A 287258-nucleotide genomic window follows, 5' to 3' on the forward strand; every position below is an offset into this window, starting at 1 on the left:
TTTTCCGAGTATTATTTGAGAACTTACTGCAGGTAAGACACTGCTCTAGTTATTTTCTTTATCCTTCCATTTCATGAAAAACATTGTTGCTAAACCTTCTTTTTTTACGTATATTTATTTTATTTACTTATCTTCTTTATATTTTTGGCTGCGTCGTGTCTTAGTTGCAGCATGCGGGGTCTTCTTTGAGGCATGGGCTCTTTGTTGCAGTGCCGGGCTTCTTTCTAGTTGTGGTGTGAGGGTTTTCTCTCTCTAGTTGTGGCGCACGGGCTTCAGGCGCATGGGCTCTGTAGTTTGCAGCACGCGGGCTCTCTCGTTGAGGTGCGCAAGCTCAATAGTTGCGGCGCGTTGGGCTTAGTTGCCCCACGGCATGTGGGATCTTAGTTCCCCGACCAAGGATCGAACCCGCGTCCCCTGCATTGGAAGGTGGATTCTTTACCACTGGACCACCAGGGAAGTCCCCGCTAAACATTCTTAGTGAAAGTTTAATAATTATGTATGGTGGCAAAACCTAGGGAGCCTAATATAGGGCAAGGTTATATATATATATATATATATATATATTTTTTTTTTTTTTTTTAAATATTTATTTGTTTATTTTGGCTGAGCCGGGTCTTAGTTGCGGCACGCGGGATGTTTTAGTTGCGGCATGCATGCGGGATCTAGTTCCCCGATCCCCTGGGATCCAACCCAGGCTCTCTGCATTGGAGGCACGCAGTCTTACCCACTGGACCACCAGGGAAGTCCCACACGGCAAGGTTGTTTTCATCTGACTAAATATTAGTGTCTTTTACCCACAGCTTGAAGCAGAGCAATCCAGCTGAGCCCATCCTATACAAGCTAGAGGTTGGTCAACCTTAAGACTTGTGAGTATGAGAATAACTACATGGTGATATAAACCACTGTGTTTGGGGTGATTTGTTGCAAGACATTATCATGGCAATAGCTGTCTAATACCATGGGACAAGGGTCTTTACAAACAGGACTCTAGCATTTAGAAAAATAAATAAATAAAGCCACCTATGTTTAGGAGAAAGTAAAAATTCTCACTCTACAATGGAAAGCCCTTTCTCATCATTTGTTGTATTTCATCGAAAGGCGTTCTCCTAACAGAACTTGCGACGGGAACACCATTATATTTCAGGGTTCTAAATCGTGACATAGCACGTGTCATGGGAAACTGTGACATCACGAATATTTTTTTCTTTCCACTAAGAAGGATATTTTATTAATAAGCAGTGACTAGTGTGCAAATTACATGAAGATCTGTGTGCCTCTTTCCCAAAAGATAAATTATATGCATTGTAACAAAACAGAGAATATGTACTGTTTGCAAAATTCTTATGAGAGAAGTCGTTCTTTGCCCAGAATTATGCTAGCTTGCTGTTCAGTGTTTGCACTGGGTTATGATAAGATGTCACTCACAGGACCTGGAGTTGTTAACCCCGGGGGACGTATAAAAGAGTCCGAACATCTCTCCCAGGGAAGCAGCTGCCTACAGAGCTGTGCTGTGAATTGTGGACTAGGTCCTCATGGGCCCTAAGACTAAATGAACCACTGTTTTGGAAGTGCTGACCTTGGGCAGCAAAAGCCATTGTGCAGAGAGCTGGAAGCGGTCACTATGAAGTGTCCCTAATAGTAAATAAAGGGGACAGTGTGAGCCCCTTTGGCTGCTTTCTCTTTTGGTATCCCGAAATCTTCATTTTATTGAAATCAGAAGAACTGGAGAAAGCTCTGGCCAGACTGGGGCAGTACCCTTGTATTTGGCGGATCCCAGAACAACACTTCAGGAATAAGCACTAATTTGTAAAGCATGTGAGCTTAGACGATTTTACAAGTTAATATTCATATCTACTAGAAAGACTCTAAATGGACTATGTGCGTATACTATTTAAAAATCTCACGTTTTCTTTAAAATACTAAACTGCAACTGATTACAGAGAAAAGGGTTAATACTAGTCCTGTTATGACTATAGGGACCCGTGATCCTTTTAAGAAGTCATGCATGTTCATTTGTCCGTATGTTCATTCATATATGTAAAAAGCCACAGAGCTCTGATCTTGAGCTAAGCACTGTGTAAACTGCTAGGGACACAAATGGGGGGGGGGTGGCTTCCACAGGGCTTATGTAAAGTCTAAGGAGGAGAGCAAACAATTATAAGCTATTATAACAAGTGTAATACGTCTGTGGCTGAGTGTGATGAGAGCACACGGTTTCCCTAATAGGATGGGGGAGGGACGTCAAGGCCAGAAAATCTAAATTGAATCCTGGCGTCTTTCGTGTTTCCTTGGCCTCTTTCTGTAACTACCTATCACTTACTTGTCTTCTTTGTTCAGCTCACCACCCACCAAAGGAATTGCTCCCATCCTAGGGATCCTTTGATGACACACCCAGGCCACCTCTTCTTTTGCCAGAGTACCTGCAATGTCTAGGTGTGCCTGGCTTCAGTACCATATTTATTCTGTCACTGCTTCTCAAGCACAGGCATTACTCCTGAGAAGAAATTTTATATTGCAAGTTCATGTTATATGAAATATGTTTATAACTTTGCAAGTTCTGTAAATGCACATTTCATGTATTAAGTTTACTAAGAAGTAGAAATACCTGTACTTTTAAAACTGAGAAAATAAACTAGTTGGTGGAAGACAAGTAATTCTAGACACATCTGATAGATTTAAAAAAGTGCAGGTACTTTAAGTGGCACTACCCTGGCATGTGCTCATTGTAGACTGCATGTAAAACAGTCCAACAGGTGTTAGGAGACAGATGTTTGCCAAATGCTTAGCCCCCAGGGAGAAAACATGAACAAAATATAGAGCCTATTTCCCCTGATATCAGCAACTGAAGAAAGCATTTTACTAACCACTTTCATGATTTCTAAAAACAATTTCAAAAATTTATTGAATACTCACTATATGCCAAGCAGTACCAGATAGGGTGATAAAAGATAAATAAACCCTTGATGTATAAATCCATCTCCTTAATTTATCAGTCACGGCTGAAGAAGTTCTAGAACTGATTTCATCCGTCTCAAGTCTTGCTTTTTCCTTTGGGTTTAAAAGACTCATCGAATGGAACTGAACCAAGTCAGCTTTCTTACGAACGTACTGAAACTGACTGCTAAGTCCTGGTGATTCTTCTGCCCTATACAGTCGCAAAGTTGGCTTTTCCCCTTTATCTTTGGCACCATTTTCCTTCAGGCCTACAGAATTTGTCCTCTGAACTACTATAATTTCTTATGAACTAATCTTTCCACCATAATTTTGCCCGTTTCTAATCCATTCTTGTTAAACTGCTGCTAATGTGATCACCTAAAACACAGAAGGTGTGTGGAATCCTTCAGTCACCCTGATGCCCTCGGGATACAGCCCAGGCACTCCTGCACGGCTCAAGGCTTCTCTCGCCTCACCTCCGTCATTCCCCTCCCATAAGCATTCCGCATTCCAGTCACACCTAACCACTAGCAATTTTTGAAAAGCCCCAAGTTTCCTCCTGCCTTGGTGTCTGTGTCACAGTCTCATCCTAGATAGCTCCCCCTCACATTCTCCCAGCCCCTGCCCATGGCCCCCAATTAACTTTTCCCTCCAATTTTTTTATTTTGGAAAATTTCACGAAGTTTAGTACAATAAACACTTACATATCCTTCACCTGCATTCATCAGTTGTTAACATTTTGCCACATTTGTGTTCCTTTGTTTCCCATGCATGTTTACTTTTGCCAAATCATTTGAAAGTAAGTTGCAGACATTAGGACACTTTACTCTTAAATTGTTCAGCATGTACCTATCTCCTAAAAATAGGGCATTCTCTTACATAACCACAACACAATGATCACACTCAGGAAATTTAACATTAAAATACTAAAATTTAATTGGAATACACAGTCAATATTCAAATTTCTCACAATTCCCCAACTGGCTATTATTTAGCATTCAAGACTAAGCTCGAATCAATTATAGGCCAATAAAAATTAAAAAAAAAGATTAAGCTTTAGAAAAAGGACGTGCCTTTCTAACACACACACAATGCGTCAGGTGTCTCTCTTCCTTATTTTTACTACCTTTCTCATACTTCTATGGAAGCACTCCCCACACTATCACATTGTCCATTTCCTTTTTTGTAGTATCTGAAACTCAACTAGACTCATTTCAACTTCTCTTGCACTTCGTAAGTACCTGGCGTTCGTTGTGGACTGAATGGATAAATGAATGGTGACATTCGAGATGTTCATTCCACTCTCTCATTATAACTGGTCAATGTGTCTCACAGCCTCTGGGCACCACTCATGTCTCCTCAGTTTCACCTCTTATTTCAAAAGCTGCCACTGGTGCCCAGTCCTGTATAGGCTTCTACCAGCCTTGTAAGCAGATGTGACCTGACAGCACCTTGCTTTGAGCCTGTGCTGTGAACTCCCCTTTCTGGCCCCAGGGTTACACTGGTGTGGGGACAAAGGACTCCAATGGGAACCACTTGGCCTTCAATCTGGCACGCACAACATGGAACCAGGGCGGTGAAGGTCTCTAGGGCCACCTCTGACCATTGAGAGACAGGAGCTCAAGGAAAAATGCTTCTCCCACTTCTGACCCCAAGGTGGCCGATTCTCAGATACATTCTGTAAGGTTCCTCAAATGCTCCCACAGGAACAAGTAGCAGATATTCTCGTGGTTGCCAGTTTGAAGAGGATCCACAGATGGGCTTTCTCTCCTTGCTGGGGTCATTCCCCTGTCTCTCACAGCCTGTTCCCTGCGGTCACATTCTCAAACGAGCTGCCTGCATCCAAGTCTTCGGGGCAGTCTCTGCTTTCAGGAGAGCCCAGACTGACACGGTGTGGCAAAGGGACAAGAACACAGGCTTGGGAGTCAGACAGGCTTGAATTTGAATCCCAATTTGGTCATTCACTAGCTATGATCTTGAGCTGGTAATTTAACTTCTCTCAGTCTCACTTTCTTCAGTTTATAATAAGGATAATAATACTTTGCAGGATTATGATAATTAGAAATTAAAAATTCCTTCCCAGGAATTCCCTGGTGGTCCAGTGCTTAGGACTCTGTGCTTCCACTGCAGGCGGCACAGGTTCGACCCCTGGTCAGGGAACTAAGGTCCTGTATGCTGTGTGGCGTGGCCAAAAAAAAAAAAAAAAAAATTCCTTCCCTTCCTCATATATGATGTGTGTGTATATGTACATAGATTCCTAGAGTAATACTTAAACATAATAAACCATGTTGGGTGTCTGTACAGCCTAGGAACCATCTTCCTCCTTTCCATTTCCCTTAAAACTTACCACCTCTCCCCTTCAGCTCCTTGGGAGTGGGCTCATGGGCTCACATGTCTACTAGGAAACTTTGTGATCCTCCCCCTCTAGCCATAGCTAATTGGACTGTGAGTAGATTCTTTATCTTAGGAAACTGAACTTTAGAAAAAAAAATAGTTAACCTCTCACATGGCTTTAGCTATAAAATATAAATCCAGGGTCTGGGGATTGGTCATACTCTGCCACGTGGATGACGACGCACAAAAACCTAGTCTACAGAAAGAAGCAAATAGGAAGCGTAGCACTTCATTACGGTATTTCATGAAGCAGCAGAGACAAGGGAGAGGACGGAGAAAGAACTTCCTGGAGCCTTGATGGCTCCTAATACCAGCGTCCATCCCCTTCTTGAGGCCCAGCTGCATTCTTGTACCTACATCCCTTTTATCGCATTGGCTACTTTTAGTTAGCCATTTTTATTAGCAACCAAAGTTCTACCTAGTGCACTGAATACACTAATACCCTGAAAAAACAACGTATACAATTATTCTAAAAAATAACCATCCTAAATTTAGGAAAAGACAAACCACATTTCACAGTACAATGTAACGTAGTAAATCTAAATTTCTGGAAGAAATTCTCAATCGGTAGATGAGAAATTTAAGAAAACTAGTATAGCATTAGTTTCTCATAGGAATATGTTGTCTTATTTCTACCTAAGATTTTCAAAGCCTTGGGACCTCAGAAGCAGTCTTGATCAAAACCTCTATTCATTACCATACTCTCCATTATCAAACCAGAATGTATAAGGATTATTATTAAATATTAATATTTGAAATATTAATTGTATATTAATATTTGAATATTTGAAATATTAATCTGTAATTTGAAATATTAATTTGTAATACTGATATTGAAATATTAATCTGTATCTCACAAAATACTCCAGGTTGTTTATACACTTAGTGGGAAATGAGAATTACTCAGAAGAAAAATTTTACTTTCTCAACAGGAGAAGTGTCAGACAGTTGCAAAGACCTCAGAAAAAGCAGCTTTTGGAAACAGCTGCCACACTCGTCAAAAACCAGGAGACACCAGCAAGTCATCAAAGACAGAATTAGTTACAATTTATCAAATCCTTAAGACAGTGAAATTTATTTACACAACAAATTAAAAACAAATTATGTCTTATGCTAATGTTTTTTAACATAGCTTTTTATGATTTTATGTAAATATTTTAAATGTGCACAGTAGGGAAGAGTAAAAATTGTATAATGTGATTTTATAGACTCATAAAATGTGCATTGAATTCCACATTTTTCAGGGTTACCTTTTTCCCATGGTTTCATCTTTATTTTTATACAAGCAGTGTTCTAATGGAAATAAGTCCCCCAATCCTAGTAAAAAATGTCCTTTGGTTGCCGCACATCAATCTAAATAAAGTAATCTCTAAGAATTTAATTCTAAACATAATCATAGTGATCTTCAACACAAGGTCTGGGGCTAAAAAGGTAATGCCTAGTCTGCATTATTTTGTGCTGTTATTTTTTATGTGTGCATGTGTCTGGAGGGCAAAGATCATGCTTGTATCTCTTGTATGTGCCCAATGCCTAGCTCTGTCTATAGCTACCCTCCAATAAATGTTGATCAAAGAATCCTAGATTTATAGATTCACCTTGGAATTACAAGGGCTTTGGAGGTCATCTAGCCCAATTCTCTACCATCCTACTTCATGAAAAGCCAGTCTTTGCAAAAACATGTCCAGAGAAAAGAATGCCTCTACACCAAGATAAACAATTTCATTAACCATGACAAGGCTAATTGTTACATAATTATTTCTTAAACTGAGTCAAACTTCACCTCTTTTTAGTTTTTCACCCATTGGTTCTAGTTCTAACCTAGGGAATTTTGTAGAATATAGTTATGGAAAGAACAGGGGACACTGGGATGAGTTAGACAAGAAAAAGAGTTAATCCTCCGTACTGAGAGATGGACTTGAAACTCAGGTCTATCAATTTGGTATGTGTTGAAGAGGTCACTGAGCCTGGGATACTGTTACACCAGTGCCCCAGAGGTTCCTGTGCCTGACTCCCTCCTCTTTTCACACGTCTGGCATATTCTGTGTATGCCTGAGAAGGATGCATACTAAAATTGTAATGACATATATACCTAAATTAGCATCATACAACCTCCCCAAATCGGGCCTATGCAAAAGCTATTAAAAAAAAAAGGATAATGGAGGGAACAAGGATTTGAGCTACTGCTTCTTGCCTTTCCCTTGGAGCCTTCCCAGGCAAATATGGAGCAGAAAGCTTTTCTTGTCAATTCTGACTTGTGGCAATCTGGAAACTTAACCCTTGCTACGTTGATTGCCTGACTATATTTTTCAATGGGAAAAGTAAAAAAAGATAAAATATTCTAGATACTCTGTTATCTATAATATGATGCGATTCAGTTTATGTTCACTTGGCAAAAGTGAACAGTGCTGAATTTTAAGAACTAGTGTCTATATCTTGTATCTCATTGTTAGCCAAAATTGTGGCGTTTAAAACCATTTGCTCACCAAGATGTCAGCAGGAAAATACAAAAGAGATAACTGAAACGAACACATAATTCACATAAAAAAATAAACTTTTTTTTTAAGATGAAAAAACATTCAACCTTGCTAGCTTTACAGAAACATAAATGAAAACAGCTGAGCTTTCAGCAATAACACTAGTTCTCAGTGAAACACTAAGTCTATCTCTAGCGGCCATGGGCTATGAAATCTTCCTTCCTCCAAAGACATTCTGACAGATACAATCAAGTCTTAGTGTCCCACATATACTCCCAATGTTAAACTTAGTGTCCTACATACACTCCCAAATTACCATAGACTGGGTGGCTTAGACAGCAAACATTTACTTTTCATGATTCTGGAGACTGAAAGTCCAAGATCAGGATGTCAGCATGATAAATTTCTGGTGGAAGCCCTCTCCCTGGTTACAGATGGCCATCTTGTATCCTCATAAGGCGAAGAGCAGGGAAAGAGGAAGCAAGCTCTCTCTTCTCAAAAGGGCACTAATCCCATTAATGAGGGCTCCACCCCCTGACCTAATTACCTCCCAGAGGCCCTACCACCTAATACTATCACATTAAGTAAGATTTAATTATTTTTTTTAAATAATTCAATTCTTTAGGGGACTTCAGAACTGGGTTTTTGTTTTTTTCTTCCGGTATGCGGGCCTCTCACTGCTGTGGCCTCTCCCATTGCGGAGCACAGGCTCCGGATGCGCAGGCCCAGCAGCCATGGCTCATGGGCCCAGCCACTCCGTGGCATGTGGGATCCTCCTGGACCGGGGCACGAACCTGCGTCCCCTACATCGGCAGGTGGACTCTCAACCACTGCACCACCAGGGAAGCCCCCTTTTAAAATATTTATTTTCCTTATTTTTTGGCTGCGTTGGGTCTTAGTTGTGGCACACAGGATCTTCGTTGAGGAACGTGGGATCTTTCGTTACGGCACGTGGGCTTCTCTCTAGTTGTGAAGCACAGGTTCCAGAGCATGTGGGCTCTGTAGTTTGCGGCAGGCAGGCTCTCTCATTGAGGCACACGAGCTCAATAGTTGTGGCATGCCAGGCTTAGTTTCCCCATGGCATGTGGGATGTTAGTTCCCCGACCAGGGATCGAACCTGCGTCCCCTGCATTGGAAGGCGGATTCTTTATCACTGGACCACCAGGGAAATCCCAAGTAAGATTTAATGTTAAGATTTCAACATATGAATTTTGGGCGGGACACAAACATTTAGTCCATCGCAGAACTACAGGTGTTTTCTGTATCCCCTAGAGCAATGGTTCTCAAAGCGTTATCCTGGACCAGCTTCATTGGTACCACTTGGGAATTTGTTAGAAATGCAAATTCTTGGGCTCCACCTCAGACCTACTTGCTGAATCAGAAACTGGCAGTGGGGCACAGCAGTGGATTTTAATAAGACTCCAGGTGAGTCTGCCACACTGTTAAAGACCACTACTGCAGACTGGATTATGTCCTTGAGGGCAGGGACCAAAACTTGTTGAAAGTTGAAACTGTGGCACATGGTTCATTGTTGAATACATAAATAACCTACAAATTTCCCCAGAAAACTCCGAATCTATATAGAATTATTTTTTAAAATTAAAATTACCTTTTGAGTACTTCACCAGAAATAGGTGAATCTGTTTCTGGCATCTCTCATAGGTGCAGTCACTAAATCGTTACATTTCTATTCTTCCTTAGATTAGGATTTTTCACTTTGGGTACTACTGGCATTTTGGACAAGATCATTCTTTGTCTGTGGGGGTCTGTCTCTTGCACTGCGTGATGTTCAGCACCATCCTTGGCCTCTGCTCACTAGATGCCAGTAGCGCCCACCCAATCATGAGAATCAGAAATGTCCCCACACATTGTCAGATGTACCCAGGGGTTGGGGACAAAATCATTCCCTGTTGAGAACCACTGACTTCGATCTTTCCTTACCAACGGAGATGAGGCGCTTACCTCATTCCAGGGCTGGTCGCTTTCCGTGCCTTTAGAATGGCTAGGGAAGCACACCATGGCCCGAGGGGTGGGAGGTGACTGGGGGTCGACACTGCTTTCTCACTGTGATGACTGTCATTTACAAAACAATGGACGATTTTACAGGTTAAAGCCCCAATCCCAGTCAGATCGCCAGAGCTTCAATGCTGATTTTCAATGCTTCCTCCAGGAGCAAATCCAAATAATTGGTCCAAATTCTGAAATGATGGAGGTGAGACTCAAAGCAGCTGTGTATTTCGTCCGCACCTCTTCAACAACATGGCACATCAAAGGGGAGTGCTCATAGCTGTGTTTGTGGTAGGCTGCCTACTCTAACACATGAGATCTAAATTTAGATTGCTACACGTGGAGAACCCGACTTTGAAGAAAGTGAATGGAATTCCGTTTCAGAAAGATGGGCGCCTGGAATGCTGTGAAGCCCTGCTGCTGCCTGCTCAAGTAAGGTAAAGCTGAGCTGAGGAAATTTACAGAAACGTCCCCAAGCCCGAGATTCCACATAACTAACTACTAATAAGAGGCTGAGAAGGAGACTGTGCATAAAAAGGCTAAAAATACCTCCATTTGGCAACAGCAGATTGTGAAAGCGTATGTGACTGACAGTTATTAAGGGCATGACTAAGATGTATATGTATTCATTCACCAAAGTCTCATGTTGAAGAAGGAAGGCAGTACGGTCTGATGGATGACTCCTACTTATGCTGAAGACCTCAGGTGCCCTAAGACTAGATCAGGCCCCTAACACATGCTCTCACAGCACGGTACCAGAATTCGGAATGATTTACAGTTATTTGTGCGATTATGTGATTGTCTCTCCTTCTTTATACCCTGGAAACTCCACGAGGGCAGGGATTATATTCCACTCATCACTGTAGCTCCAGCGTGTAGCTCAAGAAATGTCTGTTGAGTGAGTAAATGAAGAAAGACGGGCTCCCAAAGAAGCTGCAAAGGAAAAAGCTAGAAAGATGGGAGAAGTACTAGGGCAAAGTAGGATCCTGTAAATCGAAGGAGAGAAAAGTTCCAAGGAGGGCGATTCGCAGTGTCTAATATCACAAAGGCGCACGAAAGATAAAAGACAGCACACCGTCTATTGGTTCTGGCAAACATGAAGGTTGTTGGCAAGTTAGCAAGAGCTATTTTATCAGCTTTGGGAAGAGAAGTTAATTGTAGTGGGTTGAGGAATCAAACAGGCATCAGGAAGTGGGGATAGCCAATCACCGGCCACTCTTTCAAGAAACTTGAATCTGAAGGGAAGCAGAGCTAGGTCCATGACTAGAAGAAGATGTGGAGTCAAGGGACCGGATTTTCCAGAGTGTAAGAGTGTAACATTGGGTGAAACTACTTGAGATAAAAGCCAATATCAACAAGGAAGTTAGAATACATTCCTGAAAAGCTAGGACGGATCGGATTAGGCTTAAAGAGGTAGAGTTGTATTTCTTCCCCTAAGACAGAAAATGAGGACGATTGGGTGGGTTCTCACAGAAGTAAATTTCTAAGTGTTACGGACGAGGCTCAGAAAATTCTAGCATCATGCCCTCATTCTCTGCTCCCCAGCCCCCCCTTTTTTTTAATGTAAAGCAGGTGGCAAAGTCAACTGCAAAGAGAGAGGGTAGTGGTTAACAAGACGAAAGGATTTGGAAAGTGATAAAAATTTGGAATAACTACTTAGACCAGCAGAGGCTGGAGTTCATACATCAGAACTGGCTTCAGGTCACAGTTATATACGTGGTGCAAGAGACAAGAGAGCAAGGTACTGGAAGAAATGAAAGATCAGTACAGCTAAAGCTAGTGTGAGGTGGGAAGCATCTAGAGAAGTGGGTAGGAGCCAGAAAATGACTGGATTTATAGTTCACCCTGAATTCAAATAACTGAAGTGCCTAAGTAGGAAAGTGACAGATTTAAGAAGACTAAGAAATATTTGAGAAAAAAGAAAAAAAAAAGGAAGAAAACCAAGGCATTCTGGAACCAGGGAAGCCAAGAGAAGAGAGTATTTCACAAAGGTGGGAACGGCCAACAACTTGTCTGGAGCTCAGAACGAGGAGGTAACTCTATCCAGTGGTATTAAATCACGGAGGTAGCTGAGATTACCCAGTCTGCATGTGTCAAATGAGAAGAGAAGGACCAGAAGTTTCTTAATGTTCCAGATATTAAGTGGGGCAGTGGTGGGAATACACGAAAGGTTTCAAAGGAGACTGGGCAACTGTCCCCAGAGAGGTGGGACAGTGGACTCAGGGAAGCTGAGAGAAGACGTTTCCAAAAGGAAGAATGAATCAGTAACAGTGAGATGGCTGCCAAATATGGGTGACAAGGAAATCTCTGAGGACCCTGTTGAGAGTGAAGTCAGTGAAGCTGCAGGAAAGAAGACATATACTGGGTCGGAGAGTGAGAAGAGAGTGAGAAGTGTGTGCATGTGCAAACAGAGCACAGACCACTCTTCCAAGACCTTTAACTGCAGTTAAGAAAGAAAGGGGGAGGGACTTCCCTGGTGGTGCAGTGATTAAGAATCCGCCTGCCAATACAGGGGACACAGGTTCGAGCCCTGGTCCGCGAAGATCCCACACGCTGCGGAGCAACTAAGCCCGTGCGCCACAACTACTGGGCCTGCGCTCTAGAGCCCGCGAGCCACAACTACTGAGCCCATAAACCACAACTACTGAAGCCCGTGTGCCTAAAGTCCGTGCTCCGCAACAAGAGAAGCCACCGCGATGAGAAGCCCGTGCAACGCAACGAAGAGTAGCCCCCGCTCGCCGCAACTAGAGGAAGCCGCGTGCAGCAACGAAGACCCAACGCAGCCAAAAATAAAAATTAATTTAAAAAAAACGAATAAAAAAAAAAGAAAAGAAAGGGGAGTAGCTGGAAAGCAGCCTGTGGCTGAAGAAGATTTTTTTTTATTAGGAGACTTAAGCATGTTTAAATGTTGGTGGGATGGACTCACAGACCTGAAGAGAAACCTCATTCTTGGAGTCGGTGGGGTCAGGATTTGGCCAACACATTTAAAGGGGATACAACTGCCCCCGGGTTGGCTGGAGTAGGTGCTGCTTCTACGATGGCAGGGGCTTGACCCTGATGACAGGGAGCAAATCAAGGAGAAAGTCTCTGCTTTCCTCTGTTAGTATGTAAACTAGAGGATTCCGAAAGGGTTATGGTTAAGAAGGTTTATAGAAGGCATAAGATCATGAGATTAGCTCCAGAAAAGGAAAGGAAGCAGATTAAGCGTTAATGACTGCATGTCAGAGTTAGACCTGGGGTGGACATTCTGGTTTGGAGTCAGCCTCCAGAGCACAATGCATAAGGCTCCACGTAGCAGTGAGAGCAGGAAGTCTCCCAGCCTTGCATTCTGAGGGCAACTACTCAAGCAAGTTTTACTTCAACAAGGAAGATTTGCTTAGATGTCAGAATGGATTCCTGCATTTACAGAAGCATCTAGCAGTTCTCTTGTTTAAAGAATAGGGGAAAATTCCCACAAACTTAATGTCTGACAGGGTGTCCCCTACACTGCCTGGCCAATATTAATAACATTGCCTGGATATTAATAATACAGCATTTTCATTCATTTGGTACATTACAGCCATGTGCTTCAAAGTCTAGTAGCTATGTTTCTGCAAATCTACATTTAGGTTGATTCTAGTCAAAAGTAACCTGAGACCTTCACGTTAGAGGTGTCTTTAAAACAAGTGTAGGGACTTCCCTGGTGGCGCGGTGGATAAGACTATGTGCTCCCAATGCAGGGGGCCCTGGTTCCATCCCTGGTCAGGGAACTAGATCTCACATGCATGCCGCAACTAAGAGTTCGCATGCCACAACTAAGAAGCTGGCAAGCTGCAACTAAGGAGCCAGCTGCCGCAACTAAGACCCCATACAACCAAATAAATAAATAAATAGTTAAAAAAACAAGTGCACATGGGAGAGATGTATTAACAACTGAGGATAAAGACACTTCACTGCTAACTGAGATATAGCTTAAGGACTCTATGTATCCAGTTCATTTATTAACAACTTGTTTAAGCTTTATTAGCTGGTTTTCGACTCTATAACTGTGTTCTTCCTTAATTTACAGGGCAATAAAAATTAAAATAGTAACTGGAAAACCTATTTTGCTTTTCAATAAAGAGTTTATTTTAATAACTTCAGGGGCATTGTGCCCAAAACGTTTTAGCTGTGGAAATAAAAATTCACATTTTTTTCAAATCAATTTTATTGAAGTGATAGATTCTCGAAGGAAATGTATCCAAATGATCAGGGATAGCACATGCTTAAGATACCAACCACTGCCCTGTGCCTGCAAAGATCTGTTTTTCCTCAATTCCAAGGACAGTTGGTAGTAAATTTCAGTAAGTTTATGATAACTAAGAGTAATCATTTCTACCCTACAGAAAGGTTCTTCTGAGAGTTTTCAAGTGTGGTCAGCAGTGGCAATATTCCAGAAGTCATATATAAAGAATATCCTTAGGTACACTCAGCAGTTTTTCAAATATGTACTTTTAATATTCGTGAGGACAATTTATCAAATTGTCCTGATGGTATAAACAACTGTACTCTGTGATGCCTCATGATGACAGAAACTGGAGGCAGAAATAGAAGTTGAATGCCTAAATCTGTAATCCAGAACTCAGCATAGATCACTCAGCAGCAGTAGTTGTAACAATTCTATTGCAAACTGAGTTAATAAACTCTGACACTTTGGTTAACTAAGGCATAAAATACCATGGTCTCTGAATGGAGCAAATTAAAACGAATGATGATAGCTGTAATAAATGGAGTACACAGTTCTTGCTGAGCACTGCGGTATCTCCTCTACATAGATTATCTTTCATACTCATTTTGTTAACCCCACTTCAGAGATGAGAACACTGTGGCTCAGGAAGGTTATGTGAATTACATAAAATCACAAAGTGACAGAGTCTGGGACTTGAATCCAAGTATGACTGGGTTCAAATTAAGCTTCCTTTTCTGATTTTATATTAGGTCAATAAACTCACCTGTGGCCCTTTAAAATATTATTTGGCCCTGTGACCTACACAGGCAAGCCGTCGTTTATAAACAACCCACGTCTAAATGCCCTCTCCCCCACTGCCTTTCACTGTTGGGGCTCCTGGTACACCGCCGTGGGAAATGCTATAAGCTTAAGAGGTTTTAAATCTGAGGGTTTTAAGAAACGAAAGCAGAAAAGCAGGGATAGCCTAGGGGAGGAGACTCCCAGGGACAGCTCTCATGTTTATAGGTAACCTGCAGGGCCAAAACTACGTATCCCCAAGCCGCCTGAATATTTCCTTTCACTTCATGATACTGCCTGGAATTCTGCCAAATTAGGACTTTATTTGGGCATCATCTCAGTTTTTAATGCACACGCAAATCACCTGGGGATCTTGTTAAAATTCGGAATCTGATTCGGGGGGGGGGGTCAGGAGATGGGCCTGAGGAGGCTGCGCTTTGAACACGCTCACAGGTGATGCTGACGCTGGGCCTCAGACCACAGTTCTAGTAGCAAAGATGTAGGAAATGTTTGATTTACATTCTCTGGCCGCCTACCATGGCTTCTCACTTGGGGTAAATCTCCTCTGTGCATCATAGTGGGAGGGATGAGTTGAAAATCAGCAAATTAGAACGAGTACCTCACTCTCCTGTACCCTGACAATTAGGTGTGGGCATGTGGCCTGGCTCTAGCCAACCAGAAGCTTCTTTCCAGGGCCATGATTCTTGAGGCCACATTGCAAAAATGCAAGGACAGTTTAGAAATAATTCCCAGCACGAGTGGCATTGAGAGCTCAGTGTCAGTGGTGCCAGGGGCAGTGTCCTGTTCAGACTGTTCCCTGGCTTGCCCGCCTCTGTTTGGTCATTTCCTGAACACTGTGGAGAGCCTGCCAGTTACAAGTGCCTGGACACTGCCTTCAGCCCATGGGAGGGAAGCTGGGCAGCTATGTGATACAACACATCCCTACTTTCCTCGGGTCAAACTGCAGATTGAGGGGAGAAGCTCAAGTTCTTGATATTCTGAAATTCAAAAATCAGCATTTTGATAAACACTGCACTACAGCAGGAGTCATCAGACTTTTTCTGTAAAGCGCCAGAGAGTAAATGCTTTAGGGATTCTCAGCCACAAATGGTCTCTATTGCAACTACTCAATTCTGCCATTGGAGGGCATAATTAGCCATGGACAATATATAAACAAATGAGCTGTGTGCCAATAAAACTTTATTTGTTTTAAAATAAATTCCTGAATTTCATATACTTTTCATGTGTCATGAAATATTATTTTTCTTTTGATTTTTGTCCAATCATTTAAAAAGGTAACCACCATTTTTTTAAACTATTATTTCTCCCACTGAATTGTCTTGGCCCTTAACCTGTTTTTATTTATCTATTTTTTAAAACAAATTTATTTATATTTTATTTATTTATTTTTGGCTGTGTTGGGTCTTCGTTGCTGCACGCGGGCTTTCTCTAGTTGTGGCAAGTGGGGGCTACTCTTCGTTGCGGTGTGCGGGCCTCTCATTGTGGTGGCTTCTCTTGTTGCAGAGCACAGGCTCTAGGCATGCGGGCTTCAGGAGTTGCAGCACACAGGCTCAGCAGTTGTGGCTTGTGGGCTCTAGAGCTCAGGCTCGGTAGTTGTGGCTCACGGGCTTAGTTGCTCCGCGGCATGTGGGATCTTCCCGGACCAGGGCTCGAACCTGTGATCCTTGCATTGGCAGGAGGACTCTTAACCACTGCACTACCAGGGAAGACCCATAACCACCATTTTTTAACCTACAGGCCATACAAAAACAGGCAGGGAGCTGGGTTCTGCCCACAGGCCATAGTTTGCTCTCACTATTTAGAAGCAGTAATACCTTGATCCGATTTATATCAACAAATTTTTCTCCTTGAAACTGTGCATTTATTTCTTTTTACCAAGAAAACAATAAGTTATCCTGAAAAATTAAGTTCATACCTATTCAATCCAGCATTTAGGTGATATCGTTTACTTTCTCAATATTTTGATCTTTATGGAAATCAATAAGAGCAACTTAAAAGGTGAGCAGTGATACACTAAGTAGTTGGCTGATTAAACATCTCCTAAATAAGCACTGTAATAGGAACCACAGACACAAAAAGGAATAATGTAGTAATTAACTTTGAGGATGTCTTGGTCTAGGTAGAGATCTGATGACCTAATGAGTTGATTTTAAAAATTTGTGCAATGCTCTTTTTCTGGGCAGCTTGCTATGCATGTTGGTAGGAAATTTTATCACATGCAGTTACAACCCTCTACCAGCCTGGGTCTTCTTGAACTAACCATCATTTTAGGTAGAACTACTAGGATCAAACTCTATGTCTCAGGTAAAGGGCCCTGGTATTAACAATGTCCTTCTTCCAGTCACAAGTCACATGACTGTGGTGAATAAAATTAGGTGATTTCCTTTATCTTTCCTTACTCAGCCCTTGCAGCCAATTTCCAGTGCTCCATTCAGACCAAACCCAAAAATGTCAAGAATATTAATCGCCTCCACTTATTTACTTGTTAACAAAATTTCCAATTACACACCCCTGAGGCATGGTAAATTCCTGCTGAAAAGGGGTGATGGTGGTGAAGTGACTGAAGGGGCTAATAAGTACCATGACCTATGGCTATCTTCCTCAGCTGGTGCTTCTTAGAACATTCCACCACAGCTCTCAAGCCCAAATCACAGGCATGCACTTCTAGCACCACTGCTTGTTCTTTACCCAAAGAGAGTTAACAGGCTTCAGAAATTAGACAGCATTGACGTACTTGGAAAAGAAAGGAAAACTGGACAAATCCCAAAGCAGTTCACTGCAGCTGAAGATGAAGACTTGCCAGTTGGGCAGAGGTTTAACTGTACCTAGAAAACTAATCTTCCATGGTCCCCGTGGCCACACTGGCAGCAAGGCTCTAGTATTCCCACTCTGTGGGATCTTCAGGAAGTATGGTTTTCCTTTCCCAGTTCATCTTCCCATTCTCCGGAGTCTGGTTCTCATACACAGTACATCGTGGTTGAATGGTGGTTCTCCAAAAAGGTATGTCCACGTCCTAATCCTGGAACTTGTGAATGTGACCTTATTTGGCAAAATGGTCTTTGAAGATATAATTAAATTAGAAACCTTGAATGAGATCATCCTGGATTTAGAGTGGGCCCTAAATCCAATGACAGGTTATCTTTATAAGAGAGAGGCAGAGGGAGATTTGAGATAGACACAGAGGGAAGGCCATATGAAAGACAGGAAGAGAATGGAATGATGCAGCTACAAGAAAAGGAATGCTGGCAACCCTGGAAGCCAGGAGAGATGCATGGGACAGTTTTTCCCTCAGAGCCACCAGAAGGAACCAACCCTGCTGATATCTTGGTTTTGGACTTTTGACCTCCAGGACTGAAGAATAAACTGTTGTTTTAAGACACCAAGTTTGTGGGTCATTTGTTTTGCCAGCATTAGGAAACTAATTCACAGTATAAAAAAGTAAAAATGGTTCATCCTAGGACATAGCCAAGCTTTAAGTAGCAAAGAGGTTGATAAAGGTCTGTAGTTCAGTATTCAGCAAAACAGGCATGTGCCTACGGTTACAGGAGTGCTGGGATTAGCTCTTTTAAAATAAAGCCTTTTCCACCAGCTGCGCTGTATTCCTAATTTCATATTTAGAGATTATTTAAATATATCATATTTAGAGATTATTTCTTTATCCCCTGTTAAAAAAGTGAATTTTTTTGAGAAAAGTCACACATTATCTTGTAAGTTAAATCCACCAGTCTAGTTCCTTTTTCATTTTTAGCTGTTTATTCAATAGTATGTACTTCTATATGCTTGCCAGTACACTAAGCACCTTAAATGCACTACCTTGTTTAACCTCTACAGAATTCTGTGAGGAAGGCGCTATTTCTATTTTACAGATGAGGAAATGGAGAAAACAATGCCATTAAGGGTCTCACTTGTCTGAGATGATATATTTATTAAGTGGCAGAGCCAGGCTATGAGCTACTCTGAGTCTGGTTCCCAAAGCCTCTGTTATTAACTACTATAATGCTTTTCCTATATTGCCTTCAGAGTATGGTTTGACGGATAAAGAGCAGAAAGCACAGGTCACAAGATAGGAAAGGAATGTGGAGGGAGGAGGGAAAGAAGATAAAAAACATAAAAAATAAGGTTTTAAGACACCAAAACCAAACTATATACTTAGAACTTGAATCAGTTCTTGTGTTGAGGCCAAAGGTCATGCATTTCACCTCTGCATGTTTTATCCTTGCTCAAGTCTAGAGAAAGCTTAGGTTGTCTAAGCGGAGTCTGTAGCCATCCATGGTTCTCTAACAACCTGCCAAAAATTTATAAATGCATGGGCTTAATTAAAAGGAATATGAATAAAGCAGAACTGATGATTACAAATCCAGTGCATTCCCTGATGATGGGTGTTTGTCCCGACCCTCCCCAACCCCATTCATATGTTGAAGCCCTAATCCCCAACATGAGATCTGGAGGTGGGGGCCTTTGGGAGGTAACTGGGTCATGAGGGTGGAGCCATCATGAATGGGATTAGTGCCCTTATAAGAAAGCCACAAGAGAGGCGATCTCTCTCTCCCTGCCATGTGAGGATACAGCAAAACGGCAGTCTATAAACCAGGAAGAAGGCCTCCACCATAACCTGACAATGCTGGCACCCTGATCTCAGACTTCCAGCTGCCAGAACTGTGAGAAATAAATGTTTGTTGTTTAAGCCAATGGTAATTTATTATAGCAGCCTGAGCAGACCAAGACAATGGGTCAGCAGCATTTTCTTTGTGTGTGAAGGAAAGCACTCTGGTCTTAATGACTCATAAGCAGGGAGAGTAGGAGTGAAAATGAAATCTGAGGCACTGCATAGAAACTACCCTTCTGCTTAAACAAGTACACTAATAAAGCAAGCAACAAATGATTCAGTTCTCATTCTTTGAAAAAAATCACTCGTGAATTTCTAGATGTTAGTGAAAACTTCTAAGTGTTGCAAAACTGCTTTAGTGCATAATTGGGTTCTCATTTCACTCTTGATCTAAGGTAACTTTCCCACTTTGAACTTCTGCATTTTATTTTATCATCAGTTAGTTTTCAGAAAGCAATTTCAGTAAGTGCTTAGCTTAATTTACATCCACATAATGACACGTGGGGCTCTACTAACATATCCTTCATGTAATCGGGCCTCCATAAATCTTGATCTTTCTACATGGTATACTGATTTTGTGTGCCGCTTTCTCGTTCAAGCACTATGTTAAAATGCTCTGCTTCCTACACTTGTAGAGACAATGAGAATAAAAGCAGTTTTGGCTACTTCATATCTAAGGAAGTTCATTCCGTGATTATTAAAAGCTTTCTGTTAAATGCCCATCGTTTTGTGCAACTGTGCTAGGTACTCTACCAAGATGCATCAAATAGGTAAGCCCCATGCTCCATAGAGATAGTTCACATTTTCTGGAGGAGTTCTATTTCATACAATTCTCTCTTCTTAAATAAAGGCAATTTGCATCTTCATATCCTCATAAGATTTTTCAAATAAATTAATTCTCAAAAAATAGTATCAGCGGTCCTTTAAAAAGTCTTGTTCAAAAGTCAGCTTCACAAATGTGTGTATTCATTATAAATGTTTTCATAAAGTCAAATGTAAAAGAGCAAGAATAGCTGGAAGGTGGTACAAAAATCTTATTCTGACTAGAAATGCAAGTCATAAGGAAATTTCTGACATATATAGACATTTCATTCTGTATTGCTTTACTTTTGATTATGGTAGGGAAGCACTTTTACAGGATTAGCAAAATTGACTAAGTTATTTTAAAGATAACTAAGCTCAAGAATGAAATTCCACTTTTAATAGATGGCATAGTCTTGTGGTTTTGAAGCCACAAACAGATTAATGAAAAGCATTTAAATCTATTCAAGTCTGGAGAAAACTGGGATTGTCTAAGCAGAGACTGAAAACAGTTTAAGATTAGTAAGAAAAATTAATAAATTTGAGTATTATATTTTACAAGTATTACTTTATATATTTTTATATTATAGTATTAGTTAATATTTACATCCACCCATTTTAGTGAGTTATATATATATATTTAAAAATTAATGGAAAACAGATATATTGGCTCTCAGTAAATTTAGTGTACCATAAGTCTAGCTGTATAGACCGTGAGACTACACTCGAGACTGCTTCTGTATTGATATGTACCTGGATAGCGGGTATTACTTTGGAGGAAAGAAAATAGCTTCAGGCCTAGCTCTGCGGGCTTATGATGTTGCGAGTAAGCATGATTTCATTCAAAGAACTGACTTTGAGTTAAAACTTAAAGGATAAATGTGATGTCACCAGGTATGAAATGATTCCAGGACTTTTCATGAGTATTAGGGGTAAGTGGTGTTAATACTCCAATTAGGAAGTACCTTTCTTTCCTCATCACATCAGCAACAGACTGCAAGGACATATCAGAGATATGCAGAGTGTGCATCTTGGTCTTTGGAGACCAGACTGTTCAGTTACATTTTGTAACGGCATAAGAATTTAATTTTGAAGGCAATTCTAAATGTGAATTCTCCACCTTATTGATAGAAATTGGACTATTATAAAAGCGTAAAAATTAAGTAAAATATACAATTAGCATTATACTAGCACAGGCAAATTTAGAATTCAGGACTTCACAATCATGGTTAAGATTATTGTAATGCAACTCTGTTAACTAACTAAAATTTCCTTTAACTCACACATGTCTTTTATTTCTCAAAACATTTTTCTAGTATTTCACCAGAGCATAATATCAGAAGAGTAAATCTTGTATCAAAGAACTTTGCTAATTCTTAGTAACTCTGGCATAAGGTTTAAGGAGAAACAGAATGAAATTTTCATAAACTTCTGCTTTCCTTAACTCCTAAGACCACTCTGGAGAATAAGTATTCATAGATATTATTTAAAAATTTGGATTGAAAGAGACCAGGATTATATGTCATGGATTTTATCAAAACGTAAACAGTTTCATTAGAAAAGCCCAGAGGCCTCCCACACTCGTGGTTTAATTTCACAATTATCTAGATATCTATCAACAAAACTCTTAAGTAGTTGTTAACTACAGATGTCAAGGTCTGACAGTTTCACTTTCAGTTTTCAGAATATCTACTGTTTCAGTGGTGTAAGAACATCATTAGAATCTCTACAAAATAATTAGTTATAATTGTACCTTCCATTAAATTCAGTACTAGAGAAATCTAGAAGACACAATTCACTATGGAATTTGACTAAATTCTTCTGGGGGGTTCTGAATTTCAAATGAAGGCATCTTTGCAAGTCAGACTGAACTCCTCATTACTCTGTGATGCAGGCTCCTCCAAATGGCAGCAGAAATGTATTACTGTCTAGAAATTCTGCAGTGGTGCTAAAATTTTATGGTTCTGTAGAGATAAGGACAAATTAAAAGAAATATATTCTTAGTAGAATAGTATTATTTAAAATAAAAATGCTGTCATGACTGCTTACCAGGATAGCTTCTCTAGAATACTACGTTCTTTGGATTTTCAGTACATTATTTACATATTAGAATTGTATTTTTTCAATGTGCAAAAAATAAGTGGTTTCAAAATATGACATTTTTGTGTATTATTCAACAAAATTAAAATATGTCATTAGTAGGTGGATATGCTCAAATACAAATATGTTTGATAAGCTTTGATTATGAACAAAGTATGTCGATTATAAAAAAACTCAACTATTCAAAACTTCATGCAACTATAGTGACCAAATTAATACTGGAGGGGAAAGAAAGGGAGACAAGTGATTCTAGCATTTTCCATAAGGAAGGATCCAAGGGTGAATGGTAAAATCACTAACCATGTTCAAGACTATCAGACATGTGGGTCTGGGACAGATGGGTGGAAGAGGAAAATAATGAATATACCAATGGACACCGTGGATTTGAGATGCCCAAGATGCCAGTGGGATATTCTTCAAAGTTCAACTCATAAGTCACTTCCCCTATGAAACCTTGCCAAACACTCCCACCTCCAAATGGAATCAGTTTCTATTCTGGGATCACACAGCACTTCGTATTTTGATAATATAACTATATTTTGTTCGTAGGTACTAGTATGATTGACTATTTGTTATTTGTCTTCATATTTCTCCTGTGGCACCAATTATCTTATCAGAGCTGTTTACAAGTTCTTCCCCAAACTCACCACTTGAAGGTCCATCTTACTCATTTTTGTATTCCTAATGCCAACACAGTGAGCATCTACACATAGATGATGCTCAGTAAACAATTGCTAAATGAATCTTCTTATGATAACAGCACAATGTTAATATAATTCCCAGTCAAAATTTCTTCTTAATGTTTTACTTAACAGAATACACTCATTTAATAAACATTTACTGAATATTAATTTCCATGAACCATGCTAGCATGGAAATATTAATATGAATATGATAAGCTCCCCATTCTCTTGAAAGTCTTGTCTAGTGCAGCATTATGGATCAAACTTTTCATTAAATGCCTTCAGTGGTAAGATTTCATATTTGGGGGGCTTCCCTGGTGGCGCAGTGGTTAAGAATCCACCTGCCAATGCAGGAGACACGGGTTGGAGCCTTGGTCCGGGAAGATCCCACCTGCCGCGGAGCAGCTAAGTCCATGCACCACAACTACTGAGCCTGCGCTCTAGAGCCGGCGAGCCACAACTACTGAGCCTGCGTGCCAGAACTACTGAAGCCCGTGTGCCCTAGAGCCCGTGCTCAGCAACAAGAGAAGCCACCGCAATGAAAGGCCTACGCACCACAACAAAGAGTAACCCCCGCTCTCCACAACTAGAGAAAGCCCGCGCGCAGCAACGAAGACCCAACACAGACAAAAATAAATTAATTAATTAAAAAAAATTTCGTATTTGGAATAACACATACCATGGGCCATGCCGAGGTTCTGATCCCTCTGAAGCTATGCTTTGCCTATTTCACAATGTTGCTGAGGGTTCTCCTGACGCAGAAACTTACCCTACTGTATCAAACACAAATATTCTTTTTATGATGCAAACTGCAGGCTATCTAGTCCTTTTATATGATGCTTACATATTCCCAGCTTGGTTTATTTTCCACATAATGTGCTCTTTGTAATATGCATATACCATATAAAAATTCTGTTAATGGCCTAGTACCAAAGCTGTGTCTGTTGGTGAATCAGTTATTTTCTGTACAATTCTACCTTATTTGATATGTTAAAATCTACCAAAAATATAAATACAGAGCAAGAGTATCTTTATGGTATGTATATACTTATTATTTTAAACGTTAGCTTACAGAGTTATAAAGTGGGAAAAATAGTTTTTTTATTGTGTTACTAAGTCAAATTCAGGCTTGCTTAGCTGGTAAAAAATAAGAAAGCAATTAATATACAAGCCAAGATGGTGGCTAAACCTGCTTCAGTTTTGTTTGCTTTTAAAATATTGAAAGGGATAAATACAAACCAAAGGCAGCTCATATTTTCAATGGTAAGTACCGATGAGGACATACCGGCACTACTGACTCCACTGACACCATTAAAATACTTGTGAGTCTAAAGGTTTACATGACATTATTGGTACCTGAAACAGATTCTAAATGTCTTACAGAGGGACTGTATCCAATTCATTAATATTGATACAACCTACAAACCTGAAGTGCTTAGCATAGTGCTTTATATAGTTAAGACTCAATATATACTTCATTAACTGAATTATAAGACAAACGATCTCTCTTATACCAACAGAAATTTTCACTTAGGGGAGTCCATGAGCTGAAGGCAACTTTGAAATCCTGTAAAAGAGCGAGCTACTCCTCTCCAAAAGTAATGAAGTCTGACAGTTTGAAGCCTATAATAAGATACTGACTTAACACTAATTTTCTAATAATATGGTATTGCTAAATTCCTAATATGGGGTCATTGATAGGAAAAACATAAAAAGGAATCACATGTATAAATGTGTGCCCAGGGCCTAACACGTGACCTTGACAATGTGCCATTTCCCTTCTAAATAGAGAAAAAACAGAATCCCTGTCTCTAAGCCCTAGTCAATTTTCTTATCATCATTCAAGATCAACATGATTAGTCTCTCCTTTCGAGTTTTAGACATTTTATATACTACTTCTTCCTTTACCCAAATCATACAATAATAAAATTCTGATGCTTCTTTTTCCATTTTATTTAGTGTAGTGTTTTTACAACTTAGACCCAATTTTCAAACCCCACAAATAGATTCAGTCTGATATACTGTAAAAAGCGCTGGATTGAAGTCAAGAGGCTTGGGAGACCTAAATTCTAGTTCCTCCTGTACCATGAAAAAGACAAATCCCTAGGCTTTGCAAGGCTTCAGCTTCCTTGTTTACAGAATAAGGGGATTGGAAAATCATCTCTTTGGGCCTATTAGGCAATAAAATGCGATGATTCTGCGACTGTTTCCTTTTCTCACCTAAGAATACGAATCTGACACACAAGAGGCTAAAGAATTTGAGTGTTAAGGATTCCCTATTGCTTGAAGTACTCTCTTCCTTTGGATTCAGGGATGGAAATCTCCTGCTTCTTGTACCTCCCTTTGCTGTTCATTTGCTTACCTCGTAAGTACTCTTCCAGTTTTGGCAGTACTACCTCTGTTCACTCTACATTATTTCCCTAGGTGATTTTACCCAAACTGTGGCTTCAACGACCATCAGATGCTGATCCCTCTCCTCAACCAGTATTGCCAACCACCTCCTGGATGCTTTCCAAATGCTTCTGATTTACTATAATCTCAACGGAACTGTCATTTCCCCCAACAAATTTGCTTTTTCTGTATCCTTTGTGAGAAACCTGAGAGTCATCCTAAACTCTCCCTTCCCCCTTGCTTCCCACACCAGATCAGTCACCAACTTGTGCTGATTTTATCTCCTAAATATTTTCTGCAATTGTTGTTGTTATGGCTTGAGTATTTGTGCCTCCCCCCCGCACCCCATTCATATGTTGAAACCCTAACTCCCAGTGTGAATGTATTTGGCCAAGGGATGCCTCTAAGGAAGTAATAAGGTTAAATGAGGTAATAAGGGTGGGGCCTGACTCGACAGGGTTAGCGTCCTTAAAAGAGACATCAGAGCGCTTGTTCTCTCCACATGCACACACAGAGGAAGGGCTAAGTGAAGGCACAGCAAAAAGGCAGCCATCTACAAGCTGGAATGAGAGCCCTCTCAGAACCCAAAACTGACAGCATCGAGAGCCTGTACTTCTAGGCTCCAGAGCTGTGAGAAGATAAATTTGTGTTGTTAGGCCACTCAGTCTACACTATTGTGTTATGGCGGCCCGAGCAGACTTCTCTCCATCTGCTACCATTACCCCAGGGCAGGTAATCACAATCTCTTCCCTATAGTCTGGCCACTCGCTCATCTACCCAGCACCATTATCACTATGGGTTAGAGTCAGATCACTGGGATTGAGTCCTTGCTCTGCCCCTGACTGTGTAAACTTGAGCAAGTTACTTAATCTGTGTGTCAGTAATTTCTCTGTAAAATGAGACTATTAACAACAGGGTTGCTTCAACAAGGTGATACATGTAAAATGCTTAACAGTGTGCTTGGCATATTACATGCATTCAATGAAAGTTAGCTGTCATTATCCTCCACATTATCAAAATAAGCCACCTCAACCACAAAGCTGCCCATGTCAGTCCACAGGCTCCCCACCGGTGACAGGACGAAGTCTAGGCTCCATACAAACCTGCAAGTCCCACTACAAGAACTCGTGTGAACCTTTCACTCCTGCTCTGGGCTCCTTCGTATCATTCCTCACCCACACTGTGCTCCAGCAGTACTGAACTCCAGGGAGCTCCCCGCAGGTTCTGGAATTCTCAGGACTGCTTTCCTCTGCCCTCTGCCTGTAATGCCCCTTGTCTCATCTTTGCTCTTTTCATACTTTATGCAAGTCTCTGTCATAACACTTGACCATTATAATACAAAATGGATCTATTTGTTGTCTTTGTTTCCCATTAGACAGAAAACTCAAGATCAGAGACCAGTTCTTATTCTTTTTTTTGTATCACAGTGTTTAATAACCTGACATACAGTTAACATTCAATAAATGTCTGACAAACTGAACTGTGGAATTCGGACCATGTTTTCCATACTTAGCACTGCTATCTTAGTTCAACCTTTTATTTCTCATTTGAAGCAATGCAAAGAATTTCTTGTCTCTAATATCTCTTTTATCCTTACCACCCCTTAAAGAGCCGACCTGTCTTCCTGAAACACAAATATCTTACCTTACATATCCTAGATTCAAAACCTCTGGGCTTCTCACTACATAAGAACAAAATCTAATCTCTTTAACAAGGAACACAGGTCTTTCAGTCTACCTCTCTGCCTTATTTATCTTTACGCTCCTGAACTCTTGCTACACTGAACTTCTTACTGCTGCTGGAACAAGTTCCACCCTTTCATACTTCCCGCCTGTGCATACAGGTCCCTTTGCCAGGAATGCCCTTCTCTCTTACACCTGGAAAATTTGCATTCATTCTATATAACCTAATTTTCGTAAGTCACCTCCTGTACTAAGCCTTTCTTGGATTTCTGCTGGGAGAATTAGTTGCTTGCTCCTCTCTGTTCCCATAGTACATTTTTTATTCTGATATTATAATACTTACTAAAAGTTATTATAACTTTGTCTGCCTTACCCATTTGAGTTCAAGGGCAAGGACTGAATCATACTCATCTTTGTATATATTGGGACCTAGAACTGCATCTGACGTACAGTAAGCACTCAATATGTACAAACATTTAAAAATAAATTAATGAACAGAATGGCTAGAAAAAATGATATGAACCTCTTAAATGACTTATTGAATATCATACTGTCATACTGAAAATACATACTGAGTAAAATCATATTAGATCACTATTTTACAAACTGTAGGTCATGATCCGTTATGAAAAGAATTCAAATAATTGAAAACCTCAGAGGGCATCACATACAGTAGGGGTGGGTACTAGTTCACACAATTTTGTTTCAGTTGCTTGTATGTATGTGTGTTTGTGTACTAGTTGAAATGTAAAATGCTTTTGCCACTGCGGAGTGTGGTTTTAAAAATCAGCTTGGAAAACACTGCATGTGATCATTTCTTAGTTTAGTATAACTTATTATTTTTTTAATGACCTCAACTATAATATAATGCCCATGACAGAGTTTGGGGAACATTCAGTGAGATGTGAAAATATGTTAGGCAGACTGGGTTCATAGCATAGCTCACAGTGATACCTTATAAAACTTTCCCTAAACAAATCTACTGTATCTATTTAATTCAATTACGACCTTTTACATATTTCAATGTTATATGTGGCAGTATAAGAAGAGATATTTCAGTAATCTTGTTAAAATCCTTAGACATCACAGGATATTTGGAATCAGCTTGGGTTCATGTTTGGACATTAGCTTTGGCTTGTTTTATTTATCAATTCATCCACTGATTCAAGTTAACTGAATCTGTAAGAGAGTAATTTACAAACAATATCAATTTATTGATTTATAATAGGAAATACTAATTCAGCCACAAAGATTTATTAAGTATCTTCTCCATGCCAGGGAGTGAGCTATATATGCAGGAAAGCAGATGTCAATTGTTTATATTAGGCGTCTTTTCCTAGTAGAAGGATACTCTCAGGAGACATTGCTTAGCACTACACCTTGCACCTAACAGACATTAACAACTATTAGTTGAATAAAATTAGAGGCTAGAATGACATCCAGAAGCAAGAAAGAGGGTAAAGCTGGAGAGACAATAATAGGTTTTTATCTATTTCCCATTTTTTCCATTACCACTGGTCATCATCGAGACACCCTTTCCCTAGAAGCCACTGGCTACATAAAGACATTCTTCCTCTTCAGCATTTCTACTGTAGATAATGCAGACTTATAGCTGTGTGTCTACCTGCCTTTTACAAAAAAAAATTTTTTTAAACAAATGCGAGAGAATCAAATCCAAAAACTGAATCTTATAATTTACTTAAAGTAGATATATGGTGGCTCCTTCTAATCATATTCCATAAATAGCACAGCCCAGCTTTGATGAGAGCTGAACAGTGTAACAAGTTTGTCCTTCAAAGGCCTAGAGAAGGGTTTAGCAAACAATGGCTCATGGGCCAAATCTTGCCTGCTATTTTTGTAAAGTTTTATTAGAACACAGCCATTCCCACTCATTTTTGTATTGCCAATGACTATTTTCACATTACAAGAGCAGAGCTGGCTAGTTATGGCCCACAAAGACTAAAATATTTATAACCTAACCCTGTATTAGTCAGCTTGGGCCGCTATAACAAAATACTACCATAAACTGGATGGCTTATAAACAACAGATAATTTACTTCTCACACTTCTGGAGGCTGGAAGTCTAAGATCAGGGTGCCAGCCCAGCTGGGCTCTGGTGAGAGCCCTCTTCCCTGCTGCAGACTGCTGACTTCTTGCTGTATCCTCACACCGTGGAGAGCAGAGAGAGGGAGCAAGCTCTCTTTGACCCTTACAAGGACACTAATCCCATTCATGAGAGCTCGACCCTCATAACCTCATCTAATCCTAATTACTTTCCAAAGGCCCTACCTCCTAATTACATCATGTGCGGGTAGGGTTTCAACATATGTATTTGGGGGATACAAACATTCAGTCCATAACAGATCCTTTACAGATAGTTTGCTGATGCTTAGAGAGTACAAGTACTCTATGTCACTGATTAAGAGCATAACTACATGTATTAGAAACCAGACAAGCAGGTGATAAGGTTAATAATCTATAATGGAAATTGAGGTTCCTAATCAGGACTCCTGCTTTGATATAAGGCCACCTTAACTCAACGAGAAGGGAGACACCTGTAGACAAAGTCAGAATTTTCTGCAGGAAGAAGTTCTGAGTTCATTTTAACATGTGAACAAGTGCTCAGTTATGTATTTAACCTGTTAACCATGCTTCTATAGGTGGTTCTCCCTGGCAAAGACTGCTTTTTTCAATAAGCCCCAAGACCTTCTGGGAAGGTAGGAGAGATGGGAGAAATAGTGTCTCAGGACTTTCTGAAGGGAGAGTTTTATGATTTTCAACAGAGTTACCATATCATGCCAGAACAAATGGGCATCAAAGCTGGAGCCAACAACAAGAAGGTAGAGTATAACAAGACATGCGTAAGAGAAGTATGGTAGTTTAGAATTATGGAGTTTGATGTGGTATGCTTCAAAAAAATTGTTTGAAAAATACATTATTTTTTAAGTAGAAAGAAAATTAATTTTATGGTACCATTTAGGTGGTGGAAAAAAACACACAAACCAAAATGGGAAGAAGTGATGAAGAATTACTATGCAAGAAGGAAGGGAAATAACTGCTTAAATCAATCTGTATATCTGTTATCTAACATGGCACCATATCAGGATAGGTACTTACAAATGTTTCTGCTGAATATGATGATTCTCTTTTCCTTACACCCCATGTCCAATCCACCCTGAATCTACCCATTCCCCACCATCTCCACTGTTAAAACATAGTCTGAACTGTTGCAATGTCTCACCTGGACTGCAGATGCCTCATGTTCCACACAGCATTCAGACTGATCTTCCTAAGCACAAATCTAATCATGCCCCTTCCCTGATTAAAACCTTTCAATGGATTCCCATTAAGGAAAAAACCCAAATCCAAGTTCCTTACCCTCCTAGTCAATAAAACTAATAATCCCAACTAACTCTCTGAACATTTCCTACCATTCTATTCCTAGATGACTCCAGATTCCAGTCACACTAGCCTTCCCCTCCCGCTGCTAGCCAAATATAATCTTGCCTCAAGATGTTTACACTTGCTCTTTTCTCTGACTATAACCTCCTGCACCCATTATTCAGTCTTTTTAAAAAATATATTTATTATTTATTTATTTTGGCTGCGCCGGGTCTTAGTTGCGGTATGTATTTTTTTATTTTTTATTGATTGATTGATTGATTGCGGTACGCGTGGGCCTTTCACTGCTGTGACCTCTCCCGTTGCAGAGCACAGGCTCCGGACGCGCAGGCTCAGCGGCCATGGCTCACGGGCCCAGCCGCTCCGCGGCATGTGGGATCCTCCTGGACCAGGGCACAAACCTGTGTCCCCTGCATCGGCAGGCAGACTCTCAACCACTGCGCCACCAGGGAAGCCTGGGATCTTTTTTTTAGTTGCAGCACGCAGACTTCTTAGTTGCGGCATTCGAACTCTTAGTTGCAGCATGCATGCGGGATCTAGCTCCCTGACCAGGGATTGAACCTGGGCCCCCTGCATTGGGAGCACAGAGTCCTACCCACTGGGCCACCAGGGACATCCCCCGTTATTCAGTCTTAATTCAAGGTTACCTCAAAGAGGCTTTTCTTGACCACCCAGCAAAAGTAGTTATCGCAGTCACTCTACTACATTTTCCTCACAGTACTTGCTAACACTAAGCTAAGTACTAAGTAGTACTATACTAGGTACTTAGCACTTACTACTATACTAAATAGTATGTGCTTGTTGTCTTCCCCCCACCTCCTAAAATGTAAGCATTCCTTGAGGGCAGACACCATTTCACTCCTGTATCACTGATACCTAGGACAGTGCCTGGAACATAGCAGTGCTTAATAAAATTTTGTTTACTGACTAGCTACAAAACATTCTACTTAGATCATCTCATTTTCTCAGCAAAACACATATGCTTTGAAATGTAATCAATCAAACGTTATTTTGCAGGTATTTTCCAATTATTTAAATAAAATATTTACTATTTTGTTCAACCAGAGGGATTATATTGGAAAGTGTTTTAGCAACTGGATAGCCTCAAAAATGCTTACATTAATACCAAGTTTGCAATGATGGAAACATCTGATATGTACACTGTCCAGTAAGGTAACTACTTGTCACATGTGGCTACTGAGTATTTTATATGTGGCCACTGCAGCAAGAACTAGATTTTTAATTTCATTTTAGTGACTTCAAAGTTAAATTTAAATGACTACATGCAAGTACTGGCTATCAGACCACACAATGTAACTCTAACTGTGAAAGTTAGATGTGAGCAAGGAAATGACAGACTGTTAAATGTTGTTAGAAGATGCAAGGTGGACTGGGGCAGAAGCCATATTACAAAGAAACCCATTTTAAGGTTGAATAATATAAAATTTCCAATATTCAACCAGTTTTGATTTTAAAAAGAAACACCTGGCAATTTTATATACTATACTGTGCTATGAAATTTAAAACATTTTGTATTCTGCTAAGCTCTGTGCAAAGCAACAGGGATTTTAAGATTTAAGACAACCCAGTCGATTCTAAATCATTATTAACAGTATAAATAAGAAATAACCTCTACATAATCTACATTCCATTTATCATCAGATTCAGAGCTTACCTTATGTTTCACGATACTGTCCTACTGTAGGCAGCCGAACAACTAAGGTAGTTTGAAAGATCAATTATATTTATACACTAAAGTTAACTGCATTTAAACTGCACAGGTGAAAAGCATCTGTATTCTTTTCCTCTCAATTTTAAGAGAAGACAAATTGTCAAAATTAGCTTATTTGAATGTCATATCAGAGAATTATTTTGATTAAAATACATACTTATCAATAAAATATTTCTCTTTGGTCAGTATTTACCAACATAGGAGCAAGGACATATATACAGTGACTTGAAAAAAAAATCTTTCCCAATCTTATATTAGATTTTCCCATCTTCTTGAATTCCTTTCTGTTCTCTAGGTGCCTTTTAAAATCTCATTTCTGACAATATAAAATCATAGTTCCTTTGCTTTAGCCTGGTATTTGGTTACTGTATTAACAAAATATAATCTAGAATTTAGAAGATATTACATTTTATTTTTATATTGAGAATTACATGAAAATATCAATCTTTCATGTGATATAATTTTAGTTAAAGATAAAGAACATCTTCTACAATAGTACAACCATATCCATTCCCCTATGTTATATTTGGGAAAAAAAGAAATGATCTTTAGTGGCACTCTTATTAGAAATTATCCCAGTTTCAGCATATTAGCATTTTATTTCCAAGTTTAAATTACAGTATTTTAGGCAGCCATGTATAATGACATTTCCCTACACCAGAATCACAAAGTTGAGTGGCTGAGAATATATTAGTCTTCAGATGAAATGAACTGCCTAGGACACGGCCACATGGAAAGAGTCAGGAACAAAGCCATAACTATGATCACAGCATCAGAAGATTCAAAGTTGTTTTATCTTCAGCTTTTAAGAACATTTTTCACCTTAAAAGTTTTAAGCCTTTACCTGTGATACTGTTGGGAATGATGCATACAAAAATAATAGCCTTTAGTGCTATTATTTTTTTAAAAAAATGAATTCCTAGGCATTTTATATAGTACAAAACAACTGCAACAATCCAAGATTTAAGCATTAAAAGAAATAAACTCTTATCGCCCAGTCTCTTAAAGGGATTACCTGCACTAAATTATTCAACTTGATCTTGTCATTTTTAATACACAATAGGTAAAAATGCCAAACAACAGCAAGATAAGTTTTTCTAGCAGGTGGATGCGACTCTTACAGGAACAACAGGAATTTCCTTTTGGGCAGAAAAGAGCATTTAGGCTTTCCCACTCCAGTGTGGTTACAACTATTCCCAGGCAGAGGCTCCTCCTGACCTCTGTGGCATGTCGGGCTCTGTGATTGTCTTTTAATATACAGCAGGGCACACGAAGTCTGTTATGTTCTTCTTTGTATTCCCAGGATCCACGCCAGTGGTCTGGCAGGTAATAAGAATTTAATAATGTCTGTTAAATAAATTTAGCAATAGTTGGAAGAAAATCCTTTGTTTCCACAGAAAGATACCACTGGCTTTCTGGGGAGGCAAGTTCATGATGAAGCTAGATGAAACCACCTAAGGTCACCCCAATGCCAAGACACTGATTGACTTTTAAAAATCCAGTTGTTGAGTCAATCAATACTATTTACAGTAACATGAAAAATAGAAAACTCTCTTATTCTAAACATTTTCTAAGATTCTACAACATGTTTTGGTTTTCCATTTCAGTTTCTAATAATTCCTTTGAACTAAGTTTGACCTAAATGTTGCTTTAAATTGATCCTTTGAATGGAATATTGTTTTCTCACTTTAGAAAATTTAAAAGGATACTGAATTTAATTCACAAGGAAACACCAGAAAACCCAAAATGAGGAGCATTCTTCTAAAAAAGGGGAGGAAGAACAGAATGTTCTTCCAGAATGTCAATGCCATAAAAGACAAAGTCTATGGAAATGTTACAGGTTAAAAGAGACTAAAGGTACACAACTAAATGCATAACCCCATACTCAATCCTGTACTGGGAAGGGGCAAAATGGCATAAAGGACATTACTGAATCAACTGACAGAACAGGAATACCAACAGTAAAGTATCAATGTTAAACTTACTGAAGTTTGTTAACTGTACTTCTCAGGAATTAACACACTTAAGAATTTAGGAATGTAGGGCTATGATGTACGTAAGTTACCCCTGAATGATTTAGAAAAGATACACTGTGTGTAGATACATGCATGTGTGTATCTACAAACACATGCTCTGAGAGCGAGCGAGCACACAGGAGTATAAATGATAAAGCAAATGAGACCAAAAATCTTAACAGACAAATCTAGGTAAAAGGTATATAGGTATTCTTCTTGCTGTTTCTTTCAACTTACCAACTTGTAAGTTTTGAAATTACTTTCAAATGAATAAAAACAGGTAATCAAAAAAGGACATTCTTTTTTCTCAGTAAATTTTTTAGGGGTGGCCAACTCCAACAGTTCATCCTGGTTCTGCTGTGAGTCTTTCCCCCCATTTGTTTAGACACTTGTTAAAATGTTAATTCTCATATAAATAATTGTTTTTGTTTTATTTACATTGTTCAAACATTCTAACTCCTTCTGCATTTACTTTCAAATAAAATAGCAGAGGTAATTTACAACCTTTCCAAACAGAAGCAATAGGTGCAACCCAGTTGTTCTAGGCTTTATATAAGTTAATCACATACAGTTAAAAATATTTTCAGAGCACTGTAATAACCTCTGTAAGGCCTACAAAAGTGAGTTTAAGACCCAAACTCTGCCCTTCAGTAGATAAAAATCTAGCGGGAGATAAAGATATAAACTATGATCTGAAAAAAGGGGCAGAATCAACAAAGGTGGTATTTCTATTGTTGTATAACATATTTCCCCCAAACTTGGTAGCCTAAAACAATAAACATTTATTATTTCATAAAGTCTCTGTGGCCAAGAATCCAGGAGGGCTTAGCTGGTTGAGCTGCAGACAAGATGTGGGCTGGGCCTCCAGTCCTTCTAGGGCTTGACTAGGGCTGCAAGATCAACTTCCCAGGTGGCTCCCTCGCATGCCAGGCAAGTTCGTGCTGGCTGTTGGGAGGAGGCCTGAGCTCCGCATCACATGGGCTTTTCCACAGGGCTGCTCTAGTGCACGCGTGACATGGCAGCTGGCCTCCCTGAGAGTGAGTGATTCACTCACTCTCAGGGAGGCCAGAGAGCACGATGGAAGCCACAACGTCTTCTATGACCTAGCCTCAGAAGTCACACGCTGTCATTTCCACAATATCCTACTGGTTACACAGGTCAATCCTACTTAGTACAGGACGGGACTTCACAAGGGTATGAATAACAAGGGGCAGGAATCACCAGGGGCCATCTTGGGAGCTGACTACCACAAAAGATAGAAAATACCAAGGGAGTACCAAGAAGGTGCAAATAACTCCATTCCTTGGGCTGCCAGTGATAAAAAAAAAAATTAGGTTATCTCTGTGGTATAACCTTTTAAATTTAGTTCTTCACTCAGAAAGTAAGCCAGTAATTGTAACAGAGAATACAACAGCCTGGCAATGTTCCTCCCTCTTTTAACCACGCATACACTAGAATGTATCCAAAGAGAGCTTTACAGTTTTTTATAATCAGATACTGGGGCCCCACGACTTACACTCATATGTACTACTTCAGGTGGGCACATAAGTCTCAGTCCGTACAGAGGTGTGCCGTACACTCCTTAATATGAAGTGTAGAATTGCCCCTAACCAGTAAATACCTCAAACACAAGAGAGTCTTATCACATTCACATTCACAGAATTACAGAATCCTTGAATTACAAGGGATTTTAGAAAACCTCATCCCTTCTTTTAAAGAAGCAGGAATGAAAACTTTAGGCAACACAGATCCAGACCAATGCACATGCCCACAATGTTCCAACAACCACTACCTAGTGTATACTCAACACGTATGCTTAAATTCTCTCTAGCAACAACAGACCTTCAGCAAATTCTTTCTCAACTAAATGTACTAAAATGGTTTCAACCCAAAATAATGCATGATGTACTTGTGTTTCTAATGGAAATGATGGATTACATTCTGATCCACTTATAATTTATTGTTCTCCTGTGATTAGTGGAAGGCACATAAAAGATGAGTGGAATAATGCAGCCAGCATGAACAAGTACTGTACTTGATATGAACCTCATTACTCTATAATCAATTGTGTATTATGGCATAAAGCATGTAGGTGAACAACTACTGGACCAGTCAGAGGACCTTCATTTTAATATCAGTTCCGCTCCTAGATAGCTGTAGGAGGTGAATGACTTCTTTATACTTTCTTGGCCTCTGTGTTATTTGTAAAACAAAGGCTTGGGTTGAATTGTGTCCTCTAAAAAGCTTCACAGTACCTGTGAACACAACCTTATTTGGAAATTGAATCTCAGCAGTTGATAAATTAAGATGAAGTCATTTAGGGTGTGACTGTGTCCATATGAAAGGGGGAAATTTGGACAGAGACAGAAATGCACACAGGGAAAATGCCACGTGAACATGAAAACAGAATTTGGGGTGATAACGTGTATAAGCCAAGGAACACCGGAATCTGCGGGTGAACAACCGAAAGCTAGGATGGAACAGATTCTTCCTGACAGTCCTCACAGTGACCCAACATGTGACACCTTGATCCTGGACTTCTAGCCACCAGAACTGTGACACAATAAATTTCTGTTGTTTAAGCCATCTGGTTTTTGGTACTTCGTTACAGCAAACTAATACAGAAGAGACGATCTCTTAACATTCCAGAAGGTCTAAAATTGAGTAATTCTATGAAATACTACAAATGTTCAGGAAGATTTCTCATATTCAATTGTTTACAGTATACCACCAGTCTTTCAACAGAAAACAGAAAAGATCCTCTGTAACTATATTCAAGGGATGGCAAACTTCTTCTATAGAGTCAGATAGTAAATATTTTAGGCTTTGTAGGACATATAAGATCTCTGTCACATATTATTTTTTAAAAACTCTTTAAAAATGTAAAAATCACTTAGTCCAAGGGACATACAAAAACAGGCCTCATTCCACATTTGACCCATGGGGCAAGTCTGCTCACCCACGATGTGTAGGGCTAACAAGCCTCTTTTTCCTTAGGTTCCTCTTCCTCATAGTTCCAAGCCCAGAGAAACTATTTCACATTCTTTTCACAACTAGATGGAAGATATTTTACACTAGATAAGGCATGCTTCCAAAGTTCTTAGAGCTAGCTGTCCCTTCTTGACTATTATAACTATTACACTGTAATAGTCCAGAACTAGCAGCTTTCCCCATTTCTCCTTCAGTTACTCTCCATTAAGAAGGAGGCATGCACATGCAAATTACTTGTGACTGTCAACTACACACTCTCAGAAGCACTAGTACCCCCATGCTATTTCCAGGGACATTCCCAAGAATACCCCAAGGATATGCTGCCTTCACATCTCACAAAATGATTAACATCTAGAGGTTTAAACAGTTAAGGTACTTTTCATAATCACCAGGTACTGTGGATCTGATAGCAGGGCTAAGTATATAGAAAGCTAGACAAGGGCCAGAGACTTAAAGTTTCAAGGTGATGCCACAGGCTATTACTGTTGCTTTTCCTTCTCTTTTTCTAAATTGGGCCACTGCTGTTTTCTCACTAAAGGAGCTGGTTTCTGTAAAGTGAATAACGTAGTACCTAGCATAAAATAGGTGCTCCATAAATGTTAAAGCCCTCTCTCCTTCTTTAACTGGGCTACTCATGTGTTTTACAAAGTGAAGATAGAAAAACAAGATGGACGATTTTCCTGTTGCTTAGGAAAAATAACTAAAGCTTGTTTAGAGAATATACCTGAAAATGCAAGGTGAAAGAAGCCAGCTTTCTGGTATGCATGCGTGTTGGAATGGCTCAGGGTGATGTAGGGTCAGGTGAAAAGGACTGAGAAGTGGAAGGAAAAGGGGTTACCATGGCCATAGTGGTAAAATAAAGGAAGACACTTCTAACCTAATTTATTTCAAATACCACATCATATAACTTAATTGATTACTTATTAAGAAAAGATCCTATAACCCATTCCTGATTTGTTCTCCTATAACAAAATTTTCAGTTTTGGAAAAACAATAAATATTAAACAGCATCTATAAGGGTGGAAAATGGGCCCTGTATTAGTTTGCTTGGGCTGCCATAACAGAATACCAAAGACTAAGTTGTTTACACATCAGTGATTTATTTCCTCACAGTTGGAAGCTGGAAGTCCAAGACTAAGGTGTTACCAGGTTGGTTTCTTCTGAGGCTTTTCTCCTTGGTTTACAGATGGTTGTTTTCTCACTGGGTCCTCATGTGGTCTTCCCTCTCTACATGGTACATGTAGAGGATTAAGACAGTAGTGGGGAGAGGTGGCGAAGTGCTTAGATTCTGGATATATTTTTAAATATTTTAAAAGTAAAGCTGACTGTATTTGCTGAGGGATTAAATGTATAGTACAAGGGAAAAGGATTCCTATCAAAGATGACACCAAGGTTTCTCATCTGAGCAATTAGAAGAATGAAGTGCTTCGTACTGAGATGAGAAAGGATGTGGGAGTAGCAGGTAGGGAACAAGTGCTTTGTTTTTATTTGGGAGTGAGAAGTAACCGATGGAATTCAAGCATTCGATTTTGGACATACTAAATTTGAAATATCTATCTACTTGGCGCCAAGTGAATAAATATATCAGGTAGGCAAATGGATATGAGTCTGAAGTTCAGGGGCAAGGTTGGGGCTAGAGAAAACTTGGGACTCTTTAGCATCTGTATAGTATTTAAAGCTACAGAACAGGCTAATATTATTTAGAAAGCAAATGCAAACTGAGAAGAGCTCTGAGCTCTGAGGCATTCCAATGTTTAAAGAGGAGGAGCCAGTAAAAGATACTAAGAAGATGAAGAAGACAACTTGAGGTAGGAGGAGGAGAGAAGAGAATGATCAACTGTGTCAAATGCTGCTCAGATGTCAAAAGGAAAATGAGGACTAAGAAATGCCCACCAAATCTGGCAACACGGATGCCAACACTGATGTGGAAATGAACAGTTTTGGTGGGTACATAGGAATGAAAATCTGAGTCAAAAGAGTTAATAGTAGAGGAAGGTAGAGATAGTAGCTGTAAATAGTGATCCACTCTCTCCAGGCCTTTGTAAAGCTGATTAAAGAAACAATAATATCTGGAGGGGATTTTTTTTTCTTCCAACTTCTTGTTTTCCATATGCACATACAGAAAAGTTTACAGTATGACAACTCCCCTTACATCCACCCCAGAGATTCAAATTTTAACACTATCATATTAGTTTTCCTGTATATACACACACACACACACACACACACACACACACACATATTTCTGAATATTGAAGATAACTTCACCTCTACATATACTTCAGATATACCTCATTTAAAAAAGGCCTTTCTCGGGCTTCCCCGGTGGCGCAGTGGTTGAGAGTCTGCCTGCAGATGCAGGGGACACGAGTTCGTGCCCCGGTCCGGGAAGATCCCACATGCCGCGGAGCGGCTAGGCCCGTGAGCCATGGCCGCTGAGCCTGCGCGTCCGGAGCCTGTGCTCGGCGACGGGAGAGGGCACAACAGTGAAAGGCCCGCGTACTGCAAAAAAAAAAAAAAAAAAAAAAAAAAAAAAAAAGGCCTTTCTCCTTCATAACCGTGATAACCATTAACACACCCAGGAAAATGAAAAATATATTCCCAAATATATTCTATAGCCAGGCATACTCAAATTCTCCCAATGTGTTTTACAGCAGTTTTGTTTTTCTGTTTTTCAAACCAGAATCTAATCCAAGTCCATGCATTGCATTTGGTTATCAGGTTTCTTTGGTCTCTCTCAATGACTTTTTAAAAAGACCTGTTTTATAAAATGGATTGGATTGATTCTTTGTTATGACATTTAACTTGTTCTTCTATCTTGGAAGGGAAGTTTTTGAGGGTAGTAAATACATTTATTATTCCTGGCACAATACCCTAAAATTAACATTTCCCAATTTTCTGTTATCTCTCTGCAATGCCCTTCAGTTTCAGAAAATTCTCAATTTACCCCAAGATTTAAAAAAAAATTTAACTGCCACCTATTAGTTCTGAAGACTCAACTGAGCAACTTTCAGGGCTTATACACTCTATATTCAGAAAAAAACATACTACCATCTTTCATTTACTATAAGAATTCAAGGGAGATCTCATCTTAAAGCTAATCAGTACCCAAACCATACAACATTTTATTGATTAACCACAACAAATTACATTTAGAAAGTAAAATGAATTATCTGGAATTTCTTTCCTGATTAGCAAAATAGTGCCTCCTAATACTTGAGGGTGAAAGCTGCTGTTAAATATGCCTACATGACTGGAAATTATAACAGCCAGATGAGTTCACCGGGCTGGTGCTGGTATGTTCCGTATGCCCTTCTGTCTATGTAGTAAACAGCTTAAATACAGATGAAAAATTTGATTATACTCATATTTGGGCTTCTATAACTGGTCATTCATGTATAAATTCTTTAAACAACTTAATGAACATTCTTTAAGCAACTTAAAATGCAAATCGACCCAACAATTTTTACAGCTATAATTCCAAGGAACATTTAGGTGTTGTCAATTTATCTTAAAACATTTTCTGCCATAATCTTCAAATTACTGTCTTTTCCACAGTGTTGGAAAACATTAAAAATAGAATGTTTTATACAAATGAATTTTATACTCTAATTCAATGAACATTTCAAGTTCCCTCTAACTTGCATTGCTATTTTTTTATCTTACAAAACCTGAAATTATTTAGCATTTATATGAGATCTAAATTATGACGAAATAAGTGAGTTCATCTCATATGATGAAATAAATGAGTAAAATAAAATGGTTAATGATTTTTAGTGCCTTGGCATTGGAATCTGAATCAAACCACTGGCGCTTACTTAGAGAGATGGAGACTCCTTTGGGCCTACGGACCATCTCAGGGCGGTAAATGCCCTTCACCAGCCGTCTAGTCCACCTCAACCTGATTACAAACCCTCCCTTGAATAAATCAGAAGCTGATCAGACTTTAAGAAACACCTTCCCTAAGACCAGAATTATTAATTCATATAAAAATCAAAACTGTAGCTATTATTACCTTATAATAAGTCAGCCTGTAGATCACTTGAACTTTCACAGACTATCTGGAAGACCATAATCATACCATGTAAACTTTAGATTTAGACGCAGAGCTAGACGGGAGGGAGGGACCAACCAGCAGCGGAAAATCATCCTCTCAATTTATTCTCCAGCTAGGAAATTATACAGTAATACATACAAAAATACAGTTATTTCACAGAACTACCTTAATACTTTAATAATTTAATGGGATATTCAACATTACTGAATTACTTGCTCTCATATGAAGCAACGTGAGGTAACAAAATCAAACTAACATTATATTTGTGGTAGCTGCCTACAAGATGGGCTCCAGTGGGCCCTGCCTCCTGGTACTTACAGCCTGTGTACATCCCTCCCACATTATATCAAGGTGGATCTGTACAACAGAGCGATGGTGTGTCACTTCTAAGGCTATATTATAAAAGACATTGAGGTTTCTGCCGCTCTCTCAGACACTTGCTCCGGGGGAAAGCCAGCTGTCATGTTGTGAGGACACTCAAGCAGCCTTCAGATGAATGCAACCACATGAGAACCTGAATTGGACCCACTCAGCTAAACCACTCCCAGTTTCCTGACCATCAAAAACTATGTGAAATAATAAATGTTTGTCTTTTAAGCTGTTTTGGGGAAATTTCTTACAAAGCAAAGGATAATATAATAATATATACTAATTTGACTGGTTGAAGTTATAACTCTATAACTTCTCATTTAGGTATTAAAAATCACAGCATGCTGATGCAATGTAAGGTAGTAAAAAAATCCACTAACAAATACCTACTGAGTACCACTGAGGGCAAAAAAGCTCTCTCACACTCCACATGAAACTTCCTCAGGGTAACAGTCACGGCTGACCTCTAACTTCTCATTGACTCCTCCCTAGGTAGGAGGGAGTAACTGGTCTGATGACAAATTTGAGAGGAGGAATTCTGAGGCTCAGCTACTTCTCTCCTTTCCATTTCACATCTGTCTGACTGAAGAGAGCCATTTGTTCTGGTCTGCTGTCACACAGTAAACGTAGTGGGACAAGCTTTACTCTTGAGGACACTGAAACCTGAGGTTTAAGTCTGAGTGATTCTGGAGTGCAACACTAGGAAGCTCACTGTTGCTGCAAACCTCAGCCGCATTTTGCAAACGACTTTTTCGGTAATTAAACTTACATTTGGGCAGACTCTGGGGGGGCTCACGCCAAGGAGTACTTCCCACAACTTCTGCTGCCCGTGTCCTTGTCCCCACGGTGAACCACAGCCACCCCCCGCCTCTGCAGGAGACCCTCCAACACTAGCAGGTCTCAGCATCAGAGGACCCCAGGAGGGGGATCCTCCCGATCCCCAGCTAATGAGACTGGACAATATGCTTTTGGCAGAAGGGGTTTCAGGTCCTGAGAAAGGCATGTAATGAATTCACTACACACGTGATGAACCTTCTCCGAGAGCAGAGTAGAACACGTCCCATTTCCCCAAAAGAGATGGAAAGAATGGTAGGCATCATCCATTGAAAATTTAGTTCCATTCAGATGCAGCTCAAAGCACTTGTGAAGCAGTTATGATTTTAAGATCAAGGTTCCTTGATGCCAGACGAAAAAGGCGTAACTTCAGTAAACAGGCCACAGAAATCTTGAATGAATACTTTTACTCACACCTCAGCAACCCCTACCGCAGTGAAGAAGCCGAAGAGGAGCTGGTCAAGAAATGCAGCATCACAGTGTCACAGGTATCCAACTGGTTTGGCAACAAACGAACCAGGTACAAGAAGAAAATCGGCAAGTTTCAGGAAGAAGCCCATCACCACGCTGCAAAGACAGCTGTGACAACTGCACATGCAGTGGCCGCAGCCGTGCAGAACCACCAGACCAACTCGCCCACCACGCCAAATTCTGGTGGGTACCCTCCGTCATGTGACCAATCAGATGGGGGGATACGCTGATGGCCTTGGAGGAAATTCACTGTACAGTCCACATACTTTAAACGCTAATGGAGGCTGGCAGGACGCAACAACTCCATCTTCTGTGACTTCTCCCACAGAAGGCCCAGGAAGTGTGCACTCTGATACCTCTAACTAATCTCTGGCAACACCTTTCCCTGAGCTGACATGCCTTGATAAGTGCATTCAGACTAACAGGAGGAAAAAGAAAGCGTTTTTGTAGCCCACCATCTACAGCTTTACTGTAAAACCTTGTCTTATTAGAGAACTTGGTAAATCTGTTTTTTAAGGAATCATAGCCATTTGAATTTATACTTAAAAACACACAATGTTAAAAAAGCACTTTATCCAATTAGGCCAAGATTTAACACTGTTGACAGTCCTATAGCTATTTTATTATAATTTATTACCAATATTTTACATTAACGGTTTCTCACTTGCCAATTACTTGGCCTTAAGGGTAAAAAGTACAATATATGCTAAACCTCAGTCGCTAAAGCAGATACAAAGACTCACCTCACCTAAACTGAACTTCTTGCATATTGCCACTGCAGACTTTGATTGTCCTTCTTTCATATCACTAATGGAGTTGGAATAAAGGAGCTGTTTGGCTACCTGTTAATGATGGTTGTGTTTAAGAATCTTCCTCGTCACACTTGGGTTTCGATCTCTTATGTTATAATTAGATCAGAGACTGGTAGCATCTTTTCTCTCTCTGAAAGCACCAGTGCCCAGAGTCTGCTCGGAAATTAAATTATGGATCCAGACTGTTTTGAGAGCTGAAGATACTTGCTGCTGATAGAGGTGACCACGAGATCCGTCTGGGGTTTTACGGTGTGCACTGGGTGCTGCACAGACTTGTCAAGGTTTGCTGCGTCCTCTGGGCATTCACAAAGGCCCTGCTCTCTGAAGTGTTGTATATAGTGTAGCAAAAGAGTATTTATACATCTCACCAATCAAAACACAGCTTTATTACCTCATGCGAACTCATACAAACCAATAGAATTTCAACATGTTCTGTAGCTTAGAGTGCTTACTTACTACCTCTGAACAATACTCACGCTGTAGTTTGTCTCTTTCTTATCTTTTTGCATCTTGCAATTAACTCTTTGTTTCCCTTAATAAAATGTAATGTACATTGTAATCTTTTAAAAGAAAAATCAGGGTTGCATTTGCAACTTTAAAAAAACTGCGAGTGGTCTTCCCTGGTGGCGCAGTGGTTCAGAGTCCGCCTGCCGATGCAGGGGATACGGGTTCGTGCCCCGGTCCGGGAATATCCCCCATGCCGCGGAGCGGCTGGGCCCGTGAGCCATGGCTGCTGAGCCTGCGCTCCGCAACAGGAGAGGCCACAACAGTGAGAGGCCCGCGTACCGCAAACAAAAAACAAAACAAAACAAAAAAACCTGCGAGTGGAAACATTGGGTCTTAAATTAACACAGGATGAGTAAAACTGTTGTAAGTAAATAAATAAAATAAACCTACATTTGAATCTTCATCTATCTGACTTCTGTGTCCTATTTCTAAACTGGATCCAAACTTCAGTAGGGAAAAGAAAAAAAAAGGGGGGGGCAACTATCAACCTTTAAACTAAGTACAAAGTACTATTATGGGTATTTTGTGCCCTTGTGGAGTTTCCGGCCTATTTGGGTATAAACTAGAACACCTGAAGGGTTACATAATAATATAAGAATTACCTAACAAATATAAACTATAAGAAGCACATAATTACTACCAAATACGTGAGAAATTATGATCACCTTTGAGAATCAGAAAATCTGAAGGAGAAAGGTAAAAACACAGATGCCCTGACCTCCCCCCATGCCAAACCCATGAAATCAGGAATGGGACCCAAGCAATTGCATTTTTAATAAGTTCTCAATACAATGCTGACCCATACTAATCTATCAATAAGAACCCAAGATATACAAAGCAAGTGCAATAACTCTGGAAAAAAGAAGCATGCTATAACCTAGCAAAGGAAAGATTATAGCAAACAAAACTTGAAGCAAACTTTAAATGATATGCAGGATTTAGACGAGGTGGAAGAGTATGAGGGGAAAACAACACTTGCTGAGGGCTTATTAACAGCAGACACTTTTCTACATATCACCTCATTTAAGACAATTTCATTTCATATATGGAAAAACTGAGGCTCAGACAGATTAAATAATTTGCCTGAGGTCACAAAACTAGTTAAATGACAGAATGGGATTAGTAGATATTTTCATTTTAAAGATGAAATTGAGCCTCAGGGAGATAAAATATTTTGTCAGAAGTAACAAAACTGAAAAGTGGCAGAACTATGATTTGTAAGTGGCCAAGCTGAAATCAGGTCTGTGAATCTAAAGGCTATGCTTCCTTTTCTTTTTTTTTTAATAAGGGGGGAAGGAGAAGATCTATATTGCTTAGGAAAACACACAAAAGAAGGAAAGCAAAAGCAAACTTAACAAAAGAAATATTAGACCATTACAAAACAGATACATTTTAACTTGTGATGCAGCCAGAGACCATACATTAAGGGCCACCAATGGCTTAAAAAGCACTCAAAAAATAATTGTTTAATCGTTATGGTTTCATGTCAATTATTTAGTTTACTAAATAATTACTAACTGCCATCAGCAGTCAGTCAGGATCCAACTGTTACATTGAAGGGATGATGGAGCAACTAGTTGGAAAGCACCAACCTAGTCAAAACAGTCAAATTAATTTTATGATTGGCCTCAATTTTAGAATTGTAATGTTAAGGCCAGAGTAATTTTATTTATAACTGAAATTTTTAAAGATTGCTTTATGACAACGTTTTATAAGATTTTGTGGTCAATATTACTATTTTAAGAACTTTTAAAAAAGTGAAACTAAACATTTATTGTCTCTATTCTCCACGTATAGGGACTTCAGTTCTACTTTTCTATCTACAAGACCAAAATCAAAATTCAACTCTGTGAGGCCCTTCCTGTAATTAAAATTCATCATTTTTTCTTCATTTCTGCTATACAACATTGCTTGTACAACTCCATTTAGCATTTATTTCATTTTGCCTTGTATGAAAGCTATTGGTTTAAAAATGTTTCTGCTTCTCTTTAGGGATAAGGACTATGCATTATTCACCTTGGTATTCACCCAGCATTTAGCACAGTGCCTTGCACATTTAAAAAAAGCTTGTTGATGAGTAAGCTAACATTTTTCTCATTAAGAAGATGAGCACATAAATTACATATACATTTCCTAAATCAACCCTGAACGAACAAATACAAGAACAAGGGGAAATATACTATTGAAAACATTCCACTTTAAGAGTGGGTTTGGTCAGCCATGTGAATTGGGAATTGTGGACCACCAAGATCATTCATGCATCAACAAATATGTACTATGTACCAGGCAATGTATATATAACAGTGATCAAAACAGATTAGCTCTTGCCCTCAAAAAATTCACACCTAGTACAAAGAGAGACGATAGCAAGCATATATACACACACACACACATATATGCATGCTATGAAGAAAACAAACAGCAAGTGATAATAAGGAATTAGAGTAGAGGTGGAGGGTAAAAGGCTGCTCAGATAGGTGGACAGCTTAACAAGCGAAATTTAAGCTGAAACTTGAAGGGTAAGAGTCAGTTGTGCAAAGAGGAGAATAGTCAGCAGTTAAGGGACTAAAGGTGTGTGTGGGTCATGTGCCACAATGCCAGTTTCAGGGGGATAGTTATTATAGCACATTCCCCAATCTTCTATTTTTTCAATTCTTTTGCTATTGTTTCTATCACCACTTCTTTTCTGATGGTTCAGATTTTCCTGGCTAAATTAAATGACAGCATTAACTCTGGGGAATGTAAGATTCCTTCCAAATAATACTGATTCCCTTTCAGTCCTTATGACAGATAAATTCATCTCAAAGTGACAACTCTTTCCCAATTAGAAAAGAGTGTTTCCTCTATATCGGCTTTCATTTTTTGATTTGGAGCCCTCCTGATTGCTAATCAACGTGTTGTATGATTACTTCAACAATTACGTATAGAATATTATTTTGTCATCATAAAAATGTACTGCTGCTTTCGGAACTCTACGTTGCTCTGGAGCCTAGGCAGAGTAAAGTTCCCTAAAGTGCTCCCTAATCACTGGGCATGCTCAGATCTGCTGGTGCTACATGTTAAATTAGAATAGAATGTGACATACTGGAAAAAGTTCTGGATTAGAAATTAGAGAATGTAGGTTCTAGTCCTAGGTCTGCCACTTTGTTATGCAAATATGGGTAAATTGTTTACTACTTTTAGGATTTTCTTATTGGTAAAGAGGGAATACATAGATGTTGCATATTATACAAATTTGACTATATGTGCTTGGCAAAAAATTTAAAAGAAAAATATCAACTTAAATAGCACTCAAGGAGCATATGCCCTGGAGTGAGCATGAGCTGGAAAGCACAAATCTGCTGTTACACCAATTGGTCTCAGCTCTTATATGCCTCTCACTGAAAATTTTACTCTAACGCATGATTTTAGTGTTTAAAATTTTACATATTTTTTTGTTTGTTTAGGACAAGGTCCCTACACATAATCCTTTATCTAGGGCTCAAGAAGCTCAAACGAAGAAACAGCCATGCAGGTGATGTGATTTCTCTCACGTTTACTTCAGAACCAAGTAGAATGCTGAGTCTACTATACCATCATATTATACTGCCATAGGGAGCACATAAGTCAAAGTTGATGGAACTCTAGAAGTACACTTTTGAAACCCTGATTTATCAATTTATTTATGATACTGGTTACTAAATAACATATTTCATGAACTATGTCACTATTCCAATAGAGCTGTGTCACTGTCTAGGGCACAGATATATTCACATATGTAGGAAATGATGTACAAAGTTATTCACTGCATAACTTTTTTTTTTTTTTTTTTGCAGTACACAGGCCTCTCCCGTTGCGGAGCACAGGCTCCAGACGCGCAGGCTCAGTGGCCATGGCTCACGGACCTAGCCACTCCGCGGCATGTGGGATCTTCCCGGACCGGGGTACGAACCCGTGTCCCCTGCATTGACAGGCGGACTCTCAACAACTGTGCCACCAGGGAAACACTGCATAACGCTTTTAATAAGATCAGACAAAACCCTAAACGTCCAAAAAGAGGGGACTGATGAAATGATACATCATACGATGGAATATAATGCAGCCATAAAAAAGAATGAGGAAACACTGTATACAATGATATACACAACTTCTAAGATAAGTGGAAAAAAAGGTACATAAACTATACGTAGTATGTACCATTTATGTAAAAAGATAGAAGAGAAAATATATATAGTACTTATTTGCTTGTATAAGCATACACTTGGGGTGGGGGTGGGGAAATACACAAGAAACTGTTAGCACTGATTGTTTCCTAGGCAAGGAAACAGGTGGCTGAGGGACATGTGTGCAAGAAAGACTTTTCACTGCACATTCTTTTTTTTTCATTTCGAATTTTGAACCTTGTGAATGTATTACCTAACCAAAAAGAAAACACAAAATTTAGATCAGCAAGAAAGTAGTTTGCGATGAAACAGGATCACGTTCTTAGTGAAAAACATTTATAAAAAGTAGACATAGTTCTAAGGGTAAATACCTGCAGGTAGACTGTTTTAACTGTACGGGACCTTCCTTAAAAGATCCATCTATCCCAAACTTCTCACTGTATAAATATCTAAACCAAGGCCTTGCAAATTAAGTGACTTGTGTAAGGTCACAAAGAAGAGTCAGCATTAGAAATCAGAAATTTCAGCACCTGCTCTAAGACTCTTCTTTATCTTTCTGTCTTCTCATTTTGTGTGGGTAAACCAGAGCCAAGTTAAGTTTAGGCTATATAATGGGCTGTCATCTGTCTAAATTTTAGAGTCTTGAAGTACAAAATAACATCAAACCCTTAGACTACTAATTTCTTGTATGGTCACTATATGGCTATACTTACAAATAGGTTGTGCATATCTCTATCACTGCACATACCACAGTATGAAAGATCTATCCTTCTAACTCAACTGAAATCACTGAGGGCGAGAACTAAAATGTCTTAACTTTTTTTCTTTTTAAATATGCCATAGTTTACGAAATTTTAGCCACAGCAATCAGGGACAAAAAAGAAATAAAAGGAATCCAAATCAGAAAACAAGAAGTAAAACAGTCACTGTTTGCAGATGACATGATAGCATACATAGAGAATCCTAAAGATGCTACCAGAAAACTACTAGAGCTAATCAATGAATTTAGTAAAGTAGCAGAATACAAAATTAATGCACAGAAATCTCTTGCATTCCTGTACACTGATTATAAAAAATCTGAACAAGAAATTAAGGAAACACTCCCATTTACCACTGCAACAAAAATAATAAAATACCTAGGAATAAAGCTACTTAAGGAGACAAAAGACCTGTATGCAGAAAACTACAAGACACTGATGAAAGAAATTAAAGATGATACAAACAGATGGAGAGATATACCATGTTCTTGGATTGGAAGAATCAACATTGTGAAAATGACTATACCACCCAAAGCAATATACAGATTCAATGCAATCCCTATCAAACTACCAATGGCATTTTTCACAAAACTAGAACAAAAAATTTCACAATTTGTATGGAAACACAAAAGAGCCCGAACAGCCAAAGCAATTTTGAGAAAGAAAAACGGAGCTGGAGGAATCAGGCTCCTGGACTTCAGACTATACTACAAAGCTACAGTAATCAAGACAGTATGGTACTGGCACAAAAACAGAAATATAGATCAATGGAACAGGATAGAAAGCCCCGAGATAAACCCACGCACCTATGGTCAACTAATCTATAACAAAGGAGGCAAGGATATACAATGGAGAAAAGACAGCCTCTTCAATAAGTGGTGCTGGGAAAACTGGACAGCTACATGTCAAAGAATGAAATTAGAACACTCCCTAACACCATACACAAAAATAAACTCAAAATGGATTACAGACCTAAATGTAAGACCAGACAGTATAAAACTCTTAGAGGAAAACATAGGCAGAACACTATGACATAAATCACAGCAAGATCCTTTTTGACCCACCTCCTAGAGAAATGGAAATAAAAACAAAAATAAATAAATGGGACCTAATGAAACTTAAGCTTTTGCACAGCAAAGCAAACCATAAACAAGATGAAAAGACAACCCTCAGAATGGGAGAAAATATTTGCATATATTTTGAAGCAACTGACATAGGATTAATCTCCAAAATTTACAAGCAGCTCATGCAGCTCAATATCAAAAAATCAAACAACCCAATCCAAACATGGGCAGAAGACCTAAATAGACACTTCTCCAAAGAAGATATACAGACTGCCAACAAACACATGAAAGAATGCTCAACATCACTAACCATTAAAGAAATGCAAATCAAAACTACAATGAGGCATCACCTCACACTGGTCAGAATGGCCATCATCAAAAAATCTACAAACAGTAAATGCTGGAGAGGGTGTGGAGAAAAGGGAACCCTCTTGCACTGTTCGTGGGACTGTAAATTAATACAGCCACTATGGAGAAGAGTATGGAGGTTCCTTAAAAAACTAGAAATAGAATTACTGTATGACCCAGCAATCCCACTACTGGGCATATAACCTGAGAAGACTGTAATTCAAAAAGAGTCATGTACCACAATGTTCATTGCAGCATTATTTATGATAGCCAGGACATGGAAGCAACCGAAGTGTCCATCAACAGATGAATGGATAAAGAAGATGTGGCACGTATATACAATGGAATATTACTCACCCATTAAAAAGAAATGAAATTGAGTTCTTTGTAGCGAGGTGGATAGACCTAGAGTCTGTCATACAGAGTGAAGTAAGTCAGAAAGAGAAAAACAAATACCATATGCTAACACATATATATGGAATCTAAAAAAAAAAATGAAAGGGTTCTGAAGAACCTAGGAGCAGGAATGAAGACGCAGATGTAGAGAATGGACTTGAGGACATGGGGAGGGGGAAGGGTAAGCTAGGATGAAGTGAGAGAGGGGCATGGACATATATACACTACCAAATGTAAAATAGATAGCTAGTGGGAAGCAGCCGCATAGCACAGGAAGATCAGCTCGGTGCTTTGTGACCACCTAGAGGGGTGGGGTAGGGAGGGTGGGAGGGAGACGCAAGAGGGAGGGAATATGGGGATATATGTATACATATAGCTGATTCACTTTGTTATACAGCAGAAACTAACACAACAATGTAAAGCAATTATACTCCAAAAAAGATGTTAAAAAAAATAAACTCAGAAACATGGCAAAAAAACCACCAAAAATGAAAAATAAATAAATAAATATGCGAATGCCTCGCACAAGTGTACTGCCAAAATTATTAATATAGCTTCACATTCCTTAACCAAAACCCAGGGGCTGAATGTGTTTTAGAAATAAGAAATTTCGGGAATTAAAAAATGTCACAAGGCACACAACCCATTATGTAACACCTCATATACCAGTGGCCAAGAATAGCATCCCGTAATCAAACATAATATTTCTTCAGCAAAACATATGGGATAAGTACATAATATATATAACTTTTCATTAGTTCAGGCTGTATTTTGCTACCAAATGAATTTTGTCTCCAAGCTTAAAACGTTTCTGGTTCTCAAAGCCTTCTGAATGTTTGAATTAGATATGAGACTACAGACTACTCACAACGGTGCTGCTAGAAAATATGGTTAGTCACTTCGACGCTCATCTTTTTGATGAGCCCGGAACAAGCAGTTATAGCACGCAGCTCTATATCCCATGTTTGGGCAGACTTGTTTTGTTATTAAGGAATCCAATCTAGCAGAGGGGGGCAAAAGCTGACAATGTGAGAAAAGGAAAAAAAAAATCCTAATTGTACAACACTGTATTCCTATTGGGGCTGCTTATTAATTATTAATTTAATAAAAAACTCCATTTGATTAAATCATGTTATTTAAATGAAAATAGGTAAATAAAACTCCTCCTGACAGGAGTTTTATACATTGCTAACAACGGTATGGAGGCAATGAGCTTGAATCCTACTGGATGGTAACTGCACTCTTGGGGACCAATGTTCATAGAAAGAGGCATTCCAAATATATTGGTGAGAAATAAGCAGAAATGTACACAAATTTTCTCACCTTCGGACCATTACTCTAATGTAAACGAAAGGGGAGTTTTCTAGTCAACCTCCCCTTAATCGTATTAACTCTTTTATGCCTTTTTCTACTTTTTACAAGAGGAAAAAGTCTGGAATCAAAACACAGCACACACTAAAATCCATTCTTTTCTTTCCACAACTCAAGCCCCACCTCCATTTTGTTTCTGTTACTATTACAGAATTTCTCCTGGCAAAAAATCAAATTTGCACTAAAAGACTATAAATCAACTTTGCAGACAACAATGACTGATATGATTGGGCATGTTGACTTTCAGTCTTAAAATTTTAGCGACATTTTAACTGAATCAATTATTTGTTCAATGTATGACGTTAACATTCAGCAAGTGTTCATTACAAAAAAGTGTATTCCATTCTAAAAATGGAAATACCAAGGGCGAAAAAGAAAAACCTTCTGAATTACCGCTACTATTTCAGGAAGAAACACTTACTACATCCTCGCATTTTCATCATAATTCATTAAAATAAAAGAAAATCTAATTAGCTAGATCTGACAACCAATACACCGGCACGTTAGGTATCTAGTACAACCACAAAAAAGATAAACAAAAACCAACCAGCCTATTTTTCAGTTTTCTGGAGAAAAACAAAACAACAAACTCTCTGTTGGATTCTTGGCCATTTGCATTCAGAAGAACCGAAAACTAAAATTCCTTCTCACTGAAGAGTTTCTTGGTACACGGGACTTCCTTTCTCTATATCACCCTATCAAAATTATCAGCATTATTCCAGAATATAAATTGTTTGAGACCACTTAAAAAAAAAGCCACAGTCCAAAATGCCCATGGTGATTATTCTGTAAAGAAATGGTCAAAAACTACACATTGTTAATCCAGGAAACAACTCAATCGAGCGAAGGACATCTGGAATATGCTGCCCCCAAGATTCAGAACGCAGACTCAGAAATAGCACGCGCGGTCACGATGTCCCTTAAACCACATGACCTTCCTACGAAAGCAGAGCCTTAAACTTAGAAACTCCATGAGAACTCCCCCCTCCTCTGAACTTAAAACAAGGCAGGGCAGCTGAAATGAGCGCAGCAGGGACACGTCGGCCACTGCCTAGTAAGAATGGGTCCCTGTGCTTCGGCTACTCCCCTTACCGTTAGAAGATCTGGGAGGGAGGAAAGGAGGAGATACACCCAGAATCCTGGTGGAAAAGCCCCTGGCCTCGCAGATGGGGTTTAGGGAGACAGGGAGGGGCAGCTCCGTGTATGGTGACCCTTTGTGAACACGCTCTGTGGCAGCTCGGCTCTCACCGAAGCTTTAGGAGAGCGGACTATGGGGGCCTCGCGCGGCCCGCCGTCGCGGTGACCTCGGCGCTGCAAGGAGGCGCCGGCCAAGAGCCTCCATCGCACCCTCCGCCGGCTGGGGTGCCCTTCCCTCCTCCGCCGCCCGCCCACCCACCCAAGTCACTCAGGGGCGCGTCGCCTTCCGACCCGGGCTCGCGCGGCCAGAGCGCAACGAGACGCGTTCCGGTTTCTTTCCTCAGCGTAATCCCTCCGCTGCCGACCGCGCACTAGTTTTAATCACGCCCCACCCCCTGGCCGCCGGCGTCACCTCCGCCACTCGAGCGCTTTCCAGCAGCTTCCAGAAATGTCGCCACCCCAAACCCGCCACTCACATATGGCGGGCTCTGCAGCCACCAGCCCCGCCCCTAGTCGTCGCCGCAGCTGAAACTGCGACTGCGGCAGCCGGGAGAACAGCCACGCCTCTCTGCGGAGGCCTGACGGAAGTGCTCCCGTCCTCGCCTTCCCCACCACGCTTACGTCCTTTCAGGCCCCGCGCGGGGCAGGAAGGGGAACTCTTTGGCCGCGGACTCAAACCGGAAGCTGCTTTTCTAGCGGAGGGGCCGGTGGGGGAGGAGCAGGTTGAGGGGAACGTGGGCTAAACGTTGCACTCTGGTGTGGCGCTCAAGCTGGAACAGGAGTTTGGAGCGATCCGGCGCGAAGAAGGGGAGAACCCGCGGCAGGTAAGGGAGAAGACGGAGTAGTTTTCCTTCAGCTCCTGAAATAGGGAAGGGGGACAGAGCTGGGGTGATCTATGGGATAGTTGCTCGCTGAAAGGAGGGGCTAGGCTGTGAGGGGGAAAGGATGGGAGTAGGTTCAGGTGGGAAGGCTTGGTGGTTAAGGTATTGGAATGGAGTCACAGATTCATTCGTTTGAACTCAGAGAGGTAAATGCAGAAGAGAAACCAGAGTCTCCCCCGCCCCCGCTTTCCCAAGGAGCGTGGAGATGGGGAGAATTAACGAAACCCTGCTCATCCTAGGTTTCCAAGGTTGGGTTTTGCAAGTGACGTGTCTTAGTCTGTGGTTCTGGACGGCTGGGTTGGGTACCAGACAGGGCTGGGCACCGAAAGCCGACCCCATTCCTCGGTTTCAAGTCTGTTGTGGCCTTACCTTTGACAGTTCGCGTGCTGAGCCCACTTGGTCTTGGAGGGAAAGCTCATACGGGTATAAGGCCTTCTTCGAACAGCTGGTTCTCTGGGTTTCCCCATTTTGCACATGGGGCTGTGAATTAAGCTTAATTGCTTCTTTCGCTATCCCCAGAGCCAACTTCACACTTTGGTTGTGCTGTACCTGGGTCCCTACTGGGTTAGTAATTGACATTCGGGCTTTTGGAGCACCAGTAGATCACAGAAGTAATGAAAAGGGAGGGCATCATGAAAAAGATGCGGAAGTTGAAGTGAAGTAGAGGAGGGTAAGGCTGGAAAACCAGTGGTCTCATAGTGCAGTGAGCTTTAGGTCATACTGAGCTGTTTGGACTTTCCTGTAATCACACTGGAGTCAGTAGAGGATTTTAAGTTGAGTAGTGTCAGACTCAGACTTGTGTTATAGAAGCATCACTTTGGCATGATAGAGTGGGAATGGGATAGAAAGAGAGGTGGGGATTTGAGATGCTTCCAAAGAACTGTCCGTAGGATTTGATGACTTTCACTAAGTAAAGAAGAGGGAAGTGAAAGAGTAGAGAACCACTCAAATTTTTCATTTTCTTTTTTGTGGGCGTCGTGTGACATGCGGTATCTTAGTTCCCCAGTTCCCCGAACATGGATGGAACCCGTGCCCCCTGCATTGGGAGGACGGAGTCTTAACCATTGGACCACCAGGGAAGTCCCGAGAACCACTCAGATTTTCTAGTTTGTGTGTTTGTACGGATGGAGATGCCAAAATCTAGGTGAGATACAAACAAGAGGAGCAGAAACAGGTAATTTTGAAAGGAGGACAATGAAGGCGGTCATTTAGAAACAAGTTAAGTTGTAGGAATCAGTCCAGGGTTTTGTACATAGGACCAAGTAAATTGTATTTGGAAGACCTGAGTAGCCTACCTTTGATATTTTTTTAAGTGAATTTTCTTTTGGATGTTCTGCATGTTAAGGATTTCAACCACCAACCTGCCTGTTTTTCCCATTGAAATGTTGGGTGATAGGATCAGGAGAGCAGATTTGAAGGCTCCTCATGTTTTACTTATGAGAGAGAGGGAGAGAGAGGGAGAGAGGGAGAGAGAGAGAGAGAGAGAGAGAGGGGTAGCGGGGGAGAGAGAGAGAGAGAGAGAGAGAGAGAGGGAGAGAGAACCAGCTGGAGAAGTTTTCTTAATCCCTCAGGTGGATGGAAATTTTCATCAAAAAAAACTTGTTCAAGATACATAGCTTACCAACTTCTCTTTTGAGAATACTGCATAATGATCCAAGCTATGCTGCATATTTTCTGCATAAAGTATAAAATAGCACCAAATAGTGGTTGCAATTTACTATGTGTCAAGTGCTAAGCATTTTACATGTATTATCACATTTAATTCTTAGAAGAAACTAACTTCACAAATAAATTTCTGTACCTAAAGCTCATGCTTTTATCCAGTCTGGAACCAGAAGTTTGATACTTTACTATATAGTTCCCTTTAGTAAGTAGATTATAAATAGAACCAGCGAAAGTTAACAAATTAGTATTGTCTGTGAGGAGCTTAAAAAGAAAAAGTTATCACCACACTTGTTTTTACCCTTTTGGCAGTGGTTCTCAATGGGGTGATTTCCCCCCCTCCCCCTGGGAGGAGAGAGGAGGGAGGGACATTTGGCAATGTCTAGAGACATGGTCACAGCTGAGGGGTGGGTGCTGTTGGCATCTAGCACATAGCGGTCATTGGTGCTGCTAAACATCCTCTTAACACACAGGGCAGCCCTCACAACAAAAGAATTATCTGGTCCGAAATGTCGATAATCCTGTGGTTGAGAAACCTGCTTTTGGATATTTCTTTAGGAATAGCATATTGACATCCACTGATACTTTTTTTTTGAATATTTGAATTTTATTTTATTTATTTTATATACAGCAGGTTCTTGTTATCTATTTTATACGCTTTAGTATATACATGTCAATCCCAATCTCCCAGTTCAACCCACCACCTCCACCCCCCACCACTTTCCCGCCTTGGTGTCCGTACGTTTGTTCTCTACATCTGTGTCTCTATTTATACCCTGCAGACCCGTTCATCTGTACCATTTTTCTAGGTTCGACATATATGCGTTAATATACTATATTTGTTTTTCTCTTTCTGACTTCACCATGTATGACAGTCTCTAGGTCCATCCATGTCTCTACAAATGACCCAATTTCGTTTCTTTTGATGGCTGAGTAATATTCCATTGTATATATGTACCACATCTTCTTTATCCATTCCTCTGTCAATGGGCATTTAGGTTGCTTCCATGACCTGGCTATTGTAAATAGTGCTGCAGTGAACATTGGGGTGCATGTGTCTTTTTGAATTATGGTTTTCTCTGGGTATATGCCCAGTAGTGGGATGGCTGGGTCACATGGTAATTCTATTTGTAGTTATTTAAGGAACCTCCATACTGTTCTCCATAGTGGCTGTACCAATTCACATTCCCACCAGCAGTGCAAGAGTGTTCCGTTTTCTCCACACCCTCTCCAGCATTTACTGTTTGTAGATTTTTTGATGATGGCCATTCTGACCAGTGTGAGGTGATGCCTCATTGTAGTTTTGATTTATACTTCTCTAATGATTACTGATGTTGAGTATTCTTTCATGTGTTTGTTGGCAATCTGTATATCTTCTTTGGAGAAATGTCTATTTAGGTCTTCGGCCCATTTTTGGATTGGGTTGTTTGTTTTTTTGATATTGAGCTGCACGAGCTGCTTGTAAATTTTGGAGATTAATCCTATGTCAGTTGCTTCAAAATATATGCAAATATTTTCTCCCATTCTGAGGGGTGTCTTTTCATCTTGTTTATGGTTTCCTTTGCTGTGCAAAAGCTTTTAAGTTTCATTAGGTCCCATTTGTTTATTTTTGTTTTTATTTCCATTTCTCTAGGAGGTGGGTCAAAAAGGATCTTGCTGTGATTTATGTCATAGTGTTCTGCCTATGTTTTCCTCTAAGAGTTTTATACTGTCTGGTCTTACGTTTAGGTCTGTAATCCATTTTGAGTTTATTTTTGTGTATGGTGTTAGGGAGTGTTCTAATTTCATTCTTTGACATGTAGCTGTCCAGTTTTCCCAGCACCACTTATTGAAGAGGCTGTCTTTTCTCCATTGTAAATCCTTGCCTCCTTTGTTATAGATTAATTGACCATAGGTGCGTGGGTTTATCTCTGGGCTTTCTATCCTGTTCCATTGATCTATATTTCTGTTTTTGTGCCAGTACCATACTGTCTTGATTACTGTAGCTTTATAGTATAGTCTGAAGTCAGGGAGTCTGATTCCTCCAGCTCCGTTTTTTTCCCTCAAGACTGCTTTGGCTATTCGGGGTCTATTGTGTTTCCATACAGACTTTAAGATTTTTTTGTTCTAGTTCTGTAAAAAATGCCACTGGTAATTTGATAGGGATTGCATTGAATCTGTAGATTGCTTTGGGTAGTATAGTCATTTTTACAATGTTGATTCTTCCAATCCAAGAACATGATATGTCTCTCCATCTGTTTGTGTCATCTTTGATTTCTTTCATGAGTGTCTTATAGTTTTCTGAGTACAGGTCTTTTTATCTCCTTAGATAGGTTTATTCCTAGATGCTGTATTCTTTTTGTTGCAGTGGTGAATGAGATTGTTTCCTTAATTTCTCTTTCTGATCTTTTGTTGTTAGTGTATAGGAATGCAAGAGGTTTCTGTGCATTAATTTTTGTATCCTGCAACTTTACCAAATTCATTGATAAGCTCTAGTAGTTTTCTGGTGGCATCTTTAGAGTTCTCTACGTATAGTATCATGTCATCTGCAAGCAGCGACAGTTTTACTTCTTCTTTTCCAGTTTGTACTCCTTTTATTTCTTTTTCTTCTGTGATTGCCATGGCTAGGACTTTCAAAACAATGTTGAATAATAGTAGCGAGAGTGGACATCCTTGTCTTGTTCCTGATTTTAGAGGAAGTACTTTCAGTTTTTCACCATTGAGAATGATGTTTGCTGTGGGTTTGTCATATATGGCTTTTACTATGTTGAGGTAGGTTCCCTCTCTGCCAACTTTCTGGAGAGTTTTTATCATAAATGGGTGTTGAATTTCGTCAAAAGATTTGCTGCATCTATTGAGATAAACATATGGTTTTTATTCTTCAATTTGTTAATATGGTGTATCACATTGATTGATTTGCATATATTGAAGAATCCTTGCATCCCTGGGATAAATCCCAGTTGATCGTGGAGTATGATCCTTTTAATGTGTTGTTGGATTCTGTTTGCTAGTATTTTGTTGAGGGTTTTTGCATCTATATTCATCAGTGATGTTGGTCTGTAATTTTCTTTTTTTGTAGAATCTTTGTCTGGTTTTGGTATCAGGGTGGTGGTGGCCTCATAGAATGAGTTTGGAGTGTTCCTTCCTCTGCAGTTTTTTGGAAGAGTTTGAGAAGGATGGGTGTTAGCTCTTCTCTAAATGTTTGATAGAATTCACCTGTGAAGCCATCTGGTCCTGGACTTTTGTTTGTTCCAAGATTGTTAATCACAGTTTCAATTTCGTTACTTGTGATTGGTCTGTTCATATTTTCTGTTTCTTCCTGGTTCAGTCTTGGAAGGTTATATACCTTTCTAAGATATCGTCCATTTCTTCCAGGTTGTCCATTTTATTGGCATACAGTTGCTTGTAGTAGTCTCTTATGATGCTTTGTATTTCTGGGGTGTCTGTTGTAACTTCTCCTTTTTCATTTCTGATTTTATTGATTTGAGTCCATTTCCTCTTTTTCTTGATGAGTCTGGCTAAATGTTTATCAATTCTGTTTATCCTCTCAAAGAACCAGCTTTTAGTTTTATTGATCTTTCCTGTTGTTTTCTTTGTTTCTATTTCGTTTATTTCTGCTCTGATCTTTATGATTTCTTTCCTTCTACTAACTTTGGGTTTTGTTTGTTCTTCTTTCTCTAGTTCCTTTAAGTGTAAGTTTAGATTGTTTATTGGAGATTTTTGTTTCTTGAGTTAGGCTTGTATTGCTATAAACTTCCCTCTTAGAACTGCTTTTGCTGCATCCCATAGGTTTTGGAATATCGTGTTTCATTGTAATTTGTCTCCAGGTATTTTTTGATCTCCTCTTTGATTTCTTCAGTGATCCCTTGGTTATTTAGTAATGTATTTTTTAGCCTCTATGTGTTTGTGTTTTTTACGATTTTTTCCCTGTAATTGATTTCTAATCTCATAGCGTTGTGGTCGGAAAAGATGCTTGATACGATTTCAGTTTTGTTAAATTTACTGAGGCTTGATTTGTGACCCAAGATGTGATCTGTCCTGGAGAATGTTCCATGTGCAATTGAGAAGAAAGTGTAATCTGCTGCTTTTGGATGGAATATCCTATAAATATCAATTAAATCTATCTGGTCTACTGTGTCATTTAAAGCTTGTGTTTCCTTATTAATTTTCTGTCTGGATGATCTGTCCATTAGTGTGAGGTGTTAAAGGCCCCCACTATTATTGTGTTACCGTCGATTTCCTCTTTTATAGCTGTTAGCAGTTGCCTTATGTGTTGAGGTGCTCCTATGTTGGGTGCATAAACATTTGTAATCGTTATATCTTCTTTTTGGATTGATCCCTTGATCATTATGTAGTGTCCTTCCTTGTCTCTTGTAACATTCTTTATTTCAAAGTCTATTTTATCTGATACGAGTATTGCTACTCCAGCTTTCTTTCGATTTCCATTTGCATGGAATAACTTTTTCCATGCCCTCACATTCAGTCTATATGTATCCCTCAGTCTGAAGTGGGTCTCTTGTAGACAGCATATAGATGGGTCTTGTTTTTGTATCCATTCAGCAAGCTTGTGTCATTTGGTTGGAGCATTTAATCCATTCATGTTTAAGGTAATTATCAATATATATGTTCCTATTACCATTTTCTTAATTTTTATGCGTTTGTTTTTGTAGGTGCTTTTCTTCTCTTGCCTTTCCTACTTAGAGAAGTTCCTTTAGCATTTGTTGTAGAGTTGGTTTGGTGGTGCTGAATTCTCTTAGCTTTTGCTTGTCTGTAAAGCTTTTGATTTCTCTGTCGAATCTGAATGAGATCCTTGCTGGGTAGAGTAATCTTGGTTGTAGTTTGTTCCCTTTCATCACTTTAAGTATATCGTGCCACTTCCTTCTGGCTTGTAGAATTTCTGCTGAGAAATCAGCTGTTAACCTTATGGGAGTTCCCTTGTATGTTATTTGTCGTTTTTTCCCTTGTTGGTTTCGATAATTTTTTTGTGTCTTTAATTTTTGCGCATTTGATTATGATGTGTCTCGGCGTGTTTCTCCTTGGGTTTAACCTGCCTAGGACTCTCTGCGCTTCCTGGACTTGGGTGGCTATTTCCTTTACCATGTTAGGGAAGTTTTTGAGTATAATCTCTCCTTGGGTCCTTTTTCTCTCTCTCTCATCTCCTTCTGGGACCCTTATAATGCAAATGTTGTTGTGTTTAATGTTGTCCCAGAGGTCTCTTAGGCTGTCTTCATTTCTTTTCATTGTTTTTTCTTTATTCTGTTCCGCAGCAGTGAATTTCACCATTCTGTCTCCCAGGTCACTTATCCATTCTTCTGCCTCAGTTATTCTGTTATTGATTCCTTCCTAGTGTATTTTTCATTTCAGTTATTGTATTGTTCATCTCTGTTTGTTGGTTCTTTTTTCTTCTAGGTGTTTGTTCTTTAATTCTTCTAGGTCTTTGCTAAACATTTCTTGCACCTTCTCAATCTTTGCCTCCATTCTTTTTCCAAGGTCCTGGATCATCTTTGCTATCATTATTCGAATTCTTTTTCTGGAAGGTTGCCTCTCTCCACTTCATTTAGTTGTTTTTCTGGGGTTTTGTCTTGTTCCCTCATCTGGTACAAAGTCCTCTCCCTTTTCGTTTTGTCTGTCTTTCTGTGGCTTTCCTTCCACAGTCTGCAGAATTGTAGTTCTTCTTGCTTCTGCTGTCTGCCCTCTGGTGGATGAGGCTATCCTCCACTGATACTTTTCTAAAAAGCATTTTTATTTTTGAAATTATTCCTTGGCTTGAAAGGTGTGTAAAGTTTATACAGCAGGAAACAATAGCCTAACTAGTTTTTAAAGTGAATCTGTGAGCCCCAGTTTCCTAGAAAGTGGCTGTCATAGAATCATGGATTCTTAGATTTGGGAAAGACTTTTGCTTGAAAGTGTTTTACAACATCCCTGTGAAGTGGTGATTCACTCTGCTTAAATTTCTCCTTTATCTTGTTTTCCTTGTATTTTAAATCCATATCTGAACCACTGTTAACAATTGCTTTTCCCTTACACTGAGCTCCAGTTTCATAATTTCAACTTTACTAAATGTGATTCTACTCCATGGGTCTACGCTCAAAACATTGTACGATTGACAGTGTTTATATTTTTGTTCCGTTACAGATTATTTACTTTAATGTAAAATAGTATTTTGTTCGCAGCTTTTATTTAAAAAGTGGCACTGTTCTCAGTTGGTGATGTATTCTTGGCAGTTGAAAGCAATAGGAATGTATGGGGTTCTTTTGTCCTTGTTAAGTAATGGCACAATGGATCTGTGTTTTATTTAAACGTTTTCTTGGTATAATGCTTACATATTTGTTTCAAGTTGTGCGTAGACTAAAAACTTAGGTTTTCAAGCTCTTGTCAATATATTTAAGTAATAGCTATCTCTATTACAAGTTTTGATAAATTTGCTTACAAATGAGTCTACTGTGAAGACTGGTCCTATTGCCAGTTTTTGCCCTCTCTCCACAAATTTGCTAGATCTTTAAATAAATTTAGGTATTTTGTTTTCACTTCAAGATTACAATTTCAGAATATGTTTAACATAAGATATATAGTTCTCAAAATATACTTAATATGCATACATCTTATAAAAATTGTCTATTAACTTTTTTTTTTCCAGGGTTCATTGAAAAATCCTTAGTGATATTGACATGTTTCAAGTGACATAAATTAGCCAATGACTCGGAATGATGGATTCCCCGAAGATTGGAAATGGTTTGCCAGTGATTGGACCAGGGACTGATATAGGGATATCTTCACTCCATATGGTGGGGTATTTGGGAAAAGTTAGTGAACTTATTTTTTGCCTCAGTGCAAAGTTGGTTTTTTTCTCTCCTATTTTTAAGACTTAAATTTGGTTTTAATTTTACCAGTTAATTTAAAAAAAATTGTATCTTCCACGGAAATCTTACAGTAATGGCGAAAGATTGTTCTCTGTTTACCTCTCTATGTTTTATTGATATGTAAAAGTAGAAATAAAACATAGACCGTATAGTTTACTATTTGAAAATGTTGAACATATTTTCAGTGACAGTTGACATTACTTTTTTCCTTGCAGATAAAACTGATGCTATTTTTAACAGTTAATTTAATATTTAAAACTAGAATATATTCTTTTTGGAACAATAGCTGTATTAAAGCCTATATGCATTTCTTTTATTTGCTGTCTTTAAGATATCTTGCCAGGACACTTCTAGGTAAAAAGTGTACATTTTTTTTCTGGTTACTTTTCCATTTAACTTTTTGTAATTTTATACAATCTAGGAATGTCTATATTTTAATTTACTTTTTTTCTCTTTTAGAATTATGATTCATCTAAAGTACCGTCAGATGGGTATTGCCCTGCTTGTAGGACGAAGGGAAAGTTAAAAGCCTTAAAGACTTACCGAATTAGTTTTCAAGAATCTGTCTTTTTGTGTGAGGACCTGCAGGTAAAGTATTAATCTTAGATGGTATTGAAGTTTTCGCCTTTTGCTTTTCTCTTCAGTGTTTAAATTTGTACTCATTTTGTAGTTTTTAGATTGTATGTTTTTAACATGTAGTTAGTCTTTAGATCTGTCTGGTATATAATTTTAAATATTTTATTTTGCCACTTGATTTCCTGAGTTATTACATGAAGATGTTTGTTTTTATCGTCATTAGACTTGTGAGAAGAGAGAATATGTTTCAAGATTTTTTTTTTAAACCTTGTGGAGGTCCTTTTAGCTGTTGTTATTCTCATGTGTTATTTATTAACTTTGGGACTTATTGAAAAGGTTATTAATCTCTAAATATTATGTACTTAAGGCTCTAAATATCTTAGAATTATAGTAATTTGTACCCACTGGCACAACTTTTTACACAGGAGCTCGTTAAATTCCATAATACTCTATATTTTACTGTACTTGACAACTTATGAAACTGTCATATACATACTTAATTCTCAAAACTTTGCAAGGTAGGTATTCCCATGTTATGAATAAGAAAACAGATGCAGAGGGTTTAGGAACACAACATCTTCATAAAGCAGCAGAGCAGTGATTGGAATACAGTCTTCTCATGTCAGATATGTATTATTCCAGGTAAACTAGCAGTTCATCAGAATCACTTGGAAAGCTTTTAAAAAATTTCTGGGTCTCACCTAGATGCTTATTCAATAGAGTTGGCCCAGAATTCTGTAGTTTTATAACTTTTATAAACTGTCTGATGATCAGCCAGTTTTGGAAAATACTAGACTATATTATACTGTTGGTGGTAGATACTTTTGTTGGGTAACACTTAAAGAAAATTTCAGGTATTCTTACAAATAGAAATAAATTATTTTTTTGCATTTATGCAATAAATATTTATTTGTGTGTCACCATGTTGGCACTGTTCCAGATGGTAGGATACAGTGAATAAAACAAAAATTTCTTGCTCTCAACAAGGCTATATTCTAGATTGGGAAAGAAAATAAAAAAGGAAAGCATACTTTTTTGTGTGAGGTAATGAAAAGTGATGTAGAGAAAAATAAAGCCACAGGGACTGGAGTATCAGAGAGTGGGTAATTTGCAATTTTAAATAAAGTATAGGAGGAAACTTAATTGAGAAAGTGACATTTGAGCAAAGATCTGAAAGAGATGAAAAGGAACAAGTCCTGTGGATACCTGAGGAGTGAGCCTTCCAGGTGGGGAGACTAGCAGATACAAGGTCTTGAGAGAGCGGAGGCTGCCTGTCCATGTTTGTGCTACTGCAGAGAAACCAGCAGAGCTGGATCGGAGTGAGTGAAGCAGAATAAGGGAAGATTGGATGGATCCAGTAAAGCCTTGTAGGCCGTTTGCTGGCTTTTACTATGAAATAAAGAACCATCGTAGGGATTTTGACAGAGGAGTGACATGATCTGATTTTCATGTTGAAAAAAATGTGATGGGCAAGATCTGAAGCAGGGAAATGGTTGGAAGGCAATTGTAGTATTCCAGGGAGAACAAGTAGTGGCCAGGTTGATGAGGCATGGTTGGATTCTATATGTATTTTGATAGTTAAAAGGATATGCTGAAAGAGTGGGGTACATGGTAGGAAAGGGAGGAATCAAGGATGATCCCCAGATACTTGGCTTGAATAATTGGAAGAATGGAGCTGCCGGTTACTGAACTGAGAAAGGCTTTGGGAAGAGGAAGATCTGGGGGAAAGATAAGGAGATCAGGAGCAATCAGGCTTGAGGCATCTATCTAATAACTGGGTATATGGAGTAAACAGTTGGATCTATGTGTCTGGGGTTAGGTGGAGAGTCTAAGATTGGATATATACATTTGGGAGTCATCAGCAAACTTACACGAACTTACATGGTTCAGTAAGTAATTGAACCATGAGGCTGGGTGAGTTTACCAAGAGTGTGGATAAAGAGTTGCAAAACTGAGCCCTGGAACACTCCAGCATTAAAAAGTTTGGAAGGTGAAGTGGAACCAGCAAAGAAGTGAGAGACATGGGGAGTGAGGTAGGCGTAATCTCAGGAAGGAAAGTATATTGTCCTGGATGTCAAGTGAAAAATGTTTAATGAAGGAAGGAATGATTTACTGTCAATTCCAGTGAGAACTCAAGGTGGCTGAGGACTCAACTCACCATTGACTGGAGTGTCATGGGGGCCCTTGCAGGCCTTGATTAGAGTGGTTTTGGTAAAGTAGTAGTGGTAAAAGCCTGATTGGAGTGAGTGATGGAAAATGGGAGAGGAAGTATTGAGAAATATAGGCGTGAGGTAGTACCTGGAGGGAAAAGTTTTACTTCTGTTTGTTTTTAAGTTGGGAAAAATAGCAGCATGTTTGTACGCTGGTTATATCCAGTAGAGAGGGAAAAACAGAAAGTGTCACAGAATTGCTGGAGGGATATCCGTGGAGCAAATGACAGGCTCTATTGCACAAGGGGAGGGCTTGACTTTAGGAGACTTGACAGCTCAGCTCATCGGTAACACCAGACTCTACAGAGTTTACTAATTAACCAGCTCAGAATAAAGTTGTAGAATTGTGAGCACTGGAAAGAGAGAAAAATAAAACTTACAGATGCTAGAAGAAAATTACTTTTTTCCCTCTTCTGAACAATACGTGATATTTCAGTAGAGTTCTTTAACCAAGGACTACCAGAATAGCGAAGTCTGTTCTCAGAACAGTGGTTTTAACTATTATGGTTAGATGTGTTTTTTGCATTTTTAGTTTTTGAAGCATTCTTTTTTAAGCAATGAGGAAAAAAAAATAACCAAGACTTTCAAGTATATACTTTGCAAATGTAAAAAAAGAACTTTAGAGGAATTATTGATCTAGTTTTTAGAAAATGTTTTAATCATCAGTAAGAGCCCAGTGTATTTTATGAAGTACATTGGTTTACACCAGGAGTCAGCAAACTGTTTGTATATTACCCACTGGCTAAGAGTGATTTTTGTTGTTGTTGTTTTTAATTAAGTAGGGGTGCTGGTGGGATGTGCACACCATGATTTTGACTCTGCTTGAGAATGGTAAAGGTTTTTTTTTAATTTTTTGCCTTTAAAAAGTAAAAATTTTTTTAATTGTTAAAAAAACATAAAATTTACCATCTTAACCTTTTTTTTTTTTTTTTTTTTGCGGTACGCGGGCCTCTCACTGTTGTGGCCTCTCCTGTTGTGGAGCACAGGCTCCGGATGCGCAGGCTCAGCGGCCATGGCTCACGGGCCCAGCCGCTCTGCGGCATGTGGGATCTTCCCAGACCGGGGCACGAACCCATGTCCCCTGCATCGGCAGGCGGACTCTCAACCACTGCGCCACCAGGGAAGCCATCTTAACCATTTTTAAGTGTACCGTTCAGGAGTGTTTGCTATATTCACATTGTTATACAACATATCTCTAGAACCTTTTCATCTTGCGAAACTGAAATTCTGTACCCGTTGAATAACAACTTCTTTGTAGCCCAGGCAACTACCATTCTACTTTGTCTCTATGAATTTGACTACTCTAGGTACCTCATATAAGTGGAATCATACAGTTTTTGTCTTTTGTGATTTTACTTAGCATAATGTCCTCAAGGTTTATCCATATTGTCGCATATGACAGGATTTCCCTTTTTAAGGCTGAATAATATTCTATTGTATGTATATACCACGTTTTCTTTATCCATTTGTTTGTCCATGGACATTTGGTTTGCTTCTACCTCTTGGCTATTGTGAATAATGCTGCAGTGAATATGGGTGTGCAAATACCTCTTTGAGGTTTTGTTTTCAATTTTTTTGGATGACTCTGAATACAAAATTACTGCTATTGATTTTTAAAGTGTGCTCTGTCTTCTGACATGTGGTAGGACTAAGGAAGTAATCTCAGGGTATAAAGTTGAGGGTCAAGTTGTTAATTGATGGTGATCGCACAGCTAGTTGGTAACAGAAAAATCAAGAACTTGTCCTATTAAACTAAAGAATTTCGAAGTAAGTACAATATTATGCATATAGTGTTCGCTTGTATAGAAAATGCTATACTTTAAATGAGAGCATTTCAGTTAGTTGTTGCTGTGAAGTGAACCATCTCAAAACTTAGTCACTAAAGTAACTTAATGGCTTCACTTATGATTCTGTGGGTTGACAAGGCAGTTCTTACACTTCACATACTGTTGGCTGGGACAACTAAAATGTACACATGGCAGACTGTGGATGCTAGCTGCCAGCTGGGAACTCAACTCAGGTAGTCAGCCAGGATCTCACTTCTTTTCCATGAGCGTCTCTTGGTGAGGTTAATTGGGACCCTTACAGTGTGATGGCTGGGACTAAGAAAGATTGTGCAGAAAGAGGGCTCCAAGAGGGCAAGCCAACAAGCCAGTGCTTATTGAAGCATGGGCATCCTGGTTGCTAATGTCCCGTTAAAGCTAGTCACGTGGCCAAGCCTGAGGCTGTGTGGCAGGGGGCTGACTGTACAAGGGCATGAGTATCTGGAGGTATATAGTTCTTTAGTTCGCTAGAGGCCACCAAGGGAGCAATCTCCCATACTTGTGTAGAAGAAAGCATATTTTAAACGAGGGCACACGGTATGTAGACTTCTTGCATTTGTCTTATAAAATATTTTACTAGTTTTCACACTTAGGGAAAATTCATTGATTATTTTAGTGATTTGTTTACTCTTGATATTTGCCTGAAATTGTGTTCATGCATGGTGAAGTTATTAAAATTCAGCCAGTTTGATTCTTAGACCCAATATGGGTGTAAAATTGATAGCTGATGTGCTCTCAGATTAATACTCAGTTTCAAAACTGAGAAGCAATACAGATTACTCTGCAACTTTTTTGGTTTGAAAATACTTTTCTAGTTTTTAATGCCATGCAGTGTACCTGTCTTAAAAAGAATAGTACACTCATAAAATGTTGGAATTTTTAATTCACTCAACATTAGATTCTTTATTAAAGCAAAATTTTGTATGTTTTCCTTGCTAGCTTACTCTAGAGTAACTCAGATTAAACCCTTGATTGTTCAGATTAACTAGGAAAAATTACTCTTTGGGGACGAAATTTTTGATTAAATAGCTGTTTATCCCTGGTTCCTTCAAATTTAGATTGATAATATTGTATACCCTCTCAGGTCAAAGTAATGCTAAAATTTTGTACATATTTTTCATGATGTAGAATCTGTGAAGTTAAAGCTTGAGCTTATTTGAATTTTTAGTTTTTGTTATTTTTTCTTTCTAGTGCATCTATCCCTTGGGCTCTAAATCACTTAATAACTTAATTACTCCTGATTTGGAAGATTGTCACACTCCAAATAAGCCTCAAAAAAGAAAGATCGTGGAAACCAACTCTAAAGAGTCACCTCTTTTAGCAAATGCCAAAAAGACTAAACATCATAATGGTATTGATGGTGAACAAGTTTTGAACAGTAAACATAATGAAGAAGAGTATGATGAAACCTCATCAGACTTACCTCGTTTACTACACGGTGGTCAACAGAATCCAATTAGGACAACTGATTCCTTGGAGCAGAATGAGATTTTGGAAGCTGATATTGTTGACATGGCTGCTGAAGAAGATTCTACTGTGGTTGATGTTTCTAGAACTGGAGGGACTGCCCCTCAAAATGAAGGATGCGCATCTGAACTGGAAATGCCGTTGGAGAGCAAGCATACCTCATTTTGCCAGACTTCATGTGTCCAGTGGAAAAACGCATATGCTCTCTGTTGGTTAGACTGTATCCTGTCAGCATTGGTGCACTTGGAAGGGCTGAAAAACACTGTGACTGACCTATGCTCTAAAGAGGAGTCTGTGTTCGGTCAGTTGTTTACCAGGTATAATCAAGCCAATGAGTTTCTGCACACCAGTCAGTTGGATGGAGTTAAAGGTTAGTAATAACATTTTATTTCTCTTTAATTTTTAAAGAGGTTAATGTTGACCGTTGTAGCACGCAAAAAGATGCCATCAGTAGCTTTTGTTTTACGTAGAACCTCGGAGCAAGGAGCATAGGGACCGAGTCTGTCATGAAGCTTGAGTGAACACCAGTTGTGTTATCATGACTGCCCAAAAGGCAGTCTTTTTCAAAAACTAAGAGTAAAGAATAAAGAGGCTATGGCTGTATCTTAGCTGTCAGGGCAATGGTGGTCAACATAGAGTACATCAAAGTACAACTTTAAGTTTTTGAGTTGCCGTAAAGCAGAATAAAGAAGTAAATACAAACCATCCATAATCCCACAACTCCCCCAAAATCTCTTTTCACAGTGAGGGCTGTATTTTTATTTTCTATAAAATAGGATACCCATGAACCCAAGATAAATTAAAATATTTCCAGTGACTTGCATCTACCTATGTGTTCCTCCACATCCCATCATCTACCTCCCCCAAAGTTAATCATTATCCTGAAATGTGTTATATCAATATGTGTTATATCGTTTCTTGTTTTTTAATAGCTTTTCCTACATATATATGGCTAAGCAATATATTGCCTAATTTAATGTTTTGAACTTCATAAAAAAAGACATACTGTACAGTATTTCTTCTGGGACTTTTTTTTTTTTTTATAAAGATTTATCTATGCTGGTTGTACTGGTTGTATTTGTGTTTCATTGATTTTTGTTGCTATATGATATTTCCAGTTCGTAAGTATATCAGTCTGTAAGTACATATGTGTATTTATTCATCTGTCATTCGGTTGTTTTTTGCAATTGTAAATACTGCTGCTGTGACTATTCTTAGGCAAGTCTCCTGGGGCACAAGAGTTTTTCTTGGATATACCGTAGGATAGACTCTGAGTTCAGATTTACTAGATAATGGCTAATGGTTTTCCAAAGTGGTTGTACCAGTCTACTCCCATTAGCAATGTAGAAGAGATTTTCCTAATCCATATTTCCTCCCTTGGTTTTTTTCACACGTGGTGATTTTTGCAATTTGAATGATATAAAATGGTTTGTGGTCTTGATTTGCTTTTCCCAGATTTTAAAGAGGTTGAACAGCTCTTTGTATGTAGATTGACCCTCTGTTCCCTCTGTGAAGCCTGTTTGTGTCTTATCCCTGTTTGTTGTATTGTCATGTTCTTATTGATTTGTGTGAGTTTTTATATGTCCTTGTTGCTATATTTATTCAGACAGGTTACTGAATCTCCCACTTTGTATCTCATGTTTCTACTTTTTTAAAGATATCTTTTGATGACAGAAATTGTTAATCTTTCCTTTTATAGCTAGTAATGTCTGTGGTTTTAAAAAGAAATGTTTCCTTTCTCCAAGATCAGAAAGTCATTTACCTCTGTTTTCACTGAGAAGTCACAGAACTTTGCTTTTTACATTGAAATTCTTAGTTCAACTGGAGGTAATTGTGTCTGGTATGTGGTAACGTTTCATTTTTTTCCATTGCATAGCCAGTTTTTCTAGCTCCACCTTTTTCCTCAATTGATCTGCCATGCCCCTTTGTCATATAACATTCTGTGTATGTGTGCAGCTGTTCCTTAACTCTGCTTTGTTTTCTTGGTCACTTTATCTGTCCCTGCACCAATACCACACTTTTAATTATTAGGGCATTTTAGGTCTTGCTGTCCTCATCTTTATTCAACTTGACTTTGATCATGCAATCTTTTATATAGATCTTATACATTGTTTCCCCATTGTTGACTATTTTTCTGTCTCTGTACCAATGCCATACTCTTTAATTATTATGGCTTTTGGGGTTTTGGTATCTGGTAGGTGGAGAATCCTAACCTTTATGCAGTTTGACTTCGGTTGTGCAACATTTTACTTTATTAGTATACTCTTATACATTGTTTCCCCATTGTTAACCATTCAGGCTACTTATCATTTTTTTTTGCTGTTATGTGTAAATACGATGGCAGATATCCCTGTATCCTTTGAATCCATTGCTGATTATACCCTAGAAGGGATGTTAAAATATTTATATAAAGGGTAGCCCCCACTCACTGCAACTAGAGAAAGCCCATGGGCAGCAACAAAGACCCAACACAGCCAAAAGTAAATAAATAAAATAAATAAATTTATATTTAAAAAAAGAAGGGGATCCCCTTGGGGATCCTTTAAAAAAAAAAAAGAGTCTCTAAATGGCTTTCCGGAAGGGTTATACCAACATAATAATTCCATTTTCATATGTAGAAATAAACATCCCAGAACACTGTAATCACCTTTGCGTAGAAACGTTTAAAAAGTTGTAATTTTTTTAGATAAAAAATATTTTGTTTCAATTTGAGTTTCTTTGAGATTGAAGTTTTTTGCAATTTCTAAAATTCAGTTTCTCAGAAGCATATTTGCTTCTGCCTTTTCTCTTTATTCCTGTTTTGTATAATTATAGAAACCCCAGTACTGAGTTGGTGACAGTTGTTTGTTGTAAAAGAACATACCTCATTCAAATTTTGACTTGAATATTAAATTAATATTAACTTTTAATTTTAATATTATATTAATTTTTTACAAGATAATTGTAGTTTTTACAATATAGTTGTAATTAACATTTGTTCAAGCTACATTACTTTGGATTATAAGTTTTCTCTCTTCTTCAGTGTGGTCAAATAACAAAAATTCTGGTTAATGCTTACTTCATATTACAGAAGACTCCGGATGTTTTCATAGTGAAACATATAAGCAGAGTGTGATCAGGCTGTATGAATTATTTATTCGTAAGAGATTTGAGTGAAAAGATCTGTTTGTAGCTTAAAAGTAACTAGAGTCAGATGCATATGGCGGTTTTTATTCAAAATAATTTTCTTATTAATCTTAGGTAGTTTTCTGCCAGAGTAATTGCATCTTGAGGACTTTTACCCTAAAGAAATGATGAAAAACATGGACAGGTGTGTGCCCAAAGATGTTTAACGTGATAGTATTTATAATAGTAAAAAAAGAAACAACTTAATGTCCAACAATAGGGAATGGCTAATAAAACTATGGTTCTGTCAGAGTGTAATTACTAGCCTGCAAAGTTTTTAATGAAGCAGATTTGTGTTAAAAAAAAAAGCAGAATGTAGAATTGTATGAAATGTGATGATGTCATTGAAGGCCCTTCAAAAGACATAGGAGGAGGAAAACATACCAAATGTTAGTTTGGGAAATAATCATGACTGTATTAAGACTCCTTATAAATTTGTCTGCTCCTGTGATCTAGTTAAGTCCAGTAAAAGTTAAACAGAGAGGATTAAATGGCTAGATTTTGTCTCTAGCATAAGTAATAATTTCATGAAAAGAGAGAGCTTCAGCTGTTTCAGAGATGGGCAGAATATCTGAAAGTGTGGCTCTTTAGCCAGGCCTCAAAGACTTGCACTGAGATTTTACTCAGGCAGAATGACGTTGAGCCAGGCAGTCAGTACTAATGATATTGTGCTGTTAACGCATATTGAGGGAATATATGGTATACCACAGAGAGAGGAAGAAGAATTCAGGAATTTTGTATTTTCCATTTCTGTCTCTGCAAAATTTGTTGACTCTGGTAAACGTTCATTTTGGTAATGTCTTAATTGTCTGTAGAAAGAAATAGGTTGATGAGAAATTGATAATGTTCTGTATTTTATTATCAGATGGAGATTGTAAAAAACTTCCTTCTGAAATATTTGCAAAGATAGAGACGTGTCTGAATGAAGTCAGAGACGATATTTTTATTAGGCTGCAGCCTCAGCTTAGGTGTACATTAGGTAAGTAATTTATGGAATTGAATTGTATTACTCATCTACCATAAAGACATACTTACATCAAAAGGAAATATAATACTGTTTTATTACTTGGGATGATCAGATTCTTGGAATCTGATCATTTCATCACTGGTTAAATCATTCGTGGATGGAGGTGTTCTATATAAATATGCAGGCACGTGTTCCACCCCTTCAGCATGGATGCAGTTCTCAGGACCAGCTGAATACTCACGGGATACACCATCCGTTGCTTTCCCAATACTGTCCCCCAGTAGACTACTCCAGCGTTTTCAGCCTTGACTGACTGTGTATTAAAAAAGCACCTAGGAATTTATAAGTAAATAACTAGCGCTGGGAGCCCATTACATAAGAATCTCAGGATGGAGTTCAAGTATCAGTAACTTTTAGAAGCCTCCATGTGATTCTTACGGACGGATGGGGTTGAGAATCTCTGGTCTACACCAACCATAATAATTCTATTTCCCCTGCTAGTGATTGGTTTAGGAATGGACATATGGTACAATTTTAGCCAATGGAATATGAGGAGATATATACTGATGACCTTTTGGGAAAGTTTTCTTACTTTTAAAAAGGGCATAAGAATGAGACCTGCTTTGTCCTCTATGAATTGTCTTTTGGCCTCTGGGAGCAGAGTGGAACAGGGGCGCTAGAGTCTCCAGGTCTTTATAAATTTTTTTTTGTATTGCAAAAAGAAGCTGGTAGTGATTTTTTTTTTTTTTTTGAGGGGGTGCCTTTTGTTTTATTTCTCTTTATCTTTTTTTTTTTTTTTTCCTGCCACACGGCTCGTGGGATCTTAGTTCCCTGACCAGGGATAGAACCCAGGGCCCCAGCAATGAAAGAGCTGAGTCCTAACCACTGGACCGCCAGGGAATTACCATATTTCTCTTTATCCTTTTTTTTTTTAAGTCTATTTTTTAAAAATTTTATTTATTTATTTTATTTTTGACTGTGTTGGGTCTTTGTTGCTGCACGTGGGCTTTCTCTAGTTGCAGCGAGCGGGGGCTACTCTTCATTGCCTTGCGCGGGCTTCTCATTGAGTGGCTTCACTTGTTGCAGAGCATGGACTCTAGGTGCGCGGGCTTCAGTAGTTGTGGCACGTGGGCTCAGTAGTTGTGGTGCGTGGGCTTCTCATTGCGGGGGCTTCTCTTGTTGCAGAGCACGGGCTCTAGGCGCGCGGGCTTCAGTAGTTGTGGCTTGTGAGCTCAGTAGTTGTGGCGCACGGGCTTAGTTGCTCCGTGGCATGTGGGATCTTCCCGGACCAGGGCTCGAACCCTGCATTGGTAGGCGTATTCCCAACCAGTGCGCCACCAGGGAAGTCCCTCTCTTTATCCTTGTATTAACTCTTCAATTAATATTGTGTTGTAGTAGCTGAATATATGATACTCCTATTAGTATAATACTCCTGTTAAATTATGTACAATATCAATGCCTTCAAGTTTTTCTCTCAACAAGTGGCCTTTATTTCATCAGACCCAGATAGTATATCTGGAAGCAGTGTCTTTTTTGCATGGTTGTGTCCCCTTATTTCTTTGTCCCACAGTTCTGTCCCCTAGTTTTACTATTTTGTTTTTCATGAACTCCTACATATTTAAATTTACTCTGTTCTTATAAACTGATTTTCCATATGCCAGATCTTTGGCATTGCCTCCTCTAGGACTAAAGGGCTATTCTAATTCATCATCAGGTGGGATCTCAGATGGGACGAATATTCTTTTTATCAAAGTATGATTTACATATAGTAAAATCCTTTTCAAATGTATATAGTTGTGTTACCATTTCCACAGTCAAAATATAGAACAGTTCTATCACCATGAAAATGTTCCCCTGGCTCCTTTATGGTCAGCCCCTTTCCTTACCCCCAATCACTGATCTGTTGGGTGGATACTCATTTCAAAGGAGCCTTTTTCATAAGATTGCCAGAGTGTAGACTGAGGGGCTCCCGTGTTGCATTTTGCAGGTATCATTTCCCTCCTAGAGTGACCTGAGATGTTTTATTCAGGTTCCCTACTCCAGTTCCCAATTGAATTAAAGAGTGGTTTCTTCCCCAGTCTGCATCATCACTCTTCTTATCCCTGCTAATTGTATTTACAAGGTGGCGTCTTGCTCTATTGCTACCTTGGGTCTGGGATTTGTAAATTTTGTGCACTCATAGCAATTGGGCAAGCATACAGCTCTTCCAATACAGTAGAATCCTCTCATTTGCGTTTGTGCTACTCAGTCAGCAGTGAGAGGTGCTACATTAGAGGCTAAGATCTTACTAATGAAATCTGTGTTTCAGGGAGCACTTTAGAGTCTTACGATGTATGTGTCCTCATTCTGAATATTAACGTGTATTTTAAAGTACTAAAGAAAGAGAAGTAGAATCTGTATTGACCCGGAATGTTTGTTAAATTTTTAAGATCAGCCAGCCACTTCCTCATTTTGAATATTGTTTTTAAAAAACGCATTGTAAACTGTCCTCTCTGCTCTCCCTCCCCCGTAAACTGTCCTCTCTGCTCTCCCTCCCCACAGTTTAAGAAATATAACATTACAAATACAACTGAAGCCCTTTTTGCACTCTTCCCCAATTCTTCCTTACCTCCCCACAAAGGTAACTACTATCTTCAATTTGGTGTTTTCTTTCCCTTTAATGTGTATATTTCTTTCTTTTTTTTAAAAAGGAAAAAGCTGTTATTGTTATGGTTTCTACTTATTTATGTAAGTGTAAAGAGTAATTTAGCCTTTGAGTGTAGTGTACCAGCGTAAGGATAGACAGACCACTAGAACAGAATAGAAAGTCCAGATCAGAACTCTCCCTGTTTGGTTACTTCATAACCATGATGGAGGTACTGATGCAGGTAGGTGGGGAAAGAAAAGGCCATCCAGGAAACGGTGCTTGGGACAGTAGTTTCCTGATACAGGGGGAAAATAGATCCCTACTTCACACCGTAATTAGAAAGAAACTTCAGCATATTTAAAAGCCTGAACATGAAAAGCAGAGTTGTAAAACTTCTGGAAGAAAATACAGGTGAATATTTTACTGCTCAGTGGGGAAGAATTTCCTAAATAAGATACATAAAAGAAGAGATTGGTGACTGTGATTACATTAAAGTTTAAAACCTCTGGGCAAAGGTAGAACAAAGAAATAATACCCAGGATATCTTACAAAGAACTCCTGTACATCAGTTAAAAAAAAAAAAAGACAAAAACTGATAGAAAAATGGCCAGAAAACATTAATGAGAAATTAACAGAAGAGGAAACTTGAATAGCTAGAGGGCAAGGAGTCACTGAAAGGTTTGCATCCTGGTAATAAACGAGGGTACTTTAGGGCAATATGCAAACTAGGTACTAGGTCCCCATCTTTCAATGGTCTGACTTTTGATTTTTTGAGTTTACAATGATGTTAAAGAGATCAATGCATTCAGTAGAAACTGCACTTTGAATTTTGATCTTTTCCTGGGCTAGTGGTAAGTGATGTGATACTCACTCGTGATGCTGGGCAGTGGCTGTAGCTCCCAGCCAGCCATGCAATCATGGGGTAAACAACTGATACACTTAAAACCATGCTGGACCCAGACCACCCTTCTGTTTTTCACTTTCATTATAGTATTCAATAAATTATATGAGATATTCAATACTTTATTTTAAAATAGGCTTTGTATTCAATGATTTTGCCCAACTGTATCCTAATGTTAAGTTTTCTGAGCACGTTGAAGTTAGACTGGGTTAAGCTGTGATATTCAGTAGGTTAGGTGTATTAAATGCATTTTCGACTTAATGATATTTTCAGCTTACAGTATAAAGGTTTATTGGGACCTAACCCTATCATAAGATGAGGAAGATCTGTAGTTGGGTAGGAGTTGGGGATAAGGTACTAGAGGCAAAGAAACCACTTAACTAGGGCTTCCCTGGTGGCACAGTGGTTAAGAAGCCGCCTGCCAATGCAGGGAACATGGGTTCGAGCCCTGGTCCGGGAAGATCCCACATGCCGCGGAGCAACTAAGGCCGTGCACCACAACTGCTGAACCTGTGCTCTAGAGCCCGCGAGCCACAACTGCTGAGCCCGCGTGCAACAACTACTGAAGCCCATAAGCCTAGAGCCTGTGCTTCGCAACAAGAGAAGCCACCACAATGAGAGGCCCACGCACCGCAATGATGAGTAGCCCCCGCTCACCGCAACTAGAGAAAGCCCGAGTGCAGCAACGAAGATCCAATGCAGCCATCAATCAATCAACCACTTAACTAATTTAGGCTGGAGGTTCTAAAAATTAGAATTAGGTATTGGCATTATATGTTCTCTAATAGGATGCTTTATACCCATAAAACTTGTAATCAAAGGAAAAATAATTAAGATCAATTTAGGAGCTATGTAAATTATCTAAAATGATCTGTAATCATGTAACTTATTTAACTGTGTTTTGAGCTCTTTCATGATACTTTGATTCATGATACTTTGATTCATTGAAAACTTCATGTATTTTTAGACCTAAAGATTCTATGTCCTCATGAAATACAAATTACTTACTTTTTCACTTAATATTTAGTTACAATAGAGTAAGCATTTAAAGGCTGATAACTGATTACAAACTCATGCTGTACTCTGCACTGTTTATGCATATGATGTTGCATCTGTTCATTTTTAGGAGATTGATTTGTATTTATTTCTGTTTATAAAAAATATTTTATGTTTTTGTACAAAAATAGCTGTGGGACTGCACCACAAAGGTGACTATTAAAATAGCCTTTGTGACCACCGATATTTATAGCGTGTGCTTAGGCAATAAAACCCACTGTTCTGCCTTTTGGTCATGCCAAGGTGACTCCTCCTGGCTGTGTTCCAGGCAACTGTAGTTCTAGCCCAGGGGGAGAACTGAACCACGGAAGTGAGACTGTCCCAGGGGAGGGAGAGGATAGAAGAACTCAGGTTCTTTCTCAGGCCAAATCAGTAAGGCAGCATCTAAGCTCCCCGGAGGATAGGAAGGAGAGAAACCAATTGGAGGATGGATGTAAGAGGAGAATATAAATCCTCCTACTAACTTGCTTGCTGGTCTCTAAATTGGAAAACAGAATCCACAGTTGGGTTTTTGTTTTAATGACAACAAAATTCAGATCTTCTTTAGCCTTAAAGTTGTTGAAGTTTAATTTTAATTGTTAAAAGATCAAGAAGAGTAGTAGGTAAGGTGTCTGGAGATTTGAATCTGGTCCTCTAAGCCTGGTTTGTCATACCCTCACCACATGTAGAACAAGAGAGTCAGAATGGAGATGGCTTTTTAATGGTTTTGTCCAGCTCTGAAATTACTATCGTACAGTGTTCCACCAGTCATTACTTTTAGTATCTGTACCAAACAAACCTGTACATGTTTTTGCTTTGTTTTTATAATACTCTAGGGCTGTTATAGTTCTGAGGATATGTTTTCCCTGAGAAAACCTAAAAAGATCTGAGGAGACAGTATGAGCCTTTTCTATCTTTTGTCTTAAGAAGTTTTCATAAGTGTCCACCAAGACAAATGAAAGATACTGAGTGTTAATTAAATCTTTATGATGGACATTTTTAGAAAATGCTTTGAAAACTTCCCTTGCCCAGCTGTGAATAACTTACTCTGTCATACATACATATTCACATATATTCACACTGAATGTAGTGAGAAAAGACAACAATTTGTAATTTTGGTTTATCTTTTTTCAGTTAATTATGAGCAATAACTTTTTTTTTCTTCTTCAAGGTGATATGGAAAGCCCTGTGTTTGCACTTCCCCTGCTCTTAAAAACAGAACCCCACGTTGAGAAGCTCTTCACATATTCTTTTTCTTGGAATTTTGAATGTTCACAATGTGGACACAAATATCAAAACAGGTTAGTTTTTCTATTTTTTAAAATGGATTCATTCTGTTGAAAATGGCTCCAAGTAATAAAATTGGAAGAAAACTTGCTTCCACTTGTAGCACTGCTCTCTCTACCCTTCATAAAATTTCCCACCATATATTGAAGTTTCTCCACCATTAAGGTTTAAAGGAAAATTTTGAGCCTCAGAAATTGCAATTTGCTTGCTTCTTCATACTAGAAGAGTACAAAAAAAAATGGTTTGATAGATTACTAGAAGGCATTTTCTTAAGAAGTTCTTTAGTGGGAAGTGGGGACAAATGGGAACGTAGCGTGTTCCCCTGGACGCCCCTCCCCTCTGGATTCCCCACTGAGTAAGAATACCTCTTAGAATTCTTTGAAAAACTATGTGTGTTTTGTTTACGCCAATATTAGGGACTAGAGCTTTTGTGTGCTTGTTTTTAACATCATGGCAACTTGATTTTAGGCTCCCAGAGTCTGATAGCAGTCCTCAGAGGTAACTTATGCTTTCCTATTCCTTTCCTTAGTCCCATGAAAGACCAGCCATCACCAGAATCCTTCCACACGTGAGCTGTCTCAGCCGTACTTTCTACTTCCCTGATGCCTCTAGGTGAGGATTAGAGGGATCATGGTTGTTGTACATGACCCTGAGATTGGTACTTGGGAGGAAGCATGGAGAAGAAAGAAGCTGCAAATTTATCTTGCCTCCATACACCTGCCACATAAATAAGGAGAGAAATTAGGTTTTAGAAGAGGAGTCAGGGAGAGAAAGTTCATCAGGCATGATACCCTCACTTTGTCCATATATGAGAAAGTCTCTGGCTGGCTGGCCTTTCCTCTTTTCTGAAAGGCAACTGTTAGTAAACTAGAAAATTTGGAGTCTCTCAAAGTTATTAAATAAAACTATAAGAGGAAAGTATTGCTTTAGATATCCATTATCTTAATCAAGATTATTTTTAGGTATTTAGGGATCAGTTGAGGAGAGTTGGGACTGAGAGAACACTCTAGGGAATCCAAGCTACAGAACCAGGAAACATTTGTATTTTCACCAGTTAGCTTGAAAGTTCTAGAACAGAGTAAGAGTTAGCATTTCACTCATACCTAAGACTTAAATAATTTTGTGTAAGTGAGTATGAGAACAAATACCTGCTTCTAGGTCTTCTGTCATTAATTTCTATAAATTACCTGACTTTCTCCTCATTTGACAATGTGAAAACTGAAGCTTTAAAGGGGTTAAATTGATGCCCAAGGTGACACGCTAGTAAGTGGCAAAATTCAGGCTTAGGTTTTCTGTTCTCTAAGACTTTCCTGCTCACTGTGGTGTACTGCCTAATCACCACCTGGATTTTAAATAACATAAATAACATATACAAGTCTTATGATTAAAATCAGCTTCATTATAGCTTTTCCAAAGTCCCCATCTCGGTTGTTTGACAGCTTTTCATTGAACATATCCTGTGTGCCAGGAACTCAACAGAAATAATCTTTATTCTGGCCAAATTCAGACCAGTTAGTTAGGGAAATAACATGAACATAATGGGGGACCGGTGGCTTAGTCGTTATTTTGATCTGTTGGCTTTGCATACAAGGTGGATAAGTGCATTTTGGAGCTGTATAGAAAAAACTCTGAGAGCTCAAGGCACAGAAGCCACCAACCACTTTGGGTTTGCCTTCTTTTTTTTTTTTTTTAAGTTCTTAGTTCTAAAAGTAAAAGGAGTTATAGAGGAAAAGCTAAAATGAAGTGGCATTTTACTAAAAGTATTTTCACTTAATCTGGTGGAAGAATACCCAGCAAACTCATTCATTTCTGTGCTGCTGCTTTTAGTGCCAGTTGAACAGCTCTTACTTAATTTAGAAGATATGTTCTGGAGGCAGTTAAAAACATGGTCTTTGGAGTTGGACTCCCTGAATTCCTGTCTCAAGTCTGTCATTTATCATCTGATGTATTTCACTTTCCTCATCTGTAAAATGGGGATAAGAATAGTACCTGCCACTTGGATTTGTTTGGTACGTGAGTGCTTAGCGCGGTGACTTGTACACAGTAAGTGCTCAGAAATGTTAGGTGTCCTGTGGAGCATTAACACTTACTTGCTGAGACAAAGTCCCTCTTATTAACTAAAAAACAGGAACCTTTACTTCACGTTTATCTCGGAGAACTAAGAATTTAGCAGAAATATAGTCAGTGTATTTGTTGATACCTCTATGTGGCTTTGCTTTTAAAATGTTAGCTTCCCTGATCTATTTTTAACGGCCCGTGCTTATCTCACTTATGACTTACCAGTATTTGTTACTGTTTAGAGAAGAAGGTGGTGTCTCCTAGATAATAAATAATTGCTCTTTGAAAGATATTACTGAAGCGGATCTAGTTGAGGCACCGTGTGCATCTGTAAAGATCATCTTTTTAGAATAATTGCTCTTTTAAAGATGTTACTAAAGCGGATCTAGTTGCGGTACAGTGTGCATCTGTAAAGATCATCTTTTTAGATGCCTATTGCTATTAAGTATTCAGGCTAAAGTGCAAATTTAGAATTTTTGTAAACTGTGAAAGCAATATTCTTTCGCAGCTGATATTCTTATATTTTAAGGATCAAGATAATTAAGTTGTCTCTATTCCTGATTGTATATATTTGTAAGTGCCCCTTTTTGTTTTAGGTTGTCAATAATGGAGAGCCAGATTGTGAATTTTTTGAGTAAGAGATGAGCTCTTAATAAATTTGAAAGCCTTAGAACAGTGGTTCTCAACTATTTTTTGAGAAAAATATTTTTCTTGGGGGGGGGGGGGGCTATTTTTGTCCCATGGGACATTTGGCAATGTCTGGAGATAACTAGTTGCTACAGCTGGAGGCTGTTACTGGCATCTAGTGGGTAGAGGCCAGGGATGAGGCCACGTATCCAGCAATGCACGGTAGTGTTCCGCACAGCAAAGAACAACCCAGTGCAAAATAGCAGTGGTATTGCTCTCGAGAAACTCTGCCTTAACGTTTTCTTCATCTCATAGCTGAAAACTATAGGTAATTCACGTGGAGGGTCCTTACAAGAGCTTTACTAGAGTAGGGTTCGGGAGGAACATGGATATATTGATTTGAGGGAATAGGAAAGTATGAATAAACAAATAAAGGAAAGTACCTTTTTATTTTAAATGTTGATTGAGTTAACATAAATGAATTTAACTTAATCAAAGTTTTGTCTTCTTTTTTTATAGGTGTATGAAGAATCTGGTCACCTTTACAAACGTCATCCCTGAGTGGCACCCAGTTAATGCTGCCCATTTTGGTCCATGTAACAATTGCAACAATAAGTCACAGATAAGAAAAATGGTATTAGAAAAGTGAGTTTAAATTGCACTACTATTTTTAGAACAAAATGAAGGTGGATTTACTTTTTTTTTTTTTTTTAATGTGTAGAATTGAAAGTGATGACTACAACCCACTTTCAGAAGTTTGAGTTAATGTATGTTTGTGAATTGCCAAAATGCTTCTCTCTATCAGGAACTCTGGCCAATAAGGAAGCTGTTCAGGCGACATACCACTGCAGAGCTGACTTAGGGTGATTGTCTGACCCCACTGTCCTACCGTCTTACCTTCTTTTGCCTTTTTTCTCTCTTTAAGGGTATTAAACTTCCATTTTTCTCACCTCTGCCAAGTGCCTGGAGTCATTAGAATTCTGGAATGTCCTTAATCTAATTTCAAGAACTAAGATGATTCAAAGATGAGCCATAGGCTCATCTGTCTGAATTTCCCTCTTCTTCAGTCCTCGGCCTGCTAATCCCTCATCCTGTTGGAAGCTCTCTGCTGCCCTCGAGCAGATGTATCATTTTTATATTTTGCCAGCTTTTCTATTTTTTCCTCAGTGGGAGGACTGATCAGAATTATCTTTTCCAGTGTTATCAGAAGCCCCATATCTTTAAAAACTCACAGGTAAATTCCATTTCAGGCAGTTTGTCTCTCTTTTGTTAATACACTCACACACATACCTCCTCTTTAACCTTTGCTTTCAGTTGCCCTTATCTCTACATAAAGAAAATGTTTTGAGGTTTAATTTGATGTAATAAAGAACCAGTGACATTAACCTTTTCTTAACCTTTTTCTGATGCCCTTGGATGCGCCAAGAAACCTCTCAGAATCTTTCCTAAAGGTTTATTATCATCCAAGTAATAAATTCTCAGTTAATCTAATAGTGCCAAGACTTAAAAGGAAAAAAGAGCAGTGCCACTCCTAACCCATCTCCAGGCATCTGCTTTTTTTTTTAAAAAAATTTTATTTATTCATTTGTTTAATTTTTTAGCTGCATTGGGTCTTTGCTGCTGCACACGGGTTTTCTCTAGTTGTGGCGAGCGGGGGCTACTCTTTGTGGCGGCACGTGGGCTCCTCATTACGTTGGCTTCTCTTGTTGCAGAGCACGGGCTCTAGGCACCTGGGCTTCAGTAGTTGTGGCTCGTAGGCTCAGTAGTTGTGGCTTGCGGGCTCTAGAGTGCAGGCTCAGTAGTTGTGGCACACAGGCTTAGTTGCTCCACGGCATGTGGGATCTTCCCGGACCAGGGCTCGAACCCATGTCCCCTGCATTGGCAGGCGGATTCTTAACCACTGCGCCACAGGGAAGACCCAGGCATCTGCTTTTGAAACCTTTAAGGTAGTATTTACTTTGAGATTTCAAAACAGTGTACTCATTCCACCTTTATATAGTCTTCTTTTATAGTAGTTGAGGACTAAGGGCTCTTACACCAACACCTGGGCCCCGTCTCTATTTAACCTCTCCCTGTCCTTCCAATATGATTACATTTTTGGTTAAATCAGTGCTTCAGTACTTATTGTTTATTATGAATATGCATATATTCCCTCTCCAGCCAAGCAGGATACGTGGTTATGTTTCATTTCTTTTATAACTCTTTAGTTTTCCTGGAATTATTAATTGCCTGTGTTTTCACTTGCTTTGTTATATATACATTGTGATTTTTTTTCCAAATTCTTAAAATGCCCGTTAACAAATTTTCTAAACACTCAAATACTTCACAGTTTTTTAAGTTCTCCTCCCCCTTTTTTTCTGGAAACCTCTCTTCTGGCTACCTTTTATCCTTCTGCTCCAGGGTTCTAATCTATATTGGTTCCTCCCTGGGTCTGCTGCATGGGAGTCTTCTTTTTTTTTTTAAATAAATTAATTTATTTTATTTATTTATATTTGGCTGCGTTGGGTCTTTGTTGCTGTGCGTGGGCTTTCTCTAGTTGCGGCAAGCGGGGGCTACTCTTCTTTGCGGTGCATGGGCTTCTCGTTGCAGTGGCTTCTCTTGTTGCGGAGCACGGGCTCTAGGCGGGCGGGCTTCAGTAGTTGTGGCGCGTGGGCTTCAGTAGTTGTGGCTCTTGGGCTTTAGAGTGCAGGCTCAGTAGTTGTGGCGCACGGGCTTAGTTGCTCCGCGGCATGTGGGATCTTCCCGGACGAGGGCTTGAACCCGGTTACCCTGCATTGGCAGGTGTATTCTTAACCACTATGCCACCAGGGAAGTCCCGGGAGTCTTCTTTATATACACTTGTGGTCACTGTCTCAGTATTCAGCCCAGGGCCTTACCCCTACCTTCTTCAACATCTGTTGCCTATCAATATTGAGTCTTTAGGGGTTCTTTGGGGCATATAAGCTCTTCTCATCAGTATCCCCACTCTGTAGCAGTCACTACATTCATCACTTCATTCATTCTGCTAAGTTACCATTTTTCTGTTTGCTTTTTGTCTTCTAAGTATTTATTGTCTTCTCGTTTGCTCATGTCTCCTTTCCCTTTTTTGTCCTTTTGGTTTATTACCTTTTTTTGTCCTTTACTATCATTTGATGGCATTTGATTGGGGAGACAGTGGAGATATCTTTAACCAAAAGTCCATAGGCTGTCTGGGGTCCAAGCTTTGAGATTTAAGTCTTCAGGGAATCCCCCCCCCCCACCCTTTTATTTTTTTGACTGTGCTGCATGGCTTGTGAGATCTTAGTTCCCCAGCTAGGGATTGAATCCGCACCCTCGGCAGTGAAAGCACAGAGTCCTAACCACTGGACCGCCAGGGAATTCCCAGGGAATCCTTTTTTTTTGAAGTGCTTTCCTTAGTGATGAGGTAGAAGGGCAGCCGGATTGGAAGTCTGTCATCCTGCCCTGGATCACTGGATCACTTGAGGCTTCTTGGTGTATATAATTATAACAGTTTATAGTGCTTTTTCTCAAGCCCTAACATTGAAGATAAACTCACTACTATTTTTTGTTTGATCTATTAATTTGTTGTATTGCAACATATAATTTTTAATTATACAAATATGTTGCTTTACTTACATTAAAGATTCATACTCTGATGTGGAAATGTATCCAGCCAGTGTTTCAATGGGAAATGTGTTTAGAGTTCTAGTGAATGGGCCAATTTGTAAGCAGAATTTATAATTTGGACATTTACTGTATTCAAAAGTAAATTGAGCTAGTATGTAAAATTTCACTTAAATTTTAAATGACAATGTCTTTATAAAATCCCTGGTAATTTTTTTACTTTGAAATTTGTGTAACTTGATTGTTGGTATCTAATGGAATTTAGAAGCAAATTTAATATAGCTTTTAGGGATAACTTAAAAGTAATTAGGTCCATCATGATATCGTGCATAACTCAATCTTATAGCATTCTAAAAATTAATAGTGTTCCCTGAGCACCTTGTCTCAGGTAATCCCCATCTCTATATGTTCCCATTGGAAAAAGAGTCCATTGATAAATCTGGTGGGTCCAAATCTGCTACTTTTCTTTAAGTAAATTTGAGTAAATTATTTGGGAATTATATCCAGAGCATGGTGACATAGACTTAGAATGTGATTTAATTTTACTTCACAGACTCTTGAAATGAACCTCTCATTACTGCCACGATCTCCTTTAGGAATCTGGTCATACACTATCCTGGATTGTCATTTGAAAAGCTTACTTAAAGTTTTAACAATGATCAGTTTTTTAAATAACTATTTTTCAAGGATAGGGGAGTAGGGAGAACTGAAATAAGACATTTCTGCTCTGTGCTTATAGAGAGAGCTTTGTTAAACTGTCTAATACAATGATTTTCAGACTTTTTTAAAACAGATAAAGTACACTCTCCCCTACAAATTTTGGATGGAATACTGATATAAAAAATAGTTAAAATTATGTTTCTTAATTTAAGTCTTCATTGTTTGGCAGGAAATGTTTCATTATGTGTGAGATCCTTGAACCACCTTCAGAAAACACAGTTTGTAAACCTTTGTTGAACAGTTGAGGTTTTTTTTTTTGGCCACGCAGCATGTGAGATCCTTGTTCCCCAACTAGGGATTGAACCCACACCCCCTGCAGTGGAAGCATGGAGTCTTAACCAAGTGGACAGCCAGGGAATTCCCGAACAGTTGAATTTTTTCTAAAGATGTATTTTCTTTTTTACAATTAACATGAACGAATTCTAATTCTTTGAATTACACCTAATTTTACTCATATTTTTCATTTTTTGTCATATTGCAAATTCAAACAGTGGTATAATAGAGCTAAAATGTAATGAGGTTTAAAAATTACATTTGCAGATTTTTTTCTGCCTAAAGCCTACATTATTACAGTTCAGAAGCACATATGTGCACATTGTTAAATAAGCTTTTTCTAAAATATGAATGATTATATTACATTAGTTGGGCTGAAAATCAAAAACTTGTACTCCAGACCGTTAGCACAAGCCTGGCTACTTTTTGTGGAGCTGACTCAGTGTGCCCTGCTGACTTGTATAGCAGGGCAGTTAGCACAGTTCTCTTGTGCTTGCTTTCTCTCTTTCCTATTTTTTCTTCTCTTCCTGAGGGTAGATCCTTATAACAGGAGGAGTTGAATCTCATGTTAGGGAGGTGAGGACAAATGGATCGTAGCTTGAAATCTCGTGTGACTCTCAGTTCCAGTTCTGTTAACCTGTCCCATCCAGTTTTTTATGGTTGAGTCAGAACCTGACTTGCTCTCTTCAGCTCTGAGCACTGTCTTTGACACTCAAGGTACTGTGGGTAGGAAGAAGTGTGAGAACAAAATCTGTTACTGCCAAGCTAGAGGTAAACTTCAACCCTCACCTGAGAGGCTGGAAATGAGACAAGCTGGAATTATGGGTAGGAAAATACCGTGACTTCTAGGGTTTAGGAGACGTAGACAGGAGAATAAGCTAGAAAAGGAGGAGGCATCTGCTTTATTTTGTTGACTCCAAGAAGCCAACGTTTCTAAGTTGTACTGTTTTAAAATTATGCCATTAAGAAATAAATGCTGCTTATTTAACATTTTCCACGTGTAAACTCACATAAACTAGTAAGATTGGGTAGTCTAGGGATCAACAAGAGAATGTTTTAGTAACTAGCCTCAGCAAATATATCGAAAAGGTAACATCTGAGGCCAAAAGAACTAAATATTAGTACTTGAAGAGACCCAAAGCCTGCGTATGCAGCTGTGAGAGTAAATCTCTGGTTTTTCTGTGGATCACTGATGCACAGACACAGTTGCACCTCTTAACATGTTTGAAATGGGAATACATCTAAAAGTCGATGGCATGGTATAGTTTAATTGGCAGTCTTCTTTCATAATGGTACATTTTATATAATCAGTGGCATCTCAGACCAATGTGTGGCAAAAAACAATGAGAGTTTAGTGTTATGGACGGTTTTGCAGGACTTTTTATTTATCGGTACTTAAGTTTTAAAGATTTGATTATTCTCTAACAGAAAGATTGACAAGGGATAATTTACAAATTATCTCTCATCAGTTTGAATAATCTGCATTTTGGACATTGATTCAAGTTTATTTCAGCTGAATAAATTTTGGTAAGCTAAGTAAGTTTTGACAGCTGTTTAAATATTGGGAAGAGGTAGTCAACATTTTTTGTAAATCCTGAGAGCTTTGTTAAATTTAATTATTTGAGGCCTATTTGGGGTTCTATTTTCTGGTTTGTTATGCTACTGTAATAATAAAATGTATCTTTGAAATTATGGATGTCTTGAAGTTTATAGTAAATCAACCATCATGTTGTATTTTCTTCTCTACTTCCTCACAAGTAAACTTTTTTAAGTAGAAATTTTAGTTTGATGGGTCTCTCTACTTCCTGAGAAAACTGAGAGAAATAGGCCAAAGTATTAGCATGTTGCGGTTTTTAAAATGTTTGTTTGAATATCTTACGTTTGTTATTTTGTTTCACATATCACCTGTCCCATCTAACAAAGGCAATTAATTTGGGCACTTGATGCCGAAGAGAATTCTCAAAGGTCTGGATTTTTTTCTTTTGATTCTGTGAAGTAGTTTCCGAGAGATCTTCTTTAAGCCAAAGCAGCATCCTGGCTCACAGAGCAATTTTTGTTTAATGGTCTGTGTTAGAGCCTTATTGCATGATGGCTTCCAACTGTCAGTGATACCATTCTGAGAAGGGTTTACTGTTACATTCTTCTTAGAGTGAGTTCTCCATTTCTAATTAAGGCACACATCTGGAGGTTCTCAAGAAAAATCAGTGCAGTTGGCCTTGAAAATGTTATGTGTGACTTACTCGCTTTAGACCATCTTTTGTATAACCAGACACATGGTATTACATTTGTTTGACTTCTCTTACCTTTCTCTCCCACAGAGTATCTCTCATATTCATGTTGCACTTTGTGGAAGGTTTACCGCATAATGACTTGCAGCACTATTCATTTCATTCTGAAGGCTGTCTTTATCAAATAACTTCTGTAATTCAGTACCAAGCAAATAATCATTTTATAACATGGATTTTAGATGCTGATGGTAAGTGTTTAAACGTTTTCCTTTCATGATAATAGGCATGGACACTAAACTGTAGTTTGTTCTTTTAAGACAGGCTTTGCCTTGGTTCTTTTTTCTCTCTTCCTGTCCTTGCCTGTTACAGTTCTGCCCCCTCCTCTATTCTGTCACTCTGCTTTAGAATCACTCCTAACTTTTAACTTTGCTTGTTTATATTAGCATATTTATGGGTATACACATGCATATGCGTATTTTTTTTTTAGACAGAGATTGAGGTGATATACTACTGTTGGTTTACAGTTTGCTATTTTTCACTTAATGCCTTTGCTTTCATTTTTTATTACATGAGGAATATATGTTCAGTATAAAAAATGGTGGCAATTTTGAGTTTTTAGATCTATAACCTTGTATTTCTTTTAAAAAGAAAGTACGTTGTTCTGGAGGTTTTTTAGTTGAGAACAAAAATAAAATGTTTTGCTGAGTTTGCAATTGTTAGTAATATAAATAAAAGTAAACATCTATTTCTAAGACTATTAGACATTGCAGACTATGTAACCTTCTCTCACTGTGAAATAGAATATCTGAAGTCCATAGTTGGCTAACAGCTACAGTCAAGGTAAAACCTTTATTTAAATAATTAAACTTTTCAATACAAGGTTAACTAGTACAGCTCATGAATTTTGCTTTTTCCCTTCTGTATATTTAATGTGGTTTATTATTGAATTTGTTTCCCCTCACGATGTTCACTTTGTCTTAGACAAGATAACTCAGTCTCCTTAAAGTGTTATATCAGTTCATTGAGAAGGGGTCACTTTGATTTTGTTCTATTTTTCCATTTACAATTGTTAGGAAATTTTTCATATTTGATATATTCTTCCTGGGGATGGTTTGGTTAGATGACACAATAACGTGTCATCAATTTGCACTTTGCAAATTGAAACTCATGTTAGAAATATAGTTATTACCTTAAAGTTTTACCCTTCTTCAGAATTGGCAGGGGGAAGTGGTTCTCAATAACATAAAAAAACTTAGAAAAAATTTATTTTACTTTTTTATTGCATTCTAGAGAATGAAAAGTCTGCTTCAGGTAGAAGAGGTTAGATGGTTTCCAACTTTGACAGCATATAAAAATTGTATGGTTAGCTTATAAAAAACATCCTGGCTCTCTCCTAGACCAGTGAATCAGTCTCTGAGAATTCAGCCCAAATATTAGTCAGATGATTCTAATGTGTATGTGTGGTGGAGAACCACTGACCTAGGCAAGGAAAATATTCTCAAAGTTTAATGGGTATAGGATAAAAAGTGGTGGGTTCAGATAGTTTATAAGGGTGTATGCACATAAACTTAACAGATGGCTTTGTTTGGGGGTTTTTTGGTGTGTAGAGGGACATTAACCTCTTTCCCTTCACCATCATCTCATTCCTACTTGACAAATGAGAAAACAGGAGCTCAGAAATAAAATAAGAGCAGACACCTAAAGACCTAAAGCTTCTTTTTCTAACCCCAAAAAGAAATGAAATAAGAATTGAATTAAGTGTTGGCATTTGAGTTAACAAGCTTCATTTATCTTGAAAATTCATTATATTCTGAAAAACTTAATCTATTTTCTAATATTGTTAGATATATTAGGTGATACTGTACTGTATTCTAAGTTCCAGAAGTTAAAGATACTTCTGTCTTGATTTTTGTGGGCATTTTAGAAAAGAGTAAACACTACCTGAGTTTTTCACATTTCTGGATGTTAGTGTATAACTTTTGTTATCCGAGTAAGGACTTTTAACATGGCAGAGAAAAATGGTGACATAAGGATAAGGCCATGTTTTCAAGCATTCTCCTTTGGTGGATATCCAGTGATACAGTGGTTAAAAAGGCCAGAAGAAAGTTAACCCAGGATGGTGGTTTTTTTGAATGTCTAACATCTTTCACTTTCCTTCCCCATCCCCCAGGAAGTTGGCTGGAATGTGATGACTTAAAAGGCCCATGTTCTGAAAGGCATGAGAAATTTCAAGTTCCTGCTTCAGAGGTACATATTGTTATCTGGGAAAGAAAAACATCCCAAATGACAGATAAAGCACCTGCCTGCTGCCCACTTAAAAAGACTTATGATCAGCACGCTTTCGGAGATGAGAATCAAGTCTCGCCAGCACTGTGTTCTGTAGGTGATGCTGCCTCAGCTGAAATGTCCTCAGGAACTCACCCCACAAAAGCGTCAGTTGCTCCTAATACTCTTTCACAGGATGAAGCCGTAACTTTTGAACATCATTTATTTTCAGGTCTGAAAGGTTTGGTCGACAAGAATATTTCACCTTTGACATGTGAAGAAATACAGGTTAACTCTGAAGGTTTTTTATTAGAAAATAAACCTGTGGCAGAGAACGCAGGGGTTGTCAAAACACATACTTTGCAATCGCAGGCGTCACTAATGGCTTCTTTAGTATCGGCTCCAGGCAAGGACAAGCTTACCCAAGACCAGTTTGTGGATTTAAGCTTTTCATCTCAGCTTGTAAATACAAACGTGCCGTCAGTACAGCTGAATACAGAAGATGCTGTCGTTACTCAGCCTGTGAATGATATGCGTGCTACGGACCTTACACAGAGAGTAAACTCAGTAGAAACTGAGGGTCCAGTTGCCCTAGAGAAGGATGCTCCATCGAAACAGTCTCTTTTACCAAGACCTGAGAAATTACAACCAGAACAACATGTTACATCTCAGGTGTCTGATTTGAAGGAAAAAGAAACTGCAGCGTCTTCTCAAACCGTAACAGCTAAGCTGTCACAGAATCCATTTCTGAAGGAAAATCAGAAAAAACCATTTGTGGGAAGTTGGGTTAAAGGCTTATTAAGCAAGGGTGTTTCTTTTATGCCGTTTTATGTTTCAGCTCATAGTAGAAACACTGTGACTGATTTGCAGCCTTCAGTTAAGGGGGCAAGTAATTTTGGTGGCTTTAAAACTAAAGGTACAAAACAAAAGGGTAACTGGGCATCCAGGGAAGCTCACAGCTGTGCAGGTAAGCCTCCTCCAGTTAGCAACCCTGCACCAAGCCATCCATCACCAGTTAGCACAGCTTCTGCTCTCCCTGCTGATGGTGATGTGGAAGTTTTGAAGAAATGTGAAAATGCCTCATGTGGAGCTCACCTCAACCACAATTCTCATGGAAATGAAAATGGTGTTTCTTCAGCAAACCGTGGAGACTCAGTTGAGGGTCAGATTCATAAACTTCGTCTAAAACTTCTTAAAAAACTTAAGGCAAAAAAGAAGAAATTAGCTGCTCTTATGTCTTCCCCCCAAAATGGAACACTTCCAAGTGAAAATTTAGAACCTATGTCCCATTGTGGATCTCCAAATGACTGTGAATCAATTGAAGACTTGCTAAAAGAACTACAACATCAAATTGATATTGCCGATGGTAAATCTGGATGCCCTGCAGTTCCTGGCGTTTCCTCATACAGTAGTCAAACTCATGAAGAAATTTTAGCAGAATTACTGTCCCCTACAACGGTTGTTTCAACAGAGCTCTCAGAAAATGAGGAGGCTGACTTCAGGTACTTAGAAATGGGAGATAATCATATCCCAGCACCAGTACCTAATGAATTAAACAGTATTCCCCAAAACATTCATCTGAGACAGGACCATAATTACTGCAGCCCCACTAAGAAAAATCAATGCAAAGTTCAGCCAGACTCACTCACAAATAATGCCTATGTTACAACATTGAACTCGGAAAATTCCATGAAGACTGATATTTTTGATGAATTTTTTTCTACTTCAGCGTTAAATTCTTTAGCAAGTGACACGTTAGACTTCCCTCATTTTGATGACTATCTGTTTGAGAATTGTTGAATGCTTGGTAACTGTTTTTAGTTTAATATTTATTATTACTCTTGGGAAAATTTACTATGTTTTTAGATAGTGTTTACACACTGGCCTTGTCATGAACAAAAGGTAAGCTACTGAAGGTTTTACCTTTGGTTATGCCCACAAAGCATACGATCTGTTTCACAAGTTTAAATGATGAAGAATTTGTTCTCCTTGTTGGCTTCATTTTGTGTTTGTAGGAGAATGAGGATTTCAAAATGTTAAAAATGAAAAGTAGTAGTTTGTAGTTTCTGGCAGTCTGTACAGTTGGGTACATTAAATTTCTACATTTTAAATTTTAGTTATGTTGGTTCAGGCAAAACACCAGTTGATACAAACTTAAGTCATTGTATATGGTACATGAACACATGACTGTTTTGCTAGTGGTTTTGTGGTCTTACGTAAGAGTCTCAGCCTGTCTCTTCTACCAGTAGAGTGGTGTAGAATGTAAGCTCCCCTCATACAACTTGTTTCCTCTTTCTCTCTTTACAAAAGATGGCAGGAAACTTGTTACTAGAACTTCATATAATGTTAGGTGATCAAAAAACTGATCTGTAACAGGAAAAAGTAACCTATTTTTGTGTTGATGTGTTAAGAGTTTACATTATAAGTATCATCTTTCTCCCCCAAGACATTTATTTCTGTAACCAAAGTGGGACACCATCTAGCAGTTATATTTTGGGAGAAATAGCCAGTGCATGTAAGGCTTGCCTATGTTGGATTCTACTATGAATGAAACATTAATTCATTTAAACCTCAACATTCCTATGAGCAAGGTACTCTTATTACTTTTAACAGATAAGGAAACAGCACGGAACTAGTAAGTTGTAGAGCTGGGATTGAGTATAGAGTGGTTACTACAGTGCTTGAACTTAATATCTGTTTTACCTCTAGCTTCATTTAAAGTTTGGGTGATTTGAGTTAGTAGCAGAGTTAACTAAGGTTTGAAGGTGGCAGTCTTGGGGGAGAATACTTTGTTAGGGACTCAGTACTGCAGAAATGATTTGTCAAAATTACTCCCAAACCTCCCCCTCCCTTTTTTTGTGATTGCAGAAGTAAAAAGTCATGTTTATTGTAAGGAAAAACTGGGAAAATACAGGAAAACACCAAGAAAATTTCAGAGCATTCATCTTAACACTTAGTGGTAATAACTGCTGCAAACATTTTCATATTTTTATGCATTTAGACTTCAAGAAATAAATATGAGATTCTGTTGTACCTGTTTGTTAATGATGTGTGTTAATGTTTAATGAGCATCTTTCCATCTTAGTTTTTGACAACTTTTGGATAGCTATATAATGTTACATTGTGTGTATTACCGTTGTTTCACCAATTTATATTTTGAGGTGATTTGTATTGTTTTGTTATTGTTAATTATCCTTATTGATAAAAATTTTCACAGATCCAAATTTTATTTTCTGGGAGTGGAATTTCTGGGTCAAAGAATATGCACTTTTTTGTTTGCATGGCTTTGCCGAACCCTCACCAACACCAGGTAGTAGCGTTGAAGGGGGAAAAAACCTTGACTGGTTTTGGTTACATTTCCATGATTATTAGTGAGGTTGAATATTTTCTGTAACTTTATTGGCCAGTTGAGTTTCTTTGAGGAATTGCTTATCCATCCTTTACGTGTTACTATTCATTCAACTATTTCTAGATTTCTGCTGAGTGCCAAGCGCTGTTGTAAACCTCAGATATAAGGCAATAAAAATAAATAAATAAATAAAGGGAAATTCTTGCCTTTTAGTAATTTGCCTTCTAAACAAGGAGGTAAATATATAATGTTGGGTGGTAATAGGGGATACATACGGTTGACTCCTGTTATTTGCGGTACTTCTGTTGTATCAAGTCACCACAAACACTGAATTAGCAAATACTGGACCACTGCTCCTGGGGGAATACAGTTAGGTTCCTGTGAGGCTCTGGTCACAACATTTTTGTCACCTGATCAACAAATGTTGTTTTTCGTGTGTTTCTGTTTAAAGATACCTTATGTAGTATATATTGTTGATTTATTAATATTGAACACAAGGTCACCAGCGCTGTAACTCCTGCCTGAATGGAGCTCATCCCACACATGTTTTTTTCCATGAGGCATGTCACACCTTCCTTGCACTTTGGAATACTAGACAGCACTTGGGGGCCATTTTAAACAAGTGAAGTAACCAACGAAAAGGACAAAAAACGTCCATAAGACATTTGGTCCACGCCAGTGGTCCTGGAAATTTGGTCCAATCCAAAATGTCCATGAGCATCTTTGGTCCACGCCAAATGATCTGTACCAATGTCAAGAGCCTTGACGTTTGGCGTGGACCAAATGTACTGCAAGGGCTTCAGATTTGTCATTGCTGTGTGCATGTCCATAAATGACCACAAGAGCACTGCAAGTATTGATTTTTAGGGTTACAAATAAATTTTGGCAAGTAGGCAAATTCACAAATATAGACTCCTCAAATAATGACAATTGACTAATGTCAGGTGGCACTAAATGCTATGGAGAAAAGTGGGTGAGTGATGGGAGGACTAATTTAGACTGAGTGGACTTGGAAGGTTGCTTGGAGTGACATGACATTTGAGCAGGTACTTCAGTGAAGTTAGGGACTTAGCCACGTGACTGGACGAAGGGCATTCCAGGAAGAGCAGAAGTCCTGAGGAGCAAGGGTGCTTGGCAGGATCGAGAACAGGGAAGAGGCCAGTGCGCTTGAGTAGAGTGAGGCAAGGGAAGGAGAATTATAACGAGATCAGAGAGGCTGGCAGAAGCCAGATCACGTATGGCTTTGTGGAGCATAGTAAAGACCTTGTCTGTGCTTGAGAAAAACGGGAAGCCACTGGAAGGTTTCAGGCAAGGGAATAACACGGTCTAGTTTTTTTTTTTTTTTTTTGCGGTACGCGGGCCTCTCACCGTCGTGGCCTCTCCCGTTGCGGAGCACAGGTTCGGGACGCGCAGGCCCAGCGGCCACGGCTCACGGGCCCAGCCACTCCGCGGCATGTGGGATCCTCCCGGACCGGGGCACGAACCCGTGTCCCCTGCATCGGCAGGCGGACTCTCAACCACTGCGCCATCAGGGAAGCCCACGGTCTAGTTTTTAAAGGATCACTGAAGTGTGGAGAATGCAGTTGGTCAGAAATAGAAGTGCTAGTCTGTAACAGTCTCAGTTAAGACAGGGTGACCCGCTGTGGAGGTGGTAAACAGCTGGGTCACTTGCCTTTCCAAGGCAGAGCCAACAGGTCGTGTTGATGGTTGAAGGTGGGCTAGAAAGAGGAGGCAAAGATAAACCTCAGATTTTGTTGCCTGAACAAATGGGTTGCGCTATTTACTGAGATGGGACAGACTTGGGAGGGAGAACATTTAAAGGAAAGAACCTATCCAGTTTTGGATGCGTTAGGCATAAGATCTCTATTAGACTTCCAAGTAGAGAGAATTTAATAGGAAAGTGTATCTGCAGTGTTGGGCCTCAGGAGAGGGCGCCGCTGGAGACACTCTTTTAAGAATTATAAATGCATGGATCCTATGTAATGCCATGATATAGGATGGGGCCGTTTAAGGAGTTAAGACAGCTCCGGGGAGCAAAAGGGGCAGTTAGGAGGAAAACCAGATGAGTGGTGTCCTGAAAATCAGGGGAAGATCTATCAGATCTGCTGCTGGTTTGTCAGGTGCTGCTGGGAAGTAGAGACATAGGACTGAGACTTGACATTGGCTTTGGTAACAGGGACGTACATCCTTGGTAACTTAGCCAGGACAGTTCAGTGGAGCTGTGAGAATAAGTGTGAATGGGTTCAAGTGAAAAGGGATGGTGAGAAAGGGCAGATACAGGTACATTCTTTTGAGATGATCTAAACTATGCTGAGAGGTTCAAGTGTGTCTACATTCTTTTGAAACATTCCCTTGACACCTGGTGGCGGAATGTGAGGTCAAGGTTTTTGTTAATGTTTTTAAGATGGGAGATGTCATAATATGTTTCTATATGAGACTGAGTGTTCCAGGGAGAGAGACAACGGATGTTGTACATGAGAAAAGGGACAGTTGCAGGAGCACATTTCTCTGGGATGAGATCCAAAATAGGAGGAGGGTGTGACCTTGAGAGCTAAGAGTTTATCCATTTTAATACTAGGAAAAACAAAGTATATAGGTACAGTCGTTAGGAGATTTGATGATTAGAGGATAAGAAAGGTCCCGTGATTCTTTTCTCGGGGGATATAGTAAAGTCAGCTGAGGGCGTGAGAGGAGGAGGGGTTGAAGATCAAGGAAGAGAGGCTTGAGTCTCCAGAGCTAATTGAATGGGGACATGCGGTGGGCTTGCTAGGCAGTGCTGAGAGCCCTCCAGAGGTTTAAGGTCATAAACTCTACTGAGACCAGCTAAGATGGTTGTTTATTTCTCTGCAATCACGTGTGCTGCTCAGGTGCGGGACAGAGGGTAGGTGGGCAGTTGGAGTCAGCTAAAGTTGGAGGTATTGTCAGACAAAGTGGACAGAGAAGAGAAAAGGTCAGGTTTTAGGAAAGGAACATGATGATAGTGGTGGATAAGGAGGGAGGGAGGGACATGGGACAGGTGATGGTCATTTAAAAAGTGGTGGCACTCGGGCTTCCCTGGTGGCGCAGTGGTTGGGAGTCCGCCGGCCGATGCAGGGGACACGGGTTCATGCCTCGGTCCGGGAGGATCCCACATGCCGCGGAGCGGCTGGGCCCGTGAGCCATGGCCGCTGAGCCTGCGCGTCCGGAGCCTGTGCTCCGCAACGGCAGAGACCACAACAGTGAGAGGCCCGCGTACCGCAAAACAAAAACAAAAACAAAAACAAAAAGTGGTGGCACTATATGGGAAAAGAATCTGGAAAAGAATGGATATATGTATATGTGTAACTGAACCACTTTGCTCTATACCTGAAACACAACATTGTAAATCAACTATACTGCAATATAAAATCAAAATTAAATTTAAAAAATAAAAACTAAAAAGTGGTAGCAGATCTCAATGGATTGGAGGTGGGTTCAAAGAATGCTAGAATGGGACTCATGGAGGAAGTAAGCTGGCTAGACAGTGGTGTGCTTGAAACTGAGCTTTCAGACACAGTACAGTTGTTGGTGATGACAGGGTCTGAAGAATGACAAGGGAAGTGCAAGGCCAAGGTTGGGTGAGAAGTCCATGAAAAGTGAGGAGATACAGGAGCCAAGAAGCCAGGATGGTGTGTGGATAGTCTCTGTGGGCGGCAAAGACATCTAAGTGGCAGCAGGAGTCCTGGCGCAAAGAAATATACAGTAAGCCAGGAGCTAAAACCCTCAGGGAAAGGCAGGAGACCATGAAAAGGGCGGATGACAGCAAAAGGAACAGCACAGGGGATTCAGTCCAATGGTTTGTGCTTTAAAGGCACTGGAGGAAGATGGGGGAACCGTGGCTGAAATAACAGCAGGGAACCAGGAAGATAAAACAGCCACCACTTGACAGGGCTATTCAGGTTTCACCCAGCACAAAGGAAGGGAGAGACTGTTTACAGAAGTTGGGGACAGGAGAGTCCTGTCAGTGACAGACGATGCACTCCAGAAGACGCTGGGAGGGATGGCTAGGGTGTTGGATGGAGTGAGAGATTGGGAGAGATTAGATCTAGAATTTAAAGTCCTGGGAGGATCGGAGTTCATAGGCTGACAGAGCTAAACAAGAGTGCAGGTTGTGATGGGATCTCTTGGGGAGAGGAGTTTGGGAGGATCCTGAGTTCCAATTACAGCCTTCCTCTTGGGATTGGCCTCTTGGGCAGTTTGAAAGGTAAGGAAAGAAGGGAGTTTTTTGAAGGGGGCCACAGGGAGCAAGGTGCCTGAACAAGGAGCTCTGTGGGAGCTTCGGTCCTGCGGTGACTGAATTGGGGTCTTAATGCTTTATACCTGCTCTTTACGTTTAAGGTATTAAACTTTTCCCCGGCACGTGGCAGTTTTGATTTCTAGTTGATTATCATTTTTAATGGTTTGACAAAAGTTTTACATTATTTTATAGTCTTTTCCCTTTGGTATTAAGTTTTGTCAAGATTACTTCTACCCCCCAAATATATAAATATTGACATATTTCTTCTAATGGAACTAGGTTTCTTTTCTTCCTTTTCTTCCTTCCTTTCTTTCCCTCCCTCACTCCCTCTCTCTCTCTCTGTCTCCTTTCTTTCTTCCTTCCTTCCTTCCTTCCTTTTTCTTTCTTTTCTTTCCTTTCCTTCTTTTCTTTCCTCCCTCCCTCCATCCCTCTCTCTCTCCCCCTTTCTTTTATTTCCTCCCTCCCTTCCTTCCTTTCTTCCTTCCTTCCTTCCTTTCCTTCCTCCCTCCCTCCCTTCCTTCCTTCCATGAATCTTTCATTCTTTTGCAGTGTATCTTGATGTGGTACCATGAGGTTTCTTTTCCCCCAACAGTATATTTGTTCGAATACCATTTATTGAATCACCTCACTGTTCTTTAACCATTCAAAATACACCATTCATATTATATCTTTCATATTATGTTAACAAATATTGAGTTCCTATAGTGTATTGAAGTTATGTGGGAAGAAACTTAGTGATCAATTATAGAAGGCAATTAAACAGTGTAAATATCAATTTCCTAGGGAGGAAAAAAGGCTAGGAGGAAAGTCTATCAAATTTTAGCCAATTTTTCTTCCAGTTAACATTATTGCAGTAATCCACTCTGAAAGTCAGAAAAAGTATATGAAAAGCAGAAGATACAGTTTATTAGAGTTTTGTTTCTTCCAGTTTTACTGAGATATAATTGACCTACAGCACTGTAGAAATTTAAGGTGTACAGCATAATGGTTTGAGTTACGTATATTGTGAAATGATTACTGCAGTAAGTTTAGTTATCTTAGTGTTTTCCTGGGTACCGCAAATGCAAACAACACAAAATGGACTAGTTCTTCCAAACTCAGAATCTGGGGCCAAAGACGGTGATCCGTGTCCATATGTGTAATGGCAGGGGAGGAAGGGTGGAATCGAGCTGGCAGGTTAGAGGGAGCATCCCAAAGGAGTGACCTTAAACTAATGACTTCTTCTGAGCCGTTTCCAGAGGCATCTCCTCCTGTGGGCCCTCCTGCCGCAGGTAAAGAGCCCCATACAGTTGGTGGCTCTGAAACAGGCCTGTTCAGTGAGCTTATCTGTGACTGTCTTTCTGGCCCTCCTTTGCTTTTCACCTCCAGGAGATCCTCACCCCTTTCTCCCCACCCGTGCTCCCTCAGGAAGCCACAGAAGAGGCAAAGGCGGCTGACAGGCACTACAGGATGCTTCTGAGTGAAGCAGACCCACAAAAGGCGCTTATTAACTTCTGCAAGACAGCAAAGTGCCAAAGCGACAATAAATCTGGTACCGGAGAAGTTTAATCAGGAGATTAAATGTAATCACAGAAGCGAGAGGTCATCAGGAGAAAAGGAGCTCCTATGAAATACTTCAAATCTCAAAATGAAAATGCATTTTCTGTTTAGTTATCGCAGGCACTTAATAGCTCGATCAAGCACCCTTCTTGCCAGCTTTCTCGTTATTATAACCTTCCCACCGCCTTTGGAGGCAGAGATGATCTAAGTATGCTGAGAAGTTCAAGTGTGTCTACAACTCACCTGATACTTAAAACTCCCCCAGCCCCAAGGCAACGTAAACGGGGCCTGTTCAGCAGGATGTCGAGATGTTTGAGTTGTAAACTGGAGTCCCAGTGATATGGACCTTGTGGTTACTGTAAAGCATCGCTGTGCTTGGTAACTAATAGGGAAATTCTATATTTAAAACTTCAGTTCTATATCTGGTTCTTATCCATTGCAGATTTTCACCTCTGTAGTAGTAGTATAGTGAATTCCTTTTTTTTTTTTAACATCTTTATTGGAGTGTAATTGCTTTACAATAGTGTGTTAGTTTCTGCTTTATAACAAAGTGAATCAGTTATACATATACATATGTTCCCATATCTCTTCCCTCTTGCGTCTCCCTCCCACCCACCCTCCCTATCCCACCCCTCTAGGTGGTCACAAAGCACCGAGCTGATCTCCCTGTGCTACGCGGCTGCTTCCCACTAGCTATCTATCTTACGCTTGGTAGTGTATATATGTCCATGCCACCTTCTCACTTTGTCACAGCTTACCCTTCCCCCTCCCCATAGCCTCAAGTCCATTCTCTAGTAGGTCTGTGTCTTTATTCCTGTCTAACCCCTAGGTTCTTCATGACCTTTTTTTTGTTTTCTTAGATGCCATATATATGTGTTAGCATACGGTATTTGTTTTTCTCTTTCTGACTTACTTCACTCTGTATGACAGACTCTAGGTCCATCCACCTCACTAGAATTCCAATTATCAAGCCAGCCTATGTTCTTGTACCAGTGAATATATTGGATAATTACGTATAAATAAACTATCATTATGCCCACACATGCATATAATAATCTATGATCAACTTTGCAGTTTATTACTAAGGTGGTTGAAGATCTCCTTATTTTAAAGTGTGTATTTGATTTACTTGTTTAGGAATAACTAGTTTGAGTCATCTTTGACAGACAATAATTTTTGGTTTGTTTTTACTAAAAAAAAAAAAAAAAGGCTCAATTCCTATGAGGGGGTGACTAAAATATGATAGTTTGCTGGATGTCATTAAAGTAACTCCCAAGGAAAGAAATACAAATTGGTATCTGGTGATGGTGTAAATCCCTATAGAAGGGACCCTGGAAGGATCACTATATTAAGGCCCTTCACAGCCAGTACCTCCAGTCGCTCCAGACTGTAACAATAAAGCATTAAATGTTAAAACCTCAAGGCAGTTTTTTTGGTCTCAAGTCCTTTATTACTAATTTTACATATGTAATTAATTGATCAGAAAAAAAAGAAAGAAAAGAAACTGGCTACTGGCTTCTCTTTGTGACTTGTCAATACTATTAGACTCTTCTAGTTCTTTATGTTACCTTAAAATCTTCAGTTTAGTAATTTTTCCATACCTAAACACTTTGGATTTGACATGCTTTATGACCTTTATCAGTAATTAGAATACAAATCCAATAAATAAAATACAAAGCCTGGCCTTCAAAATCTGGGGGCCAAGAACTCTGCTCCAGAGCCTCTGTGACTCTTGGACATTGTCAATAAGATTTTCTCTGTGAATGTGTACATTCTGGGGAGAGGGTCCTTAGCTTCCCATTCAGATTTTCATAGGGCTCTGTGGACCCCTAAGTAGTCTCTTGGGAAGTTTATCTTAAATAAATGAAGTTTAACTTAAAATGAAGATTGTTTCTGAGACTAGGTTCTAGATAAACTCCACGGTGGAGAACAGGCCACAAGTTAGGAAAGCTAAGAGTATGGACAATGTATAAGTTTTCTGATTTCAAGGTTTCTTTAAGACCCCTCCAAAGTCCCACATCAAGCAATGGTGTCACCATTTTCTGGGTCTCCCAGGCTCTAAATGTGGGCTTCACCCTCAAACTTCCCTCCTGTTTCAGTCCCTAAATCTTGACCAGGCTTCCCTTGAATCAATCCATGCCTTCTTTCCTCTACCTACCTTAGCCCAGAGTGTCACTGCCTCTCCTTTGAAATATAATTGCGTCTAAACTGTCCTCTGATCTCTTATTTCTTATTGACGTTGTTGCCAACCCAACCACCTAAAATAGATTTCATTCTGTCCTGAAACAGAAACCTTTAATAGTGACTCTCTTACTCTACAGGGTAAAGTGCAGCCTCTTCTCTCTCTCTCTTTTTTTTTTAACTTTTTATTTTATACTGGAGTATAGCCGATTAACAATGTTGTGATAGTTTCAGGTGCACAGCAAAGCGACTCAGCTATACACATACATGTATCCATTCTCCCCCAGACTCCCCTCCCATCCAGGCTGCCACATAACATCGAGCAGAGCTCCCTGTGCTATACCGTAGGTCCTTGTTGGTTATCCTTTTTAAATACAGCAGTGTGTACATGTCAATCCCAAACTCCGTAACTATCCCTTCCCTCCACCTTCCCCCCCGGTAACCATAAGTTCATTCTCGAAGTCTGTGAGTTCATTTCTGTTTTGTAAATACATTCATTTGTATCATTTCTTTTAGATTCTGCAAATAAGCTATATTATACGATATTTCTCTTCCTCTTACTTCACTCAGTATGACAATCTCTAGGTCCATCCATGTTACTGCAAATGGCATTATTTCATTTTTCTTTATGACTAATATTCCACTGTATATATGGGCCACATCTTCCTTACTCATTCCTCTGTCGATGGACACTTAGGTTGCTTCCATGTCTTGGCTATTGCAAACCATGCTGCAATGAACATTGGGGTGCATGTATCCTTTTGGACTATGTTTTTTTCTGGGTACACGCCCAGGAGTGGGATTGCAGGGTCATATGGTAGTTCTGTTTTTAGTTTTTTTTGAAACGATAACTCTTTTTTTTTTAATTAACTAATTAATTTATTTATGGCCGTGTCGGGTCTTTGTTTCTGTGCGAGGGCTTTCTCTAGTTGCGGCAAGCGGGGGCCACTCTTCAGCGCGGTGCACAGGCTTCTCGCTATTGCGGCCTCTCTTGTTGCAGAGCACAGGTTCCAGATGGGCAGGCTCAGTAGTTGTGGCTCACGGCCCCAGCTGCTACGCGGCATGTGGGATCCTCCCAGGCCAGGGCTCGAACCCGTGTCCCCTGCATTGGCAGGCAGATTCTCAACCACTGCACCACCGGGGAAGCCCTGTGTTTAGTTTTCTAAGGAACCTCCATACTGTTCTCAGACAGCCTCTTCTCTTGGTCTTCAGGGCCCTTCCACAAGCTAAGTTCGTTTTCACTGCTCCCTATTTAAGTTCACTTTGTCCATCACCCCCATCATGCCCTCATCTTGTCCTGAAATTTCCCCAGCCTTAGATACCCCTCCTCTGCCTCTGGCCTGTCCAGATCTTTCAGGGTCATTTCAGATCCTCATGAAGACACCATCCAGCCCATCTAAGTTGACTTCCTCTTTCAAGGCCTGGGAACATTTTTCTGTGTTTCTCATGCTGACCCTTCATCATATGCATTTTTATCTGACTGTCGGTCTCTGTTAACCACATACCCCGAGAAGGCAGGGATTGCTCTGGTCCTGAGCGTGTGCCATGGGACAGGCCTGTGCTAGATGAACGGAGACATGGTTTCTACTCTGAAGAGGTCATATTCCTGTGCAGGAGACAAGTAACTCCCTGGTTTCAGGGTACTGTGATGCATGCGTGGAGGATGGACCTCTAAATCAGATGGAGGCAGTGTCAGGGGAGGCTTCCTGAGGGGGTAACTCCTCAGCAGATGTTACCCAGGTAAGCAGAATGGGGGGGAGGGGCACATCGGGGTGTAGGGACAGGTGTCTGGCCGGGAAGGGGGTGTAAGTCAGCCTGGGCCATTCAAGGAACTCCTGGTAAGTGCTTATAACCTCTAAAAGGTCTCATGCGGAAACGGCAGGAGACACAGCTGCAGATCATGAAAGCCCTTGTGCGCTAAGTTCAAGAATTTGAACTGTGTCCTGAAGGAAATCCTTTGGACCCTAAATTGATCATTAATAACAGAAAATGGTCTCTTCCCTCAAGGAGCTTATAACCTAGTGTAAATATACTCAGCTTCAAGGTGGAAGGACATGCTAAGTCCCCATCACTAAAGTAACAGCAAATATTACGCCTTCTTCATCTTGAAATGTGAGACTCAATTTCAACAGTGTATAAATGATCTTATGACATAATTCCACTGCCACCCCCTCCCCGTTTCTTACTTCCACTGTAAGCTATCCTTTTTTTAAATTGAAGTATGGTTGATTTACAATGTTGTCTTAATTACTGCTGTACAGCAAAGTGATTCAGTTATACATATATACATTCTTCTTTTTATACTTTTTTAAAATATTCTTTTCCATCATGGTTTATCATAGGATATTGAATATAGTTCTCTGTGTCACTGTAAGCTACCCTTAAGTGTAGGTGGCAAGTTTGGAATTTTGAGAAGCATCAGAAAGGCCCCTACCTAAGAACATTTTTTGGGGGTGGCTACCTGTCATTCTGCCTGGAATTCCACCATAAGTGCAATATTGTGTCTCCTTCCTGAGGGGTCCTAACGAGACAGTAGAGGATATGTTATTATCAACCATAATTTGATAAATAATTGTCAGCCAGCATTTGCCAAGCCATTCCCTAGGAGACACCCTAGTGAGACAGTCAACTATTCCTTCTTCTAGGTCTCAAAATTCTATCCCTGATAAGAACAACCCAGAGAAAAAGCACCTACCACATGACCTCAATCTTGGCAGAAATGAATTACATCTTCATGCTATCATATTATCACGTGGTTCTCTATCTTTATAGAAACTCGTATGTATACAGTGATATACATGTCAATTATTTCTCAATAAAATCAGAAAAAAAAAAGTCATATGCAAATCATCTGCTTGAAAAATATTTGTGTCTTCTGTGAGACGAGTTGAAAATACGTCATTTGAGACGTTTTAACAGGAACCCATACAAACAATTTCTGCTTGAGTTTAATTTCAGAAAAAAACCTGCCAGCAGTCTAAAGAAAACATTAAGGCTTTGTGTAGATGCAAGTCCTTGATCCCAAAGCTGTAACACAGCTTAATTCAGCAAATAGTTTCTTCGTATAACGGTGCCTCCACATACTTTTGACTCTGAGATGTCTCCTCTTGCATGTTTGCACCTGCATTTGCTTCTCAAATGCTTTTGGCCGCAGATATGGCAAAATTGAATAACTACATTTGCTTTTTGGTGGTATCAGATTTTCTGAGAGAAACCAATGGTATTTATTCATTCACCTGTCAATGCGCAATTCAGTGTTTTTTGTTTGTTTGTTTTTGCCATTACAATGTCTGCTGTTGATGAACAATGTTGGGCAGGTCTCCTGAAGCATACATGCACACTTCCCCCGTATATGCGGTAGGACTAGAATTAGCAATCCACCAGCTCCCAGTTCTGCAGCAGTGTCGCTCCTGGATTCACTGCGTTGGGCACCGAATACTATTAGGAGGACGTTGTCTTCCTCTATCCTAGAAACGTATCAGTGTCGTACTCCTATTTGATTAAAAATCTCGGAGTTGTAGTTTTAAAATGAATCCCCGTACAGGAAAACAAGCTTCCGCGTCCCTGGGTGGGCTCGAACCACCAACCTTTCGGTTAACAGCCGAACGCGCTAACCGATTGCGCCACAGAGACCCGGCTGCTGGGACCGCGCTGCGGTGTGTACAGATTTCCGCGGCCGCGGCGGCTCTCTCGCCGCCCTGGGCGTAGCCGCGCTGGCACCTCGGAGGAGTGCGCCGAGGAGGCGGCGGGAGGAGCCGGGCTGCGGGCGGAAGCTCGGGCGGAGCCGCGGGGCTCCTCGGGGCCGGCGCGCGTCGCGCGGGCCCCGCCCCCGACGTGAGAGCCGGCCCCGCCCCCGGCTCCGGGGGCCCGTAGGGGACCCTCCCCTTCCTTGTGCGCGCTGGAACGGTTGTCCCGGGCGGCCGCGCGCAGTGACAGTGAGCGTGACGACGACCCGGCCGACTGGGTGCCCGGCCGCGGAAGCTGGAAGGGGTGAGGTCGCGCGTGCTCTCCTGCCGGACCACACGCGCTCGAGCTGTGCGAGAAGCCCAGAGGGCTGTGCGGGCCTGGAGGATGGAGCCACATCCCGGAGCCCCCCCAGCTTTAGGGCAGTGGTCTCAGCCTTTGCGTGGTTGTGTTATTGCCCCTCTCCCTCTCCTTTGGATATTTCCCCCCTAATCACCAACCCCCATAAAATTTTGGTACCATAGACACACCGCGTATGTGTGAATTTGCCCTGTGCACTTCTGTGCTAGGTGCATAGAAAGAATAAGATTTTTTCACCTCAGAGAGACAATTTTTGCCCCCTTGGCGAGGATAGGGCCAGCGTTGAGAATGCCTGGTTTGGGACATCAGAAGAGCCCTATGGCAGTTAAGATATGCCTTTAAGTTTGAAATGGCCTCTGCAGGGTCCCCCCCTCCGCGTTCCCTGACTTCTGCACTGAGGCCTTTGAGATCTGGAATGACCCGTCTCCCCAAAGGTGGGGAGTGGGGGCCTTAGCATTAGTGCCACACCCTTAGAACTTCCTGGCTTTCAGTTTACTTTTGCGAAGCCAGATCTCTTGAGCTCCTTTGGGATCGCTCCCCTTGTCTTCTCCGCCCACAGAATAGGAAATTCACCCCAGCTCTCCACGTGCTAAAGCCAGTCCTGTGTGTTCCCTGTTTCCGTTCAATTTACCTGTGAGGGACCCTCCTCCACCTTCTTCTCCTTCCCGCACCCCTTCCTGTCCCCTTCCTCCTGGTTCTTTTCTCATCATTTTAACCTTTTTTTTTTTTTTTTAAGCGCACGGTTCAGGGGCATTAAGTACATCCACACTGCTCTGCAGCCATCGCCACCATCCATCTCCAAAACGTTTTCATCCTCCCAACCTGAAACTCTTCATCCGTTAAACATTACTTCCTCCTTTCCACATCCACCCCATCCCCCCGACCTGGCAACCACCGTTCTACTTTCTTTCTCTATGAGCTTGATGACTCTCGGGACCTCATGTAGTGGAATGGTACAGTAGTTGTCCTATCTTGTTTCACCTAGCATGTCTTCAAAGTTCGTCCACATTGTTGCATGTGTCAGAATTGCATCCCTTTTTAAGGCTGAATCATATTCCATTGTGTGTATGCACCACATTTTCTTTACCCCTTTATCAGTTGATGGACACTTGGGTGGCTTCCACATTTTGGTTATTGTGAATAATGCTGCAGTGAATATGGATGTGTAAATATCTCTTTGAGACCTTACTCTCAGTTCTTTTGGGTACATTTCCAGAAATACAACTGATGAATCATATGGTAATTCTGTTTTTAATTTCTCATACCACTTTCCACAGCAGCTGCACCGTTTCACATTCCCACCAACAGTGCGCAAAGGTTTCTATTTCTCCACATCCTGCCAACACTTGCTATTTTCTTTCCCTCTTCCCTTCTTCCTTCTTTACTTCTGCCCTCCCTCCCTCCCTTCTCTTTCTCTCTTCTTTCCTTCCTTCCCCCTCCCTCCCTCCCTCCCCCTCCCTCCCTCCCTCCCCCTCCCTCCCTCCCTTCCTTCCTTCCTTCCTTCCTTCCTTCCTTCCTTCCTTCCTTCCTTCCTTCCTTCCTTCTTGTCTGTAATAGCCATCCTGATGCGTGTGAAGTGTTAACCTCATTATGGTTAACATTTCCCTATGGTTTGCATTTCCCTAGTGATTACTGCTGTTGAACATATTTTTTTTAATTTCTTTTGGATCTGGGTTCTCCGACCCTTCTACTTGCTTCCTCCTAGCAAGAGCCAGCTCTGCTTCACTGAGGAGAAAGCTGAGTGATGGAGGCCAGCTTCTGATAAAGGGGGGAAGGGAAAGAGCTAAGTGGAGCTGCAGAGTTGAGCCTGTGCCGTTCAAGGAGAGGGGATGAAGGAGGAATCTTCTGAGTAGGACTATCTAGAGATCCTGTTGTCAGGAGGTTCTTGCCCGTCTGTGCTGGGCAACTTTTGGAGTCAGTTATGTTTAATCTGGTTTTGTGGAGTTATTTATGCACGTGGTGCTTATGAGTGGCGAACAGGTGAAGAAGGAATTGATGATCTCCTTGGAATTCCTTGGAGGAATTCCACCTTGGAATTCCTGGAACAGATAAGGTTTTCCAAACTGCACCTTTAAAAGTTAGCTTAGGGCTTCCCTGGTGGCGCAGTGGTTGAGAGTCCGCCTGCCGAGGCAAGGGTGTCCCCCCCGGTGCGGGAAGATCCCACATGCCGCGGAGCGGCTGGGCCCGTGAGCCATGGCCACTGAGCCTGCGCGTCCGGAGCCTGTGCTCCGCAACGGGAGAGGCCACAGCAGTGAGACGCCCGCGTACCGCAAAAAAAAAAAAAAAAAAAAAAGTTAGCTTAAATTTATACTAATTTAATGGAATTTTTCAATTGCATTTTCAGTTTCTTCTTAAGGACTGTGGGAAATTCTTTTTTTTTTTTTTTGGCCATGTGGACTGCAGGATCTTAGTTCCCCCATCAGGGATCGAACCCATCCCCCCTGCAGTGGAAGGGCAGAGTCCTAACCGCTAGACTGCCAGGGAATTCCCAGGATTGTGGGAAATTCTAATTTAAGTGTTTAAATGATGACCTCTCTCTCTCCCTCTTTCTCTTTCTTCTTGTGATTCCTCTTAAAAACACAGTGATATCTTTCAGATGTATAAGAAATAGAACCTTATCTTTCTATCACTCCATTCAACTTCTGTTTTGATTTCCTGTTCTGCTGCTGCCCCAAACGCAATCTCTGTCAATTCAGGATTCCCTCTGTCCCCTTCCCTGGAGTTGTTTCCAAGTGCTGAAGCTTTGGAGGGTGGCCACTCATCTGGTCCTTGAGTCACATGTGCACACAGTTTGCTGAAGAGGTAGTTTTGCTCCTATTGCAGGTCCCATTCCTTTCCCCACTGAGGGAAAGGAATCTCTTGTGAAATTGGCTGTTGCATCCGTCATTCCATAAAGTCATTCCTGGCGCAGTCTTCTCTACTTATGGGACCTGTTATGGACTGAATGTTCGTATCCCCTCAAAATTCACATGTTGAAATCTGTTCACCAATGTGATGGTGTTTGGAGGTGGGGCCTTTGGGAGGTATTTGGGCATGGGATTAGTGCCCTTTTAAGAAGAGGCTGGAGAGCTAGCTCCATCTTTTTCCTCCACATTAGGACAGAACACGAGGTCAGCAGTCTGCAACACGGAAGAGGCTCTCGCCGAAGCCTGACCCTGCTGGCACCCTGATGTAGGACTTCCAGCCTCCAGAACTGTGAGAAATAAATTTCTGTTATCTATGAGTCACCCAGTTTATGGTACTTTGGTATAGTAGCCTGAGCTAAGACCCCAAACTTTCCTCTTCTCATCAACCCCACCTGGACACCCCCATTTCTCAAGCCCCAGATGGTGAGGTATACAAGTGGTTGCAAAAACAAATTTTTTTTATAAACTTATTTATTTATTTTTGGCTGCATTGGGTCTTCGTTACTGCTCACGGGCTTTCTCTAGTTACAGCGAGTGGGGGCTACTCTTCTTTGCAGTGCGTGGGCTTCTCATTGTGGTGGTTTCTCTGGTTGCGGAGCACGGGCTCTAAGCAGGCGGGCTTCAGTAGTTGTGGCACGCGCGCTCAGTTGCTCCGTGGCATGTGGGATCTTCCCGGACCAGGGCTTGAACCTCTGTCCCCTGCATTGGCAGGCGGATTCTTAATCACTGCACCACTGGGAAAGTCAGGCTGTAAAATTTTAAGAGACACCTGTGTGGAAGGGAGAAAAAGAAATAAACACTGAGTGTGCTTGAGTCCCAGCTGAAAGTCTAACAGTGTCTTTTTAGTCATACTTGTTTGAAAATATTATCAAATTTTCTCTGTTAGGCTGAGCTCTGGGGTCTCTCTTGCTCCGTATTCATGTGGGTACAGTGCTTTTCTGAAAGGAACATGACATTAATGGACCAATTATGTTTAAGTAATTGTAGGTCCTTCTCAATTATAGGTCATTCCAGGAACCAGATGATTGTGTCCACTGAAATGACACCCTCAACTAGAAGCTCCCGCTAAAATGTAGGCCCTCCAGGGACAGAGATTTTAGTCAGCTTTGTTCCCTGATGAATCCCCAGCACCTACAACAGTGCTCAGCACATAGAAGGCGCTCAGTAACTCCATGCTGAATAGCTGAGTAGAGTAAAACATAAACCGTAAAGGAAACTGGGAAAAAATAAAGCGTGATGGAAAAATTCAATCCTAATATATAAAGTGCATCTATCAATTAATATGGAAAAGTACCTCTTTACAACTCAACTAAAAAAAATCAGACAAACAAAAATGGGGACATGAACAGAAGATTCCCAAAAGAAGAAATACCCACTACCAATATAATCATAAAAGTTTAACCTCACGAGTTATCGAAATCAAAATGAAATGAAGTAAAAAGCTTCCTCTTCTCAAATAGCAAAGAAGAAAAAGAGATACTACTAAAATTCTATCAGTGGCATAGTTACAGGTCATTGTCACACAGAACTGATGAGGGTAAACCTGGCCTATTATTTCTGGATAGCAGTTTGGTAACACGAACATTAAATGATGTTCATTCTAGAAATTCGATGTTAGAAATCTCTCCTAAGAGAGGGACCAGGGATGTGGCCCAAGTTTTAAGTATATCATCACAGTATTATTTATAATAGTGATAAATAGGAAACAACTTAAATATCCAGCAACAGGGGAAAATGATAAATTGTGGTATATTTAGAAAATAGAGTATTAAAATATAGACATCAAGAATAATATTTTAAAACATATAGTCAGGATAAAGTGTTAAGTAAAAAAAGGTAGGCTGCAGAACACTATAATTCTAAAACTAGTGTTTTCAAAGAATATTTGACAACAGGGTTATGATGAAATGTTAAGTTAAAAGGTCAGATGGAGAACTGTCATCATGATAGCTCATAGCTGCATCTTCTTTCCGTGTATCCCATGTTATGACACACTTTATACATAACGTCTCATTTAAGCCCATAACAAGACTGTGGGGCAGATACCATCCATATTACTCTTATTCTAATTTGGCGGGTGGGGGAATGGGAGCAGAGACGGAGCATCTGTTCAGGTTGCAGAGCCTGTGAGTGTGCGGCCGGGCTCCACACCTAGAGTCAGGCTCCAGCAGCTACGCTTGTAACCTTGACCCACACAGCCTCTCACATTGCATATGAGCACAAATTGTGTGTGGGTCTACACATGAGTAATGCGTATGGTTCCCTCTGAGTGGTGATTATAATTTTCTTCCTTCCCCCTTTCCACTAGTTTCTCAAGCATCTGCAGCATGCTGTCCTTGTAAGGGGCCAGCAATGAAAGGCAGCAGAAGCAGTTTCCCTAAATTGCAGGTAGAGGGTGGTAGGTGGTTAGGCTCCGCCGATCTTCTCTGTCTGGGGGCAGAGGAGTGCCAGTTTGTGAGGTGGTAACTCAGGGCAGTCCCGTGCCTGCACACATGGGTCCCTGGCAAGCATGGTGTACCCGTCACGCTGCTTTCCCTTCTCCAACTCTTTTACCCGCCTGAGAAAAGGTGTCTGAGGGACATGGAGACCACTCCTAAGGGGAATTTTACGATGTGCTACTCTTCAGTAATAAATGTGCTTTCATTTAAGAACTGGTATCTGGGCTTCCCTGGTGGCACAGTGGTTAAGAGTCAGCCTGCCAGTGCAGGGGACATGGGTTCAAGCTCTGGTCCGGGAAGATCCCATATGCTGCGGAGAAACTAAGCCCATGTGCCACAACTACTGAGCCTGCGCTCTAGAGTCCGCGAGCCACAGCTGCTGGGCCCGTGAGCCACAACTGCTGAAGCCCACGTGCCTGGATCCTGTGCTCCGCAACAAGAGAGGCCACTGCAATGAGAGGCCCGCACACCACAATGAAGAGCAGCCCCCGCTCACCTCAACTTGAGAGAGCCCGCACACAGCAGCGGGGACCCAACACAGCCAAAAATAAATAAATTAAATAAATAAATTTTTTAAAAAAAGAACTGGTATCTGAGATTTTAGGTGACTTTTTAAAATTTTTTTTAAATTTATTTATTTATATTTTTTATTTTTGGCTGTGTTGGGTCTTCGTTGCTGCACACGGGGTCTCTCTAGTTGCGGCGAGCGGGGGCTACTCTTCGTTGCGGTGCGCGGGCTTCTCATTGCAGTGGCTTTTCTCGTTGCGGAGCAAGGGCTCTAGGCGCACGGGCTTCAGGAGTTGCAGCATGCGGGCTCAGTAGCTGTGGCTCGCGGGCTCTAGAGCACAGGCTCAGTAGTTGTGGTGCACAGGCTTAGTTGCTCCGCGGCACGTGGGATCTTCCTGGGCCAGGGCTTGAACCCGTGTCCCCTGCATTGGCAGGCGGATTCTTAACCACTGTGCCACCAGGGAAGCCCCATGATTGAGTTTTTGAAGAAAGAAGTTCTACAACTCTCCTTACATAAGAGATGCTCAATAGAATTTTTGATGCTGTAGGCTGTTCTAGGTGCTCTGTTCTACTGCTGTAGCCCTCACTAACAAGGCTTACTTTCTGCTTTCTAATCTAAATATTGCTATATTTAAAAATCCTGTTTCTCAACTGAATCTTTTGTGAAGAATAATAGTTATTCTCGCTAGTGTGTTACCAAAGGCATGCTTCACCTTGGCCTAATTAGGATAAATGATAGCACCCCCTTTTATATTTAAGTCCAATTTTGCAATAAAAACTTGCTTATATGAGCATGGGGCTTATACAAAATAAAAATTGGATTTGTGCAATTTTCTGGAGACCAACAAACTAGAAATAATTCATTTATTCAGCACATATTTACTGAATCATTACTCTGTTCCCCAAAGAAGACAGAACAATGTCCCCGGGGTAAGAAATGATTTCATAAACACACCATAATAAGTGTAAACGTGAAATAAAGGGTTGCTGTATTTGATTATATTTAAAATGTAGTAAAACTTTTGTTAAACGAATAAGCAAAAAATAAATTTAAAAGACAAAACCATAGACTGAGTGAGGAATTTGTAATGCACGTAACCAGCAAAGCCTTAGCATGCAGAATTTATAAAGAATGCCTACCAATTAGCGGAAGACAAACAACAAAACAGAAAAAAAGGCAAAACATTAATGGAGAGGAAATCCATATTGTCAATACACTCATGAGAAGACACTACACTCGTCTAATAATCTGGGAAACATAGAATCATAATGAGATGTTATTTCACACCCAGCAGATTGGCAGAATTGAGGAAGCCTGACAAACTCAGTTGGTGCTGTTTGGAGCATGTGGCCCTCACTTTCATCTGCTGTGGATGGAAATCAGGACACATGCCCTGGAGAACGATTTGTCAGTATCCTGGTGACATTGGAGAGACTCATTCCCTCCAATGCACGGGTTTCGCCTTGAGATATACATAGACAAGGATATGTACGAGATGGTTCGATCCAGTATTGTTCACAGTAGTGAAATATTTTCTTTATTTTTTATTTAAATATTTTTATAAGTCCTAGGTGTACAGCATTACAGTTCAACATCTATATACACTTCAGAGTGATAACAAGACAAGTCTAGTTACCATCCACCACCATGCACTCGGTCCCCTTCAACCATTTTCCCACCCCATAACTCCTTTCCCCCCGGTAACCCCAAATCTATGGGGTTTATTTTTATTTTATTTCATTTGTTCATTTTCTTTTAGATTCTACATATGAGTGGAATCCACATATGAGAGTTTATAAGGTATTTATCTTCTCCATCTGACTTATTTCACTCAGTATTGTGCCGTCAAGGTCCATCTGTATTATCACAAATGGCAGTATTTCTTTTTTTTGGCCGAGTAGTATTCCACTGTATTGTGTATGTGTGTGTATGTGTGTGTGTGTACACACGTATATATCTATATATATATATATCTCAAATCGTCTTTATCCATTCGTCCATCAGTGGACACTTAGGTTGTTTCTATAACTTGACTATTGTGAATAATGCAGTAATGAACATAGGGGTGCATGTATCTTTTCAAATCAGTGTTTTCGTGTTCTTTGAATAAATACTCAGAAGTGGAATATCTGGATCACATGGTAGTTCTATTTTTAATTTTTTGAGAAACCTCCACAGTGTTCTCCACAGTGGCTGCACCAATTTACACTCCCACCAACAGTGCACGAGGATTCCCTTTTCTCCACACCCTCTCCAGCATTTGTTATTCCTTGTCTTTTTGATAACAGTCATTCTAACAGGTGTGAGGTGATATCTCACTGTGGTTTTGATTTGCATTTCCCTGATAATTAGCGTTGTTGGACATCTTTTCATGTGCCTGTTGGCCATCTATATGCCTGCTTTGGAAAAATGTCTATTCAGAAGACCCTGTGTCCATTTTTCAATTGGGTTGTTTGTTTTTTGTTGTTGTTGAGTTGTCATAATAGTGAAGCATTTGAAATGACTCAACTTCATCAAAAGGATGGTGGATCAATAAACATGGTATATGTAAACATTGCAATACTATATAGCAGTTCTAATAATGAATTGGGTCTTTACTTACCAGCGTGTATAAATTTTCTAATGTGATGTTGCACAAAGGATAGGTACAGTACGTTGCCATTTCTATAAAAGTAGTCAATAGACACAGCAATGCTATGTATCATTTATGGATACATGTACATGCGGTCATAATGTGAAACACGCATAGGAATGATAAAAACCAAATTCAGGGAGGCAGATACCTCTGAAGAGGGGAACAGGAGAGTAGGGTCATGGAGACAGAAGGCTCTCCCGTTGTCTGCCACCTTTTGTTCCTGGAAAAAAACTGAAGGAGGTATAGTGAAATCTTAGGATTTGATAGTGTTCCAGGGTGGGTACACAGATTTTTGTTATTTTTTTTTTTTTTTACTGTGGGAAAAAACCACATAAAAAATTTACCATCTGAACCATTTCTAAGTATACAGTTCAGTAGTGTTAAGTATATTCTCATTGTTGTGTGAAGAGCTCCAGAACTTTTTCATCTTGCAAAACAGAAACTCTATAGACATCAAACAACAACTCTTTATTCCCCGTCCTCCCAGCCCCTGGCAACCACCACTCTGCTTTCTGTTTGTATGAATTTGCTTCCGACTCTTCATATGAGTGGAATCATAACAGTATTTGTCCTTCTGTGACTGTCTTCTTTCACTTAGCATAATGTCCTCAAGATTCATCCATGTTGTAGCATATGTCAGAATTTCCTTCTTTTTTAAGGCTGCATTATATGTATATAATATGTATATATGTATGTACATGTGACTATATATCTGTCTAGACCACATTTTCTCTACCCATTCATCTGTCAGTGGGTATTTGGGTTACTTCCACCTCTTGGTCGTTGTGAATAACGCTGCAATGAATAATTTGCAATGCGTGTGTAAATATCTCTTTGAGATCCCGCTTTGAATTCTTTTGGATATATACCCAGGAGTGGGATTGCTGGGTGTACAGTAATTTTATTTTTAATTTTCTGTGGAAGCTCCTTACTGCTTTCCATAATGGCCGTTTTACATTCCCACCAACAATGCGCAGGGGTTCCAATTTCTTTACATCTCGGCAAACGCTTGTTAGCTTTTGTTCTTTTGTTAGTGACCGTCCTAATGAGTGTGAGGTGATACCTCACTGTGATTTTTATTTGCATTTCTCTGATAATTAATGATGTTGAGCATCTTTTCAGATGCGTTTTGGCCATTTGTATATCTTCTTGGGAGAACTGTCTCTTCAAGTCCTTTGCCCCCTTTTTAAATGTGTTACTTTTGTTGTTGTTGTGGTTGAGTTGTACGAGTTCCTTATAAATTCTGGACGTTAACCCTTTATCAGATATATGACTTGCAAATATTTTCTCCCGTTCTGTAGCTTGTTATTATCGTAACTGATTTTTGTGTCTGAAATATTTCATAACAATATTTTAAACGGCAGGCGAGAATTCCTTATCAAAACCATTGAAGACACGGTTGTTGCAGATATAATGCCTTATTCTAATTCTGTCTTTCTTTCTTGGGAGTTTCATGTTTGACTTGATCGTACAAGTTGAGAGTTTGTATGAGTTTGTATGTAAATGGGAAGATTTAAAATACTACAAGATGTAAATTTTCTTAAAATTAATCCATACATTCAGTGCTATTAGGGGAAATCTCTAGGTGTAGTATAATATATATACACGTACATATACGTGTATTTGTACAAGAAGATCTTGAAAGAGACACACTAAACCACTTAACAGCTACCTTTGGGGAGTGGGGATGCATCAGGGTTTCGACCGTTGCCAAGAGTCCAGGAAGGGCCATGACTTGTGCTGAGCATTGCTCTCTGGTAATGGAAGAGAGTTCCTCAGGCGAGTGGGTGAAACTGGCCTGATGCTGGATGGTCTCACTGGGGCCTGTTGCTCTAGCCCGGGTTTACATTCTTTGGGAAACATAATCTGCTACAAGTCTCTCCCATTTGGGGGAAGCGCAGGTTCCCAGACATTTGCCTCTCTTGGTTGGGGCCTCTCGAGTTCAATGATAAAATTGAGATGATGGTTTAAGTGATACATACGAGGAACATGGCAGAAAATGCTGAGGGTTGAGAGCTTACGTTGGGTGGGGAGGAGGGAGGAATGAAGAGGAGTTCTGGGGACGAGAAGGAGACTGAGTGGGAGATACAACAGCGTGAGTGGGGAGGACCGGTGTGCTCGGTGGGCTGGGGCTTTATGTGGGACTTACAAGGGCTCCAACGAAGAGTCCCAACCCTGACAGTGAGCTAAAGAAAATAGCATTTTAACATCTTTCATTTTGCAGTGAATGGTTTACAGTCTCCAAGGCCTTTTAACATACATTTCTTATAACAGCCATGCGAAAGCAATGAGGCAAAAGAAAAGTCAGTGCCCATTATGTGAATTTAACTGTAATGATAGAATGTAGGGCTCGTCTGCCAGTATTGTAATGGCCCAGTATTTTTTCAGACAGTATTTGGGGCACTAGCTTACAGGCAACAGAGCACAGTGGTTAAGGTTGTACCCTTGCTAACAGGCTATTCAAATTCTATCACCACTTACTACCCTGGGCACCAGGGCGTGTTTCTTTACTTCTCTGCCTTAGTTTTCTCATCTGTAAAATGGGGATGATGATAAAAAAACACCTAGACCTTAGAATTGTTATGAGAATTAAAAGAAATAGGCAAGTAAAACTCTCAGCAGAGTCCTGGCATCCAGTAAGCATCAATAAGTGTTTGCTCTTATTGTTACAATTACTTGAAGTGGTCCCATCTTATAGCATCTTCTGGACACTTTCTGACCAGGTGGCTCCTGTCTCCTGGTAACTGACAAACGCTGCTGAGTCTTAATAAGCAGGTGTTTGATGCCTACGTTGTGACTGAATTACCAAACCTCATTACTCGAGACACAATTCTCCTATTTGATTTTTTCCATTTATTTTTTTTAACATCTTTATTGGAATATAATTGCTTTGCAACGTTGTGTTGGTTTCTGCTGTATAACGAAGTGAATCAGCTATACATATACATATATCCCCATATCCCCTCCCTCTTGCATCTCCCTCCCACCCTCCCTATCCCACCCCTCTTGGTGGTCACATCCATTTATTTTTGTTACAGTAGCGCATGTGTGTGATGACAGAGCAAATAATACAGGGCAGGTTATAGTGGAAAGTCATGGTCTCCCACCTTTCCTTCCCCGCCATGGATTCACAACTCAGATACAAGGTTCTTTCTCCCTTTCTCCCTCCCTCCCTTTCTTTCTTTTTTTTTTAGAAAATGTTTCTTTATTCACCTCTGCTTCTGGTTACGCTGATAACTCAAGACTATATGTGTGTTGTCACCTGTACTGACCTAGTTAGAAGGCTTTGACATTAACTTTTAACATTTCAATATGAAGATTTCCTTTGCAATGTCCCAGTCCACCACCCCCTTCCCAGTATTAATATTCATATTTGTGGTAGGCAGACTTTTAAAATTTATAAGCACTCTTTTGTGGTTCTCTGAATGTTCCATTTTTGTAGCAACCTGTTATTGTTGCATGGGTACAGGCAGGCTGGGAGGTCTCATGGGTCCGCCTGCAGGACTTTTCACTTAATGCCTGGCTCTCAGTATGGTATCACCAGCTGCAGCTGTGCCTGGCCCTGAAGTGGAGCCCCTCATTTGCCTGGAGAGCCCCAGTGGTCTGCCTGCATATGAAAGGAAAAGTGAGTGCCTGATGTGAGCTTCCTCGGCCGTTGTCTATTTTCAGGCAAAGTGTCTCCACCAATTAGGATTTCAGACTCAGAGCTCTGAGTAAGGTGGGCAAAAAGAGGGATGTCGGGCTGCAGGGACCTCCAAATAAGGGCCCAAAGAGGCTGAATTTTGGGGTGAGCTCTCCTTGAATATTTTGTTCAGTATCTTTGGGTTTTGTTCTGTTCTGTCTGCCAGTAAATGCTGGCTCTCTGGGCAGCGGTGGGGAAGACGGTGTCTAAAAGCTAGTTGTCCATATGAGGCATTCACATAATCTCTCTCTTCCAGCCCACGTCCTGCTTCTGCCCTCTAACCCAGCTGCTGACTCCAAGCCCAGAAACATGCCAGGGTTCTGTTAGATAGATCAGCTGCCAGCATCTCTGCAACAACTACAGAAAATTCTAGACTGTGTTTTCTCTTCAGGCTTTGTCGGTCAACTTGCTTTATTGGTCTTGCATCTTCCAAAAATGTATAGATAATCTCTCTTATGTGGGAGTGGCAGAAACTACTAGTTGACCACCTAATATTCATATTGTTGTGCTTCCTTACTAACAGAACCCCTGTATTGTTGAGAGTGGCAGCTTAATAATACATCCCATGTCAATGGAAGTCATGGGAGAGACTGCCAAGAAAATTCTTAGAAGAGACAGACTCAGCTAGCTGTTCTTTCTGTTTATCTTTGCCCCTTCCTTCTCCTTCCTGTGTGGAATAGGGCTGTGATGCCTGGAGCTACAGCAGTCATCTTGGCACAATGTGGGAAAGGACAAGAAACTCTCAGAAACCTTAGCCCTGGCATTTCTGTATATTTCCAAATATTTGCTCCCCTATAGGAGTGTTAGATATTTTTGCCTGTTGCTTTGGGACTGTAGGAGGAGTATGCTTCCCTGCCTCATTGTCGGGTTTGGCCACGTGACTTGCTTTGGCCTATAAAATGTGAGTGGGAGAAACTTGAATGTTTCTACCAGCATGTTTCTACCAGCGTTTCTGTTCTCTTCCCTTTGCTATCAGGAAGGCATGTCCAGGATAGAGGCTGTTATTTCAGCCTGGATTCTGTGATGAGAAGACATCTAGAGGAGACCAGTAACATACAAAGTGAGTTAGAAATAAACCTTTGTTGCTGTAAGCTACAGAGATTTTAGGTTACCACAGTATTGTCTAGTGGAAGTTGACTTATACAATATGTAATAGGATAAATAAATATGTGGAACAGGATGTTAAGTGTCGGTGTTTCAAAGCTGAGGGAAAAGGGTCAAATGTGCTTACACATTCTAAAGAGAGATGCTGGCTCAACCTGCCGCATTTACTTGATTTAGGGAAACTAGTTCTGAAATTCTCCATTACCGCTACAGTTTGGATCCTCTGGGGAACAGACATTGAGTCATGAGTACAAGAGGTTTATCGTGGGGCGATGGCTATAAAAGATGATGGAGGTTGCAGGAGTGGACGGGGAACCTCAGACTGTGACGGAGATCTGACAGAGCACTGGCCAGCCCAGTGGGGAGCCCTGGACCGAAGATGGCGCATTAGAGGAGCAGCACATGGGGCAGAAATGGCCAGGCCCTGTCCCCCTGATACGGCTCGCAAGTGACCCCTCTGCTGGGGAGTTTGTGTGTCTGTCCCTTCGAGTGGGTGGTCCCTCTCCAGATGACCTCCTACAACTCCAGTCGGTCCTGTTTCTGGCAGCAGGATAGCTCCTGCCTCTGTCTGCTTGGGTTTCTCGACTTCAGGCCGTCCTCTGGGCAGGGACCCTTTCAGGCTCACAGCAGCTGCCTTCCACTGCGCCTATTTGGGAAAACGCTGTGCATCTCTTTCTTATTTGTTAAGTTGTGGTTAAAACACACACACACACACACACACAAACCAAAAAGAACCCCCAAAACCCACATACCATAAACTTCACCATCTTAACCTTTTTCTTAAAAAAAAAATAATAAATTTATCTATTTATTTATTTTTGGCTGTGTTGGGTCTTTGTGGCTGTGTGTGGGCTTTCTCTAGTTGTGGTGAGCGGGGGCTACTCTTCGTTGTGGTGCGCGGGCTTCTCATTGCGGTGGCTTCTCTTGTTGTGGAGCACAGGCTCTAGGTGCGCGGGCTTCAGTAGTTGTGGCTCGCAGGCTCAGTAGTTGTGGCTCGCGGGCTCTAGAGCACAGGCTCAGTAGTTGTGGCGCACGGGCTTAGTTGCTCCACGGCATGTGGGACCTTCCCAGCCCAGGGCTCCATCCCAGGTCCCCTGCACTGGCAGGCAGATTCTTAACCACTCTTCCACCAGGGAAGCCCTTAACCATTTTTAAACGTACAGATTAGTAGAATTGTATGACACGCACGCCCGACATGTATGTACATAGAAGAAATCCTGGAAGGCTCCGTGCTGAGGTGATAGTAGAGGTAATCAAGGGGTGATGATAGGTGTTTGTCCGTTTGTTTATTTATTGATTACATCTATTTTCCAATTTTACTATAATAAACATGTACAATTTCATTATCAGAAAGATAAACTGCAAACATTAGTTTTGGTTTTTTTGCGGTACGCGGGCCTCTCACTGCTATGACCTCTCCCGTTGCGGAGCACAGGCTCCGGACGCGCAGGCTCAGCGGCCATGGCTCACGGGCCCAGCCGCTCCGCGGCATGGGGGATCTTCCCGGACCGGGGCACGAACCTGCGTCCCCTGCATCAGCAGGCAGACTCCCAACCACTGCGCCACCAGGGAAGCCCCAAACATTAGTTTTGATTGAAAAAACTGAGCCCATGTCTTGCTTCCCAAAGCCACACCCTTCGGGCTGTCCCTGGCTGCTTTCCCTGGAACCATCCCACTGTGCAGGGGGTGTAGTCCACAGCCCGGATGCTGACCTCGGCCTGTGGGGCCTCCCTGGGCAGCCCCTGACTCTCTGCTCTTGGGTTTTGGGGCAAACGTCACTTCCAGGAGGAAAGGACGGCCGCCTTGCCTTGGACATGGGTGATGACTCACAGAGCGTGGCTGCTTTCACCCTGGAGGGCTCGATGAAAAACCTGGTACGGGACTTCCCTGGTGGTCCAGTGGTTAAGACTCTGCACTTCCACTGCAGTGGGTGCGGGTTCAATCCCTGGTCAGGGAACTAAGATCCTGCATGCCTCGCAGCCAGAAATTAAAAAAAAAAAAAAAAGACCCTGGTAGGAGGAATGTAAATGAGATCAGGACTTATCTGACATTGGAGAGGATGCTGAGAGGACAGACGATCAAAGTCTAGCTCAGGGAAGAGTCTCCTTTGGAGCAGAATGAGGACTGGCTCTTGGCAATGCAGTTGAGGCCAGACACAGGAGCAGAAGGAAACACACGGCACAGGGAGGTGGCAGGAGAGAGGGAGGTTACAGAGAGGGCAGCAGGAGAAGGGCTGGAATGACAGTCATTCCAGAATATAGAACAGAGGAGCCGCGTCAGGACGCCCCCATGCCAGGTTCAACTTTCACACCCCAGATTAAAGGCCACGAGGATCTTTATACTTCCTGTTAGATGTCACCGGGTGGTGACCCAAAGTCCCGAACCGGATGACAGCACCCCTCCAGTGCTGTCTAAGCACACTCTTTCCCTGTAATCACTCCCACATAGCATTTTATCACCTTTCTTGATTAGTCTTAATATAATACACGTATGAGAATATCGTCCCTTTTGAAATATTTGCGTTTCCTTCATTGCTTCGGAGGCTGTGCATTGTGTTGTGTGGTGATTTACTCTGCCAGTAAACATGCAGTCCTCCCGTGAGCATGTTTTATTTGTGTAATAAACCAAAATAGAAAATAAAGAATGCGCTGACTATGAATTAGACTTACTGATAGGGACCAGGATGACAGAGGTGAATGAGATGCGGTCCCTGCACTTGAGCAACTTGCAGTTTGGTTGGGAGACTGGGCATGCACGTTAAAAGGATTAAAGTAATAAAAGTGCTTATTAAGTGCTGGGTGAGGGCCACAGGACACAAATGCCGAAGGAGTTGCATGCAGGGAGAGAGCGCGACTAACACAGGTGATAAGAATAGATAAATCTATCGCATGCATTTAGAATCCACCCTTGTGTGGTGGGGTATGACTTTGGGGGTGGGGCACTGGCAGCGGCTTCTCAGGCTGGTTCCCAGGGAGGCAGAGGAAGATGAGGTCGTGGGCAGTGAAGGGGGAAATGGCCACCTTAGGCTGCTTCCTCTCCTTTACAAGCCCTTACGACGGGTCTGTTCAGTCAGCGTCCTTTTAGGAGCCACTCCAGGAGAAAGAAGGCAGGAAGGAAGCTTCCAGCAAAAAGATCCAAAGGGAAATGTGCTTTATATGCAGAGCATTGTTTTGCTGTCTTTCCAGATGGAGTGTCTCCTAAAAAAGCCCATTTCTCTGACAACGGCTCTAAAAGGAGGAACCGTCCTTCGCAACAGACGCATGCATCTCTCATTCCTCATCCACTGAGTGTCAGACCCTGTTCTAGGTGCCACCTGGCTTCTGTCTCTCAGCAAGCGTGCCTAACTCTTCCCTGAAGTCTCAACCATGATTTCATTTTAAAAAAGGAGGCAATTGCCTCAACCTGGGTCCGCTGGCCTCTCAGAGATTCTAAATTCCCTTTTGCACGTCAGGCTGGGGTTAACGGCTCTTTCTTGCCGCCACTGAGAAATCCGAGGGCTCTCCTGCCAGTGCTGAGCAGACACTTTGAAGGGCTCACTTCCTGTCTCCTGCGTGTGTGAGTGGCCACTGGAGGCCACGGGAGGGAGGAGGGAAACCTCAGAAGAGTCGGCCCCAAAGCAGCAGCCGCGTGGACCGTCCTGTCTGGCTGCTTCCCCAGTAAAACCCAGGCAGGGAGAGAAAAGCCAGCGTTTTGAGACGGAATGAGCAAAGGAGGGGAAACATTGAAAAGTGCATGAGCAGGGCCCCCGGGGAGGGAGGCGGGGGGACAAGCAGGGGGGGAGAAGTGGCTCCAGAAGCTGGGAAAGAGCCCGTCTTACTGGAAGAGAAGGATGTACTGAAGGAGAGCGAGCAGGAAACAGAAATCAGCCTGTCGGGTGGGCACTGGCAAGGACCACCTTTCTCATTCTACAGACGAGGAAACTGAGGCCCGGAGAGGGGAAGTGGTTTGCACAAGGGCAGGGCCTGGAAGGAATCATCTGCTCTCTCGCTCTCTCTTCCCTTGCTCACCTCCCCTTCTGTGGTGAGGCAGTACTGGCAGACAGGCTGCTTGGAAGCCCTACACGGACAGGCGTGGGGCAGCCGGAAAGCACAGGAGGCTCCTGGGTGAGGTTTGAGTCTTGATTCCAGGTCAGGAAAGGGAGATCTTTGAGATCTCTGCCCCCCTGCTGGCAACGCCCCTCAGAACTGTAGCTGGGGTCCCGGAGGATGTAAAGCTGGCTGTGAGCTGGGGTTGTGTGCAGAGCTGGGGACCCCCGCAGCTGTGAACGCAGGTGCTGAAAGTCTCCGTCAGCACTCTTTGAAGATACGCGCATCTTTTCTATTTCAGTAAGATCTTATGGAAAAACCCGTACAAAACGTTTGACCAATCTAATATTTAGCATCCTCACAGAGAGACCTCGGAGATAAGAGATGCAGGCCCCTGCCTTCTGCTCTGTTTCCACCTCCTCCGGGGACACTCTTCCTGTCTGCGGAGTTCATCTTGGCTTCCCATTGTTCCTGCTCACTGGTATTTTTAACTCTACCTTTCTAGTATTTTTATAGTACCTTTCTAGTACCTGAGCCGGCTCAGCCTGGATCTCAGTTATGTGGACCTCTGTCTGCTTCCTTCTCTGGATTGGACATTCTCCAAGGCCAGGAGGTCCCCGTCTCGTTCATACCTGTGCATCGCCCACCTCTGTCAGTGCACAAATATGGGATGCTTTGGAGTTTGAAACCAGCTGTCCAAGCTGGAACATTTGCCATGAGCTCTCCAAGAGTTCTGAAGGGTGGAAAGAAGAGGGATTTGGGTGCCGGAAATGGAAGGTTATTCTAAGAACGGGTGTGGCAGGAAAGACAAATATAGCTGGTGGAGTGGAGAGTGAGTGGGAGGAAAGAAAGTGGAAGTGGAAGAGAAGGGGCGGAGAGTGAGTGAGCAGAGAAGTAGGAAGGAAGCGGAGACACAGCCCACAGGGCAGTGCAGGCTCCAGGTTCAGCCCTGCCCGCCAGAGCTTGCTTGCTGTAGACGCCCAAAACCTCAGCCTCAGACCTTCCTGCCCTTTCTTTGTCTCTCATTCTAATGCTGGGTCATTGAAAAAGATCTTTGGCTTAATTTCCACCAATACTCTGATTTTGGACATTTGGCAATAAGAGGTCATGGCCATGGCACGCCATGCCATCCTACTAAGAGGAAAATAAATACCTCAATATAAACAATTTTTATTTCTTGAAAGTTTTTTGTAGTATTACAAACTCCCATGATCGTTCTGGCTCTAACGTCGTTCTTGCCTCTTAGGGGTAAGGTTTGTAATTTGATGCAAAATAACCACATGCATATGTCTGTACGTGTCTCGCTGCCTAGCCAGGCGTGTGGGTGATGAGTTTTCTTTTTTGTTTTTTCATCATTACATCTTCTCCTGCCCTGTGTTTCTGCTTCACATCCTTTAAATTTGCTGCTGTTTGACAACCACAGCCTGGATCTGGTTTCCCAGTTTTTGGTAGAAATGAACTGCTCTTGGCTCTGTGATAGGGCCCTGGGCTGGCTTACTGGGAGACCATTGCTGTAACCTCTGGGCCAGAGGTGCCTGGGGCGTGAACTGCCACCACTTGCTCTTCCCTCGGCTTGAGCGCCATCAAGAAACCTAAAGATTTCCTTTGACGTTTTATAAAGTCACTGATCCTCATTTGTCAAAATGTGTCCCAAGGAAGTTTCTTTGAAAGTGAAACCAGTCCATAAGCTCAACTTCTCAGGAACCCACAGAAAGTGTGTGGCCACCCTCAGTGGCCCAGGTAGCTGCTCTCTCCTTCCCCATCGGATGTGCAGGTGAGTTGAGTTCTCCTAAAGATGACCCAGCTGCCTAGACACACAGTTCTTCGCGACCCCCTGGATGCTGGCAGGAAGCCTCAGGGCCACGCCACCCCCTTTTCCAGGCCCCCCCCGCCCCCCCCGGTTGTCTGGCCGGCCATTCCTGTTCTCCAGCACCCTGTTTCAGAGGAGAGCTTCCCTCTTGTGCTGGGCCCCTCCTCCCTGGGGACAGTCGGTGGCTTCTGCATGTCCAGAAGGGTGCAGCTCGTGACCGAGACCCAGTCTGGGTCCCGTCTCCTGGTAACAGGGAGGACATCACTTTCCTGGGCAAAGGCTTCCCGCTGGACCCTGAGTTCTCAAGATGTTGCAACTCTCCCTCCCAATCATTGTCGTGAAGACTGGACGGGGGCTCAGTGGCAAGCTCTCTCCCCGGTCCCCTGCCTCGGGCTGCTCCAGTGACCCTGCGGGGGAGTCTCTTCTCTCACAACCCATTGCCACGCTGCAGTGTGGCCTGGACATTAATTCTGAGGATGCTGTTGACTCTTCCAGGAACTGAAGTTGACTTTTTCCATGAAGGTGATTTCTGCAAGGAGGGGAACGGAGAGGACCAAGTTCCCTGAAATGAATCTTTGTGCTCAGTTATTGGAAGGGAACACGTTAAAGAAGAAATGTGGGCATGGAGGTCTTATTGAATTGTTGTGTGCTGCAATATGTGAGCCAGTGTGCGGAGGTGAATGGGCCACGTTGCCGAAAGTTCGTTTCCCTTCCATTCACCTTGTGGCTATGGAAATCCCCTTGTTCTTATGTCTGCTGGAAGGAGAGCACGATATTCTCATCATTTGCAAAGAGGAGGGTGTTGTGGAGCATTTCTGTGGGCAGAAGGGTGAAGTAGTCAGAAAGCTCCGGGGATAATTTTCATAGGCTTTTCAAACTAGTAAACGTTGGTCTTATCTTTTTATGGGAAACAGGACATAGTCACTAAACAACTGGGACGTCAATAGAGGGACAATGAAAGGAAAGGGAGAAAGAGTCACCAAAGTGTCCACTCTTCTCCAAATCCCTCTGTCTGTCGGCTGCAGAGTCTGAAATGAGCGTTTCCTCTGTACACAGCCTCCTGCCCATCCTCCCTCTCGCTCCCTCCACCTGACTGATAAGGCTGTTGTGAGGATCCATCCCATAATATGTGAGGTGCTTAGAACAGTGCCTGGCACATGATAAGTGCTCAGAAAATGTTAACTTCTTATTACTAATAATCTGACATATATTTCTTGAGCGGGGTAGTGGGTCCATGTCGTTCGTTTTACTAAGCTTTAAACTGTGCATATAGCTTATAAATCCTTTTTATGTGTATCATATACTTCACATGCATTAAAATACACGCCTTAAAAATAAATGAAGATGGGGGACCCTGACGCCCAAGGAGACGGGAGGAACCCCCAAATGAACTGGTAGGACGTGGGGGGCTGAGGGGGGAAGAGAAGTGGAGGCCATACAGGATCGGGGCCCCTGAGGCCGGGGAGATCAGGAAAGGCAGGTGGGAGGGACCCTCTGGGAGGAGCGGAGGGCGATTGCCTAGCCCACTCGGGCCGGGGAGTCTGCTGAGCTCCCAGGCCAGTATCCCCCCCTCCAAAGCCCCCTCCAGGCCGGCCGTGTGGGTCCTGGGGGCATAGGAGGGAGGCCAGGGAGATCAGAAGAGGCAGGAGGGAGGGGAGCTCCTGGAGGAGAGGGAGAGGAGCGCATGGGTTAGCCCCGCCCACTTGAGCCCAGGAAGCCTGCTGGGCTCCCAGGTGAGGTCCCCTGCCCTCTGAGACCAGGGGTGGGGGGCACGCCTGGGCCCCTTCTGTTCCTTGAGCCTAAACCCCACCCCCCATGGCCCCCAGGGCCTTTTCCAGCCCTGTGGGTCCTGAGCATTGGCCCTGCCCACCGCCCAAACCTCGCGCTGCTTAGTCCCCGCCCTCCGCAGCCAAGGCCTTTCCCCCTTTGTTTTCTTTCTTTTCCCTCCTCTGTTTTACTGTTGTAGTATTGATGTACCTTCCAGTTGTTGATTCATCTATATTTTTATTTTTATATTCTTTCTAACATATCTGTTAGTTTCCTAGTCTGGTTTTATTTTTTACTTTATTATTGTTCTCTTTTTTCTTCTGCCACCCCATGCAGCTTGCGGGATCTTGGTTCCCGAGTCAGGGATGGGGGTGAAGCTCCTGCAGTGGAGCTCTGAGTCCAAACCACTGGACTAGCAGAAAACCTCAGATCCCAGGGAATAGTCATCGGAGTGAGGGCTCACGGAGGTCCTCATCTCAGCACCAAGACCCAGCTCTTCCCAGAAGAAGAAGAGAAAAAGAAAGGGTCTGAGAAAATATTTGAAGAGGTTATAGTCGAAAACTTCCCTAACATGGGAAAGGAAATAGTCATCCAAGTCCAGGAAGCACAGAGAGTCCCATACAGGATAAACCCTAGCAAAATCACACCAAGACACATATTAATCAAACTAACAAAAATTAACTCCTAAGAAAAAATATTAAGAGCAGCAAGGGAAAAATAAAAAATAACATGCAAAGGAATCCCCTTAAGGTTATCAGCTGATTATTCAGCAGAAATTCTGCAGGCCAGAAGGGAGTGGCAGGCTATACTTAAAGTGATGAAAGAGAAAAACCTACAACCAAGATTACTCTACCCAGTAAGGATCTCATTCAGATTCGAAGGAGAAGTCAAAAACTTTTCAGACAAGCAAAAGTTAAGAGAATTCAGCACCACCAAACCAGCTTTACAACAAATGCTAAAGAAACTTCTCCAGGAGGGAAACACATGAGAAGAAAAAGACCCACAAAAACATCCAAAACAATTAAGAAAATGGTAATAGGAACATACATATCAATAATAACCTTGAATGTAAATGGATTAAATGCCCCAACCAAAAGACACAGACTGGCTGAATGGATACAAAAACAAGACCCATATATATGCTGTCTACAAGAGACCCACTTCAGATCTAGGGACACATACAGACTGAAAGTGAAGGGATGGAAAAAGATATTCCATGCAAATGGAAATCATAAGAAAGCTGGAGTAGCAATACTCATATCAGATAAAAGAGATTTTAAAATAAAGACTGTTACAAGGGATAAGGAGGGACACTACATAATGATCAAAGGATTAATCCAAGAGGAAGATATAACAATTATAAATGTTTATGCACCCAACATAGGAGCACCTCAATGCATAAGGCAAATGCTAACAACCATAAAGGAGAAATTGACAGTAACATAATAATAATAGGGAACTTTAACACCCCACTTTCACCAACGGACAGATCATCCAAACAGAAAATAAATAAGGAAACACAAGCTTTAAATGACACAATAGACCAAATAGATCTAATTGATATTTATAGAACATTCCACCCAAAAGTGGCAGAATACACTTTCTTCTCAAGTGCACACGGAACATTCTCCAGGATAGATCACATCTTGGGTCAAAAATCAAGCCTCGGAAACTTTAAGAAAATTGAAATCGTATCAAGCATCTTTTCTGACCACAACGCTATGAGATTGGAAATTGCTTACAGGAAAAAAACTGTAAAAAACACAAATACATGGAGGCTAAACAGTGTGCTACTAAATAACAAAGAGATCACTGAAGAAATCAAAGAAGAAATAAAAAAATACATGGAAACAAATGACAATGAAAACATGATGACCCAACACCTATGGGACACAGCAAAAGCCTTTCTAAGAGAGAAGTTTATAGAAGTTCAGTGTCACCTCAAGAAACAAGAAACATCTCAAACAATCTAACCCTACACTTAAAACACCCAGAGAAAGAAGAACAAAGAAAACCCAAAGTCAGTAGAAGGAAAGAAATAAAGATCAGAGCAGAAATAAATGAAATAGAAATGAAGAAAACAATAGCAAAAATCAATAAAACTAAAAGCTGGTTCTTTGAGAAGATAAACAAAATTGATAAACCTTTAGCCAGACTCATCAAAATCAATAAAATTAGAAATGAAAAAGGAGAGATCACAACTGAAACTGCAGAAATACAAAGGATTATAAGACTACTACAAACAACTATATGCCAATAAAATGGACAACAATCAAGAAATGGACAAATTCTCAGAAAGGTACAATTTTCCAGGACTGAACCAGGAAGAATTAGAAAATATAAACAGACCTATCACAACTAATGAAATTGAAACCGTAATTAAAAATCTTCCAAGAAACAAAAGTCCAGGACCAGATGGCTTCACAGGCGAATTCTATCAAACATTTAGAGAAGAGCTAACACCGATCCTTCTCAAACTCTTCCAAAAAATTGCAGAGGGAGAAACACTCCCAAATTCATTCTACAAAGCCACCATCAGCCTGATACCAAAACCAGAAGAAGATATCACAAAAAAAGAAAATTATAGACCAGTATCACTGATGAACATTGACGCAAAAATCCTCAACAGAATACTAGCAAACAGAATCCAACAACACATTAAAAGGATCATACACCATGATCAAGTGGGATTTATCCCAGGGATGCAAGGATTCTTCAATATATGCAAATCAATCAATGTGATACACCATATTAACAAATTAAAGAATAAAAACCATATGATTGTCTCAATAGATGCAGAAAAAGCTTTTGGCAACATTCAACACCCATTTATGATAAAAACTCTCCAGAAAATGGGCATAGAGGGAACCTACCTCAACATAATAAAGGCCATATATGACAAACCCACAGCAAGCATCATACTCAATGGTGAAAAACTGAAATCATTTCCACTAAGATCAGGAACGAGACAGGGATGTTCACACTCACCACTCTTGTTCTACATAGTTTTGGAAGTCCTAGCCATGGCAGTCAGAGAAGAAAAAGAAATAAAAGGAATACAAATTGGAAAAGAAGGAGTAGAACTGTCACTATTTGCCGATGACATGGTACTATACATAGAATGTCCTAAAGATGCCACCAGAAAACTGCTAGAACTAATCAATTAATTTGGTAAGGTTTCAGGATACAAAATTAATGCACAGAAATCTCTGTCATTCCTATAACCAACACTGAAAAATCAAAAAGAGAAATTAAGGAAACACTCCCATTTACCATTACAACAAAAAGAATAAAATATCTAGGAATAAGCCTTTCTAAGGAGACAAAAGACCTGTATGCAGAAAACTATAAAACACTGATGAAAGAAATCAAAGATGACATAAACAGATGGAGAAATATACCATGTTCTTGGATTGGAAGAATCAATATTGTGAAAATGACTGTACTACCCAAAGCAATCTACAGATTCAATGCAATCCCTATCAAACTACCAGTGGCATTCTTCACAGAATTAGAACAAAAAATTTTACAATTTGTATGGAAACACAAAAGACCCCGAATAGCCAAAGCAATTTTGAGAAAGGAAAATGGAGTTGGAGCAATCAGGCTCCTCAACTTCAAACTATACTACAAAGCTACAGTAATCAAGACAGTATGGTACTGGCACAAAAACAAATATAGATCAATGGTACCGCATAGAATGCCCAGTGATAAACCCGTGCACATATGGGCACCTAATTTATGACAAAGGAGGCAAGAACATACAATGGAGAAAAAACAGCCTGTTCAATGAGTGGTGCTGGGAAAACTGGACAACTACGCATAAAGAATGAAATTAGAACACCCCTTAACACCATACACAAAAATAAACTCCAAATGGATTAAAGACTTAAATGTAAGACCAAGCACTATAAAACTCTTAGAGGAAAACACAGGAAAAACACTCTTTGACATAAACCACTGCAAGATCTTTTTTGACCCACCTCCTAGAGTAACAGAAATAAAACCAAAAATAAACAAATGGGTCTTAATTAAACTTCAAAGCTTTTGCACAGCAAAGGAAACCATAAACAAGACAAAAAGACAACCCTCAGAATGGGAGAAAATATTTGTAAATGAAGCAACAGACAAAGGATTAATCTCCAAAATATACATACAGCTCATGGGGCTTAATATCAAACAAACAAACAACCCAGTTAAAAAATGGGCAGATGACCTAAACAGACATTTCACCAAGGAAGACATACAGATGGCCAAGAGGCACATGAAAAGATGCTCAACGTCACTAATTATCAGAGAAATGCAAATCAAAACTACAGTGAGGTATCACCTCACGCTGGTCAGAATGGCCATTATCAAAAAATCTAGAAACACTAAGCGCTGGAAAGGGTGTGGTGAAAAGGGAACCCACCTGCACTGTTGGTGGGAATGTAAATTGATGCAACCACTATGGAGAACAGTATGGAGGTTCCTTAAAAAACTAAAAATAGAACCACCATATGACCCAGCAATCCCACTACGGGGCATATACCCTGAGAAAACCATAATTCAAAAAGAGACACATACCGCAATGTTCATTGCAGCATTATTTACCATAGCCAGGACATGGAACCAACCTAAATGCCCATTGACAGATGAATGGATAAAGAAGATGTGGCACATATATACAGTGGAATATTACTCAGCCATAAAAAGAAACGAAACTGAGTTATTTGTAGTGAGGTGGATGGACCTAGAGCCTGTCATACAGAGTGAAGTAAGTCAGAAAGAGAAAAAGAAATACCGTGTGCTAACGCATATATATGGAATCTAAAAAAAGAAATTGGTACTGATGAACCTAGTTGCAGGGCAGGAATAAAGATGTAGACATAGAGAATGGACTTGAGGACATGGGGTGGGAGGGGGAAGCTGGGGCGAAGTGAGAATAGCATGGACTTATATACACTACCGAATGTAAAATAGATAGGTAGTGGGAAGCAGCCGCATAGCACAGGGAGATCAGCTCGGTGCTTTGTCACCACCTAGAGGGGTGGGATAGGGAGGGTGGGAGGGAGACGCAAGAGCGAGGAGATATGGGGACATATGTATGCATGTGGTTGATTCACTTTGTTGTACAGCGGGAACTAACAAATACAGTACTGTGAAGCAATTATACTCCAATAAAGATCTATTTTAAAAAATGAGCATTCATGAAGTTTGCTTTAGCAGTCGTAGGTCCCAGGGTTCCAGGACAGCAGTGAAGGAAAATATTCCACCTTATTACTAGACCCATGTGCCAAACAATGGGACTAGCCAGGTGTTCTCATTCATGGATCAAAAACTACGGTAATGGTAAGAATAGTCCTGATTCCTGGGAATTAATAGCTGAGCCTGTCTTCATTTTTTCCCTTCTTTTTGGAAGACTGGCAGGTGCTAGATTCCTTGGAGTCCCTAGTGTTGAGTCACTGGTGTCCCTGTCCCCTCCAGGCCGGCCACCGTGGTCCAGAGAGGGGACAGCCAGCACTGGGCAGTCCGAGGTGAGGACTGGCCCATTTCCTTTCTGAGGGAAGCACACTGCCGAGACTTTTCACCTAGAGAATTTCAATGCATCCTTGTTCCTATTTCCTTTCTTGGCTCTCAGTTCCCTGCATAGAAAGAGGGAGAGATTGGCAAGGATGTTTTGTTCTGGGGATCAGGGGATGGTGTCCAGATCTTGCTGGACAAAAAAGACACAGCTTTTTAATCTCTGGTGTAGTCTGTGGTGGTTCCTGCGCTCTCAGCAGCTCCTGTAGCAGGAGCGAGGGTCCTGCCCCTCGCACGCTTGCAGAGGACCATCTCCTGAATCACTCTCAGAATTTGCTGCTGCTGCCGGGCTACCAGCTGCGTTGTAGTCATCTGTGTGCTCATTTGTCTCCTCCACTGGATTACAAAGGTCTTAAAAGGAGAAACTCTCTTGTTCATCTTTGAATCCCCACAGTAGGTTGCGTGAACGAGTGAATGAATGAATGCATGAATAGGAACCATCACAAGAAAGCTGAGAAGAAAGTGGAAGGATTGGTCCATAAAATCTTTATAAAATGTTATTTTAAAATACTTTCAGTAATATTCTAATGCACTGAGTTGACAGAATAGAGATTTTTAAATGTGGCGGCATTATGTCCAGTCATTTGTGAGAAGTTATCGATGTTTTGCTGGGCTGGAAACTCCGTGGAAGCAAGAACCATGTCTGTCCCCAACAGCTAGCATGTAGTAGACCCATAGTAGGATATTAAATGAAATAGTCTCTTCCCTGTCTGGCAGGGAGAAAGACACATTCAATTCAATTAATTTTTTTATAAATGTATTTACTTTTTATTTTTGGCTGCGTTGGGTCTTCGTTGCTGCGCGCGGGCTTTCTCTAGTTGCGGCGAGCGGGGGCTACTCTTCGTTGCGGTGCGCGGGCTTCTCATTGCAGTGGCTTCTCTTGTTGCGGAGCACGGGCTCTAGGCATGCAGGCTTCAGTAGTTGTGGCACGCGGGCTCAGTAGTTGTGGTGCTCGGGCTTAGTTGCTCCGCAGCATGTGGGATCTTCCCGGACCAGGGCTCGAACCCATGTCCCCTGCACTGGCAGGCAGATTCGTAACCACTGCGCCACCAGGGAAGTCCTCAATTTAATCAATTTTTTTATAGAGCATCTTCTTCAAGTATTTTGCCAAGGGCTGGGTGAAAATGTGAATGTCAGGGATTTTCTCCTTAGGAGTTTCAGTCTTTTGGAGGTAGATACATTTGCACCCAACTATAATACAAGGCAGAGAGTGATAAGTACTGCAACGGAAGTAAAAGTGCTAAGTGAACCAGCAGTTTATTAAAGCTTATGGGATCTGAGATGCCTTCATGGAAGGGTGAGCTCTGGCAGAAATGGGAAGATTTGGGCAGCTAGGGGTGGGGGGAGGGTCATTTTGAGTGGCTACCACGCAGGGTGCACAGGATGGGAGGGTGAGGGTCACGATGGAAAATCACGGTAGCCAGCCTCCAAGCTGGTGCCCAGTGATCCTTGCCTTGTGGCATTCATGCTCTTTCACAGTCCTTCCAACACTGTAAGAAGGTTGCTCTGTGCAACCAACTCAATATAGTGGAAGTGATGGTTTGTGGCTTCTAAGACTAGGTCATAGAAACTGTTTCCACTTCCCTTACTGGATTTTGGATCGCCTGCTCTGGGGAAGCCAGCCATCCTGTCATGGGACACTCACGCAGCGTAGGGAGAGACCCACGTCGGGGAGGAACTCAGGTCTCCTGCCAACAGCCAGCACCCACTTCCTGTCCCCATGAGCGAGCCACCTTGGAAGTGGATCTGGCAGCCCGAGATCCAGCTTTCAGACGACTTCAGCCCCTGCTGGCAACTTGGCTGAAACCTCCTGAGAGACCCAAGCCAGCGCTGCCCCGCTAGGACATGCCTGGATTTCTGACTCACAGAGAGGGAGAGATAGTAAATGTTCTCTTTGTTGCTTTAAGCCACTCATTTGGGGGGTAACTTTTTATGCAGCAAAAGATACAGAAATGAAGGCTAGGGGAATCGTTCGGGAAAAGCCTTGAGTTTCAAGGCTTTGCCATGGTGTTGTGTGCAACGGGAGCAATGTTTTTTGTTTGGTTGGTTGGTTTGCTTTGTTTTTTAAAAAAACACACAAAGGGGACTTCCCTGGTGGTCCGGTGGTTAAGACTCCGCGCTTCTCACGCAGGGGGCCCAGGTTTGATCCCTGGTTGGGGAGCTGAGATCCCACATACCGCAACTAAGCCCATGCGCTGCAACTACTGGGCCCACGGACTCTAAAGCTTGCGTGCCACAACGAAGACCCAGCACAGCCAAAACAATAAATTAAAAAAAAAAATTAAAAAATAATGAAAAGAAAACAAACACAAAGAATGATGATTCTGATGATGTGCACAGTGTCGGTTGTCAAAAGGAGTGACCGGAGGTGGGAAGGTAATTTCAGAGGCCACTGCTGTGGTCCAGACAAGTCGTGATGACAGTCTGAACGCAGACACTGTTAGGGGGATGGAAAGAGACACCTCAGGGGCAGGTCCACGAGACCCTCGACATGGGGAGGCGTGTGAAGGAGCAGAGGAGGGTGACTCCTTGGTTGGGAGCCTGGGGACGCGGGAGGGCCAGGATCTCATTTACCCCAAGAGGAAACAGGAGTGAGCACCTGTGTGGAGGCCTGGCGGGTAGGAGAGAAGCAGTGTAGACGTCCAGCAGCGGGGACTGGCTCCCAGGCTCGTTCACAGACCAGACTGGTTGAGAAACTTCTCCCGGAAGGATGGGGCTTTCCACGTCAGAACGTCTCTTCCTCGAGGCCAAATGTTCCCCGGTGACAGCGCCATGGAGATTTTTAGCGTGTGACCTTTCCCAGCCTGAAGAGCAGCATCGCCTTCCTGGAACTTGTTCTCCAGCAGACAAGTCAGTGACCCTCAGAGGAGGGAGCTGCCGGGGCTTGACCGGCCAGAGTCTGTGGCAGCGCCAGTGTGTGTGGGAAAGAGGAGGCCAGACCCCGAGTTTTACAGAAAGCCTCCGTCTCCCTCCCTTGTAGGGTACCAAGTTCAATGCAAATCAGAGGCTGAAAAATAAAAAGCCCTGTCCATAAATCCCAAATGGAAGGGAGCTTCTCATGGAATTGCCTTATATGACAGTGACATCAAGCCTGGAGGTAATACTTGGCAAGATAACGTTAGGAAACCACCAGGACATAAACATTGCTTTTAAAGATTCTAGAACAGGCCTGAACCAAAGCACTGTGGGATTCGTAACATGCTTTCTTGCAACAAATAGAGTCTGATTTGGAGCAAAGCAAGAAAGCACCGAGGGAAACTCGAGAAACAGTGAAGAGTGTCTCAGACGGGGTCTGCAGTCCCCGGCCACAGCCGGGGGGGTGGGAGGATACACCCGGAGTTGTGAGAGTCCTCTGCAAGGGATCGTGTGTTAAAACCGTGTGTTTTCATGTTTATGGTCATCTAAACAGATGGAGATAAGCCTATTCTGTGCTCTCCAATGACTCCCTCAGTTAGGAGTACTACTTTGCCACGTCAGGACCCGTATCCATAAATGGGTTTATAATCATTTTGATGCCAAGTGGCATTTTTAAAAGTAGTTGCAGATTAATGGAAAAGACAAGAGATGGATTTCATACGAAACAAAGTATTTGCGTCAAGTGAAGGACAAGAGACATCTCAGTGCCTGGCATGAGTGAAGACATAGCAGCAGGTCACACCAAGAAGCCAAGGAAGTTGCCTGACAGGCAGGGCCACCTCTGTGGTTTGATGGAATTAGGGTTCAGCAAAACAATAACATCTGTCGCTCTGAACTAACGTGGTTCCCTGGAATTTTAGGGTTTGGAAACTTTTTGCATTTAATTTGCAGCTGGTCAGGTGGCAGAAAATGCAGGTGAAATGTGCTCGGAGGACAGTCCCCTCAAGGCCCTGAGCTCCACGTGCCCAGTTCTCCCTGGCTTTCTGGGAGAATCCCCGAGAAATACCACAGTCACTGTTCCTGCTGAGCTGCAGCCTGATGAGCACAATTTCTTTTACTTTCTAAAGCAAAGTTTTTCTAGGAGATGTGTGACTCCACCCAAAGAAGAAAGAGCCACTATTGTGGGGAACATAATCAACAAAATCACCACAGCACCATCATCATCGTCAAAGCATTTATCAATGCTTGGCATCTGCCCTCAGAACTGCAGTAGGTATTAGTGATAGCACGTGGTGGTGTTGTTTTTCAGTGGGAACTGCATGGATGCTTTGGGATCAGAACACAAGGTCTTATTGCTAATGCTGTGAAAGCCCCACATACGTCCACCCCAGATGGTGAGGGGCAGATGCACAGCTGTGGAATTTCGTTCCTGGAGCCCCAGCTGGGCTGGGCTTGGGGTAAAGGGGCCAGAGGACGAGACTATATGTGTTGGGTGGTAATAAATGGGCAAGGGCAGTGGCTTTCCACAAGAAGGTCCTATACTGCTGTGAAAACTGCTTCGAGGTGAAACCACACCCCTGCAGTATGTAGCGGCTGGAAACTAGGATGGGGACACCAACACAACGAGACCTCAAATGGAGTCAAGGCACCAGGTGTAACCCCTCCTCTCCCCTTAGCAGACCCAACTCATACATTAATTTGGGCCTCTTAGAACTTCAAAGATTTAGGTACGTTTTTTCACACACCCAGTTTCCTGGCTGTGAGTTTCCAAAGCTCGTCCCATGATGCCTGGAATACCGGAAAGCCTACCTCCCCTTGTCCCTTGAGTGTCCCCTCAGGAAGAGGCACATGTGATCTATTTCCACCCTGTACACAGAGCTCCGTCTTTTCAGTAGTCTTGCCATGCACCCGCACAAGAAAATCCAATCAAACTATGGGATCAATGCAATTAATTTGACTGTGCTTGTGAAGGTTGAAGGACTCATGAAAGGAGGTCACACTGTATACCACACTGCCTCTGTCCTCTCTTCATTTCACCTTTATTATCTTTATTTTTGCTCTGGTTCTTCCTTCCTGAATCAATGACGGATGACATTTGGTAGCATTAATAAAAACCTGACCACAGCGCTTAACCAAATAGGGTGATTTGTTTTTCGGAGGTGTTGTTTGCATGATGTAAATTCCACACATTTTAAGTGCACAGTTCAATGAGTTTTCACAAGTGTAAGGTAGCTATCTAAAACCACCTCCTCAGAATAGAAAATATTTGTATCACCCGAGAAAATGACCTCATGTCCCTTCCTTGTCAATCTGGGTCCCCTGTCCCCAGGCAAAAACAGTTTGGATTTTTGTCACCATAGCTAAGTTTTGCCTGTTTCTAGCACCTCATATGAACAGAGTAATACCGAATGCATTCTTCTGTGCCGGCTTCATTTGTTCAAAGTAACATTCGTGAGATTCATCCCTGTTGTTGAATGTATCAGTTTTTCCTTTTTATTGCCAAGTAGTATTCTGTTGAATAAATACACTACTATTTGTTTATCCATTCACTTGGTAAATATTTGGACTTTTTTTTTCAATTTTTGCTTATTACAAATAAGGTGGTTAAAAATATTCTTGTACAAGTCTTTTATTTATATCTTTTTATTTTTCTGGGGTGAATAACCAGAGGTAAAGTTGTTGGGTAATAAAGGCATGCGTATTTAAGTTATCAGAAACTGCCCAGCAGTTTTTCAAAGTGGCCGCACTAATTTACACTCCCAATAACAATGTTCAAGAATTCCAGTTGCTCCATGTACGCCCTGACATTCAGTGTTGCCAGTTAAAAACATTTTAACCCTTCTAGTGGATGTGAAATTTCACTGGGGTTGTAATTACATTTCTCTGATGACTAATGACGTTGAGCATCTTTTCAAGTGTTTATCGGCCATTTCTAGCTTCTTCCATGACATGTTCATTAAAGTCGTTTGCTCAGTCTTTAAAAATATTGAGTTATCATTTTCTTTATTTTTTTTAATTTTTAAAAGTTACAGCAGTGTGTATACTCTGGATACAAGCCGTTTGTCAGATAAATGTATTGTGAATATTTCCTCCCAGTTTTTGGTTTGCCTTTTCATATTCTTCATGTCTTTTGCTGAGTGGAAACGTGAAATTTTGATGAAGTTCAGTAAATCAGGTTTTAATTTTACGGTCAGTGTGGATCTCTTTCCGGGCTCTTTATTTTGTTCTGTTGATCTATTTGTCTACTCTTAAGCCAGTTTCCACTTTCTTGATTCAGATAAGGTTATTATCTTGTTCCCAGAGATAGAGGGACCAGGGTGAAGCTGTGCCAGGGAGTTGTGTGTTCAGAGCAGCCTCTCTCCAGCTTCCTGCTCCATCATCTTCAGCAAGTGGATTTTTGTTTTCCAGTAGCAAGATAGCTACTTCTTTGGCATCACATTCTAGCTCCTAGTGGGAAGAAGGGGACAGACAGGCTAAAGGCCAGCTGAGTTTGTCCTTTCTTTATCAGAAGAAGAAGAAGACAAAAAATCCAAACCATCATAAAGACCTTCTTGAGGTCCCATCTATAATTCTGTTTACATCTCATTGGTCAGAACTGACCACATGGCCACCTCCTAGTGGCAGTGGAGACTGGGAAGATGAATGCTTTCACGCTCTGCACTGGTTGCATTTGTGAACCAGGGACCGCAGCAAAGGGGGAGGGATTATACCTACTAGTTTGGGCAAATCAGAGCCCCCTGTGGAGCTGGAGGTGGGTCGATCTCCCGTACACAGTGAGGCTGCTACAGGGTGGGGAAGAGTTAGACAGCCTCCATCACCCTTCCTGTTCCCACATGTATTCTGGGGATAAAACTGAGGAGTGAGGACAAAGAGAAACTTCCAGAATATATATTTTATTGTGTTTCATGTCTTCAGTTAATTGTGCATCAGCTTCTCAACCTGGCAAGGGGTACCCAGGAGGGCATAAGACTCATGAGGAGAGTTTTTCAAATGACACGACCTCCTATCCACAAGGCCACTCTCATCTGCAACAGAAACAGCAATCCCTTATTCAGATCATTAATTAAATTAGGAAAATTTGAATCTTTGAATGATACCTGCCTCTTTAACACCTTCAATCAATCGACGTCTTAGAAACTCAAAGCCAAGTAAAGGTTTGGGTCCAGAGACGTCGATGAGCACACCATACTTCTGTTCAGAACCTGCTGTGTTCACTCAGTGACAGAGTGAAGGGCTCTTGCAGGATGACTGTCTCGCCACGTCTCAAAGCAGGCGTTGCTCACGTTTCCAGTGTGAATACTGTACCTTTTCTTATCTGTAGTACTTGGAAATCCATCCACACCTCCTGCTGTTGAGTCATTGGTTTAGTCTTTAGTTATCCCATCCTGTTTCCTAGAAGAGATTGGGTTGAGTGGCAGTAACCAGGCAAGAGCAAAGTAAGCCTCGACCAAAACAAGTTTCCATTTGGTGGGAGGAATTGAGGCCCGAGCACCTCCTGTCACGGGAGACTGGGGATTGGGAAGAATCAGTTTGAGCTGTACTACCACGTTGAGGGCTCTGTTAGTTTCCTGGAGCTGCCATAACAAAGTACTATAGACTGGGAGGCTTTACACAATAGAAGTTTGTTCTCTCACAGTTCTGGAGGCCACAGAAGTCAGAAATCAAGGTGTCGGCAGAGCTGCGCTCTCTCTGAAGGTTCCAGGGGGGCGTCTGTTCATGGTTTTCTCTGAGCTTCTGGTGTTGCCAGGAATCCTTGGCGTTCCTTGGCCTGTACACGTATCGCTCCAATGTCTGCCTCTGTTGCCACACGGCACTCTCCCTCCTGTGTCTCTTTTCCTCTTCCTTTAGGGACACCAGTCTTACGAGTAGGGGCTTACACTACTCCAGGATGAGCTCATCTTAACTTAATTATGTCCGTAATGATCCTATTCACAATAAGATTACATCCTGAGATTTCAGGGCTTAGGACTGGGACCCATCATTTGAGGCGGATACAATCTGCCTGGGAACAGCTGCTAACACATGTCCCAGAGTTTGTAAGGAGAACCAGGACCAAGATGCCTGAATTACTATTTTGTAAGGTCCAGGAACAAAGCCACGTTAACTGGAAGAACATGTTTTCTTCGTGTCAAACTAGACTGGATTACTTCCTAGATAATAATAGAGGCCGTTAGCAGCATCGCTCATTGCTGGGGAGTTCAGACTGGAATCAAACACCCCCATCTCATCACTCCTGTACTAGAGACCAGCTTCAGTTGGAGAGGAAGAAGTGGACCCACAAAGACACAGAGTGAAGGCAGAGAGTGTCCTGAGGAAGTGAGGGTCCCTCTCCTGGGTGTGCCCAAGGCTGACTTCCTTGCAGCCACGCGTGGGCATGTGAGCCCACAAGCTTCCTTTTTGCTTTTCATTTTCACCAACCCTGCATCCCAACGGTTGGACAGAGGAGAGGCTCCGTGTGTATCTGATCGAAACCTGAGGTGCTAGATTTTCCAAGACACACAAAGGGACACCTTCTGGGGATGGGAGTGGAGAATGTGGGTGCTAGTGGCGGTGGGACGGCTAACTACCTAAAGAGGGGAAGGGGCTAGGACACCAGGCTGCAGGGGTGCAGTAGGAGACCAATTACGGAGAGTGACACAGAGGTAGGGAAACGGGAAGTGTCCACACGGAATACTGTCCTTCTGCAGACCTGAGTCTCTGAGGCCTGGTACGAGGAAGTGAGTGAGACCACACTGCAACTTCTGGTCTCCCACATTCATTGCTCCTAACCCCACAAGTAGAAAACTGTACCTCCCCCTGTCCTTTTCTGGGGTGTGTTTGGTCTGGGGAAGCTGGTGAGGCAAGAGGCACCTAGAAAAGGGACAGAAATCAGTTCCCATCACAAGGGAACGTGGAGGTGTCACAGCTCTGGCAGAGGCGAGGCTCGGGGGATAGCTCTGCAGTTCCCAGATCCCCCATCCCACCTCTCCTCCACCCTCCTCCACTCCATTTAGCTTCCTGCCCCCCAGTGAAAAGGGGGAGTCCTGACACATCTGGACAATCCTCCGAGAGCAATGTAGCGCTCGCTTCACTGTGAACCCGGCACTGTACAACTCCAGGAAGTCAACAGAGATAACGATGCTAGCATTTAACCACAGCTCTCATGGTGTCCACGGGAGCATCTGAAAACCTGAATCTGGGAAATTTGTAGGCACCTTGGGAAGTGCTGGGAAAATCGGCCGTCTTTGAGGTGCTGGCACAAGGGGGTGTGTATTGGGGGCGCCTTGTACACGTCCCCTACAAATCTGCCTGGGTCCTCTGACCTCATGCAGGGGTTTTAAGAGCTGACACGCGCAGAAACAGTGTTGGCAACCAGAGTGGTCCCAGAATCTCCATCCAGCTCAACCTACTTCCAAACCAAGTTTCTTCTCAAGTTTTGTTCCGTAAATCTGAATCACGGGGCCACCCTCCTAGCAAACGGAGAGTCTGAGGGGTTCTTACCTGCCTTGCGTTAATCAGCTGTGATCTCCCTGAGCGGTCCCTCTGCGCCCTGGCTCGTTATAAATGGATGCTGAATAAGCGTTAGGGTAAGTGGTGGATTTACTAACCTGAGGACAAAAGACCTGAGCTGAGCGTTCAGATTCACGAAGAGCTTAGAACATCGCTCCGTCCCTTTGGGGGGAGAAGCCAGGCGGTCCTTTCTGCTCTCCTGAGGAAGACACTTGGATACAGTCACTGTATTCCCTCCTCATGAGTGGCCTCTCCAGGACCAAGGGCGAAGGGGGTGGAGCAAGTGGGGGGGGAGACTCGAGGAGTAAGTGTGGGTACCACCATGTATGGACACTGGTGGGATCGCTCAGCATGAGTGGTCCATTTCCCTAGGCCTCATTCATTCTTTCCTGCCCTCCCCGCATTCCCAGGCTCATCCTGAGAGAGGCAGGGGGCTGGCAAGGGGCCTGGCGGGAGGACTGCCAGCTGCCCTGGGTCGGAGGAGCTCGTGGGACCCAGCACTTCGTGGGCAGCCTGCGGACGGCTCTCACGATGCCTTGGGCGGGAGGATGGTAGACTTGGGGAGCCTTGGTAGGAGGTTCTGTTGGGGACTTTTGTGGCCTCTGAGAAGCCAGCTTGCCACTGGGCCCTGGGCACTGGGCAGAATGTCTCCACTTAGCTTACAGGCTGTGGTTCCTGTTGGGAAATTCATCTTACTCTGTGAGCAGTGCCCCTCCCAGCATCATCATTACTCACTGTGGTACTGTGCTGGGTTCCCCTTTTGGGACTTGCATCAAGGTTGTGAGAGACTGTGCCTTGGCTGGGGAGAGGGCACCGTGTGGTCAGATCACTTCTCGATTGGCTATAACTCACAGGCTGGATCAGGGCTGCCCTCACCCCTGGCTTTGCCACCTTGCTCCTTCCCCAGGTTGATGTGCGCCATGGACGGGTTGCCTGAGCCTCCAGGGCCTCCAGAAAAAGTAACTAAGTTTCACTGGCTTTGGAGTCGAGGGGTCTGGCTTTGAGTACCATGTTTTTATTTGCTTTGTGACTTTAGTCAAGTAACTGGGGTTCTCTGAGCTTCAATTTCCTCATCTGTAAAAAGGGCGATAACAATAGGGTTTTGTCCATGTTAAACGAGGCATTGGATGAAAAGCACTTGGTACAGTGTCTGGTGCATTTGTTGCAATTTGCTATATGTTAGCTTTTTTTTTTGGCGGTACGCGGGCCTCTCACTGCTGTGGCCTCTCCCGTTGCGGAGCACAGGCTCTGGACGCGCAGGCTCAGTGGCCATGGCTCACGGGCCCAGCCGCTCTGCGGCATGTGGGATCCTCCTGGACCGGGGCACGAACCTGTGTCCCCTGCATCTGCAGGCAGACTCTCAACCACTGCGCCACCAGGGAAGCCCTCTATGTTAGCTTTTATTCTAAGAAACATTGTAAGACCACATAGTTGTGCCCCAGTACACGGGCCAGAGTGAAGGTGGTGAGGGTCTTCTCGAGCACTGGGGGCAGAGAATATCTCCATGCCTAGCCTTACTTTCTCCTGAGCCTAGAGGCCTCCCTGTCAGTACACGCAGAGGAAAAGGCGGCAGTAACCTCCAAGGCCTGTAGGTGGGCCAGGGAGGCTGGGACGTGACTTATGGGGTGGGAAGTGGTCCAGGCGCCCTGCTGCCCTGCCCCAGTGGCTCCTCCTGGCTTGAGCCCCCGTGGAAGCTGTCCTCATGGTGGGAGGGGCCCGTCCATCAGGATGTGTTTCGAGGCCAGAACAGTTTGGAAAGCTCCCTGTCGAGTTTCCTTCTGTAACACAGCGTCCCTTTCTGCTCTTGGGCTTCTTTTCAGGAGCTAATGTTCAGGCAAGTGGCCCCTTGACTTCTAAGATGATCCCTTCCTGGCTACCAAATGCAACATTCAAAGTGATGAGAAAAATATATGGTCGTAGTCAAATAGGAATGTCAGCATTTAAGGGCCTGATCTCTGTGATGCTGAGCTGGGGGCAACATCTGTCAGCTCGTGACATCAAGGCTATGCCCCCCCATCAGAGCTGAGCTGCCTGCAGGGGTCCGAGTCACTGGGCCTGTGGCGTTGGAGTGATGAGAGCTACCAGCCCAGAGGAGGCGATCCCCAGGGGCCGGGGGAACCCCACTGGGAGACATGCTCCTTTGTCAGTTTCACAGGGTCTGGGCTAGTCTTTACATGCTTTCCAACCATAAGCAGACCTGTGGGGCCACACCAGCGGCTTGAGGTCGCATCACGAGGTGGGATCAGGGTGGACCTGGCTTCCCAATGCAGCTTCCAGAACTCCCGTGAAATCCCTGAGCTTTGAGGTCATGACAGCCCCCTCCCCCTATATTCCTAGCTGCCCCCTGACCTCCCTAGTGTCCCTCCCCCAGGTTCACTGAACATGTGGCCACGGCCTCACAGTCTTCCCCTCCCCCACACTCCTGCCCTCATCCTGAGTGACAGCCACCTCTTTCGGACGCCCCAGCCTGGCCAGCTTCATTTTTGTGCTCCGGTTGCTTCTTAATTCTTTTCTTTTTTCTTCTCTTGCCATCAAGTTGCCCCTTCTTACTGTTGCCATGGTACCTGTTTCCTGCTGTCCCTTCCCCTATCAATGCAGAGCAGACTGTGGTGAAACCCCATGGGCTTGGAGTCACACTATCCCGGGTCTGAGGCCCGTCTCTGCTCTCGGGGGGCTGTGCGATGGTGGGAAAGTAACCGAAAATTTCATCAGTTCGCTCCTCTGTGACATGGTCACAACAGAGAAGGGTGACAAAGTCTTTTTGTAAGAATTAAGGATTATGATGGATATAAAGTGCTCAGGAAAGTATCTGGCACACATAGAAAACAACCAATAAATGTTAGTATTTATTGTTATTATTATGATTCTCTAGAGTCAAACAAGCCTAGGCTAGGATTTCAGCTTCACCACATGCTCATGTGACCTCTCTCAGCCTCAGTGTCCCCAGCTGTAAAATGGGACAACAGTGCCTCTTCAGAGGGTTGTTATCAAGATTAAACGATGTGCTGTGGTTGCTTGCACTTAGTTGCATTCAACAAACGTTCCTCAAGCCTCACCCTCATTCCTCCTTATCTCTTCCTGTTTGTGTACACTTCAGAGAACAAGTCTTGTTACAATCCTGCATACAATGACCAGGCTTTTTAGGGCATTTCAAAGAATCAAATGGTGTTTAGTGAATATTCTCTGTTAAACTTGCTTGAATTGCTGAGGGTTGTCTTTGCCGTGTCATAGTTCATGGTGCCGATAACGGACAAGCTCCAGGTCGAGTGAGGAGTGACTGGGATGTTTTGTTGATAAGACTGTGTCAGTTCTAACTGGTGAATGTGATTCAAACACAGAGAACAATAGGACTGTGGTTCAAATGCTTTGTTTTTCTTCTTTTTAAAGATACTTTTTTCTTAAAGGGATTTAAAAAAGTATATTTATTTATTTATTTATTTATGGCTGTGTTGGGTCTTCGTTGCTGCGCATAGACTTTCTCTAGTTGCGGCGAGCGGGGGGCTGCTCTTCATTGTGGTGTGCGGGCTTCTCATTGCGGTGGCTTCTCTTGTTGTGGAGCACGGGCTCTAGTCATGTGGACTTCAGTAGTTGCAGCGCGTGGGCTCAGTAGTTGCGTTGCATGGCTTAGTTGCTCTGTGTCATGTGGGATCTTCCCGGACCAGGGATCGAACCCATGTCCCTTGCATCGGCAGGCGGATTCTTAACCATTGTGCCACCAGGGAAGTCCCATAGTTGCTTTAAAAATATGTTTGCATTTGGAAAATGTGATTGGCATTTTTTTCTAACTTTATAATATCACAGACTTTTTTTCTAACTTTATAATGTGACAGAGAAAATCAGATGCTGTGGATTACTGAAAACTTAGCCACCTAAGAAGATCTCTAAGTGGTCCTCAACACCCTTCGTATACAGTGTAAATTATAATATCTCTCAGGATATGTGAGAACATCTGTTTTTCTTCTAATGCAGTAAACATATCTTTTAAATAGACTTAATACAACATTCAGGAATGATAAGCAAAATATAATCACAGTCGTGGGGAATGTGAGCATTTCATAGTAATAACATTGGAACCTCATGTTTAATGCAGTGTTAAAAGTTGACAATTAAGCATGTAAGAGTCAGGAAATTCAATTAAAATTATCACAGTAATAGGGATTTAGCCACATCCTATATTAGTTATGAAATCCATTTAACACCACAAACAGTAATGTTTTCAGCGAGTTTATTTGAAAGGAAAACAGGAACAAAAACACTTTAATGCTGTATATCCTCTGTTAATGTAGTCAGGGTAATTTTGCCAGAGGAAGAATCTTAACTTTTGAATCTTTGAATGCCCGGTCATTTGGTTTGAGTTCTGTGTACTCGCTTGTTGCATAATTTCTGTCAGTAAAGACAGAACAACAAACAAAGGAGTTCTTCTCTCTTCTGCCTACTGATCCCTAAGAGAATGGGGTGTCTGCACCCTGAGGGAATCCTCCAGCGAACACAACCGCCATTCTCATTTCTCTCCCCACTTCTCTGTGGGCACAGATGCTCTTCGGTTGTAGGAGTTGAACTTCAGTGTGGATGCTGCACCTCTAATCTCGAGCTGGGAACCCCCTGTGGCCGTGTATCTGGGGGGAAACAAAGCTTGTAATTCAGTTCTCCAGTCATCACACGGGGTTCATAGACTCTTTGTTGAGGCTACCCCATACGCCTTCCTTCTGATAGCTGGGCACACCTCCCTCTACTCCTGTCAGGAGACCATAGGAAATGGGCATTCGTGTTTAATACACGTACCTCTGCCATCAAGTTTAAATTTGCTATATCTCAATAGTACGGTCAAGTGGATCATTTGGGAGCTATGATGCTTATCAAAATTCATTCAAGAAGAGCCAAAGTCAACCAAGCACTGGGGCCTTCAGCTACGTGCCCAAATGACCCCTGATGAGGTACCATAAGAATGATGATAGTGAAAGGGTCTCGAGAGGAACCTCTCAGGGGATTGCGCCCACACTCATCCAGACCCAGAATGTTGTCAGAAATCTGAGAATCACACTTGTCTTCTCTTCCTTATCCCCCATCCCTCACTAAACCTCATAGTTACTATTTAATAGCGCTCATATCCACCATCCTGTGCCCGAAGCCGTTTTTCTCCATAGATCTCTGGAACGGACCCCCAACTGCTCTCCCGTCTCCATGCTGGCGCCTCCAACTTGCTCTCCGTACTGTAGCCAGCGTGATCTTCCAAACTGCAAATACATCTGGGAGACAATCCTCTTAATATCCTCGAGTGGCTTCTCTTTGCCTCTGGGATCATTTCAAAACTTCTTATTTTATTTTATGTCATTTTTGGCCACCCCGCGCAGCTTGTGGGCTTCTAGTTCCCTGACGAGGGATTGAACCCAGGCCCTTGGCAGCAGGAGCGTGGAGTCCTAACCACTGGACCACCAGAGAGTTCCCTTGACACTTGCTGATGGCGCTGGTAGGGCCCTTTGTGACGGGGTTCCCCAGGCCCCTCTCACACCACCTCTTCAGCCTGGTTTCCAGCGAAACGAAAAACATTTCAGCTCATCAAGTGCATCGTGATCTTCCCTTTGCATACAAATGCAGCCTGCTGTGAAAGCTGCTGTGTCACCTGAGCCTAAAGACTGCTGATACAGTGCGATTCAGTGGCGGTTGAAGCACTGTTGGCAGGTCGCTGGTGGTGGTAGGTAGGAAGATGCGGTTTAGAATCTTTCACTCTACAGGTGAATCCTAGCATAGCTCCTTAGGATGTTGGAGCCAAGCTATGTTATCCTCCAAAGATAACTATTCTCCTTTTAAGGAACACCTGGCTTGCTCTTGGTAATAAATGCTGACTCTTCACCATGGGCCATCATGGTAGCTTGTGAACTGAGTTGTCCATAGTGAACTGAGTGTCATCTGACCCAAGCCAGAAAGTTGGGCTCACAGAGCCACATTCCATCATCAAATGCAAGGGGTATACGTATAAGAGACTGGGCTCAAGCAGTGCCTGAAGCCACAAGTAAATTGCGTGAGCAAGGAGGTTTCAGAGGCAACGTGGCCCTGCCAACAACTTGATTTTGGACTTCTGCTCTCCACGACTGTGAGACAATAAACTTCCGTGGTTTTAAGGCACCCAGTTGCGGTACTTTGTTACATCTGCCCTAGAAGCAAATACATGCGTGCACATAGACTATTTAACCACACAATTGTGTTAGGTCATACCCCTATCACACACACACACACACACACACACACACACACACACACATATATAGTCTCTAGTGGTTCTGCTTCTCTGGTTGAACCCCTGCTGATATAGGACATATGTTTTTACTTCTTTTGGAAAAATACCTAAGAACTGCTAGGTAATAGTAAGTGTGTATCTAGCTTTTTAAGAAGCTACCAAGCTTTTCCAATGTGTTTTGATTTATATTTTGCCATTTTTACATTTAGCATTTTACACTCTCGCCAGTTACAGTTAGAATTTCACCTGCTCCACATCCTTGCTAAGCATTCTAGGAGCTTTATAGTAGGATCTCATTGTGGTTTTAATTTGCGTTTCCCTGATGGCTAATGACGTTGAGCATCTCTTCATGCACTTCTGGGCTATTTATCTTCTTCTTTTTGTGAAATATCTGTTTAAGTCATTTACCCATTTTTAAAATGAGTTGTTTATATTCTTATCATTGGCTGAAAATAAGTTCCTTATATATTCTGGTTTTAAGTCCTTCATCAGATTTATATATTACACATATTTTCTCCCTGTCTGTGGCTTGCATTTTTATTTTCTTAATGGTCTTCTGAAGTGCAGAAGTTTTCAATTTTGATGAGGTCGAATTTATTGATTTTTTTTCCCTTACATAGCTCACACTTTTTGTGTCTTATCTAAAAAATCTTTGCCTTCCTCATAGTCACAAAGACTTTCTCCTATATTTTCTTCTAGAAGCTTGATAATTTTAGTTTTTATGTTTAGGTTAAAGACTCATTTCTAGTTATATTTTGTGTGATTTGGGGGCGGGGTCAAGATTCATTTCCCCCCCATATGAATATCCAGTTGTTCTAGTGCCCTTTATTGAAGAGACTTTCCTTTCCTCGTTGAATCACTTTGTCAAAAATCAGCTGAGCATATATGAGCATCGCAAGTTTTAATACTATTAGAACTGAACTTTCCCAAGTCAGGTCATACCATTTCCGATCTCCTTTCCTTGGTGAGTCTATAAGGCAGATGACGCTGATAGTTGGGCGAAGGAATCTATGTCTAACCTCTGTTTTTGTACATAGAACACAACATGATGTCTTCTGCACTTGTGGGTTACTTGCTTAACTTTCCTCTTAAGCTCATAACAGTACACTGTGTTGCGTGTTTGTGACAAGAGAGAAAGCAGCTTTCCGGATATACTATCTTCGTTTCTTGCAGCCCACGGATTTCTGCTTCTATTTGTTTCCTTGCACTGGTATTATCAGCCTGTAACTTGAGCTTCTAGAGAACTGAGGTCATATCTGTACATGTCATTTTGACTTGTGAGGCATCTAGCTCAGTGCCCCAGGCATGCGTGGACTCTTATCGGTAGCATTGAGGTTGTAGCGTACTCACTACCCCTCAATTTCCTCATCTGTATAAGGCACGAGGACTCATCTCTATCTAACTCAATTCGGTTCGGAACTGCGGGCTGTTCATATAAAGAAAGGCCATCTGATTTTGGTTGGGGAAGAAGACAGGGCACTTTAACCAGGCTGATGGGTTCTCTTGGAGACTACCGATGTATGACATCTGGAACAAACTGTGGCCTGATCTTTGCTCCTATCACTTCTCATTCAGATCAATACTGGTCTGAATATTCTTTTTTTTTTGGCCACGCCGTGCAGTTTGCAGAATCTTAGCTCCCCAACCAGGGATCGAACTCCTGCCCGCTGCAGTGGAAGAGCAGAGTCCTAACCACTGGACCGCCAGGGAAATCCCAGGTCTGAATATTCTTTAGATTAACTGAACTTAAAAGGAACTGCTCTGTAGCCACCTCCAGCGTGTGCCTACAGACCTGGGCTATATCCGCATGCCCCTCTAGAGTTGACCCGCAGCCTGGGGGCATTCTGCGCCCTCTCCCTCACTCCCAACGTTTATGTGCGGGGAAATCCTCCTTGGCCAGAAAGTGAAGGCGAGAGACGTCATGAAACGGCAACACGCCACCCACCCGTGGTGAGATGAAGGATGCATGAATGTTGTTGCCTGAAGTGGGCCCGTGTTACCATGGTGATCGAGGCGCGCTGACGCTAAGTGGATGAGCCGCAGCTCCCATGGATTTTAATAGCAGCTGGTCAGTGCCACCGCCTTCCGTGAATTGCTGCCCCCAAGTCGCTGCTTGGCCCCGGCTGTCCTGATCTCTGTTGACAAATGGTTGTCTTTACAGTCAAGCTACTAACTGCACTCTAATTAATGAATGTGCTAATTATTCTTCCCTACTCCCAGCGCATTTGTCCAACTAACCTGTCACGCATGGATAAGGGCAGTGTCTGTGTCAGCACCGAGGACTCTGGGAGCAGGGGTCCGGGAGGAGAGGGTGTTGGGCCTACAGCTGGGACCTGTGGGCTCTTTCTCGTTCAGCTACCTTTACTAATGGTCAGGTGTCCGGAAATATGTTAATTTCTTTCTTTTCTTAAAAAAAAAAATCTCTTTAGAGGCTGAGCGGTCATTGGTCATTTCAGTAGCCCCTGAGGGGATTGCCAGATTTGGATGCGGATGGACCAGGGGCCCCAAGCTCTGAAAACTATTCCAGAAGCAGCATTCGGGGTGGTTAAAACCCCAGACTTTGAAGCTAGACAGGCCTGGTTTTGAATCCTAGGTCTGCCCCTTGCTTCCTGTGGTTTAACCGCTCTGCAGCGCAGTCTCCTCTTTTGGGCAATGGGAGGGATTATCTGGCCCCAGAGCGGTGTGTTGAACACCACATGCACAAGCCAGGTCCCCAGGACACAGCTGCTCAGGGCTTTGGGTCCAGGATGGGTCTGGTCTGGTGTTGGCCGGACCAGGGCCGGCTCCAGGCCAGGAGACCGTTCTGTTAGGAATTCGGCATCCAGCGCGGGCCGCTGCGCCCCTCGCGCCCCCTGCGCGCTCCTCCCCCGTGCCCCTGGCGTCCCTCTCTTTCTGTTCTGTCTCAGCAGCTCTCTGTTGAGATGAATGGCATTTCCAGAGGCTTCACCTCTGATAAGTGCTCCTCTGTAGCCGCAGCCAGAATCTTAATGTGCACGCTGTAATTTAATGGCCAGCTCGGCTGACTGTTAAAACGCTCTCCTCCTGGGTGAAGTGGACTCGCTCCACCGGTACGCGCGCCCCGCCCGGGCGGCGTGTCTCCGGGAGCTCAGACGTGTAGGTCCCACCACGCGAAGAGTGACCCTCTTCCCAGGCGCCTTCTCAGCTTTCTATAAAGTGGAGCTGGCTGGGCATTCCGCTCCGCGCCCCCGCGCCCCATCCTGTTTGCGGGGCTCCTGAGGCTCGGGGAACAAGCCGGAGAGGCTGCTCCTTCCTGCTTTCCTGCGTTCCTGACACCTGGCAAGATCGCCACAGACGCCCTGGGCTGACCGCGTAGGATTCTGTTGATGCTGTTTTCTGTGTGCCTGCGCAAACTCAGACGCCACAGACATTAACACTGGAGCAGAAGGAGGTCAGGATGAGCCTTAAAGACATCAGGCTGTAAGATACGGAGAATTCTTTAAAGCTGGGCGTTTACAATCTGGGATTATAAGTGGTGAACAGTCACAACACGGCAGCAGACGCATCGGGCACTCCTCACCCCACCCCTACCCTGCCCCAGTCTTTCTTTATGGAACAGTGTCCCTCAACCACGTGACAACTGTGGAAAGCACCAGGTCCTTTCATTTTCCTGCTGTCTGGTGGTCCTAGGAGTAGATATCTGACCAGCCTGGGGCCAATGGGATTGTCCTAATAGTTCACTGAGAAGAGTCAGCCCTTTACAGGTGACAGAGCTGTAAGACATAAAACTCCAGAGTTGGAGGTGGAGGTATTTTCCACTGTGTGGAGAAAACTGGTCTGCAGAGAGAACATGGCTGCTGAGTTGTGAGAAAGTGGAGAGAGAAAGAGAGAGATTGAGACAGAGAACTCCGTTTGAGAGGCCCAACCTCATCTCTGCTCTTTTCAGTGTTTGGTTGTTCAGTTCCTTGGATTCTTTGAGTCAGTAAATTTCCCTTTTTTGCCCAAGCTAGCTTGAGCTAAGTTTCTATTGTGTGCAACTAGAGTACTTTTCAAGGAGCCTGGCCTTCACTTCTGATGCACTGTCACTAAGACAGCAGGGGTCTTAGAAGGGCTAACACTTTATGGAGACCAGACCCCTTGTCTACTGGGACCTAAGCGTTCCCTGACACTTACAAGTGAGATCTCATTGAGGTGAACACACAAATCTTGCCAGCGCCCAGCCCCTAAGCCATCTTGTAAAGATTCCACACGTTGTGAAGTGCCCCAGGCACTCAGCCAGAGTTCTCAAGAGCATCATGACCAGCCAGGGCTGCCCTCGCTACTGGCCTCTGTGCGTCCAAGCTCCAAACGCTTCGGTCCTCCATGGACCCCCATGGACCTGTTTCACTCAAGCTGGCCTCAGCTGCCTTAGGTATGAGGACTGTGTGATCTCTTCCCCACGCTGGCCTCTCCCACAGCAAGATGCAAATCCTGCTGCCACTAACCAGAGTGGCCAATGTTCTCTTTCTTTCTACTTTCTTTCTTTTTGTTGTTGTTGTTTCTGGCTGTGTGGCATGCGGGGATCTTAGTTCCCCGACCAGGGATCGAACCCGTGCCCCCTGCATTGGGATCGTGGAATCTTAACCACGGGACTGCCAGGGAAGTCCCCCAATGTTTTCTTTCGAAGTGAGGTTTTGATAAAAGCTCTTCTTCATCACTGCCAAATAGATGTTGAGGCTGGGATGAAGTTTGCAGAATCTTGCATTTTCTGTGTAACTTCCAAGGGCAGAAAACTGTCCTATAAGATGCCAGGCCACCACCTACCTCACTCAGCAGGTTCCCTCTTACACCTTCTCTCTACTCTTATTATTATGCTGAGAAGATTCCAGGGAAGTAGCTCAGTAATGACCTCAGAGAAGCCAGTGGTTAACAGTCCTTCCTGTGTGGAAGTTTTCCTAGGTGACCGTCTTTCTGCTCCTTATCTAAGTTCTTTGGTTTAGTTTTAATTCTCTTGTTGCTTGTTTCCTGTGGAAACAGAGGCGTCAGCCGTCCACCTCATCGTCATTCATTCATTCATTCATCCGGGGCTTATTACTTGGTCGCTACTCTGCACCCCGCCACGTGTCAAGTAGTTATTTTTTTCCGAGGAATTCAAGGAAAGAAAGAAAGACAGTACTCTGGACACAGACCTTTTAGGTGCTCAATAAATAAAAAACATGCTTCACTTTTTCTTCCCTTCCTGCCTGTCTCCTGAGCCCTGCTTCTTCTGGCAGGACACGCTGAGCCAGGGTACTTTGGTGGCTATTAAAAAAAAAAAAAAAAGAAGAAGCGCTGGGACCTTTGGAAATTCTAATGATGAAAGGCAGAGTCCAGCCCTCACTTCCCCTTCCTGCACAGTGCGGGCCTGGGGTGCCACAGAGCTGATCAGTCCTTGCTGGGAGCCTGAAACGAACATGGATTACGAAACCCTGGGCAATATTGTCCTGCTTGCCATCGTCACCCTCATCAGTGTAGTCCAGAACGGTAAGGGAATCCCCTCCCTCAGGGTAGAGTTTGTTTGTAGTTGTTTGAAAGTCAGGCTTACACAGTTGTGTGTGTGTGTGTGTGTGTGTGTGTGTGTGTGTGTGTGTGTACACTTTTGTCTTTATGTGTATTTGTATCTTTATTTGAATGTATAGGGGTTTGTGCCTTTCTGCATGAATTTAGGTTTTTCCTTCTCCCAATCGTTCTTTCGCTTTAATGGGGATGATTAATCATGTCTGTAGAGCCAGGGCAGCAAACTGTATAAAAAACCGTCACTGGAGTGTCTGCAATCAGCATTTTAACTATGAATTACTGTGGCCAGAGACCAGTTGGAGGGCAGGAAGGCTGGAAAGGGACAATCAGATATATGTTCACCCAGACGCTAGGTTCTACTAATTGCAGCTGGGCGCTCTTCACCTGTCACCTGTAGGCTAAAAAAAAGGAAATTTGTGTGGTGTGAGGGGGATTTCACCTTAACATTATTTTACCTCGGTATTGCTTTTTTTTTTTCTTTTGAAGAAACATGTCCTTTGCAATACTTTCTTTTTCTCTAGCAATGCATAATTTTTGAAGCATTTTTTGGTAGGCATTACGTCCTTACATAAAGGGAGAGACAGACCGGGGAGGATTTTCTTGTTTGGGGTTTGCATTTCCATTAACTCTGCTATCACTTAAACCAAGCAAGAGACCTAGAACTGAAAACGCCAGGAATGGGTAGAACTTTCTCTTTAAAGTTCTGAGCTAGGACTGCCTCAGGCTCTCTCTATCAGTACGGCCAGTGTCTTTGGGCTTTGCAGTTTACGAAGATAGAGAAAAAAGGAGAGGAATGACGAAGGGCGGCACTGTAACTTAATGGTAATTACTGAATGTTCACACCCTGGCACACTTTGGAAACTTGGGTGTTCAATCAGTTGGGCATATTCGGATATTTTCCCCCAACTCGAGTGTGGACAGAGGCTGGTGATGGGGAAGGCTGCCCGTGGTCTCCCCGCACCAGAGAGTGGCCAACTCTGCATACTCCGAGTATGCTTCCTCCGTGGAACAACACGTTTTGTTTTTCGTTTTTGAATTTTATTTTATTTATTTTTTATACAGAAGCTTCTTGTTAGTTATCTATTTTATCCATATCAGTGTATATATGTCAATCCCAACCTCCCAATTCATCCCACCGCCACCAGCCCTCCCGCCACTTTCCCCCCTTGGTGTCCGGAACAGCACTTGGCAGTTTTCTGACCCAAACATTTTCATTCTAAATCTCACACAAGAGAGTTGCAGCTCAGAGAGGGGACGAGGGGCCGGCTGAGGCTGCCACAGTCTCAGGCCATTGCTATTTCATGTTGGGGCTCCCTTAGTCTTGTCAGTCACCAAGGGATTCATTCATTCGACCTGCATACACCCACAGGGACCCTGCTCTGTCCAGGAAGGGTCCCGCATCCAGGAGGATGTAGCAGTGAACAAGAAAGCTAGGTTCCTGCCTCCCAGGAAAGGAAAGGCTGGCAGGAAAAGATGGGCAGGCGGTAAGCAGGAAGCCTGCAGTGATGCTTCCGGTGCCCGTGGAGGCAGTTGTATGGGTGCAGGCGGGCGCTGCTTGTTCAGCTCTCCCCCTCCGGCCCTCCCCCGGATACCTGTCAATCTCGGTGACAGTGGACGGGAGCCAGGGTCCCCTCGGCCGCCTGTGCAGATGGGGCTGAGCAGAGGTTCAAGTGCACCCTGAGCTGCTCCCTGTTGGTCCAGGCTGAGTCGGGGGAAGCTGGAGGGTCTCCTCCCGTGAGAACAGACTCTTTTCATCTCTCCTGAGATGCCCCAGGACCTGGCCCTGGTCTGTCCAGGGGGTCCCGGGCTTTTCCATAGAAGCACAGCAAACCCGGAGCAGACTTGAGGTGGACGGTGAGATTTCTAATTATCTTTGGCAGGTGAGATTAAGTCTTCTTCTTCGGTGCAAAGCGGGAGGAGAGATTACAGATGGCCACATGTCTGAGTTTGAACCGCAGTCTTTCGGCCAGCCATTTCAGATAGATAACGACAGGGCACAGTGTTCTCCCTGACACAGTCCCGTGAACTGAAGAGGCTTCCTGGTGGGGGAGAGACAAGTGTGGACGAGCTACTGCTTTGGGCTGGAGACTTTTCATCCTGGGCACACAGATGATTGGAGCGCATGTGTAGCGGTGTGGACAGCACGGCCCCAGCATCACAGCCTCTGTCCCTCCCCATCCAATCCCCCCAATTCCCTTTCACAGCGTTGTCCCACCCGTGCTCGGGGGAGAAGACATGCTGCTGCCCTTTTGAAGCCACAGAAGGAGCCCTTGCCTCCCGCTCAGAGGCTTAGGATCAGCCCTGCTCCCCTCTGAGGCAGAGACCAGGGCTCCCGTGTGATGCTGAGATCACCCTGTGAGGACTTTTTGTTTCTAACTGTTAAATGTGCCTGTGCAGGGAAACAAGAACAATGCAAATGACTTGGAAGGTAACACCTCTACCTGTTTTAACCGTTGAGTTTTTAGGCAAACACAAAGGTCCAAATGTAGGTCCAGAACTTCTCTTTGCAATTCTAATTAACCTCGATGTTGCAGCCACGGGTCTACCTTATTGAGTGCGGAAAATATGCAAAAACTCTGTCCCACCCCAGTTACATTGGATGCCCTTTCTGTTAGCTTTAGGAACTATTCACATGTTGCTGCCAGGCGTGGCACACTCTGTCTTTGTCCCAAGACAAGGAGGTCAGTCCCCGTGTCTGTGACAGTGTTGGAGAGCTCTGCGCTCTCAGTACACTGTGTGAGCCCGATTCCCCAGGGGAAGGGCCAGAGCCCACCCGCCTGGTGGAACCTCCTCCTCTGCCTCCCAGACGCTCGTTAGTCATCAAGATCTTTGAGCTCGTGGCCCTCTTCCAGCTTGATCCAGCAGAACCCACGTTTGGAAATGCAGACCAAGTTTAGAGTACCTCGTTCCAAGAGACCTGGACCAGAACTGCCAAAGCCTGGTTTCGCAGGGAGTGTAGAGAGATGGATTTCCTATGCGTAACACCCAGAGGGCCTCCAACTTCTTGGCCAAGGTGCCAGCAGCTTGGCCAGGAAGGAAACCTGGGAAACACAGATTTAGAGAGAGTGATTTCCATAGGAAGCCAAACTAATTAGACTGGGTGAGCTGCGGGGAGGGACCCGGGCCTCGTGCGTGGAGGCCTGAATGGTGACAGCAGAAATCTTCTTTACAGCATCCTCAAGAGCCCCTACTGAACAGTCCCCTGACGGAGGGCTCACAACGCACTGGCCTTGCGCTTCCCATTGTTAAGTGTATTGAGAATCTGCTTTGTGTCAAGTGTGGTGCTGGGCATAATATTATCTCATTTAATCCTTTGCACCCTATGAAATATATAGTGTTATATTTCTTTGATTTTAATTTTTTTAAAACATCTTTATTGGAGTATAATTGCTTTACAATGGTGTGTTAGTTTCTGCTGTATAACAAAGTGAATCAGCTATACATAAACATATATCCCCGTATCTCCTCCCTCTTGCGTCTCCCTCCCACCCTCCCTATCCCACCCCTCTAGGTGGTCACAAAGCACTGAGCTGATCTCCCTGTGCTATGCGGCTGTTTCCCACTAGCTATCTGTTTTACATTTGGTAGTGTATATATGTCCATGCCACTCTCTCACTTCGTCCCAGCTTACCGTTCCCCCTCCCCGTGTCCTCAAGTCCATTCCCTACGTCTGTGTCTTTATTCCTGTTCTGCCCCTAGGTTCCTCAGAACCACTTTTTTTTAGATTCCATATATATGTGTTAACATACAGTATTTGTTTTTCTCTCTCTGACTTACTTCACTCTGTATGACAGACTCTAGGTCCATCCACCTCACTACAAATAACTCAATTGCGTTTCTTTTTATGGCTGAGTAATATTCATTGTATATATGTGCCACATCTTCTTTATCCAGTCACCTGTCAATGGACACTTAGGTTGCTTCCATGTCCTGGCTTAATTCACAGGTAAGCAAAGTGGAGCTTGGAGAGGTTAGACCATTGGTTGGAGGTTCCAGAGCCAGTAATGGTGAAACTGGGATTCAAACCTGCTCCAAAGGGTAGACCTTTACACAGTGTATTTTGTCTCAAATTCATTCATTCAAACTCTCACTACTCAGGAAGTTGTCTCTTATATGGAACTGAAATCTGCTGCCTTATAATTTCTATCCACTGGTGTGTCTGTTCTTTGGAAAAGCTTAGACTGTACCTGCTGCTTCTGTGTTTACAAAGTCACCTGTAACATCCCTTCTTCAATGTATCATTCCTCATATGACTTGGTTTCCAGAGTCCCTTGTCATTGGGTTCCCCCTCCTACCCCACTCCCCAACTTGCCATGTTCTTTCTAAGATGCAGGTGGGTGTTTTCCATGGAGGGAAACCGTTCCCGAGATTCAGACAGCAGTTCCGTTAGAATAATGGATGTGTGAATTGTTCTTCCGTGTCACGCTGCTGGCTCATACTAACTTAATGAAAATCTCAAGGGCTTTTTATGTGATCCTGAGAAAGTTATTTACCTGCTCTGACCACCAGTTTCCTCAACAGAGAGATGGAGTTACTAATATCTTCTGTGAGTGGTGGTTGAAGGTATTGCCTGGGATAATTAACATAGGTAGAGTAGCCAGCAGAGCCCAGCATGGGGTACTGTTGCAGCCTTCTCTCTCCGTGTCTCTCTCTGTCTCTCTGGTTTGGCCTGATGTTAGCAGCCAGCCAAGAGAAGTGTGTGAGTGGTCTTTGCGTGCACAGTTTCTGTAACGTGGTCAAGGAAAATAGGAGTTGGAGTGTCAGTGTTTGGAGGAGTGGACAGAGGTGGCCCAACTCTTTCAAGTTTAGCTTAGAAGGAGGGGGAGGTAGACCCTAAAGGCAGGCTTGTTTCTCTTTTGTTTTGAGGGTAGGAAAGATCTGAGTGTGTTTCAATGGTAAGGATTAGGAGGAAAACAGAGATTGAAGGTTCAGGAAATGGGGCAAACACTGATGAACAAAGACCCGAAGAGGGTGGCAGAAGCAGTGTCAGGGTTGCAGGTGGAGGGCTAAGGCTTGGAAAAGAGGAAGGGGTTTGTTCTCAGGCAAGGAGAGGAAGAAGAGAGGCAGACTCGGAGAGGGACGGCCACGCTGTGCAGTTGGTTGCAGAAATAACCTCAGACTTTCTTAAACGGTCTCTGTTTACATGTTCAGGGGCAAGGGGTGTCACCTTGGGTTCTGGAAAGACAATGATCAGAATTTTCCACTGTATTCTATGGTAAGAAGGGACGTCCAGAGTGGACAGTTGGATACTTAAACGCTGTGTAGTTGATGGAATCCCTGAAGTGAGCTTCTGTGTGACAGTAGGAGGGTAAACACACCCTCGAATGCCCAGCTGGAGTTGAATCCCCACCTCCCTGCTCCCCAGTGGAGTGACTCTGAGAAAGTTATTTAACCTCCCTGAGCCGTAGGGCCCTTGTCTACAGAGTGGGGACAGTACCACCCACGTCACAGAGCTGGTGCCAGGCCCACTAAAGGAGCATATGTCCAGTGCCTGACAGAGGGCCCTCAGACAAGCCAGCCCTGCAGCGCTGCTCAAAACGGGCACAGTTCTAGGACAGGAATGTACTCTTGACAGAAAGGAAAACGTGAAGACTTTTATTCATGTACACAATGGATAAGGCATCCTTTTCATGTCTTTTTGAGGAGGCTAAGAGGAAGTTGATAGAAAGAAACCCTGTGAGTGGGTCCCTGACAATCACACTTTTCCCTTTCTCACTCTTGAAATAGGAGGAAAGGAATAAAATAGGAGGGGTGAGAGAGAGAGAGGGAGGGAGAGAGAGACCTTTATCCCGCCATCCCCACCATCCAGCCTACAGATTCTGCCCCTCAGCATCTCTTAATCCCACAAGCATCACCCTAACCAGCTCCCTTCTGTCTTTCCCCTGTCCTGGGTCTCACCCCTTTAAACACTCACCATGCTAAAGACAGAGTGGCTTTCTGGCAATGCCACTCCTCAACTTACATCTGTCAGTAACTCCTTGTTGCTCTCAAGATGGAAATAAATTCAGAAGCTCTTAACGTGGCTGTCATCAAGGTCACGGTCATGCTGCTAAGTCCGGCAGGCACTTCTCAGCCACCGTCTTCTTCAGCCTTGGTTCACTTACTGCTTTCTCCCTGGGGCTCCCTCCGGCCACCCTGTCTGCACCCGCAGCGGCCCCTGTCGTGCTGTGCCTTCTCTTTTGTCCACAGCTTGGCACACTGTGTCGTTTTAATTTTTGCATTTTGTTTACTGTGTGTGGTCTGTCTTCTCTTCTTGTATCCTCGCCAGAACGTAAGCTCCTCAGACCAAGGCTCTTTGTGTGTTTTGTTCTCAGACGTAAGCTGAGTGTCTGGCACGTGGCAAGTGATAACAGAGAAATGTCATTGAAAGAACAATTCACCACCTACCTCTTCGGTCTCATTTGTAATTGTACCAGGTTCTACTTCCCCACCACCAATAAGCTGGATGTACTGAACCCCAGAGGTTCTTGCCTCTGGACCTTTGCACATGCCATTACACTAGAGTGGAGTGGTCTCCTCTGCTTGCCACACTTGTTCTTCAGATTTTATCTTAAATATCACTTCCTCTAGGAATCCTTCTGTGTCCCAAACACTGAATTAAGTTGCCCCCTTGGACCCTCGATGGCTCTGTATTCTCGCTCAGTCTGATCTTAGCACGAGTCACTCTATAGTGTAATTTCTTTACTTGGTTGTCTATTTCTTCCGACTGTCGGATCCTTGAAAGTGAGGGTCGTGTCTTACTCACCATTGAGTCACCAACACCAGATGCAGTGATTAATGGAGGGTAGCTGCTGAATGAATGTTTGCTCAGTTACATTTGATGGAGGACATTTAGGGCTCTTTAGACGTCAAGTTAAGGAACCGTCTAACATTCTAGTAAAATAATGGGATACGAGGCTCGTGGATGTTCCCCGTTATAAACCAAATCCAAACCTTTCCCCCTGGCAGGGTTCTTTGCCCACAAGTTGGAGCACGAAAGCAAGACCCATAATGGGTGGAGCTTCCAGAGGACGGGGACACTTGCCTTTGAACGGGTCTACACTGCCAAGTGAGTCCAAACCCTGACACTGCTAACTGACAGAGAGGGGCAATGGGCACAGGGCTGCATGTCTGTCCGGGCTAACCTTCCAAAGGCCGGGGAGGCGAGGTTCCCAGGGAAGCTTGAACTTCACCTGGGAGACTTTGGGGACACTTTTCATCATCTTAGCAAGTGCTGGTGTATAAAGAGAGGAAGCGGGGCTGTGACATGGCGGGATGGAGCTCCGCCTGTTCGGGGACCTCTCAGCCAGTCATTCAGTCGTGGAGTTGACCGATTTTCTGGGGCGTTAGTCCAGAGGGGCTGCCGGGAAAACCAGCCGTCGCTCACCAGCCAGCTTCGGAAGCAGCAGGTAGGACCAGCTGGCAGCTGCCTGCAGCCCCTCTGGTCCCCTCGATGGGGTCTGGAGGGGACTCTAGTGCGTTTCCTAAGCCAGGTCTCCTGGTGCAACCAGAACGGAAAGAATGGGGGAATTATGCAATGGCTTCCCCACCTCTGCTGCTTGCCTTCCGAATGGAAAGGCTGTTTGAAAACACCTGAAGAACTCGGTGAAGGAGGCGGGCGCTATGTGGGATGCAAATCCAACATTCATTTCCCTCTGTGCTGAGCGCATTCAGACAGAGGGTTCAGCCAGCGGCCTGTCACCTGCTTCTCTGTGCCTGTGATTGGCCTGTGAGAAAGGGAGGCTGCAGCTCTGAGCTGGCCTTCAGTCTCCGCTTGGAGGTGACTTGGATGTCTCCAGAGATCCTTCCAAAGTGGGAGTCGTGGCCACACAAGCAACGGCAGGAATAGCACAAGCAAATGCAGCCCCTCGAGGCCCCTCTGTCTCCCGTCGGCCCCAGCCCCTCAGACCCAGCACTCCTGCGCTGTCTGATTCTGAGGAAATCCCTTCCTGAACTACTTACAGGGAGATTTCCATCTTAAGATTCGGACCTTCGGTGTGTTCATTCTCAGAATCCATCGAAGAAGCGTAAGGATGTGATTTAAGCCATATTAGATGTTCACATATACAGGACGTGGAGGAGAGTGTGTGCGGTGCCGTCAGCCCCTCTGTGCTGTTTGCAGGGGAGCTGGAAGAGGTTCCCTCAGACACACCCACGTGCAAGAGTGCAAGAGGGGCAAGGACAGTGTCCTCCGTCAGGGGTAACGCCAGAACCTCCCCCCACGTGGAATCCAAAAGAACGTGAATACCATTCTACCTGTTCGGAAAGAGAAGCTTCTTCCCGCCCAGATCACTACATTCTCACCGGCTGCCCCATGTTCTTAGGGGTACAGCTGGGCTCGTCTGGAGAAGGGGCGCAGGGCTGCATGCAGCGGAATTTCTCGGTACCGGGTGAGAAGCTAAGTTTCCATCCTGCCGAAAATGAAGAAGAACAGGGGCAGGCCAGGCCGCCTGGTGCCTGCCATTTCCCCCAGGAGTGAACTAGCTCTGCGTCTCAGAAGACGCCTCGCTGACGCCTGGCCCCCGCTGCCAGCCTCCAGATGGCCTCCCTGACGTCCGAAGGCGCTAGAGAAGAGTGGTGGGTGATTGGTGCCTCCTGGGGGTCCCCACCGCATGGGTGCTGCCGCCCAGCTCCCAAACCCACGTGACTTTCCCACTTACCCACCCCCGAGAGAGGGCCAGAAGAGGGAGGGGAGGGGAGAGAGCTGTGGAGAGGTCGGAGCTTTGGGGGGGGCGGAGGGGGGAGTGGAGGGGAATTTTCTGTAATTAAAAGGTTGCCCAGACACTACTGTGGTTCTGTTACAAAGACTACTTCCTCCCTGACCCAGCTGGCAGCGCCCTGTGTGTGCCTGAGGTGGGTTGTGGAAGGTGCTGAAGGTAAACACAGAGGCTGCCGCCTGCTGGCGACGCCAGGAGCCCCCAGTCTGTGTGCCCCAGCCAGGAAGCTACCAGGAAGGGCCTTACCTGTTAGCCCGGTAGAAAGTCATCCCCAGTGATAGCTTCTCCAGGGGCGTCCAAAAGCACCAAAGAGGGGTACAAGCAGAGCTGTAGGGGTTTGAGAAGAAAAGAACATGTATCTTATGTTGCTATCTAAAAATAGGAAATTGAACTTTACTCAGTTTTAATATACAGATTGAGAGTAGGATGTGTATATAATTTGTACATAAATACACCCGTCATAGGGTTGCATGATCAAAACTCTTGGTTGATGGGGTGTGGGATCATACATGTTTAGAGACTGCATAAAGGGAAAAATAGCAGAAAGAATAAATGATGCTGGTGGATTGAAATGGCTGATGCATGTTTTTCAGCATAAAGTATGACTGTTGAGTGATACAGAGAGTTCAAGATTTGGGGGCTGTTGGTAAACAGACGTCCCAGCCAGGTGAGGCCTTCAGCTCAGACTCAGCCTCGGTTAATGGGCTGCTCTACCACCCATCTCCCTCGAGGGCAGAGCTGAGTCAGGGTTTGAGAGTTAGAAGGATCTCGACCTTGACTTCATGTGGCTAAAGCATAGGTCAAAGCCCTGTTCCCAGTTGATGAGCGCAGCCAGAGCCGGCAAAGTTTGATTTTTGGAGAAAAGTCTCAGTTAACTGACCTAAGATTCTTCTCCATGAGTGTGGGTGGGCACAGGTTGTGGAGAGAAGATGGGTCTCTGCAGATGTGTCATTTTCCAAAATGTGACCCGTAGATTACAAGTTCATGGGCTGTTAACAGGTGTTAAAGAAAAGAACAAGTTCTGTACAGCAAGACTTTTGAGAAACTTTAAAGTACTAAGACACTGTGATTCCTGGTTCTACAAGAAGGGGAGGTCTTATTTAATTACAGACACCCCTCCTTTTCTTTTTTCTAGAGCATATCAAAGGTTTAGTGTTTCACAAGATGCATTTTGGTAAATGACACCCTGAGGTCCCTTCTCCCCCCACACTTCTCAGAATCCACTCTGGACCCACTTCCAAGTAGCAGGGACTTGTGAATGGTTTGAAGGTGGTACATCTACGTTGGTTCTATTCATTAGTATTGATACTATTACTGTTATTATTGATATTTACTTATTTACATATCTATTTATTTAAAGTTCTATTGCAATACAGTTGATTTACAATGTTGTGTTAGTTTCAGGTGTAGAGCAAAGTGATTCAGTTATATATATATATGTATATATACACACACACACATATATTCTTATTTAGATTCTTTTCCATTATAGGTTATTGCAAGATATTGAGTATAGTTCCCTGTGCTATACAGTAGGTTCTTGTTGGTTATCTATATATAGTAGTGTGTATATTTTAATCCCAAACTCCTAATTTATCCCTCCCATATTTACTTATTTTAAATAAACCCAAATTAACTAGCAAAACATTAAGTGCTTCTATATCTCATTCCCAAAGGTGGAGAAAAATGAAAGGGAAAATTGCAATGAATCCTTTTCTCCATAAAAACACTGGCAGTGCGGTGCATCCAATTGAACACAGCACAGTGAATTGTTGAGAGATCTGCTGAGTAGCTCGTAGTTAGACCTCAAGAAATGACAGACAAAGTGGGTTTGTCAGTTTTGTCCTGCAGAAAAAATGGCACAAAAGAATATTTGGAATCACAATAATTTGTCAGTAGGAAAGACATTTCCATTGGGGGTTATAAGAAGGAAGAGGTTGGAGGAATAATAGCCACCATTTATTGAATGCTTACTATGAGCCTGGCGCTGCTTTCTCTCATTTTATTCTCACAACAGCCAAGGAGGTATCCATAAATATTCATGTTTCCATTCACCTTCAATTGATGAGGAGACTGAAACTCAGTGAGGCTAGGAAGTGCACCCACAATCGCACAGACAGAAAGTGGCAGCCGGGAGACCTTCAAGACGCTGGAAGCGTAAGACGTGAACATCACCTTCCTCCCCACAAATACATCAGAAATACATCTACACATGGAACAACTCCTACAGAACACCTACTGAACGCTGGCAGAAGACCTCAGACCTCCCAAAAGGCAAGAAACTCCCCACGTACCTGGGTAGGGCAAAAGAAAAAAGAAAAAACAGAGACAAAAGAATAGGGACGGGACCGCACCAGTGGGAGGGAGCTGTGAAGGAGGAAAGGTTTCCACACACTAGAAGCCCCTTCGCGGGCGGAGACTGCGGGTGGCGGAGGGGGAAAGCTTCGGAGCCGCAGAGGAGAGCACAGCAACAGGGGTGCAGAGGGCAAAGTGGAGAGATTCCCGCACAGAGGATCGGTGCCGACCGGCACTCACCAGCCCGAGAGGCTTGTCTGCTCACCCATCAGGGCGGGCGGGGCTGGGAGCTGAGGCTCAGGCTTCGGTCGGATCGCAGGGAGAGGACTGGGGTTGGCGGCGTAAACACAGCCTGAAGGGGGCTAGTGCGCCACGGCTAGCCGGGAGGGAGTCCGGGAAAAAGTCTGGACCTGCCTAAGAGGGAAGAGGCCACTGTTTTGGGGTGCGCGAGGAGAGGGGATTCAGAGCGCCTCTTAAAGGAGCTCCAGAGACGGGCGCGAGCCGCGGCTATCAGCACAGACCCCAGAGGCGGGCATGAGATGCTAAGGATGCTGCTGCCGCCACCAAGAATCCTGTGTGCAAGCACAGGTCACTCTCCACACCTCGCCTCCCGGGAGCCTGTGCAGCCAGCCACTGACAGGGTCCCGTGATCCAGGAACAACTTCCCCAGGAGAACGCATGGCGCACCTCAGGCTGGTGCAACCTCACGCTGGCCTCTGCCACCGCAGGCTCGCCCCGCATCCATACCCCTCCCTCCCTCCCCGCGGCCTGAGTGAGCCAGAGCCCCCAGATCAGCGGCGCCTTTAACCCCGTCCTGTCTGAGCGGGGAACAGATGCCCTCAGGTGACCTACATGCAGGGGCGGGGCCAAATCCAAAGCTGGACCGCACGAGCTGTGCGAACAAAGAAGAGAAAGGGAAATCTCTCCCAGCAGCCTCGGGAGCAGCGGATTAAATCTCCACAATCAACTTGATGTACCTGCATCTGTGGAATACCTGAATAGACAACGAGTCATCCCAAATTGAGGAGATGACTTTGGGAGCAACGATATATATATATATTTTTTCCTTTTTCTTTTTGTAAATGTGTGTGTGTATGCTTCTTTGTGTGGTTTTGTGTGTATAGCTTTGCTTTTACCATTTGTCCTAGGGTTCTGTCTGTCCATTTGTTGTGGGTTTTTTTGGTATAGATTTAGCACTTGTTATCATTGGTGGATTTTTTTTTTTTGGTTTGATTGCTCTCTTCTTTCTTTTTTTTTTTTTCATTTTCTATTACTTTATAATTTAAAATTTTTAAAAATAATAATTTCTTATTTTTATTTTAATAACTTTATTTATTTTATTTTATTTTTTTCTTTCTTTCTTTCTTCCTTTTCTTCTGAGCTGTGTGGCTGACAGGGTCTTGGTGCTCTGGCCGGGTGTCAGGCCTGTGCCTCTGAGGTGGGAGAGCCAAGTGCAGGACATTGGTCCACCAGAGACCTCCCAGCTCCATGTAATATCAAACGGTGAAAGCTCTCCCAGAGATCAACATCTTAAGGCTAAGACCCAGCTCCACTTAATGACCAGCAAGCTACAGGGCTGGACACCCTATGCCAAACAACTAGCAACACAGAAACACAACCCCACCCATTAGCAGAGAGGCTGCCTAAAATCATAATAAGGTCACAGGCACCCCAAAACACACCACTGGATGCAGCCCTGCCCACCAGAAAGACAAGATCCAGCCTCATCCACCAGAACACAGTCACCAGTCCCCTCCACCAGGAAGCCTACACAACCCACTGAACCAACCTTAGCCACTGGGGACAGACACCAAAAACAACAGGAACTACAAACCTGCAGACTGCGAAGAGAAGACCCTAAACACAGTAAGTTAAGCAAAATGAGAAGACAGAGAAACACACAGATGAAGGAGCAAGGAAAAAACCCACCAGACCAAACAAATGAAGAGGAAATAGGCAGTCTACCTGAAAAAGAATTCAGAGTAATGATAGTAAAGATGATCCAAAATCTTGGAAATAGAATGGAGAAAATACAAGAAACGTTTAACAAGGACCAAGAAGAACTAAAGAGCAAACAAACAATGATGAACAACACAATAAATGAAATTTGAAATTCTCTAGAAGGAATCAATAGCAGAATAACTGAGGCAGAAGAACAGATAAGTGAGCTGGAAGATAAAATCGTGGAAATAACTATCACAGAGCAGAATAAAGAAAAAAGAATGAAAAGAATTGAGGACAGTCTCAGAGACCTCTGGGACAACATTAAACACACCAACATTCGAATTATAGGGCTCTCAGAAGAAGAATAGAAAAAGAAAGAGACTGAGAAAATATTTGAAGAGATTATAGCTGAAAACTTCCCTAATATGGGAAAGGAAATAGTCAAGTCCAGGAAGCACAGAGAGTCCCATACAGGATAAATCCAAGGAGAAACACACCAAGACACATATTAGTCAACCCATCAAAAATTAAATAAAAGAAAAAATATTAAAAGCAGCAAGGAAAAAACAACAAATAACATACAAGGGAATCCCTATAAGGTTAACAGCTGATCTTTCAGCAGAAACTCTGCAAGTGAGAAGGGAGTGGCAGGACATATTTAAAGTGATGAAAGGGAAAAACCTACATCCAAGGTTACTCTACCCAGCAAGGATCTCATTCAGATTCGATGGAGAAATTAAAACTTTACAGACAAGCAAAAGCTAAGAGAATTCAGCACCACCAAACCAGCTTTACAACAAATGCTAAAGGAACTTCTCTATGCAGGAAACACAAGAGAAGGAAAAGATGTACAATAACAAACCCAAAACAATTAAGAAAATGGTAATAGGATCATACATATCGATAATTACCTTAAATGTAAATGGATTAAATGCTCCAACTAAAAGACATAGACTGGCTGAATGGATACAAAAACAAGACCTGTACATATGCTGTCTACCAGAGATCCACTTCAGACCTAGAGACACATACAGACTGAAAGTGAGGGGATGGAAAAAGATATTCCATGCAAATGGAAATCAAAAGAAAGCTGGAGTAGCAATTCTCATATCAGACAAAATAGACTTTAAAATAAAGACTATTACAAGAGACAAAGAAGGACACTACATAATGAACAAGGGATCAATCCAAGAAGATGATATAACAATTCTAAATATTTATGCAGCCAACATAGGAGCACCTCAATACATAAGGCAAATGCTAACAGCCATAAAAGGGGAAATCGACAGTAACACAATCATAGTAGGGGAATTTAATACCCCACTTTCACCAATGGACAGATCATCCAAAATGAAAATAAACAAGGAAACACAAGCTTTAAATGACACATTAAACCAGATGGACTTAATTCATATTTATAGGACATTCCATGCAAAAACAACAGAATACACTTTCTTCTCAAGTGCTCAAGGGACATTCTCCAGGATAGATCATATCTTGGGTCACAAATCAAGTCTTGGTAAATTTAAGAAAATTGAAATTGTATCAAGTATCTTTTCCGACCACATGCTATGAGACTAGATATCAATTACAGGAAAACAATCTGTAAAAAATGCAAACACATGGAGGCTAAACAATACACTACTTAATAACCAAGGGATCACTGAAGAAATCAAAGAGGAAATCAAAAAATACCTAGAAACAAATGACAATGAAAACACAATGACCCAAAACCTATGGGATGCAGCAAAAGCAGTTCTAAGAGGGAAGTTTATAGCAATCCTACCTCAAGAAACAAGAAACGTCTCAAATATACAGCCTAACCTTACACCTAAAGCAATTAGAGAAAGAACAAAAAACCTCCGAAGTTAGCAGAAGGAAAGAAATCATAAAAGATCAGATCAGAAATAAATGAAAAAGAAATGAAGGAAACAGTGGCAAAGATCAATAAAACTAAAAGCTGTTTCTTTGAGAAGATTAAAAAAATTGATAAACCATTAGCTAGACTCATCAAGAAAAAAAAGAAGACTCAAATCAATCGAATTAGAAATGAAAAAGACAAAGTAACAACTGACACTGCAGAAACACAAAGGATAATGAGAGATTACTACAAGCAAGTATAGGCCAATAAAATGGACAACCTGGAAGAAATGGACAGATTCTTAGAAAAGCACAACCTTCTGAGACTGAACCAGGAAGAAGTAGAATATATAAACAGACCAATCACAAGCACTGAAATTGAGACTGTGATTAAAAATCTTCCAACAAACAAAAGCCCAGAACCAGATGGCTTCACAGGTGAATTCTATCAAACATTTAGAGAAGAGCTAACACCTATCCTTCTCAAACTCTTCCAAAATATAGCAGAGGGAGGAACACTCCCAAATTCATTCTACGAAGCCACCATCACCCCCTGATACAACCAGACAGAGATGTCACAAAGAAAGAAGACTACAGGCCAGTGTCACTGATGAACATAGATGCAAAAATCCTCAACAAAGTACTAGCAAACAGAATCCAACAGCACATTAAAAGGATCATACACCATGATCAAGTGGGGTTTATCCCAGGAATGCAAGGATTCTTCAATATATGCAAATCAATGTGATAAACCATATTAGCAAGTTGACGGAGAAAAACCGTATGATCATCTCAATAGATGCAGAAAAAGGTTTTTACAAAATTCAACACCCGTTTATGATAAAAACTCTCCAGAAAGTAGGCATAGAGGGAACTTATCTCAACATAATAAAGGCCATATATGACAAACCCACAGCCAACATCATTCTCAGTGGTGAAAAACTGAAACCATTTCCACTAAGATCAGGAACAAGACAAGGTTGCCCACTCTCAGCAGTATTATTCGACATAGTTTTGGAAGTTTTAGCCACAGCAATGAGAGAAGAAAAAGAAATAAAGGAATCTAAATCAGCAAAGAAGCAAACTGTCACTGTTTGCAGATGACATGATACTATACATAGAGAATCCTAAAGATGCTACCAGAAAACTACTAGAGCTAATCAATGAATTTGGTAAAGTAGCAGGATACAGAATTAATGCACAGAAATCTCTTGCATTCCTATACACTAATGATGAAAAATCTGAACAAGAAATTAAGGAAAGGCTCCCATTTACCATTGCAACAAAAAGAATAAAATACCTAGGAATAAACCTATCTAAGGAGACAAAAGACCTGTATGCAGAAAACTATAAGATACTGATGAAAGAAATAAAAGACAATACAAACAGATGGAGAGATATACATGTTCTTGGATTGGAAGAATCAACATTGTGAAAATGACTCTACTACCCAAAGCAATCTACAGATTCAATGCAATCCCTATCAAACTACCAATGGCATTTTTCACAGAACTAGAACAAAAAATTTCACAATTTGTATGGAAACACAAAAGACCGTGAATAGCCAAAGCAATCTTGAGAAAGAAAAATGGAGCTGGTAGAATCAGGCTCCCAGACTTCAGACTATACTACAAAGCTACAGTAATTAAGATAGTATGGTACTGGCACAAAAACAGAAATATAGATCAATGGAACAGGATAGAGAGCCCAGAGATAAACCCACGCACATATGGTAACCTTATTTTTGATAAAGGAGGCAAGAATATACAATGGAGAAAAGACAGCCTCTTCAATAAGTGGTGCTGGGAAAACTGGACAGCTACACGTAAAAGAATGAAATTAGAACACTCCCTAACACCATACACAAAAATAAACTCAAAATGGATTAAAGACCTAAATGTAAGGCCAGACACTATAAAACTCTAAGGGGAAAACATAAGCAGAACACTCTGACATAAATCACAGCAAGATCCTTTTTGACCCAGCTCCTAGAGAAGTGGAAATAAAAACTAAAATAAACAAATGGGACCTAATGAAACTTAAAAGCTTTTGCACAGCAAAGGAAACCATAAACAAGATGAAAAGACAGCCCTCAGAATGGGAGAAAATATTTGCCTATATTTTGAAGCAACCGACAAAGGATTAATCTCCAAAATTTACAAGCAGCCCATGCAGCTGAATATCAAAAAAACAAAAAACCCAGTCCAAAAATGGGCAGAAGACCTAAATAGACATTTCTCCAAAGAAGATATACAGATTGCCAACAAGCACATGATAGAATGCTCAGCATCACTAACCATTAGGGAAATGCAGATCAAAACTACAGTGAGGTATCACCCCACACTGGTCAGAATGGCCATCATCAAAAAATCTAGAAACAATAAATGCTGGAGAGGGTGTGGAGAAAAGGGAACACTCTTGCATTGTTGGTGGGAACGTAAATTGATACAGCCACTATGGAGAACAGTATGGAGCTTCCTTAAAGTACTAAAAATAGAACTACCATACGACACAGGCATCCCACTACTGGGCATATGCCCTGAGAACACGATAATTCAAAAAGAGTCATGTACCACAATGTTCATTGCAGCTCTATTTACATAGCCAGGACGTGGAAGCAACCTAAGTGTCCATCAACAGATGAATGGATAAAGAAGATGTGGCACATATAACAGTGGAATATTACTCAGCCATAAACAAAACGAAATTGAGTTATTTTTTAGTGAGGTGGATGGACCTAGAGTCTGTCATACAGAGTGAAGTAAGTCAGAAAGAGAAAAACAAATACTGTATGCTAACACATATACATGGAATCTAAAAAAAGAAAAATGGTTATGAAGAACCTAGGGGCAGGACAGGAATAAAGATGCAGACATAGAGAATGGACTTGAGGACATGGGGAGTGGGAAGGGTAAGCTGGGACGAAGTGAGAGAGTGGCATGGGCATATATGCACTACCAAATGTAAAATTGATAGCTAGTGGGAAGCTGCTGCATAGGACAGGGAGATCAGCTCGGTGCTTTGTGACCACCTAGAGGGGTGGGATAGGGAGGGTGGGAGGGAGATGCAAGAGGGAGGGGATATGGGGATATATGTATATGTATAGCTGATTCACTTTGTTATAAAGCAGAAACTAACACACCATTGTAAAGCAATTATACTCTAATAAAGATGTTAAAAAAAGAAGATTAAAGGTGGTAAAGACAATATAAAATTAAACATTTTAATACTGAAAAAAAAAAAGTGGCAGCCCCGAGTGGGACCCAGGCTTTGTGACTTTAGGGACCACATGAGTGACCTCTAAGGTCTCTAAAGGCAGCTGTATCACTGACCAAAGGACAAAAGCTGCTTGAGTTCAGTGCTGCAGCAGCCCTCTGGCGAGGAGGGGCGTGTGTGCACGCAGCTGTGGATGGAAGATGTGTCAGAGGTCCTGCATGGGGAGAGCGACAGGCTTGAGCCAGAGTGGGGGTTAGGTTTCTGGGTGTATTCTGGAAATTCAGAGAAGAGCCCATTTTCTTAGAGTTGGGAGAATTTCGTTCAATTCCAGGCAGACTGTGTTGTACCAGGGCCCATGGTGACTTGATATAAGAGGCAGGAATGATTGAATGGCTGATCTAATGCCACGTCACTAGACACTTCTCTCTGTGAGCACATCCCTTGGACAATGAAGAATTTTTTAAAATTTTGCATCACCCAGACAAAATCACAACTTCAAAACAAACAAAACAGAAGCATGAGAATGAGAGGAAGCCGGGGAGAGCTTTGATATTAATAGATTTTCAAACTGTTGGAGCGTCAGGTATTAGATCCCATCAGACATGGAACATTATTCAACTAAATAAAAGGGAATGTTCTCTCTAGTTTTCTGGAACTGGGAGATGGATCTTCTCTCAGTCCCGAGGCTGCAGTTTTGTGTCTCTAATGAGGTGTAAGAATAGATGTGATGCAGTTGCTTAGCGGCTGCTACAGTTATCACTTTGGGGCTTGTTTACTCACTAGGTGCTTCACCGCAAATGGCAGATTTGTAAGGGACTCCCGCCCTTTGGAGTTCTTACTGTGTCCATAGATCAATGGAAATCCTGGGTATCCAGAGCCCCCAGCAGTGTCATCAGGGCTCTTCTGGCTCTCCTGTGTCTGTCCAGGACAGGGTACATTGGTTTCTTCCTTTTTCCATTTGTTGACTTCTCCAGTAAAGGATTTTTTGACCCTCAGAAAGATCTGAAGGCCCCCGTGACCCAACCTCTGGGTTCTCTGCAGGGGACAGACCAAAGGCTGGTCATTCCAGGGTTCTCAGTGGTACCAGCTGAATCGTGAGATCCTATTGGTTTGAACGAGGCTTCAAGGCTGATTTTTAGGAGGAACTCTATGAGAACCAGATCAGGAAGGATCCAGATGAAGAATCCAAGGAAGGAATTTGGATAAAAGGCCAAATGTAATTTGAAAATTGCATCTATACAGTTCGAATTACCTTAGACCAGTGGTTCTCAAACTTCAGTATGTATCAGAATCACCTGGGGGGCTGTTAAAACTCTTGCTGGGCCCGCCCTCAGCGTTTTTAATTCCTTAGGTCCAAGGAAGGCATTAACATTTGCATTTTCAACAAGTTCCTTGGTGATTCTGCTGTGACCCCTGGTCCAGGGGCCACACCTTGAGAACCAGTACATTAGACCATGGACTCTTAGAGCTTAAGTGGATCTCAGTTACTCTGTATTAGTCTCTTAGTTTAACTGGTAAGGAAACTAAGTCCAGAGAGATTGCTTTGCCAGTGACAAACAGCAGGTTAATGTCAGGTGGGGGACGCAATTCTAGTCACCAAATCCTCCCTGCTCTATTGCATTGCTCTCCTCTTTTGAGTCTTCTTGTGTGTGTTTCCAGGGATGTGCATGTTGATTGTTCTGATCTAGGCTGTAAACTCGAGAACACTTGCTGTTTGCTTTAGTGCAGGCATCCCTCTTTTTATTGTGCTTCACAGACACTGCGGGGTTTTTTGTTTTTGTTTTTTTTACAAATTGAAGGTTTGCAGCAGCCCTGAATTGTCGGATGATGGTTAGCATTTTTTAGCAATAACGTATTTTTAAATTAAGTGATGTACCTTGTTTTTTAGACATAATGCTATTGCACATACAGTGGACTACAGTATAGCATAAACATCACTTTTATGTGTACTGGGAAACAAAAACATTCCTGTGAGTTGCTTTATCTGGTATTTGCTTCATCGTGGTGGTGCGGAACTGAAGCCACGCTATTTCTGAGGTGTGCTTGTAGAGTCGAAGAGGTAACACACCTGGTTTTAGAGTACTGACCAGGCTGTGAATCCTGGCTTTGCTACTCTGTAGCTGGGTGACCCTGGGCAAGGTATTCAACTTCTCCAAGATTCAGTTTCTCATCTGAAACATGAGACTAATTGTGGTAGGTCGAATAATGACCTCCAAAGGTGTTCACATCCTAATCTCGGGAACATGTGAATGGGTTATGTTACGTGGCAAGGAGGAATCAAGGTTGCTAACCAGCTGAATTTAAGTTCAATTTAAGAGATGATTCTGGATTATCTGGGTGGGACCCAACGTAATCACAAGGATCCTTCAAATGTGGAAGAAGGAGGCAGAAGAGTTGGTGTCGCAAAGAAGACATGATCAGACATTGCTGGTTTTGAGGTTGGAAGGGTCCACAAGCCAAGGAATGCAGGTGATCTCTAGAAGCTGGGAAAAGCAAGGAGACAGAAGCGATGCATCTCCAGAAGGAATGCAGCCATGTGGACACCTTCATTTTGGCCCAACGAGACCGATTTCAGACTTCTGACCTCCAGATAATCAATTTGTCTTGTTTTAAGCCACTGAGCTTGTGGCTAGTTGTCCCAGCAGCCCCAGGAAACGCATGCAGTCACCATGTGTGCTCACAGGATTGCTTGAGTTTAAAGGAGACCAAGGGTGTAAGACACCAGCACGGGCGTGAGGACTGAGCCCTGCACAAGGCCATTGCTCCAGCAACCTGCTGTCCGCAGCGCTCACTTTTCGATTCCAAGAAGCGCTTTGGCGTAACCGGGAACAGGAATCCTGCCAAGGCGAAACCATGAAGAAAGTGGGTCTCCGAGCGGCTCCACCGAGGAAGGGAGTGGATGGTTTCCGAACCCGTGTCCGCTTTACACACACCGCTGTCTGTTTCTGACGTCTTATCAGGTAAAGGTCAGTGGAATTATCAATGGGGTTTGTGCTGTGCGCGACAGTGATGATTAATTCGGGGTTTCGGGTAATTTTGAGACTGCGCTGCAGTAGCGTGTCTTCTGACGGTTCCCCTTGTGTGTTTATCCTACAGCCAGAACTGTGTGGATGCGTACCCCACCTTCCTCGTCACGCTCTGGAGCGCCGGGCTTCTCTGCAGCCAAGGTAACCCAGGCTTCTCCTGCGTGTTCTCTTTCTGAAACGTGATGCATCACCAGGAGCTTCGAGGGCAGGCTTTTTGCTGAAAAGGCTTCGCCTGCCCTCCAGCTCCAATCCATGAAGCCCTGGAGAGGCGAGACCCTCCGGAGGCTGTGTTTCAGCGGGCGGGGCGCCCGCGCGGAGCCCTGCGGTAATGCATCGCTAATGCTGGCCCCCTGGTGGCTGGTGGAGAGTGGCTGCGCTGACAAGGGTGGTTTATGGCTAAATGTGACTCAGAATCCTTAAGCCGTGTTAGCTCAGATGCAAGGGCATTCTAAATGAGAGCGCCCGAGGGGTCTATTCTGGGCCAGCTGTCACTTGGCTGTCCTGCCAGTCGGCTTCTGCATGGTGATCCTTCTTCGGTCCAGGTCTCCAGCCTCCCCGGTTCTTAGCAGCCCACCGTCTTGACTTCAGCACGTTGACCCCCAGAGTTGATTTAAAATTAAGTGGAAACCTGAGTGGTGGTTTTTTTTTTTTTTTCTTTTTGGCCGTGCCACGCGGCATGTGGGCTCTAGTTCCCAGACCAGGGATCGAACCCGCGCCCCCTTCATTGGAAGCACAGAGTCTTCCACTGGACCGCCAGGGAAGTCCCTGTGTGGTATTTTTGTTCCCCTTTGGAGACTGGCCCTGTGTCTGGTGAAGGCTCGGCATGACCTGGCCGGCTTCCATGCTGTGGCCCAGCAGTGCATGACAAAAGGCCACTAGCGTCCTCTGATAAATGATTTCATCCTTATTGCCTTCACTCATTCTATAAAGTAGGTAAAGTAGATATTATTTCCCCCTGTTACCTTTGAGGACCCTCAGGGACATAAAGTGACTTTATGACAGGTTCAGGGACATAAAGTGACTTTTTCAAGGTTGCTTAGCTGGTGAATAACAGAGCCAGGATGGGAGCCCAGGTCTTTCAGGCTAAATCCTGGATTTTTCACAAGTATCCTCTTACTTTATTTATTTCCATAAAAATATACATTGAACACCTACTATGTGCCAAGCCCTGTCCCTGGATACACAGCGATAAATAAAACAGAGATGGTGGTGAAGCACACAGCAGTTGGCGAGATGGACCATAGAAAATAAATGAATGGATAAATTTTTGCCAAGAGTGAGACATGCCATGAAGGAAAAGAATAAGGTGCAGTGAGAGAGAAGAGAGGTGAGGGATGGTAGCAGAAACCACTTCAGGAATATCATGTGCGCTGTAAGGCTGTCAGTAAGCTCACTCTTTATTTCCCACTTTCTGTCCTCAGTTAAATAAGAAACATGTCTGGCATCACTTGAAAAGTCAAGTCAAACTACACTTAGAGTAGGAGAGATGCTTCCTTTTATGTCTTAGACGATACTTGATACAGGTGAATCTGGAGTTGTTCTGGTTAGTTAAATACAAAGGGAGTTGGAAGGGGTTTCAGGGTGCTGGAAATATGCATTTTCTGCCAAAGCAAGTGTTGGCATTGCTGGGAGACAGAAGTGTCAGTCACCCCTGTTCGATAATCATCACTTCCTATGAATATGGTAGATTGTAGAATTTTTTAGGTGAAAGGAGCCCCAGCCCAAACCCATCACTTTACAGAGCAGGAACCCAAACCCCAGGGGAACTTGCTCAAACCTGAGAATTTTAGACCCTGGATTTGAATCCACGACACCTCTCCTGGTGTTCCAAGCAGCCCAGGTCCACACCAGAGGTGGGCGCCGTTCCCTGCATATGGGCAAGGAGTTCAGCCACTTTGCACCCTGGTTTCTTTTAGGTTATATTCACCTTAGCTCCCAGTGAAAGAGAGATGGGTCGGTGAGTTAGAGCAGAGCGACCCGGAAGGGACCAACCAGGAAAGACTTTGTCCAAGGCAAATTGTGAATTGTGACAATTTTGTGACCTTCAGAGAGGAGAGGATCGTAGACCAGAGTACCCGGTATGCCTCGGGCAGTACGTGACGCATAAAAAGTGCTCGGTTAATGCACTTAATTTGGTATTTGAATAACGCTGGGGGGTTTTCACAGAGCTTTTATACCCATACTTCTGTTTCACCTGCATATTAATTCCTGATAGGTAGGAAAGCTGTAATCAGCCCTTTGTCCAGATGTGGAATGAGTTAAGCATTAGCTCCAGATCGTAATAGTCCTGGTGGGGCTGGGTTTCCTAACTCTCAGCTCCAAGCGTTCAGGCCTCCATGGGGTTATTTGGCTGGAATGCAAAGGGCATTTCTTTCCCCAGAGATCTTTCCTGAACTGTAGCAATTGTTCAGAAAAGGTTGCACGTTGCAATTCCTGGAGGCCCACAGGTGAAGGGCGTACTTTGAAGAGAACCAGCTTCAGAGCAGGGCTCTGGGTTCAAGTCCAGCTCTCCTCCCAAACACACACACACACACACACACACACACACACACACACACACACACACTTACAAGCTGACAGTCTTACACAAGCCCCTTGGCCAATGGAGCCCATGTTTCCACATCTGGAAATAGAAAAGATGGTATCAATCATGTGAAAAGGATTCAAATTAGATGAAGGGTTTGAAAAGACTTTGTAAACTACACCGTGATGCCAATACAGGGTAACATGACTATTATTCTTATTATTTTTATGTGAACATAATTTTTTATTTCTCTGAGATAAATGCCCAAGTGTACAGTTGCTGTACCATATGGTAATTCCATGTTTAGTTTTGTAGGAAATTCTTGAAGTCTTTACCAGACTGTAACATTTCACATTCCCACCAGCAATATGTAGCCTCATCAGTGTTTGGTGTCATCGTTATTTTTTGTTAGCCATTCTGATAGGTGTGTAGTGATGTCTCATTATCGTTTTAATTTGTGCTTCCTTATAATGTCTAATGAGAGTAATCTTCATGTGCTTTTTTTTTTTTTTTTTGCCATTTGTACATCCCCTTTGCTGAAATACCTTTCATGTCTTTTGTTAAATTTCTAACTAGATTGTTTTGTTTTATTTTTTCTGTTGAGTTTTTTTTTTAACATCTTTATTGGAGTATAATTGCTTTACAATGATGTGTTAGTTTCTGCTTTATAACAAAGTGAATCAGCTATACATATACATACATCCCCATGTCCCCTCCCTCTTGCGTCTCCCTCCCACCCTCCCTATCCCACCCCTCTAGGTGGTCACAAAGCACTGAACTGATGTCCCGGTGCTATGCGGCTGCTTCCCACTAGCTATCTATTTTACATTTGGTAGTGTATATATGTCCATGCCACTCTCTCACTTCGTCCCAGCTTACCCTTCCCCCTCCCCATGTCCTCAAGTCCATTCTCTACATCTGCATCTTTATTCCTGTCCTGCCCCTAGGTTCTTCAGAACCTTTTTTTTTTTATTCCATATACACGTGTTAGCATGCGGTATTTGTTTTTCTGTTTCTGACTTACTTCGCAACATGACTATTATTAAAGATCTCAGGTTTCTTCCAGCTGCAGGCTCTTTGCTGAACTTCACATCGGCCCCAACTGGCAGAAGCTGAGGCCTCTGCTCAGTTTCGTGACCAACATTGATTGCATAATGACTGTATTAATACTGGGTTAACTTAGCATGCTTTGGTGTCAGCGACGCTAACGCAAGGTGTTTTCCTTTCTCCACTTAGTTCCTGCGGCTTTTGCTGGACTGATGTACCTGGTTGTGAGGCAAAAGTACTTTGTTGGCTACCTGGGGGAGAGAACGCAGAGGTAGGCCATTGGGACTGTTTAAGAACCGTGCAGGGAGTCGTACTTTTCCAGCTGGAAGAGTGGTCATTCACAACAGTATTCCATCTACCATTTAAGGCCCTGTGGGACCACTCAGGGTGGGAGGGTGGAGGCCGACTAGGACCCCTCGTCCTTTTCTCCTTGAGCTTTGCTGGTTCTGAAATACAGCTGGGGCCCTCGACTAGTTTTCCCATTTAAAAATTCCCCCACACGGTGCTGGGCTCACAAAGCATGCTTTAACGCATTCTTTGCAACCCCACACCCTCTACTCCCACCCTGCAGAGTCTGGGGCTTGAATGACGGTCTCTGTCTGGCTTCCCAAAGCCTCCAGTGAGTGAAACATTTCATTGTTTGCCTAGAGAAACGAGAACTAAAGCTTGCACCTTGTGATGAGTTCCCTTGAGTAACAGATCATCCGGGGACCAGCGGAAAGAATGTTGAGAAAGTAAGATGCACTAGCAGGCATCAGACGGAGCCAGTGGATAGAGTCACCACTGCGCTGCTTACAGATGTCGCCCAAAGCGGCAATTGTACTTTCCCTAGACCTGGGTTGGGAAGGCTGGATTTTAGTAAAATAAATGATAATGCTTGAAGAAGAAATGTTTGAGTTACAATTTCCACCAGTTCCTGAGCGATCAGAATTCCTGATGGGCTCTGAAGGCTGGGAAGATGCTCTGGGAGCTCCGCCCACACACTGACCCCAGCCTCCGGCTCCATGTCTCTCCCTTGTCTGGCTTCACTTCTCTCTGTCTCTCACAATAGCGCCCCCTCTAGTGGATAAGGGACTCTCCGTTCAGGGAGCCTCCTTCAGCGGTGACAAAGGCAGTGCCATCCCAGAAGGTCACCAGGTGAAAGCACTGCTTCTGGGGAACCCGGGGGCCTGCGAAGCTGAGTGATTTCCGGTGGTTGGATGGTCAGCTGCGGCCGGAGAGGAATGGTGGTACCCCCAGCAAGTCTCCTCCAAGCTCACCTCCCCCTCATTCCTCTCTAGCGGCGTTTTTGTTTATCCTCTAAAACCACAACTCCATTACCTCGCACATCCTTGTCAACGCTGTCCTCAGTGATATTCTTTATTCTTCTTTATCCTGGAAAACCGCTATTCTGCCTTTCCCCAGAGGTTTACCTGTTGTCCAGAGTCGAAGGGGGCAGAGTAACTATCAATGAAATGAGGGGTTCTGCTCTCCCGGCTGGCTCCCCCCGAAGCCCCGTCTTCCTCCCCCAAAGTCCCAGGAATTCAGCCCAGTCACTGGTCTCCTCTTTATCCGTCACCACTTGCCTGAGATCTTAAAGTTGCTTTAATTTTTAATCTTTTTGGCCACGCCGCGTGGCTTGCGGGATCTTAGTTCCCCGACCAGGGATTGAACCCGGGGCCACGGCAGTGAAAGCACGGAGCCCTAACCACTGGACCACCAGGGAATTCCCTTAAAGTTGCTTTAATTCCAAGACACTCTGTGGGACATGACAAAATATGTCCGCTTACCCACAGGCTCTTTTCATTTCCAAGGTAGTCACTACTAGGGAATGAACAAGAATACACAACAGGACAATAGACTTAAAAATGGACGCGTCTCTGGACCTCATTGAAATGAGGCCCGTGCTCTTAAATCCCTCCCTGGTCTCCCCCATCAGGTGGTGGGAAGAAGATCCCATCGCCCCTTAGCCCACTGTCTGTGCCAGTGCTGGACCCTTCTCACCGCCCCTGCACATGCGTTACTAGCCATCATCGTGCTCCTTCCCGCCGAGACCTAGCACGGCCTCACAATACTTTCTCAACACAGTGTTCTGGGCAGTTGTCATCAGCAGAAACGATACACACTAGATGAAGTGTCTGATCCTAATTTAGACCAAAATATAGCCTGAGGGCCTCTGTGGTCATGTCAAGGGGATTTTTTTTTTTTTTTTTTGCTGTACCGTGGGACATGCGGGATCTTAGTTTCCCGACCAGCGATCGAACCCATGCCCCCTGCATTGGGAGCGCAGAGTCTTAACCGCTGGGCTGCCAGGGAAGTCCCCAGGTCAAGGGGATTTTTAATTCTGCCTTCTAGAAACTACTTGCTAATCCCTCTTCTGCTGTAGACTCCTCTCCTTCCCCTGTCCTTCTGTCCCTGGGCTGTGTCACCCTTGGATTCTGCAGATGCCTTAATACCCTCCAGACCTGCTTTAGTTCTTGGCCTCACCAGCGCATGGAGGTTACTGCTCAGTGAGATCCTTCCCCAGAACCTTCTCCCTTGGGCTCTAGATCATCTTTTGGCTCTGACCCCTTCAGAAGTTCCAGTGTCATTTTTGGTCCAGTGGGTGGGTAAGTCACTCCTCGCCTTCCGGCTTCAGGCTGCCCTGCAAGAATTTTACATCTGTCTCCTTTACTCCTCCTAGAAGTTATGGCTCTTATTCTCAGTCCTTCTCCTTACACGGTGACCCCTTTCTCCCTGTCCTGATGAGGTAGCATCCTTAATGACACTGCAGTGTAGGGTGAATTTTAGTTTCTTCCTCTTTCCTTCTGAGCTACTATCTGGGCCCAAACTCAATGGCAGTTGGCCTGATGTTACAAGACTACCTGCCTTTTACCACCTGCCTGGCATCTAGGCTGCTCTGTCTGCTTGTCCCTCAGAGCCCTGTTCCCTGGTGGAGCTCCCACTAAGTTTCTCTTTGCAATTTGAAGTTCTCAGCTCAGAGCTGGTTGGGCAAAGATTGGCTGCGACTCGAGGCCTGTGAGTTCGGGTTACCCAAGCCCACCTTCTCCTCATTGCCTACGCCCCCCTCGTTCACTCAGCATCATTCAGGACCTTTACTGACCACCTGCTCTGAGCAGGTACTGTGTCAGTTGTGAGGTGATAACAGTAAGCATGGCAGAGACCTGGGAATCTCCCAGAGTCAGGGGCACCGTGCAAGACCCCAAATATTGAGCTTACAGAAATGATAATGGACACAGTTTTCAAAAGCCCATCTCCAAGCTTGAGACTTAAAAATGCAGTGAATGAAGGGCTGGACGGGGCCCCCCCCCCCCCTTCACACGTAGCCCTGCACGTGACAGCGTGCTGAGTTCTTGTCTGGGAAGAGTTAAAGCACCATAGACCCATCTCCTTAGGGGAGATATGCCTCGAATCCTTAGAAACTTCCTACCCAAATCAAGAACACCACTGTTTCATCAGGAGGTACTCCCGTTTCATCCTTCGCCACAGATTTATCTTGGGCAGGTTCTGAAATAGCTTCACAAATCACTTTTCCTTGTTTCTGTAATGAGCATATGGTGGCCTCATTCGTGTGAGAAATCTGAGTCACAATAGTTGACTTTTAACAATTTAATTTCTCTGAAGCCTCTGTTCTCTGGCTGAAAAATAGACTCGTTTGCTTTATTTTCAGTTCCTTATCAGCATTAGCAGGTAATTCTCTGTATTTGTCTTTGAGGACCGCCATAACACAGTGCCACAGACTGGGGGGCTTAAACAACAGATACGCATTTTCTCACAGTTCTGGAGGCTGGAAGTCCAAGACGAAGATGTCGGGGGCGTTGGTTTCCTCTGAGGCTTCTCTCCTTGGCTTGCAGACGGCCGTCTTCTCCCTTTGTCCTCAGTGGTCTTCCCTCTGTGCATGTCTGTGTCTTCACCTCTTTTTATAAGAACACCAGTTATGGTGAGTTAGGGTCCACCCCAGTGACCTCGTTTGACCTTAATTACCTCTCTTTAAAGACCCTCTTTCTAAATAGTCATTCTGCGGTCTGACGTGAATGCGGGGGATACAATTCAGCTCGCTTTTCTTTTGGGACCAAACTTTTTTTCCCCAACAAAGAGCTAGAATGTGTCCCTTCCTGAGCAGGACCGTGAACAGGAAACCAAAGACAGAGGAACACAGCCGGCTAAAAAGGAGCAGGGTGCTGGCAGCGGGCAGTGCCTCCCAGACTTTACTGGGCCCGGGAGTCACAGAGGGAGCTCGTCAGTGGCGCAGGTTCTGACCCAGTGGATCTGGGGAGGGACCTGGGATTCTGCATTTCCAACAGGTGTCTGTGCTGCTGGTGCACGGGACACTGTGGGCAGCGAGGACGTTCATGCTCAACCGTGGAATGATTTTCAAATTCTCGACACAGGAATATTAGGAGATGCCTTATGAACCTTTGGGGTCCCTTTCAAAATGATAAAATTTCTAACGTCGAGCCTGTGGATGCCACATTCTGCTCTCTGATTGTAGCAAACGAGGGCCAAGCAGCATTAAGGCGTCTGTTTAGCTGAGCTGGCTGATCTCGGGGAGCACTCCTGATTGCCACAGGGGCCCCTCGCCGGGGTCTTTACTAACAGCCTTAGAGACTCACTTGGCTGGACTTTCTACATGTGCCGGTGCTGCACAGATGGACCAGCCACAGCCGTCACGGGAGGATGCTGCAGGGGAGAGAGGAAGCCAGGGCAGCCCCTATGCACAGCTAGGTGGTCACATGTCACTGGGGAGACGCCTCCTGACCCCAGCTGATGCTCTGTCCAAGCGGCTTAGGATTTTGAGCCTCTGAGAGAAGGCGAGGAAACGTCTCCCTCCCCTGATTCACTTCAATTGTAAGGGCCTGCCTTCCAGTGCTGGGGGTTGGCTCTCATTAGAGCGAACATGAGTTATTCCCAGGCAGCTCAGGAGACTAGATCGAGCCCTCGGATGCCAACGCACCGCTTAGATGCCACCAGGCTTCTTGGCTCATTGAAACCATCTTCTCACACAGAGGCCCTGAAAGCCCTGCATGCTACACGCTGGCCAGCACAGCTCCTACAGGCGCTCCTGGAGAGGGTCTCAGGCAGCCCATGGGTTCCTAGTCCCCGGTCAGAACCCCGCTGACCAGCAGAAGCCACCACCCTCACGCCGTCCAGGAGCTGGCGTGCCGATGGCACTGAGAAGCCGGAGAGCAGAGCCCTAATGGTGATGGGCGTGAGGCTCTCTTAGCTCGGTTTTGAAATAGATTCAATGACTAATAGTAGCTAAGACACTACCATCCTTCATAGAAAGTAAATGGAGCATTCTTGAGTAAAAGGAGCTGTATTTAAAGCCCGTGTACCTCAACGTGATAGCGTTTCTTGTTAATTTGGTATCATTTGTGTTGCCTCTACAGTTTCTCTTCCCTTTTTTTTCCAGCACACGTGGCTACATATTTGGGAAACGCATCATCCTGTTCCTGTTCCTCATGTCCCTGGCTGGGATACTCAACTATTTCCTCATCCTCGTTTTCGGAAGTGACTTTGAAAACTACATGAAGACGATCGCCACCACCATCTCCCCCCTCCTCCTCATCCCCTAACTGAATTCCGGGTGGGTGTGCTCAGCTAATCAGTCCCTAGAAGCCGTCCTAACTCAACCCTTTAAACGACGCTGTAAATCTGCTGACCCTCTGGGCTTTGCAGCTTGAGCGAACCTCACTTTTCCTGGAAGAGAATATCTTCATGTCAGCTCCGCCCTGGAACGTGACGGTGGCACCAGATTTGCTCTTCAGATCCCGTCTGTGTGTTTCTTACTTATCCTGCTTTCCGAGGATGTGTTGTGACCCGATTTATGTTTTCCTAAAATAAAATGCAGACACATATGCGAGGCTGGTGGTTGAGTTTTACGTGGGTAAATTGCTACAGTTGAATAACTGCGTTGTTTTCCTTGACCTTAATGATGATGATAAAAAAATACGCTGTCTTCACACACACATACACACACACACACACACACCTGGAAGGTCACCAGTGGTCAAGTGTGATTATCTCTGGGTGAAGAGATTCGGAGTAAGTGTTAATCTCTTATTTATATTTTCATGTATTATTTGAAAATTTTTAAGTGGCAAAAAAATACCACGAAACAAAGAAAGAGACAGGACACAACTGAAGACTGCCTTTTCCAGGTTGGTCTGGTGTTGCCCCTGACCCCCAGCACAGCACCCTGTGCACGTCTCAACCGCAGCAAGTCCATATCGCAACGTCAAGGTGCTTTTAGTACGTGCCGCCCATGCCCACTAAATCGTCAGCTCTTGAATGTCCCTGTTTATTTTGCTTTTCCTGTGCCAAGCTTAGAGGCTGGCGCATAGCAGGCACCCAAGGGCTCAGACTATTTGGGAACTCAGAAAACGTCCTGTACCGTGATGTATTGTAGGGGACAGTAGGCGTGAGTCGTATGAGATCAAGATTTTTTTCTAACGGTTTTAATGAGATAAATAAATTGGGGATAAATGCAAAAACAAACAAACAATCCTTCCTGTGGACAAACAGACTTCCTTAAGAACCTTTTGTTTCCTTAAGAATCTTTTGTTGAATGTGTGCCCCCTACCCGCACCCCATGAGGACTAGGTTGGTACCTTTATGTGCTACCATCGTGCCCAGCACTCTTTGTATCATTCAGTTTAAAATGTGCTGTAACTCAGTGTCAGAGCCTAGGATGATGCCAGACCCATCGTAGGGGTCCCCAAATATTAGTAGAACAAATGAATAAGTAAGTGCATGAGTTCATGAGTCCCTGGCTGGTAATACTTCATAAAGTATGTGTGTGGAGCCATTTCCCGTATCAGGTACAGATTCGTAATGGTCCAACCACTGTCACACCTGCTGTTCCTTGACAGAAAAAGCACAATTTGGAAGACAGCAGGGTGTGCTCAGGAGCCTAGGACACCCAATGGAGAGAAGCCGGCTCATCGGGACTGAGCTCTCAGTTGAGGTGACCAGCAGTAGATGAGCCCCCTTTACCCCCAGCCGAGTTGCATCATGGTCACCATCACAGGGAGGATGGGGCTGGATGGGGGCCAACTCTCCCCCCGGCTCTCTCCTGTTGGGAGCAGAGTGGATGGGCACGTGGAGTCTGGCCTCAGTGATGTCTGCATCAACGTGTTGCATGCGTGATGCTCAAGGCAAGCAGGTCTCTCAGTTCACGGGAACAGTCCTCACGGGGTCATGGTTTCCTAGCCTGTCTGAGGGTCCAGGCTGAAGACCCCACATCCAGCAGGAGCCAGTTGCCTCAGTGGAGTTGCTTCTGCTCTCAGCTCTCGGGGCGGGAGCAGGACTCAGTATCCTAGCCGGGCCTTTCTTTGCATCTTGGTGACAGGAAAGGTCACGGCAAGCTGCAGGATGCAAGTGGCCCCTGTGCCTACCTCAGCCTCGGTTGGTTCAGAGGATGGTAGGGTGAGAAATCATCCCAGTTTGCCTGGGACCAAGGGCTTTCCTGGAAGGTGGGGCTTTTGTTTTTAAAACTGGGACAGTCCTGGGAAACCAAGAAGAGTCGGTCACCCTAAGGGTGGGCTAGGCCAGAATATGCCCAGTGGAGCCTGGGGGCACCTTATCCCAGAGGCCAAACTGGCCATGGGGCCTGCAGCGGGCAGGAGAGGAAGCAATGTGATGGCCCATCAGAGGAGGCTCTGCAGGCCGTGGCCTGGGCAGGCCGGGCAGGGCGGAGGCACCAGGGGGATGAGACGTGGGTAGAGCAGCCTTCCTCCACATTGTGAAGAAGGGGCGCTCAGGTGCAGAGCTCCTGCGTGAGGGACCCCGCCCCTAATAGGAGGCAGCGGTGCACAGTGACCAAACTCTCTGCAGAGTTCCGGCCTCGGCTGGACCCCTGCTCTGTCACGTCCTCAGTTCTGTGCCGTCTTCCCATGTGCTAAACTGGGCTAATAACAGTGCCAGCTTTACGGGGTGTTGTGAGGAATAATGAGATAAAGCAACTGAATAAGTTTACCATATAATAAGTGCTGAAGATTATTATTGCTATATTTATTATATTCATTATTGCTACATTCGTTTTCTGTTGCTGCAGAATGAAATCCCACGCACTTCGACGTTTAAAGTCAAGTGCATTGACTATCACAGGCGTCGCGCTGCCGGCTCTAACGCAGTGCGCTCCTCCCAGACTGCTCCGGGGCTCCCTTCATCCTTTCATTCAGTGTCTGTGGTCATCTCTTCCCAGAGCCCCCAAGACCACCTCACTGCGCCTGCATAGAAGCCCAGCCTTCCTCCGCCTCACCCCCTGTCCTCCTGCCTTCCCGCTTTTCTTGTCCGTACCCATCACCACCAGAAATCAGACCACTTATTTACCCCTTCCCTGGTTTATTCTTTGCCTCCTACACTGGAATGTAAGCTTCCAAAGGGCAGGGACACTGCCTCTATTGTTTATTGCTCTACCCCAGAGCAATAAATACCCCAGAGCAACACCCCTATTGTTTTTTGGTTTTGTTTCTGTTTTTTCTTTGCTGTACGCGGGCCTCTCGCTGTTGTGGCCTCTCCCATTGCGGAGCACAGGCTCCGGATGCGCAGGCTCAGCGGCCATGGCTCACCGGCCTAGCCGCTCCGCGGCATGTGGGATCTTCCCGGACCGGGGCACGAACCCGCATGCCCTGCATCGGCAGGCGGACGCTCAACCACTGCGCCACCAGGGAAGCGCCCCCCCCCCCATTGTTTATTGCCGAGAACAGTGCTGGACATGATCAGTGCTCAAGAGACGCTTGTGAGCCAATAACAGAATAGACTGGGTGGTGAGGTTGTATCTCCTGGTTTATATGATGTGTGGTGGTGAGACAGGCCTGGGACCTGGACCCTTTGCTGCGGTGCTGCAGTGCTTGCACGTGGACACACCTCTCCTCCAGCTACAAAATAGAGAGAAACTGTATGGGACTAAAAATGACTGTGTGCATGCGCAGTTGGGGCAAATTCTGGCCCCAGAAGATACAGAGACCAAAAAAAAACCAAACAAACTCAACCGCCACTTTTGAAGAGCCCGGAGCAAAAGCAGGGTATTGAGCCTTCCCCCTGCACACAACACCACCTAAGGGGTGGGCAAACTCCCTAAGCCACCCTTCCGGCCCGACCCCTGGACACACCTCACTCTCACCCCCTGTAAGAAACAAGCCTGCCCCGCCTCGGGAACGAACAAGCAAGGGAACCTGTTGTTTGTTCTCCCTCCCTGCTGCTGCAGCAGGGGCCCCGGTAGAGCCTTGCCTGAATTTCTTGTCTGGCCTCTAGTCAATTTCTATTGCCTGGGGAAGGCGAGGAGCCTGGGTCGGGAACAGTGAGGGCTGTGATGGTGATATCTGAAGGACTATAAGTTGGGACAGGGAGCCTAACGGATGTTCTCAAGTTTTACTAAGCAAAGCTCCAGCTACGGAGCTGTTAAAAGATGCAAATCCCTCAGTGCCACCCCCAGAGATACGATTTGGTAGGTCATGAACAGGGCCCAGGAATTCACCTTCTTATTCAGATTCTCAGGGTTTTCCTGATGTGAGTGGTTGCAGACTACCTTTTCAGGAACCCTTTGCTCTAGAGCTGCGCCACCCAATACGATAGCCACACGTGGCTATGGAGCCCTTGAACTTGGCTTGTCGGCATGGGGATGGGCTGTAAATGGAAAACGCACGCCGGATTTTGAAGACGTAATATAAAAAATGTAAAATATCCCATTAAGAATGTTTTTATATTGATTACACATCCAAATGATAATCTTGTGGATATGTTGTGTTAAACAAAATGCATTCATTCATTAATTAGAATTAATTGCACCTGTTTCTTTCTACGTTCCTTAATGTGATGACTAGAAAATTTTAAATTCCATATGCAGCTGGTGTTGTATCGATATTTCTATTGGACAGCACCGGTCCAGAAGTTCTGTGGGAGCCAGCAAGGTCTCCTAGCTGAAAAACACGCTGGACCTCAGGCCAAGCACGTGTCTTTGGGTAACGATTCCTTGCAGACGATATTGAAAAATTACCACAAGAAGCGAACAGGTCCTGTCTAAATCTAGAAAAGAGTTCTTTGAAGCTTGTTACCCATATGATCATGAGAGTGTTTCATTAAGTATTTCTGATCAACAGATGTGGCCCATTATTAAAATATCATTTTTCTGGTCACCCTCAAAGCGAGGGTTATCTGAAAATGGAGAGAGAAACAGCTTGTGGAGCTGTTGTATAAATGAAATTACTAGAAAGCACTGCACTCAATTGCATATTGGCTCAGGGACTTATTCTTATTAAAATGTTTAGATAGCAGTTTCTGTTCATTTCTGCAGAACTGCTCTCCAAATTAAAAATTCCGCTTGGCACACAAATCGACCAGAGTCCCAGGAGAAGTTTATCCTCCTTTCTTCTTGTTACCCTGGCCTATGCCCTTAGATGCTGTGCCGATAGGTAGTACAGATTGTCACCAGCCTACGTATTAACATTTCCTGCGGCTCCGCAAATGGGCAGACTCCTGCTTGCCTGAAAGATGTCAGCATAGGCTTCAAGGAAATCAGAAATTCTATCTATAGAAGAGCAACGACTCTGTCTCTCTTTGGATAATTTTTGAAAACAATTTTTAATGGAAATTGGCCTTAATGGTTGAGGAAGTTTGCTGCAAAAATGGACATGCTATTAATAGAGTGGAAACCACTGCATAAACATAACGAAACATAAGCCTTCTCAGAATCCAACGACTAAACATCTGCTCACCCAGTCCACGAGAGAGCGAAAGAATGAACACTTGGTGCGTGATTTCTTGCTGCCGCGCGTATAGATTCGGTTTCATCGTCAGTGCTGTGGCAACCTGACCGTGGCCACAGCACTGTCCGGAAAGGTCGATTCTCACCTGGAGCCAGGAGGCCACGCCCACTGGGCACACTGCCTCCCTCCCTCACCCCAATTATGTTTACACTTGTGGATGCCCGGCCAGTGACAGATGAAAAGAGTGCTGGCCGGCGTGACTGACGCCATGCGGCTGGATGAGGCTTGTTATTTCCAGCCTCTGAAAAAGGCTGGGGGAGGGGCCGGAGGGAAAGGGGTGTGTGTGTGTGTGTGTGTGTGTGTGTGTGTGTGTGTGTGTGTATAGTTCGTGCCCACTGAGTGGAAGAAAACCTCAATAGCATTCTGTGATTCAGCTGACACATCCTTCCATTGCCCTTTCAATCACCTGGGTTAATGGGGACCACAGAAAGCAGAGCTAATGACTGAAGCTCATCTCAGTTTAACCTTGTGTTTCAAAGCCCTTCCTTCCATGAGTTCCCTGCCTTCATTCTTCCGTTCTATGGGGCTGTTACTGAAACATGAAATGGGAGAGGCCGGGCAGAGAAAGGAAGTGGGTCTCCAGGAAGCTGAGAGTTGCTTGTGTACTTTTCTGAAATGTTCCACTTTACTTTAGTGAGGGATTCTCCACTGGTGTGTTATCATGAAACAAACAAGTCAAATAAATCTCTGAGCACAGGGCCTGTCTTTGATAAAATGCCAAAAACAAACAAACAAACAAATAAATAAGCCATTCATTGTTGCTCTTATCACTCTTTATATTGTTCTGTTGGAAGCATTTTAAAGCATAGCATCTGAAAAGCTCCTACCGCTGAGAGATAACTCAGTGTTCAGTTCACTCAGACCCGAAATAGGAGAGAAGGAGAAAGAAAGGCCATTGAAGGGATGGGAAAGAAAGAGGAGAAAAGACAAGAAAGAAAGAAATCAATGTAAAATGGAAACGTTAAAGAGACACTTTAAAGCACACGAGGAATACAGAAGGTGTTGCTGAGGGCTGTTTGCGCTCAGAGCTCCGTGCCACACCCAGGGGAAAAACACTGGTGGAACAGAGGGTCTTTGTCTCCAAGTGCCTACCTTTTATTTGGGGGAACAGAATCGTTTATGAAAAGATGGTCCCCGGTTCAAGCTACAGTGAGTAGGATCTCAGAGGAGGCGGTGACTGCTGCCCGAAATAGTCAGGGTAGGGAGGAGGGAGGCCAGGAGAACAGACTGTGGGCTTGTGACGGTGGGGAAAACGGTGCTTTGTGGTAAGCCAGAGGACTCACAAACCATCGGCTTACCTGGGCACATCTTCTTGGACTCTGGAGATTGGACTCATCCAATGTTACAGAGTGGCTGTCGTCTAAGATGTTTATATATTAATACAAACACAGATGGATGTATTATGCGCTAGGAATGCAAAATTCATATGAGTTTTTTAGATAAAACACAGGACTTGAAAGCAACATCTCCCTCTCTGTACTTGAGCCACCCTCCTCTGTAGTTTAGGGAGCCTTTGGTGGAGATGTTTGAGAGACACTGGTCTGTGAACGCAGGGGTCAGCAGAGATCATGAGGAAACCGCTGTGACTGGAGTGAAGGATTTCCTGAAAGGAAGGTCCGTGGGTTTAGGTCGTGGAGACTCCAGTTGCCAGCCAGCCTGTGGGACCTGGATGCTCTCAGTAGAGAGTTGTTGAAAGTGGGTGTTTTTTGTTTGTTGAGAGAATGATGATTTGTGCAGAGTTCTAATAGAGTAATCTGGCTGCTCTGTAGAAGACAGTTTGAAGAAAGAACTAGCCAGACGCGGGAGGGGAAACAAGTTGGATATAACCAGTAGGTGAAGATGTCAATGGTAAATGCAAGATGGTGGCTGAGAGGCTAGAAGATGTAACGTTATGAATAAACAACAAACGGGAAGCATGGCTGGTGGCATGAGAGCAGGGAGAGAAGAGGGAGGAGAAAGGACTCCTGGTTTTGAGCTTGGATAAGAGAAGACGCACAGTTCAGTTAGGTCCCTATCATTCCCCTGCCACGTTCCAGGCCTGGGTCCAGGTGCCGGGCATCAAGAGTGACTAAGAGACAAGATCCATGCCCACAAGGAATGTTCATCCCAAGGGGGACCTTAAAGACTCCAAGAGGTAAAAGGATCACCTGAGCAAAGTAGATCACAAGAGCCCAAGAATGGGCACTTTCGACGCACAGTTCTGCGTAAAACTGTCATGTAAGATAAACATCTAAAGACGTTGGGAAGCCCCTTACGATTAGGAGAGATGAGAATCCCTAAACACTTGATCATAACCACGATGATGCCTTTATTACCGTCTCGCTGTGTGCCCGGTGGTACTGTGCATGTGCTCTGTATGCCTTATTTAATCCTTTAATGGCCCACAGGCAAGGACATCTGCCCAAGGTCAAAGGGCTAGGAGGTAACACATTTGGGAGTCAAATTCAGTTCTATTTTATCTTAAAGCTATTGTAGGGACTTCCCTGGTGACCCAGTGGTTAGGACTCCGTGCTTTCACTGCTGGGGGCCCAGGTTCCATCCCTGGTCAGGGAACTAAGATCCTGCAGGCTGTGTGCTGGGGTCACAGGAGAAAAAAAAAAAAAAAGCTACCGTGAACTGACTTAATCCAATGGGGCTGAGCACCACTCTTGGGTAATTTGGGTTTATGACGTCACTGAGACATTGAAAGTGTTCATTATCATGTTATTAGGAAAGCAATTCTCAGACCAAATTTGGACACAAATACAGAACTTTTATTAAACAAGGGTTCCTTTAGAAAGCAGGCCCTGAACAATTCGTACAACTGTGAGCTTGGTGGATTCTAGCTCTTGACTAAAAGTTTCCCCTGAGGCACAAGCAACAATATTCCAGAGGTAGGGCCCTAGAACTGGCATCAGGCAACCAGAAATTTTAACCAATGGCAGCTCACAGGACTGTCTGGCCTCAGTGCCATCCCCACGCACAGGACCCCAGCGGCACTGGCTCCTACGGCATGCATTGGGGAGCATTTTTACAGTATTTTACCCAGGCTTCCAAACTTGAATACCTTTCATTCTACCGTTGAGAGTCTATTTCTGATACTCATCATGTAGACTAACAAGTCTCTCATTCTGCCGATAAAAATTCATTTCTGACATGCATTATCTTAACATGCAAAGCCTCAGGTGGTGCTTGAAATTTGAAGAGCCGACATCTTTCTGGTGCATTGCCAGCTGACCACTCTCGGAGGCTGAATTTTCTCTTACAGCAACTCAATGCCCCAAGAGTTAAGACTTCAGATAATACAAACTCATGTTTCCATTCTCGATGTCAAGCTATTCTCAAGTAAACTATGGACATTAAAGTAAACTAATGCTCTTAACTGTTACTCCATAAAACCTGCCATATAGATTTTTAAAAATTGATACAGGGACTTCCCTGGTGGCCCAGTGGTTAAGAAGCCACCTACCAATGTAGGGGACACGGGTTCGATCTCTGGTCTGGGAAGATCCCACATGCCGTGGAAAAACAAAGTCCATGAGCCACAACTACCGAAGCCCGCACTCACCTAGAGCCCGTGCTCCGCAACAAGAGAAGCCACCGCAATGAGAAGCCCGCGCACCGCAAAGAAAAGTAGCCCCCACTCGCCGCAACTAGAGAAAGCCTGCGCGCAGCAACGAAGACCCAACGCAGCCAAAAATAAATAATAAATAAATAAAAATATATATTGATACAGATAAACTATAAAGTACCTATATTATTCTTTTTGACCAGGGAATCTTAAACTCATGGCCCAGGCATGAAAATAACAGCTGACGATGACCAGCTTTCATTATGGGCAAGGTATTGTGCTGAGAGCTTCAGATACATCTGCTCATTTAATCATGAAAGTCGACTGATGATCGAGGTATTGTTATCACACGCCCACTTACGAGGGAGGAGAGTGAGCCTGAGAGAGAGCAAGTAAGTAACCTGTATCACAGCTCAGATGCGGTTTTGGGGTCTGGACCTCTGGGGTGGGGATGCTTGAAAACCCTGAAATTATCCTCAAAACATGCATGTGTGGGTCTCCATGTTGTTCATGTTGTTTCTGAGGATGGGGGTGGGAAGGGACTTGCTAAGGGTCCTCGAAGGCTTTCAGCCTGGGGGTCTAAATCAGCTCAGCCAGAATCCAGACGCCTTGTCTGACAGCAGCCCATTGAAAGTCATCTTCTCAATGGAGACACAAAGCAAATACTTCATGTCCTCTTCCGCGGACAGACATCTTGAACTGGGTCTTTTAATCTAAAAACCTAGCATCATTGTACTAATTTATGGAAAACATGTCAGGTAAGAAAAATCACATTCATAAGAAATCAATTGACCCTTTGTATTTCCCAATTTAGGACTGGGCTCAAAGAACAGGACGGCTTCACACCGGTGAAAAAGAAAAATCCAGGTCTTTTGCTTACTGTTTGTTTGTTAAAGAAATGTGACTTGAGGGAATTTTCCTGATAATGGCCTTGCAAGCCTTCCAGGCTTTACAGGTGATTTCTAACTCTATGGTCCTTGGCTGTTTGAAAAAATAATCTACTACTCCCATATTTATTTATACCAAAGCAAAATGATCATATTTACCTTGGCTTTGGTGAGGTGTTGACAGAACGGATAATTGAAACATCTTACTGTCGATAAAGCAAACTGACTTGAAAAAGAAGATGAGGAGAGATAGAGGAAGTAGACCTTTTTTTGGAAATATTTTGTCCTTCCATCTTCCTTCTGAGGTATCTTGAGTCTTCACGGGAGAGTACTTCAGGAATTCGTACAAAAAAGAAAATAGACGGTTTCTTTGATCCTTCTCAAGCCAAACACATTTATCTTAAGAATTGCCTGAGATTTTTATAGAAAGAGGTGTATAAATTTTGCAAAAACTTGAACCATGTTCTACTTACACATGCCCAGCAATCCACCACTTTGCTGCCTTTCTTACACTCTAGAAATGAGGCTAAAACAAGTAAATGCCTGATTGTCCTTTGAGGCTCATCTGCCCCTTATACAAAGAGTTCCTGTGAGCACTGAAGCTTTGCTCCTTATAATACGAGGATTTGGTTACATTAATGCAGAAATTCATGAATTTCCCATTATAATGCTGGGGTATGCAGAATTGAGAACCTATTTCGGGTTAGAATATCAGACCTGAGAGAGAAATTGGTGTGGAAATTGATTTTTCCAAAGCCTCCACATTGCAAATGCAAAACCTCTTTTATCTGGTTACTTCTGGGGAAATCACAGCTGGGAGCTAATGAATGGGAAGAGACGCCAAGATATCTTAGTTTCGTGTTGGCCCTAATTCCCCTTCCACCACCAATCCTAGGGGTTGCTAGCTCTGAGCCTGAGCTCCTAGGAGAAGTCTCCTCCTACTGTCCGTCCATGGCCAGTGGGCATTGGGGTCATTTTTCCGAGGTTGTCATGGTCATGCTGATTTACTCACATCCTCTGGCCTGATCCCAACTTCCTTGGGACTCCCACTCCCAATACATATGCGAACCACAGTAGAAGGGAGACATTTCAGGCTGGAGGTCGGTAAAAAGACCTTTTAATAATGAATAGCTTCCTCCTTCTTCAAACACCTAGAGCATCTCCACTCTCCACTATATGTCTCCTCTAAATCTCCACGACTAGATTGTAAATTCCATGAGATGAAAACCTTTGTCTTGCCTTTCTCTTGTGTATTTTCAACCACAAGCTGAGGGCTGTGAATATAGCGGACACCTGGTGAATACTGATAGATTAATTCCTTCTTTTATGTGGCAGAAGCTTTCGTTGATGTTGTATTTTCTTTAGTAGATGGAAAGCTTCATGAGGACAGGGAGTATATGTATTAAACACTTGTGCAACATCTAATTTAATTACTGATCAGAGTAAATGGAGAGACTGAAATAGGTAAGGCAGCAATGAGTTTTGTGATGATGCTTCCCTGGAACAATTTATAGCGTTGGAAGATGGAGAGGAGGTGGTATTCAGTTTTTCTTCCGGGCATGGAAGCACTTCCCTGGCACGGCTGATGGCTCTCATCTCTTGGAACACTTTCTTCATTTGGCTTTCTTCTCACCGCATTCCGCTTCTCCCCATCCTCTGCAGGGTTAGAGGTCAGAGCTCTCAGGCAGCAGAGCTCAGCTTGCAGGGATGATCTCCTGGATGTACTCTTACACCTACACTGAATTCTTCAGTGCTCTTCTCTACATTTGCCAATTTCTAAAATTTTTTTCCTACAAAAAAAAGACCTCTTTTTTTTTTTTTTTTTTTTGCAGTACGCGGGCCTCTCACTGCTGTGGCCTCTCCCGTTGCGGAGCACAGGCTCCGGACGCGCAGGCTCAGCGGCCATGGCTCACAGGCGCAGCCGCTCCGCGGCATGTGGGATCTTCCCGGACCGGGGCACGAACCCGTGTCCCCTGCATCGGCAGGCGGACTCTCAACCACTGCGCCACCAGGGAAGCCCAAGACCTCTTTTTTTTTAACCTCCAGATTAAATCTCCAATTTCCCTCATCTCCACTTAATATGTCCACAACAAAACCCCCGATTTGCCCAACCCCCAAATCACTTTCTCCCACCTTCCCTGTGGTCCTCAGCTCAGTAAACAGCAACTCTGTACTCACTGCTCAGGACGAAGCCTTGGGGTCAACTTCGGCTCCTCTTTCATTCTACCCAATCCTTAGAAAATCCTATTGGTTTTACCTTCAAAAGATACAAAAACCCGACCATTTTCACCCCTCTGCCGCCTCCACCCTGTTCTAAGCTTCCACTGTCATCGCACTGTAAACTCAGGAAGGCACAGACCTGGTCTGTGTTGTTCGTCGCTGTATCTTCAGTTCCTGGAACGTTGCCCGGCACACAGTAGGTGCTCAGTTGCTCTTTAATGAGTATACCTCTTGCCTAGATGATGGCAGTAATCCGCTAGCTCCGGATTTCTCAACCCTGGCAAGACTGACCTTTGGGGCTGGATAATTCTCTGTCGGGGGGGTTTGTGTGCAGGGCAGGATGCTTGACAGCATACCCGCTGAGACTCACCGATGCCAGGAGCACACTCCCTGACTCCCCAGGTTGTGAGAACCAAACGTGTGTCCAGGCACTGTCGGGTGTCCGCTAGGAAGCAGAACCACGGCCACGGCCCGTCCCCCCCCCTTTCGTGCTCATGCTACTCAGTGTCTGAGCGGCCAGAGTGACTCTCCAAACCTGTAAGTCAAACCATGGCTTCCTGTTGACTCAGAGCAAAATCCTAATACCTTACAGCACCCGTAAGTCCTCTCCCTTCCCTGACCCCGTCCCTGCCCACTGCTCGCCCGTCTCAGGCCCACTGTTGCTGGTCCTCTGGACACACCAGGCACGTTCTGCCTCGGGACCTCGCCTCTCGCCGTCCCACTGCCTGGAACACCCTGCTCCACGGTCTCTCACATGGAACCTATACAGCAGCATCCTCTTCTATCCTCAGCATCCCACCCCCTACCTTGCTCTGTGCCTTTGCAGTACTTACCGCCTCTTGATAGACAGATGTGCCCAGAATGGCACGGCGCCTGGTGGTGATTGCGTGTTGGGTGAACGGCCAGGGGATGGGTGGGTAGACACGGGCAACAGTGGCTCTATCGTGGGTCCTCCTTCACCCTCTGTCTTTGGCTCCCTCCTAAGTCTTGCCAAATCACACGCTGGTTCTGTATCCTCCTAACGCTGAAATAGGACCAGAACTCAACAAATGGTATAAAAGAAACCAACGTATTCAACCAAAAGCCTCACAGGGAATCCCTTCCAGAAACCCGGCCGCTTTATGCCCCAGGATCTGGGCTTTATTTAGGGTTAGCAGCACAGCTTAGGGACTGTGCTTGGAGTTGGGGTTGGATTGCCTGGGTCCATCCAGGCATCCTCTGACCCACGTGGTCACAGGCAAGGACGTTTCCTATCTGTGCCCCAGGCCCTTACCTGTGACATGGGATAATAACACGATGGAATTCCCAGGGCTGTTGTGAGGATTAAGAGAGTTAATTATACATGTGAAGTGCTTAGGGAGGTGGCGAGCCCTGGATGAATATTTGCTAATGTCATTAGTCTGTGTGTGTTTTGCCTTCATGAGGATTTGGTGCCTGGTGAAAAGATGGGCCTTTGAAAGTTTCTGCAAGCCATTCGTTCAGTTGGTCCACAGGTATTGATGGCCTACTCTGTGCTGTGCTGCTCTAGGTGCTGGGAATATGGCTTGAAGAGGAGAAACAGGGTCCCTGGCTTTCTGGAGTTTACATTCTACTTGGAGGATACAGCCAATAAGCAAATAAACAAAAACTGATCAGATAGTAGTAAGTGCTATGATAAGAATCAAACAGCGCGATGAGACGGGGGCGGGGGGTGGGGGTGTGGGGCCGGGGGGAAGGGGTTGCCTTAGGTTTCATGATCTGGGCAATTTGCCCAGAGAGGCAGCTTTTAGGCTGTTACCTGAGTGACAACAAGGCAGCAGTCAGGCCAACACCCGGGGAAAGGATTTTTCAAGCACAGTTACCAGCTCATCGGGAGCCCTAAGCGGGCGTGGAACTAGGGGCACTGGAGACCACAGTGAAGGGTTTGGCTCTTTTGTTCAAGGCTGGGGACTCATCAGAAGGTTTAAAGCAGGGGAATGGTGTTTTCCAAAGCCCTCTGTGGCTGCTGGGTGGGGAACGGACTGCAGAGAGGCACGCATGAAAATCAGGACTCCCGCGGAGGGACGATGACAAGTAAAGCACGTGACCAGTGGGATGATGATGGTGGAGATTCTCTCACGATGTGATGCTCAGATGCAGCTGTCCATCCTGTCGTGGACGAGAAGCATCAGCACCCGGCGAGGATGTGGTCCAGGCACACGACCCATCCTCCCGACCCTGGAAAGTGGTTGGCTTAGCCCTTCAGGCCTCTTGCCTTTTTTCTCCCCAAGGAGATTTTAATGTAAAATTGTAACGTGATCAGTATGGGGGAAGAGGGTGAGGCTAGACTCCCTTTACTTCTAGAACTTTCTCCCATGGCTCCCAGGAATATTAAGAAAATAAACTAAAACAATGAATCTAAAGGGAGAAAAACAGCATCTTCGCAAACGCTGACCAAGAATTCTGCGCTGACAATGGATTTATTTATTAAACAGCAAGTTTTTCATAGGGAAAATACCTACATGTGGAAAATGTTTGTTTTAAGAATTTTGAAAAAAACACACAGAGACTTCTTCCAAAGGTTAAAAGCAGAAAGGCCCCTTGTTCTCCCCATTCTATAAATTCTATTCTAAATGAGGCTGTATGATTCACATTTAATAAACTGTCACCGGGTTGGAAGAATTTCTTCTCTGGATCTAATAGACTGAAGGCCAAAGGGTTTTTTTGTTTTGTTTTGTTTTGTTTTGGGTTTTTTGAGTTTTTTTTTTTTTTTCTGTTCTAAGTTACACCACTATTTACAAACCTGCCATTTTCTGTACTTAGAATACTTTCCAAAATGCAGAGAAGAGGCCCAGTGAAGTTGTTAGAGGTCTTCTACCTCCTGGCTATTCAGAAGAAGCAAACAACTGCTGATCCCTGAAACAGTGGTCTCTGATCAGCCTATGTCAGATGTTCCCCCGTTTGTCCAACAAGATCACTTATTGGGCAGCCTGGATTAGGGTTGCCAGATCAAATACAGAACACCCATTTCCATTTGAATTTCAGATTTTAAAAAGTGAATAGCATTTTAGTATAAGAATGTCCCAAGCATCACAAGGACAAATAAGAGTTGTTTATTTGAAATTCAAATTTAAGTGGGCACACTGTCTGTGGTTTTATTTGATGAAGTGGCATTCCGAGCCCTGGCTGGGGCTGGGTGGGAAGCATTTCCAGCAGCAGGAGCTGCTCGCTCACGCCACACATCTGCTGCCTCCTTGGGCCTGTCCATCTCTGGTCACCTGTTCTTCTTTACCCAGCTGGACTTGCCAACACACCCTAAGAGGGTGCTGTCACTGCAGTGACCAGCTCTCTCTCTTTACCTTCTTTCTTGTGTCTCAGTTAGACTCCCGTGTCTATATTTAGGACATTCCCTCCTTCCCCTGCCCTGCAGTAGAAGCCATTATCCATCCATCCATCCATCCATCCACCCATCTATCCATCCATTCAATAAGCATTTATAGAACACCTTTTAAGTACCAGATACCATGCAGCAAAGCCATAATCTCTCTGGCAACACGTTATGTGAACAATTATTGCTCTGTCTTGGAGCCAACTTCTTGGAAACCCTCCAGAGCACAGGAAGAAGCTATCGTGACGAACATACCAGCATCTCTGGACCTTTCCAACTGAGCCTACATACCTCAGACGCCACCAGTTGTCCTGGAACTAGTCCTGTGAAATGGAGTACAAGGAAGCCGAAATCTTCCTGTCCCATCGTTCAGTTAAGGAAAGCTACTTGTTGTAACAAACAGATCCCATGTGTAGTCACACGAGAGGTTTATTTCTTCTCCAGGTAATACTCCGGAGCAGGGGCGGAAATTGGTGGGCAGCCCGATTCAGCACAGCTCTTCAGGGGCTTGGATTGGCAGAGGCTCTGTCCTCTTCACCAGGTCACTGGGCACTTCCAGCGTTGCCCAGAGTCGTCATCATTGCAGCCGGCCAGGAGAGCAGGGAGGCACGCGTGGGAGACTTATAAGACCACGCCTGGAAGAGGCCCAAGACGTTAAGGACATGGATTTGGTTAACGTCTCTGAGCCTCAGCTTCTTCATCTGTGAGATACTCCACAGATGCTTCTCAAAGTCAATTGGTAAAACCTCTGCTGGGATCCACCATCGGCAGGTCTGACAACATTCCCTGGTGCCCCTTTCCCGGCATCAGACCTCCCCACACACCCCAAAAGCCACCCTGTGGGTAAAGGAGAACTGATCCCTCTTCGATTTCCCCATCCTGCCTGTTTCTTGGTTCTCGCCCTTTTCAGCTCACTGCCAGGTGTGAAGACACTTCATCTGACAGGATGTGCCCCAGCAGTGCACTTACTGGCTGGTCTCTTTGGAACTTTGAATGCCTTTTTCCATGAAAGCAGCTGTAGGTGGCGTGGTCCGAGCCCCACCGAAGCCCAGCCCCTCATCTTCTGGCCTCAGGGATGGGCTGGAGGGAGGCGCTGGAACCTGGGAAGTTCCCATGGCAGCATCCGCAGGGAGTTGGGGGCGGAGTTCAGGGCTCCCTGGAGGCTTTGTGAGTGGCTGGTTCCCATGGCAACCGTGGGGTGGCCTCCACAACAGCCAGCAACCGGCGGCCCTGGCTCGAAGCTGACAGTAAGTTCTGTGCTTGTAAGTAAGCCTGGAGCCACCTGTGGATGCAACGCGGAGCAGACCGCCTTTCAAGCTGGGCTGCTTCCATCACCAGCAGGCCCCGGAGAGCTCTGTTTCTGTCTCACTGGAAGAAACATTTGCTGAGCATCTGTACGCCAAACACCGTAGTGGATGCTGGGAACCCCAGAAGAAGATGGTCACTGGCTCTTGCCCGGCAGGGCTCCCAGCCTGGAGGGGGAGTGAAACAAACATCCACACAGAGGGGCAGTGCCCGTGGGACCCAGGCAGGAAGGAGGTGGTGGGAAGGCTCTGGGAGGAGGAGAGGCCTGAGGATGAGTAGGGTTTCGGGAGGAAGGGGGAAGCTTTGGTCTCAACAGCACCTGCAGAAGCTCAAAGCGAAGCTGCAGAGGCTTTGACAAGGTCATGTGCAGGGTGAGTGTGTGTGTGGGGGGTGGGGGTGGGGGTGGCACAGGGACTGCTGGTGGCCTTCTAGCAGGACCACCTAAGGACTCTCGGTCAAGCTCCAGGTGGCTGTGGACCCTGAAGCCTGCTCAGAGATGAGCACTTGAGGGCGATGAGTCCAAAGGATACATGAATACTTTCAAAATTTTTACCTAGGTTTAGATTTCTTGGATTCGTTAAAAAAAGAGAGAGAGAAAACCCCCAGGATGTTTCTCTAATGTTTGGCAAACCTTGTCCACTGACTGACAAGTCCTGTGTGCACCCCCAAATGATCAAGATTATTATATTCTGGCCTGGAGACCCGCTGGAACTTTTCTCAAAAGTTGGAGAACTTTACATTGTGGTCCCTGCCCTGCAGGGGGCGTCTTGTGGGCCGTGATCTTTCCCCTTGGTCCACGCAGCCCGGCATCTATGCTTGAGGCCACGGTAATGTCCAGGCATCCACATTCCCACGTGGGGTGACCAACTGTCCCGGTTTCAGCACCCAGAGTCCCTCATCCCAGGAAACCCCTCAGTCCCGGGGCAAACCTCCAGGACAGAAAGGAAAGACTCAGCCCAGACCTCAGGCTTCTAAGTCGCTGCCGGGCAGGTGGGGTCATAGAGAGAAGGTTGGCTTCGAAGCCAGCCCTGCCCAGGTGATGCTTGGTCTCTCTGCTTAGCTGAGTGATCTTAGACAAGTTACTTCACCTTTTGGATCCTTTGTTTTCTCATCTGTTATAGGGAAAATAGAATACCTATCTTATGGGTCTGGTAGTAATGTACATTAAACACTGACACATAGGATGTGCTCAGTAAATGACAGTTCATATTTTCCAGGCGAAGGCCTAGCAACCGTCACCATATAATGTGGTACAAGCTGTGTCGAGCTTTTCTGTAGAATGTTGAGGACGTAAAGGAGATGCATGTAACTTGCAGTTGCTTCCAGTTGCTGACCAGACTCGCAGGTGGGGCTCTCCTGCCTTGCACACAGCCACTGTGGACTGTGATAGAAGTTAGAGGGAAAGCAAGTGCAGTGCAGGGAGGAGGTAGCGAGTAGCAAGAAAATTTGAGCGCAGAAGGTAGCACACACAAAACACACCCAGTCTCTGAACTTGAGTTTCGTGCATGTCGGGGAAGGACACGCAGGGGGAGATTCTGAAGCCTGCAGGTGCCTGGAGCAGAGAGCTGGGTTGCCTAGATGGAGGGCATAGGCGTTCCAGAATTCCCAGGGAGCTCTGGAACATTCTAGTATATCCTGGCATGCACTCCCTGTGGGCGAAGCCAGGGAGCAGGGAGAAATTCACATTCTGTTTGTGAGAAGATGCTGCTTTTGAGGAAGAGGTTGAGTTTGCTGACTTGTCTGCTCGAGGATGTCTCCAGGAGGACCACAGCAGCCGTGTGGCCACATCTGGAGATGGCTGCCCCTCTGGAGAGGTCAACACTCTGGACAGTGAAGCAAACTTCCTCCAAGAGAGTGGCCAGGTCGAAACTGTACTGTGATTTCTTTCCCAGAAAAGCTGGATGTCTCCTTTTTTTTTTTTTTTTGCGGTACGCGGGCCTCTCACTGTTGTGGCCTCTCCTGTTGCGGAGCACAGGCTCCGGGCATGCAGGCTCAGCAGCCACGGCTCATGGGCCCAGCCGCTCCGCGGCATGTGGGATCTTCCCGGACTGGGGCACGAACCCGTGTCCCCTGCATCGCCAGGCGGACTCTCAACCACTGCGCCACCAGGGAAGCCTTGGATGTCTCCTCTTGAAGGTCATCTTTTGTGCTGAAGCTGCAGAGAAGGCACTATTCTTTCTCGTTCAGGAGCCAGAGCTCCTCTAAGCACGGCATCTACAGTGATAGGAAGCAAGGTTAGTGATGAGAAGGTGTCCGGCCTCCCGAGGCTGCCCCTTGTCTCAGGACCAATGGCTCCAATAATGGTGATGGGGAAGATGAGGCTGGAAGGAACGGCTGGGCCTGGTGGCTTCGCTCACCTGCCATCTAAAACGGCGGAGAACTCGTCACCGGCCACATTTCCCTCCCGGAGCTGTGCGATGAGGCAGCTTATTAACAAGGCCAGGTCTGGGTCTACTGTCCCGTGAGGACCAGAAGAGCGTTCTGCCTCGACTTCTCCACTGAGCCGTCTTTCCACCCCTCACCTGTGCACCTCTGATGGCTAGATGTCATCCCCAGGGCCACGGGCATCCCCTTCACCTGTTGACCCTCTACCTGGGGGGCCACTGATTAGAGCCAATGACCACGGGCGTTTCAAATCTGAGCCCTTTTGGGTGGAAACGTCCTTGACGGTAGCATCTCACCGGAGTGGCCCTGGCAGAAGGTGGAGGGTGGTATTGCGTGCTTTGCCTTTGTCTCTGCATACTTTGGGTTCTAATAAATATAGTAAATTCCTAAGCAGGGCCCCCCAAATTCAGTCTCATAAAATGTGGGCTTGTGTTATAATGGGGTAGGTGAAATGACCAGGCGAGCTCGGTGCAGAGGGCAGGACGTCAATCACCCCTCACTTTCTAGCCACCCGCTCTTACATTGTTGTAGGTGAGCTAACTTGGGACTTCATTCTGTATGGAATGAAGGCATCATTTCCACCAGGTGCAAAAGGAGCACACTTTACCTGCATTTTGCAGACACAGTTAGTGCGACGATGAGAGATTCAGATGATGAGGTCATGGTTTCCCCATGGTTTGGGGAAAGCTCTGGCCTCAGTACTGCACTCGTCCTATCGCCTGAGCCAGGCGTCCACGTGTGCGAGCGGCTGACCCTGGTGCACACCTGCAGGGCCCTGGGGTCAGGCTGGGAGTGTTGAGCCCCCACGCCGGGCAGGGAGCCCCTCAGAACAGCGCCTGCACACCCTTCCCCCAAGCGCCCGCTGGAAAGCTGAGCAGGGCTGCTGGATCTCATTAGGCCACAGCTGCCCCGCAGCCTGGATACCGTGAGCAGAGCGCGGGCCTGGTTTCCATCACCTGAGTGCTGATTCATCCTGCAATCATCATCAGAGAGCACATTCCAGGTTCGGGGTTTAAGAGGAAAACAAACTTTTGTCTACAATCAAGGAGCCATTCCTCTCTGAGCATTTAACGCTTCGCTGAGGTTCAGCACCACACGTCCTCCTGTCTGGATCGGACCATCTAGCTTTGATTTCAAAGACAGACCAGGAGGATGCTTGCAAGGGCACGGGGGGCCCAGGCTGGGTCTGCCTAAGATCTTAAAAGTGCAGATGTGGCCAGATGAATGTGCGCCGTGTGGATTCCCCAGGGAACGTTGGGCCCTGCGTCTTTATTGGAAACACCCAATAAACCACGGGCCTCAAGCCTCTGTTGTTTCAGTGCAGGGCTTAAACGCAGGCTCCTTCAGGCTGCCAAGGCACCTTTGAGCACACCGCTGGTTGCGGTCCCCAGCAAACATGACGCCCCGAGGCCCCAGGCCGCTCCAGCAGAGCCAGCTGGGAGCAGAGGAAGCTCCAGTTCGCCCTTCGTGTGCAGGGCGCGCTCTCAATGCAGGAACCCACTCTGCTCTGTGCACCAGATGACACGAGGGCCACCTGTCATCAGGGACGGAGAGGCGGGAGAGCTGTGCCCAGCCAGGCACCCGCTCACCCACGGGAGACTTTGAAAGCCAGCTGCCTGAAGCTCAGGGTGCGCCCTGGGGTGAAGGGACAGAGTTTGTCTGAGTGCGGCCAACCCACGTTCAACATTTCTCTAGGTCACAACCAGCCCAGACAGCTATCCAATAATCAAGCTCAGACGGAATTTCTATTGGCCGGAGAGCCAGGAAATGAAGGTCCGTGTGTTGCATAGCTTCACGTAAGAGGAAATTTGTGTCTTAGCTACAGGGAGGTTCTGTTGTCGCTGAGGCCTGGAGAAGGCTGGCCTCCCGGCCGAGGGCTCGGCCGGCTCACGCTCGGAGGGTGGCCTTCCAGGCTGAGCTCAGTGGAGAGCCACCAATGGACACGTGCGCAGCGGGCCAGCCAGACACAAGCCGGGGCAGGCTCCTGGCGCTCAGGAATCTGGGGTCAATTAGGGATCAATGGTGCCAGAGGACCGAAAACAATTGCAAACAGCAGGGCGGGCACTGGTGGTAACAGCAGTGGAATGCAGAATGCACAGATACAACTGTGCTCTCCCTAAAGTAAATCGACATCTTACCCCTCGGCAAGGCCTTTTCTTCCACAAGTGGGATTGTCCGCGTTCAAGCTTGAACCGCTGCTTAGTGCAAATACCAGTGACTTGATTGATCACTTACCCTTTGCCATGGGTGCCAAATTCATAGTCATTTAGGGGAGGTGTCTGCAAACTCCCGAAGTACCACTGATCCTTTCCGCATCTGATTTCACCCACACCTGCCATTTTTAAGCTGCTGGTTTCCGGGATTCTTGGACTAACCAGAATGCTGGATCTATATTTGTCTCTGTCGTTTTTTCTCAGGGCTGTGCCTGCTGTTACCTCCACGGCAGGAGTTGGGGGTGGGTTGAGTTTCTAACACAGAGGGAGGAACACTGACTCGGGGGAGTGGAGGGTAAGTGGCGGCTCTTGGCAGAAATCAGAGGCAGCCGGACAGGACCTGGACACCCCCGTGACGACATCTAGGAGATGACAGAGCCCCCCCAGGCCTCCTTTCCCACAAGCTGCTGTACATACACTGAAGTTTGCGTCCTGGATCCGAATGACCCCTTCCTGCTCTTGCTGCCTGTCCCCCCCTCTCTGATGGAGCTGCCTTTGGTCCCCGAATGGAAGCTGTCATCCGTCCCTCTCTAGGTCTCTGCCTCCCCTGGAGGGGAGGATGTCTGAGCCAGCCCCTCCCTGAGATGCATCGGGATGACAGCTGGTGGGGAAGAGGTGCTCCTTTTTGGGAGAAGAGCCTGGGGGCCGCTGGTGGTCACGGTCCCCATCTCCTGGAGAAAAGCGTCCACCACCTTCTGGTGACAATGAAACCAAAATGTGGAGAGCAGCGTATGGCGAGAGCGGCCTGCAGGTTCCGTCGGAATCTGAATCCCTGCTCCCGTGGTCCCCGCGCTGCTCCTGCTGTCTCTTGGGTCTAGGAGCCGAGGCGCTTCCTTCTGTCCAAGTTCAAGTTGCATTTCTTGCTATTAGACTTGTTAACAGACTCTTAGTGTTCAGCGTCATATTGTCACTATTATTTCTGGTGCACAAGTCGGGGCGCATTTTGGCGGCTGAGCACCCATTCATTTCAGCAGCTCCCGACACATGGGGTGGGCTTGGGCGGCGATCGTCCCGAGCGAAGGCTCAGAAGACAGGCAGGACTTTGCTTCTTCCCATCAGAATCTGGCATTGAACGAACACGTTCAAGCTCCTGTTTTATAACTGGGCCAAGACTCAGTTACGCTCAGGTATAAATAGCCGATACTCAGTATAAAAAGTGTTATTTCATTTTGCACTTAGTGAAACATTTAGTATTTACGAGGAAAGATGAAAGGCAACAACAAGAAAAGATAAGCTGGAGATGACTCTATAACCTCTTGTGAATACTAGGGTTTGCGGTCCTTACGGAGGCTGGCAACCGTTAGCTTCCCCTCCAATGAGGAGTGAGCACGTGGGATTTAGATCAGATGTCAGATTTCGCCATTCTTTCAATCCATCCTGCAAATCTTAATTCAGTCCAACGAATAACAACAGAGCAGGCACCAGAAAGGTAAGTCCCTGTCTTACAGACAGACCCATAAGTATCCCTAACACGTTGATCTCATCCTGTCCCTCAAAAACCCTTCAGCAAGCCTTCCCAAATGCCCTCAGCCTAAAGTCTTAGCTGGAAGTAGCTTTCAGGCCCTATGGGACCTCCTGCACTCAGCCTGTCATCCTCACGTCCCCAGAGGCTGGGGGGTCTCTGTGCTGTGCTGCTCCCCACACTTGCCCAGCCTCCAGCCTCCGGGAGGGCCAGCCTCCACACTGAGAAGGTTCCTCCTTCACCCCCAGCCCCCAGCCATCTACTCCGCATCCCCCCATCAGTTCTGACTCACACCCTTGCCTCTCGAACTCTTCCCCGCGTCCAGTCCTTATACATCTTTCTGGTGGAATTTCCCCATCATTTACATTTTTTTTTTGTTTTTTTTTTTTGCGGTACGCGGGTCTCTCACTGTTGTGGCCTCTCCCACTGTGGAGCACAGGCTCCGGACGCGCAGGCTCAGCGGCCATGGCTCACGGGCCCAGCCGCTCCGCGGCATGTGGGATCTTCCCGGACCGGGGCACGAACCCGTGTCCCCCGCATCGGCAGGCGGACTCTCAACCACTGCGCCACCAGGGAAGACCCCCACCATTTACTTTTAAACTCTCTCAAACAGGGACTTCTATGGTTGATTTAAACTGTGCCCTCAGCATGCATCTGGTTGTCCCTTTGTAGACGATATACTCCTTGAGGGCCGCCGGCAGCCGAGTCATACGTGCAGTGTCCCAAAGCAGCAGAAAGTGCGGGGGAGGGAAGGTCTAGGTCTCAGCTGTGGGATCCCGGGCAGCCGCCCACTCCCCCTGCCTGCAGCTCCCTCCCCTGGGCTGCCTGGTGGTCTCTGCTGACTGCCTTTTTGAGTTCAAGGCTCTCCTCATGAGAGGAACCTCCCAGTTAGCCCCACTCTCCTTCCTCTGGGTCCCTTCCAACCTTGGGGATACTGCTAACTGGTCTTGTCACCCGTGCTGGCTGTCCTTGCTGAGGTGTCTGCCTCGCCTCCTGCCAGGAGCTCCCAGGATTCCTCTAGGGTACCTGGCGTTACTGCACGACCTGGTGTCTAGTAAGGACTTAATACGGGTTCATTTCATGAGTATAAGGTGGATCTGCTGACCTCACGGGATAAGATCTCCCAAATAACAACAAAATAACAATTCTCTGGTAACAGTAGGTCACTAAATGGCCTTGTCTTTGTAATGTGTCTCACCTAACAGCACAGCCTATGAGGTAAGTACGGACTATTGTTATTGGCGTTGTAAAGATGCGTGTATTAAATTACCTGTCATAAATGACCACAAACCCAGTGGTTTGAAACAACACAAATTCATTACCTCATAGTTCTGGACGTCAAAGGTCTAAAGTCAAGGTGTCGGCAGGGCTGCGGTCCTCCTGGATGCTCTTGGGAGAATCCTTCCCGTGTCGTTTTCAGCTTCTAGAGGCTGCCTGTATTCCTCGGCTCACGGCCACATCACTCCAACCATCTGCTTCTCTCACCTCATCTCTTAGGACGGACTCTGACCCCTTGACTTTATTCTATAAGGACCTTGGTGATGACACTGGGTTCATCTGGATAAACCAGGATAATCTCAATCTCAAAATCCTCCATCTCAGCTGCAAAGTCCCTTTTACCACGTGAGGTCACCTATTCACAGTTTCCAGGGATTAAGACATGGGCATCTTGGGGGCACGATTCTGCCAGCCACAGTGAGGAAACTCAGAAGCAATTCTGTGAAAGTGTGCTGCGAAGTACAAAGCGCTTTGTAAGCAGGCGATCTTGATAATTTTCCTTATAGCATCAAGCACTTGGGAGATATTCAACAAACATTTTGGAGTTGAAGTGATTCTTTAAAAGGGAAATGAATTGTCCCAGTATCTATTAAAATACCTGCTTGAAGATTTTAAACTTTAGTTTTCCAGGTTTTTTTTTTTAATTATCTTCGAATTCTAGAGGTCATTTTATTCTCATTTTCCTATGATCTTTTGAACATTAGGTTATTATTTAGCTCCTGGTTATTCCTTCGGAGATATCTATGAGACAGTGTAAGCTTATTTACCACCCAAAATCATAGCGACTATCTTTGAGTGAGAAAGTACTGCATTAAGTTTGCAACAAAAGCAATGATCAGACCCTTCCTGTCACAGAAAATGGATTGGAAATGTGTAGTTTCTCTTTCCAGGACACTATGCATTCATTCCTCTGCCATTCGGCATCTATAGGGCGCCTTCCAGGCACCAAGCCCTGGACGATATACGCGCGGAGCATAGACGAACACAAGATCCACCCTCTGAAGAGCGTGCAGTTCACAGAGGGGGACAAATGTGTAACTATGCGATTATGACGCCACGCAAAAGGAGTATCAACCATCAGGGAACAAGCAGGCTGTACTCCTCGGCGGCAGTGACTAGGGAGCCCAGGCACCAAGCTGTGTAAGAAGGAACTGTGGACGTAGATGTGGCTGTGAGTGATGCAGGGAACAGAGGCTGGAAGGGTCTGCTGTGGCTGGTGAACCCTGAGGTCTGTGTGGGGAGCAGAAGATGCTCAGGAGGGAGCAGGCACAGGGGCCGGGGTGACGGAAGGTGAGGGCGAAGCAGGCTCTACGTCTCTTACGATTTGGCTTCCTTGGTCCTGTTCACTGCCCAGTCCCTTAATCCTGCATTGTTCTATTTGCCTTTGCCTCTGTCTTTCCATTCCCTTGAGTCTTAATAAATATATACGTTGAGATAAGACAGAATCTATTTGCCCCGTGGGCATCCAGGAGGCATCAGAGGCTTAGCATTGACCTGGGAGAGACCTGGAGGCGTCCCGACCAACACGGGACTTCTCTCTAAGTCTCTGAAGGTAAGTTACTGACGAGGCTGCAGGGTTAAAAAGAGCAGCATTGATTCCCTCTCCATCAGCAGATCTCCCAACTCTGGCCTCATCCCCTAGCCCCCTCGTTCTGTGAGCAGACAGTTTAACCTCTCTGAGCCTTCACTTCTTGGTGATGATAATAAGAGCCCCTTCTCTGGCTGTTGTAAGGACTAAAAGATTCAATACAGACGGTCCCCAACTTACGATGTTTCGGCTTATGATTTTTCGTCTTTACGATTGTGCAAAAGCAGTCTGCATTCAGTAGAAACCTTCAAGAGCTTCAAATTTTGAACTTGGATCTTTTCCTGGGCTAGTGATCTGTGGCCCGAGCCTCTCTGGTGATGCTGGGCAGCGGCAGCGAGCACAGCTCCCTGCCGGCCATGCGATCGAGAGGTAACCGGCTGATACACCTACAACCATTCTGGACCCAGACTCTGTTTTTCAGTTTCAGTACAGAATCCAATACATGACACGAGATATTCAACACTTTATTGTGAAGTAGGCTTTGCGTTGGGTGATTTTGCCCAGCCGTAGGCTAATGTAAGTGTTCTGAGCACGTTGAAGGTAGGCTGGGCTAAGCTATGAGGTTCTGTGGGTTAGGTGTATTTATCGCATTTTCGACTCAAGATATTTTCAGTTTATGATGGGTTTACTAGGACGTAACCCCACTGTACGTCAAGGAAGATCTGTATATGTAAAGTTCTCAGCTTAGAGCCTGGAGCTAACGGGCACACAAGAAATGTGTTAATTCTCATCGCTGGGAAATTTTGCCCAAGGGAAGCTGTAATTACAGTTCCTTTCTCTCTCTCTCCCAATTCGAGGATTTGTTTCCAAGACAATTAACAGGCCACAGAATTCTGCCACCTATCAGCCGCTGGTAGCCGAGAGACTCCTGGTATTGGCATCAACACCATCTCTCTCGAAGCCGGGACGCTTAGGCAGGTGACAGTGTGTTGCTCCATGGCTCCCTCTGCATCCAGATTGGTGACCGTTACACAAGACACGTGCTTAAATATTTACTATGCGCAGAGTCACCCCAGCATGGCAGGGCTCAGGAGAAAATCCAAGAAGCAAGATGGCTTTGGTTATCATCCGCTCCCTAGCCTGGTGGGGCATATGCCTTGACGGGAGGTATCGTCAGCAGCCTGGGCCACTGTTGCTTTAAAAATCTAACAGTAATTATCTCCCCTCAGGGACTTCCCTGGCAGTCCAGTGGTTAAGACTCTGCACATCCACTGCAGGAGGCAGGGGTTCGATCCCTGGTCGGGGAACGAAGATCCCACATGCCGCGCGGCGCAGCCAGACCACCTCCCCGCAAAACAATAATTATCTCCCCTCAGACTCAGGAATAAATATCAGGTGTGACAGACTGGATGTCAAACGCAGGCAATTAGAATGGCTCCCTGGTACCATTTCCCTGAGTGTCCCAGTACCTGAGTTCCCGGCTTGGATGCCTGGTGTGAATGCTATAGGCAGAGAGGGGGAGGGACAGACATGTTTCACATCATCTCAAAGCTGCAGGAACATTATCTTTATTGTTATTATTATTTCTCTTTTACAAGTAAGAAAATCTCTGGCTCAGAGAAGGTGAGTAATGGACCGAAGACCACGCGGGATGAGAGGAAGGGCCAGGGTTTGGCTCCCAGCTCCCTGCTTCTGCAGGCATGGCACAGAGGAAAGGCTCACACAGGAAGAATGTCCCAGCATCCTTTCGAAAGTCTCCTTGAGGAGATGGGTCTCAAGGGCTACCCCGGTGGCCAAGAGGCCCTGGCTTCATTTGGCAGTCAGAGGTAGGGAATTCCTTCCACTAAAGGCAGCCCTGATTCTCAGGCCTCTCTGTAAATTTCCTCCAGAGAAGGTTCATGGCAGTGTCTCTGGGGATGCGAACAAGATAGGGCCAGATCCAATGCCAAACAGGCAGCCAGGGGGACCAAGGCCATCGCCAGGGTAACCAAAGTCCATGCTATCGAGGGATTTCTGGAGGGCTTTGAATTCTCTCTTGGATTCTACCCAGGGGCATGGAGATGAAAACAACACCAGCGCACGCAAGAAGATTTCAGAGTCCGGAGGGGAGGCAGGCATAGCCTGCTGACCGCCGCATCGGGAGGGCATGCCTCAGAGGTCCTCTGCAGCCTCCAGGCAGCGTTCCCTCCCGGGGAGCCTGGTATTCCTACACCTGGAAGAAAGTCTGCTCAGACTATCATGGGAGCCCAGGAGGGCAGCCTGTTTCGGGGACCCAGAGGCTGGTGCAGACACCCTTTAGGTCTCTGCCCTGTGTCGAAGCCCCGTCACCCGCCCCCCCCCCCCCCCGATCCCTGGGAAGATCCTGATTCTGGAGGTGGCAGGGCTGCTGGTGATGCTGAGGGAGAGTCTGCATTTTCCTGGTGACTTTGATGTGGAGGCCTGTGGGCCGTATTTTGAACACGGCTGCTTTTCCTGCCAACACAGCTTCCACTGCCTCCAGTCTGGCCACAGCAACACCTACAGCCACCTGGAGTCTCAGGGCGTTCTCTAGAAGACTGATCCACACTGGAGTCAAGAGGAGTCTTCCCTGGGCTCATCATAGAGCTGTAGGGGGCCCAGGGGCAGGGCTGCTCCTGTGACTCTGCCCGGGGAGCAGTGTCCCCACCAGGAATAGTGTCCCTCTCCTGCCCCAGAGCCCGGAGAGGGCAGTCCGGGCGCACCCAGAGATGGACAGGCATGTGCTCAGAGCAGGATGGCTCCCTGCAGCCCGCTGGCCCCGAGAGGGTTAAGGGTCTGCCTGGAAGCCTGGATTCCAAGGAGTAATTTGAGCACCGGGAAAACAGGGCCCTTTCTGTATGGCGCTCTGGGCACCCCAGCTTTGGTGCCTGCCCCTGGGGGGTCAAGACCCCGAGCCTCCCCGCCACGGTGGGAAGGGGTCAGCCAGCAGCCCCAGCACAAAGAACGCGCGCGCGGGGGAGGATGGGACTCCATCTACACAACACTTCTGAACGTTCTCGAAAGGAAAATAAACAAGTGCGTGAGGTAGTGACTGAGATATTCAAACTATTTCCCTCTGAAGTGGGAGAAGTCCGTCCCCTGTCTCTCACTTCACTTTAGGCCCTTCTGGCTTTCTAGATCTTTCAGGGTTATAACTGCTATCTCAGTGACTAGTAGAAAACTCCATTAGGCTCCTGCTTGAGGAAGGGAATGAGTGACTGACAATTTAGTGCTTTGTAAACACAGCAAGGAAAGCGTTTCCCCCAGGCTTGCTGATTCCTCGGCAGGGAGGGAGGCTGCACGGGAAAGTGAAGGTTTCCAGCAGAGGCCTCCACACCAAACACTGCCTGCTTCTTGTAAAGTCCGGCCCTACAGCACTGGGGTGCTCAACAATCCTGAAAAAGGAATCCCAGAGAAAGCAAAAGAACCAGCAGCCAGGGAGAATGAGACCCGTCTGTTGAGTTGAAAAAATACCAATGGGTGAAATTTTCTAGTCTAAATGCATATTTTCAGTAAAAATGTATGTCTTTGGCAAGTCCAGCTTTTGACCTGAATTAGAGAAATCAGTTGTTTACACAGCCCAAACCCGCAGACTAACTACCCCCTTTGTTCTCCTAAAGGGTTAGGCCTGGCCAATGACATAAAACCCCTGGAAATAGAAAACCTCTCAGGACAAGCATTCAGAAGTAGGCATGGGAATCGGGATGGTGGTGTTCTGCGTTGCTGGCATCCATACAGCAAGTTACTGACACTCGAGGGAGGGGAGGTCAGGGGAGAGGGCAGGGAGGGGGCACGTTTGATAAAACAGCAACGTTCCAGGCCCTTTCCCAGAGAAGTTTCCTGGGCCACCAGATCTTTCTCCTTCAAAGCTGCCTTTCCCAGAGACTGGCCTTTTCCTGCCTAGTTACTTCCTCCTTGAGAAAACCACAGTAACATCATTTTAGCGAATCCCCATAACTCTGAAAGTTGGCCAGTCCCACTTGGAGACCTGGGGGACGGAACTGCCGAGGCCTGACCCAGAAGATTCATTCATTCTTCCCCAGCTTCTCGGTTTGGTTGTGTGAACTCATCTATTCTTTGAACAATAGTACTGACTGCTTACTGTGTTCAGGTTTTGGGGGCGAATCTTTGAGATTCAGGAATCAAGGCCTTCAAAGACTGTCTCAATATCTGTCATAGCAACAGCAGCCAAAAAAGTGTATTGCTTTGGGGATATCTGAGTTTTCGAGTCAACCCGCCATGACTTTCTCTCTGTTTCTTCCTATGTTTCCACAGCACCAGCCAGACCCGTGAAATGGTACTGCTGTGGGTCTTCCAGGCCTCGGAGCTTGGTCTTCCAGGCCTCGGAGCTTCCAGGCCTTCCTATTATTTCAACATCATTGTGAATTTAATTTAATTTGCAAAAAAGTTCAGCAGTCATTTATAATAGGATTGTAAACCAATCTAAGATTTTAAAAACTGAATCTGCTACCTAAGTCCTCTGAGAAGTTAGAATATACTTTCTGAGTTTAGAAAATCAGAAAAATTAGGCTTTGTGTAACACATACGAGAGAGAAAAGTCTAGAAGACACAACCTGGAGGTGTCCAAATCAAAGATTAAGCAAAATTAAAGACGCTGGTAAGTAAAATAAATAGCATTGGAAAATGTCACCACTCAGGCAGGCTGGCAGAGAATTTTAAAATTTTCTTTTCTTACAAAGCAGTACAGGCAACAAATACTCAGGAGCCCTTTGACCTAACGCTGTGCCACAGAAGGAATGCATCTGATGTCCATTTTATTTTATTTGCGTTTTGCTCTGTTCCACAAAGGAAGGGTTTAAGGGAGTTTACAGAGGAGACACGAAATATAAGTTTAATATACACCGAAAATAGGAGCAAGTGAAAAAGGAAAGATAAGGGTGGTTGGCATACAATGGAGCCAGGAGTGAAGCGAGGAAAAAATAGAAAATATACTGTTCAGGTTTATAGACTTCCCTCCAATTGGCCACAAGTTTGGCACTAGGAGTTAACGAAGAAAGGGAAACAGATGAGTGTTTAACATAAAAGGGATCAGGTACTTCCGAGATCACTATTTTTGGAACCAAGGAAAGGCAGGCATTTCTCCTGAGGGCCTTTCCTCGCCCATCTGTGTAATGTACTAAGCCACAACCTTAATGGCATCCTGTATCTGACCTCGCGTCAAATTTAGAACAGTGACACTTGCTTAGGACTTCATTGTTTTCTTGGTGCACAGTCTGCTCCCACATACCACATACCTGGGCACACACTTATTCAGTTTGGAACTGTGTACTTTGGTCCAGACAATGGCACCTTCCGGAATCTGCCCTACAGATCAAGTAGACAGAAAATATCACCAATGACTGTATTTTTCAATCCCCACGTTGTAAGGAACGTCCTGACAACGTGAGTGTCCGAGTGCGACTAATAAGAAAATTGAGTATGAAGCAAAGATCACCTGATGGGTGTGGAGTATTGGACAAGCCCCCAACCTTCAGCCTGTCTGGGGAGGGGGCGGGGCTCCGTGGGAGGCACTCTTGAGACCCATCCCAGGTCCAATCTATATGCCACGGAGACCAGAATGGGCGGTTTGGTATTTTTAAAAGGTAACAAGTCTGTATTCCATCCCTTAGATGCTCTCCCCCTCTGGTCACATTAAATGTGTTTAATTGATGCTTCTTCGTGTTAGAGTATAAATAAGCTGTTCCCTTTGATAGAAGCCTGGAGCTTTCCCTAGGAGGAGGGCACATCGGGATCAGCCTTCTCGTTAAGTGGCAATTAAACGACCGGTTTCCTCGCCTAGTGCCCGGGCTCCCGCGCTCCCGGAGTAGGGAAGGGCGGACGCGCCATCTAGTGGTCGCTCTCAGAACGTCCCCCAAGGGCGGGCTCCTGAGGCTCCCGGCACTCTGGGATGAGAGGCCCCGGCACTCCAGAGGTTAACCAAGAGCTTGTTGGGTCTCGCGTTCTCCTTCCAGCCCGTCTGAGCCTTTCCGTGATGGTGGTCGCAAAGGGGCCTGGGCTGATGGTAGGCAAGGAACCCGGTTAAGAACGATGCGGCGTACCCTCCCTGCAGGGCAGCGTGTCTTTGCTGCAGGGACCCCCTCCTTGACTCAGACCCCTGGTCCTTCTGCATCCCTGTGCTACGTCTCTCTGCTGCCTTCGCCGCAGAAGCCCTGGGACGCCCCTGGCTCCGCACCGCAGCTGCTTCTACCCCCTAATTCTGGCACATTTCTCCTTGTCCTCTACTGTGCAGGGTTCCCGGGGCAACTCAGAGGAGATGGCCCTTGGTGTCTTCCGGGTCTTGGAGCTCAGGATGACCGATGACCCTTCTTACTATTTCAACATCATTATGAATTAAATAGGTTTTTGCAAAAAAAAAAAAAAAAAGCCCTGGGGAACATTTATAATAGAATTTCCATGAGAAAATGTATTCCATATTCCAAACAACCAGCGTGTATACAATCCAATCATAAGACAAGGGCTTCCCTTGTCTATAACCTCTCCTACCCAGCATCTCATTCCCCCTAGTTCTCTTCCCCAGGTCAGCATCAGGGCCCAGGACTCTGGGACCCGGTATTCGCTAAGTCAGGGGTGAGGGGCCCAGCTGGCTTAGGCCGGGCCACTTGTAGGAATCAGATCGGATCTGCCTAGGCTAGTCAGATGGACTGTGCAGTGGCCGCCCGGAGCACGCAGCAGGCACAGAGATGCACGGCCCAGATCCCCTTCTAGAAAGGGCATGAGGCCCAGTTACGAGGAGCACGGCTGGCTGACAGCCTCCAGCTGTCAGCTCCTCCAGGACGTGCCTCAGCTTTCGAACCCGGTTCTACACTTCTTCGGGCAGCCCAGGCCAACCTCAGAGCAAGGCTGTGGCCCAAAGGCCCGGTGTTTCTGCCCAACACGGGACTCCTCTCCTGGACGGGCTGTGCTCCAGAATCCCTGCTGAGATGCCCCTCTTGCCTGATGGTACCCCTCCCACAGGAGCTTCTCGGCTGCACGCGTCACTCCATCTCTGGGTCGTTCCTGGAGAAGGAACCTAACAGGTTGACTTACCCTGTGGAAGTCAGCATCCTTGGCATTTTGGGGGTCATGATACCCTTTTGAGAGCACGACAGTAACTCTGGGGGTTTTTCCAGGAAATGTACACACACACACTCAGTTTCACTCAGTGCACACCTCCCAGGCCACCCCAGGGGGCTCTGAGTCAGGTTGAGAACCCCTGGTTTGGGGGAGGGTGTGGGCGCAGGAGGGGAGGGGGATGGTGAGATGGGGGTGTGGGTTGATAAGAGAGCTTCAGGCATTTGCAGAGAAGGCTTAATTCTAATTTCTGCCTCGGCTGTGACCCTCAGCCCAGCTTCCTATGAGCTCATGGACTCTGTGAGGACAGATCGGAAGCCAATTCCCTTAAGTGCTCTGCAAGGCCCTTCAGGCAAGCTGCCCAGCTTGGTCCCATATGGCTCTGGCTCAGAGAACAGAGCTGGCTCAGCCTTGGAGCGCAAGGGCCTGGTCGCCCATCTGGCAGGGATGGGGGTGGGCACCACGTTGTCTGGGGTGACCACCATGTCTACCAGGCCCTGGAGAAAAGGTTCTAGGCACCTTGGAAGGCAGCATCGTTGAAGGTGGACGTCACTGAACAATGTCCAGCCGGAGAGAAAGAGATGCAGCTCGGAACTTGCATCTAACAGTACCTCCTCCAGAAAGTCCCCCTGCCTGAAATAACTGGCATGGGTTTGCAGGGGGTAGGTGCCCTCCATGAGCAGGTGGGAAAAGGAGCCAGAAAAACAGGATTCTGCAAGCTGGGCAGTGGTGTTGTAGGACTTACGAAGGCAGACACAGAGCACTTATTATCTACCAGGCACCATTTAAGCACTGACATATAGCACCTGATTTCGTTCTCATATAAACCCATGTGACAGGTCCTATCATGAGTCCCATTCTGCACTCAAAGCCACTGATGCACAGAGAGGTTTAGCGACCTGCTAAAGTCACACAGCTGAAAATCAGCAGAGCTCGAATTTGATCCCACACAGTGCGGGGGTCTACGTTTTTGATCTCTATCTGTGCTGGCTCTGTGCTCCACAGTGGTCAAGAACTTGGACCTTGATGTCAAATGGCTTAGAGTACATTCCCAGCTCCCCCTCTTACACGTTGTATGATGTCAGTAGGTTTCAGACCTCTCCATGACTCAATGTCCTCAACTGAGTGTAAAATGACATTAATCCCACCTCGCAGAGATCTGTGAGGTTTAAATGAGTTAGTCCTCTGAAGGGCTTCTGCTGGCACTCAGACAAATGCTCGAAGTGACACTGCATGTATAACGAAGTCTTGGATGTATGCCATCCACAGAACTCCAAGTGGCTTCTTCAAAGAAACTTGTGTTCCAAACCTCCCAGGCCGGCCCAGGCCAGCCCAGCCACAGAGGGCCTTGAGGTCAGGAGGCCTGGGGCAGGCACGGAGTTAAGGAAGCCAGGCGCATCTTTCCCCGCGGGTTCCTTGCTGGGCCCGGGCCCGCCCCCCCCACCTCCAAGCACTCCTGGTTGCCTGGAGCTCTCTATCTTCAAAGGGTTTATGTCCTGGGAGCCTGCCCAGGCCCTGCTCATTCCTACCAGTGCCCGAATCAATAATGCTATTGTTTCCCTGAGAGACGAGGGGCGTGTGGGAGAAGGCTGAGGGGACCCTGTCACCCACCCAGCTGTCTGAGGCTGGCCTGAGCCGGGAGGGGAGCGCCCACGTGGGCCCCAGGTCCCGCCTGCTTTCCATCAGGCCAGCCTGTGGCTTCGAACAAAGGACCAGTTACAGGGAGCGCGGCTTGCTTTGTAAGAGGACACCCTTCTGGGGGTTTAAAAGCCGCTGATGAATACAAATTTAATCAATGTGAAACTTTTCTACTACACGTACTTGGTGTAAAGCAATATGCGCTCACATTCAGGAACACCGAACCCCAGTTCTACAGAAAAGTTCCTACAGGCAGAAATAAGAGAGAATCCCGGTTCTAAGAAGGGAGGTCGGGGAGAGGCGGTGGATGAGGGCGGGGCTGTGTAGGTGTGGAGCGTGGGGCGCAGGGCTGGGAAGAAAGGAGGAGCTTTTGGAATGGATTTTCACCGATGAATACATTATGTGGGTGTTTGTTTAAAATAGGATATGAAATAATTAAAAACACAACGCGATTTCACTTTATAATTTGCATTCCATCAATCAGGCTCCACAAATACTCAAAGGCCTTCAAGTGGAGGCTTTTCTTGAATGAACCTAAATTTTAATCTTTTACTTCTCATTTCAGAGTTCATTACTCTTGTCTCCTTGGAGGCTTTTTTTTCCCCTGGCATGGCATTAAGAGCTGGAGAGTGTAGTCTCATCATATAAATGAACTTTATAAGTCACAGGTTCCTCCATTCTCACTTTAGCTGGAAGCATGAGCTACTTGCAAGGACTGCAAATAGTCATTTCACCCCTGACTCTCTTTCCCTGTATGCAGCATCAGAACTCAGGTCACTTTGGGACTTCCCTGGCAGTCCAGTGGTTAGGACCCTGTGCTACCACCGCAGGGGGCACGGGTTTGATCCCTGGGCGGGGAACTAAGATCCCCAAAGCCGTGAAGTGCAGCCAAAACAAAGAAACAACCAAAAACCAACCAAACAGAAAAAGCTCAGGTCACTTAGCATCTTTTACAGATACAGCAGTAAGAGGCGGGTTTTTTTTTTCCACACAAATTTGTATAAATATATTTTTCCTAACAGATGATGCTTGGTTAAATCAGTTCATTTAATCATAAGAGCACCAGAAAAGTCTATTTTTAAAAACTGCCCTAGTGACTTCCTTGGCGGTCCAGTGGTTAAGACTCCACGCTCCCAATGCAGGGACCACGGGTTCGATCCCTGGTTGGGGAACTAAGGTCCTGCAGGCCACATGGCGTGGCCAAAAAAATAAAAATTAAAAAAAAAATAAAAGCATCAGCCCAACATGCTTCAAATAATTCATTGATGTGGCTCTACTCCCTGTCGATTGGATTATATAAGAGATTGCCTCTTACTCCCTGCAAACTGCCCTACAGTTCTTAGTTTTCATTTTTATTCTTTTCTGTTGGCTTTACTCAACAAATTGTAAGTGCTTATTATAGACCAAGCACTGGTCTAGCCATGGGGATACAGCACTGAACAAAACAGACAAAGGCTCTGCTTTCCTGGAGCTTTGATTCTAGAATAAGCATATTTTTCAAGCAAGTGAACTAATTTCTGAGTGTTATGGTAGCGGTGTGCAGGAGGCATGAACTGGCAACTCCTTCAGCGGGGGTGTGTGTCTGGATTGAGATGTGGATGCCAGCCACGTAAATGTGCGGCAGTAGGCTGTCTAGGGAGCAGGACAGCAAGTGCAAAGGCACCGAGGTAGGCATCCACTCAGCGAGTCCAAGAACAGAAGGGTCTCCTGGCTGGAGCGGAGTGAGAAGATGCCATCCAAGTGGTCAAGCAGTGCCCTGAGTGCCCCAGTGAGGTTAGGGCTTCACTGTCAATGCCTTGAGAAGCTATGGTAGGTTTTTCAACTAGGAAGTGACTAGATCTGATTTGCTTATAAAGATCCTCTGCTGTCAAGGATTTGCTGCAAAATAGTGTGGGGAGAGGGGAGAAGTGGGTCAGGGTCTAGTTAAAACAAGACTGGCCGTGGGTTGCTAAGTATTGAAGCTGGGTGGTGGGGTTTCGGGGGGGTATTACATTCACTTTTGTTTTGTGTGTGCTTGAAAATTGCTGTAATGAAAGTTTACAGGAGAACTCTTTAGACTGCAGAAGAAACAAAAGTGGGAAAAAAGAACCCTTTAAACCGCAAATGGACAAAACCAAGCGATAGCAAAATACCTTCTCTGGTGAACAGATTATGTCGGGCTGGAGGGCGGGGGACATCCAGGTAGAGGGTTTCTGCAATGGTTCAGGCAAGCACCGTGGGGCAGGGGGAGCGGAAGACGTGAAGTAGGTCTGGGGCATTTTGGAGCTGGAGCCCACTGGACTTGCTGGTGGGCTGGGGGTGTGGGGAAGGGTGGGGGGTGTCAGCACAAAGGACTGTAGGGCAAGTCATTATCCCCAAATGTGCCTCTTGCCACTAGACGGGACTGTCATCTATTGAACTGCATTAATTAGCTTATTAGTTGGAGGATGTGTTTTTTTTTTTTTTTTTGGTGGTACGCGGGCCTCTCACTGTTGTGGCCTTTCCCGTTGCGGAGCACAGGCTTCCGGACGCGCAGGCTCAGCGGCCATGGCTCACGGGCCCAGCCGCTCCACGTCATGTGGGACCTTCCCGGACCGGGGCACGAACCCGTGTCCCCTGCATCGGCAGGCGGACTCTCAACCACTGCGCCACCAGGGAAGCCCGAGGATGTGTATTTTTATCACATCTTTGAGTTTCCGTATTTTCTGGTGCTTTGACCTATGGGCTTTGCTGTTCCTGGAGGGACTGCCCCTCCCAGGGTTAGCAGTTCCTAGAAAGAAGCAGCAACTGGCCTGTGAGAACACTTTTCAAATACAAACCAACCAATCCAGAGCCCACAACCCACATCCTAGCCACCTCCCTTGTCTATCGGGCTCTTACACTCGGGGCCACTAGTCCCCGGCCCTAATCACCCCAGGCCCAGGAACCGGACAACTGAGGCCAGCCTGTATACCCCAGAGCCTGCTGAACCATTCCCAAAGCCAATCCCAAGCCTGCTTGCCCTGCCTTGTCCATCCCCACCAGCTGGTAAACCATAGTGAAGGCCATTCCCCCTCATTCCCACCTCCGTCTCTGCCTCCTGATTACCTGGTGCTTCCCCGTGTGGCCCTGCCCTTGGAAACCGTGAGTCTCACTTTACAATAGCAGCTGTCTCCTGATCTGCTGGCCTCACCATACCTGAATAGTCATACAACTTACATTTCAAAACAGAGGGCATTGCCTGGTGCTATTCGAGGGGCACCAGGAAGCCCTCCCCACCAAAACGGATGCCCCTCACCACTGGCAGTGTCCAAAGCCCTTCCCTTTCTGTCTGCATGGATCTGTGTCTGCCACCGGCCTCCTGCGTAGACGCAAGTGTCTCAGAGTTGAGTTGTGTTGTGTTGCGTTTTCAGTCCTTTATGACTTACTGGGAGGAAACCCAGTAGGACTTCTCTCTTCCAAGCACCCGACTTAAGCCACATTGAAAAGGGGGAATTTGATGAGAGAAGAGAGAGAAAAGGACCATTTGCCAACGGAGCCCTCTTGGGGCTGATAAGCCTGGCAGGATACTGAGGGACGTGGGGCAGCCAGTGGGGCCACGTTAGGGCACTGCTACCCGCTGGAGCCTTCCAGAGAAAAGCCAAGAAGAGGGATACAATGACCAAGGGAAGTGGAAGGTACCTAAAAATTCTCTCGTGCTCTTAGACAGGGCTGCACGTTACACAGTTCCAGGGGAGTGGGAGCTATGTGGATGCTGCCCTGGAACTTGTAGGGCACCTGGCTCTCCCAAGAGGGTACGAGAAGTGGCAGGAGGTCAAGAAGTTACGAGAGCTTTCTTTCCTCCAGGCTGTGACCTGCTGCCATGGCAGGGACTCTCAGGGTCCCCTTGTGAGAGCTATTGCTGGACAAGGCTGCCCACCACAGGTTCCATCTCTCATGCCTCTGCCCAGTCCCTGTATCTCCGTGGGACCATGTGACCAGCTGGCTAATGGAGCTCAGTGCAAGCTGTGTGCATCACTACTGGCCAAGAGGGTGAGGTGTCCAGGTGTCTTCCCATGATCTTTTGTCCATCAAGGTGACCTGGGAGGCCAGGTGTTGAAGCTGGAAGTGCCACATGATAGGAGGAGCCTTGAGTCACTCCTTGGAGGAGGACATTCATGAGTGAGAAAGGAACTTTTAGGGCATTCGTTTGAGCTTCTGAGATTCAGGGGTTATTTGTTAAAGTAGTCGGCCTATTCTGACCAATACTACTGCCTGCTCTGAGTGGACAGAAATCTCATGGATAATTGGAGTCACAAATAATCCCCACATGATAGCTTAGCCAGTAATTAGAGCTCTGGTCTGACCAAGTCTTGTGTGGACTCAGTGAAAGAGAAGCAAATGTCTTTTTCTACCCACTCCATGATAAGGATTGTTAATGAGCATCAAAATGGCCAGGAGACTGAGAACAAAAAGCAGGAGGAATGAAAGGCCTTAAAAAAAAGCACAGATCGAACAACCAAACCTGAGAACATCACTTAGCCAAATTGTAGAGGGAACTGTGAATAAGAAAAAAAGTTTAACACAGTGACTGCCAAATCAGTCATCCTTTATGCAGTAAACATTTAGTGACCACCTGCTATGTCCAGGCACTGGGCTGGGTGTGCCGTGGAAAATAAGTCAGACAGGGTGCCTGTCCTGAAGGAAATTATAATCTAGGTGTGGGAGAAGGAGACAAAAATGAATATGTAAAACAATAAGTGAAATAATTGTGAGTTGTATCGGGGCTTTGAAGGACTCAGAAAAGGGATGAAACAACAACTGTGGGAAAGCGGAGGGGGAGAGGGGAGATCTCTCCCTCAGAGCCAAAGGGAGGAGAAGGGTGGGTTACAGGCTGAGCAGGGTAAAGGTCAGGGCTTGGAAAGCGAGGAGGATGGAGAAGGGGAGCCAGACGCATTCCCGGCAGGGGGGCAGCACGTGCAAAGGCCCTGAGGCTGTGGCTGTACATGCTTGAGCAGCTGAGTAAAGACCACTGTGAGACCAGGTCGGGGTGAGGGAAGGTGGCATGAAATGAGAGACAGAGAGGCTGGATTAAACAGGGCCTGGGCCGTGGTGAGAATTTTGACTTTTATTCTCATTTCAGTCTCTCACTACTTCCTGGCCTTTCTGTTTCAAAGGGCCCACCTCCTACAAACTATTAGGTAGAAAATAAACTGCAAAGATCTATTGTACAACACGGAGACTACAGCCAGTATTTTATAATAACCATAAATGGAATATAACCTTTAGAAATTCTGAATCATTATATTGTACCCCTGTAACTTATATAATATTGTACATCAACCATACTTCAATAAAGAAATAAAGAGATTAAAAAATGAATAAGTAAAAGGGCCCACCTCCACCTTCATCCAGGCACTCTGGAAGTTTTACAGAGAACCTCTTTCCAGCCTCTTCTGAGTGGGTGGCCATCTGCTCCAGACTGAGTGCAGCCCAGCGGGGGCTTCATTTTCTCCACCTCCTCTAACTCTAGCACCAGACACAGGGCATGGCTTCCGGCCACATGAAAGGCAGGACCCGGGCTTGTGGGGACCTGGACCTGGTCATCGCTGCTGGAGGTTTCCATCCTGTCTCCGAGGAGCCAGGTCAGCCTGTTGCTGCCAGGAAGCTTCACACCCTGTGCTTTTGGGATCAGGGGAAACACACACACACACAGCACCACCCTCCCAGGGGCCTGGCCTGAAGCCAGCATCAGAGGGGACTAAGCTATAGAGAAAACCGATCAGGGACCGCCCTGGGTGCACCGAGGGGCGGGGCTGAAACTGCCTGCCCCGCGGCGGGCGTGGTTCCGGTGAGCGGCCCCGCGCGGGGTGATGAGGTCAACGCCGAGGCATGACGGGAGCTTGCCTGACACGCTCTCTGACACCAGCCGCAGTGGCCAAGCTCTGCCTTGAGGACTCCTCACACAGTGTCCAAACCAGCCCTTGTCACACAAGCCACACTGTTTCTGACAGGCAGCTGCAGCGGGGCAGGCGCCGGCCGCGGCGCAGGTGTGGAGCCTCCATGCTCAGGCTCCTTCCACCATCCTCCTTCCCGCCCAGTTAACTCCCCAGAGACCCGGCCTGAGGGCTGATTTGTCATGAGGACGGACAACACAAGGGTCTGTAGAGCATGCTGCCCGGAGCCGAGGCTGGAATCCCAGGCGCTCTTTCCTGGCGGGTCCTCTGCTCAGGTGGCCTGATTTCAGCAGAAATCCACAGCGGGGGCCCAGAGCTGCACCAGCACCTGCACTGCAGAATTCAGAATCACAAGCAATGGGTCTCAATGGGCAGCCTTTCATGAAAGTCCTACCAGCCTTCAAGGGTTCAGCTGCCACGGGTCACGTAAAACGTACGTACCTTTAATATACAGTTTCATTTGCTTGACTAGCAGCCTGGGTGCAAGTCATCAAAGAATGGCTTGGGCTGGACAATTTCCAGCCAGAGCTGCCGAGCCATATATGTGTCAGTGTTGCAATTTCCACCCTGCACTTCAGGTCAAGATTAACTCAGTGAAAAATATTATTTCACAATGCAGTAGACACCTTCTGAGTTGGAGTGCAGGAGGGATCCAGGGGCATAGATAAGGCATGGGGTATGTTTTGCCAAATGGTGAAAGCAGGGAAGTCTTTGAGAGAGGGTTCCAGGGAGAGCAATATTTTTCTTTGCCTCAACTACTCAACTCGCTGTCATAGCAGACGGTACATAAATGATGTCGCTGTGTTCTAGTAGAATTTTATTTGTGGACACTAACATTTGAGTTTCACATGTAATGAAATAATCTTTTCGTCTTTTTCTACCATTTAAAAATGTAAAGGTAACTCTTAGTTCACGAGCAGTGCAAAACTAGTTGGTGGGCTAGATTTGGCCCCCAGACCTTAGTTTTCTGACCCTTGAGATGGTTAAGGGTTCTCTCTACCCATCACTCAGTTTCAGCAAAAATCAGCTTATGGTCCATCTTGTTTCATCTCGTCCCCTATTCTTTCCCCTCCCATTGGATTCTTGGAAGCAAACGCTAATCAACAAATTATTTCATTCATATTTTATTTCAGTATTGATCGCCAAAAGAGGCTCTAATTTTAAGTATAAAACTACAACACCATGATCACATCTAAAAATATTAACAATGATGTCTTAATATCATAAAATATCCAATTTGTATTCAGTTTTTCCAACCGTCTCATCAATGTTTATTATTGCATGTTTTGAGGGTTTTTTTCGCCCAGTTTGTTTGTTTGACTCGGGATCTAAAGAAGGTCCCCATATTGTAATTGCTTGATAGGTCGCCGAAGTCTCTTCAATCTATGAGTTCCCTTTCTATCTTTTTTATTTCTCTTTACAAATTATTTGTTAAAGAACTTGTAATTTTGTTCTGCAGTGTTCACAATAGTCTGTGTTTTGCTGGTTGCATCCCTGAGTTGTGGTTGGATATACTGCTTTGTTCTGCATATTTTCTACAATGCGATGGTATTTTCTGCCGATTGGAAGTTAGAGCTAAAGGTTTGATGGGATTCAAGTTTTCTTTTGTTTTCGGTTTGTTCTGTGGTACCATTATTCTGTGGGTGGTATTCTGTTCTTCCATCAGGAGGCACATAACCTGCAGTTGTTTTGCTGTTTGTACATTAGCAGCCGTTGATGACTCTTGCCTAGATCAATTCCTTTTAAAAGAATAAATAGAGTTAATATTTTTAGGAGCAGTTTTAGATTTACAAAGAAATTGAGCAGACATTACAGAGAGTTCCCACAGACTCTCACGCTGCCACCCACAATGTCCCCTATTAGTAACATCCTGCACTAGTGTGTACCTTTGTTACAACTGATGAACCAATATTGATACATTCTTATTTAATCCGTAGTTTGCATTAAGGCTCACTCGTTGTTTTGTACAATTCTATGGTTTTGACAAATGTGTAATGACATGTATCCACCACACACGATCATGCAGAATAGTTTTACTGCCCTAAAAATACGCTGCGCTCCACCCATTCATCCACCCCTGCATCTCTAAGTCCCTGGCAACCAGTGATCCTTGTACGGGCTCCATAGTTTTGCCTTTTCCAGAATTTCAGGTAGTTGGAATCATACAGTCTGTAGCCTTTCAGCTCGGCTTCTTTTACTTAACAACATGCATTTAAGTTTCCTCTATATCTTTTGGTGGTTTGAGAGCTCAGTTCTTTTTATTTCTTTTATTTACGTGCTGCATAGTATTCCACTCTATAGATGTACCACAGTTTGTTGATCCATTCATCTACGAAAGGTTCCAGTTTGGGGCAATTACAGGTAAAACTGCTATAAACGTTCAGGTACAAATTTTTGTGTGGGCATAAGTACTTAACTCGGGCAAATACCAAGGAGCACGATTACTGTAACGTAAGGTAAGAATATGTTTAGCTTTTAAGAAACTGCCCGACTGTCCTCCAAAGTGGCTGCACCATTTTTACCTTCCTACCAGCAGTGAATGGGAGTCCCTGCGGTTCCACATCCTTGCCAGTTTTTGAGATGACCACTTCTTTGGATTTTGGTCATTCTCACAGGTGTGCGTTGGAATCTCGTTTGAATTTGCAGCTCCCCAGTGGCATAATGTGGAGCATCTTTTCAGATCCTTGTTTGCCATCTGTGTATCTTCTTTGGTGAGGTGTCTTTGCCGATTTATAAATTGTTTTTTTTACTGTTGAGCTTTAAGAGTTCTTTAGACACAAGTCCGTTATCAGCTTTGCGTTTTGCAAACATTTCCTCCAAGTCTATCGTTTGTCTTAATAATGTCTTTCACAGAACAAAAGTTTTTAATTTAATAAAGCCCAGATTTGGATTATTTTCTTTCTTGAGCCATGTTTTTGGTGTTGTATCTAAAAACTCATTACCAAACTCAAGGTCATTTAGATTTTTTTCCTTTGCTACCTTTTAAAATGTTTTATATTGATATTTGGCATTTTACATTTAGGTCTGTCGTCCATTTTGAGCCAGTTTTGTGAAGGGTGTAAGGTCCGTGTCCAGATTCATTTTATGCCATGTGGATGTCCAGTTGTTCCAGCACCATTTGTTGAAAAGACTATATTTTCTCCCTTGTATTGCTTTGCTGCTTTGTCAAAGATGGATTGACTGTATTTGTGAGGGTCTATTTCTGGGCTCTCTATTCTATTGCATGGACCTGTTTGTCTGTTTTCTCACCAATACCACACTGCCTTGATTACTGTAGCTTTATAATAAGTCTTTTTTTTTCTTTTGGCTGTGTTGGGTCTTCGTTGCCGCGCACGGGCTTTCTCTCGTTGCGGCAAGCGGGGGCTACTCTTCGTTGTGGTGCTCAGCCTTCTCATTGTGGTGGCTCCTCTTGTTGTGGAGCACGGGCTCTAGGCACGTGAGCTTCAGTAGTTGCAGCACGCGGGCTCAGTAGGTGTGGCACGTGGGCTTTAGAGCACAGGCGCAGTAGTTGTGGCGCATGGGCTTAGTTGCTTCGCAGCATGTGGGATCTTCCCTGACCAGAGATACAACCTGTGTCCCCTGCATTGGCAGGTGGATTCTTAACCACTGCACCACCAAGGAAGTCCCTATAATAAGTCTTGACATCAGGTAGTGTCAGTCCTCGAACTTTGTTCTCCTTCAGTACTTTGTTGGCTGTCCTGGGTCTTTTGCCTTTCCATAAAAACTTGAGAATCAGTTTTTTTGATATCCACAAAATAACTTGCTGGAATTTTGACTGAGATAGCGCTGAGTCTACAGATCCAGTTGGGAAGAACTGACTTAATAATATTGTCTTCTTACCCATGAACATGAAATCTCTCTCCTTCTATTTAGATTTTCTTTGATTTCTTTCATCACAATTTTCTAGCTCTCTTCATATGGCTCTTGTGCATATTATTTTGGATTTACTTGAGTATCACATTTTTGGATGTGTAACGTAAATGGTATTGTGTTTTTTTAATCTCAAATTCAAATTTTCATGCTAGTGCAGATCCACTCTTTTTAAGGAGGCACAGAATAGTGACATGCTATCATCCCTTCTTCATTTATTAGCTGACAAACTTCTATATTAAAAAATTCCCCTCATCAACTCTTTGGTTATTCAGAAGAATGGATCCTTTAGGGAAAAAAGTATCTTTATGTGATACTTTCTTTAATTATCATTATGAAAAATATTTTATATATTTTAGTATCCTATTGTATTTAGTTTCCTTATTGGTGCTCAAAGTGTCCCCTTAGCACTGGGGGACCTTTTCAATTGACATCTGACATGCCCCGCGGCTTCTGATAGTTTCTTTCTTTCCTTATGTGACAAGGTGGTCCAGGCTCATCTTATACGTGTCCTTTCTCTGACCTGTAACCAGCCATTTATCCAAGGAGTCCAAGTCCCTTTTAGTAGGAAACGGTGTTTAGAAGCCACTGAAATACACGTGTCTGTCTTTCCAGTGGTCAGAGCTGGGAATTGTACATTTCATTTGTTTAAGATAAAGTATATCATGAATTTATACTGAATACTCAATTTAGAACAGTGAGGTTTTCACTTAGTCCCATTGGTTTTGTAATGTTTTCCTTTCTTCCATCTTGGAATTGCTTTATTCCACAGTACACATACAATAGTCTCAGAATATAATACCACTGTTACCACCAACAATATATTTATGGAAAACAGTTTAGGTTGTTTTTTTCTCTTTTCTAGTCCTTGTGCTTAGGGTATATCGCATTAGAGATATACAACAGAACATGGTGTTTTAAAGTTTTCTGGTGTCGTTCCTGTTTGTGTGGTTATGCCACCAAGAGGTTATAGAGTGAAGTTTGTTTCAATTTGGTTTTGCTTTTTAAAAACTTAGGCATTTAAAAATTGCTACGTGCGTTTGTCTTTTCATATTTCTTTTTCTATTTTTGCCAGTTTATCTTTGGAATGAATTCTTAGAACTGGAATTGCTGCTTCAAAGGGCAAATACATATGTAATTTTGCTAGGTACTGCCAAATTCCCCTCAGCAGGGGTTGTACCATTTTACATTTTACTGGCAAAAAGAACCTGATTCCCCATCTTAAAGGTTCATCCCTTACATTTGTAAAGCGTGTTAGGGCGTGCTAAGTGTTTTCTTACAACATATTTTATTTTATCCTGGCAACAGCCCTAGGACTTAGGTATCATTCTCACGCTAACTTTGTAGATGGAAAAACTGAGGCCCAAGAGAGCTGAAGTGTCCTGAGCACAATAGGACATGAGCTGACCGTAGCCTGGGACCCACACTCAGGATGCCTTGGCACACTTGGGCAAGACAGCGTCTGTCTGTTGTGTCCAAGTGGCTCTGCCCGCCAGCCTCCACGTTTTCTTTGAGCTTATGGAAATTTGCCAGGTGTGTTCCACAGCAGATCAGAAGTATGGGCTCGTTAACGTGCCCTGGGGTGTCCTCCAGCCACAGAGAACGGGAGCCCCGCATCCTTCAGAGGCATGGCTCTGAGACCCATTATTCCTCAGGGCGCCTCCAGTGAGATGGAGCCCGTTGTCACAGCCGTAACCTGCTCAATAGCTCACCTTTCACTGGTTTTCCCTTCCTTCCTGACTCCCTCCCTCCTTCTTCCCGGGATCACCTTCCAAATAAACACACCAGACCCAAGTCCCCAGTGTGGCCTTTGTTTCGGGGAAACCTGAACTAGACAAACGGTAACAGCATCTGCTTGGCTCTGAGCTGAGCTGGGCTTCAGGCACCTTGAGGTCCCAGCTGGGTGGACTGTAGCTCCAGCTCCCCAGGGACAAAGCAGCCCGACTCCTACGGGGCCACCTCATAGCTGGTCCCTGGCCCTCTCCCCTATAACCATGGGCACAACACGCTTTTGGAACAGATGCGCTGGGAAGTACGGTTCTATCAAGGCTCTCCCTGCAGTGTTTGCCCCTCACCCTTGGTGGCCCCAGACCATTGGTTTGTGCGAGCTTTGCCTGAAGTTGGACCATCACTCGTGTAGAGGGAGGGATACAGCTGTGGCCCTGCGCTGGCTTCAGCATTCTTTGGTTTAGAAGACATTTGCTTCCAACACTCTGGTCTTTCCTCGGTGTCTGGAAGGGGGTGATTGGACACAGGGTCTTCTAGATAAAAAACCTGGGAAAGGGAAGAAGATGCCAGTGCCTGCTGGCAATGGCAATGCAGTTGCCTAGGTGGCCTTGATGGGCTAGATGTTTCTGCAAAGGTCGTGTGACCCATGAGGTGTGTACTTGGAGTTGTCCAGCAGAACGGAGGTTGCTTGTTTCAGGGAGGGGCCCATTCTTCAAGGTTCAGTCACACACTCATCTTCCGTGGCCTGGCCTGGTGGTTCCTGTTGGGACTACATACCCCAGGCCCTTCACACTCCTGGGACAACTCCTCATGTGGGCCTCACAGAGAGTTTTTTCATCCTCCCACCCCCATCCCATGTAAACCATTCCTGCAAACCGAAGTGCCCCTCTGGATGGCTCCAAACTCAGCCCCCTCCACCCTCTCGGTAAGAAAAGCAGAGAGGTAGATTAGATGAGGTTCAGGATTTGCAGTCAGGAAACAACTCTTGGTGTTTCCTTGTCTTGTTTTCAGCTGGATTCTCCCCTCCCCCTCAGAGTCTGGAGGGTGAGGGCATGGCCCCAGCAGGGTCCCTTGGCTATTTAATTCCTTCCTTCATTTATTTAAGAAAAGGCACTAGGCAAGAGGCACATACCAGGGAAGGTGAGAGCTCACTCAGAGCTCTCTGTCTGGAGAGGGTACATGTGTGTAAGTCTGCCTGTGCTGTGGAGGAAACCTGGGGAATTGAGGAAACTGCAAAGATTTCCGAAGGACTGTAAATAGTAGCGTGTCTGGTTATAGAATTGCGGTAGGTTCCTTAGAAGTCCCACAGGAGTGTCCGGCTTACCGGGTTTTGGAAATCCAAGTCTGTGACGTGATCGTGAATATCTCAGGTCCCGCCACCTTCCCGTGCCTGCTGTCACCGCCCCAAAGCTTCCGCCATTAGGCAGAAATGACTGTTTCTCAGGGGTCTTCTCATGTCTCCCCCACCCAGCCTGGTGGGAGCCACTGTGGACCAAAATCTGCTGGTGACTGGTGTACCAGGAAATTCTGAACGCTAGCCTACCAGCGAAAGGCAACATAAAAATATGCAGATTAGACAGCAATTGGATTATAGAAAACTGTGTCTGGGAAGAGAGAGAAAGGAAGAAATGTTTTTCGCGTGTTTACAAGTCTGAATTTGCCTTTGTTTACTAGAACAAAAAGTTGGCTGGTGAGTTAAGGGACTGAGAATTACACTGAACCTTGATCAACATGTTCTTGCGGGGGGGCTGATAAATAAAAATAAAGGTCTTTGCCCCAGGATCAAATATATCCTTGACCTGCTTGATAGAGGTTAACAAAAGTAGTGAGATTAATGAGCAGTGATCCTGGGGCAAACTTCCTTGATTTTGTATGGGCGAACCCCCAAAATAAAACTTCGGGGCCCACAGTAGACACTGAACCTGCCCCCAACTCCACTGCATCAACCTGGTCTCTCCAAACCATCCAGGGCACATGTAGGTACATTTGACTGAAACATTGTGATACATGACTTTTTAAACATCGGAAACCCTAAGGTCTCTCCTGTGTAGAGAGAACAGTGATCCTTTAAGCTAGCTGTTAATGGGTTCCCTAGAACAATGAATCAGTGTGGATATGAAATTCAGGAAGTTGGATGTGAAGTTATGTCACTCAGATCATTTCTGCACTTCAGAATCATTTTCCAGAAACCCGAGGTCTGTTCTTTTCTCTCTCGTCTCATTCATGCCCAAGACAGCCATGACCATCTAGACAATGATAAATTAATTCCCAGTTTGTATCTCTAGCCCTTATGTCTTATCTGCATGTCTCCCAATGGCTGCTCGGATGTTTCACTGCCACCCCATCCTGCAAATCTGTCCAGTTCTGGTGGGTGAGACCACATTCTTCAAGATACGTAAACCGAAAGTGTAGGAATCCTTACTGACACGCCCCTCCCCCTTGTTCCTGGAGATCTGTTTATTCCCAATGCCTATGTATTTTATCTCCTGTATGACACTTGCGTCCATCTCCTTGTTTCCATCTGTCTTCCACCCACTTTCCTAGTCTCAATACCAACCACTCAAGGCTAACTAGCTTCCTAACTAGTCTCCCTGACTTCCTCTGCTTTTGCATCTCTCCAATCCAACTTCTGCATTGCCACCTAAACATTATTTCTCTGTGTGCACCCCTTCTTAAAACCTCTGATAGGTTCCAGTTGCCTTTAGAATGAAGGCCAGTTCTTCTTCCTTGTTTTTTAAAAAATCTTTATTTATTTATTTGGCTGCGCCGGGTCTTAGTTGCTGCACGCGGGGTCTTTAGTTGCGGCATGCGAACTCTTAGTTGCTGTATGTGGGATTCTAGTTCCCTGACCAGGGATCGAATCCGGGCCCGCTGTATTGGGAGCAAGGAGTCTCAGCCACTGGACCACCAGGGAAGTCCCGAAGACCAGGTTCTTGGACTCCTGGCTCCATTGGGTCAGGTCCCGTCTGCACCTCCCCTGGCTCTTGCTGCTCAGGCCACACCTGTGTCCTTCACTGTGCATCACAGGCCGCGTCCCTACCCCACCCTCTCCTCAACACGCTGCCCCTGTGGCCTTCCGGACCCCGAGCATCCCTCACGTCTCAGCTCAGACGTCCCTTTCTCGGCCACACCTGCCCTGACCTTCAGCTTAGACCAGGTGTGTGGTCATCTGCTCTCAGAGAGCTGCTCCACCTGTGCTAACATGCAGCCCAGCCTGGGATTATACACTGTACGTGCCCTCACCCCATGTCCTGTGTCTGCCTCGCCAGCCCAGGGCTTCATCAGACCAAGAACCGTGTCTGTTTTTACCATTGGACCCTCAGCTACTTGCACGGTGCCTGGCACAATGTCCCTGCCCAGTCCACGCTCATGGGGGGGGTGAATAAAGCAACTGAATCGCCTCCAGGAAGGGCCTTTGATGCCTGTGCCAACTCACCAGAATAATCTAAAATAAGCAGCTCTGGAAAAAAGTACTGTATACATTTGATGCCGCAAAGTAGAATTCTAACAGAAAAGCATGCCCTGAACCTTCTAAGGCACTTATACTAGGGAGATGGGGTCTAGAATGAATAGCTTGTCAGCTTAATAATGAGTTTGATGTTTTCTTTCCTGTAGGATTATGACTAATGTAACATGACTGTAGGTATAATTAGCCCTGGTGTTTGTACCTTACCTTTTGCACCTATCAGTTTTCATGGAAGTAAATCTTGACTCCTAAGCTGTCATTGAAGTGGATGCTGAAATTGCAATGACATCATGGTGATAATGATGTGGAATATTTACGACTGAGCTCTTTGATGTGCGCACTTGTGATGTCCCTTCTGTTCAGCGTTACTGTATCTCCATGATAATTATTAGGCTGATTATTTGTTAAAACAACACAGCCCCACATTCCAGAAGAGAATTCGGTGCCATTGCGTGATAACCTGCTCTAAGCAGAGAATGATGAAAACATGGAGATTTGCTCCCAGCGATGCAGAACTAATCCTGAATGAATAATAAACTAGGTCATATAGTTAGGTCTGCGGAGAATAAGTACATCCTCTGAGCGATTAAGTCCTCGGAAACCAGTACAGCTTCCAAATGGGAGAAACTAGTTAATTTCCACATACTGTGATGACCTCAGGGGAACCTCAGTCAGATTTTAGAAATGTCACAAATAAATTTAACGCTGGTATCCTGGATTAAGCAAGGGTCAAGAACACAGCGGGATGAGAAGGAACATGTGTGTTATGTGTGTATGTGTGTTGGCCAGGAAATAATTTGCAGAGATAGATATATATATATATATATATATATATATATATATATTTTTTTTTTTTTTTTTTTTTTTTTTTTTTTTGCGGTACTTGGGCCTCTCACTGCTGCGGCCTCTCCCGCTGTGGAGCACAGGCTCCAGACGCACAGGCTCAGTGGCCATGGCTCACGGGCCCAGCCGCTCCACGGCATGTGGGATCCTCCCGGACCGGGGCACGAACCCGTGTCCCCTGCATCGGCAGGCGGACTCTCAACCACTGCGCCACCAGGGAAGCCCTGCAGGTGTATTTTAAGCCTTCAGTTTGAGCACATAACTCCCATTGACAGTAATAGGAATTGAACATCCAGACAAAGAGAACAAAATGCAAACCAATCCCCAGGGCACAGTGTAAATTAGCTACGTAAAAGAAAATGGAACCAGCGATTCACTATGTGAGTCTAAGAGGAGGAAGACATCTTGAAACCTTAATAAGCATCGCCTGTTAAAAACTGGTCCAAAACCGTCCTCTCAATCCTCTTAATGCTGATGGATGTGGCCTTACTCTCCGAGCAGTGTGTGTGACCAAGGAAATATACTGTTCCTAATTTTTATGCTTGGACCATCTTACACACAAATGGACATTTTTCAGGAATAGGATGCATGAACTGACATAGCTAAATAAGGAAAGTCAGTACCTTAATCTTGTTTAACTCCAATTCACTGAAAGCTTCAGCTTCCTACTAGTCTAAATAAAAAGAAAATCTCTTATGTTCATTCATCAGGCTGTGCCTATGCCATAAAGGCAAAATTTAATTCATTTTGGCCAAATTTTGACCCATTTAGGAGGTCTGGGAAGTAGAAGGTGTTAGTTGATTCCTTTCCCCTGTGAGTTCTCCAAGTCTTCTGTTAGAGGGATTTGTAGCCAGAAATCATACCTACTTCCTCAATTATTATATGCCTACCCTTTCATCCTACTTGCAGAAAGGGGATGTCTTTGAAATAAATCTAAGAGAGTAGTTCCCAAACCAATCTGATTAACAGAGTCCCCTGGGGAGCTTTAAAAACATACAGATTCCCGGATCCCATCACAGATCTACTGAATCAGAGACTCTGGTGGTGGGGACAGGAACAGAGGTCCCCAGGAGATTCTGATGCAGTCAGCCTGGGCCAACAATTAGAAGAAGCCCCAGCCTTTATTCCAAGAGAAGAAGGAAGAAAATAATCGCGGGGTGGAGTTTTAGAGGAAGGAAAGTAGCCTTTGTGGCAGCAGCTGAGTTGTAGCTCTGAGTCCAGCTCAGACCCTTCTAAGTCCTTAGAACATTTCCAGGCTCTTTACTTGGGGGTGATTCTGGTCCAGTGTGTACCTGGGCATCCAAGGCCTCAATTTTCCTTGGGTGGCTCTGGGTAGCTGCCTCCTGGAAGGAACATTCTACTCTGTCCGCTCTGCACTGCTTTCCCAAATCCAGAGCATCTTCAAGGCCCAGCCGGAGATCCACCTCTTCCATGAAAACGACATTGCATACATTAGCTTCTTCTCCCCCTGGGCTAGTCAGAGGCATATAATTTAACACTTAATTGTTTTCTAATTGCTTCTGATCTGTTCTGTTCCCTCACCCTATTATAAGCAGCTCAAGGGCGGAGTCCGCGGTGGTTTTAACAAGGCTGCTAGCCTGCCTGGCTCACCATCGTGGCCCCAGAGCTCCAGACTGGCTTGGAGCTGGTGCTCTGTGAATATCTGTTGAATTAATGAATTTGGTGATGGAATGCCCATTGGAACATTTAGTCAGAAAACCACAGCCTGGAAACAAATTACCTATAGCATGCTCCATTCTGTTCCAGTCAGTCAGCATCTAGTAGATATGAGCCAACCAACAACCTCCTGTGGGCCAGGCACTGTCCTAGGTGCTGGGGGTACAGCAGTGAATGTCCCTCATTGTCTACTAAGTGCTAACTCTTGAAGGAGGGTAAATTTGAAGCTTCTGAAATTGCTTCTACAGGTCCTGTAAAATATGAAAAACAGGACAGAGATCAGTTCAATAAGAACCATTATCTCCGAGAAACATAGATGACAATCCAGTGCCTGTAATTGGATTTTGCAGTATTATTGTGCGAAGTAGCCCAGTGACAGCTGGATTTCTTCCCTTTCAAAGCCCTCCCCATCACTTTTCCGGAGTGATAAAGGCCTGTACAAAAAAGGCACCGTTACTCATTTTCGGTTTTTGGTATTTTTTATGTTAAGAGTTTCGCTCTTTGGCAGTATGCGCAGAACAGGGCCGAGTCTCGCCCATTGGCCATTGGTGTCCTCTGATGTCGTCTCTTTGTGTGTGAAGAATTCTAGAGCCGAGATGTCAAGACTTCACTGTGGGCAAGTTGATCTGAAAGCATCCGAGACTTGGGGATTTGGGTCTAAAGGGATAACGGTGTTAGTTTTGCGGAAACAAATTCTCTTTTTCTGTTCGAGGTGATTTTGGTTTTGAAAACGTGGTGAATCTGTGTCTCCTGCTCTGCGTTTCCACTGTAAGCGTTGTCCTTCTGTGCACACATGGGCGTCAGCAGCCCCAGAATCTCAGCCTGACCCGCTGCCCCTCCCCAGCACGTGGCTCCACTGCTCTGGCTCGTGGTAATTACCGAGTGAACTGATCGGGGGAGAAGCAGCCCACAGAGATTTCTACTGCCAGGCAATTAGGGCCAGAGAAGTTCCATAGACCATTAGTGTCACTTTGGGGAACAGGATTTTACAGACATCGTGGCAGGCACTTGATCCGAAGTCCTGTGTCTTTTCAAGTAGGAATGAATGTCAGAAAAAGAGAGGAAGGGACGGAGACGTGAATGAGAAAACAGAGGGAGAGAAATTCATCCAAATAGGGATGAGGGGGAAAGGTAGAGAGACAGAGAGAGAGGCTTAGGCTGGGGCAGTTTTCTATTTATCAAAGAAGACAGCCAGGGTATTCACGTAAAGGATCAAGGAGTTGTTTTGACCCTGTAGCTGTCTCTGAGCAAGTTGCTATCCAAATGACACCAGCGATGTGTCTCTCCCATTGGCTTCCCTAGATTGGGGGCCATTTGCTCTCAGGCTGCCCCTGAGTCCCTGGCACCTGGTGCTTTATCTCATTTCCTTTGCCAGGAGTCCAAGTCATTCTTCCCAGCAAAGGTAGCTTGGTGAAGTTTTGGTAGTTACTTTGAGGCATTAGTAAAATGGATTTGGTTTCAATAAATGGTCTATCTCATGAGGTAGGAGTGAGGTCAGGCTCAGAGAGGCAGGGAAGTGACTTGTTTTCTCCTATCAAGCTCAAAATACGTTTGAATATATCGGTTTTCTGGTTTCCTTGAATAGAGGTGGCACCACATAGCACCAAGGCAGGAGTCAGACCCGTCCCCGCACAGTGTCCAGCATGGAGCTCCGATTTGATGTTATTCTGATTTCTGTACACCTGATTTCCTGACTTGATGTCATTGAACATCTTCAGTAAGAGCAATTATTATATGACAAAATAAACAGGACCTCATTTATTTATTTATTTATTTTTGACTGTGTCGGGTCTTTGTTGCCGCGCGTGGGCTTTCTCTAGTTGCGGCGAGCAGGGGCTACTCTTTGTTGTGGTGCGCGGGCTTCTCATCGCGGTGGCTTCTCTTGTTGCAGAGCATGTGCTCTAGGCATGGGGGCTTCAGTAGTCGTGGCACGAGGGCTCAGTAGTTGTGGCTCGTGGGCTCTAGAGCGCAGGCTCAGTAGTTGTGGCTCACAGGCCCAGCCGCTCCGTGGCATGTGGGGTCTTCCCGGACCAGGGCTCGAAGCCGTGTCCCCTGCATTGGCAGGTGGATTCTTAACCACTGTGCCACCAGGGAAGCCCAAGACTTCGTTTTTAAACCTTTGTAAAACCTGATGATAAAACAAATCAGAAAAGTAAAATGATGGCAGTCTGTGCAGAAAATTTTTATTTTAAAAACTGGGTCACTCTAGGAGACACCAGAAATCTTGGGCTACATACCCCCAACTTGGCTATCTATCTATCTCTATCTAATCTATCAATCACCTATCTCTCATGTACCTATATCTATATCTTATCTATCTATCTATCTAGTATTTATCTATCTATTTCTCTAGCACTTGTTTCCTCACAGCAAGCTGTGTCCCTGAGTTCCGGGCAATTCTTCATACTGTCCTCATATCACATCTCAGAGTCTAGCATTCGCCTGGATTCTTAAGGTAATGCCTCCATACTATGGGCTTGTTCCTTGTCTTTAGGCTTCCCGAACACTCTGAAAGCTGAGGGCCCAGCCAATCAACACCTCAGTGGGGACTGTGCGAGAATTGCATCTGCTGGATGTGGTCACTCTAATTTGTCTGAGGAACAACCTGTTAGTCCCCCAGCTTGAAAACAGTTCTGCTTGTGAAGTTCTCGCCGACGGGCTGTTCTCTAGCCTGGTGCCGACAGCAGCCAGCAGACGACATCCAGGCCCTGCGTTGCTGACATGCACGCTCTGTGTCCACCTGGGCAGCTCTGCCTGTGTCCAGAGCCCAGCTCTCCCATCACCTTTCCTATGAAGCCTCCTCCAGCCACTTCCTGATGCTTCCCTGCCTCTCCCCGTGGTGCTCTGGATTTGTGTCTCCAGTTGTACTTGTGTGGCAACTCTGCATCCACATGCCAGGAGCCCCACCAGACAGACCGTGGCCCCCCGGGATGGAAGCTGTGTTAATTCATCCTTGTTTTTTGAAGACAAGTACCGCGCTCAGGTCTGGGCTGCAGGTGCTATGTGGCACGTGGGATCTTAGTTCCCCGACCAGGGATCAAACCCGCGCCCCCTGCATTGGAAGCGCAGAGTCTTAACCACTGTACCGCCAGGGAAGTCCCGGGTTTTGTTTGTTTTTAACTGCTCAGTCTAAATATTTATCACTGATTGGCTGGGCCTCTGCTCTGTGTTGCCCTCTTTCTGGGGCCCAAGTGATGGAGAAGCTTCCATCTGCGTTGTTATTGGTCGATGGGACACAGGTGAAAATACTGCAGTGAATCACTCACTGGCTCTTGAGATTTTCTTGCAGAAGTGACACCATCACTGTTCACATTTCATTGTTCAAATCAAGTCACACAGTCGCACATAATTTCAAGGGGGCTAGAAAATGCAATTCAGCTGTGTGACTAGCGGGAGAACCGAAAATGTTTGGCAAAAGGTACTGATGACGACCAAAGCCCAAGAGAGGATATGTGTATGTATGTGTGCATGTGTATGTGGGTGTATGTGCATATATACGTGTGTGATGTGCGTGTGTGCATGGATGTGTACAGAGAGAGGGAGAGAATGAGATTTATGGCCACACCTCTGCTTTGCTGAGCCCATTTTACTAAGCTGGGGGCTTCTTTTCTCCAGGTATACTCCCCCCTTTAATACCTCCTGTTACAAAAGGAACCCCCAAATGAAGGCGACACCTGGGCTTCTCCGTATATTCTGACCCAATATCCAGACCGACCCTGAGAACCGCCTTCCATGACGGCCTTACTCTATCAGTTCCATTTGTCACCCCCACCCCCAGGTCTGGGGTGGTGATGGACGTGGGGACAAGGAAGTGTCAACAGCCTTGTGGGAAGGCAAGCAGGGGGTGCTGCGGCCCCACCAGGCCAGTTAGGACTTGAAGCCTCAGGCTCTCTCCACAAACGCCCTGCTGCTCTGTCCCCTCCGTGAGCCGAAGCCTCAGCCTTCTCCCCTATTTGCCTCTGTCTCCCTGACTGCATCCTCTCCGCGTGGGTCTCCTGTGTTCTGAATCTTATTGTGACCGCGGAGTGGGGAGGGGACCCTGTTCTCCTGGGTGTAGGGCAAGTCCTTCCCTAATGTCCCTCCGCAAAGTAGAAACCAGGTTGGAGCAGAGTCCACAGGGCTTGAGAAGGTCCAGGGATACATGGAAGGGAAGCACGGCACAGAGAATGTGATCCTTACAGATCCAGACCCCAGGCACCTCTAACTGGGCAGGCCTCCTGCTTTCTTCCAAACTTGGCTCCAAGGGCATCATAAACGTCCCTGCATCTCTGTGCCTCGGTGTTAGGGCCACCGCGGATGTCTGGCTGCAGGAAAGGACATTTCCTGCACCGCAGCCTCCTTTCTGTCCCAGGTGGGCTGCTCCCAGCATGACAAGCTGTGGGAACGTTAATTCCTTTCTAGGGACAGTCCGCTTCCAGCCTTGGTCAGGTCAGGTCTTCCAAAGAGCAGACAAGGGCACAGGATGAGATGCGCTAGAGGCGTGTTGGGGGAAGTGCAGGTGAGGCACAAGGGGGAGGGACTATAGGAGAAGGTGCGAAGGGGTGGGGTGGGCTGCAGTCAGGGGGCGGAGCTGTCGCTGCAGAAGGACACCGAGGAAAGCGGGTGAGAAGAGTCTCCGTCTGCTTCAGTTAAGAGGGTCTCCACCAGGCTTTGGGGTTGACCTCAACCAAAGGGTTCCTGTAGCAGGAGGCCGGTGTGTAGCCATTGGCCGGATGCATCCCGGGGGCGGGGAGTGAGCTCAGTGGAGGCCCGGGGGGATCTGGAAGTGCTGGAGGCCGCAGCAGGACCCTCAAAGGGGAGCTGAACACCACACTCCATGGCCGCCACCGTCCACCCTTGCGCCAGACCGATTTGCTCCTGCAAGCAGGTTTGGGGAATACGGTCCCTTGGGCCTTTCTTCCTAAGAGGAGACTTAGGTGAGGGAGGGGGTGGGAAGAACACCTCCCCTGTCACCACAGGTGGTCTTGCGACGCCACAACTGGTATCCGTTGCCTTGTTTCTTGGCTCTGCCTTTTTTTTTTTAATAGTTTATTGAAAACCCAAGAACTTCTTACCTACTAATTTTTCATCACTGTGGATTTTTTAAATTTATTTATTTATTTATTTTTGGCTGTGTTGGGTCTTCGTTTCTGTGCGAGGGCTTTCTCTAGTGTGGCGAGCGGGGGCCACTCTTCATCGCGGTGCGCGGGCCTCTCACTATCGTGACCTCTCTTGTTGCGGAGCACAGGCTCCAGACGCGCAGGCTCAGTAGTTGTGGCTCACGGGCCCAGTTGCTCCGCGGCATGTGGGATCTTCCCGGACCGGGGCTCGAACCCGTGTCCCCTGCATTGGCAGGCGGACTCTCAACCACTGCGCCACCAGGGAAGCCTTGGCTCTGCCTTTTAAATCCCCCCCTCCCTCGGCTGTCACCTAGGCAGGTCTTGGTGGTGTGGCCCGTACCCTGATTCCTGAGCTTCTGAGCTCTTGGTGATGTGCCCTTCTCAGGCCAGGATGGGTGCTGCACTGTGTTCGTTTACAGTTGTAATAGGGCCAGGAAGGACCAAGAGACACCTACGGGGTCACCTGGATTCCAAACATACTCCCGCCTGAGCAGCCCCATCTTCTCCTGCAGATCAGAATCAACTACCTCTGCCAAGGTGCGAATCCCCCTCCTGCCTACTGGTCAGTGGACACAAGCTGTAACCCCCAAGCTGGGACCCTCCCTGTGGTGTCCCCTGGCGAGAGGGCGTCCCCTTTGGGGACCGGGATCTCTAACCCCACAGAGCCCAGAATTGTAGGAACTGGAGCACAAAGTTCCGGCTATGGTTTGAATGTTCAAAATTCGTATGTTGAAGTCTGCTAGGGAAAAAAGCCCTACTGTGTGTTGCCTCTACTTTCAACACACTACGTTGATAGTACTGCATATCTGACACCAGATGTGTGGGTTTTCCACACGCCAAGCAGTTCTTTTTTTTCCTTTTTTAATAAATTTATTTTTTATTTATTATTTTTGGCTGCATTGGATCTCGCCCACACCTTGGTAAACAAACCCTTTTTGTTTACCTGAAATGAAAATGCAAGCCTGCTCCCCCCTCCACCCCTCCCCGCCACCCCGAATAAGCCATTCTTTCAGTCTTTGCTCCGCCACCTGGCCGCGCTTGGCAATCGCCAAGCGAGACACAGATCTGTAAGGCACAGGTGCCGGGGCCCAGCCCAGAGGCTCTGTTTAATGGACCAGTGGGGCCCAGGCAGCTGCATGTCTGGATCCTCGTGTGCAGCCAGGGCCTCCTGAGAGCCGTGAGCCTGAAACCTTCATCGGTTGAGTCTGTGTGCCCAGAGCCATCTATGAGCAAAGCTGGTGCCAGGTGCAGGCCGACGGTAGATTGCGGGGGGAAACCGGGGGTCGGGGAGTGGCTAAAGACCTTCATAGTTTTGTCCAGTGCTGGCCATGCTGGGGTAGAGAAGATTCGGGGACCTCCAGCAGGTCTTGTTGTGGTCCAGCTGGCCTGGGACGTGGGCTCAGGAGATGCCCATCTGCTGGGAGGAAGGCAGTTGGGAAACTGTGCATCCGAGGTGCACGTTGTGCCGCCAGGGAGCGAACCAGTCTCTGGAGCGGGACGGTCCAGGGCGAGCTGAGGGAGGACTCGCCCTCAGGTCCCACAGATACAGGCTGCATCTTGTCTTTCGTTCTGCGTTAAGATTTGGTTCATCATGGATGTTTTGCATTAATTTCGGTTTTTTAAATATTGCATTCAAACGTTGTTTATTGTCATTGAGTTTTCGGTGCTCGGTTCCATTTTGCACCGGAAGCCAGTAAGACTCACCTCACCCTCCTCCTGGCCCTGCTCTGGGGAAGGGAAGTGGCATTTACTGCCACCCTCCTGGGTGCAGCTTACAGTTATGGAACAGGCTTTGTGGTGGGATGGACTTACATTTGGATCTCAGCCTCAGCTGTGTGACCTTGGACAGGTCACTAACCTCTCTGAGCCTTAGTTTCATTCACCGTCACCTGGGGATACTAATCCAAGCCCTATTAGGAGGGTTTGCTGTGGCGCAAAGTTAACCAATAGGGTGTAAATGCAGTGGGTAACGCAGGGCCTGGCACAGGGTGCATTTAGTGAAGGACCCTGCACCTGGCAGTGCATTTGGGCATCAGATGGGAAGGGTGAAAGGCAGGGCTGCCCCACAGGGTCCCTGCACTGGGCCTTTTGTTCCCTGTGGGTTTGGGTGCCTTCTCTTTCTAGGTATGAATGATCCTGGGCAGCCTGAGGACCCCTCCACGTGTCCCCCGTCACCCACTGCACCCAGCGGCCAGGGTGGGGCCGCAGGCTTCCCCTGCTCCGGGCGCCACTTCTGGCTCCCCACGTGCTTGTCCCCGCCGCGCACAGGAGGCCCCTTTGTCTGTGCCCACACCTGACTCGCATGGGGAGGTGTGGAGAGCACTGCTGGGCGTGGCCAGGGCACCCTCAGCAGTGACAGCAGTAGTCGTGCCTCTTCCAGAAACTGCCTCGTAAACTGCTTCGGGGTCTGGGTGGCCCTGGGTGGGCGTTTTTCATTTCCTTTCCATGTTGGTTTTTACAGGCAGGCTGCTTTTTTGTGCCAAGCAGAGACTCTGGGTCAGTCTTGGGTCGGCTCCCTGCTGCTCTGGCTGCAGGGGACTGGTCACCACGCTGGCCCCCTGTAGAGCTGTCCAGTGCGAGCTGCCCCCCCGCCCCGACACCACACCCAAAGGCTCCAACATGAGTGCAAACCTCTAGGTCCCCTGCCACTTAGGAGGGTCACCTTGAAGTCAGCTCCTTTGTTCCCAGAGCAGGTGCTGCCCCATCACTGGCCCTGGCCCTTCTCCGCAGATGCAAGGCTGCTCAGAACTACTGGTTTTCTTAACCATCCCTAGGCTTCCATCATGGGGGAGACAGGAATCATGTTTGCATTTGGAACGGGGATGACAGTGAGACCTGCTCGCTCAGCATGTCGGGATGTGACAGCCCCGAACTAGATGGGATCCTTCTCAGAAAGCCCTGGGACCCGTCACTGGGGGGCCCTGGCACTAGGGGGCTCCTGGCCTGGGGCTGAGGTGGGACTGGCAGTAAGATTTGAAGCCGGTTGTCAGTACAGCTGAAAATTGGAGTGTGCTGACTGAGGTGTTCTTTCTGGCTGTCCAAGGAGCTTAGTGTTTTTCTCTCCCCATCCCTACCACCCGGGCATATGGTAGGATGACATTTTCTTGTCTTGTTGAACTCGGGCATTTGTGTCCAAGTGGCTGGGTCGCTTCTGAGTGTAAGTTTTAAAAGCCTGTGCTTTGCTTTGCAGCGTCCTTTCCCTTTGCAGCGTCCTTTCCCTTTGCAGCGTCCTTTCCCTTTGCAGCGTCCTTTCCCTTTGCAGCGTCCTTTCCCTTTGCAGCATCCTTTCCCTTTGCAGCGTCCTTTCCCTTTGCAGCGTCCTTTCCCTTTGCCTTGCTAACGGGTGATGTCCTAGATAGTGGTCTCCCCGTCCCACTCTCCTCCCTCCAGCCTGGGTCCTGGCGTGGGGATGTGGGCGGCTGGCGTTGGGGTTTGTGTGCCAGCCCGTGGGGACTGCGGCACTGACCCGCCCCTCCCGGCTCCTTGCTGGCCACCGTGAGAGGCAGGAGGAAACACAGTGCCCACCCCTCCCCTTGCGGACCTGCAGTTTCTCCTTGTGACGCAGAGGGACGTCTCTGCAGGGGTCAGAGGGGCACGTGAAAGTGTGGCAGCCGCGGCTCTCTACGTGCCCACGTCTCCCTCATCTTTGAAAACTTAGATGAAATATTGTTTACTCCCTGAAGTCTTCCAAAAATAGGGTAGACAGGTTTAGCACATAAAAACCCAGGACGCACAGTTACATTTGCATGTCAGACAAACATTGCTAAACAATACATCATGTTTTTAGTATAGGAACGTCCCAAGCAATATTTGTGACATACTAACAAAATGTTCATTGTTTATCTGACATGCAGATTAGCTGGGCATCCAGTGTTTTATCTGGCAACCCTATCTGTAAACCTCTCTTGCCTCTAAACTACATAGCATCGGAGGTCTATCTATCATTTTCTGTCTGGTGCTGTAATAATCGTGACCCCACTTCATCTGCCCCATGGGACTTGCGGCTTCTTGAGGGCACACCCATATCGGATGCAACTTGGTATCTCCCTCGGCACCAAGCGCGGACCTCCCTCACACAGCACAGGTGTTCATTCAATGAAACAGTTGGTTTTGATGTGGCAGAAGGCTCTGAGGGGTATTCAGAGAAAAGCAATCAAAAGTGCAAAGCATTAGACACTTCTGTACTTTTCTGTTTTCCTCCTTCCTTCCAAACGTTAGGAGAATCTAGCATTGTACATCCTGCCATGACCATGGTTCCAGCAGCTGGTATGAAAGCCTGGCATCTTTTTCAGGTTGTGCTCATCTTTCCCAGCAGACCCTGTGCAGGAAACTGACCCGTTCCTCCAGGGACCTCCAGGGACCTCCAGGGTCCCTACATCACCCCGAGAAGGTGCACAGCAAATGCAGTGTCCCAGGGGCAGGAAGCACACCTCTGAAAAGTGAGCATCTCACGGAGGGTCAGTTTCCCCGGGGGCCTTCCTGTGTGTCTGGCACCTAGGCTGACCCCCGAGGCACCTCTGCTCATGCAGGTTCTGCTAAAGACACTTGAGAATGAAGCGACAGGTGACCGCAGGGTCCTGCCGGCCTCCACTCGGTCAGTGGCACCTTTTCGGGGGGGCACACTACCCCACCTCGAGCCTTGCAGACCATCTCCGAGGTGCTGAGGTCCCTGCAGGCTGGACTTCCACCAGCATCTGCGTTTTGGCCCTCAGAGAATTGCCAGTGGGCAGCTGCCTCTCACCTCTCTTCCGTACTGTGTCTGTTCATCCTCCTATCACAGAAGCTTCACCCAGCACTGAGGCCCCGACTGGCTGGCCATGTCCTCCCCAAGGCTCCTGGGACAGTGGCGGGGCGGAGAAGGAAACTAACCCAATTTTCAGAATCATGAAATTTTAAACTACGACTACTGCTGGTAGTAGCCAATCTGATGCCTCAAACCCAACTCAAAGGGGTAAACTTTCATAGACATTTATGCAGCCAATGCATTTCTCTACATTGCAATATTTCCGCCACATTCATTCCAGTTCAGTTCTCCCCCGTCTCCATAACAACCTATATCCCAGAATAAGCGGAGAGAGAGAGCTGTGACCAACAGAACTGGAAGGGGGTGCTCTGGGTATTTCTTTATGGGGTTTTCTTATCTTCTTGTAGGCCCTTGATATGTGGCTCTTGTATTTAGTCCCCCAAACGGGCCACAACGGATCGAGGGGTCCCCAACATTCTCAGCACTTAGGTCCATGTGAATGGTCCCGCATAGCCAACACCCATACAACGTGTGCGCACAAGGCAGGCACGAGAATACACAGCCTGCATACAGAAAGGGGGCAGGAGCTCTGATTACTCACTAATGCACCAGTTCTCTCCTCTCTCTCACACACACCCCGTACTATCATAAAGCATGAAAGCGTGACAGTGTCATGTTACCTGGTGGAATTAGCACAAAAGAATTCCCAAAGGAATCAAGCACACTGCTCAAAGGACCCAAAAGGGCAAAGGGGAGGTTCCTGCTGCAGTGTAACCGACACCCCGTCCCCACAAAGCCCCAGGGGAGGGGCTTGGGGAGCTCTGCCCTACACAGCAGGGAGACGTGCGAGAGCACAGATGCCCCCAGAACAACCCCCATGAACAAACCCCCATGGAACCCTCAGCCCTTGCACAGGGCCTGGCATGCAACGTATACCTGCTGAATGAATGAGGGAGGGAGGGAAGGGAGGGAGGACGGCTGTGCATTTTCCCTCATGCTCCTTTTCTTCCCTGAGCTCACCTGTCCTTGCCGCAGAACAGGACCCATTCAGAAGCTGAGGGCAGGATGTGGATGTGGGGAGGAGATGCCTCAGGATCGGGTGTTCCAGATCTCCTCCGACTCTGGGTCCCATTTCCCTTGGAATTTTCATTCTCCTCTCGGCATCTTGCACATACTCTGTGATCCCTGCCCCAGGGTCAGCCCTAGCACGGGACAGAGCCATCCCCCTCAATTTCCCTGCAGCACTCCCCCCCCCCCATTATCAGATAAATGAACAATTTCTACTGGAAATGAGGCTTAAAGGCCAAAAGGCCTATATCTAGCACCACGTAGCAACTAAGTAAAACACGAATATCAGGCCTTCTGTTCTTAAAACCCTCTTGGCCATTGCCACCAGCTCCTGCTCTGGCCTCCCACCGTGTCACCTCCCTGCCCCTGTGTCCTCTCCTCCAATTTTTCCCCACCTTAAACTCCTGCCCACATGAAGCTGTGGCCAGGAGGGGCTCACGGGCAGGGCTTCTGAGATCCTGGCCGTGTTCTCTGTCTTAACTTTGGTGCTGGTTACTTGGGTATTTTCTCTATAATTATTTTTTAAACTGAACATATATGACCTACTCTTCTATAGGGACATCTCACGTACAAAAGAGAAGGAAAGGAAATGCCTGTTCATTTCTTACGTGCTGTGGATCACTGTCTCTTGCTTATTTCCTTCTAACCAGGTCTGAGAGCCCCGTCTTCTATCCCAAGGCAGTTTACCTGGTATTTTTCTAGTATTTTGCTCTGTGTAGGCAGTTCTCCCCTCAAGAGGAATGGCTTTAACAGAAGTTTCTTAGCAGGATGGGCACCACACAGTTTTGAAAACAGCTTGGCTCCAGTATGGCCAGAGAGTTGGGGCAGAGGGGAAAGAGGCAAGAGACCAGGCTGGGAAGGTGAGCGGCACCCAGCCGAGGCCCTACACACCAGGACCCAACATGTACCTTCCTTCTTGGGGTCAGAGGGGCCACGGACCTGAGCACAGTCAGGCTGGGTCAGAGGTCACGATGGGGTGAGTTTAGCGCCTGGGAGGCCAAAGAGGAGGGGATGCAATGAGTTCAGGGACAAGTGGGCTGGAGCTGGGGCGATGGGAGTGGAGAGAAAGGGACACACAGCAGACGTGCTTTGGGGATGGGAAGCACAGGACTAGATGACAGATGAGACATGGCGTGAAAGGGGGAAGAGTCTGAGATACAGTCAGGATTCTAGCTTGACCACCCTGCAGATGGTCCTGCCACTGTGATCTGGAGAAGGTGGAGGGAAGCAGGCTGCCTGCCCTGGGTTGTGCCTCTGCGGTACCCACGCGCAGAATGCAGAGAAACTCCTTCAGAACCCCGAGGTGGATAACGATAACACAGAGGGCTCGCTCTTTTCTTTTGCACCCATCTAGGAGTCAACAATTTCCCTTCTGGCTAGTTAAGACGGCAAGTAGGCAACCCCAGCCCTTGGTCTCCACGGCCTGGGTGAGCAAGCTCCTTAGCTGTGAGCATCACCGTCCTAGGCAGGGACAGCGGAGAAAAGGCTAGGAAGGGAAGTGGAGGAAAGACATGGGGCGGGAGGGTAAAGGCGGAAGGGAGACAGGAGAGGAAGAGGGGGAGGATGGAGGTGGGGATGGGGGGGGCAGACAATAGGTGGCATTTGTTTCATCAGGGTGTTCACTCCTTCATTCAAGCGCTCATTCATTCAAGAAGTATTCCTTGAGTGCAGGCTCTGTGCGCAGGCTCAGTGCAGGTTCCCTGATAAATCAGACACGGTCCCTACCCAGCTGGAGTTTACGGTCCGGTAGGTGAGGCAAACAAGGAGCAAATAAATACAAATTAAATATATAATTACGAAGTGTGATAAGGGCGTTGAAGGAAGTAAAGGAGGCTGTGAGAGAGTAGCAAGGGGGACTGAATTTAGGCGTGTGTGTGTGTGCGCACGTGTGTGTGTGTGTATGTAAGCAAAGCCGAGGAAGACTTCTTCATGGAAGGTTGACAGTCTCTCAGCCAGGCTGCTCTGGGCAAAATAGGTGGTAACAAGCAACCCCCAAATCTCTGTGGTGTAGCCCATTAAAATGTTACTCTTCACTCACATTAGATCAGCTGAGGGTCTGGGCAGCTCTAGGACAGCTGCCTTGCACATGGGGCTCAAGGTCCAGGAGGCTTTGATCTGACGGCACCTCCCCATTAACTTGTCTCCCGAGAGCAGCGTGGCAGGGAGCAGAGCGTGCAGGAATGCACTCCCGCTCTTAATGCGTCTGCTGGGGGTGACGCGTGTCACTTCCCCGGCACTGCACTGGCCACAGCAAATAGCACAGCCAGGCCTAACTTCAAGGGGACATGAGCCCAGGAGAGAGAACGAGAAATCTTGGTGAGTGCTAGTAACGTCCACCCTCTCTGCTCTGGCCAAGAGTGGGGAGAAGGGCATTCCAGAGGGGAAAAGAGCTCAGAAATGGGGGTGAGGATGGGGGTGGGGCGGAGGGAGGGAAGTGGGCAGAGGTAACGTGGTGAGAGTTGATTAAAGTGGTGGTCGGGGCTCAGATCGTGTGCGGGAAGGGTTCTGTGTTCTGTCATATCCTATTCTGTGCTGTTCTGTACAATTGAAGGTTTTAAAGCAAGGGCTGTATAATTTATTGTTTAAAAAGGTGGTTTGCATTATTGCATGGAGAAATGGATGAAGAGGCCATTGAAATAGTGCAGGCTAGAAAGGATGGTGGCTTAGAGCAGGATAGTAGAGGTGGAGAGAAACGGTATAATTGAGAGATATCTTGGGGGTAGAATTGATGAAGTTGGGTGATGGATTGGAATGGAGCGAGAAGAAGGGTCAAGGATGACAGCAAATTTTCTGACTTAAGCAACTTAATGGAGATGTCGTGTGTGAAGGCAGGGAGGCTGTGGGAGGAGTAGATTCTGTGTGTGTGTGTGTGTGTGTGTGTGTGTGTGTCTGTGTCGGGAAGAGCTCTACTGATGTACAGTGCAGGTAGAGATACCTAGGGAACACCCAGCAGGGATGTCGGGGGGGCAGCTGGATGATACCTGGATCTCTGGGGTATCCATATTAGATGAGCAAAAGCCTCACTGTGGCTCTTACAGGAAGTCGGAGACTGACAGGACAGTGCTGGATTCTCTCTCTTCTCACCCAAAGGCCTTTCCCCAAGTACAAGAGTTACTGCCGGTTTTAAAATGTAGTGTATGAACAGGAAACCTGAGACACAGTAAGACCAATAGATCAGGAGCTGACTGCCATTGAAAGATGGCTAATTACTCACAGTTTCCAAGAGGAGGGGATGCGCCAGCCCCGGCAGGCGGGGCCACATGGGCTGCTCTTCAGGCAGAGGGAGAGGGGGAGCCTCAGGCCAGAGCCTTGGTTGTGGTTTCCTAGGGAAGGAAGGGCTGAGGCAGGGCCAGCAGGCTTAGGCTTGGCTAGCTTGGGTGATTTCAGGGGGCTCTGGGGCATAGGCTCTCCCTAGGTGTCTGGTCCTGGCCCCTGGGCTATTCGGGCAGGTAGAGAATGGCCCAGGGTCTGAGAGCCCGTAATGGAGGTGGTGCAGATGTGGGCTCTGGATTAGTTGGTTTGCGTTTGAAAAGCATGTTGCTCAGTAGCTCTAGGGCTTGATTAACCCTCGGGGGTCAGTCCCTCCAGGGTCAGCAAAGCCCCTCTTGTCAAAGCCTCAGAATATAGAAAATAAAAGGCCTGGTCACGGAACTGCCACCCTGTGTAACAGATTCCCACACTGTGCCCCTCAAGGTGACCTAAAGTTCAGCCAGGCTTCGAGGAGGACTGTTTAACGGCACTTTTGAAAGCATTTGTGAGCTATGTTGTTAAGCGATATCCCAGCATGTTCCCCACCCAACACATTTGTTAGCTGTCTTGGCCCAGAGCCCCATATAACCACAGTATATATATATCCACCCGACTCCCGACCAAACAAATACCTTTCTTGGCCTCCGTGACTCTGTAAACGAAGTCAGCGTAGCCCAAACACATGGAGAAAGATGGAAAAGCCTTGGTTTTATATTTAATTCTAATTTGCTCTTCCGAGAAGTGGTATGTTTTTGTGAGAGAGATGGGTTGCCTGGGAGATACGGTTCTCAGGCCAGAATTTCAGTTGTCTGCAAAGTAGCATGGATGTCATTTAAGATGTTCTCAGACAATGGAAAGATGGAGAAGAGACTTGGAGAGATGGAGGTGCAGAGGCTGCGGCCTGGTGTGACTGCCCCCCACACCCCTGCCGTGTACGCCAGACGGCAGGGCTCATCACGCAGATGCCTAAGTAGGTCAAGGTGCCCACAGCGTCTGCCCTGGAACGGCTCCCTCCCCAGGACTGGGGGGCGGCTTGCCAGCTGCCGGCTACAAGGCTGTCTGCTCACTGAAAGAGCCCTGGACCCTGGGCTCCCGAGCTGCTGAGTGACAGTATGTGGTTGGTCATGTAGCTCTGTGGACTTGGGGCAGGGGAACCAGGGCAAATGTGTGGACGCTCTGTGGAGTGAGACTCTTGTGAATAATAGTTTTTCATCTCTGATTCCGGCATCTCGTGTCCGGGAGACGTCTTAGCTTGAAGGTGAGGTGAAATCACAGACCCTCCGCAGGTCTGGACATAAGAAAGCACTGTTGCATCAAGTATAACTGGGTGTGAGTTACAAAGCAGCCGTCAGTCCACTGAACAGGGAGACCTGGGCTGAGGTGAGAGGGACTCCTAAACACAGATGGCTGTTTTAACAAGGAGGCCAGCACCTGGCTCATTAGGATTCAAGGCTGTTGTGCAGAAGATGACATGAACCTACAAGAAAGGATCAAAATGTAGTCAGAACACCTTCTTCTGCATTCCTTATGATTACAGCGTTCCCGGCAAATTAATGATGCTTTGTTTTAAAGATGTGCAGAGACGTGGATGGACCTAGAGACTGTCATACAGAGTGGAGTCAGTCAGAAAGAGAAAAACAAATATCGCATATTATAACACTTATATGTGGAATCTAGAAAAATGGTAGAGATGATCTTATTTGCAAAGCAGAAATAGAGACACAGACATAGAGATCAAATGTATGGATGCCAAGGGGAAGGGGGGCTGGGATGAACTGGGAGATTGGGATTGACATATATACACTATTGATACTATGTATAAAATGGATAAGTAATGAGAACCTACTGTATAGCACAGGAAACTCTGCTCAGTGCTCTGTGGTGACCTAAATGGGAAGGAAATCCAAAAAAGAGGGGATATATGTATACATATAGCGGATTCACTTTGCTGTACAGTAGAAACTAACACGACATTGTAAAGCAACTCTACTCCAATAAAAATTAATTAAAAAATAAAGATGAAAACTCCTAGGGCAAGAAGGGGTCACTGGGAAGGAAGAACTTAAGCTTAATAATGATCTGTGGGGTGATTTTCTGGAGAGGAAAGCATGCTTTGTTCAGGTGGCGATCCTCCTGGGGAATTCCATGGAAGCCAGGGAAGACAGCCTCCGCAGTCAGCCCCCCACCCAGGGGTTGTCTCGCACTCGTCCAGGCAGGTGGCTAGAGACAGCACTGGTAATGGGTGGACGGTGGGCTAGCCCAGAGCTGCCCTGCAGCCCCGAGAGGCTGTCCCTCCATCACCGTGGTCCCTGGTCACTGCAGTGGGCAGAACGCACACGACCCCTCCCTTCCTTTCGTCTCCTCCAAGCATGTCTCTGTTGCACCCGTGTTCAATTTTAGCCTCAACATCTGTCCTTCACCACAGGCTCCTCACATCTCTGTGGGAATTTAATGATCAAGAGATGAAGACAGGCCCCATGTGAAGGGATGATTCACACCCTTTCACTTGACAATCTCAGTCTCAAACCTGCCAGGGAGTGATTTGTGATGTAGCTATTTTTTCCCAAGTTCAGAGTGAGGGCAGCCAACAGAGGACCAGGTGGGTATCTTAGTCTGTTCTGGCTGCTATAACAAAAACCACAGACTGAGTGGCTTACAAACAACAGGAACTTATTTCTCACAGTTCTGGGGGCTGCAAGTCCAAGATCAGGGTGCCAGCGTGTCAGGTGAGGGCCCTCTTCTGGGTTGCAGATTTCTGGTTGTGTCCTCACATGGTTACAACAGCCAGGGAGCTGGGAGCTCTCTGAGCATCTTTTATAAGGGCACTAATCCTATCTGTGAGGGCTCCACCCTCATGACCTGAGCACCTCCCAAAGGCTTCATCTCCAAATACCATCATGTTTCAGCGTTAGGATTTCAACATATGAATGTTGGGGGGACACAAACATTTAGGCCATAGCAGTAGGAGACTAAATGTCTCTTGCCTGGTGACGAAGACTTCTAACTGGTTTCCACTCTTGTCCCTTTCAATTTCTTCTCTTCATACCAGCCAGAGTGAACCCGTTGAATTGTAAGTCAGACCAGGATCCTCCAATGTTCAGGAAACTCAATGGCATCCAACCTTATTACTCAAAATAAATAGCAAAGTCCTAGTATGTGTCCTAACGTGCACACGTGAGCCACCGAGAATCTTGTGAAGATGCAGATCCTGACTTGGGCCTGGGGTAGGGCCTGAGATTCTGCATTTCTGTCAAACTCGGTAGTTGTTGGATGTACTAGATGTACTATTAATCTCTCTCATGATGGGCGAGGAATTAGATATACTTTCACCGATCATAGCAGGTGCCCAAATGTTTTTGAATAAATTAAAAGTAAGAACTGAGCGCTCTCTGTGCCAGGGACTGGACTGAGTGTTATACTTACCTTATTTTCATACTTCTGTGATGGTTAGTTTGGTCAACGTAGCCAGGCTATAGTACTCAGTTCTTTAACCAAAGACTAATCTAGGCTTTGCTACGAAGGCATTTTGTAGATGTGGCTAACATCTCCTGTCAGTTGCTCTTAAGGAAAGGAGATTACCCTCCGTAAGATGGGTGGGCCTCATCCGATCAGTTGAAAGGCCTTATGAGCCAAAACTGAGGTTTCCTAGAGAAGAAGAAATTCTTCAGAGTATCAACTCCTGCCTGAGTTTCCAGCCTGACTCATGGCTTCTGACTTGCCAGCCCCCATAATCCTGTAAGCCAACTCCTTAAAATAAATCTCTTAATATATATGAAGGATATATCTATATATAGAGATGGAGATATTCTGTTTCTCTGGAGAACCCTGATACATCTTCTAACAATTCTATGATTAGCTCCGTTTTGCAGCTGAGGAATCTGAGGCTCAGAGATGTTGAGTTAGGGGATTTCCTCCAAGTCCCAGTTAGTAAGAGGCAGAGCTGGGTCTGTCTGTTTCCAAAATCTGTGGTTTAAGTGCCCCAATCCATGGCCTCACCAGGGCAGCTGAAATAAAAGAAGTCCAGCCAGGGAGGGCTGGAGAAATGAGTGCTGAAGTGTATATGTCAGCTCTGTAGTCATTCCTGAAGGGTTCCCAGGAGTTTGAGTTGAAGATGGACTCCTGATTCTTGGAGAACCAGCTTCTTCACAACCTGGACGTCGCTGACAAACCAATGCTGGCTGCTGCTCAACTCTTTCGGCCGCCGCTCACCCTGTGGGCATCCCGGCCAGCCTGGCCCACCTGCCCCTCCGTCAGCACCCGGACCACACGCGTCCCCAGCACACCTGCTCCCCGCTGCAGGGTAACTGCTGACCGGTCCGTCTCCCCCACGTTTCTGTCTCAAGGGCAGGACCATGTGTTCATCTCTATCACTGGGGAATTCCAGACACGCGGCTCAGTGCTTGGCACGTACTTCTCCCCCGTAAGCCTGTGTTGAAGGAAGTCATGAGTGGCTGCTGTGAATGTTTCCACTTTGCAGGGTGATTTGAACTTGTCTCCATCCTCCATTTCTGGGAAAGTGCTGAAAAGGGGCCAATAGCCCCAAGACTTGCAGTCATTATGGAAGCAGATCTCAGGTTTCAGCTGTTGGATGAGCTGCCCAGTGACTGCACAACAACCTGCGGCTTATTATCAGCGAAGACCTTGCCCGGGGCCTCCAAGGGCCAGGAAGGCACAGCCAGAGACACCAGCCTGCAACTGGGTGGCCTTCACCCAGGAAATCCACGTTCACTGCACCCCCCCTTGGAGTGCACTGTCAGAGTCAACAACCTAGGGACGGATTTGCAAAGGCCTGTCATCGAGTATATAACAAGGGCAAACCTTTAGAAAATGCGCATTCCTTTAGACTCAGTAAACATCGGCAGGACGGGCAGAAACCAGCCCTTGGGATAGAGCGAGCTGGGCCAGACAGGGGTAGGGAGTGCTCGGTGTTTGTCGTGTGACTGTTGGGCTGTCGCCCAGAGTCGGCTGGGGAATTCTCAGAGTCGAGTGATCTGGTGTGACGTGTAAAATCATGATATAGTAAAAAGAGCACTGGTTTGGGGGTTTGATGATCAGGGCAGATTCTTAAACCCTCCAGGCCTTAATTTCATTATTAGGGTAATTGGTCATCAGGGGCTTCCCTGGATGTTAAGGCAGGATTGCCTCGAACCTCCACTTGGGCAGCGTGGATGTCCGAAGTCCTCGCTGAGTTTGTGCAAAGCCCTGGGGACCTCCCCCCTCGGTTCCCTTTCCCTCTCACCCGGCAGCAGCTTGGATCCCAAACTCAGTCACAGCAGTTGTTTCCCCATACGCCCCGCTCTTGCTAAGATCTGTCCACCACAAGGTGGTGAGTGTGGGGGGGTCCGCACCGACATCACCTCCACCCCTACTCAGTGCTGCACCCGAGACCCCGGAACTTTGGACGAACCAAGGCTGCCCGGCGCTCTGCTCTAAGACGGGGCAGATCCTCACTGGCACCAGGGGGCCCCACTTGTGTGCTTACGTCTTCCAGAGGGTTTGGCTAAACCACCAGCGCCTTGAGATGCTGGCCTGGGAGACCAAGCTGGTGGCCCTTGCCAGGCCACGTGCTGGAGCAGCCTCCCTCGCTTCCCTCGGACCGCAGAGCCACGTGGGGCCCCTCTGCTTCATCTTCTCCCAGTGTGGGTTCTTTAATGCCTTGGCGAACATGGTCGCGGTTGTGGTCCTGTTCTCCCAACATGTGGGATGAATACTGGGGTGGACGCAGCTCAAGTTCAAGGGCCTCCACTGCAGAGGAACAGGCGAATGAATCAGGAAACCTGATTCCAGGGCAAGTTCCGGAATGGACCAGCTGTGTGACTTTAGGCAAGTCTCCGACCTCTCGGAGCCTCAGTTTCCACTTAAGATGGCAAAAGAGCCGTGTTTTCCATTCCTTCCACAGGTTGGGTGAGGCTCAAATGAGCTAACATATGTGAAAGAACACACTTTATTTCACACGCAATCTCAATATACGGTGTTACAAAAACACAAAGCATACGGAGGGAGCTTATCTCTCAGTGTTCACATTTAGGATTCTCCTCCTAGCTCTGCCTGGAATGGAGGTGTGGAGGGGGGTGAGCTCAAACTTTGCCATTTTTTATCCAGAGAAACTTGGAATAAAATCTGACAATTGCTCACATAAGGAGGAAGCTGAAAGCATCAGGATAGTTAATGCTTGGTCAGATGCTCATCTTAGAAACTGTTTGAACGATGTGACTGGGTTTGGGGTGGATTTTTCGAAATGTCCAAAGGATGCACACCCGGGCTTGAGCTTCTGTGGCTCTTGTCACAGTGGTGATGCCCTTCCTTTCCCGGCTCTGGCCGTGCACATCCACTGGCCAGTGTCCGTGCCGGCAGGTGCACCATGAACCCCTCCAACCAATCCGGCTAATCAGGCAGGCTCATCAGCAGGAAGTTTGGCTGAGTTTTCCCCTGAGTTGGGTGCCCACCTGCACTATGGGATAATTATTGTTTTCTGACTTTCACACGTGAGCTGCTTCCTTCTGGGAGATTTCTCAGGCGGATGGGTCACCTGAACTCTCCGTTTCCTCGACTCTCTCTGCCCCAAAGCACCTGTGTTTCTTTATTTTGGTATATTCTGTTCTCTCTTCTCTTAGGATAGGAAATTGAGATTTGGGTTAGCAGTGTGAAATCTGAGATGTCCTTTCCACATCCAAGTAGAGGAGGAAGTTAGATAGATACGGTATCAGTGATCTAGTGCTGCGTAACAAATGACCCCTAAACTTAGAGCTTTAAAACGAATGGTATTTCACAGTTTCTGGGGCCAGCGTCTAGGTGTGGCCTCGCCGGGTCCTGTGATTCAGGGTCTCTCGGGCTGCAGTGCTGTCCTTCACAGCTTTGGGCTGAGGGTCTCAGGTCCCCACTGGCTGTGGCCAGAGGCCACGCCCAGCTCCTCGCCATGTGGGCCTGTCCTTAGGGCAGTGCGCAGCGGGCAGCTGCCTGCGTGCAGCCAGCAAAAGGAAGGGCAGGAGGACCAGCGACGGGAGCCAACTGCGGAAGCAGCCTCCATCGCTTTGGCTGCATCCGATTTCTCAGAAGCAAGTCATGGATCCAGCCCGCACTCAGGGGAGGTGAACCTCAAGCGGAGGGGACCACAGGGGTCATCCCAGAGGCTGCCCCAGGATGCCAGGCTGGGGTTCCAGGGAGGAGCGGGGAGCTGCCGGGCCGCTTAGAGACAAGCTACCAAGAGTGAACGTCTGAGACGTGGAAGGGGAGGGGCTCCCAGCTCCATGGACGCAGGGGGATGGAGGTGGGAGGTGGGGAGCAGGGAGCGAGCCCCAGCCCCCTGGCCACTCCCGGCGTTCTGCTCTTAAAGAGGTTGTTCGCTGAAAAGGGGAGCCCTTCTCCATCCTCAGAGCTCAGCAACCCCTCGTCCCCACACCCAACCGTTTAAATAATGGACAGTAAGCTGGTGGTCAGCCCTCTTAGCTTACGGCTGGCAGGGAGTCCTGGGAAAGGGGCAGGGGGCAGGCATACAATCCAGGAAGCATCTGCATAAGAGGGAGAGGGGGCTCGCTGCTTCCCCTGATCCATGCATTTAGGCCTCAGCAGGCAGGACCGCTTGGGCCAGCACAGGAGCTGCGGGAGCAAAGCCGTTGACTTTGCTCCGAGCCCCCCCAGAGCTGAATTCCCAGCCAGGCAGTCAGATGGGAAAAGGTGCAATTAAGCAACAGAAACAAAGAAGGACGTAAGGACAGGCAGGCAGGGAACTGGCGGCCGTGTGAGAACGACCGTTTCCTGTCTTCCAGGGCACTCCCCTGACGTAGGATGCCGGGCGTCCATTCATTCGTTCAGGAAATACTTATGGAACGGCTTCTGTGCCTCAAGTCCGGTGTAGATGCCAGGAATCAACAGTAAGCAGAAGTCGACCATGGTCTTGTCCTCGAGGAGCTTAAGTCTGGAAGAGGAGGCAGACACGAATGACGCGGCCACACAGATTCATAAGCATTAGAGCGCTGGCAACTGACAAGAACTCTCCTCGACCCTGTGGTAGCTGGGCTTCTCAACTAGATGCTGGGCTTGCATGGCGCGTCTTAGCAAGAAGCCTGCTCAGTTAGTATAGTGAGACTCCCCTACCCTTGATTTCTGATCACCTAAGATATGGGATCGAATTCCTCATCCCCCGCCCTTGACACCTGACCATGCTGGCCTGCCTTCAGATAGGCTTATTAAGTCGGGTTAGCAAAAGGCCCTGCCCTTGACGTCTCCTGTTAGTAATTTCCATCCACTGACCCCCTCACTCTGCTGGTTGGCTATAACCCCACACTTGTCTTTGTGTTGGGAGCTGAGCCTGGTCTCTCTCCTACTGTAAAAGTCTCAACACTATTGCTGATCCAGAATAAGTCTTCCTCACCACTTTAGCAAGTGTCGGAATAAGATTTTCTCTCACCTAGCTGCTGCGAACGGGAGATGCTCGATGCTGTGGAAGCAAGTGAATAGGGGGATCTGAGCTTGTCAGGGAAGTCAAGGAAGGCTTGTCTGAGGAGCGAGGCTTGAGCTGAGACCGAATGGCTTAAGGCAGGATGGAAGCGGGATGTTAAAATTGGTCCAGAACTTGGAAATAAAGCAAGAGGGTGACTGCACGACCTTTCAGGGTCAAATTGGAACATTGTTGAAAAGGCCCATGCTAGAACCATCTGGAGGAACAAAGCTGGTTTGACCTACTCATTACTTGTGATTAGGGCCCAAGCTCTGCCAAGTTAGAAGTTGACTTGTAGACAATCAGTCAGCTGCAGATGATTTGTTTGTCCAGTAGAGATGCACACATTTCCATCCAAGTGAAAAAATACCCTGAGAGGTTACAGTTGTCTTGCCCTGTAGGACATTAACTTGCTTTGTATCTAACTTGGCAAAATTATTTCAACATGCCTTTCCTGAGAGAGCATATAAATGTCTGTTCCACAAATGCTCTTTGGGCCGGTTTTACCATCCTGCTGGTTTCCTCATTAGTGAGAAAAAGAACTCTTTAGGGCTTCCCTGGTGGCGCAGTGGTTGAGAGTCCGCCTGCCGATGCAGGGGACACGGGTTCGTGCCCCGGTCCGGGAAGATCCCACATGCCGCGGAGCGGCTGGGCCCCTGAGCCATGGCCTCTGAGCCTGCGCGTCCGGAGCCTGTGGTCCGCGATGGGAGAGGCCACAACAGTGAGAGGCCCGTGTACCGCAAAAAAAAAAAAAAAGAACTCTTTAGCAGGTGCTCTGTATATATTTGTATGAGAGTCATGCTTTGAATGATTTAAAAATCATTTAAAAAAAAAACCCACTTGGTCAGAGGTGGGTGGAGGATGTCAGAAAACTGTGGGTGGTACTTATTTACTGAGGACCCAGAACCTGGACTTTGAGAAAAGCTGGCGAAATCTATTGATGTGGTAGTTGTGTTTGTTGAGTTCCTGGACTCATGAGCAAATAAGAACATCACTAGGTTGTCTACTCAGCGAGGTGTCGCACAGCGAGGGCCACACTGTCTCCTAGTCAGCCGTCATCGTTGGAGGCTATTGATGTCCATCACTTGACACTAGTTTATGGATCTAAACAAGCCCCCCACCCCCATCTCTTCCCGTTCCATCTTTGCTGGGGTGTTTTGTCAAGGAGGCATTTTCTCTCCACCTTCCAGGTTCAAAGCCCCGATGTTGCCCTTGAGTGGTCCTTCTCCCTCCCTTTCCTCAGCTAGTCAGTTACTAAGTTCCATCAGTGCTTCCTTCAGCCTCGACTCTGGGAACTGCACCTTCGTCTCTGTCGCCATGGTCACAACCAATTCCAGGTGCTTGAATCCTTGAGGACTTATCCTGGAATCCTCATGATTCTTCCAGTTTTCAGGCTTTTCCATCTCCAATCCATTCCCATATGTTTTTTAAATAAATTTATTTTACTTTTTATTTATTTATTTTTGGCTGCATTGGGTCTTCGTTGCTGCGCACAGACTTTCTCTAGCTGCAGAGAGCGGGGGCTACTCTTCGTAGCGGTGCGCGGGCTTCTCATTGCAGTGGCTTCTCTTGCTGCGGAGCACGGGCTCTAGGCACGCAGGCTTCACTAGTTGTGGCTCACGGGCTGTAGAGCACAGGCTCAGTAGTTGTGTCTTGCGGACTCTAGAGTACAGGCTCAGTAGTTGTGGCGCACGGGCTTAGTTGCTCCGCGGCATGTGGGATCTTCCCAGACCAGGGCTCGAACCTGTGTCCTCTGCATTGGCAGGCGGATCCTTAACCACTGTGCCACCAGGGAAGTCCCCATTCCCATGTGTTGTTGCCAGATTCGTCTTCCTTATAAAAATGCTGCTTTCACTTGTCACCACCCTGTTTAAAATCCTCGGGTGCATCTGCAGTTGTAACTCAGACTTATTTCTGGACTTTCAGAAACTTTGTACAGGAAAAGCCGAGTGAGGTGCTGGCTGGGTGTATTTTCTCCTTCTGGGAATCCTCAGGGTGTCTCTCCCCACCCCTAGGGTGCCCCAGCTAGTGGGATCTGAGCACAGCTTGCCAAGCCGTGAGACCCTCTAGTAAACTGGTAGCCCGTGAGTGGGTACTGGACTCGAGCAGCCAGCACAGTGGCCTGGCATGAAGATCTGCCCGACAGGAGCAGCTGTGCTGGATGGAGGCCACTGGGCGAATCTGATCCTCTCCTGGGAGTCTAGCTCCAGACAGGGCAGTGGAGGAGAGTCAGCAAGGGGCTGAGGATGCGTCACCCAATCTGCGGCACTGGCGTGGCAGCCACAGGGGCGGCAGATGACAGCACTGCTAGAGCCACGCTGGTCCTGAATGATCTCTTGGTGTATTAACCATGCGTGTCTTTAATTTTCTATATTCTGATCCTTTGACGTCTGGGGCTTTGCTGACCTGAAGGGACTGCCTCTCCTAGGGTTAGGCGTGTCTTAGAGCTGGTAAACAAGCCATCCAAACCCAAACCAACCAATCCAGAGCCCACGCCCCACCACCTCTTTATGGCTCTCGCACTCGGGGCCACTAGTCCCCTGCCCTAATCACCCCAGGGCCAGGGACCCAAAAACTAAGGACAGCTCTGTGCCCCAGGGACTGCTGAAATTACTCAAACCGGCCAATCCTAAATCCACTCCCTCTTCCTCACCCACTCGTGCTGCGTACGTCACAATACAGGCTCCTGCCCCAGCTCTGCCGGCCTCCCCGGCCTCCGGACTGGCCCTGGTGCTGCCCCGTGAGGCCCTGTGTGGTGTGGTGTGCCCCCTCCTCTTGAGAGCTGTGAGTATCAAACTATCCTTTCAGTGGAAATCATCTTCTAACCTGTTGGCCTTACTGTACCTCAACTTTTCTGTGAATATACGGGACCTTGAAGCACTCTGTTCCCACACTCCACTGTCTCTATGGAGCTTGGCGGTGCGGTTGTCCCTGCTGTCCTCAGAGGCAGGACTGTGCACTTCCTTTCTTATCCCTCACGTCTTAGATTCAACCCCCTTCGCTTAAGGTAAATTAAGCGGTTCTATTCCTTGCATTCCAAAAAAGCCAACTACAGGATTCCAGATCTGACCTGTACCTACTTCTCCCACCCTTTCTCTTACTGTGCTTCTCAGACCTTTCAGCTGCAACCACACAGGGTATCTTTTTATTCTCGACTGTTCCCGGTTTCCACATCTTGTTCATCCAAGATCTCCGTCAGGAATGCCCTCCTCCTTCCCTCTGTTGGCTAAGTCTACTCTTCCTTCAAGGCCCAACTCCAGCCTCACCTTTCCTTTGAGGTTTCCATGACTTCATCACCATAACAACCGTATCCTTCTCTGGACACCTGCATCTCCTGCTGCCTGGGACATTTATAGGACAGTCCTTGCGCCTCACATTGGCATCACTCACCTCTCAATGTTCGGGAAGTATCTTAACCTAAGGATTTTTTTTGTTTTCTTTTTTAAGATTTTTTTGATGTGGACCATTTTTAAAGACTTTATTGAATTTGTTACTATATTGCTTCTGTTTTATGTTTTGGTTTTTGGGCCATGAGGCATGTGGGATCTTAGCGCCCTGACCAGGGATCGAACCCGCACCCCCTGCATTGGAAGGCGAAGTCTTAGCCACTGGACCGCCAGGGACGTCCCTCTCCCTAAGGTTTTACATTCTCTTAGTTCAGGGACCAAATGCTTGTTTCTGTGCAATGATGGGATGCACTTGATACCAACTATATCCTCCACATCTTCCTTCTCACTGAGCTGGGATATAAAATCCCCAGATGCGAGAACAGTTGTTGCCATGTTGAGCCAGGGCCTGGCCGGGAGGGGAAGCCAGGGAACTAACTATCTGTTCACCTGTCCATCCGGGCCTAACCCGTCTGGGCGGTGGGGCCGCCTGACCCCAGCTTCCCCGAGAGGAGAGCCTGCCTTCTCCTGACACTTCCTGACACTCGGGAAGAGCTTGCTTCCTCTAGTTCCCTCTGGCCTGGGAGGGAAGGTGAAATGTAACTAAAAGAAATGAGAGAGGAACTAGAGGGGGTCCCAGGTCACAAGGGATGCGGGGACTCTTTCTTTGTGGAGGCTTGGGAGTCAAACGGGTCCTTCACAGTTTGGTCTTGGGCTGACTTGTTTATAATAAAAACATTTGGTTTGACTTCCAGAGAATCCAGCCTATGATGTAAGTGCTCAAGCGTTCCAGCCCACATTCCCTTTAGTCCCCAGAGAAGTTCTGTTCAGAAAGTGTGAGGGGTGGAAACAAACAGTTCCTGGGACTGTCTCCAGTCTGCGACCTTGCATTTGGAGTCTGAGCTGTGGAAATAATTCAGATACTAAAATTCAAGCCCTGCATACACCTTTTAAATGACATATGAATTATGTGTCCAAGGAGATGGACAGTGTCTCTTTAAATGTTCTTTCCGTTCCCCGGGCATGTTGTAATCAGCAGATGGCCGGCCCTACCTTCCCCACGGCCCCCCTTTCAGCAGACCCTTCTAATAGCTAATATCCTGCAGTGACCAAAGCCATTAGAAGGATTAGGTCGTTACCATCCTGTCCAGCAAACACACAGTGCTCGCGAGGACTGCCTTTTCCGCTTTGGTTGTTGTCTTCATGGATGAATCAGGACCCAATGATTGATTGAAAAATCAGAACGGGGAGGGCAGAGGGTTATGGTCATTCTTTTCGGGGACACCTCCCAAACAGCCTTGGGATTTGAGGTTCCTTTGTAAGAAGGAGGGCAGATATCAGCTTTGTGGCTTAAGCAAGCTCTGAGAGTACACAGGCAGCACGCGGACCTCTGCCCTCGCCACCATAATATCTCCTTCTCGATTTCTCAATTTCTCGAGCACCACGGCGAGCCTCTTTGCTCTGCCTATTCACGCCGCCCTGTCCCTGCCGCCCAAGACAAACCACCAGCCCAGCCCCGAGCCACGTAGCAGGCTGAGGAGTGCTCTGAAACACTGCCACCCAGAGGCGCCTCCGAGGCACAACAGTCCACAGCCAGGGAGCAGGGAACCTGGTGTTGGGAGCTGAAGGACCAGGGGCAGGGGTGGGGGGCTGGGTGTGAAAGCTGGTTCAGAACCGCGAGGGCGAGCTGCAGAAAAGCACGCTTCTAGGCACCAAGGCAAGTAACTAGTTTGGAGCTGGCTAAATCGGGTGGGTGATGGAAACATGGAGAGAGGCGGCTGGGATATAAAGAGAATAAAGAAGGTAATGACGTGGTACGGCTGAGCCGTATTTTCCTAAATGGAAGAAATACACACTTTCCCTAAGTGAGAGCTGGAGAAAGATGCCAGGGAGGTGAATCAATGGAACGCACTCTTTGGAGGCGGCCTCAGTTAGCATGACTCAATCTCTCACATGTCTGGGTGTTTAAGGATCCTTGGGCTCTACTGACTCGGGGGGACATCACTAGACCTCGGTTTCTTTACCCAAAGAAGCTGAGCAAGGTCTCTAAATCTCCTTGCAGCCCTAACACTGTGAGATTTTATTATCCGAGCAAACAAGCAACGCAGGAATACAGGCAATGTAAGCCGTGGGCAACCCATAAATCCCTGGTGTCTGACTTCCAAATGCAATACGAGAGAACAGAAAAGATGCCTCCATTTTCACCTCTTGATGGCTCTGTGCTGGGACAAAGCTTGGAAGGTATCCCTGCAGGACGCTGGGAGATTCTCAGAAAGAACCTGCTGGCTCACCTTCCAGCACCAGTGGAGGAGGGCCAGCTCCCCGGGATCTGGAACCTTCCAACACTTTCTGTGTGTAGGGGGAGGGGGCAGAGGGCTCAGAAGGGAAGTTCTACTCCGTTAAAATCGAAGCTAAACCAGAAACGAGTGGGTCAGTCATTTAATAGGTCACTCTTTTCAGTAATATTTTTATTTTTAAAAGGAAACTTCTGTTAGAAGGCAAGTTATTCCAAAGAAGTCAGATTCTGCTGGTTGAAATGTGAGGAATGCAGGCCGGAGGGAGGGGGAAGGCATTTGGGTGCCTCTCATCTTATCTGATAGCTCCCATCCAGCCCCAGTCGGCAGTATTTCTTGGGAAACAGCATATGTGATCACAATTTTAAAGACTGTTGGAATCCCTTTCCAGCCAAAGTCTGAAAGAAGATTTGGGTCCAGGCTCTATTTGAAGAAACCCAGGTTGTACTTCTCCCAGCATTCAAGGCTCGGTGGTTTCTGCTTATCTGAAGTGCTCACATTGCAAATATAAGCAGCAGAGCCGGGGATTTAAATTCTGTCTTGATGGGAATTTGAACTGAAATATTCTGCCCACTGCCACTTTATAAGCCGGGAATCATCAAGCCGCTACAAATACCTCCAGGGGGCCTTGCAGTTGCTCAACATAAATCAGCAAAATGACAGGCAATTGACTCTGAAGACAGCTCTCACATGGCTGAGTGGCTGGAGCTGCCTGAAGCAGATGAGGGCATTTTCCCGTAAACACGTCTGTGATCAGCCCCGGAGTAAACAGGGGAGCGAGCTCTATCTGTCGGACTCCAGGCTGCTCTGGATTTTTCATGAGGTAGAAACCAACGTGTGACTCGGTGCAGCAAAGTTGGCAATTCTGAGAAAGAAGTTTGTATTGCAACACCTGGTGAATACTTCTCTGATCTCCCCGGAAGGTAAGCAAGAAGATCACTTGACCTGGCCGTGTTTTTCTGGAGCAATAAAAGAGGAGTGTGGGAACCAGACCGTCCAAGGTAAAAGCAGTCGGCTTGTAGTCCATGATCTGATGCTGCCTAACAAAGTTTGGCACGGCCCGGCCTTTGGCGAAGGGGAAAGGTGCACCTTTGAAGGGCTGACCTTACTAATGCCATCTGAGGTCACCCACTCATAGGCCCTAAGAAGTCAGGAAGGTGACATCTGTAGCTAAGCTGCCTGGGGGGTCGAGGCCACCTGGAGTGTGCAGGACGCATCCAGGGAGGCAGGCTGATCCTGCTTCAGCTGGGGTTTTGCCAAAGGGGACAGAGAGGCTGGGGTGGGCATACGAACTGAGTTTTCAGAAGAAGCCAGAAATCAGGATTCTCATGAGACACTATGTCTGCCAAAGCAAATATGCCTACAGGCCAACAACAACCTCTGGTGCAAAGGGAACCCTCCTACACTGCTGGTGGGAATGTAAACTGCTGCAGCCACTATGGAAAACAGTATGAAGGGTACTCAAAAAACTAAATAGAGTTGCCATATGGTCCAGCAATCCCATTCCTGGGCATATATCTGGACAAAACTGTAATTCGAAAAGATGCACGCACCCCTATGTTCATAGCAGCACTGTTCACAATAGCCAAGATATGGACGTAACCTAAATGTCCACTGACAGACGAATGGATAAAGAAGATGCAGTATATATATATACACACACACACACACACACACACACACACACACACACACACACACAGTGGAATACTACTCAGCCATGAAAAAGAATGAAATAATGTCATTTGCAGCAACATGCATGGTTGGACCTAGAGATGATCATACTAAGTGAATTAAGTTAGACAAATACCATATAATACCATTTATATGTGGAATCTAAAATATGACACAAATGAACTTATCTATGAGACAGAAACAGACTCACAGACATAGAGAACAGACTTGTGGTTGCCAAGGGGGAGGAGGGGTGGGAGAGGAATGGATTTGGAGTGTGGGATTAGCAGATGTAAGCTATTATATATAGAATGGATAAACAACAAGGTCGTACTGTATAGCACAGGGAACCATATTCAATATCCTGCAGTAAACTGTAATGGAAAGGAATATGAAAAAGAATATGTATATGTATAACTGAATCACTTTGCTGTACAGCAGAAATTAACACAACATTGTAAATCAACCATACTTCAATAAAATAAATTTTTTTAAAAAGTGACATTGGTTCAAGACGGCGGAGTAGAAGGACGTGCTCTCACTCCCTCTTGTGAGAGCACCGGAATCACAACTAACTGCTGAAAAATCATCGACAGGAAGACACTGGAACTCACCAAAAAAGAAACCCCTCATCCAAAGACAAAGGAGAAGCCACAATGAGATGGTGGGGGGGGGGGGGCGCAATCACAATAAAATCAAATCCCATAACTGCTGGGTGACTCACAGACTGGAGAACACTTACACCACAGAAGTTCACCCACTGGAGTGAAGGTTCTGAGCCCCACGTCAGGCTTCCCAACCTGGGGGTCCGGCAACGGGAGGAGGAATTCCTAGAGAATCAGACTTTGAAGCCTAGTGGGAATTGATTGCAGGACTTCGACAGGACTGGGGGAAACAGAGACTCCACTCTTGGAGGACACACATAAAGTAGTGTGTGCATCAGGACCCAGGGGAAGGAGCAGTGACCCCACAGGAGACTGAACCAGACCTACCTGCTAGTGTTGGAGGGTCTTCTGCAGAGGCGGGTGGTGGCTGTGGCTCACCGTGGGGACAAGGACACGGGCAGCAGAAGTTCTAGGAAGTACTCCTTGGCATGAGCCCTCCCAGAGTCTGTCATTAGCCCCACCAAAGAGCCCAGGTAGGCTCCAGTGTTGGGTTGCCTCAGGCCAAACAACCAACAGGGAGGGAACCCAGCCCCACCCATCAGCAGACAGCAGAATAAAGTTTTACTGAGCTGAGCAAAGAAAACAATAGCAAAGATCAATTAAACTAAAAGCTGGTTCTTTGAGAAGACAAACAAAATTGATAAACCATTAGCCAGACTCATCAAGAAAAAGAGGAAGGGGACTCAAATCAATAAAATTAGAAATGAAAAAGGAGAAGTTACAACAGACACCGCAGAAATACAATGCATCCTAAGAGACTACTACAAGCAACTCTATGCCAATAAAATGGACAACCTGGAAGAAATGGACAAATTCTTAGAAAGGTATAGCCTTCCAAGACTGAACCAGGAAGAAATAGAAAATATGAACAGGCCAATCACAGGTAATGAAATTGAAACTGTGATTAAAAATCTACCAACAAACAAAAGCCCAGGACCAGATGGCTTCATAGGTGGATTCTATCAATCATTTAGAGAAGAGCTAACACCCACCCTTCTCAAACTCTTCCAAAAATTTCAGAGGAAGGAACACTCCCAAACTCATTCTATGAGGCCACCATCACCCTGATACCAAAACCAGACAAGGGTACTACAAAAAAAAGAAAATTACAGACCAATATCACTGATGAACATAGATGCAAAAATCCTCAATAAAATACTAGCAAACAGAATCCAACAACACATTAAAAGGATCATACACCACCATCAAGTGGGATTTATCCCAGGGATGCAAGGATTCTTCAATATACACAAATCAATCAATGTGATACACCAGATTAACAAATTGAAGAATAAAAACCATATGATCATCTCAATAGATGCAGAAAAAGCTTTTCACAAAATTCAACACCAATTTATGTTAAAAACTCTCCAGAAAGTGGGCATAGAGGGAACCTACCTCAACATAATAAAGGCCACATACGACAAACACACAGCAAACATCATTCTCAATGGTGAAAAACTGAAAGCCCTCTAAGATCAGGAACAAGACAAGGATGTCCACTCTCGCCACTATTATTCAACATAGTTTTGGAAGTCCTAGCCACGGCAATCAGAGAAGAAAAAGAAATAAAAGGAATACAAATTGGAAAAGAAGAAGTAAAACTGTCACTGTTTGCAGATGACGATACTATACATAGAGAACCCTAAAAATGCTACCAGAAAAGTACTAGAGCTAATCAATGAATTTGGTAAAGTAGCAGGATACAAAATTAATGTGCAGAAATCTCTTGCATTCCTATACACTAACAACGAAAGATCAGAAAGAGAAATTAAGGAAACACTCCCATTCACCATTGCAACAAAAAGAATAAAATACCTAGGAATAAACCTACCTGAGGAAGTAAAAGACCTGTACTCAGAAAGCTATAAGACACTGATGAAAGAAATCAAAGATGACACAAACAGATGGAGGGATATACCATGTTCTTGGTCTGGAAGAATCAATATTGTGAAAATGACTCTACTACCCAAAGCAACCTACAGATTCAATGCAATCCCTATCAAATTACCAGTGGCATTTTTTTATAGAACTAGAACAAAAAAATCTTAAAATTTGTATGGAAACACGAAAGACCCCGAAAAGCCAAAGCAGTCTTGAGGAAAAAAATAGAGCTGGAGGAATCAGACTCCTTGACTTCAGACTATACTACAAAGCTACAGTAATCAAGACAATATGGTACTGGCACAAAAACAGAAATATAGATCAATGGAACAGGATAGAAAGCCCAGAGATAAACACACACACCTATGGTCAACTCATCTATGACAAAGGAGGCAAGGATATACAATGGAGAAAAACAGTCTCTTCAATAAGTGGTGCTGGGAAAAGTGGACAGTTACATGTCAAAGAATGAAATTAGAACACTCCCTAACACCATACACAGAAATAAACTCAAAATGGATTAGAGACCTAAATGTAAGACTGGACACTATAAAATTCTTAGAGGAAAACATAGGAAGAACACTCTTTGACGTAAATCACAGCAAGATTTTTTTTGATCCACCTCCTAGAGTAATGGAAATAAAAACAAAAATAAACAAATGGGACCTAATGAAACTTCAAAGCTTTTGCAAAGCAAAGGAAACTACAAACAAGAAGAAAAGAGAACCCTCAGAATGGGAGACAATATTTGCAAACTAATCAACAGACAAAGGATTAATCTCCAAAATATATAAACAGTTCATGCACCTCAATATTAAAAAAAAAAAAAACCCAATCCAAAAATGGGCAGAAGACCTTAATAGACATTTCTCCAAAGAAGACATAGAGATGGCCAAGAAGCACCTGACAAGCTACTCAACATCACTAATTATTAGAGAAATGCAAATCAAAACTACAATGAGATATCACCTCACAAGAGTTAGAATGGGCATCATCAGAAAATCTACAAACAACAAATGCTGGAGAGGGTGTGGAGAAAGGGAACCCTCTTGCACTGTTGGTGGGAATGTAAATTGCTACAGCCACTATGGAGAACAGTATGGAGGTTCCTTAAAAAACTAAAAATAAAATTACCATATGACCCAGCATTCCCACTACTGGGCATATACCCAGAGAAAACCATAATTCAAAAAGACACATGCACCCCAGTGTTCATTGCAGCACTATTTACAATAGCCAGGTCATGGAAGCAACCTAAATGCCCATTGACAGAGGAATGGATAAAGAAGATGTGGTACATATATACAATGGAATATTACTCAGCCATAAAAAGGAACGAAATTGGGTCATTTGTAGAGACATGGATGAATCTAGAGACTGTCATACAGAGTGAAGTAAGTCAGGAAGAGAAAAACAAATATCGTGTATTAGCGCATGTATGTGGAACCTAGAAAAATGGTACAGATGAACCAGTTTGCAGGGCAGAAATAGAGACACAGATGTAGAGAACAAACGTATGGACACCAAGGGGGGAAAGTGGTGGGGTGCGGGGGGTGGTGGTGGGATGAATTGGGAGATTGAGATTGACATATGTACACTAATATGTATAAAATAGATGACTAATACGAACCTCCTGTATAAAAAATAAATACAATAAAATTCAGAAATTCAAAAAAAAAGCAACCTCTCATGTTGAGTGGCAGGACTATTTTCATTTTGGTTTCTCCAAACTCATTCGAGCTATACCATGTCTCTGAGCCATTTAAAAGGATTTCCAGAAGGCGAGAGAGAGGTGGCATAGACCCCCTTGGCAAGAGAATAGAAAGTCTACCAGCTCTCCAGATCTAGAAGATTTTTTTTTTTAAATTTCAAATTTAGATCTTTCGTACTGCCACTTCAACCCCTTCTTTTTATTCTCAGTCAGTGGAAATTCAGAGCTGCTCATCATCGCCGGAATAATCCTAACTCATAGAATAATTTTAAACTCGATTGGCAGTTAGCAGAAGACAACCCTGTTGATCGCTCTGGATCCTGTTCCCTCGCAGGTAGCTTGTGCCGTGGGGGAACAACAAGGCCGTGGCTCTGCTGGGCCTGGGACTGGTCACCGGGTGCTGTGAACCTCCGTTTGCCCTTTATAGAAAGACCCCTCCGCCTCGCCAGGTGGTCTCCTGTGAAGGACAGGTTCTGGCCGAGGCCAGGAAGATGTGTCTGTCTCTTCCGGGTTCAGCTCGTCTGACTACGACTCTCAAAGCCACTACTTGTCACTTGTGTGACTTGGGGCAAATTTCTTCGCCTTTCTAAGTCTTGTTGTTCTCATCTGTAAGATAGGCATTACAGTAGTGTTTGCTCCATAGACTTCTGGTGAGAAGTAAATGAAACAGTCTAAATTAGTGCTCAGCTCTGGTCCTGACATGTGGTGAGTTTGGAAGGAACAGATTAGGTGATGAGCTGGGTGCAGTCGTGGTATAGGGAAGGGGGAGTCTAAGGGGATTCCAGGTTTCTGGGTGACTGGGTGGGTAGTGGAGCCATTAACCAAGACACGTGATACCAGAAAAAGACCAGGTTGGGAGACACGTGATTTGCTTCATTCATGATATACTAGATGGAAGTCACCTCAGAACTTTGAGGTGGAGCAGTCCAGTCGGAAGCTGAGATGTGGGTTTGGATTCTTTTTTTTTAATAGTGATCTTGGGGTCTTCTTATTTTTGTTTTTGGCTGTGTTGGGCCTTCGTTTCTGTGCGAGGGCTTTCTCTAGTTGTGGCGAGCGGGGGCCACTCTTCATCGCGGCGCGCGAGCCTTTCACTATCCCGGCCTCTCTTGTTGCGGAGCACAGGCTCCAGACGCGCAGGCTCAGTAGTTGTGGCTCACGGGCCTAGTTGCTCCGCAGCATGTGGGATCTTCCCAGACCAGAGCTCGAACCCGTGTCCCCTGCATTAGCAGGCAGATTCTCAATCACTGCGCCACCAGGGAAGCCCTGGGTTTGGATTCTTGGTTGGGACCATCAGTCTCAGCTTGGAGACAGCAGTGGCGACTGTGTGTGGGTGAGGTTGTCCAAAGTGTAGCTTCAGGGAGGAAGGGACCACAAGAGGACTGAGACCCTAAACCAGAGTTTCAATGGCCGGAGAGCCAGGGAGGAGAACAGAGAGGGTGTATGTCAGACAGGTGGAGGGAGGGACCCCCGGAAAAGAGTTTCATGGGAACCAACAGAGAAATGGAGGGTGTGGTTCCACCTTTGAGAGGTTTACAGTCTGATGAAAAAGCCAAAACAAACGCTGACAACAACCAAAGGGCTTCTCAAGATGATGTGTCCAGAGAGGTGGAGGGAAGGACCCCCAGAGCATATCTCCACTATAGCATAGGAACGACGCTGATAGGTGATCCTTAGGAACGACGCTGATAGGTGATCCTTAGGGCTGAGCAGTGTCTGAGGGCATGTAGGTGAGGCCCTTTGGAGACAGTGACAGCAGAGGTTTGGGGTATCCACAGGGCTCAGTGGCCCGCACTGGAGTGCACCGGGGGCCCCAGAGGGCTCTGCAGGGTAGAGTGGGGGGCAGGCCTTTGTGCCTCCAGCAAGTGCACCCCAGGGTCGCGCGCGTTTGCTTGCTCTCTGCTGAGCGTTCTGGGGCCTGAATGGGGAACAAAGGCTCCAGGTCGCCATCTCCCAGGAGAGGCAGCAGCCTCTCTCTGCCTGTTTAGGGCTGACAGCAGGTACCACAGTGGGTGGAGTGTGCAGGGGGCCCAAGCGCCGGGAGGAGGGCAGGGCGCTGGCATCGCTGCATGGTGCTCCGTGAGCGTGAGGGGACCACAGAGAGGCGCCGGAAGCAGAGGGATGGTGGAGGCTAAGGGACCCCAGCAGACGGATGGAGGAACACGGAGAGGGATGGAAAATCCCAGAAAATGAAGAGAGATGTTTCAGAGGGGAAACATCATTGCACCAGAGGAAGTAGCCGTTACATTTTGCTGATGGAGACAGGAGCCCACCAGACAGTGCTGGAGGTGGCAGATGGTCACTGAAGGCCAGCCAGCATGGGCCTGCAGCCCTGAGCCTGCCCTGGCCCTTCCGTCTGTGTGGCCGGGACCTCCCTGCCCCCCGGGGGAGGAGCAGCTGGTGGGCACTATGCTTTCGGGAAGATCCGGTTGCCTGTGCGTGGGCGCACTTGACGGAGACACAGGGTCACGTGGCAGGGACCTGCCCACCAGGGGCAGCCAGATAGCCCAGCGAGGCTGCCACCGGACAGCCCAAGTCCTTCCCAGGCTTCAGGAGGGCCCCTAACTGGCATCTGTTCTGTGTCTCCCTTTGAACTCGAACCCAGCCAAGCCAGAGCCACACTGAAAACGGCAACCAGAGCAGGTGCTGATGCAAGGTGCAGGGTCAGGCCCCCGGCTCTTCCTCCCAGGCCGGCCGGTACCTCTGGAGCTGTTGCCTTTGTTCTTTTCCCACGTAAAACTGCTCAGGACCCACGTCAGCTCCCAGTTCCGATGTGGAAAATATAGCAGCACACAATATGTTGTTTTGGCAGAAAGCTATGAATTTGAGTATGGAATGTCTGTTACGGGGGCCCATCCAATTAACTCGCTTGTCGAGAAATCAGAATAAATAGTTGAGAGGAGGTGAGTGATGCAGTGCTCAGACCTTTATTTCTTACTTGCTCTCCTGGTTAAGCAAATGCACTCCCCAGGGCGTCGATTTCGGGTGGAGGAGGAAAGAATACGTGTCTTCCCCTTGGTTCTGCCCTTCGACGGAAGAAAGGGGGTCATTTCCATGCCTTTCGCACTCTAGAATTCTGGTGAACTTCAGTTTATGAACGAGTTAGAGGGGCAATCCTGGCAGACTGCCTGGAGTCTCAGGTTTACTGCTTCTGTTCAGTCTGAGACAAGGCCTGGGCTTGACCCCAGAAGGCTTCCCTCCCTCCTTAGGTTTTCCTCTGAGGCTGACGGGCTTGGCTGCGTCCAGCAAGCGGGGGGACAGTCCAGCCTGACACACGTGCCCGCGGGAGCTGGGATCCCTGGACAAGCCCTGAAGGGAGGGCTCCGGGCTCTGGGGATGAACAGAGGCACTGGCCCCCTGAGTCGGGAGCTGATGTGGCCTCCAGGGTAGGCTTTGCGAGAGGACCCCCTATACCAGCGAGGCCCCTGAGAGAGAAGCACCCAGGGCACATGCAGGTCAGGGCCCCGGGCAGGAGCTTTTCCAGCGCCAAAATTGCCCAGGATGATTTTAAAGGGATTCAGCAGATAAAACTCTGCGCAGAGAATGTCTTCCTTCGAGCTTCTTCCCGCGGCTCTCTGTCTCTACATCCTTGCTAAGGTGGAGGTGAAGCCCAAGGCCATTCGGCATGGTGCCTGCATCTCTGAGCTCTGAAGAACTGTGGTGAGTGAGTTTCCTGCAGCTACAGGGGCAGCCGAGGGACTGAGCTTCAGTGGCCCACGAGGGGACGGCCCAGAGCACCTGCACACGTGTGCCCAGCTTGGTGCTTCTGTGAAAGTGCCCTCCCAGCATCCCAGGGCCCCCGTCCTACCCCCAGCCTCCAGCACTGCAGCCTCCCCTTCCCAGCACCCACACACTCGGGGTTTACATCACTATTCCTCCAACAGTGGTGCAAAAGCTCCATCCCAGGCAAAAGCGTTTTTGGATCTTTGCTCTTGGAGGCAAGCGCCCCAAGTAATGAGGACCTGGAAGAAGGAAAGGGCATCCTGTCTGCAGCGCTGCAGCCCAGATTCCACATCTTGGGCGTCATCAGGAGTCAAAGCCTCCTTCTTCAAGGGCTGCAGACTAAGTTTGTCTTTGTGCTGTGGTACTGCTTCCATTTCAAAGGCTTCATCAGCGAATCTCGTGAGTCATTCCTGGAACCTTCAGGAGTCTCCATGGTGACGGGGTTGAGTGGGCCGGGGGGGAAGCCAGCATTCACTCCACTTTCCGACTAGTTCCTCTTCTCTGATTTTTTTTTTTTTCTTTTTCAATAGAGACCACAGCTGAGGATTTAGCTTTTTTGTTTTTTAAGCAAATCATAAAACAGGAACTCCCTAAGCTCCTTTTCTGTTTTGTCAAAAAACCTTCTATGTAAATATGTATTCTTGTCTTTACCTGCCTTTTTGAGACCATAAAAAAACAAAACAAAACAAAAACTATGCATTTGTGGGTTTGTTGTTTTGTTGTGTTTTTTTTGTCCAGTGTTTTGAGAAAGGGTCTGATTTTCCTGTTTACCTCAATGGAAAGGTTCTGGGTAAACTCTTGTTGTCTGGAACAAAGACATCAGCCTCATCAGCCCTAGAGGGTTGAACGCCTATCTAGCCCACCAGCCACACAGCAGAGGTCGACCAGAAGTCTGAAAATACCATCCACTCACAGTTGGCAGAGATGTGCCCCCAGTTCTCCTTCTGTGATGCTCAGGGCAAAGCATGGTACTCTGGGCCCATTAGGGAATGAGCGTTGCCATCACTGCCTTGGTCAGAAGAATCTGAGCAAGAATCTAGGGTTTTTTGTTTTTCAAATAGAACTGACTATTAAAAGCTGCCCCCGGGGTTCCCTGGCGACGCAGTGGCTGAGAGTCCGCCTGCCGATGCAGGGGACACGGGTTCGGGCCCCGGTCCGGGAAGATCCCACATGCCACGGAGTGGCTGGGGCCGTGAGCCATGGCCGCTGAGCCTGCGCGTCCGGAGCCTGTGCTCCGCAACGGGAGAGGCCACAGCAGTGAGAGCCCTGCGTACCGCAAAAAAAAAAAAAAAAAAAAAAAAAAAGCTGTCCCCAACGTAATGAGCATTGGTCAACCTAAATATATTTGTATAATCTTTTTGTGGTACAAATCCTGTGTCGCAGCGGTGTGCCACCTGAATATTCCCATGTCTGCGGGTGGCGGTGCGTTTACAGCACATGGCAACCTGAATTCTGCTGTTTCCATTGTCCCCCCGGCTGCAGCAGGACGCTCAGCCCCCTGAAGCTCTCCCCCATCTCTGGGGTCTCCAGAGCCATCGTGCGTGTGCTCTGCTCTGTAGGTGCAGCCAGTCTCCATCGGTGGTTACTGAAGGCTCAGTGGCCCAAGCCTTTGCAGGGCCCTTGGAAGGGGGATGGAGAATGGCCTTCTCTGCTGCGTTAGTCCCTGACGGGGCCCCAAAGCAAGGGCACCCGGGCCTCTACATACCAGCCTTCCGGTCATTGCTTTCAGTCTTCTCCCATCGCCTCAGACCCAGCCTTGCCTCTAGGAGTCCTGTCAAGCAGAAGCTGTGTCTTTGGAACTAGAATTTCTCTGACAACTGAAGCTGTTCTCACGGGTCTCACTCAGTAAGTCTTCCTCTGGTTTCTCAGGACACAGTTTCTTAATGTTGGGGGGTCACAGAGGCTTTCAAAAGGGTAATAAAAGCCCCATCTCAGAAAAGTCCATGCACACATGCAGCATTTCACAGACATACTCAGAACTTTACAGACCTGGGAAGCCAACGCCTGGGCCTCCGGGTAAGAATCCTGCCAAAGGAGGAATTTTCTTGCAAGAATTTTCTTAGCACTGCTTTGGTCTCTTGTCCAATCCAACTCACCAGTGTGCCAGACACACCCAGTACAGCTGAATCCCCACCGTGGGTGTACCCAGGCCCAAGCCGAGGATATTCACACGTGCACATGAATTTTCAATTCCCTTATTCCACATATGCTGTCTATAAATAAGCATGTACAAGAAAGTGTTTCCTACTCAAGCCTGCTCTTCAGGGCCTCTCGTAAAGATGAGTCTAGCTCCACTTGGAAAGGCAGATTGCTGAGGTTACGTGCCAAACCCCAGACAGCCCAGGACTCCAGCACTTGGGGTTGATGGATCCAAAATATATGTGCGTGGGTCCTTAGCTAGCTTGAATTTTTAAAAAATCACACATACCATTAAGTTTCCTATTTTTCTGCCTATTGTTTTCTTTCTTGTAAAGAAGCTACTTATAAAGCAAATTTGATCTATCGTTTCCCTGCCCTGCATTTTGTCCCTAAGCTTCTGGATGTTGGGATGGTCCCCTGTATCCATTTCCTAGGGCTGCTGTAACAATTTACCACAAACCTCGTGCCTTAAAACAATAGAAATGTATTCTCTCACAGTTCTGGAAGACAGATGTCCAAAGTTAAAGTGCTGGCAGGGTCACGCTCCCGCTGTAGACTTTAGACCAGGATCCTTCCTTGCTTCTTCCAATGGCCGGTGGCTCCAAATGTTCCTTGACTTCAGTCTCTGTCTCCATCTTCCCATATCTCCTCCTTCTCCCTGTGTGTCTCTTACAAAGACACTTGTCACTGGATTTAGGGACCACCCAGCTAATCCAAAGTGATCTCATCTAAAGATCCCTAACAAAACTTAATTACACCCACAAAGATCCTTCTTTTTTTAATTTTTGTTTTTGCGGTACACGGGCCTCTCCCTGCTGCGGCCTCTCCCGTTGAGGAGCACAGGCTCCGGATGCGCAGGCTCAGCGGCCATGGCTCACGGGCCCAGCCGCTCTGCGGCATGTGGGATCTTCCCGGACCGGGGCACGAACCCGCGTCCCCTGCATCGGCAGGCGGGCTCTGAACCACTGCGCCACCAGGGAAGTCCAAAGACCCTTCTTCCAAATAAGATCACATTCGCAGGTTCCAGGGATTAGGATGTGGATATACCTTTGGAGCCACCACTCAGCCACTACGGTCTTGCTCGTTTATACCCCCAGGATCTCACGGTGGCTGGCCCACAGTCACAGCCCAGCAGGCAACTGTGTATTTGTGTTGGATGGTTTGGAATCAAACTTTGCACCCGTGGATTCTGTCTGCCCGATTCTGAATAAAGGTGGTTTGTGCTGGGAGGAAGCTAGTGTCTTCAGCATCCCTTGACTATGAAAATAGCTACCAGACTAATTAAAGCATATACTTTCTTGCTTTCCTTGGGGAATTGCTGATAGAGTCTTTGATGCCGTTGTTTCAACTTACCACATTTATGTATGCAGGAATTATCTGGGAATAAAGCAAATATGTTTGAAGGTCTTTTTTCTCCCCTGAAGTGGGGTCTTTTCAGACCCTCAGTGTCTGAAAATAAGTTGAGTTTTATTTCTGAGATAACCTTTTGTGTATATACTTCATAATATTTATTAGGATAAAAGATATGCATTTATAAGAGTACAACTATAAATTTTCATGTAGGTGGTCTCATTTCTGTCATATGGTATTTCATTAACATCTGATATTGACTTCATTTAGATGATACACGTACAAAGGAAGTGACATGCCTTTTCTTTCCTTAAAAACACATAATAGAGGGGCTTCCCTGGTGGCGCAGTGGTTAAGAATCCGCCTGCCAATGCAGGGGACACGGGTTGGAGCCCTGGTCCGGGAAGATCCCACGTGCTGCGGAGCAACTAAGCCCATGTGCCACAACTACCAAGCCTGCCGTTCTAGAACCCACGAGCCACAACTACTGATCCCACACACCGTGTCTACTGAAGCCCACGCGCTCTAGAGCCCACGCACAGCAATGAAGACCCAACACAGCCAAAAATAATAGATAAATAAAAATAAATTTATAAAAAAAGAAATATTTTAAAAAGTACATAATAGATGCCACCATAGAGCGTAAATGAATATAATCAGCTTTTCCCCTACTCTAGAGTGCAAATTTTAAGCTTTCAGTGTACCGTGAAGTCTCGCCAACCTCCCTATCTGGAGTGGTTTTATTTGACAGGGTTAAAAGTGGCAGGGCGAAGTCTGGCTTTGCCAGCAGGAGCTTTTGAAAACAACGTCTCCTTGTGAATATAATTCCCACAGTCCATACCTTGCAATTTCATGCGGCTGGTCATATTTTATTTATGAAATGTTTGGAATCTGGAATCCAAAATTAAGGAAGGTCCAAAGTCTTTGTTCCCTATTCCTAGTGTAAATGAGTTCAAGTTGCTTTATTTTCATGGTTTTGGTTCCACATTCTTTTATATATCAGGCTTTAGGGGGGGTTATTAATAATTTTTGTCATCATTTATCCATTTTCTAATGAAGAAACAACAGAAGAATCAGAAGAGAGCCGGAGAAAAAGCGGGTTCCCTGTCTCAGTGGTCACACCACGTGCATTGGGGAATGGCAGAAACACCCAAGCCAGACTGCCACCCCATCAAAGCACACTGCCCAGCACAGTTAAGTTTAAACGAGGGTGTGCGTGGTGAGTCTTGAAGCTGAAGATGCGTTAACATCAAGCGTTTCAACTTCACATAGTAACAAACCCCAGCAACAACACAGCATCGGTCAACTAAACGGGAGTTCGCTAAAAAAGCCTACACGTACCCCCGCGGGATCCCTGCAGACAGATTCCACGTCCGAGTTGAAAAGATGGTTAGAATTGCCTCCTTCGGGCTTCCCTCGTGGCGCAGTGGTTAAGAACCCACCTGCCAATGCAGGGGACACGGGCTCGAGCCCTGGTCCGGGAAGATCCCACATGCCGCGGAGCAACTAAGCCCGTGTGCCACAACTCCTGAGCCTGTGCTCTAGAGCCCGTGAGCCACAACTACTGAGCCTGCGTGCCTAGAGCCCCTGCTCTGCAACAAGAGAAGCCACCGCGATGAGAAGCCCGCGCACCGCAACGAAGAGTAACTCTCGCTCGCCGCAACTAGAAAAAGCCCGCGCGCAGCAACGAAGACCCAATGCAGCCAAAAATAAAATAAATAAGAAAATGAATTTATATTAAAAAAAATTGCCTCCTTCTTGTCCTTCCCTCTGCTCTGTGAACACTTTACAATTTTCTTTCTTTCCTGAAAGTATTCTAGCTCATCTACAAATAGTCTGGCTCCTCTGCAAAAACTAGCTGATTTGTCTGCCACGATTAGTAAGCCTCATTGTTTCAAGTTACTGTGTACTTGATTTTTAAGCTCCCTGACAGCTCTATGTGGTTTTAATTAACTTCTTGGAATACAGTTTTTTTAAGCTCAACAGTGTTCCTGGATAAAAATGATCACGCTCAGTTTGTGTCAGTGTGTGTGTTGTAAGCCTGTGGTAAGCTTTTCCTTTGCTCTAACTGGCTGCAGATAGATGGGAGGCTATTTATTTATCAAAGGCTGGCTTTTCCTGCATATCTTTGTGATAGATACCCACTGGGATTATTTTGTATAAAGTTGGGCCCAGACCAGATAAGGTGTAGGGAAGAACAGCTGACTCTGGCTTTCAGAACTATTTGTGGTTGCAGTTACCTACAAGTTCAGTGTCTGAGACCCATCTTGTTTATAACACTTAGCTAGCATTGTGACACGGGCTTTTAAAAACACGATTTCTTGAGCACTTTCAGTACACCTAAGTGTTGGGCCCTACCTGTTGGCTCTTTGAACTTGCCAGATACAGGGTAGCCATATACGTTTTTGTCCCTGAAAGTGGATGGGAGATGGGATGCCATGACAGCAGGTGTAAACCAGGACATCCTGGCAAACAGGTGCATAGGGTCCTCCCCAGACACATGGAACTCTTCTGCCCCCTGGGCCACTACCAAGGGCTTTTTTGTTTTGTTTTGTTTTTTGCGGTACGCAGGCCTCTCACTGTTGTGGCCTCTCCCATTGCGGAGCACAGACTCCAGACGTGCAGGCTCAGCGGCCATGGATAGGAACATGATAGTACCTACCTCATGGGCTTGAAGCAAAGATCAACTGAGTTAATATAAAGCTAATATAAAGTAGTTGTCATGGCATCTAGTGCATACCAGGCACCTGGTGTAGATTGGTTGCTGTTCTCAGCATCTGTCCTGGAACTTGAGGTGATGGTCGTTGGGAGACGTGTGTCGGGTGTCCTGGAGAAGTTGCCCTCATACTTCCTTCAACTGTGGGGAGCCCTGTGTAGCTCCACCAGGGGAAATTCAACAACAAACTGAGAACACAGGGCCCCTCTTTTTATTAGAAGCACTGGTGAGGACAGCACCACCCCCTCTGAGAGCATCCACTGCAGGAAGGCCAACGTCAACTGCTGGAGAACCATCAGGCAGAGACGGATACAAGAGTGACCATTAGCAACACAAGTGGAGACAGATTACGGCCATTAGGTCACAGGCTGGAAACAGGCAAGAAATCTTTATTAATCGCCAAGGAGAGACCCTGCCAGGAGGAAGGAGATCAGAGCGCCCATGGTTCGTCTGGGTGGCAGCTCAAAGCCAGTGGATTGCCACCAGCTGCACCTCTAGTATGACCCAGACTATGGTGGTCTGTAGAACTAGGGGTTACACACAACACAGAATCACAATTCCAGGGAAACAAAACTGTTTCCAGGTGCATCTGTACCTGACTCACACATCTGTCTTGTTCCAAGAATCCTCAAGGAAGGGAATTCCACCAAATTTTCTTGCCACTCTGTGCCAATAATTAGCAGTTTTTCTTTATGTGTATTCTTATTAAGGCCTTTTTTTTCTTCATCTCTGCTCATGGAAAGATAGGTAGCCAAGGGGGTTTGCAGTCTCCTACAGCCAGCACGACGCAGAGAATCCAAATGGCACAGTTGCCGTCAGTTGATTTTCACTTAGATCTTAACCTCTCATTTTATTTCACGTGGACTCTGGATATTAAAGTAGAAATAATGCTTTGTGACCTTTAAGCAAGGCACCGGCTGCTCCTCCACCCTTTCCCCTGTGGTTTTGTGAACCACACAGTCCATTGCTGTAATATCCTTATTTCTGGACTTCCAGCCTCTTTCCTAGCAGGGAGGTGACTCATGCTCAAAGCCACACGTTACCCCATGGCTTACTAGGCACCACACCACATGCTCCGTTTGAGACATCCTTTCAAATGGCAGTATCTGTCCTTGGAATCAAGGTTAAATTGAGTTAAAGAAAGAAGCCCCAACTTTGCCCAGACCCCTCTTCAAGCCTGGTGCCTTTCCCTCCCTAATGATGTAATGAGAAAGATTTCAGAGGGGAGCACATGGGTGGGTCTCAGAAACACCCGGGGGAGTTCCAGCGAGTGCTGTGACTCTGTGATGCTCTGACCATGGAGTGGGCTTGCAGTAAACTCGTCCTTGGCAGGAGCTGTGCACATCATCATTTCTGCTCTGGTAAAGTAGATTTCAAGGGCAGCGTAGGGAGGGGCTGCAGTGGGGGTGAGGAAGCAGTAAGGAAAATTTTTTTTTTTGCGGTACGCGGGCCTCTCGCTGTTGCGGCCTCTCCCGTTGGCGGAGCACAGGCTCCGGACGCGCAGGCTCAGCGGCCATGGCTCTCGGGCCCAGCCGCTCCGCGGCATGTGGGATCCCCCCAGACCGAGGCACGAACCCACGTCCCCTGCATCGGCAGGCGGACTCTCAACCACTGCGCCACCAGGGAAGCCCAGGAAAACTTTCTTTAGTGTTCTCCAGATCTTTCAAACCAAGCTTTCCTCTGTGTTGCCATTCCCCTCCCATCCCCCTCCCTCTATCCCCCCGCAGAGGTCTGGGTGGTAGCTCAGGCTCTGAAGTTGTCATGGCTACCAGGTTGATGGGCTGGAGGAGGCCAAGGAATGAAGAGAGGTCAAGGCTGGAGCGATCGCTTGTGCGGGGACAGGGTTCAAGGACTCCACCCACTCACCCACCCAACACTCCTGTCCCAGCCCAGCCCGCGCTTCCCACGCCCACCTCCAAAGAGGAGGAAACCTGGCTGCATAAATACTCTGTCACACTACAGTAGTGAAGACCCGAGGGAGCCGGGTGTGGAGAGAGGGAGAGAAAAGCAGGGCCAGCTGTCTGGACAAGCGTGGGGTGAGAAACCGTGAGGTGGGCTGGAAATACTCAGGGGAGTATGCTGGGGACCGGCCCTGTGGGTCCCCTTTGGTTTTTAGGAGAGTGAGTCAAAGGTTGGAGTTATTTTGAAATTCCATTTGTTTGTAGAACTCTGTTTGTTCTGCTGCCCCCTGAGGGTCCAGGCTGGGCAAAGACCACACGGGGAAGCAGGCAGTGGGCCTGGGGAAGGGTTTCTACCCCCTGGGCCCTGGGGTAGCGTAACCCTTGTGGAAAAGGAGTGAAAGGGAGATGCTGGGGTGTGGGGTGTATGGAACAGGCACCGGTGAGAAGTGGGAATGGTGCTGTAAGTGGAGGTGGCCTTGGTTTATAGGCAAACACCTTGACTGTTGACTTTATATTCTGCCAGGAAGCTGGAATCCCGGCGTCCTGCCTGGTGGGCTGTAGGTGGGGAACTTCCCTTGCTTGTGTCCTCCGTGGTCTCTGCTGTTGGCCACTGGAAACAGGAGGGGACCACGAAGACAATACTAAAGTTTAATGTCCTTTGTACGACCAGCTTTTGCTGGGGCACCTTCCTCTTGGAATAAGACACTGATTCACGACTGAACAACCGCTACACCCAGAGAAAAAAACCTCCTTGGAGTCTCTCGGTTGGTTTCTGTTTACAAGTACGGATGGTTTCCAAAGACTCTTCAGAAAATGGCTGAGAGAAGTCAGAGCAAAAAAGTTAATGTTTTTATTTCTGTCTCTTTCTTTCCACGGAGGAGTCTGAAATTCTTGCTTTGGGCCATATGGAGTGGATATTCTAGAAGGAAATTATATACGGCTCTGTTTCTGCTCAAATGCTTTTCACTTTGTCAAGCGGACCCTTTGAAGCAGCCTTCTCCTTACCTCAGATTCTGACATGAATAATTGTTTAATTGCCTTTCAGTCTACACAAGATAAGGACGCACGTCTCAAAATTGTGTAATTCTCTTAACCAAACAATAGCTGAGCCACCCAGAGCAGTTTTCAAAGAAAGAAAAGAATTCCTTACATATGTTAAGCATTTTATTCCTTGCAAAGTGCTTTGCTCTGGAGTGTTTTGTTAAATTGGGTAATGCGTGTGAAGCGCTGTGTAAATTGTATCATATAACAGAAAAGTAAGATTTTATGACAATTATTGATTTGATTTTCCATATAAGAAACCGAAGCCCAGGGAAGGGAATTACAGCCCAGATCACAGCCGTCAAGCTCAGCTCAGACAGAGGTCTGTCTCCTTCCTCTGTCCCAGTGGAGGCCAAGATCACCCTGGACCCACCAGAGACTTCCTGGGAGGGCTGGGGCCGGAAGCGGATCCACACAGGCATGTTTCCTGATCTGGGTTACCTCCCCCTGACCCGCTGTCTCCCCTCACAGGCTTCAGGCAAAGACGTGCCTTTTTATCTTGCTCCTTTTCTGCCAGGCATTCTCGGCAGAGCCCTTTCCCTCAGGCTGGGACAGAGGAGTTGTTACTTACATTTAAAAATATATAGGTTGCTTTCTCTTAAAAAAAAAATGTTGTCCCTGAAGTAAGCACAGGCTCCGGACGCGCAGGCTCAGCGGCTATGGCTCACGGGCCCAGCTGCTCTGCGGCATGTGGGATCTTCCCGGACCGGGGCTCGAACCCGTGTCCCCTGCATCGGCAGGCGGACTCTCAACCACTGCACCACCAGGGGAGCCCCATTTTCTGTATTTTTTAAAAGCTGTCAGTAAATTCTCCTGGTAGGATGTCGTCTTTAGCTTCCAGTGTGTTAGGACAAGGCCTGGGGAAGCCCTGCTGGGGGCTGGAGTCACAGGGAATTGGAGCACCCACCAACCCATCCTCCACCTGCCACCAGGACAGAGCCCACCTTGCGAGGCAGCAGGACGCAAGGCCGAGGAAGGTCCCAACGTCCGCTAACATCCCTGTGGGGATGTGCAGGGGAACCTGAAAGAAGGGGCTGGGTGCAGGTGGGGACGGTGTTTCATGTGCCACAGGAGACGGTCCCTGTGCAGCAAAGGACACACTCAGAGTGAAAAGGCAACCACGGAGTGAGAGGAAATATTTGCAAATTACATGTCTGATAAGGGATTAATATCCAGCATATATAAAGAACTCACAAGTCAACAGTAACAAGAAAACAACCCAAATAAAAAGTGGGCAAAGGACTTGAATAGACATTTCTCCAAAGAAGATATACAAATGGTCAATAATCATGTGATAAGATGCTCAACTAATCATCAGGGAAATGCAAATCAAAAAACACAATGAGATTCCACTTCACACCCATTAGGGCCACTATTGTAAAAAACAAAACCCAAAAAGACCCTCAACAAACCAGAAGATAACAAGTGTAGGTGAGGACAGAGAGAAACGCACTCTGTGCACTGCTGGTGGGAATGTAAAATGGTACAGCCACTGTGGAAAACAGTGTGGCAGCGTCTCAAAAAATTAAACTTAGAATTAACACATGATCCAGCCATTTCACTTCTGGATATATACCGGCAATAATTGAAAGCAGGAACTCTAACAAATATTTGTATACCAATGTTCATAGCAGCATTATTCACAATGGCCAGAAGGTGGAAACCACCCAAATGCCCACTGATGATGAGTGGATAAACAAAGTGTGGTACATACGTACAATGGAATACTATCCAGCCTTTAAAAGGAAAGAACTTCTGACACAGGCTATAACATAGATCAACCTTGAAAACATAAGCTGTAGTGAATATAATGGCTATAAGTTCCACCTGTGGAAGAGGTCCTTTATAATTGTTTTATGTGGAATTCTGAGTGTATAACTCTGGCCTAGGGGTGGCCCAGCCTTATCCAGATAAATTATTCAGAGGTTTTATTTTTTTAAAGAAATGAGAAATCATCATACTTGACTAACTAGTGATTTGAATAAGATATTTAAACAGGAAAAATCTTTTTAAAAATCCTTGAAAGTATCTATCATCAGACAGGCATACCCTTATTTTTTTTTAATAGTTGTATAAATGTCAAAAATTCACCTAAACTATATAGCTATTATTTGGAGTAGAAGAGCGAATTATGTCAATGAATCTGTTAATTATCTTACTTATCAGAGCCCTAATTGTGTTTCTGTAACATTTATATACATCATAGAATGTCTATTCATGCCTCTAGTTTTTCCAAATATTGAGATTTTTTTAAGTTCATCTGGCACTGTAAAATGGATTTCAGGCAGCAATGCTGGTTGACTCTTGCTTCAAATTCAGCTAATGGTTGCATACTCTTCATCCATTTCCCTTCATCCCCATTCTCTACCCAGGAGCCAACCACTTTCTACTGGGGATCCATGAGGTTCCAGGGAAGCTGATTTCATGTCCGTCTTCTCGGTTGGGGTGTGTAGTCTATGCTAAGCCAATCAGTGCCTTCCATCCCTCTGGACACAGACATTGGTTACAGAGCGGGCGCATGACCGAAGGAGGACCAGTTGGAATGGATCTTAAGATTTTTTTTTTTTTTTTTTGGAAAGGCTGGGTAGGGATGCTCTCTCTTCTCTTCTGGACTAGAAGGAGGAAGTACCATCCCTGAGAGCTGCGGGAAGCTATGGGGGACCTTAATGGGAGTTAAGAATTTAGAATTTGACACCAGAAAGGGCAAAATGAAGAACCTTGATGGTTTAAGCCATTTTAAGAGAAGCTTTCTGTTACTTGCATTGTAACTGATAGAGCTTATCAATGATATATTAGTATACAACTAAACAGTTTACAAATCATCTGATCCTACTTCATTTTCACAACATCTCCATGGGGATATTCAGAACGGCTGTAATTCCTCTCATATTATATGAAGAAAAGAGCCACGAAGGCATTGCTCCAGGTTAACCAGATGGTTAAGTTAAAAAGTTATGTGAGGGGCTTCCCTGGTGGGGCAGGCGTTGAGAGTCCACCTGCCAATGCAGGGGACACGGGTTCGTGCCCCGGTCCGGGAAGATCCCACATGCTGTGGAGCGGCTGGACCCGTGAGCCATGGCCACTGAGCCTGCACGTCCGGAGCCTGTGCTCCACAACGGGAGAGGCCACAACAGTGAGAGGCCCGCGTACCGCAAAAAACAAACAAACAAAAAAAAACGTTATGTGAGGATAGGCAGTATACTGTATTCTCAGCATCTTTTACAGTGCTTGTCAACTGGATAGAATAAATGTTGAAAAAATAAATAAATTGAAGAACAGAACCAACATAGAAAAAAGAGCAACCGGCTTTGTTTTAATTATTCATTCCTTTTTTCAACAAATATTTACCAAATGCCTACTCTGTACCAGGCATGAGACTAAGTGTTCAAATTCAATACTTTCTGTGTCAGCACCTCCCATACAAAACAAAGAGAGAGAGAGAAAAGTGTTGAAGTCTTTAATATTCTTATGCTCTTTTAAAAGTTTCAAACAGTTAAGAGATTATTTAAAGGTCTGCAATGATTTGCTAGAGAGGATCCTTGTGTTTTAAAATCTCTTCTCTTTTCTGTTGCTTGTATCCATGTTTTCTGCCTCATTGAACTCGGGTAGAAAGACGCGTCGGTGGTTGTATGTTGTAAGTTCTCCATGCAGCCCGATACCTTGTAAATACTGAACTACAGTCTCTTCAGTGTCTAAGTCTTTCTCTGACAGTATGTTAGGATGTCTGCTCATTCAAATCTCTGGGGGACCATTAAGATGGACTTTTACTATTTTAGTATGTATCACAGTAGATCAAAAATCCATACTTAACCGGAAAAGGCAATATATAGAATTGAAACTCTGTCAGTTTTTAGAGTAACAAGAAAGTATAAGGAAGATTACCCTGAGGGAATGAGGCACTAACCAACTAGTCAGGAAAATAGCCTGAACTGTAATTTCCCAGGGATGGAATGTGGAACCGAAGAAAGGCACAACCAAGAAAGGTTAAGCCCTTATATCAAATAGAAACCTCAGAGAATTTAAATCCACAGAATCGACGGATGCAAATTGTTTCATGATTTAAAAACTCAGCAAGGTTTTTTCCCCCTTCTCCTGTCCTGCATGAAAACAGAGAAAAGAGCTGCCCCTTAGATGCCTTTTGGAGGTCAAATTTAGGAAAGTCAGCCCTGAGCAGTGAGTGGAAAGAGCAAACTCTTTAGAGGAAGACTGAGCTGGGTTCAAATCCTACCTCTGATAATTCAGGCCGGTTACTTAATCCTTCTGAAATTCCTTTCCTCACCTGGAAAACAGTGATGATAGTTACTTAACAGGGTGCTGTGGCCGTCAGATACGTGCATATCAAGTGCCCGGCGTATACCAGGCCCGTAGGAAATAGCAGCTATTATGTTGTACTTTTTATATAAGTAGGACAAACTTGGATTTATTAAAAAAGGGTTGTCACACTTACTTCTGCTTTTCTGATCAGTAAAAAAGATTTTTCTTCACATAGTGTCCGATGGCACAGAAAGGGAAAAGCAAATGAAGAACACATGGTACTTTGCAGAGCATTGAAATTTCTTACTCAAAATTCAGTCACGGCTGCATAATGAGGGTGGAACACGGCCCTCGTGTACCTCTTACTGCTAAATTTACTACATTCATCTGAGAAAATGAGGGAGGCTTTGTTCACATCCTTGAAAACCACTCGAAGTGCCTCATGTTTCTGACGTTGTCCTTCAGGACCTTGAGCGAACTAACGATAAAAGAGATAGATGACTGAAGATTATTCAGCGGGTTATTGACAGCCTTTCAGAAATGTTACAAACAGTTTTGTAACTGTTTACTCATAAACCTGTGCTGTTTCCCCTTAGGTAATGTCTCTCATCTTTGAAGCTGAGTCCACGTCAGCTGTC

At 44.9% G+C, this 287258-nt stretch overlaps 2 protein-coding genes, 1 non-coding gene and 1 pseudogene across 10 annotated transcripts; 3 read left to right on the plus strand and 1 right to left on the minus strand.

Moving 5' to 3' along the window:
* Positions 1-39760: 39760 nt before the first annotated feature.
* On the plus strand, positions 39761-45488 carry LOC132413771 (pre-B-cell leukemia transcription factor 3 pseudogene; annotated as a pseudogene).
* An 8730-nt stretch (positions 45489-54218) lies between these two features.
* USPL1 (ubiquitin specific peptidase like 1) lies at positions 54219-94247 on the plus strand. Of its 2 annotated transcripts, XM_059995972.1 has the most exons (9): positions 54219-54307; positions 62643-62808; positions 63325-63453; positions 68666-69311; positions 72972-73085; positions 78807-78936; positions 82127-82252; positions 88522-88679; positions 90602-94247. In XM_059995972.1, exons 2-9 carry the CDS (start codon positions 62710-62712, stop codon positions 92494-92496), a joined length of 3297 nt encoding a protein of 1098 aa, XP_059851955.1. In that variant the 5' UTR covers positions 54219-54307; positions 62643-62709; the 3' UTR covers positions 92497-94247. The 2 variants fall into 2 exon arrangements, with proteins under 2 accessions (XP_059851955.1, XP_059851956.1); XM_059995973.1 differs by lacking the exon at positions 72972-73085.
* An 11332-nt stretch (positions 94248-105579) lies between these two features.
* TRNAN-GUU (transfer RNA asparagine (anticodon GUU)) lies at positions 105580-105653 on the minus strand. The gene has a single exon. It is a non-coding gene; the product is annotated as a tRNA-Asn (tRNA).
* Positions 105654-105813: 160 nt separating this feature from the next.
* Positions 105814-184006, plus strand: ALOX5AP (arachidonate 5-lipoxygenase activating protein). 7 transcript variants are annotated; one of them, XR_009516766.1, is made up of 5 exons: positions 105814-106010; positions 109162-109259; positions 113676-113716; positions 160523-160622; positions 174682-174706. XR_009516766.1 is itself a non-coding variant. In XM_059995616.1 (5 exons), the coding sequence occupies exons 1-5, from the start codon at positions 153472-153474 to the stop codon at positions 183735-183737; spliced, it is 486 nt and encodes a 161-aa protein (XP_059851599.1). In that variant the 5' UTR covers positions 153463-153471; the 3' UTR covers positions 183738-184006. The 7 variants fall into 7 exon arrangements, 1 of the variants encoding a protein (XP_059851599.1); XM_059995616.1 differs by lacking the exons at positions 105814-106010; positions 109162-109259; positions 113676-113716 and adding exons at positions 153463-153541; positions 178372-178453; positions 183575-184006 and having other exon boundaries at positions 174682-174752; XR_009516768.1 differs by lacking the exons at positions 113676-113716; positions 160523-160622 and adding an exon at positions 178372-178435 and having other exon boundaries at positions 174682-174752.
* The last annotated feature ends 103252 nt before the right edge of the window (positions 184007-287258 follow it).

This window comes from Delphinus delphis, chromosome 18 (assembly GCF_949987515.2).
Source record: "Delphinus delphis chromosome 18, mDelDel1.2, whole genome shotgun sequence".
Lineage (NCBI taxonomy): Eukaryota > Metazoa > Chordata > Mammalia > Artiodactyla > Delphinidae > Delphinus > Delphinus delphis.

Bases quoted from the DNA above. Each gene is read 5' to 3' on its own strand.
- USPL1 (XM_059995972.1), top strand. From the start codon at position 62,710: ATGATGGATTCCCCGAAGATTGGAAATGGTTTGCCAGTGATTGGACCA. The intron at 63,454-68,665 runs GTAAAGTATTAA...TTTTCTTTCTAG, and splicing joins TTTTGTGTGAGGACCTGCAG to TGCATCTATCCCTTGGGCTC. The intron at 78,937-82,126 runs GTTAGTTTTTCT...CTTTTTTTATAG, and splicing joins GGACACAAATATCAAAACAG to GTGTATGAAGAATCTGGTCA.
- ALOX5AP (XM_059995616.1), top strand. From the start codon at position 153,472: ATGGATTACGAAACCCTGGGCAATATTGTCCTGCTTGCCATCGTCACC. The intron at 174,753-178,371 runs GTAACCCAGGCT...TTCTCCACTTAG, and splicing joins CGGGCTTCTCTGCAGCCAAG to TTCCTGCGGCTTTTGCTGGA. The intron at 178,454-183,574 runs GTAGGCCATTGG...TTTTTTTTCCAG, and splicing joins CTGGGGGAGAGAACGCAGAG to CACACGTGGCTACATATTTG.